The sequence below is a fragment of the Halictus rubicundus genome, chromosome 9 (assembly GCF_050948215.1).
Source record: "Halictus rubicundus isolate RS-2024b chromosome 9, iyHalRubi1_principal, whole genome shotgun sequence".
Taxonomy (NCBI): Eukaryota; Metazoa; Arthropoda; class Insecta; order Hymenoptera; family Halictidae; genus Halictus; species Halictus rubicundus.
Window position 1 is genome coordinate 7,760,198 of NC_135157.1, and position 288,358 is coordinate 8,048,555.

General features: G+C 41.0%; 5 protein-coding genes across 10 annotated transcripts; 3 read left to right on the top strand and 2 right to left on the bottom strand.

Moving 5' to 3' along the window:
* Positions 1-926: 926 nt before the first annotated feature.
* Positions 927-171,659, top strand: LOC143357090 (discoidin domain-containing receptor 2). Of its 3 annotated transcripts, none has more exons than XM_076793309.1 (17): positions 927-1,374; positions 84,323-84,457; positions 127,945-128,047; positions 130,088-130,319; positions 135,596-135,743; positions 146,114-146,278; positions 147,236-147,369; positions 149,681-149,888; positions 151,550-151,645; positions 159,449-159,624; positions 160,576-160,747; positions 161,561-161,826; positions 162,509-162,646; positions 165,858-166,165; positions 168,352-168,586; positions 169,067-169,216; positions 169,595-171,659. In XM_076793309.1, exons 2-17 carry the CDS (start codon positions 84,367-84,369, stop codon positions 169,742-169,744), a joined length of 2,772 nt encoding a protein of 923 aa, XP_076649424.1. In that variant the 5' UTR covers positions 927-1,374; positions 84,323-84,366; the 3' UTR covers positions 169,745-171,659. The 3 variants fall into 3 exon arrangements, with proteins under 3 accessions (XP_076649424.1, XP_076649425.1, XP_076649426.1); XM_076793310.1 differs by having other exon boundaries at positions 159,455-159,624; XM_076793311.1 differs by lacking the exon at positions 84,323-84,457.
* A 6,284-nt stretch (positions 171,660-177,943) lies between these two features.
* Positions 177,944-182,987, top strand: LOC143357469 (uncharacterized). Its single transcript, XM_076793991.1, has 3 exons — positions 177,944-178,057; positions 180,216-180,335; positions 182,402-182,987. Exons 1-3 carry the CDS (start codon positions 177,997-177,999, stop codon positions 182,524-182,526), a joined length of 306 nt encoding a protein of 101 aa, XP_076650106.1. The 5' UTR covers positions 177,944-177,996; the 3' UTR covers positions 182,527-182,987.
* Positions 182,988-207,824: 24,837 nt separating this feature from the next.
* On the top strand, positions 207,825-262,061 carry Twz (BTB/POZ domain-containing protein twz). Its single transcript, XM_076794116.1, has 5 exons — positions 207,825-208,057; positions 240,951-241,034; positions 241,955-242,158; positions 258,976-259,181; positions 260,723-262,061. The coding sequence occupies exons 2-5, from the start codon at positions 241,006-241,008 to the stop codon at positions 261,220-261,222; spliced, it is 939 nt and encodes a 312-aa protein (XP_076650231.1). The 5' UTR covers positions 207,825-208,057; positions 240,951-241,005; the 3' UTR covers positions 261,223-262,061.
* Positions 262,062-271,153: 9,092 nt separating this feature from the next.
* LOC143357291 (transcription initiation factor TFIID subunit 4) lies at positions 271,154-280,593 on the bottom strand. Of its 3 annotated transcripts, none has more exons than XM_076793676.1 (10): positions 279,086-280,593; positions 278,447-278,725; positions 276,715-276,831; positions 276,250-276,582; positions 275,933-276,079; positions 274,841-275,103; positions 274,599-274,765; positions 274,385-274,515; positions 273,893-274,075; positions 271,154-273,650 (listed from the first exon to the last, which is right to left on the bottom strand). In XM_076793676.1, exons 1-10 carry the CDS (start codon positions 280,064-280,066, stop codon positions 273,372-273,374), a joined length of 2,880 nt encoding a protein of 959 aa, XP_076649791.1. In that variant the 5' UTR covers positions 280,067-280,593; the 3' UTR covers positions 271,154-273,371. The 3 variants fall into 3 exon arrangements, with proteins under 3 accessions (XP_076649791.1, XP_076649790.1, XP_076649792.1); XM_076793675.1 differs by having other exon boundaries at positions 275,933-276,082; positions 279,086-280,592; XM_076793677.1 differs by having other exon boundaries at positions 275,933-276,082; positions 278,510-278,725; positions 279,086-280,590.
* Positions 280,594-280,800: 207 nt separating this feature from the next.
* Positions 280,801-288,043, bottom strand: LOC143357292 (peptidoglycan-recognition protein LC). Of its 2 annotated transcripts, XM_076793681.1 has the most exons (5): positions 287,228-288,043; positions 285,309-285,498; positions 284,351-284,915; positions 282,060-282,221; positions 280,801-281,975 (listed from the first exon to the last, which is right to left on the bottom strand). In XM_076793681.1, the coding sequence occupies exons 3-5, from the start codon at positions 284,910-284,912 to the stop codon at positions 281,455-281,457; spliced, it is 1,245 nt and encodes a 414-aa protein (XP_076649796.1). In that variant the 5' UTR covers positions 284,913-284,915; positions 285,309-285,498; positions 287,228-288,043; the 3' UTR covers positions 280,801-281,454. The 2 variants fall into 2 exon arrangements, with proteins under 2 accessions (XP_076649796.1, XP_076649793.1); XM_076793678.1 differs by lacking the exon at positions 285,309-285,498 and having other exon boundaries at positions 287,228-288,042.
* Between the last annotated feature and the right edge of the window lie 315 nt (positions 288,044-288,358).

A 288,358-nucleotide genomic window follows, 5' to 3' on the forward strand; every position in this document is an offset into this window, starting at 1 on the left:
GTGGAGCTTGACTACCTGCAAATATGTATTCTGCTTTGAAACTTTCAGAATTTCGAATGTTGGTTCAGAAATACGGAATTTTTTAGTTGACGAAGAAAATGTGTTACTAATTCGGACTTTCACGAAAAGTCTTTTTGTTACACGAAACTCTACCACATTTACCACTTTTTGGAGCGGGGCTATGTGCACGTGTGAATGCAGAATCGCGCGGTCCACAAAGTGTTACACTGACAATTTAAAAATGTCGAGTCACACACGACGTGAGAGTACAAAGGGTTAATGGGAGTCACTGTAATATTGTCCAGCTACCCTCATCTCAAAGAATCCTGTTCACCTGCAGAATGGTCAACTTTGAACAGATAGCAAGATGCTTGGGTTTGGGCTAAAAGCAGACGATGTACATGTTACACACCTCATACATTACACGCGCCCTCTTCAATTATGTCTTTCGTGTTGTAGGATATTCTGGGAGCATCGTAACGTAAACAATAATTACAAATCTGGAATCAAATAATTTATTTCATTAATGTACTATACAAGAAACTAAGAACTTCCAATGTACAGTCTCAGGGATGCTATAATTGGATAGATAGGGATCGAAAAGTAGATGTCCCGGGAAAATGTCTGTCCTTTTACTCAACTTAAAATAGTATATAAAAATGTACATGTGTCGCAAAAATGAATTCTGGCACGTTTTCGGAGGTTTCGGACCACTGTGTGTACAGTGCGTCGCGCAAAGATGCGTGCGGGCTGACTGCTCCTCTCGTAGTGCCCCGTCCGCTCCCTCGCCTCATCCACCCTGTTCGCGCCGCCCTCCCACCGCGCCCTCACCCCCTCCCTCGCACTCTCGGCCCGTAGTCCTTTCCCCCTCCATCGAAATCGATGCTACTCGCGATCCGCGAGTTCAGTCTGCGACTGGCCACCGCGTGTGCGACTTCGCTCCCTCTTTCTCGCATTGTTGTTCCCGAGCGGCTCGTGTCCGACGAGCAACCCCTACGCCCCACGGCGGCAGGGTACCGTTCCGCGTACGCGAGCGTCGATCCGCGTTCCAGAGACTGTGAAACGCGAGTAAACACGAGACCGATCTAACCCGTGCTCCAGTTGGCCAGCATCTGTATAGCAGCCATAGATCGTCGATCACGTGCGACGCCCGGCGACCGTGGAACCTCGAGAAAGCCAGGACCCAGGGTGGATAGATCGCAGGAAGGTCCTCGGGATGAGGACCGTCCCGGTGATTAAGAGGACGCTGCGATCCGCCTTGGTTCGACGCAAGGTCGGGGAACGATCCTGAGGCGATCGGATGTCTGGCGAGGCGCTACCGTCGAGGATAGCAGACAGCCGCCGCGGCTGTCACCGTGCGAGATTTCTGATCGGGTGAGTGGACCAGTGAGAAGATTCACCTTGCAGGAATTCAGTGAAAGATCCGTTGGATACCGAACCGACGAATAGGAGATGCTTGATCAGTTTCTTGATGGAACGGTTGAGTCGACGTACGCCAGGAAATCTAATTAACAACGTTTACGAACGTACACGCCGTCCGAGCAGACAGCCCGGGACAGCGTTTGACGTTTTTCAAATTAACAAGGGCGGTAGCGAATCGAGCGCGCGGGATGTTTGCCCCGGAGGCCCCGAATGCCGCGTAATTAAATGATATACGTTCCAACTGATTTCGGTTATCGCGGAATATCCCGTGAAGGTAAACCGTCGATGTAAAGCCGTGACATGGGCTCTGATAGCTCGCGTGTACGCGCACTCCGGACCCAGTGGAAGAGGTCAGCCGTTGGTCAGCCCGCAGCCGGGTTCTTCACCGACGACCGCGAGCGTCATTCTTCCGTTTATTTACTCCGGGCCTCTGCGGAGAGTTTGTGCGAGACGCGCCTCGTCTGGGAAAAAATCTCTCTCGTTTCGAGATCAAAGGTTCGTGAACTGGAACAGAGGGAAACGCGAGATCCATCGGTCGGAATAAATTTAATATCGCGCGCGAGCGCGTCAGAAACAGAGAGAGAGAGAGAGAGAGAGAGGCCGCGTCTCCTCCGCTCACATCTCCACCCCTGCTAACTTTATCTGTAAATTACATAAACATTTCATGCAAATGCCGCTAATTCACACGGCGAGGATGCACCAGAAACTTCGCCGCGCTTCCACTCCGCGGAGCTTAGGCGTCGAGCAGAAACGCGGGAAACCTCTCGACGCTTCTTGCACACCGAACCCATTTTAATACCACGTTCGACAGAGCGTGCTATTCATTTTACGAACGAGAATATGATACTCGAATTTCACCGAATTTAATGGTCCCAGATAGCCGGACGATTCGTGGAACGGGTCATCTCTGATCTTTTGACGAACAGCTCCGTTAACCCTCGCGTCGCAATTTCTTTCGCAACTGCACTCTCGGGGAGCCTTTATCGTTAAGAATTTACTGCGAGAAGGGGTACGCCGTGTTGTTGCAGGTACACGTTCACTATGAAGATTCAATGAATCGCTAACTACGCTCACAAGAATAATTCAATTTTCGTGCGACGTTCTTCATAACGTTCGGGGATTATACGACAGAGTTTTATATGAATTTGATGTAATAACGATAGCGTATCAACAACTATAAAACGAAAACAAAGAACACACAATGTACGTACCGATTATTCAAATGCAATTTCTGTCGAATCTGTTCGTTGTTCGATCGTTTTCTTTTCTCGTGGATTACAGTCGCATCAACATCTCAGGTTATTAGCAACTGCTTAATGACTGAGATTACTGTAGTTGTTGGACTTCTGTCACTGAGAGCTCTGTTTCACTTTTTTGGCACTGCGTATTTGTCTCTTAGTTTTTATTTTCTGATCAGTTAACGATCACATTGAGTCTTGAAAAAATTGCAGGGCTGCTAGAAAAATTTTAATTCCCCGACATGTCACATTGCGGTTCGGATATTGATAGCAGAGGAATATTTTCTTTCGACTCGGAAGTGTAGGGTTCTCGTTGTTATCAACACTGCAAGCACCGAGCTGTCAAAGTGGCTATTTTTTAACCCACATCTAGCGTCAATACGACACTTTTGTTCTTATCTCTTTCCGCACACAGTGCAGGTTACAACAGTATGTCGTGCGTATCGCTCTATCATGCGCAAACAGTTGCATGCCTGACGAAGAGAAATTTCAATTTTACATATTCTACGACAGCGCTCGCAACTTTGTTTATCCGTCGAATTCCCGTGTCGCAACGACAGTGTTAACATCTCCGAAAAATGACAACATTGTCTCGAGGGATTTACAGCGAACGCTCGCGCGAATAAATTTCGTTAACAGTTTCCAGCAGGGAGCACAGCAACGTTTTGAGCCGTCAGTTGGTTCTAGTGTTAAACTCCGTTTGAAACGTGTTCACCGCGAGCCCGACGCGATATTATAAGACGAGAGAGGGGTTGAAAGTGCGCCTTGACGTCGAGGAGCGATGAATAGTGTTCTCCGTAAGAAATTTCGTTCTCTCCTCTTGTCCCGGCGAACGGCTATCTTTTTTTCATTCTTGCTCTCCCTTTCTCTCTCTCTCTCTCTCTCTCTCTCTCTCTCTCTCTCTCTCTCTCTCTCTCTCTCTCTCTCTCTCGGCGTTTCATCCGCGGATGTCGTGACGGTTCCCCGGGTTTCGTGACGGTGATACGCGAAAGTTTGTTAATTAATTGCTTTGGAAATATAATCCGCGTGGAGTGTCACTAATCAGGGAGAAACTCGGTCGGACGTTGACGGGCATGTTTGCTGCACCTATCACGTAGAGGGATGGAAATGTAATTTGCCGGGATAGAGTTAGCCCCGTTGAATGCCGTGGCCAAGCTTCACCCGCCTATTCTGCCCATCAACCCCAATCTCCTCGCGGCGCGCCACCCATTGATCGCCACTCCGGATTTTGCATGTAAGGATCAAGCAAGCGGTGCGCGCCCGGCCGAGGGTGGAGACTTCAACTTCGCGTGGAGAACGCGAGCGTTCGGCGGAGGCAAGCGGCGAGACACCGAGGCTCATCGCGTTCTACCTCGTTTTCGCGGAAACCCGATCGAATTGCGTTCTTCGTGCCCGGTAATTATACACGAGACCGGAGAAATTCTGTAACGCTGCGTCTGTCGTGCGTGAACCTTTAGAGGGCCACGAACTGGCCACTATAGTGGTCAAGGACACACTTCTATAAGGCAATCTTGTCATTTGATAAATTCTTATTATTTCATAGCAATGAAAAATTCGAGATTGGTACCATATTAGAATTATTTTAAAAAATTGTATACGTCGGATTCAAAAAACCATTCATTTCGAGAAAAACATAAAAATATAATTTAACAGGAAAAAAATTGCGAAATTTCTATAAAGCTACTTATAGTTTTCATAAATAAACTTAAAATTGACAAGTATTTTTCCAGTATTTCTATATTAATAATTATTGTAACCTCCATTTTGTTACATTGAGAATTCTTTCACTGACGCTCACGCTTTATTCAGTGCATCCCCTAATTCAGTAACTGAGCTGTACTGTTCGCCACTGCTATAAATTTCTGGCGCAATGCTACCTCAAAGATTTACGATGCATATGGAGGGAAAAAGGGCATGTTAAAACTTTCATATTTTTTTGAAGAAACGACTGCTTCGTCTGCTGGATTTTATGGCTAATGAAACAAATATGTCTGCTTTTTTAGCAAAGGGAAAAACTCAATGCATAAAATCCGTGTAACAAAAATCCGTGTAAAATCAGTGTACTGATTACAATAAGTAGAAACGCCAAATAATATACAGACGGCTATGGTCAAGCTCTATCGAGTAACACGAATTCCTGGCAAAAGTTCAAACTCGATTTTTTCCTATAGAAAGAAAGTTGCGAAAGTCAATTATTCCACAATTACTACTAATGTTTTCACACGAATTCACCATTTTTGTGCCATTTATTCTCGAACAATCTGTATTTCACCACATTTTGTCAGGACCTAGAAAAATCCAGAAGGATAAAAACCGCTCCCTTGATTTTTGAATTTTGAAGCGATTAAAAGGTTGATTAAATTTCGTACAAGATAAAATCATAAAATATTTTCTCCTGTGAGAGAATTTGATTGTTTAGCTTTATAATTTGACCAACTACAAATAACACTGTCATGTGTTGTGATGTGTACACAGAATTTAAATGTAATATAAATTATTTCAATAACTTTTCGAAAATTAACAACCACGTAATTTGTTTTCATAACTACTAACATATGTGTACAAAAAGCATTACGTCTATGCTAATGCGGAATACTTTAAACCGCCATCTTCTCTCATTTTATCTCTCTAAAGCAGCATCAAAGAAGATGCAGCTTCCTGTGTTGCAAAATACCTTCATTCTCAGAGCCGGCTTCAGCAGCATCTTTATTTCTCCGCTTTTTTTCGAAGAAACTATCATTTTTGTTTGTTCACTCTTTCAGCAGTGTGTGCTTTTACGAAACTCCACAATATTCAGCATTTTTCAAGTTCTATCTCGAATCTTGCACCTCCTCAGCAAAAATGTAGCGATATAACAAGAGTGTCTCCGATTCTCTAACAGTGCAGCGTGTTAGGATAAACCCGTGTTGCAGAAATGCTGCGTTACTCGAACAGGAGTTGCCTGCCAGTACTTTGTAACGACAGAAGTATCAGTGCCACTGTGCGGTTGGTCACGTTTCATTCTTCGTGAAAACACGATCGGATTGTATTCTTTGTGCAACGGATTCCGAACATTCTTTAATCCTTGTGCAGCGTTCGGGAAATCGTAACAATCACATTTTTAGTTAAATTCTATCAAAGTTGACGTCCAATTCAGCCCAATATCAAAGGGACAAAATGCTTCTATAACTTCAGCGTGACAAACGGTGGTTGACAAAAGTGTCAGTACACGAGGACCAAGCCCATTCAATTTAATATTATCGAGGTTTTTAATAAATGTGGCACGTGGAACATAGAGAAATTTTAATACAAAACGTTGTAATATTTACCGGTATCTTGCAGACATAATGGGACACTATAGGGCTTTAACCACTGTATAGATGTAATTTTAAAAAAATTCAACGTATGCGAGTGCTACTATTACATAGTAAGTAATCGGCTGGTGCGTCTGTTCACGACCCACCCATTCTACTTCCTGCAGATACTAGGGCACGCGAACACAAACGGACCCTCGAACTCATTTTTCCCGAAAATAAAGCCTCAAACGAAAAAACATTTATTTTTTCATGTAGATTCACCTCCTTGGGGCTTGTAGCCCCAGATTGGTGACATCCATTAAACTAGAATTAAACTATTAATGTAAACTAGAACGCATTGAGCATGTGCCACATTAGAAATCGAATATTCGACCGCGGAGGTGCGCGGAAAAAAATGTTCTCGCGGACAGGCAGGCAACGCGTCAATCGGCGGGATTTCGCTGATATTCGGTCTATAAAAACTGTTTAATGGAAAAAGCATAGAAAGCGGAAATAGTGAAAAGATGACGGGTCGCGATTCCGCGGGACGTGCGCGCGCGGAGCGGAGCTCGGGCCCGACGATTTTCGAGCATTACATGGAAACGGTTTCAATGTCGGATGTGTCGACGAATTCGCTAGGTGGTTAAGCTGGCAGTTACGATTAAAAGCTCGAAGCTTGCCAGGGCCCCGTCGTCCATTTGCATATAGGAAGCTCCGTATAAATTCTGCGGTTATACTGCGTCAGAAGCAATAACATAGGAGAGAGGACGCATCGCGCTTTAACACGCGCGCGGTACCAGGAAAACGCTCGCGATTGGACGTGTGCCGGCGTGTAAACGATTGATCACGGCTGTGCTCCACGGATCCGTGTGTGTCGATACACGTATACATACGTCTATACTATATATATATATATATATATATATATATATATATATATATATATATATCGACGGATTTTACCGTAGCATTTCCAGGTGCGCGGCGGCGGTCGAATCGATTCGGAGGAGATACTTTTCAGCGCAGGAAATATTAAACTTTAGCACCGACGGCCGAACTTACAGCGAAGCATTTCGTCGAAACTACTTCCCCGGGAATGAAATTCTCGGCGAGCTCGATTGACACGGACTTCTGAACGAAAATTTTGAATGGAATACGACTTCAGTATTTATTATGGGATTGGCTCCTACCACCCGAGGTATGTGTATCCTCGGTAGCTGAAACTCTTTTATGCGGACGTTCGAATAGCTCGGTTCCTCGCGCCGCGCGCGGAACACCGACTGCTCGCCGCAAGACGAGCACCGTTGTTTCGCAATGGCCTGACGTCTGCCGATTTATTTGCACCCATACGGCTTTCAGGAATCGTTGCACCGTGCCATTTCACTTGTTTTTCCTTTGCACTCTGGCGAACTGAAAGTGGGAGTTTCGACAAACACATGAACAATTGGACGAACGATACGTGGACGTTTAGAAATTTGTTGTGAAAAAACAAGTGAATTATTTCTAGTAAACGTTAACGGATTTTATAAAATACACGTTCTTCTGACATTATGAATTTTTCCATCCAATAATGATGAAATTTCTAAGAGTAATATGGACCTAACCGCATTTTTAGGGGTTTCTTGGGGGGAAACGAGTAAGTTTTATTAAAATGAATGTTAATAGCTATTCTGAAGTACACATTCGTCTATTATTAGGAAATCTTTCGTTCGGAAATAGTAAAATTTGTACGAGAAGTATAGCTATTTTGAAAGTATTGTCAAACATATGAATAGTTCGTTTTAGTTGCATTTCTAAGAATTGTTTTGTTGAATTCTTTCTACTGAAAGTTTTAAGAATACTTTTAAGAAGTTCGTACCATTTAAAAAACAAACAAAACTAAACAAAGTTTATCAAAGTTTCGGTAAGTGATTGCAAAACTAAATTGAAATTGGCAAAGATTGATCACACAGTTCAACTCCCACGTATATCACTGAGTTTTAAACTTGAAATGCTGTTCAAAATAAAGGTAAAAAGCATGTTTAATCAGTCGAGGAAATGGTCCGTGAAACAAAGAAATTGTTGAACCGAGAAACACAAATTCTGTTGTGTAATTGCAAATTTTAATCTAATCTTAATTAAAATATTTTGGTGTTCGTTGACCACGATTCATTCAAACCGTTCCATGGTGGTAATTAGAATTTGAATTGAATGTATTATAATGTTAATTGGTTGTTTGGATTGTGTCTAGGCCGAAATAGGTTATTCGACGAACAGCAGAATTGCACGGTGTAATGACATTCGTCATGTCGTTTTGCAAAATGATAATGAGAGACGTAAAATGTGACAATTTATAGATACGTGCTAATAAGAATTGATATACGGCGTTCGAGTTAAGAATGCTGCCAGTATCTATCCTCAACTGACCGTATTTCTACCGCAGATGCTGGGACGTAGTCGCAAAACTGCAATTGCAATTTTTTTTAATGAAACCATACGCGACCGTACGCGGAGCCACTCGTATTTTATGACTTCGCCGGCGCTCATAAATACAGAACGAGCAAGAACAGCGGTCTATACTGAAATCGGTTTAGTCGAAACGCGAGTCAGGTGCGCGGACGAGCGGGGACACTACCATTCCTGAGATCATTATTCTTGCATCTCCGGTCGGTGCACGTATCGAAACACTCAGAAATACCTGAAAAATATCAGATAACTGATTCCGTCTGCTGCGTCGCGAATACCCATAATTTTTTTGCTTGCCCACGAGGACATTTGTATCATATTAAAAAGTAAAATGTTTTATTCAAAAGTGACGAGAGGTAAAATTAAATCGATGTGCTGAGAATAGAGAATAGAACGATTAGAATAATTGGGGGATACATAATTTTCAACTCCACAAAATTCTGAAACAAGGAAGGAAATTCCTCTTTAGCTCTTACGACTTGCAATTGACGGAGACCATTTTTACTTTGCACAAAGATTCGTAGTCTAGAGATCAATTTTCTTATTCAATGAAGTTCAAAATAAAAGAAGTGTCATAATAATTTCAAGGGTGCAATTAAATGAAATGAAATCTTACTTACTTAGATCTACAAAAATATCTTATAAAAGTATTCAATACAGGCACAGATTAAAAAAGTTAAAAATCGAGACATTTACTTTTTTTTTCGAAATTCCGAGCAATAGTAATTTCAAATAAATTTTTGTACACATCACCTAGCAAACTAATCCTTCTAACGCGATACAGTGGGGTATCAGGTGAGTGTCGTCTAGGGATTCGCAGAAGGAAAAATGTCAACCGCGAACCGTGTGAAACCGCGTCAATAAAATCACGCTCAGGAAGCGGAGTAGGCCTAACATTAGCATGCGGTGTGCATTATAGTTGCGGTGCGGCAATACAAATAGGGGTTGCTTCCGGGCGGGACGGCTGCACGGCACCGGTTCACGCATCGCTTACTCATTGCTGAACATCCGGTCGGAGTTGGTACCGCTTTTGAAAGCCGCTAAATTTACTTTAGCTACCGGCGCGACTTTAAAGCCGCGTTTTGGAAGGGGGACTAGTCGCGGCAAACAACCGTTTGATTTCGTGTTGGCCGACGTGCTACCTACCGACGTTAACGTACACCTAGGCACACCCATGCAAATTCGTCCTAATCACATTGTTGCGTGATGGAATGCGCCCGAATACCACGTACGAAACCTGTTCTTTCGGGACAGACCTCCATACTAATATTAGCGCACTTAGGAAGATTAACGAGACATTCAAAAATTTTTAGGAAATTACTGGATCACAATTTTTAGTTCACAGCAGCCGAACAAAGTTCTAATTTTAAATTTTCTTAATTCGCAAGCTGCATATTCCGTTTTTCCCTTTCCCAGAATACACAATTTATTCGTCAAATTCAATAACAAGATTTAAAACAATACACACCGGCAGTCGAACGCGAAGCGTAAGTGTTCGCACAGGAAACGCAAGACGGCAGTCGGCGAATCTTCGATAATTGTTTCCATCTACCCAAGTTTAGCGCCTCGACGGAATTTCTAATACTTCTTTAACTTCGAATCGAATTCCGGCGGAGCCCGCAGGCAGAGAGAGAGAGAGAGAGAGAGAGAGAGAGAGAGAGAGAGAGAGAGAAAGTCTGACTTTCGTCGTTTCCGGGATTTTCTGGGACAAAATGTGTGGCACACGGTTACGAAATTATCGCAACAAACGTGTCGAACTTTTCGCGGATCGAGGCCCCTGGTGCCGTTCGAAATCGTGGCCGGCGCGCGACTGATGCCCGCGTTTCAATAGAGCACGGAACAATTGATACATAAATCACTCGGTCGCTTGACCGGCGGCGGCGGCGGGGGGCCGGAGGACGGAATGATTTATCGGGCAGCGCTGTTTTTACGAAACTGAAAAAATAGGGAGCGAGAAAGTCCTCGCGATGTTCCGATTAATCACGTTTATTTACGCGCGATCGGCCGAGGTCAATATTACGCGGCGACACGTGTAAGTGTGTCTCGCGCGATCCCGAGGTCGGTCGCAGAACTCTATCTCATGTAGCGATGGAAGCGATTCTATTCTTTATCGTGATTTTCGAGTACTTCGGTATTCGAATACTACATTTTCGATTCTGAAGAAATTGTCGATATTTGAATTGTGACAATTGCGTAAAAGCAAATAGCACAACCATAAGCCTGGACTCATTTTAAGGCTGGAAAATACTTTTACATGATGTAACAGGTGGGAAACGGATGACCCATTTTTCCAAAAAAATGCTGTAAATTCAAACGTCTCCAGAAACTTTCCAAAATTTTTCTGGTCAATGAAACTACCATAGATTTCGAGATTGAAACCTTCTCTGTACAACGACTCCTTAGAAATTGATGTACGATTTGTATTCGCTGTTTTATAGAAGAAAAACGAGGAACAAGTTCGGTGTAAAACCCTCAAGGTGTAACTTATACTACTTCTCTCATTCGAAGCTCGATAAAACGATTAAAAAATATCGTATCACAATTTTTAAGGTGTCGTTGCACAGAGAAAACTTCATTTTTTAAATATATGGTGGCTTCAGTCACGAAGAAAATTTTTTAAAGTTTTCACATACGTTTGACTGTATAGAATTTTCGAGAAAAAACACGTCCTCAGTTTCTCGCCTGCTACATTATGAAAAGAAATCTTAGAATAAAATGAACGATGGATTATAAAATTAGAATCTTCCAGCTTTGAAATGAGTCCAAATTCATTGTTGTACGTTAATTTTTTACAAAATTGTCATAGTTTAAACGTAGGCAATTTTTGTGACTTTCGGACCATCTTGTAATTACATTTTATTTTATTCTTGTGATAAATTTGTTTATTTCTCTTTCTATTTTTTTTTTTTTGCTGTTTTCAGTTGTGCAAATGCACTGTTTATCGTAGTTCCTTGGAGGTACACGATCGCGCACAATGACCAACACCGGAAACTTTCCCTACATTGTTCGACGGGGATACGCGATTTCGTTCACGGTTATTTGCTCGGCTGCGCCGGGATCCCAAGTAATTAATACCTGACTCATACGTGATTAGTCATTGAAAAACAATGTTGAAGAGGGCAATGATACGGACGGGATTCTCCGTCACGCGTAATTCAGTTTAATTAAAATTTATCGTTTAAACGCGCGCTAAACGTTCGCGGCAAAATGACATTGCCAGTTTATGAGCCCGCGTTATTATCCATTGATGAGCTTTTCGAGGGCCTCCTGAAAGAGCCCATCTGATCGAACATGAAAACGTAATACAAAGAATGCGGTACCCTGTAATCATGGTTGAAATATGTTGTGCTCCCACGTTAAAAATGAAAAGTACAAACTGTCGGAATACAATGCTAAAATGCTGATTGAACGAAAACTATTAGTTATAAAGATCAGCAGTCATTGCAATACTGCAGTAAAAATAAGATACAAAATTATACAAAGTTATAATATTATACGTACTCAGCATGTATGTATTTGTTTTTATTCGCAATTTTATCGTCGACTACAACACAGATTTGAGACCGTTTTACTAAAATATCAAGCACAGCTTCAAGAGACTCTGTCGCCTGTGATTTAAATCATCCGATCACACAGCTTTTCAATTTTTCGACAATTTCAAAGCTATGCAATGTAAGCCATTGTTTGAAATCCAGCAAAATCTGGTAATCACTGGGAGCGAGGTCAGGGGTGCATGTTGGAAGGTTGAAAATTTCGCAGCGAAATTGCGGCAGCTCTGGAATTGTTATCAGATGGTTTAAATCACAGACGGCAGAATTTTTTGAAGACGGAATTGAAAGACCGGGAATACCTCATAAAAAATGTGTTGAACTCTGCAGAAACTAGATAAAAATGTAATACGTTTATCCTGACTTTATTTGCATACATTAAAATTACTTGAAAAATTTTATTTTTGTCCGAAACCAGATCTTGGTTGGAAACTGATAATAAAAATAAATAATAAATTAATAAATGGAAGTTAATAATAAAAACGCAATAAAATCAATGTAATCTATTGAATGAAAGATTGAAAAGTTAAGATATATACTACTAAAAATACTCTTCCGCACTTCTAGCAATTTGATGATTCTAACTAAATCTGGTACACTCAATATGTTAACGTAAAAATTAATTTGGAACACACTCAAAGTAAAAATAAGAACGAATACTAAATTCGTCTTTCCCTGTGAACAGGTTAACAGATAGACAGTGAAAGAGCGTCTACTAATGAGCACTTAATATTGATAGAACTTCGAAACAAAATTATTAATTTCTCAAGGAATTATGATATGTAATTATGCATCATGATATCGACAAAGTTTGTCCCATGCTAGAAGATACAAGATATAGGTAAGAACACAAAAAATTGTACGGTTTTATGAAACTTATGTTACCGTGTCAGCGTATAGACCTGCTCCAAATGTAGCTGTTTAAACGCAGGCAGAAAAGAATGCTTAAGCGGTTAAAGAGAAGAAAGAAAACTTGAGATTGAATCATCTGGTGGCTCGATATTACAGCGCCGCGGGATGAAATGTTACACGATAGCTCGTGTAACCCGAACAAACGCGTAAACCACGGACCGGTGGTTGTAAGTAATATTTTTATCTTCATCGCAGCACGCAGCGAGCGATACCGCTAAGTAATTTGGGTCGATTGAACGCACGGTTTACGAGGCGAAGTGATAGTTTATCGTCGGAGCGTTATTCGATTACTTGGCCCGTAGTTGCGCGGCCGTGCGTGTTGCGCGCGAGTGCGTGTACCACGGGGCTCGCGTACTCTCCCCTCCAATCAGGTGTGCCCGGTTTCGATAGAGGAACGCCATCTGTTGCGCCGATCGATTCACAATGCCCCCGCGATCATTATTGACGGCGAATTTATCGGACCGTAAATAAAATTCACCGTCGGCAAGACGCACGGAATGGTGTTCCTCGCTGCGCGCCGCGCCGCGCCGGCTGCAATCGATGCACTGGGAACGATGTTCGACGAATTTGCGGTATCCATCAATTTGACGTCGCCCCGTCGACCTCGTCTTTTATTTCTGTTCGACGAAAGAAATGGAACACACCGTGTCCTATATCTTCGTTCGTTTCCCCGAACCGGTTCGATAGATTTTCTTCGTTAGGCTGAGCCCCGTTTGACAGGGACCGCGCGAATTATTTTCGCTAGAACGGAACATTTGAATCGGCGGGATCGGCGAGAGTGCATTCAGTTTTTGTTCCCGGAATTCATACGTCCGTGAATAAGAATTGATACGTCATTACATCTGCTGTAACAAAAGCAGTAATTTTTAACTGGAAGTATTGCACAGCTACCCTGAGCACATTTTTGTTGATTACTTCAAATTTTGTGATTGTATTTTGTTTTGTAATTTCGTCGTTGTGTTCATTAATTCCTTTATCTTATATGTTGATTGGTGAACACTTGGTCGTATTATTTTTGCTCTTTCTCTTGATCCATAATAAGAAAATACAATGTAACTTTTGGATTTCAGTGGGTAACGAACGGTTGACGTCCCAAAAAGAAAAATAATAATTTTTTGTTTATAAGTTCCTTAAAGTATACACAGAACATTCGATCAGAGCGAGTTATCAAAAATCTTCTATTTTATCAAATTATAACAACATTTTGATGACTATTCGTGATGTAGGATAGGAATCGTCCGACGCGTCTGACGAATGGTCGACCAATTCTACTTGACTTTTCAATCTCAATTTTCTCAAAAACGAAGCGTCCAACGGAAAAATGTTACTCCTTTTCTTTCACTCATTTTGGCATGTAGAATCACCCCACATCCATCCTGAAACACCAAACATATTAGATTGCCCTAAGCTCCGTAAACAAGCGTTTGATTAACTGAAAGCTTATGATTGCGCTGTTTGTATTATGTGCTCGTGTTGAGCAACGACACGTTTGTATGTAACACGAAGGACCTTTTGGGGCAAGCTGATACTTCGAAATAATTTTCGTGTTCAGTCTAAGCTGAGCATAAATCCCGACAGTCGATTAGCCAAAGGCGCTCCCCTTCGATATCAGCCATTTCGAGGGGCCGGTAAATCAAAACAAGCATCAGATATAATAAGGTGAGGTTGAAGAATAACTTTGAAAGCAGCGTCGTAAGCTCCTAAACCCATCGACCCAATTTCCCGGGGCTCGTCCTCGATACCATCGCGGACAAAGAAAGAAAAGACAGTCAACCGTCCCGTGAAAGTACCTCCTCGATGTTCGTCTCGTTCCAAGAAACCTTGTTTCCATAATACTCTTACGTATTATATAAAGTACGTTTTCCCCCTTTGTCTGATCACGGTTAACCTGAACCGTTTGCTCCACCGCGTCCCCCTCTGCGAACAATGTATTCTGCTCCTCCCGAGCTGTTATCATCGGCAATATGAATGTCACGATGGAACAAACTATCTTAATATTATTCATTCGTTATCGCATGGACGTTCTACCGCGACCTGACACTTTTAAACGTCCCGTCATGACTTTCCCGGAGCGAAACGCGCGCAGGACGATGTGTCCCGCACGAGGAAAATGCTATCGCAAGGGCTGCGAGGACCACACTAATTAGCCACGTTCCTTCTAAATTTGTTTCTTGCCCCCCATCCCCGGACGCCTCGTGTCGAGGCCATCCATCAATGGCGACGACGATGATTACTTTCGACTTTCACCCCCCGGGGGTCATTAGAACAGCCCCGAAAGCAATAAGTCCGACGGAGTTTTTTCTTTATTCGCGACACGTACCGCCGCCGCTTAGTCGAGTTTTCATTTCTCACGTTTCATTCCCCGGGTTCCTCTTGAGGAAGCTGCGACAAATGACAATTAAGCGAACGAATGAACCAACCCGTTCCCCGACATCCCCCCCACCCCCACAATTTATTATCGCCGCGGCGTAATCAGCGAGCTCCTCGAGCGAGCATTAAACCTTTCATACGCGATAACGGTCGGAATTAAATGAGTTAGTCGCATGCTCGAGATTCGACGTGATACGCCGTTAACTTACGATCGAATGTGACCGTTTAGATAGCTCGAGTTCTATTAGGCCGCTGGAAACTGCTCCGCTCCGTCGAAATAGATTTTCCCTTAATCATATAATAGCGTGATCCGCGTTCGAAATCTCTCGTTAACCTTCCGACCGATACAGATCTCTGAAAAAAAAGGGAACGCTGTCGTTAAGCGGGCTAGGTCGGGTCCATTAAAAATATCGCAACATTGTGCTTGAAAAAATTACGCTTCCTCTACATTCGACACGATGTATATTACAAATACCTTTCCCTTGAAATATCGAACGAGCTGCACTTTGAAGTATCCAATACGTTAATGAGTTTTAAATGAGACCTTGTTTTTGCAACTCTTTGCGAACCTGGATTCATTTGTCACGGATGTATTTTTCCATGATAACGCTGAAGTGTCTTCACCGACGAATCGCAGTGTTTACAAAAATTTGAATATGTTGGAATATGTTCAGGGGAACCGGTAGATTTGAAGTATACTTTCGCAAATTATGTAAATAGTGCACTCTGCGAATCTCTCTCTCAACCAGTTCTCGCGTTTTTTTTTAATATTCTATTTACTTAATTGGAACGAGCACGTTTCCATCTTTTAAGTATGCAGATAAATTTTTGAGAAAATTCGGGTGATATCGCGGAACTGGCAGATCCCCGGTCAAAATATCCAGGGGCTCCATCTCGCGGATATCCTTGTGCCGTGGAAGCGACATACAACACGCCATAAGCGATGTGTTTTTTATACTATAACGAAGCAGGCGAGTCAACGTCACTTCAGCGGAACGTTCCGCCAAAATATTTTACTCCCTCTGCTAAGGTTAACTTCCCGCACAGGACGAAGATATCGCGTGACGTCCCGCGGAATATCCTCGTTTAGAAAATTGGGAAAAATGATAAAGGGGTTCGTACGAGAAGCTGTTTAACGCTAAATAACAAGTTCCAGATTTTACGTTGTAAAAACGTATTCAGTCAATTTATCAAAATGTTTTCACTAGAAAATAAATCTCGTTTAATAAATTATCTTTAATAATCGTTTAGCGTTAATATTAGATGATTGCAAAAAAATTTGTTCATAAAGCTCAAGACTTTTGAAGGAAAACCTAGCAGTTTTTACGAAAAATATCCACCAGTTTATAGAACGTTGGGAAACAACACAGATAAAAGGTGTAAATCTGTTATTTTAACAATCTGTATGCAAAATAAACATTTTCTGCATCAATTAAAAAGCACTAGGATAAAAAAATTGATTTTTCACTTTAGTAATTTTGATAAGTCGATAATATGAGTATCGATTCTCTCAAATTCCTTTTATTTATTATACTGTATCATGTTTCACCTGCACATTTTTTGTCACATCTGCATAAAATCTGCAGTCTAGGCAGACAGTAAATGCCACTGAATATTAATTAACAACGCTGACGGCTACGAATGAAATAAGAGAAACTTGTGTGGAAACGCACGACGTGTTTTATTTTCGAATCGTTCGCGAACTTTTATTTCCAATAAAGTGTTCCGACGCTGATTTCGCGAAACAATCGAATCGAAATTTTCTCTGCGTGGCCTCTAAAACAGCGATGCCGGGGCTGATTTGTCGACGCTAATTTCACGAGAACATGCATAATTAAATTCCTCGCTGTCGTTTCATAGGCAGACCGCAGGCATCAGACTGCCTCAATAATCGATCCGTCTCATTAAGGAAATTTAACGCGATCCAGAATGCCGTTATCTATAGGTCGATTCACAGAGATCAAAAGGGAGACGGGTAGGAAGGGAGCAAAAGGCGGATCGAACGCTACTGTGCCGAAACTAAAGGATCCCGCAGACCAGTGCGAAATATTCGCTACGATGGATTCATGCTACCCCATGATGGAATCCCTGGAACCGATATTGGACCTCCGTATAGTCGTTTACGATTACGCGAAAAATTTTCGCCAAAGACGAATTTAGACTTTAAACAACTAGGGGCCAGATAGACATTTAATTCTTTCTTTAATAGCTTTAACAAGTTGGAAACGGTATGTACAGTGAGGGGCAGTAATATTGGGACACTTTTCAAAAGGACAACTTTTTTAATATAGCATCTTGGACTTTTTTTAGAGGTTAGAACAATTAGTTTGCTACATGACGAGAAAACAAATTTTTATAAAATTACATTTGGTCGGAATTACAGTGAAAATATTAAAAATTGTGGTGTACAACTATTGTTTGTGTCAGCGAAGTTCGAAGATGCTTAAAACAGTACAATTTTAGTCATCAGGTTTAAGATCATTCGTACCGTTATCCGAAATACGACGGAAGCCAGTACCGAGCCATCGTCTTATATCGGAATAAAACTGAATTAGTGAAATTGTTGTGGGTCAGAAATTACTAGAACAAACATTCTTATGGCGAGTGGAGATTTTTAATAATCACTTCAGACGACTGAGCCCATCGCAATTGCGATGGTGCAATTTATCAAGCTCGTTCACCCCTGGTAGTGGTTTTCGCCCTACTTATTTCCAGTGGAGATACGGGGAGCAAATGTCGAAGTGCTCCAGGGTGCCGCTATACAGCCCCAATCAGACTAAATGCCGCCACGAATTCCAAGCACAGTCCTGCTAATGGGTTTCCCAATATTCGTACTGCTCAAAAACTGTCCTGAAGCAAAACATCCTCGCAACGAAGGTCAAGGTCCTCATTAACCTTTACGCATCCAAAATGTCTCGTTGCTCGAAATTGTCCACTCTCACTCGAAGAGTTCTGCATCATTTTCTTAAGCAACTTGATCAGCGAAAAAGTAAAAGTGTTGTTTGGTTCCAGTAAGAAACTAATGAAATTAATGCATACGTAATTTCAAAATTTCAAACAGCAAAAAGTGCATTAAAATTTAGTCTATTTTAACTCTACCGAAATCGTCAACATAGGTCATGCAATTGTATTTAATACCAATCTCTTTAAATATAACTACACCGTGGATTTTATGAATTTAAAAAATGAGTAGATAAAATTCAAAACTGTGAACACATTGGAAGCGTTTCAGAATACAACTACACTATTCTCTACTTGTGAAAATTACTGACAGTTAAAATATAGTTTTATTTGATTTGTGTTTCTTACAATTTACATAAACAGTTTTTACTTTATCTAAAAATCTAGTTATTTGCCTTATATAGGCAGTCTAGTTATAACAAACTGTTGTAAGCAAGTGCATTTTAATCCATTATCCTCCTAAGTCGAGTGCACATTGTCATTTTTTTTAAACATGCTTCATACTTTACAATATTAGTTTGGTTTTACTTAGCCAAGCAATATACATGTATTTAGCTATTCTCAATATAATTAGCTTTAAAAAATTGCTTAGACTTGTTGGCAATCAAGGAACAATCTTTTGAAGTATATTTTAAATGAAACGCTTAAAATGATCGAAATTTGTTGAGTAGAAAATTGGAAAATGTTCAGATTGCAAAGGATTAGGAGTGTGCGAGGATGCAGGATGATGGTAGGTCGAGGTACCCGGAGACTGCGAAGATTAGGATGCGATGCTGAGGATGTTGATACATTTATTCAGCCCGGGTTCCGTGTTATACGCATCGGAATGCGAACGGATTAGCGGCACCACGGGGTAACACTTGCTTCCGATTACTTCTGCGCCGTTCAATTACATTCCTCCTTGGAACAGCCGAAACCTGTCCCCTAACTTGGGAGCGCACAGTGCCGCTCGAAACTCTTAGGCCACTTTAATGGCACGAACTTATTCGGAATCAGATACAGTTACCGCGACGGAAGATACGACGGTGCTCGTCGGAATGGTTGCCTCGGTACGTTCGGTTTCTACGGCACGTGCTTCGTAATTTTCGAAAATTCAATTACATGGAGCGTGGCCTCCCTTCACGCATTAACGATATTGTTTTGGCCTTAATATATTAATCGAGAGTTTATCTTTTAAACACCGTGCGAGGTCCTGTTAGATTTAGTGAAGTAAAATTTAACCCTCCGTATACTGTGCCGGAGTCATTCGTGTCCCGTCGTGGTGGGGCTAATTATTTCTTCAAATGATCACGTTTGTGCCTTAAGGTATCCTCGGTCCAAGAAGTTCCACTGAGGAATGCTCAATCCTTTTAAAGAGTAGTCAGATAACGATAAAAATTTGAATGATGATGTCACAAGAGTTTTGAACCATAAACATACTATAAATTAAATTTTGGAATAAAGGTGACTGCAACAAACTTAAAAATTCAATGACGATGGCTCCGCGATGATTTAATTTAAAAAAATTTTGGAACGTTGAGCGTAGAAAGTAAATATTTGTTCAGTTCAGTGTGAAGTGCGATTCACCTTTCAATTTCCCTAGAAATTCCCAGTCTCGTAATTACAATTTTGTTATTTCATTTCTATTATTGAAACGAGAGCTCTGTGCGGATTGTAATTAACTGCCCGAACTGGAACAATTGATTTTTTTATTCATTACATCCATAATGAAAATGTGTATAACATATTCGTCAATTTACAATGTTACAAAATTTTATTGAAAAATCAAATCAATACAGTTTTTACAGTTTTGTGTCTGTGTAGTCTCGTTTTAAAGAAATCTGCCACAGAACCAGGAAGATGACGATATCATTCCAAATGAGATTTCAAATAAGAGGTCCATTTTTGAATTCATGAATTACAATTAAATTGCGAATAATTATGGAAATACATATTATTGTAAGTTAATTGTCGGGATTTCCCACTGAAGTGAAATTGTTTCTCGGAAAGGTTGCAGAAGTTACAGATGCACAAGCTGCATATTTGCGGAGGCCGTATATATGCGCACGATCTGGCCAACAGTAACTGCGACGTGTGATTAATGCCTGAACAGTCAAATACTATAAACGCACACATTAACAGCGTCGGTACCAGCAGGATATTGCACGATGCTTATATAAAGGGCAAAAGCCCAGAAACCAATATCCTTAATAATGCAGGGAACTGCGACGCGGATAGGTGGTAAATTAAAGTTGGATATCGCCAGGATCACGAAATGAATTTCGATATCAGTTTGGATTTGCCATGTTACGGTTCTTGCCGCGAAACACCGTGCGCGAACTGTGAACCGCTTTGTTCGATCGCGATCACATTTTCAAAATCTATATTAGCAACCCGACCCCGCTCTCTGTTAACTAAGGCTTTCAGAATCCCCTTTGGGCTTGCCCGGGAATGCTAAACTTCCGGCGAACTGATGACGCCTGATTGGTTCGTTAAAGCTGTTCCGCGATGTTCCACTTGAATATGATAAATTCGAACGTAATATCGGGACCGTCGCGAAAATGCCAAATGCCATTAGTTCCTCGACAATGTTTTTATTTAGAGCCACCTTCGGACGCAATTGTCGTCTTCAGGATTTTATTATACATTAATGAAAAAATGAAGTAAGGCTTAAGAAATACGAAGAATAAATATATGTATAACTTTGAACCTAAAGAATTAAATATGGTAAGGGATTCAATTGTTGTGGGGGTGCCAATATTTCACAAAAGAAATAATTAAATAATAAATATTAAAGAATATTTGAAAAATGAGATACATAACTCTTTTTCAATATTCATTATTCTTTAAATATAAGTGTAATTAATATAGGTACTAAATCAACCAAAAACCGAAATAGGACTTCAAAAATACAAATAACGAATAAAGTTTATATTATACTTGCAAAGGGTTCAGTTTTATACCAATTTTTAATACAAATTCCTAAAAACCTAAATTGCTACAAATGCCTAAAAACTATTTCATTTCGAGCATGTAATGTCCAGGAGTCGTGCAGTCACAGGAAATTGTTCGAAAATTTGTAGAAGCACTTATAAATCTTGATTTGCTCACGACTGCAACATGAACGACAGAATTCGATAATGTAAATTCGCCGGAGAAAATTCGGAATAAATTATTGTGTTTACGCAACAAAGCTGAAACTGAAGTACGTCGTTAAACGTATTATTTATTGTAGAAGAGAGTATATTGCTACGTTGTCGTAATTGTTAATCGGATATTTCGCGTTCAATTCTTCGAAGGTCGAAACGATGGACCGAGCTCTTCGTGGACTGCCACTTGCCTTCTATGAAGCGGCCTCGGTATATATCTGCCAGCCCGCACGTTCGATTACGACACGACAATGTTGATCGAACGTAATGGCTGATGGATTTATGGCCAGTCTGGCCAGATTTAATTGAGCTGTTCTGAGAGATTGAGTGTGCCGCAAGTAAGTCAATGGGAAGCTATCCGACTAGCTTCGAACACTGACCGGATCAGCGTACTAAATTTATCAAGCGTAGCAAGTAGCCGCGGCGAATCGTACGGACACATAAACGTTAGAAAATTTTGTAAGAGTTCAGTGGACAGTCATTATGATTCACTTCATAAATTTTTCGTGCAAGGAACGGTATCCGTTCATTGCAATTTGAGGACATCGAAAAATATTCAACAAGACAAAATGTCCTGATTTTCTGTGAAAAATAAAGATACGAAGAAGCGTATTTGTTTTAAGGTTCACAGCAATAGTGAGTAATTTATGCATAAAATTAAAGACATAATAATAATTATTAAGTGTAATTTCGTTAGTTAAAAAAATGTTGAACAAACGACGATGTCAGAAACATAAAATCCATCAGAAATAAGAAGAAATCTGGCAGAAATTAAACATTTTTCGTGTCACCCTACTTGTATTCACAATTGGTTATTTATAATCCAAAGAAATCTCCTGTTTGTAAAAGTGAGGTCAGCAGTCAAGAATAATCGCACCTAAAAATCGCTTGGAGAGTCAACCTGTTCCAAATATGAGTCCAGCAACCGCAGTAAACAAGCGGTTGTTATGTACAGAAATATGATGCTCAAAAATACGTGGCTGTCCATCAAACTGCTCCTGTTTCCACACTTCGATCTACCGTTCGAGGTGCCGATCTATTATCGGCTCATCGAACTTCGGGAAAGAGAGTAGCCGGTGGAGCAGCGTGAATTATTCCTTTTCTCGTCGTATCCTCGAAACGGAAGCCGCCGCTGGTAGCGAACGCTACCTTTTTAAGGTTAGATTTCCCGCATGGCTGGCTCCGTAGAGTGGCGCGCGCGCTCCACTCGAATTTCATTCCCGAGTAATTCTATGAAGTACTGAATTGTTAGCCGTTCATGTACAAAGTATTAATTACGCTCCATCCAACAATTGTACCGGCATGCACGAGCAATCGTGCCCCCTCTCCCCCTCTCCGTATTGTAGTTATAATGTTCCGACGAGACTCGTCGCGAGTGGATCTTAACGTATCATTGAACGATCTTAACGAGCCGGGCGAGCGAGCGGCTCCTCTCTCGCTTGCCAGGAGGAAACTTCTGTATTCTCGAGCACACTCGAAGTCCATCTTAAGCAGTCATTATCGGATACACGGTGTAACGATACGTGCTTCAGAACCATGAACTTATGAATGACGTCCCGAGGCTTCCCGGGGCGGCTTGCTAACAATTAGACTATAATCAATGCCCCCAGCCGACTTAGGTTGCTTCGTAGTACACGCGGAGAGAGCTCGCTGCAACGGGCTCAATATTTTACTCTGTTATACAGTAACAAAGTGCTGTGTTTTTTAAGCATTTCGAGAGAATGATCTACGCACATTAAGCGCCAGGAGGCCGTTGTAAAGAAGAAGTGTGCCCTTTTTGACAACAAATTGCACATAAACGACTATAAACTGCTTTATATGGAGTTATTTTCTCATTACAAAAATATTTTCAACTAGTTCAATGGTGTAGGAAACTAGTCCTAATATTCCAAGAGGATTGGTTCAACTCATTAGATGGAATAAATTCGCAAAGATGTTTGATTGTCGACAGGGACCCCTTGAAGGGCTGCGGATAAACCGTTGTAACTTCTTTAAGTATGGCTTTTCTAGACTGAAAAAAATATCTTTAACTGCCCCAATAGTTGAAGAAAATAGCTCGAAAATGTGAAATATATCGGCGCGACTTATCGATCGCAATAAATTCGTAAATATCGTTTATTTTCGATCCCATGGAATCTTCGCGCGCGATAAAAGCAGAAATTGGTGTTCCGCGACGGAATATTCACAGGGATCTCGAAAGATTCGCGGGAGTGCAAACTGAAGGAGGAGCAAGGGGCCCTCGAGTGGTCAGGCTCTCGAAGTCCAGGCCGCCGTTGATACGCATCCGTTAATAACGGCTTAAAACCGACTTTCGAGTCCACTCGAGAATGTCGAAGTTCCCTCCTTCTGGCGGCTCCCTCGTCTGCCTCGTTAAAGCACGGCCCGCTAGACGATATCCAAGCCCCGGAGAGGTTGGCCAGCCATCGCTACTTGGAAAGGTAGCGGATGGAAGTAGATTGAACACCGCCGCCTGCCGCCAAATTGCTTTCGGGACTACGGCGGTGTTCACTTAAATTTGCAAAATCTGTTACTCTTAAGTTTCCACCGCGCATCCCCACCATTTACTGCCTCGAGTTCGGCGCACTCTTATCTTGGTAGAAAAGGAAAGAACATAAACCAGAAAGGAGATAGGCGTACCTCAAACAGGTGCCGCGAGTGTAAAAAGTAATCGTGCAAAAACGAGAGCTCCAAATTAAAAAATATTTGTCTGACCTTTTTCAACGTGATACCAGTGGATTGTTGAGATTCTTCCGATTAGAATAAGCCCAGACACACCGTAAATCGGACTAAAATTAAGGACACACATTAGGACACACTTATGTGTCTGCCTCTATCCCCTCCAATTACAAAAAGAAAGAATGAGACCTTCGACTGAGTTCCGAGCAGCTGATTGAAACCAGACACGTGCCGGGTATCGGTGGGAAGTCACCTACCCACTTAAGCGTCCGGCTCGATTGCGGACACTTAAGAGTGCACTGCTGTACGTATGATTGCTATGTATGAGATTGATAAAAGTAGACCGATTTACGTCATGTTTGGACGCATTCGAATCGAAAAAATCTCGACAATCCACTGGTACCACATGTGAAAAAGTGAAACAAACTAGTTCGAAATTTTCTTCATTGTCATTTTATTGATATCCATCCTGTTGCTTTGTCGAGCTGTGCTCGCGAGTCCAATTCCCGGACGAGAAATACTACCCTGTCGCGCACGAATTTTGATCCGGATCCGAAACACAGCAAATTTAAGCGAGTACTGCCGTATTCGCATGGCTGTTGGCTTCTGGCTGTTTCTAGCCGCGACGCGACGAGAATCTCGCAGAATTTCGCCGAACGGAGCCGATCCGCGAGGACATAAAGGATTGCTCATGCACGGGGAGACGTGTACGCGCGATATGCTCATACTCGTCAGCTCAATCTGGCCAACGGCCAACACCTCCCGGCACTTTTGACTCGTACGACGTGTACCCGACGGCGATTTCCACGTCGGGACTGATACGAAGCCTGGCGTCGATACGGATACCGGGCCATTGTGATTAAACCGTTTCCGAGAGAGGAAACGGGATCGCTTCTTCGTCTCTTTCTCTTTTTTTTTTTTTGTTTTCGTCGTCGTCGTTACCCGTAAGCCTTCGCGATGAAACGCTAACACACCGGGTATACAACGGAAAGACGAGAATTCTGATCTATGTCTACATCCACGGACGGGCGCGATTAACGGCGTGTCTTCGCGATGATGTTTTCGGGGGAACGGTGACGGGAAATCGATGTTGTTAGCTCCAATACCGGTAATTGCTCGAGTCAAGACTCGATGAGCGAACTGTTTGCGAGCTGATTCGGCGAGCGTGTTACGGGCGATCGTTTTTGCGTGATTTGTTTTGGGAATTGGGCTACAGTCTCGGGCTTATTAGAATTCTTGGAATTTTGATACGACTTGTGCTGTGATGTATATGACAGTGAGCAACGGTTCGTAGTGTAGTTGTCAGTAACATTCCGTACTCGCGAAGTTTGCTTTGACGAGTTAAGAATCTTTTTATGTATTCGTTGATTCAAGCAAAGAACTTTTAGCCTGACAAATATCGTCCATTTTATGCAAAAGTGTCACATACACGACTATAAAATTGCAGTTTGAATATTTATCTTATTTAGTAAGAAGTAAGAAGTTAGCAATAATTACTCGTCAAAGAATATTTCTTTTTAAATAGTTTAACGTCGCGTGAACAACAAGGTTCTTAGCGACATTGACACAAGTCGTTTTGATGGTAATTAGTTTATTAAATTTTGTCTATGAATCTCGTTTCTCGATAAATAATATTGTGGAAATACGAAATATGTGATTTCTCTGGAAACTTTAATATAATTTGCACTTTAAATTCGAATATGCGACCAAGATATGACGGTGTTAAAGTTGTCTAATTGGATGAAATATGCAATATGTAATGATGCAATATTTAGTGGCTCAAAGTTCGTTCACATGGTAAATTATGGAAACTCACTGACAGAACTCTACTCGAGAAAAGTACAAGGAAGAATCCTCTCTTTCTCTGCTAGCTCTGCTAATCGCTTTCATTATAAAACAATAAAATAGGTTTCCTTTCTTTACTCTCATCACCGCTCTGATTGTTCACCGCAACTCCGATATAAACGTACCCTAAGTGGAGTCAGTAACAAAGATTTTGAATTGCATCAAATATATACTACTGTTTTCCGTATAGTTGAGTATTATTTTGTGACTGTTATCACAGTATTTAAGGTGAACGTGCACTTGTATTGTCTACTTACAAATACCTTCGCGATAAAACGAATTATTAACACGACGAATATCGCGCCTTTCATTGAGAAAGCGTCTACCACCGGTGGCCGACATGACTGCATTACTTATGTATGCACGCGTGCATGTTTAAGCCGTCTTATAATATTTATAAAGCAGCGAAGATGATTTGCTAAAAGGGGTGATGAAAGGCATTGTATTAATAATAAAACGTATTTACGACAATAGCTCGAGCGGACACCCTTTGGAATAAAGAAAACAGACTTTTACAATTTTCTCACCTCAACAGGTGCAACATATGTATTAAGAATATTTTCTTAATACATATAAATAAATACAAGAAATAAATGATTACCTCAAAACTTAGTGCCTCTGTTAAACATGTGCTGTCTAAAAATTTGTAAAATATTAAAAAACATTCAGATCAGCAAACATTAATGACAATACTGCGAATCATTATGGAAAATAATAATTGTACTAATTTCAAGATGCAGAAGCTACGCAGATATATATTTTTCTTTTTAATAATTCGGGGGGATCCGTAGCGATCTGATTGGCGAGCCTGGGGTCAATAACATTTTTCCAGAGTTGGAAAGTAGAGTGCAAACGAAAGTAGATAGCAGTTTTCGAGCGTCAGCGTACGTCAAAGCTCACGAAGACGTGGAACACAGGGTTATCGGTCACGAAAGTGTTAAGCAGCTGATCGCACGAAGCCAGTTCAATTTGCGCCAATTGTACACAGTCAGTCAGGATTGTAAATTAAAGGCATTTCGTTTGTCGAGGCCCGACGACGTAGCCCGGCCCATTTGATTCGTTCTCTGTGCACACAGATGCACGAAAGGCGTCCCGCTGGGCTCTGACCTCTGATTGATCGAACGCAAATATTCCACGTAAATTACGTGTCGCCATCGTCCTCCGATCTCTTCGCTTAACCAACACACAATGGCAATTAATGAAGAAAAGAATAACTCGAAAGTAGTATGAAACTCAACACGCATTAGTTACAATTAGACCAAAATGAGAGTAGGTCAAATACAAAACTGTGTAGAAATTAGAATAATTTAACATTGCTGTATTATTATTTCTATCATTAAAGCGTAGCGTACGGTTTACGAGACGTGCATCTTTAAGAATATAATGTTCCTCCTCGAACTAACCGCCCAAGGAGGGAACACGACAATTGGATAATACCCCGTAAGACGTTGTAAACCGATCATAATATCAAACATCTTGAATCTTCGAGTGTCTAGTGCGACGCAAGGATACTTGGCGCGGCTACTTAGGTTGATGTAGCGAGGCTGAAATTGCGAGCGACGCGAGCAGTTTTATTGGAAATAATGGAAAATAAGCAACCTCTGTAAGAGGATGGGGATCATAGGAGAAGTTATTACTGTGGTACAACAGGGGAACGGAAGAAAGAATCGCTTGGAATTTAACGAAAGCAACCGCAGCTGAAATTCCGAAAATCGGTCAAATCGCATTTTTCAGATCAATCCAAGTTTCAATTCTAGGAGATCGCTAGTTTTTGACAGATAAGGGCGACACGCGACGGTCAGTACCTACTAACATGGCAGCGTCCTTATCTGTCAAAAACGCTGAAAATCGCACATATTTACATACGCATAACTTCAGAACTAGTGATTTCCTAGGATTGAAACCCGGATTTTCGACACTTTCTCGCCAAAATCTACAAGATTGCATAAAAAAGAGTTAAAAATGTTTGGTTTCCTGTGATAAAGTTTAGCCGTTCAAAGCATAATATAATTGCGTGATGTGTAGCAAATTCTGAAAATGGAAGAGAAAAGCAGGGCGGGCGAAGGAGTTAATAACAACAACTCTTTCCGTTAGGATAAAGAGAACCACCGGCGCGAGTAAAACGATTCCAATTTCTCCAGCCAGTGGGTAGTCGTTGCTTTTCGAAAAAGGGTCGCGGGTATGCTGATGGCGTCAGGACCCTTCGAAGTGGCAAGGGTTAGCCGGGCAGTAATAAAAGTAAGATTCCCCGGCGGTTTTCATTCGACTCCGGGCTCGTAGCATTCGAGTAAGAGGGGCGCGTGCGTCACGGAGTAAAAAGTAATTTTATTATCCAATTGCGCAGCGCGGATCGCGACAGTAACGCGGGAGTGAGGTCGGCGTGCAATCTTCCGAAAATGCTCTGCAGAGAACGCGGGGCGAGAGCGTAAAAGACAACGCGTGAACGGAGCAAGCATCTCGGTCGACGGAAAAACGGCGGCAGGGGGGGGGGGGCGCTCGTTCTGATTTAACGTATTCGCATATCGTATTCATAAATCGATACACCGCCGAACGCCGGGGTCAGAATTTACGAAGAAGAATGCATATTGGAAAAGCACTGCTCTTTCTTACCCGACTTTCTAAAGCCCCCGGAATCATATTGTTATATCATCCGGCTGCCGAGAATGCGTTCTCTCCATGGGAACCGTCGAGAAATAATTCAGAGAGGAGTAAGAAAACGAAGAAAGAAGGGGAGGAGAGGGAGGGGGACAGGGACGCACGAAAAGATGGGTCCCACGGTTGCCCCCGATAATTTCAATTTCGATGGAAGTTTCTATTTATTCCCAAGCCGTATCGGTATTCGATTAATAACTATCGGCCGCGAAATAATACGATAACCGTGCCGGTGGAGGAAGTACAAGCCGGCGGAAGATAAAAGCCCCGTTCCATAAGTCTAATGGGCAATGACGCGCGATAAGATTATCGGAATAATGTAACGTGAAATTGCATTAAATTTAACTCGATATCCATCGCGCTGAAAAATGCTGAAATCGTAGCGGAATCGTGGACCGGTTCACCCTATTCCTCCCTGTCTCCCCTTCTCTCTTTCTCTGGCACGCTATTCTCTCTCTCTCTCTCTCTCTCTCTCTTTTTATTGATACTTCGTTCCCGGTCAGGACTCTCGAGCGGAGAAATATTTCATGGCTGACGCAACACCATTGGCCGGGCGGAGACTTAATTTTGTTAGCGATCTATTCACGGAATTCGTCGCGACAGCGCGCAATCAGCTTCCGCAGGAATTCGTCCACGGTGTGATCGCTGATTTTTGTTGACTAACAACGAGCGGATTTCGCCGAGTAAAGAATTCCGGCGAGGAATGACGAAATGTAATTGAATTCTTCTTTCGATCTGTTCCTCCGATAGCGACACACTTATGTGCAAGTGATACTTTAACACGCTCTCGAATTCAGCATCTATTTCGTCGTGTACCTTCAGTGCCAAAATATTTTCGTAAGCACAGTAACCACGTTGAATCTTTTATTAAACTGACAAGAATGCGAACAATTTAAGGCAGTAGACAAATGAATAGAATTTAAGAACATTTTGATGTTTGAGCTTACTAAAATTATTAAAAGAAGAAATAACATTTCTGTTTGGTTCCCTGTGCATTGCAATCGATGCAGATTATAAGTCACAGTGTGGGCTGGTTCTCGATCAAAGAAGAACAAAAAAGAAGTTTGTTCGAACGAACCTTTTCCCGCGCAGCTTTTAAATACATTTGTAGACTGATTTTTTTTTCTTTTTTTTTTTTGAAACGAAGGTAAAGAGGAAGCATACGTCGATGCTCGAAAATTAGATTGGATCGACAAGGATGTTTAGCGGGACGAATCGAAGATCAGCCTATCCGGGCGTCCTCCTTTGAATTTCAACCGGCGGGAGGAGACTTTCTCTAACGAAAAGTGTCTTGCGAGTTAGCGCATTTAATAGAGTACGCTCAGGGCTATATACGTGGTCTGTGGCTCTTGAAACGGTATCAGCCGTTAGTAGATTACTTCGCCCAGTGAAAAGAGCTTTCCGTCCTTTTTGCACCGGGACTCTTTGACGGACTGTTTGAAGAATTCAGATTTCTATGTATTTTGTGTGTCCGCGCGCATCGAGCCGCGTTTATCCCCCGGATGAACTATTTAAATGAAAATCTTAAAGGGTTCACGGGGCAAACACATTAGCAATCATTCTCTATTAATCACAGCCGATTCCGTTGCGCAACGACGAAACGTCGAGCAAGACGCGTAATTAAATTATACATCTAATCTCCTTAATTAATGATATCCACCGCCCCTGTAATTCTACCGATTAACTAAATCTTTGGATAAGAAACAGGAATTGTGTTATATTTACTTCCTTTTACGGTACCCGTACCACCCGGAATAAACTTTGCAACAAGTTCGTTTTCCTTGGAACATCGCTCGCCATGATGTTCAAGCAAAGTTCAGAGTTTCTACAAGATTTCATGTTATTTTTCCAGAGAATTGGTTTATTATAAATATTAAAGCCTACGAGTGAATGTTACAGTCTGTAATGTACAAATGTAAGAAAATACTTATGAAAACAGCACGGTCTTTACTTAGCTTCAGACGTTGAATAGAACATTGCCAGCACCTCATTTAGAACTTGAAGTCACCAGCTTCAATCCATGGTTTTAAAGAAAAGAAAACGTCCTAAGTCTTTTGGCCGCGGGGGTGCTTCTATTGGGTGCTTCTATTGGGTGCTCCTTGGTTACAAGGATACAAGAAAACCCATTAGCTGGACTATGCTTGAATTTATGTTCGACATTTATTTTGGTTCGGGTCGTATAATCCTCAGAGAATCTCGATATTTCTCTCATATCTTTTTTCCGGAAACAAAAAGTTCACGAACCTCCAAAGCTGGTCGAAAATTAATGGTTCTCCTCTTCGCTAAGGTGTTATGAAAATTCAGCTTTATTCTTATTATTTGCTGTGAAACTAATATTCCCAGGTCAATGATAACGCAACACCGAATTTCATTATTTGAAAATTTTCAAAAAATGCAAAAATATAAAGTTTGATAGAATTTAGTACAGATTTTTATTTATTTTGGATCTACAAAAGCTGTTCCAATTAAAAACAGGATTCATTTCATGCCACATTCTCAAAATAATAAAAATGGAAAATTCCATATGAATCCTCAGTCTATTCATTATACATAAAAACAAATTATCTTTAGGGAAATGTTAACTTGAAATCCGAATTTTCGATTTCCGTTTGACGATTAAACGGCAATGGTGGTCAAAGATTTTTGATTACGATAAAATCGAAGATAAAAGAAAATGTTCAAGCGAAAAAAATGTATTGCTTAGTTTCCAATATTTTGTAGAAAATCCTGGAGAGTCACGGAGGGGCTTGCGTAAAAATTCTGTTTACCACCTTCCGTATTTTTCCCGGGAACAATGTGTACACGTTGAAAAAAGTTCGTCTTATCCGCCCCATCGTCCAATATGTCTTCCTAATCCCGTTCTCGTCGAACAATACCACATATTTCCGTTGTCATTGTCGAGCAACCTCGTTCGCGCCGGCCCTTTTTTCATCGGACTCGTTCGCAACAGCAGCTTCTCTTTAATCCGATGAAGCTAACTGGCTGCGATTCGCAAAACAGTTGAAATAAATGCCTGCCGTTGGACAGGGGGCGCTTGTTTTTACGAGCAATCGTTTAAATGTACGCAGTTAGACGTAAAACCGATTAAGAGCGACGTGACTGAATCCGGATACTTCAATTACCATTTCAGTTCACAATCGCCGCCATTTTTTCCAAGCGCTCGTTCCGTGTCTTGCAGATGCGCTCGCGTAAAGCAGCGTAATCGGAACGCGAGCTGCCAAATAAATGTTCAACGAAATGCGAAACTGAAATCTACGAAAATCATTCAACTATTTCTCGCAAAATATTTTTTATGAAATTCCGAGGCACAGAATGTTGAAAGGATCCTTCGGTAAACCAAAACTGCAATCCTTTATTTGATTATTTCCTCATTTATGAACCGAAAAGGAGGAGATTACTTAATTCGATCAGTATGAAATATTCGCAAAAAATTGTTAGGATGACTATAATAAACTCCGCCCTTTCCCAATGACCGAATTCGTTCTTTTGGGCGATTTGTAAGTATATAGTGATTAAAAGTGGGGAAAATTTTGCATGAAAACCAACAAAAAAAAAATAATATAATTGGTTGTCTTTCTGCTGTACCGTAATTTGTTAGAATGATTAAAAAATGATGCACCATAGGATCCAAAAAGTATTGGAACAAAGTTTTTCATTCTGGGGAAATTGTCGATATTTTTGAACAGTGACGAATATCATTTTACGGTACACTAGGTGTAATAATCGTGTCCACAAGTGAAAGCGAACGCCGTGATGACACAGAAACGGGACCCAACGCGCAGAGCAAGCCCCGCGCGGTCATCACGACAGCGTTACAGAGTAGGCTGGTGGTCGCGCGAACCTAATAAAATCACTTTGGCGAGCCAACAATACTCCCAATTACACGCTCTTGTTCGACTAGCGAATTAGAGCGATCCTCGACAGAAGCTCGACGCGTCACATCGAGCGTAACGAGGAGAACGAATCGGGGCAGTGATAACGAGAGTAATATCGTCGCCGGTTCAATGAACAAAAATCCTCTTAAACGACAGAGAAAGAAAGCGGAAGAGAGAGACAGAGAGAGAGAGAGAGAGGGAGAAAAAATTGGAGGAATCAATGACGCGCGTCGGACATTGTATGAAACGGGTTTCCGTGAAACGGCCGGATTTCTTTATGGACGCGGTCATCGAAATATATCCGCAAGCTCTCGACGCCCGTTCAAAGTTCAGGCCGATTTCAGTCCGCCTTCGGTTCAGCTTTTACCCGCTCTTATCGGTTTATTTCCAATAGCCGTGGCGTGGCGAATCGATCTCGGGGCCCCGGACGATTGTGATTCTTCCGTGGCCCGAAGTTCGATATCAGAGCGCCGATAAAACAGTTGCCGGCTTCGTGCCGCGGCGTGATTGCACGCCAAAGATATCGGATCCATCTTCCCCCGGTACGTGGAAAACAGGAAAAGGCGAGCGCTGCGCCGCGCCGACACGATGAAGACGCTCCGCCACGGATGGATCCTCTGTCAGCGGCTCGGCTCTCTGTTATTTGATGGGGATTTCTTACACTTCGATCTGCGTTCCGTTCACATTGGCGATTTCAGGACCAATTATTGGACGCTTAATATCTTTTCACATCATTTTACCTCAACACTTAGCACGTTAACTGCCACACCAGCATGCGCCAATGTTCCAGACAATCTGGTCAATTTTTTAAGTGAACCCATAACTGATAAGTCTGTCACTGCTATCTTAACTTTCTTGTAGTTCCTAGGTCCTAACGACATTTTGATTAATTCTGCCAACACCGTATGAATTAATGATGAAATCTAGTCAAAAAGTTGTGTCAGTCGTATATGACTGATGTGGGAGTTAACGTGTTATGTGGATCTACAAAATATACTTTAAAAATGCAGTGATTTAATTAACTTATATTTAATAATCATCTCTATCGAAGTGGTAAATAGAAACGTAGTGAGATAGTAAAATTTCATCTAAATCCACGAATAGTTATACTATTAACAGTTACACATTAAATAATTATTTGCATGAATTTGAGTGAGGCGATAGTTCACTTAAGGGCTAAATTCTGCTAGTTATACAAAACTTTTCAATGCAAATTTACCCACCTTTTATACTCTATGTCCATGCACTGTGCCACATGTGCTTTATGCAGGGTGCTTCCGAAATCATGGTAGAAGCGGCCAGATGGTGATTTTATACACGAGATACGATTTTTTATTTTGGTTGATTTCTAAAATTTTGAATGGAAATTGTACTGTGCAATAATATCAGATATCCCGGAAGGTTTTAGACAACCAAACTTGTTTTTCATTTTTGTTCTATGAAACAGTAAAAAAGCGTAGATCATGTTGTAACGAGTGGCGTTGTAAAGGGGAAGCTACAGTCTTCAAATCTATAATAGATTCATCCACGAAAAAAATCTTTTGATGTTTTTACAGACGTTTCAAAAAGCATTTTCGACTAAAAACGTGTCCTCAGTTTTTCACCTGCTATACAGAGCCTACATTAATTATACTTATTTTTAAAGTATAATGAATATTGAAAAAGAGATATCAAATTTTTTTCTTTATTATGTTTTCCAAAATAAGGATAATCAATATAGGCACAGTAATTGGAACCCTCACAAAATGTTACCCTTAGGACCCTTAACAAAAATATCCTAGAAAAAATTGACAGTGGTCTGTAAAAGTAGAGGCAGCGAGCTTTAAAATAACGGATGCCGGATAATCGATGTCGAAAAATTCAATTCAAATTCAAAAATTCAGAGCAGGAAAAACGGTTACAGGTGTATCGAATGCAATGGAAGTGAGATATTGTAAAAATAAAGTTTCGTTCTATTCACGCAGCCATCTGGAACAAACTTTCTGAATGCAGCTCGTATCCGTAAACATTTGTCGCGTCGTTAGGGATCGCGCAGAGCCGTTCAAAAGTTTAATAATCGCGCGTGCGGGAGAGAGTTCCTTGGCAAATTGCGAGCGACGCACGCGATTCCCATTGTATCGTGAAATCGGAGCCGTGCGTGGGTGGCGCTTTGATTTCCTTTTTTTTTTCGCCTCTGTTGCTGGCGGTCGTCCGAGGTTCGTTCAATTTCCTCGGTGGGCTTTCGCGCGCGTCAAACGGCTCCGACATTGTGCCCGCGGAACATGTTTCTCGATCAAACAGATTTCGCGATACGCGTATATAAACAAAACATTCAATCAAATGCGCCGTAATGGCAATTTTCTAGGAGACCGGCGATCTATTTCACGGTGCACGGTTTTTGGTGAATTGTTTACGGGTGGGGAGGGGGGACGGACCGGTTAAAACAACATCGAAGAAGGGAGAGAGAAAGAGAAAAAAAAAGACGATCACGGGGAAAATAAATGTTGCCGATTTCCCTCGCGGAAGACGCGACAACCTAATTGCCTGTAAAATGTCGGCTCGCGCGAGCCTGGATAGTGACATGTGGTTGGCGCGTGTACAAGGACCGTCTGATCCTATATTTACGTATGCGAGCCGTCGGCCATTGCGCAAAATGACGCATTGCTAATTCGATGTTCCGCGTGGTAGATCACTCGCCGTTAAAGAGTACCGATGGGGGAACAGCAAGATTTGCTTTAATCGCATGGTTTCGCTGTTGTGGCAGCGTCGCGAATGGACCACCCCGTTTTCTGCATTTACAGAAATTCCTACCGGCGCTGTTTTAGATTTTATGAGATATTAAAGTGGACAGAATTTTGGGAAATTACGTGTACCAGATAGAAATTCATATCGCTTGTAAAATCATGAACACTCGGCATGGTTTTACTCAGGTTAACGTAGCGTGCATACGTACGCGTGAGCAGTAATCAGCTCAAAATTTTTTATTTACCGCTACATGGCAAATTTTTCAGGACGGTAATAAATATTCACTTTACACGTGCGTTAGCGTTTGATACCATTCGTTTACACTTCATTGGACAAGTATAAATATTTTGTAGGAAGGAAATATAATTTTTATATTTTCATGTACTTCATCTACAGAGAAAGCGTTTTCACATTTGTTTAGACATTTCGTTTAATTTGTGACATTTTAAACACTTGTGACTTGTAACGTAAAAAATTTCTCTTTGAAAAGATTTTGTATCGCGCCTCGATAGTTCATGCGAATATTGCTTGACAATTATCGCTGCGTAAATAGAAGCATTGGGCAAACACAGCATAAATTATTACGTCTGCCGGTTCTTAGTCGCGTTTACGGGCATAAACATTTCAGAAGTCGCAAGGAAAAGTCGGACATGTCTCGTGGTAAATTGAAATATTGATCAAAGTACATTTTGCAGGCTTCCTTGAATTTCCGTACTCCTTTGACAAAATCTACCGATGCGAGGAAAGTGTTTATAGAGGAAAGTTCCCTGAAGATTGCGCGATGCATCATTTCGTTAATGTAAAATATGACCTTAAGGTCTCGCTAGAAAATTTACCAGCGAGAGGAGTGTTTAGATGGGAGAAAGTTCTCGGAAGATTGTCCGATGCCCCATTTCGATGATGCAAATTCAATTTGGAGGGGTTGTGAATCAAATTTCTGCCTAGAAAAAACCGTTCTCTTTAAACAAACTAGCTTCCGATGGACAAATTGGCGGAAGTTTCCGTTCTGGAAACTCTCAACATGCAATTTTTAGCTGTTGCAAGTTGCAAAACATAAAGTTTACAATTTATACAAATTGGAATTTTTTAGCGATAACTGTACCCAGCACAAAATGTAGTATTTTATAAAAATTTAGAAATTTATTTAATTATCTCTGATGGAAGCGTCGTTATAATTTCAATAATAACGGAAAATGTAAAACCGGTTATTTGACCGGTCGGTGGTACGGCTAAATTTAAAAATCCGTTCAAGGGGCCGCGACGAGCAGTTTCGCTGCAGCAAATGCAGAATGAAGTGGGTAATTGTTGTCTTAAGGCAGAAAATAAAAGTCGATAATTGGACCTGATCCAATGCTCCGCGGTGCTGGAAAACTGACTGGACGAGACTATAGGCGTCGACGGAACGACGTCAAATTAAGCGCTGTCTAGGCAAACTTAGAGTTGCCGAGGAGTGGAAGGCGATCCGTCAAAACTTTAAACTCGATATTCGCGGACGGGCGCTCCTCTCGTTAAAAATCGTCCCGTTGACTCTCTGGTGTCTAGAAGTTGAAACGACTTTTCGAACATTTCATTCAAATCAACATGTTCGATCGATAACGCTCACTGCGGATTGTTATTATTTATAAAACGCTGGAGTTACCCTCAAAATGCAGCAATAGAAACGTTTGAACAGGTTTTCGCAAAACGGAGAACAATAACAAAACATGATGGATTTGTGAAGGTAGCATGTGTTGTATAGTTCGAGAGATAAATAGTCGAAAAATACTACAGTAGAACCCGAGTGACGTCATGAAGCTATAGAGTAGTCTATACCAGACAGTGACGTTACGATTCGTGCTGAGGGTGAGGATCCTATCACGACACTTTAGTATAGTTAGCGATGCCACAAATTGCCATGATTTGATGGGACAAATCTCGCAACGTGACGTCACGTGATCCCCTCGAAGGAACCTTTTGCGGCAACGCTGACAAAAGAATGAAATTGTATTTTATGTATAACCGTTGTATCACATCTGACGGATGAACAGTATTTATGCAACTTGGTCTCCGTTTTGGTCAGTCATGTTTTTTAAAACTCCTGCAAGTTTGGCAGCATCGTCTTCCTTCGTCCCTACATTACAGGGGAGCATCGTGTCGGCCATTAGAGTATCTTGGAACGTTGCGTCTCTCTCTTCTCGGCGATGTATTTCTTGGGATTTTTAACCCACGATTTGGTAAATCGTTCCGGCCGGCCCGTCGCCATTGCAGAACCGACGTATAAGTTTAACGGCGAACACCGCCGATTATGCCGTTACGAGCTCATTAATTTTTCCTCCGTTCCCGCCACGTCATTCCCTTCTGGCCTGGCCCTCGGTCTTTCCTTTTTCGTATAATTAATTTCAGGAATTACGCGGCTAATCCTCCGTATAAGCCGCTATTGTGCGTGTCAGCGGCACGGGCGCAATCAAGGAAAATATTTGTTCTCCGGTGAAAAAAGATCGCCTCCGACTTTCGTCTAGACTACCGTCCGCAACGGCGCCCAACATTTAATAATTGGGACGGCGATTAATGCCTCGAGATCTTTACACCGCCCCGAAGTCTTTCGGAATAACATCCTCGCCGTAACAATGGCGTCGGGGCAGGTGGCAATGCGGGGTCGGTCACCTGAGAATGCACCTTAAAACGTTCCCAGTGTTTTCGACGATGTGAAAACGTTTCTAAGGGGGCCGTCTCGTGTAAACCATTGCAAAATTTAACAATGTTCATGGATATTTTACAAAGTGACTATACGTCCTACATTATAATTTTTTTTTTGTAATTGATTTAGCTACTCTTTCGTCGTACAGAACAATTGTTTATACAGTTTTAACCGCTTGTTTCCCTATGATATTTAATCGTTAACCCTATTATAGAATTTAGAGATTTTCAATATTTTTAAAATTAAAACAACTTTCCCATTTTTAGTGATATTAAATTATAGTTTAAATAAGAGTATAGAGAATTAGCTGCATTGATAAGTGTATTCAAAATTATACAGTTTATATTTAAGAAAATAATAAGAGAAAAATAACCTTGCAACTTTGGGATATGCGGCCCTAGAAAGAATTATTTAACCACTATGGAATATATTTGTTTTAAGACCTGTAAAAAAGTCCTCTTACATGATCGCAAACATTATGTTTGTCAGCACAATTAGACACGATCAAGATATAAATATTACAAAAGAATATTGTTGTAAATATTTCTATTCTTTATATTTCTTCTACTTATGCATCGATTTTATTATCGCGGTCTTTTTTCTGCATAATTCATGTTTGTTTCCAACCACTGCGGAAACGGAACTTTTGCCTCAACAATCCTGTATTTTCATTTCAACGAAAGAACTATAAATGTTATTTTTCTTTTGTTGCCGTTATCAAAGATCGGCAAGGAACAATGCCGCGAAGAGTAATATTTCAACGGGCTAACGTCCGTTAAACTTTTATTGCTCAAATGTTTGTCACTATGCAGAAACCAATGCACACAGTGTGCAAAACCGTGTGTAGGGGTTTCGCGACCATTGAATGTGCAAAAAGTGGAATAAATGTGGTTGCTTCGGAGAGAATTTATTGTGGTCATTTTTTTTTTTTTTTTGTTAGATTTACCTGTACAGAGAAGCTTCTTGCCAGCTTATTGCTTCATATTTTGTACCTTTGACGTTATTTACCTTTGTCATTACTTTGCACTAATTTTGGAAGGGACAAGTTTGTTAAACAGAATTTTTTAAATATCGTTCTCTCAATTTTGCTTCGAAATAATATGTACAATGTCGACATGTTTATCGTAAAGGATTTTAAAGCAGAAAAATAAACGAATCTTGTGACTCGTAATGGAAAGGTTTTAGCTTTCGCATAATATCACATATGACAATCACAGCGAGCGAAATACAATATTGGCCCCCTAATACAGCTGTGCAAATAAGAAGAAAATGGTTTTCGTTTCCAATCTCCCAGTGATCACCGCATCATTAGTCCACGTCAGGACCTGTTCAACTCGCGGGAACTATTTGGCTACCGGCTATTTACCTTTTCCTTCTATGGACGTTTCCACGCGGAACGATTAATTTTTTTTTCCTGCTCAACAGAATTCCCCGCCACCGAATGCGAAACCTCAATTTTCGTCCGTCACTGGCAGTGGAACAGTTTTCAACGGGAAGCTCAATGATCTCGTCCTCAAAGGGGAAAGAAAAGAGGCCGCTTCGTGAAACAACTTTTCCTGAGAACGGAAAGAAAAAGAATTCTGTAACAACAGAGAACTGTCGGTATGCCGGCTCCATTTTGCGAGTAATTCTGAAACACAGTGTACGGTATTTTCGCAACTGGAAAAACGGCCACTGCAAAACAGTCGTGCTTAACTACGTTTTCACATGCTTGGTCTGATAGCTAATTTTGTAAGGGTTTAGCAACATTCCTCCCAGTTTTTGTGCAATACGTTTTCTCGTTTGAATAATTTATTTCTCGATAAATGTCTAATGAAACTAGCTACGTGAAATTATTTTTTCCTGGACAACGTTAAATTAGAACAGGATTCTGCTTTCCAAACCAAATAGAAAAGGAACGGAAATAAAATTTGATTATCGCCCAATAGGTGCCACAGGTACCATTTTCAATTTTGGACTGGGGAGGATAAAAGGGCCTCGAAGTAAAATTTAAATACTTATAATTGCACCCGCGCATTTTTATGCAAATTCGAATTTTTGTGGACGAATTGAAGGCAGCATCTGTTGCATTAATTTTTACAGCCGAGCGTTTCGTTTCGAGGGGAAACAAAGCGAAAAGGTTATTACGTCTCGCGGTAGTAACTCGTTCGTGTTTTGCACTTTGCAGTATGCAGCAATTGCATAAAATCCGCAGTCTAATTACAATTTGCCATCGCATCGTGACGGGTGTTCCAATGGCGGCGGTTTAGGCGGAAGGGACGCGCGGGGGGGGGGCGTTCGGTACGCAAGCGTAGACAAGCGGAGGGGTTCGGAAACGAATTCCGCGACGACTGTGTAGGACGAATCAAGTTTAAAGTTTCGACGAGTCCTCCCACGGATGTTAAGCGCGTCTAACTAGCGTTTAACTCCCGGAAGACGCGCGATGGCTCTTCCTTCCGTCAGATTAGAGCCGCCGCGAAACATCGAATTACGGCCCCGTCAGTTTCCGCGTCACGTGTTCCGCGGCCTGATAAATACCCCGACTCCATTCCGTTGTTGCCAGTTGCCTATCCACGGGACTGACAAATTTCATGATGTACGAGTCAGTCTCCTTTTAATTCAGACTCCGCGCTGCTCTGCCGCGACGACCGAAACTTCTGCTTACATTGACGCAAACTCGGCGCCGACTTCTTACTCCCTGGCTGGGTACCGGTTTTAGGTATTCAGACAAGGTCTCAGCCACTTCAATCTAGGATAGGCAATGTGGAATTTGCTGCTGGCAAGATCTACATCATCATTTAACGAACTATTTCTTCCACATTCTTAAAATAACTCAAGTTATGTAGTCCACTTTCAAAAAAAAGTTACATCATTTTAAAGGATGTACAGAGACTTTTTTGACTGACTGTATGTGTACTACGAGTATGTCTTTTATAATTTTGTTATCGAGCTCGAGTCACTATAATGGCTTACCGGTCGTGAAAGTGGAAGTACAGTATAGTACAGTATAGTCTTGATGTAACAAAAGCCCAATCCTCGGGTCCGTGTTGTGACATAGATCGTGTAGGGCTACTATTTTGTGACCGCGCCGAACGTAGAAAAGGACACCACTAAATACAGTTCAAATTATATCGTGTTTAGTGTCATTTCAATCAGAATAATCCCACAAATAGGTTGGAGAAAGTCCCATAAAAAAATAATGAAAAACATAGAAGTTTTGTAATTGGATTAGTAGTGGTTCACACCGATTTTCCCGACCTGGGACAACTCGAACTTTCTGGCCCTTACGGGGTATGCACCCCAGTGGAGGGAATAGGCAAACTAATAGACTAAAATCGTGTAGCTCCGTTCGGCTTACATCAAGATTTTATTGTATTTACCCAAAGCCAATAAAATGGCTTTCCGGCCATCTAAATGCTAAACACCCACTAGTAGGTAATGTTCCAATTTTCTAGCTATTAGGTGATTGCAACTAACCGATACAGAACTCCGGGAAAGAATAATTAAGTAAAAAGGTAGGAAAGGATGGAAGAAGAAGTGACCGCCAAAAATAGCGTAAGTAAAGAGCGTAATAATATTCAGAAATTTGTTTCCCGTCTTCCATATAGCTGATTTTGGGTATTTGTTTATTTCTCGTCACGCGAACGCAATGTCAGCGCTGCTTGTCGTATATCCTGCACGGTCGCTGCACGAAAGAAATCTGGCGTCGCGCGCATGGTTTCCCGCTGATTACGTTTGTGTAAGTCCAGGCGAACAAACCCTGTGGCTCATACCGGCTGATATTACTCTCCTAATTAATTGCGCGGAAAAAAGGTTCGGGAAGGAAAAACGCGGGGGCCAGGAAGGTGGCGGGCGAAAAGCGCGGTTAAACGCAAGCGTAAAAATAAACGAGCCCTCGCGAGAACGTAATCGGAGAGTAATTCCAGTGGTAAAACGCTAGATGCGGATCGCTAGATGCAGCCTCGAAGCAGGCCGGTTTAATGGCGAGCCTAGGATCGCTTTTTTCGGCAAGCTTTTACGCCCGTCCTCGATTATGCGATTTTATCAGAGACACTTCCGAGCAACGACGCCCTCAGATTTGGGTTAGTGGGTTTGGCTGGTTTTAGGAAGAAACTGGGTAAATATTAACCCGTTAACTGGGCGATTATTTCGTTCCAATCACTCGGAAAGACGTAACGTGAACCAAATAAAATTGGTGTAACCAACAATTTATGATACAGTAAAAGAAATTATCATGCAATTAGGATATTGAAGATCTTGGTGCAGCAACCGCGTAAGTACACTTGAAATTGTATGTACTTGTATACAGGGTGGTTGGTAACTGGTGGTACAAGCGGAAAGGGGGTGATTCTACGCGAAAAAAGAAGTCGAAAATATAGAATAAAATGTTTTCATCCGAAGCTTCGTTTTCGAGAACATTGAGTTTGAAAATGCAGCCAATGCGCGTGTTATTCGATAGGAATTGTCTGCTGCGTCTGATCATGACCTACCAATTCTACTTCCTGCGCATACTAAAGCACGCGAACCCGACGGATCTTTAAATTCGATTTTCTCGAAAACAAAACCTCAAACGAAAAATGTTTATTCTATATTCTCGACTTCTTTTTTCGCGTAGAATCGCCCCCTTTCCGCTTGTACCACCAGTTACCAACCACCCTGTATATTGATGATAGATCTTACTTCAAACAATCATCAATATACAGGGTGGTTAGATAGATCTTACTTCAAACAAAATAAGTTTCTAAATTTAGGTTTACTCGGTTTTTGCATCAACGTTCTCAAGTATAATACACTAAAGGTTACTTGAATTGTTTGACTATGCACGACTGTTAAGATGTACAATATTTTTAAAAAATTCTGTGGTTGACATTTTCATGGATTCAATGGTTCTATTATTAAATTGTCGTTTGATTGACACGCTACTACTATTCATTTTGTTAATAGTTTGACAGCTTTCGTTTAGAATTTTATTGAGAAAATGGAAAATTGAATCAAAAGATTTTCTCTGTGACTTCATTATGCGAATCTTAGAGAGTACGAAGACATTTGTTTGGCAGAGAAAATTTATAAGGTCCAAACACAAGTGATTTCGACGAATATAAAGCAGCTAAAATATTTTCAATAGAAAGAATGAACTATCAGCGAGCCAGTAACAATTTGCACAAATCGGTGAGTACGACACCGCGGTAAATTCAATAATGGAGGGGCTGTTTAAACGCGAAACAAATTATCCCCTCCGCGGGTCCTCCATGACGTAAGTAGCTGGCATAAATCGCACCGCGTATCATACGCACGCGTGTATACCTGTGTGCGCGGTATGTCCTGTGCGGTGCATGCAGATTTCATTTATAAAATTAATCATGGTCTACCCCGATGAAATTTGCCTCGCCGTGGCTTTCGCGTTACTAAATATTTGGGGGGCTTAATTAGGAACGAAGATGCGGCAAAGCTTGCACGTACCTAGTGATATATTACAGCAATGGAGTATTTAATGTTGGTTCAAAGTATTCGTGAAAAGCTCTATTAAAAATTGCACACATTGTACATATATATTAATATGTCACACGCTTTCCACTACTCATTATTTGGATACATGTACGACACTCACACAATAACAGAAAAACTTTCTCATTACTATGGTTTAATATCTTCCCATAATAAATATTTTTTTATGCATGCGTGTGCTACGATTAAGATCACCGTAAAATCAAAATAAATTTAACCTTGCCATTTTCATAAAGCAACACGTGTCAACGGGATTTGTGCTCGGTAGTTTCAGCTTTAAGCGATAAATATTTCCAATAAACTCTAACAAACTGTTCCATTCTCGTAAAAATCTCGAAAGTATTTAAATTCGATCAAATAAAGTGAATCTAACATTATTATTGCATCTATTCACCAACTGGGGCGTACAAATTGGTTGATCATCCTCGGAATACGGAATAAACAATACAGCCTGAGAACGTCACAGAGTTCGAATTAACGTATAATTAATTGGATTACAAACCAACCTCTAGGTGCGCAATTCTCTGTCTTTTGCGCAACGGGCCTGCCTTTCGATTACGCGCGTAGTGACAGCGACTGTGCCGAGAGCGGACCTTTGCATTCCGAGTCGCATACAAAGAACCATTCCCCCCTTTGTTTTCCATTCACCTGGAAATCGGGGGCCATTTTCGCAACGCGTGGAACCCCGATAAATTTGCGGCAACACGTTATTAACTGCGAACGCCGCGGAACATTCCCTTGACATTTTACAGTCGCGCGGGTTCCGAATATTTCCAGCGAATCGCATTATCCCGGGGACGGTCGCCGCGGCCAGGCCGGTTTTATCTGCTCATACCGATCAAATTGGGGGAACCGGACACGAATTCCCGTGTTCGAACACGAATTTTCGGCCGATCATAATCGCCCGACGCGCGTTTACGCACGCGAAGCGGTGTCATGGACACGGCCGGAAGAAAAATGGCACCTGGGGCACGCGGTGAACTGGATTCCACTTTTGTAAGGAATATAAATTTTTCTGGTGCTCACAAAATAGAACTAATAACGATTTTCACGTCCAATCAGTTTTATAAGAATTATTCGCACTGTTATCATTTGTTAGTGACTATCGTTACGTATTCGACCGGAAGAGAAATGGCACCTAAGGTACACAGTGAACTGGTTCCATTTTTTATGCGGAATATAAATTTTTCACAAAATATAACTGATAACAATTTTTACGTCCGATCCATTTTATAAGAATTATTCACACTGTTATTATTTGTTAGGGACTATCGTTACGTACTCGGTCTGAAGAGGAATGGCCCCTGGGGCACGCGGTGAACTGGATTCCATTTTTGTAAGAAATATAAATTTTTTTGACGTTCACAAAATATAAAACTAATAACAATTTTCACGGCCAATCAATTTTACAAGAATCATTCACACTGTTATTATTTGGTAGTGACTATCGTTACGTACTCGGTGGAAAAATGGCTTCCAAGTAGCAAACCTGGCAACTCGTGTAGCGTATTCATACAATTTGCTGTATCGATTAATAAATGTAAATCGTCGATTCGCATACACAGTGAGCTCGCAAGAAGAAACGTCTCAGGATGGAAAGTCGAGTGGAAAAATGCGTGGGATAAAAGTAAACGTGCGGCCGTATTAGCGAGTTCGCATGGACTGTTAAAGCAGCTCTTTGGTGCTTGCCGAGGCACTTGACATTGACGAATGAAGCAGGAAATGGTATCCCTGTCGCTCTTTGTAATACCTCTCGCTTTCTTTCCATCGCCCCCGCCGCTTTCTCGCGAAATTAACTGCCGCTGCGACGACAGCGGCCGACTAATATTCATTGATTTTTACGGTGGAAGGAAGATCGTATTCTGCGCGCCCCCATTCACGCGATCAGCTTATGCGATAAATATCGCGCGCGAGCTCTCGCAAGTCGTTCGGCAATTTTCGTGCAAGCAGGATAAACGGTCTGCAGAAGTGTCGTTGTATATACGGGGACATGAAGCTATACATTTGAAGTGAAGAATAGGCTGATCATTGTGATCACTTAGTAGATATTTATTTTTAAGTAGTTTACTTTCAGGAAAGCTGACTATTGGCTAGGGGCCGAAATAAGGCACACTTACCCTGATTGCTCTGTGCACCGGATGGACAATATGTTTTCAAGAAATGTAACCCTCGAATGGTATCATATTTTTCCACACTACGAAGTATCACATCGGAACTATCTTGAAATTCGAAAAAAATTTACTAAGATAATTTTTGGTATGTACATTAAGACTGAAAAGTCCAAATGTTATAAAGAGGTTGAAGGAACTTTATGTTTAAAATTACGGTGCAACAGCGAAAGTTAGTGTACAGAAATTTTGTTGGGCTCATAAGAGACCCCAGGATAAACCATTGCAGGGTCAAATTGAGTCCTTAACAAATTACTGACGGGCGACTATTTAACGGATTTTAAACTTTGTGATATGCAACTGAGAATTTCTTAAAAAATTGTTTAATAGTAATAACAATTTTGGTCATGATTTCTCTAGACCTTAATCCAATCTCTTCTTCCAGGATTATTTTTAAGCGACCCACAAAGGATGCACATGTCCTTATAATACAAAGACCGAACAAAAACAATAGCCTTATAAAATAAATTCCAATAAAAATAAAATGATCTCGAAAAGTTGCCTCAACGCATTTCCCGACGCTTGAATTTTCTTCCTCGCGGTGAGACGGTTAAAAAGAATTTGTTAAAACGAACGGGTTTTTGCTGGAGCGTGTTTTATGCGATCGCACGTGTCGCAAATACCGGAAATCGGTGGCGGTCTAGCCGTAGTTCGGTGTATTCAAAATATTTTAATAGGAAAAAAGCAACGGCCCCGTTGCATATCTGTTGTTTTCCAGCGGCACCGCGGTGCTCCCATGAAATTATAAAACGGAGCCGATAGTCCCGAGAGCCGCGGAACGTCCGGGCGAATAAAATGCTTGTTGCCCGGCAGCTTCAGCCACCGGAGAAGAAACTTTCTCACGGGCAACGAGCGAACAGCGGAATTTCTTGAAGAATATCATTCGACCTCTCACGCAGCCCTGCGCCGCGCTATGCATCGTCGGGAATACAATTCCTCCTTGAATATTTAAACTGCTCGACGGTGATCTCAAAGGATCAACGTGCAATAAAGATATTAAATATTTATGCGCGATGGCTCGTCGTTCGTGCGCGCGCGCGCGCTCACGAAACGAACAGAAGCTGAAGGAAAACTCTCTCCTTAGAACGGTACATTCCCGTGACAGCGTCCCATAAAATCGACCAAACAATGTCCCCGGTAATTATACGCAACAGCCCTCGTAAGCTTGGCTTTACCTAAACGAACAGCCCCGGCTCTTTGAGCACGTTTTTCTTAGGGTCTCGGATCTTCTGAGACCCTGCGACGGAATATTCTGGGGGGCCAGACTCCTTGAAGAAATGACAGCGTTAGGTAAATAAATGGATTATCATTTTCCAAATCACGTGACAGGTAGTGTGCGCTTTCGAAACAATTATATGCACCGTTTGCACTGATCAGTGGTATGGAAATTAAAAATTTACACTGATACTTAAGAGGTTATGCATATATCTTTGAACGGTTGAAACAGGAAAGAAATTGAAAAATTTGTTTTCTATAAGAATAATATGTACATCTCATGATGCAATGTTTAAGTAGCATTTATTAGTAAACTGCGGTAAATATCGTAAACTACAATGTAGCGAAGTTGCACTGTGATACTATTAAACTAAATTTGTTTTTAATTAATAAATTGCTAAAAATTTAATTATGGTGTGAGGAGATGAAATTTCTGGTTTGATGAAATTGCTGAACTCTGAAATTAACACAACTTCCAGAGCAAAGGCTTAACGCTATTTTGTTTGTTCCGAAATGCGTTATCAAGTAAGTCTTTGTAGTTCTTAAAAAAGTATGAAAACTGCCATATTTTCTATGGTTTGGTACTTTCCCTCTCTAGAAGTTCTCACATCTTGATCAATTAATATTATTAAAAGCTGCTACGCGAATGAGTAAATGCACTCTACTTCATAAATGATGAAGTATTCGGACAACATCAGATAAAGTTGCTTTCATTATATGTGAACGAACACATACTTTCGAACAAAAGGACAAAAAAGCGGAAAGCTTTCCTTACAGTTCCGGCAACATTAACTAATTAATTAACTAACTAACTACTTCGATCTTTGTTTTCGTATTATGAGTATGGAAAATGTAAGTACGTATACGCCGAACCAAATGTTTGCTGAAAAAAGTCATTGCATTACATTATTACGTCAATATTACATACAAACGAGTAAATACATCAAATAGTGAATAAGAAGGGTGAATGGATCTATCTCGTTTAGAGATGACCTCTAAAATAGTCAATTTTGAGCAAATAATTATAGAATTAATTTAGAGATGTCTTCTTCAGTTTTTCTAGATTGCTTCTTTAGTAACTTCCGATAAAAATTGTAGAATTTATCGATGGTGATTAAAATGACTTTTGTAGAAACTAATTTTCTCCATTCGCAACATCGAGGGTGCACGAACCCCTGTATCGATTGCCCCGCTCCATTTAAGGCAAATTTCGCCGCGGCGTACGATGTCTGTTATTTTTCTCGTGGCCTTCTGCATGATTTATGCCTTCGAGTTACGGCCTCAGCTGAGATCGCGCACGAAGGGACCCGACCTTCGCCGGTAATCGGATCCAACATCTTTCAATACCCCGCTGGATCCTTGAAATTTAAAGGGTCCTCTTTATTCCGCTAGTAATTGACTTCTTTATCGGTGGGACCACGAATAGAACAAGTCGTAAGTCGTCCCATTGTATCCTGGCTCTATTTCTTTCCGAGTTGAATGGTCTCCTGGAAAATAGACGTATCTATTCTTTCTATTAGGTCGGAAATAATCGGTCCAAATTTTCTAAAATTTAGAAAATGTTCTAAATACGATTCTTGGAGTCAAACTGGCGTCAAGTACAAAGGTCCTCATACGATGTAGGAAAAACAATTTCATATTTTCATTCTTCAATTTATATCAATGATTGAATATTATTTGCTGCATCATATTTTAGATGAATTTTACATTATTTAGCAACTGAGAAATACAGATATTTTAAAAGTATTATTATATATCGAAAAAACGATATTAAAAATTTGTATTTATATATTTTTCTGTCGATATATTTATTCAATATCTTGATCTTATCTTTTCTATCTTAACATGATACAACTTATGAGAAATTCTCAAAATTTTATTTCTAAAAATTTGTTGAATTACGAATAAAATTGCTGTCATTTTTGAACGATGTATTGAGAAATTCTCAACTGCTGATCTTTCATTTTAAAGAGACTATGAGAACATTGTCGACAAGCAAAGTGTTGATACAAAAATCAATACGTTCAGTGTAGCTGCGACTAAAACGAATTATGTAGAACTGAAATCTCGTGCTGCATCGAACGAACAAAAATAATTACGAATATGCAGGATGAGTGAAATATAAATCCGAAAACGGTCGCGAAGCTTCTCTCCGTAGAAAATTATGGACGTGTCCCACCTCATCAGCGTGTGGTAGCTCATCCTTTCGCCACATTCATCGGATCCTAATTCGTATTCGATGCTCCGCGTGCTCGGGCACCGCAATACTTTCACGGTGACTATTTACCGTATACGTTCCGATTCCATGGAAAACGAAACGCTCATTTTGCGTATCTTCTCTGGCGGGTTGCCGCTATCGCGGTATCCAGGAACGCAGTAAATTGGGCCAAGGAAGCGGCGGGGGTCGGTGGCTTGATCACTGCAGCGTCTCGGCTACATTTTAATTCACGGTACATTTGCAGATACAAAAGTCGTGGGGAAAAAATAAATAAAAGCAAATTAGTGAGCTCGATTAAACCACGAAGGCGGCGCTTTGGAAAGGAGCGGGCTCAGATAGATCGCGACATTGACGAATGAAGCGGAGGAAGCTCGACCACCGCATTTCCCAACCAACCCCCCTCGACTCTGCTTTTCCATCCCCTTTCTATGCTCGTTCTTTCGCTTAGTCTGAATACAGGCCTCTCTCGCACCCGCCATTATGCTACATAATTTACTGGTGGCGCGATGGTGGTGGTTATGCCACTGTCGGCAGCGGCAAACCACTGGCAGCCCTACCGTCGAGTTAACCGCCGAGCCCCCGTGGTCGTAGGGAAACAAGGGTGCTGAAGGACCCTTTGATCCTGGCGAACTCCCACGAACTCCGACCCGTGTGTTTGCATTCTCGTCCAAAAAAAAAACTGGGCCACCGGAAGGAGGCTCCACCTTCCGCCGCGAAACACTCCTAAGCTTCGGTTGAACGCCCCTAATCGTTCGCCACGACCCTGACGCGATGCCTCCTCGCGATTCAACCGGAACATTTTATCGGTAGGATTACTCAGGCTACGTGACCCAAGTTCGAGTATACTTTTCCTTCAATTGTATTTTTAATCCTGCAAAACTAAACGAAAGGAAGGAGTGGGGAGAGGATCTAGGGAAAGGGAGAGAAGACAATTTTTGGCAGCGCATCTCTTCGTTGCACTTGACAACCGTCGATCCATAGCGCTCAGCTGTCGTCGATCGATAGAGCGCACCTGTGCTCACGAAAATGTTTTGCAACAGTCTAAGACAATACCTTGTCTCTGGTCGAAATGTGTCTCTGTACATTTTCGTAGTGGTAACTCGAAAATTGCATTTTTTCAATTACGTCACACTGGCGGTGAGGTTGTGATATACTATCTGACTAGATTAACAAATTATTTTACTAATATGTTGAGTGCATAAAATTTTGTTAAGGGAGATGCAGGAGGGTTGAACGTGTAACCACTAGACTGCAGATGTTATGAATTTATGAGTATAAGTATGTGAAACAACGTGGTGAAAATATCAGAAAAATGTGAAAATATGGTCACATTATTTTTTAATAATATTGTTAAAAACACATGCATAATCATTTCTACTTCATGAGACAGTTTAATATTCACTATGGTGAATCTCAGTTGTCCCATTTGTGCTTGGTTATGTCAAATTTTTATATTGGTTCATTCAATGTGTCAAAATATGACACGTGAAGAGATTATTTTGAATTTTTTACACGAGGATTGCTTCGTAAGGTAAAATCCTCTCCTATATTCTACAGTCTGGTGGATCTATTCTTTGAATTTTTGTGATTTTACTAGGTTGATCATTAGTTTGTTGTCACGAAAGATTTTTTAATGTTAAAATGTAGCACGTTTGATTTAATAATTAGGAACCTCTGAGCATTCATTTACTTACTTATCGACGACGTACACTGTTATTACAAGATATACTATACCTCGTTATCAGACTGTGGATCTTTATGCAGTCGCGCCGTATGCAAATTTATAAAATATAGGTGAACGTGTGGCATTAACAGTAATTAATAGCAATTTCATTTTAAACTTAACACAACAAATTTACTGAAAACATTTAGAAAATCTTTTCCTTAATTCTGAATTTTATAAAATCAACTAAACATTGAGATTTGCGTATAAATCTACAAATCAGTTCTGCTCATGACTAATAAAAGTAATTTAAAAAACCGATAAAAGTTACTTGATAAAGGTGACTCGCACATTTATCGATGAATCTTATTATTATTTACGTCTTCGTAATAGCAAATAGAATGCCGTAGCCTAACTAGAGCCTTTCGTAATGCATTAATATGTATGAGTACACAAGAAATATGCAAATCAAATCAGGCGTGTGTACAGTGCTCAATCTGCTCGGCAGACAGTTTATTCTAATCAAGTACAGAATAATTGAAGTTACAGCCAGAGAAGAGTGTAGGTACACAATGACGAATGAAACTTCGAATACAACCGAGCGTGTTTTTTTCCACCTTTCCTCCCGGATGTAGGTCACTTTGATATCACTGTAAACCGCATCGCACTCCGTTTGGACGGAGCGAACCAAAAATATAGTAAATTTTTCATGCGATGCCGGTGCATTGTCTACCGGCAAGAATTAGATTCAGTCGTACCTGAACACATTGACGCCTGAATATTTTACTCACCGGACCTACCACAATTCTGCAATTCTTTTGTAACCGGTGCCGTTAACTTCCTCCCGCTATATTTCCCAGTGAAACACTTTCATCGCCAATAGAAAAAATTCTGGGAGTTTCACTGTCAATACTCTTCTTTTGGACTTTGCAATTTTTCGTAACAGTGCAACCTGGACACAAAGCTCTAAAATTTGTAAGCTTTTTTTGTTTTTTGATATTTTTATTGGCAATTCTATTCTCTTGGACTTCGCAATTTTTCATAGCAGTCATAATCGTTGACTCAAGCTTCTACAATTTCTTAGCGGGCCCTAATGTTTCTTGCGATATTTTCTAACATTTCCACTGGCAATTCTGTGCCCTGGATTTTGCAATTTTTGTAACAGTCCACCAAACATAAAATTCTACAATGTTATAGTAGGTGTAATATTTCCATTGGCAATTCTGTGCTCTTGGATCTTGCGACTTTTCTACCATTACAGTCCACCAAAACTTCGTTATTAATTGGCATTTCCACATACGTTGAACAAGGTCTCAGCAAAACCAACACGCAGAGCAATTCCACAAAAAGTTTCGTGTCATAGGAACGTTCTCGAAACCCGGTCACATTAATCGTGGGTGGCCCGCTTCGTTTTCAGTTAAAAATGTAAGGAGCATTGATATATCCTGCGATAAGCTGCTAGTAAACTGTCGGGAGCGAAGGAAACGAACGCAATTATTTTCGCTATTACGGTTGTTCGTGCCTAACTGTTAAAATACGATGCACAAAGTTCGCTCGAGTTTGCTCCGGGACTTTTGCAAATTACAAAGTGGAAGTTTTCAATTTCATGGAAATAGCGTGTAATTCCGTTTACGTATCGCTCGATTTCAAAGCGGATACCGCGGCGGGTGGCCTCTCGCGGGAGGCCAAGGATCGAAGGAGACCCTTTAAACGGCCCAAGAATTACGCCTACGCCAGACGGCAATTCATTTACGATCGATAAACGTCGTTCGCTGACAATTGAAGAACGGTTAACGTCGTCATCGACCGTTTACGACATAGCGTTATGGCGGTTACGACGATTAGGCTTATCGGGGAAGTTCGTCACTCGTCGAACACATAAATCTGCCGCGTGGACTGCGAACGAATCTTTACTGTCGTCTGCCGGCGTTCGTGCAACGCACAATTTATAATTGCTTTCAGCTCATGAATATGTGCATATTAGATCGAATTATTGCAACAGGACTCCTCCTCAAGATACAGTGAATAATGTCGAAAATGATAAGTGACATTCATAAAGAGTTAAACAACAGGATTCTGCAGAAGAAATAAATACCTCCCTTCGTAGATGAACGAAAATGTCAATAAACTTCTAATAAGTTGTTTGGTAAAGGCAATCGACAATTTAATTTAATTATCATATAAAAACACTGCGAAGAGGGGCAAGACGACAGGGAAAGGGGATTAGAAGCGAACAGCCGAAACAAACGACTTTTAATAAGATAAAACAATCTATTTTGTAGAAAACCCTATTAAAACTTCTGCGCTTGGCCAATAATTTCGCGTGGAAGGGACGCGACTGATATCGGCGTTCGTTAAATTCTGTTCGGATTCTTCGCCGCGAGTCTGACAGGATATTATGAGGCGCGGGGATATCGACAAGAAGCAGTAAATAATATTCGAGAGCAAAATGGGAAAAGGTCGAAAAAGCACCGCGCCGCTTGTGCATCGGGGACCAGATATTTCGAATCCTCGGAACGTCGTTTCGCCCCGGTGAAGTTTCCCCCCCGCCGGTGGTCGGGACCGTACGTAGCTCTGATACTTTATCGCGTAACAAATGTTAGTTCGATCGCACGTAAACATTTCAGCTTCCCGTGCCGCAAAATGGATGGCGTTATGGACTATCGGGACCGCAGCTGCGCTTCTCGCGCTGCGAGATATGGAATTAATAGAGCAAAGCGGCGCGCGCGCTGTGCCCGTTCGCGAAACGCCTCGTTCGAACGGTTTCATCGTTTCAGCCCGTATAAATACGAGCGAATGCGTTACGAGATGCCCGGCAACTAATTATCAACCGATGATGAATCGTATCGAATCGGCGCGAGAACGATGGCTCGAAACATCGAAGGTTCGCCTCGTGAACCATCCACCACGAAACTGCAGACCCCCGTTACGATAACTTCGCTTGTTGGCGAGCCTTGTTTAAACCGTGAACCATGAGCCCCGTTTGTTCTGTAACTATCAATAACGAGCGACTTTATGGCACGTATCGGCAGCTTTACCTACTTTGTGTTACACGCGAATTTAGAGCCAGCATAATGGGTCACAATCGACTGTGCTGGTTGATTCACGTTAATATCGACTTCAGTTGTGATCGCAGTGATCGAAACGGTTACGCCAGATTTTTGGCGGGTTCTACCTCGGAATTGGACCCCAGCACTTTTTTGAAAAATGTCCTTATGTTGTACGTTTCGATGGGAATGGATGAAGACAAATTTTGAGAAGATAGTAGTTTCAATAGACTATGAATTCTCATGCAAAATCAAAATTTTCGGTATCGACTGCATCAGATAGGTGCCAGAGTCACCATTAATTTTTTCTTTCATAATTTGTGGAAGTTAAAAGTATCGTATTGATGTTCTTAAATTATTTAAATTGTTCTATATTTTTCAAGTGCACCAACTCATTTGTGTTATAAATGCATAACATGCATAAACGGAGTGTATTGTTATGGTAGTTTTTCCATTAAAGGAATGAAGAACAGGTCACATTTTGCAGACTCAATTTTCTTCAACATATTGAATGCATATGCGTCAGTACGATCTGATCGTCACAAAATAGAGTCTGTCAATAAACAAACCAATTCAGCACGCATTCGAATAATTGTGATTGCAATGCTGCAGCTGCAATATCTACCAATCGAACATGCTTTCCGGATGCGGCTGGTATATTGAAACATTCGTTATAGTTTTCGATAGAATACGGAGTTAATGATATCATTCTCTTTGAGATCGTTTGTTGGAATCTTTGTTAGAGCATAACACGTACTTCTCTTGTGCTAATTTTTGGAGGCCTAAAATACATTCGTCATTTCTTTTGAATCATAATGTTTTTTATGGACATTTGAAAACAGTTCCAAAAATGCATATTTCAAAATAGAAATATTTTTCGTAGACACAGGACCGTGAATGCACGCAGCAGTCGAGAAAAAATACAGCTTTTACCATTTCTTTCATTCCTATAGGACATAAAACAGTTGAAGTCCTACAAATAATAGAAAAGCTTTCAATGACATCATAACTTGTATCAGAAATAGAAATCTTTTATTTTGTTCATTCATTCCAGCAGAGTAAACTCCAAAGAGTCGGGTATACTGGGGCCAATTATCAAGACTACTTACACGATCATTGTGGAATCCGTATTAACAAATCATTAAAACTACTTAAATGTTCATCTATTTCAGAAGCATCTAATCCTGGCAAACAAATACTGTTATACTACACACAGGGTTTAGAACCATCAGTAGAAACAGCCAACAATGAACAGACACTCAGCCCTGGTATTTGCGAGAAGTAGAATTGGTTAACCATTATCAGACTTGCCAGACGATTCCAGTAGTAACCCACGAATTTTCAAACTCGATTTTCTCGAATACGAAACCTTAAACGAGAATACATTATTCTTGTCATTCGACTTATTTTTTCATGTAAATTTTACTCCTTGCGGCCACTAAAATTTTCCATGTCAATTCCAAGAAATGGGAGCTGCCTAGACGTTTATTCCTTCTCTTAACAATTTGATTAAACCACAGGCAATACAATCGAGTTTTTAAACCATGACATTTTTATAGGTTTGTGTCTTACCTACTCATTTTTGTCATGAACGCAAAAATTCGAATTACTTGCAGACTGACCCAATATTTCTGAAAATCTCGGTTCGAAAAAATTCGGTTCATATTCGACTGACCCAGGATATAATACATGATCCTGTCTGTTCTCTGGCCGGTTCACGCGCGAATTGCGTAGAACAGAGGAAGAAGCGGCCGTTCGCGAGTAGAAACGCGCTTGTCGACGGTAACAAGCACGACGCAGAGGTGCACGACGAGCAAGATTCGACGCCGTGCGTCGTTACCATGCCGATCAGACATTATTTACATTCGATCGAGCAGACCGCTCCACCGTTGTCTCTCGTTTCGCGCCTCCACGCACATCGTGAGCGCGTAAACGCGCGTACTTGCACCTGCCGCCGTTGCATTATCCGCCTATGTAGAAACTTCTGAATAAAAGAAGGGAAGAAAGGTCGGCCCCGGCTAGGTCAACGTTCTTAAGCGTTGCCCGGCCGGTGTAAAAATATTTCGAGCCGTTGCTCGAGCCTTTGCCAATGATCTAATAAGCCTCTCTTCCGAGTCAACAATTTAATAATCAATTACCTGTTGTTCTTTTAATCCTGCCGGAAAGACAACTCACCCGCGCACGATTTTTCTTTTTACTCCGCGCGGTTGCAAAATACTGGGGAGAGCTCCTGCAACATTTAGAAAATTATACAAAAGGTGTTGGACACAGCCAAACTTATTTATGTTACGACACGTTACACGCACAAAATGATCTAGTCTTTTATTTTTCGGCTAGTAAACTGTTGTAAATTCAGACAAACTGAATATGATATAAAATGGTATTTGTTATATTAATTTTTTATTATTTCTGGAACCAGACATAGTAACTTGCAGCTCTTTGCAGAGGCTGTAGACGACGACAAATCCCGAAGTTTCCCTGTAAATCTACGAACTTTTCTAAGTAACAGTCCGCCGATTTCATTAAGTATTCATTTTTCAGGCCGTATACCCTCAGCTTCTTTATGCCCGTCCATCTTACGGGACGCAATTACCGTTAAGCATATTAATTATCTACATGCCTCTCTCGCGAGAAAGTGGACCGGCTCGCGGAATTGATCGTAAATCTTCAAAAGAATTTCCGAACAGTGAAATCGCGGCTCGACGAATTATTACGATAAAGCGCAGCCATTCGAGCAACACATGCGACCAAATGAAATATGCATATACGTGAAGCTTGAAAAAATATGAATGCAACGTCGGAAGAATGAATGTAAAGCGTGCACGAACGGAATCGAGAGGCTGTAAATAAATAAATAAATAAATGCGTGGTTAGTAACGATGAAAACAGACGAAAGAGGGTCGCGCACGAACGTTAAGAGGAAAAAGAGGGATAATAAATACCGTGCGAATGCTTGTGCATTTTTATGACGTGATACGATTTTATTGCTACAATTATTGTTTTGACAAATAAAATTCAAACTGAGACTTTATATCACGGGATAAAATAAATCGCATCTGGTTTATAACTCGCAGTTAATTAATAATACTACCAATAAAGTTACAAGCTCTCTTTTTCGAGATACATGGCTGTATTATTTTCCTTTAATCTACGCTGTGTAACTGCTTCAGAATAACAGTGTAATGATGTTTATTGTTGGCGATTCGAAATTATTAAATGTAAAGGGTGACCCACTTTAGGTATTGCAGCTGTAAAGAAAATTATGCGGCAGGGAATCGAGTGTGGAAGGTTAAGCGTAATAAAGTAAAGAAAATTGAAGTTCGTTTCTATTTAAGAATGCAATATTGACTCTAAGTGTGCCCAGAAATTAAAAATCATAAATTAATTTCGTTCACGAGAGATTTTTCTTTTTAAAAAATTCATCGACCCTTGGCGGTTTCCTGTAAGTCCCTTGCAGCCCGGTATTTTCGCGAACGCTGTATTTCTTATTGCGCCGGTGAAAGCAACGACCGCTTAGGTTGTAGACGCGCGCAAAACTATCGGCTCCGGAATAAAGTATTATGCAAAAGCGTCGCCGGCTGGTAAGAGCCTCGTACATGGAGTTCCGGCAGAAGTCTGTCGGCCGCTCTTCAAGAGCTGACAAAGGGGAAAGAGAAAACGGTCTGGGTTTTCCGGGAGAAAGGGAACCGATGGACTTTTTGCGACGAGTGGTTCGCTAAAAAGAACACAGGGAACGACTACCGTGCGGTCGGGATGGCCACTTGCCGCGATGAAACGTCAGAAGCCGAAAACTACTCGGTGCGCGGGCGCGGGGGCCAGCGCCCGCGCGAGCGCGAGCGCGGTTTCGCGTTTTCGCGTTTTCGCGAGCGAGCGCGATGCACTCGTAACCGCAGCGACGATAATGCCACTCCGCGAATACATCCAAAGAGAACTGACGAAGCGTTAAAATTTCAAAAGCCGCTACCGACCAAAATGCATCGCGGAGACCGCGTTCCCGTTTCTTTACCCTCCATTTTTTAACCTCGACAACGTTCCTTCCCGCCCGGTAACTGCAGACGAGATAAAGCCCGGCTGCCTTGTGGAATAGGTAGTTTTGGATCTGTGAAAAATTAGAGACTGTGAACGAATTTTCTGGTTCGCGAAAAATGCGACGTTTTCCGCCGAATCACTTCAACAGCGGGAATTCAGTACGCCAAACCAGACTTCACGGTTAAACCAAATTTTGGGGTTGCAGAATTTATAGAAAAAAACATTTGACGACTTTAAAAATAATGTTCTACTATAATATATAGCTACGTAGTTGCCTCTGTACCTTGAAATTGATCCGAACAATTTTTATTTTGCACAACAACCCGCAGTCCAGTATAATCGAATGGTTCGCCAATTTGTTGGTCCCCTGGAAGGTAAACAGCGCAACAGTTCAACGTCCGAGAGCATGAACGTGTCTCGAGAACAGGGGATCGCTATGGGAAAACGCGAGAAGAGGAAATTAGAATCTTTCGAATTTCATTCGCCGTCTTAAGTTCCCTCTTAAGCAGTCTATGCAAATTAGGAAGGCGTTCAGCGACGTAACTTACCGAGCGTGGAAAGTCTAACGGTACCATTAACGCTTGGTACTACTTTCGCGAAGTTGTTGTTGAATTTAAAAGTATGAGCTATTCCGAATTTTAATAAGCTCCCGATAACGTGCTTCGACCCTCGCCTACGGCTGTTCGAGGTTCGTTCGACGCTAACTGTAGTCGTTACTGGCTTTTTTTCAGTCGAAGTTATAATGTTCTCGTTTGGAACGGCCTCGTTGTCGCGACGAATTATTTCGATTGACTTGCTCATTCTAATATTCTACATTTTGCATGTTTCGCAGTGGCATAAATGCAGCTGTTCACGTCCTAGGGAACGGTTTAAATTTATTCAATTTGGTTACAGGAAGGCCCAAACTATGGGTTGGATTGACATGAATGGCGGTTCTTTGTTTCGTAAAATATTAAAAATAAAAATAGTGTATTCAGGAAAGAAAAGTCTCATGTAACTTTACCATGTAATGAAAAATGAAATGTTTCTTTTGGACCTAAAAGAAAATTTAGAATTGTTCAGATAAAACATTAAAAAATATGCGATAGAGGAATCTGTATAGGATTTAGTCTAGAATTTTCAATAAAACTTATTTTAAAAAATAGAAGACTTTATTTAAGAACATGCATAGAAAAATTTATCTGGATTTAAAGAATCGTTTTGAAGAATTGTTCAGATAAAATGTTAAAAAATATACTGTAGCAGAATCTGTATAGGATTAAAAAATTTGATAATTGTTCAGATAGAGCGTCAGAAGATATGCCATAGAAGAGTTTATATAGAATTTAGAAAAGTGACGAAGGACGCGGAAAAGGGATGCGAAAGTAGAGGAGTATTGCGAAAGACAGAGTTTGTTTTGAAAATTCGTTAAGAAAATGTAATTGTTACGGAAGAGAAGTGACGAGGTATTGAAAGAGAAAATGAAGAGTTTTGTGTAATACTTCCTCGCGTAACGTTGCGCCGAGTTTATTCACTTTGATGAAAGCGTACTACTTCCCTTAGGACCTGATACTTCTCGCCCTTTCTCGCATTTCCGTTTCTTCCGTGGATTAAACAGCAGCGAGCGACAGCAACTAGACGCTTTAAGGTCTTAGAGACTTCTCGACGCGACATGACGATTTCACGAGAGTCGTGAGACTTGTGGCGGTTCAAGCGAAAAAGGAATGTTAATTCCCCGCGCCGAGCTGACGAACGCTGATTGATTAACTGTTCGTTGCGCTAACAAAGCCGTCACGGACCGATTACACGCTATTTTTAAAAAGTTATTCCGCCGTGACGCTTAAAAACTCTGCTTTCAATCAATTCGTAATTTCATTAATGATTTACGACAGAATGTAAAATTAAATAACGATTTTCAAACATATATACTATCTCATTCCGTAAAATCAATTCTTCCTTGATAATAATAATAATAAATAATAACGAAATTCTATTTGCCATTCGATTAGTGTTTGTATAGAATTAATTTGGAATTTAGCGAAGTTGAATACTACTTTGCTTAATGTACTAAATGTACGCAGATCATCATAAATTACCATGTCGTTGATCTTTGAAACAAGTTGAATAAACCATGACTAGACTGAGGACTTTTATGCCAAATAAACTGTTGTCTGAGTCAGACGAAAATGTATTTCTTTTGTTATTATTTTATTGTGAACATTCATATTTTCTTCATGAACAATATCAACTAATGAGTCATAACCAAATTGAAGTATAATGAATAGGGTATTTTGAATCCTTCCGATTGCAAAAGCGCAAACATGTTACAAAAAAAAAAAAAAAAACGGTAAAAAGGAGTGGCACGAAGGAACAGCATTTTTTCGGAAACCGTCAGGCCAAAATAAAGTTGGACATTTCGAGACGTCACAACACGTCGCGCGACAGTGCCAAGCGAGTGCGGACCCATCAATATCAATTTCCATATCCGGCGGAAATTGAAGGGTGTAATTGAATTAAAAGGAGAGCCCCGTAATTATTACGAAAGCATTGTCGAGTACCACGAAGATACGCAGAGAAACTCCCAAACGCGCGATACATTATTTCCCTAATTCCCGGCGCATTAACGACCGCGCGAATACTAAAATCTACGCGCAAACCGCAATTCGCCGGGGCCGGAGTCGCACGCGTGTGGCCGCGATTTTAAATCGAATCACGATTAAACAGCATCCCTGCGTATCCTCATTCCCATTCGGCGTAGATCCGACATGGCGACAAAAACGTTTTCTCATTTCCCCGCGGTCTTCTCTCGCGGGTTCTCACGCGCAACGGTACAGAATTTCATTCCAGCACCGGCGCGGCGTATCTTAGGAATCGCGTCGTTTATCCATGGCCGAGCATTCGAAATTAAACGGATCATTTAACTCCGCCGTGCTCTTCCGCTGAAAATTCTCCTCTGTTCTGTTGCCGGATACAGGAACAGTCAGATCTCGTCGCCCTCTCTCTGGTAGCGTTGCAATGTGCTCGTTTTAAATATTAGCCACTCGTATAAGCTTCTGCCGTTATTTTAGTAAACAATAAGTTGCTGCATATGGAACGTCCGATTTTCACCAGTAACGTTTAACAAACATATTTTTCCTCAATAAAACTGAATTCTTTGGACGTCCATATTATTCATTTACAAGATTGTAATCCTCATTTTTTAGATATTTTTACCATCCACTAATTTATTAAATTCAATGAAAAACTCGTAGACTGATCTATGACCAACACGGATAGTCAAAGTGCTAAGAGACCCGGCCCCGCATAAACGTTTAGGATGATCTCGGTTCAGTCGGAGGACAAGCGTCTTCAGGGGAATCCATTTCCCGTCTCTCCCATACGCGCGATTTTAATCGAGGTTCGAGCGTGTGCCGGTGGCGCCCCGAAATTAGTCACATGCAGCGTCATCAGCGATGCCACAGAAGACTGAAACGACGGAGCACACGCTTCATCTGCAGGAGAGCTCGGGTATCAAACGTTTCGTTTAAGCAACCGCTTCAACCCCCCGCGCGTCCCCCCGCCCTTCCCCACGTCGTCGGCCACGTTAACCTCCCACGCTTCAATTAATATGCCCCGTTCCGCATCCACCTTGACGGTAATCTTCTCTTCCTTACCTCCTGTCTCTAGATCCCTGCATCCAATCAGCGATCCCCATAGCCGGCGATCTTATCGTGGATGCGCCGTCTAGTTTACAGCCATCACCGTCACCGTTAAACGAGCTGACGACAGTCGAATTAGAAGGGCGAACCACGTCGAATAAAATCGGGTATGCCAGGCACTAGGGTAGTGCACGGATAAATTTACACGAGTCGGCCCCAATGTATTCTCAAAATTCAGTGCCTTAAACTCGGCGAAACTGCATACCTCAGTAGACAAGGATAGAGTTTGGACCCAATATGTGTGCAATGCCACGAATGGGAAAAGTGAAGGTGTAATAAAGAAAATTTTATTGCTAGTAATTGTCGTCTTACCTTTATATTTGTAGCACTAATGTACGGCTGAGATTCTTCCGATTAAAATGAGTCCAAACACGGGATGAATCGGACGAATTTTACAGATTTGGTATGTTGTAATCTACGTCGTAATTAGAACGACAATTAATGACTCACGAGCCCGACGCTCGAGCGGCTACCCGCACTACCGCGCCCTTTGTTGTGAGTATAGCACGAGTAGCGGTAGTGGGGTAGTGGCTCAGGCTTGATATACTTGAATCGATAAAAATAGTCCGATTTACATCGTGTTTGGACTTATTTTAATCGGAAAGATCTCGGCTATCCATTGGTACCACTATTAGAAAAGGTTAGACGACAATTGCTGAACATGAAGTTTTCTGTATTGCGAGTTTATTTGTTCAGTTGTGGTATTGCTGCTACAGTTGGTGCTACAATTATAAAGGTAAAACTCGGTCTCGGTATGATCCGCTATCGTGTTCTGGTGGTAGGAGAACCAGGACACAATGAGAACGTAAACTCTTTTTAGAGCTATCGTCCGGTGGACGAACAATACATGGTAGAACGTAACAGGGCCGATATCGCTATGCAGATTTTATGAATCTTTCGGATCGCTTTACGACACCATCGAGGATGTTTAGGAGTCAATGGGGGGCATGGAAATGGGGGTGCGTGATGCGGGATTTGGAGCGTGCCGGGAAAATGGGGTCATTGAAACTACCGTCCGGAGACCGCCGGCTCTGTGACGTAGAAAAATATTCCTTTAACGTAATTTAACCAGCGCTTTTGTTCGCTGACGACGATGCCTCTTTAGCGCTGGCTCATTTGTAACGACGATCGTACTGAAAATATTTCGGCGTTTACCTTGCCGCCCGGCAATCGCGTTGGTTTTTACAGTTTTTGCGAGGGTCGTGAAGCTTTAAGCCCTTCGCGTCCAAATTAAATGAAATTCGTTGCAATCGAAGGTGTACCATTTATTATTTCACTTAATATTTGTGTACGCTTAACGGTGAATTGTCGTGTATGAATTCAAGAAGGATATGTTCCTGGAATGAGATAATAATCTTTGTACAGTAGTAGCTTCAGCTATTTTAAATGGCTTACAAAAATTACATGTATATAAAATCCAGTTGTGTGATGGTAAGAGAGTGCTCATGCTGGTAGTTTTTAAAGTATAATATAATAAAATAATATCAACTTTCAGGAAGTCATTGCAATTTCTCTTCGTGAAATTATATTGAAATGAACGTAGAAAAAGATTGTTTAAACTCTGTTAAGTCGGTTGAACTCGTACAATTTCAAAACAAGTAAAGCAACTTCATTTTTCCACTCCTTTTTATATTACAGAGAAAGAACCACGCCCAACGGCGTAAAAGTAGAAACTTCACCCTTCAAAATGGACATAGATGGAGATAAGATTTTTCTGTACAACAGGCACTGGAAGATCAACAATTTTCAGTGATAATTTATTGGTTCTCTAATTTTATAAACTGAGAGACTAGTTTATGAATCCCTACCTGAAAATGAAGCACACACAGTATAATTGTCCACTTTTGGACGAGGAAAGTGCCTAAAAAGGTGAAAATTAATTGCAAATTGCAACTGCAAAACAATACTACCCAGTCTGCACTGAATGAAAATAGCAAAAATCCATGATGGTTTCCTGCGAACGGGGGTCGGGGCCGAGCAGGCTCGGAGGGTGGTACAGAAAAATGGAGTCCACTTCCTTTACGACATCCACAAACTTGAAAAATCCAGAGCCGAAGGACGGTAACATTTTATGAAGAAGGGAAATCTGAAGGGAATGTAGAACGGTATCTTTGCCCAGCGCGCACAGAGAGGCAGATAGTTTAAAGAGACCGAGGGTGTAGCTGGAGGGTGGCGTCGCAGGAGGGCAGAGCAACAATGGTGGCAAAATGTGCCGACATATTTCTCGCATCTTATCGCAATGGCCGCCTCCTGGCGAAGGAAATTCGCCTTTTCGAGATGACGCGGTTCCACGAACCACTCCGTCTGAATGGTAACTTATGCATACTACCGGCCCGCCGTTGGAGAACGATAATGACACGCCGGTTGAGTCGATACAGTGTCGTTACCGTTGAAAAATTCCCCAAGTTCGGTCGTACGCGAATTCAATTCCATTCCGCAAGCTTCTGCGCTCGCATTCAAACCGAGTCGAACAATTCCGCGAGCGAGCAACATTAAGCCTCCATTGAAAATTAACGGAATTCATAAGCGGTGTCGCTGAAACGGTCCTCGGCTCCGTGCAATCGCTTATGCTCGCGCGCGCGCGCGTACGCTGCGACCAACAGATTTTCCAACGCGACTCTGGTAATAAAATATCATGCTCGGCTGGGAAAGCAATTTTTATGGAATTGTTGCTAACCGGAGGTTTCAAATTGCAACTCCATTGTGGTTTCGATCGCGAAAAGAATTTTTTAAGCGTGGTGAACAGCGATTTGAATTACAGGTTCAACGTAGTCATTACAAAACTCCTGATTTCGAAATCTTTTCAAAAGCAGAGTTGTTTGCATTTTTTTTTTTTAATGAAACTAACGTAGCAAAATAAACTTTTCGTGCAATAATTACAAGGTATCAGAATGAAGTATATATTTGTTCTTGCATCAATAATTTTAGTATGTAGAAAATAACACGAGGACTTCTACTGTTTTAAATTGTATATGTTCACATTTGTCATAACATCCGCAGCCTAATCATGACGAATTAGGATCGGTGACGAAAAAATTGAAATTGTTTAAGATAGTAATCACAGAATGTGCGACAAATGTTTTCAAACACCATCTTCAATTCACACAATGAATAAGCTTCTGTTACTAATTTTTTTCGTGAAAACTTTTGGATTAATCGTTATTTTTTAATAGAATCGCAGTGTTTGGTCCACCATGCGGCTCGCGGTTGGGGAAGCAGCGAATCGGCGATAAAAAAATATTCATCGGTCATTACCAGGGATGTGTTATCGCGTCCCTAGATCTTGAACGCGGACATGGCATTAATGATTAAATGTAATTCCAGTAAATTACGCGTCGCTTCCGGCGACCGAGCCGCTTTAACAGCGGGGCGACACGAAACGTAACGCACGAACCGCACGCTCGCGAGCACGCGTCTAAAAATCCCCACGACCACATCCATTTCACCGGTCCACGTATCCATCGACAAGCCTCCCCCGCCCCCCTCATCCAAACCTCCCGAAATCGTATTTGTGCCTGATTACCTCTCTCAAAACTATCCGGGGAAAGGGGATTGCTTTAACCGCTAATTACCAATAATTACCGGCCACGAGGCGTGCTCATTATCGTGTTCGTCGATAGGCGTGCGATACACACTCCATTTTGAATTGTTGCTCCCCGATGACTGATAGAGGCCAGGGGTGGCGGCTGAAGGGCCTTTGAAGGAACAATTAAGGGAGATGTTGCGCCCTATTGTTTTTGCTTGTGTTATTTGCGAAATGCTGTATTCAATTTGAACAGAGCAACCTGTTTTGCGTGAGCGGCGCATTGACCGAGGGCTACCTAATCCTCGAACGCTAATCTACATGCTATTTGACACGTAGTAACTTCGTTGAGGATTTATGGGTTAACCCTTTAAGGACGAAGATACTTTAAATTATTAAATTAAATTTCCCTTAAAAAACTAGATCGCAGAAAACTAGATGAAAATCTAACATACTGGGAAAATTGATACTTTATTTATCCCCTGTTGTTTAAAAGATTAAGCAATTTGTTTGCAGCTTCAGGAATAAATTATTGTTTAAATTCTGTGGTGCATTGATAAGGAACGTGGAGAGACTAAAAGGGAAAAGTAGAAATTAATTCTTTTATTTTTCTTACTTAATCAAACCTTGGACAGCCCTTGGATTTTATCAACCCTTTAATTCACGACTTATTCTGTAACCAAGATTAAGATTGTTATTAATAATTTCCTGGCAGGGAAATGAATTCATTGCGTGTGCGTGCGCGTGTGTGTGTGTGCATGTGTGTGTCTACTGTAGAAGTTCAATATTCATGAGGGCAAAATAATATTTTCTTTCAATTAGTGTGCACTGAATAATATTCATGTATATCAACCCTTCTGGATGAAAGCTTTTCCAAGAGTACTTCTTGGCGGGTCGAATGTATTTTCTGTGTTAATCGAGAGCATGTAAAGAATTAAACACATCGTGTTAAGAGAGAAAAGTTATGTTTAAATATGAACTTTTTATACTGTATAAGAATGGTCATACTTTTCGCTGTACGAGCGATCGTACTCATGTGCAGAAGGTTATTTTAATATCTTCTAAAATAAGAAATTAATATATTCTAACTATACTGTAACATTTAACTTATTATTTCAGTGAATGTGTTCGAAACAGCAGGAAATGTTTCAGTGACTATATTTGAGATAATCAAGAGTATTTAAATAACCAGAAATTTAAGAAAAATTTTTGATCTAAAGAAAAGCTGTTGCTTAGTTAGTTTAGTGTTAAAGCATGTTACAAACCCGTCCCATTAACGAGAACGACCTAACCGTCTAATGCAGCTCCAAGTTTTTCGCGTAGAATAAAAGTTTCTATTTTACTAGAACCGTGTTCTACTATTTTTTTTTTTCTAGTTTCAAAGTACAAGTTTTCCGAGCACGCGCAAATTTATTGAATAAAAGTTGCATTTCAGAAAAGTAACAATAAGGAAGTTGCCCAAACTGTCTTTCTGAAACTACATTATTTCATAAACAAAAGCTACAGAGCTGTCCCCTATGTAATCATGGCATTCTCGAGTGACAATGCAATACTGGAAGACAGTTGATACAGTTTCGCGATCGTTACAAGTCTAGCGACTCGCCTTTGTCTTCTGACGGGAAGACGCTGTTGCCAGTGAGAAATAATAACAATTCATTTGACGCCGGTCCTTTGACGCAAGCGAAAATATTTTTCAAGCACTCTGAGAATATGCTAAGCATACCAAACAGAATAATGAAAACGCAGTGCAAGAAAAATTCACAACGATACTAACATTTTTCATATACAAATGTGTTTATTTATAAAATTACTTGTTTATCTCTTGTCTTTATCTCTTATCTGACACAATAGATTAAACAATGAATACATTATTTATATTGACATATAACTCCTCTGCGATGAAAAATATTCCCACTATTTCCATTCAAAAACTCAAAATTAGGATCACCGGTAATTTCTGTAAAATTTCAGAAATCATATTCAGTGCCGTGTGATCCGATTTGCTTTGTTACCTGGAATCCATTGTTAGCACTTTTGTTATTTTTGAATGCAGATTCTACAAAACTTTTGGTCATTCATAATGAGAAAATTAATTTTTGTCTATGCCTTCCTCTTTTAATTTAAATCTATATTTTTACATTTGTTAGTTTGAACAATATTTTAAAAATTGTTCATTATTCTATAATCAGGAGTCATGCCACATGAAATATGCAGTTTGAGACATCGTCGGTTTTAATCTACAAATTAAATTATGACATTTTAAAAATCTAATTAATAATATTAGAACTCATCGAGCCATACATCGAATGAATCAATCGATTCAATTTCGAAAAATGTGTGTTATGTTATATATTATGGCATCTCTAAAAACACCATTTCGAGAAATCCGCGTTTAAACATACATAGTTTTAAACACAGCTATACATATATTCCGGGTTTATTGCAGGCCATAACTTCGTTCATTTTATGAATTTTAAAAAATTTCCGAGAAATATAGCCTAGATAATCAGAATTTAAAATTTGAAGACCGTCAATTTGTTGTATGATGACTTGTTAATATTTAAAGATAGTATAGTAATATATTTCTCTTAATTATAAGTAGAATTAGTCGGCCCTAGTCGGACACAGCAACTTGGGATTTAAATATTTGAATCAATCAATCAATGAGTTCAATTCAATTTGTAATAAATGTTGCGAATGTTTAGAAATCGTGCAGTAATGTATCAGTCTTCATTCAAAGTAGAATTAACAAGAAATGGTCAGCCGCAGCAACCATCCAAAATTTGATGCTGCGAAACGTCGAAAATAATTCAAATAGAATCGCATCGCACGATAATGCCTGTGGTCCAATTGCCACCACAAAAGCTAATAAAACACAAAAGTTCGTCGGAGCGCGAAACAAGCCTTAATGCAACGGAACAACTGCATTAACCATAATAACATCCGCGATCAATTCTTTAACGACGTTACCCTGCGACACGCAATATTCATCCCGGAATTAAAAACGAATCCTCCCGCTAAATTATTAATTGGAATTAATCGACGGGATGCTCGCGGCGCGTCCTATTGAGATAGCACAGAATAAAAAAAAATGGGCTAACAACGTCAATAAATCTTCCCTCATTTCATGCCTTAATCCTATGGAAATGTGACGCGCGATAACGCGGCCGGCGGTCGTGTTAAAAGATATAACAAACTATCGACTAAACTATTACCGACTAAGAACAGTGCAACATTTCCCCTTTTATTGTTACCTCGCCCGAAGAAAAACTCGGGCTGGCAGTAACGCGAACGACCCCCTAACAGTCTCGTAAAATTCCTGATTTTATCGCTCCGTTTCCATTCGAATGACATCGCGCGCGCGGTTCAACAACGAAGAAATCCGGTCCGGCCCCCCGATGCTCTAAAACGGTCGTCTAACCACGGAAAACTCAAAATTTGTTTTCACACAATTCTCCGTTTCTCGAAGCCTCCAAATCCTTAAGGGTTTCGTTTTAGCTAAATTGTTAGTTACCTATGCTTCTAAATAAGACAATACGCAGATAGAAATCAGCAATTTCTCAGCCATTTCAATAGTAGATTCAGAGGCGTTTTATGTTTCACTTTGTATGGACCCCAGCCACGATGACCATAGAATTGTGAAAAGCCGTATGGCTTGCGAGGCTTCGCCAATAAAATTGCTAGGGAAATAACAATAATTTTTACACGTTGGAAGTTCACGTTAGAATGCAGACCATAGTGCGACGCCCAACCCTTTCGAATGGCTCTTATCAGGAACGGCGCCGATACGTCCGGGTGCGCGATGGACGGAAGCGGTGTGCATACGTTACCGTTCGACCGTGCTCGCCTCGGACGACGACGCCTCGGCCCGGCAGATCTGAAGTTATGATAACGCGTGAGAAACGCGTGCGACATGTTTCACCGTCGTGTTTTGTTCGCCTTTCCGAAGCCGAGTCGCTCGCCCGACCCGCTCGCCCGACCCGACGCCGCCGCCGCCGTTGTGTTTTATCGTTACCGGCCGTGCCGGCGACGACGCTGACCCGACGCCCCGTTTACGCCCCGATCGTTAATGGACACCGTCTGTAAATTCCGCCTGTAAATCCTGCCGACTCCGCGGGAACCATTTTCCACGGTTTTTCCGGGGTAACCGAGCGTACGACGGCGACCCGACCCTTCCGCGGGTCCCAAGTACCCGCGTTCGTAAGTCACCGACCACTTACATCGGGGAGAACGTGGACCGGCGTCGGATCGGCGCTTCAGAATTTCATGAATGATGATGCAGGATGGCATTCGGTGACTCTGTGAAACGTGGCTCGATGGGAATTTTATCGCGAGTTGCTACACCGGGTGAGTCACCCGACATTTCGACTTAACGCTTCACTTACCGGCAATTTTCCAGTAGTCCTCTTAACCCTTCGCGGTCCAATGTCGAGCCAGTCTCGACTTTTCCTTTTCTACGTTCGACAATATCGAAAAGGGAAGTCAAGAAATCGGTACACGATGTAAGTGACATATTCGAGTGGTAAAACTTTCGAATTGCCACCCGAAGCTTTTGGCACCTGCTGTATGTTATTCTACTCGTCTTTATGTGCTGAATACGAGTATGACTTTCGTTCTCGGCGGAAATTAATATTTACCGAGATATTTCAGCTATAATTGTGTCTGTGTCACGGGCGCACACTTGTGGGCAGAATTCAATGTGCTAGTATGGAAGTTTTCTGCGAACGTCTCGGTAATTTGTAATTTAAAAATCAAAAATCGAAATTCGTATTCATCGAAACGAGTAGAATGACGTGTAATAAGTACCGAAAGCTCGAAGGGGGCAATTCGAAAGTCTTACCCTTGGCATGTGCAGCTTATATGGTTTACAGATACCACTCTTTGATCTGTTTTCGTATTAAGCACGTCGAAACGAATACATAGAATTACGTATAATGGTTATCGAAAGCTTGGAGCGGGGAGATTGTAAAGTTCAGCAATCCGAAGTCTTCACATATATAGAGACGTTACTGTATCCGTGACATCGAGCGATCGTGTAAAATTAGATGACGCTTGTGCCCGTGAACACTGTTATTACGGAAGTTGTGTCAATCAGAGCTCCTTCGGAGTCCAGGCTCGGCGACAACGAGCAGAGATTCGGGCTCATGAATCGCAAATAGCCCGAATCTACAGAATCAAACGGTTTCGCGGTCGAGCAGACAGCGTCGACAACGGCGCAACACATTCTGAACAGTTCCTGGCAAACTGTCGAATTAAAGATCGAAGCATCGCCGGCGAACAATGCGTCGGTTCATGCTCGTTAGGTGTTCAACGCGTCGGCACGCGATATACACACAGAGAGGGAGAGAGAGGGCGTCGCATCGCCACCATGCCGAACGGCTAATGAAGTCGCAGATACGTAGCACGCGTTTCACGCTGTCGGCATTGTCGACGTGGGAGGCGTGCAACGGGAATAGAAACGGAGACTCGTTACATTGTTCGGTTAACCTGGCGTCGTTTTGCATGTACGTGCACAATTTTCCTCCCTGCTACGAACTATATCATCGCGATAAGGCCGTGCATCCTGCGCTGTTCGGTTTGCCGCGTCTTCTTCCACATACGCCGCTACTACCATCAACGTGTGCTAGCTCTGCCTTGCCAAGTTTAGGGCTGCCGGGCACCAGGATGCGTTGCCAGTAGACTGTCACGCCTAAATATTGTCCCTTGTTGCTTCGTTATTTTTATTTCGAAAGTTCGCGCACCGAGTGAAAGAAACTGGGTTAGCAAATGGCTCGTTTTGTCTCGTGTTATCGTGTTTATCTCCGAAGTTTGTGCACATCGCAATAAGAACGCGGATGTGTTGCCGGGAGTGTCGCAGAAAATATTCTACAGCTTCATTCAATTATTTCACTATTTCGTTCTGGTTTTGTATTGTTATTTTCCTAATAAATACCGTTTAATTGGTTGTGCTTGTGAACGTCCACAGCCTAGTTGAATATTTCAATCTTTATTCCAGTTTTGTAGTAATAAAAATATTGTTTGTGGAGAAAGAGGAAAATAACAATGTGCAGGAATAATACAGGAGAAAATTAAAATGACACACACGTGTCACATTCCTACTAGAAGAAATTGTGTTAAGTTAGAGTTATAAATAACTCTAAGAATATGATGAATGCAATGAGCACCCTCATCGAGTCCACGCTGTAGCATTCTACTCGCAATTATCCAGGTCGGTTTTAATTCTAAATTCTAAAAAATAATTGGGTTTCCATTAAGTCTATGGTCGCAAGATTCGCTGCCCGTGCGGCGTGTATGCAGGCGCTGCACGGGCCACACAAAGCCGTCCATGCTCTCCGGCCCGTGGATCTTGTTTTCTCGCCGACGTTTCCCGCCGTCAACGAATTCGCCAGCCAGAAGGTATCTAATAAATCTACGTCGGGGAGACGAAAGCCCCTCGTTAGACGCGGACGTTCCACGAAAGCTTCTTTCGCGGATCCGCCGGGGCTGGAATTGCCCTGGAAAACTTGGCCCGCGAACAACCCGGCATAAAATTATTTTTCCTCATCCGAGGCTCGCGTCGCATCGCTCTCTTTATTCGCCGGTGTTACTTAGCGCACCGGTGTCCTGGCTTGACGTAAGACGATTTCCTCGAGGACCCTATCTCGAACGAGACTTCCTCTTCCGGTCGCTCGTGGTGCAGCCCCGTCGCCGGTTTGCCGTTCGCGTTCTTCGATGCGAACGGCCTGCGGTTATCGGGCTGCGACCTTGCAAGTGTTTCCGAACATGTTAACTGTCTATTTTACCGAGAGTACAGCGGCCGATTAATATACTGCGGATCTTTGTGAAAAAATTGTTTGCATTAATTACAGGACACGGGAACCAAATAGTATTTCGTTTCTTTCCCTTGTAGCTTTATCAAGTTGTAAAATTATTTTTATGAAATTATTAAATCGTAGTCATTTTTATCATAAATTCATAAAATCGTCAGTCTAGTAATTTTAAAGTTACTTGCACAAGTCGGGGAGTTTACATTGTAACAATCAATTTTTAAATGACAGTCCATCTGTACCGAACATATTTATAATTTTTTTATTAAGTATGTAGTTTATTGGGTTTGTATGCACTTTATTTTTGGTAATGTGGCTCTAATAATTTGATCATTCATTGTTCAACGCCATTGAAGATAGAAATTCATAAAGTTTGGTCGATATTAGTTTCTGGTTTGAACAGATTCATCCGAAACGTACGAGGATGAGTTAATGATGCTATCTCGTGTCCCTCCTTATTTTTGACATAAATGCATACAAAATTCGTTATCTAATTATCAGACTGCCGTTACGGATGTGATGATTACAACGTACACCTCTCCGACCAACCAGAGACTGAAAATCATCAGTAGCACTCGTAACGGATAATTTCGTTTATCAAACTACGACATCGTGTTATTGAATTTTGTTTCCTTCGGTGCAACGATGCCAACTTTCGTGGATTACGCCGTACGCTAAAAACGTCACGTTTCTCAATTTTCTGCAGCAAAGACGCCCGAGCCCGTAGCGCCCGATTGTTCCCGACTAGGACAATTCCGGAAAGCGCATTAGCGTAATGGACATAATGACCGTTACAGGTGAAAATTCCGTAACGCCGTATGACGGCCGGCGGACTGGACGTGTTCCCGTGTACACACGCGACGCTCGTGTAGGGCGATCGAATGGAAACGTTGTGACATATTCAGGCTATCGTTTAACGAACCTGACGAGCTGTGTGTTTCAGCTCGTGCAGCCACCGCCGCCGCGCCGCCTACCGGTTCAGAACAGGTTCGTGCGTCGATACGTCGTCGCAAGGACGAGGGTGGAAGCACGAGCGCATAGATCATGAGAACAGGGTTGCACGCGGCCCAGGCCGGCGTAAAATATTTAACGACATTTATGAAGCCTATGAAAATTTCAACGGTGTCGGGACTGAATACGCGTCGGGGATCGGGGTCCGACGTGTACACGCGCCCGTTATTTATCTCCTCTGCGAGTGCGGTTCTACTGGTGGACGCGGAAAACACCGCTATTATGAATAACCGATGGAAAACGCGAACGCCTCCCCCTCCCCCTCCCCCACCGTTTCCCATTAAACGCGCTCCCCGCCATTGTAAAAACAACCGCGCTTTGCATTATTTTGCGAGATACGCCAGCGCGATAACGGCCGCGTATCGAGTGCGGATCAATTTAATTCGAACCGCGAGCTCTCGATTCCGCGGCCCAACGCTGATCGCGATAATTTTTCGTCTATAATCATTAATTCGTGTCATCTCTTTTTTGAAGGGACGTTCTCGTGTAGACAGAACAAGAAATCGAATTTTTTAAAAATATCTTAAGAATATTAGCTCGAAACGAAAGTTCGTAGCGTTTTTAAATTAATGTTCGAAGAAGAAATTGATTATATTTTCCATTCTGTTCTATTACTTTTTGCCATTTTTGAAGTAACTTGTCATGTTGCTCGTCTACCATGAGTAAAAATTGAAGCCATGAAATTCAGAGGGAACATAAGTAGAATCTCGGATAGACTAAACTAGGAAAGCTTCCTTTGGGAATGTGATTAAATTATGTGATGTCGAAGCTATTTCTGAAACAAAAGAACACTTTGGACCACAAGGGGTTAAAGGGAATATAATAATAAGTAGCTTTTCGTCCCTCGTCTCACAGAATCGACGCAGAGAATTTTGATTTTGCGTAAATGCTGTTGGTAATAAATGAAAATTGAGGATTCAGCCTGTGTGCACCAGGGACCAAGCTCTGTAGTCTCTGTAGCTGCGAAGGCAGCGTTCGGAAACTACGGTGTTGCCTCGGTTCTTGCGATTACGGATTCCAGGGCATACCGGATTATCTATGAGCTGGATTATTTGATCATCCTAATTATGGATAACCCAGAAACAAGAGACCACGATCGAACCAACTCACGACGCAGAGACTCGAATTACGTAACCGGGTGGCTGCCAGACTCGAAGTGGATCAACTGTGGACCGACAGAATTGAATCGAGGTAACATTGGAATGAGAGATACGAATCCAGGCGATTTATGGTTGAAAAAGTTGCCTGTGGGCAGTTCGATTTGCGGGCTGAAATTTGAAGTTCACTGGAGCAAGTTCGGAAGATAGCATATCCAAGGACTCTGGTTCTTGAGAATAGTCAAAGATGGTTAGAACCCTAAGTTCAGAGTTTAATTCCAAAGTAAAATTAGAGAAGTTGAGAACAGCTTGTTGATTCTAAGGTTGCAAAATCCCCAAGGCTTGAAAAGTTTTTATACCAAATATCATTGGAGGACTTCTATTTCTTTCAATAGATCAAATTTCAAGAGTGCTAGATCCAAAGATTCATTTCTGAGGATCTTGGGATCTCAGTTTGATGTTCTGGACATCTGAAATTGGAGATCTAAAACTCCACGTATGAGGATCTTTGAACCACAGATCCTAGCTTTAAACTTCCCAAACTGGAGATCTAGAGACACATGTATGAGGAGCTTTGATCTCCAGATTCTAGCTTCAAATATCTCACACTGGAGATCTAGAGATTTCTCACACTGGATCTCTATGCCTAACAGTTAGAATCTTTGAACTCCATATTCTAGCTTTGGACTTCTCAAACTGGTGGACTTTTGATGGTTACTCCAATGTTCCCTAGATACAAGGATTAAATCATACAATCTACTAAGATCAAGCATACTTTTAAACATTCTAATTTACTAGTAATTTAAGCTCTCCAATTGTTGAACCCAAGCGCTTGCATTTGTGTATCTGTAGAATCAAGGACTCAAACTCAAAATCTCTGGACCCAAAATGAAATCAAACCTGAAGCCTTCCGAACTCGGAAGCAAAATCGAAAATTGAAGATCTCCAAAAGTTTCTGATTCGAGAGATCAGAAAAAAATTTTGTTTTCGAATGCTTCAACGTGGATTTATGAATACTTTTGACTGCTTGAACAGACTGATTCTAATCTCTCACTCCTGGACCTGGTAACGATCTGTTGTTCTTGGTTTTATCTGATTGAAGTATCTTGTAGACTTAATTGTAGTTTATGGGTTCTGGCTAGGTTCAATTAAAGTCTCTTGTTTCTATCTTGTTCTAATTAGATTTTTTCGCACCTGATAGTAACCAGCTGAAGTTTCTAGCTTCTATTATACCTTTAATTCCGTATAAATATGAGAAAGGCGGTCCTGAATAAAACTGTATTAGTGAAATATCGGCGTGAATCAGAAGCGACTCCGGCATGAGCCTAGAACTCGCAGGATTCCGAGGGTGAAGGGTTAAGAAATGCACAAATAATGACCATTTTAAAGAAATGGTTTCACCAGTTCAATTTTGCGTTTTGCTGTGTATTCCTCTCGATTTCCGCGGGTGTAATTTCAGCTTCTGATTTACCTTTCTCGCGGGAATGTAAAGAACGCCGGAAGAAAGGTTTCGTTTCGTGAATAAACGACGTAGCTAGCACTGACTGGCTTCGATTACGTTACGTTAGTGATCGAACGGTTCCGCCTTGCTTCCGATAGGAGCATTCTCAAAGAACCCACGAACGAGGAACCACGATGTCGTGTTTTTGTTCGACGTTCTCTCTAAGGAGGCCAGGCAATGCTTGCATTCAGCGGTGCAGCGTTATTCTCTGGCCGATTAGAAACAGCTGGGGCGAAAACCCGCTCGTCCCTTTAACCCGTCATTCGCCGATCTTCAAGTATTATACCGTTCCTGCTGCGCTGCCGCGTCCGTGGCATTAAAAAAGTATCGATAAGCGATATTCCCGATAAGTCCCGGCTGTTTCTCTTGCACGATCGCGGTGGAACGTGCCGCGATCGTTATTATCCGACCCATCGGTGCATCCAAATGATCGCTCTTTCTTCGCGACAGAAAAAAAAAGAAGAAAAAACAAAAGAACCCGTATCTGCATCGGTACATGACTATTCGTGGACCGCAATGAATCGCTTTGTGAGATAATTACTTAATCGTTTCGAGTTCGTGCAATTTATTACTTTCCGTTCCTCGTAGACCGTGACCCTTTTAACATAGGTTGTAAGATAATTACAATTCATAGGGGCTAGAGATTACGATATTGCGGGTCGGGACTGTCTATTTTTCTTGCCGTTTAATATTTATAACTAATCCTTTTGCCAACGATATTATTAAGTACTTCATTGGCTATCGTACCATCTAATCTTTTAGATGAAAACATTAGGACTCAAGATATCAAGTAAATTTTAAATCATGAATGTTTTGCAGAATTTTTACATTAAATTTTACTGCTCAATTTATCATTCTTTGCAGCCAACGACGTTATGAAGCATTCACTTTTGCTGTTTCGCCAGCTAATTGTGTTAGCAAAAACAATTAATAGAACTCTTAGAAGGATTTTCACATTGGGTAAATTTTAATGATGAATTTCTTATTCCTTATCGTGTAATATTTGTGAGAGTCCATTTCACCAACAATTTTATTAATGTATTTATGTACGTATATTATAAATATCTAATTTATAATATAATTTTCGAAATGATCTAATTTTAAAATGAAAATAGCTGATGGGAATCGAGGTATAGAACAACTAACCACGAATATTTGAGCCAATTTTTGACAAATTCGCCGAGTCCCATCGATAAATCTCTTGCTTCCAACGCTTATCCATTAAATCCCCGGGAAACGCGAACAAGAAAACAGAGAGATCGGAAAGTACGGTACCGAGTAAACACAGCGGGGCAAGTAATGAATCTCGGTTTCAGCATATTCGCGGCCGTTTTATGAAGCTGCCTCTCAGGAACCGTTCCCAGCGCTTTAAGACCAACCTGTTGTGTGCGTCGCGGTAATCCCAAAAATTAGCGAGCTCTTTGCGCCCTGGTGCAGCGAGGGAGTCGCTCGTACCGCGAGATTAATAGAACCGTAACCTCGGTGGCTTTTCCGTTATCCATATTTCTCATCGGTGCTCGTCGACGACACACGCTCTCTTTTCGTCCCCGCGAACAGGCTTGCGTGTTTTTCATCACGTTACTGCATCTGTCGCCCCCCCCCGGTGCATTTCTCTTATTCCCTGGGAATCAACGCTTTTGAAAATCCGCAGCCTATGGATGGACGGGTTCCTCGGTTACAAGCCAGTCTCGCAACGGTGACAGGGGTATCGACGCGAGTCCCCCTATCGATTCGCGATCCTATCGCACCGGTATATCGTTAAACGATATCTCCGATACCTGTCTGTGTACGCTCGCTAACATCCTCTCGGATGAAACAAGGGTGCACAGGCGAGATTCTATGAAACATTTTTGGCGCGAATTCCTGCCCCGGGCGCGCTCATTTTTTCTTTGTGCGCACCGGTATGCTTGTTTCGGACATACATGTTCCCAGCAAGACAGGCTCGGCAACACGTTTGTTCAACTTGTTCGTACCGGATTTATCAATTTTACATAAACACCTACAATATGTGCGAGACGCAAACAATATTTCCGTCATTCGTTTCGTCACACTTACATTGAAATAAAATTACAGTAGAACTTTCGACATTTTCATTTAAAAAATTTGAAAAAATATGAATGAATATTTTAATAGTCAGCAGCTTAAACTGTGAGCCTAGTGGTGTAGCGTTCAAGTAGATGACATCCAGGAAGGCCATAAGTTATTTAGAACCATCTTGATTTTATTGTTTTAGTCCTCCCTGCGATTTCGAATCATGCACACCAGCAAGACACGATTTTCAATCGTGCTTTTATTGTGGGCAAGATAGAATCAAGTCACTAAAACTGTATAAAAGATTGCTCTGTATGACGAACGATATAGCTAAACCAATTACAAAAAACATCACGTAACACGTACTATCACTTTGAAAAGAATTCATGAAAATTGATGAATTTTTCAAACCCCTTCAAAAATGTGGTGATAAAATAGCCATCGCTGGCTGATAGAATTGCTTCAGTGTAACAAATAATTGCATCACTCGTGCGTACCCAAAAATTCTATTAAACAACAACTTCTGTAAAGCGTATCGAGAGCTACTCCCAATCAAATCGTTCTGAATAACAGCCCATACGTTCCACAGTATTGTAGACGATGACTGTACAACTGGATTCTATCCGTAGAAATATCTACACGGTCTTTCAGGTTGGGTAAGACGTGCTCGCAAGGGAGTTTTCTGAATGGCTGGCAGAACACACCGCCTATCCCGGCGGACGTATCGCTGACTATTATCGCGTACCCTGCGGTTTTAACCTATACCAGCCGCATAAGAGTGCTAAGAGAACTTTCGCCCTTCCTGCTGACGGTCTTTCTCTCCCCCTACGATTTTACGTGCACCAACCGCTGGTAGAATTCCGAACGGACGAACCCCTCCGAGATAACGGAGGCCTGTTTGTAGAACGCGTTAGGCTCCGCCACTTTTCCCCGGATATATTTTGCTACAACAGGGCGAGTTCTCAGCTTCGCGGTTACATCTGTGCCTATTTATCTGCCGCGCGAACGATTATGGGAAAACTTCTCGGGTAATTATCGCGGGACGTGTTAGGGATCCTGGGGAATATTAGATCACAGATTTGGGACCGTTTGGCAAATGATTATTGCTGCGCGAGCGCGATTTATCTTATCGCTGATCCCCCCTTTGGGAAGCTTCAAATAGTACCGAGCCGAAAAATTAATATTTTAAAACGATTTTCGTTTCAGTTTTTAACAGGCAAGTAAGCCTGTTTTTGCAGGTAAATAACACGTGAAGGGGATATTCCAATCAAATTAAAATTCAAAAGTTTGATTGTACAGGGTGAATAAATTTTTTTGAGGCTTTGTTTTGCAGAAAATCGTCTTTAAAATCCGTCAAGTTTACATGCCTAGCATTTATAATAAGTAGAATCAGTAGGTCATGCTCAGACACGTCAGACGATGTCTATTAAGTATATATATTTTCGACTTATTTTCTAATACAGAATCACCCCCTCCACGGTTGTACCATCAATACTGGGACACCCTGTATACACCGATTCCATGAGTGCAAATTGAAGACACAAACTTCACAGAAAACATAAAGGACGGAATAATATAGAAAATAATCATCCTCGTACAGTAGAACCTTGATTCACCTAACTGATTAGTAAGCGTTCCATTAATGGATCATAGTGCTACTTGATCACTGTTTAATAGAACATTTAGGTACGCAAGAGTGAAGCCATTATTTGTTACATCGAAGCAATTCTTTACAAAATAAATAACCAAGTAAACGATTTTTAAGCCAGCTTGTCTATGTACTTTAAGAGAACGCTCTCTTGTTCCACATGAAAACCATCGAGCATGGTACGACCACCTTGGGAGCAGTTTTAGAAAATTTGCTTCACGGAACTCGCAGAGCTATAATCGATAAAGTCTCGATCGATGTTTCCCGGATATTTTCCTTGGAAAATCTTCGTAAATCGTCGATGCCATTTTATTATTCCTTTTAACAACGGTACAAAGTTTTTGCTCTGTAAAACGCGAGAGCATTGTTACTTCCGGCAAACCATAATTATTACCAGCGAAGCTGAAAAAAACCGGATCTTTCGAAAATGAACCGGCACAGAATCATCGGGCGTTTTAACGAACCGAATTTTCGGGGGCCAGCACGGGGTGTGTCGTTATTTTTCGAGCGACCACGATCCACCTTCGTGGATTTTCATTAACGAACTCCCGCGTGACGAAATTTCTATGGGCATGATTCGCGGAACACCGTGAACGCGTATCGCGTTTGCCGTTGTGCTCCGGCAGAAGGGCCCGTTGCACACAACCGGCGGCATTAGAATAAACGAGCACTGAAAGTGTAAATAGAGCTCTTATGGGAATTACCGCAGCCTTAGGTGAACATCGGCCAGCTAAACTTAAGTAATGTATACCGGCAACAATTTTCTGCACCGGCGGCGAACTCGTATTAACCTGAAGTCCAGCGATTCGTTACATTATCCTTGGCCTAACGATGAATTAGTGCAAGTTTCTCTGCGCCCCACTCCCCGAGTTTCTCTTGCGACGGAAATATTCGTCATTAACTGACGGCCTCGTGAAAGCCGGGAGCGAAATATTTGAACGGGGTTGACGGTGCATTTTGGCGGTTTCCACTCGCAAAAGTTTGAACCGCGGTTGGATAGCTGTGTACGTATATAGATATATATGTATATACTATAACCCAGGGAACGAAGCAGGTATCATCAGGGATCCGTCCTTCGGGATTTCGAGCATTCGGCAACCGCAATCCGCGAGTTTCACTGACTCCGGCCAGGAGTCCGTAAAATCTCGAATGTATTTTGCAGCGGCAGCAGAAAGGAATTGCCCGGCGGTCCTCGTCATTGCGCGGGAAGGGAGAGGAGGTGGAGAAGGAGGAGGTCCTTGTGAAACTACTTCCCCGTCTCGAAAAATTCCACGGAGCCGTTCTTGACTTCTTTTAATGGTGAAACTTCAGCCAGGTCGCGTCCTCCTATGCTCCGTTGTCGTACCTTTTTCAGTCTATCCAATTGCCGCTTATCGAATTGCCTTCTTCACGGTTTTATTTACGTATTTAATTTGCAATTTTTATGGCTCTTCTCGAACGGAAAGAGACGTTTTTCGGTGGCTATGTTTAACCCTTAAGTGGTACAGTGTTCACTCTGATTGCGAATCATCGTACTAGGATATACTAGGACCTGTCCAAAATTCTGTACAAATTTTCTCAGATACCCTCCATCCCTTGCCGCACTATTTTCCGTACGGCTACACTGATTGGAACGTCTTTATCCCAAAAAATGTCGCAAAAGAGGAACGTTTAAATTTTTGTATGGCTACATCTACTTCAATGCTTAATTATCGTACATGTACGATTTTTATTTCATTCTTAGTATAAAAAATCTTTTGCTAGTTTCTTTTTACTCTTTCTATACGTTTTTTCTTTATTGTAGTTTTCCATAGTTTACGAAATCTATCTTTAATTAATCATGGTACAATGATTTAATTGGGTCTCGATATTGGCGACATATTACAAATTGATATTACATGTGAATTGTGTGTAACTACATTAACACACGCAATTAAATGAATTCATCTAATTCGTCGTTATTATTACTTTATACGAACTTTCCATTTATTATTCTTTAATATGAACAATTGTATATGTATATATATGACAAAAATTCAAATTTAAGTAATTCTTAATAAACATTTAAATACAAATCTTCTTTTCTCTTAATAACTTTAGTAAATTGAACACTACCCGAGAATATTCTGCAATTCTTTGCAAACTTTTACTGTTTTGTATTTCGTTTATCCATTTTTGCCGTAAACGCATAAAATCCGCTGTTGAATTATCGTATTTCTGTAATTTCTGTCACATTAATGATACGAATTTCACGCGACAGCGCATTAAGAGTAATAACAGTTTCACTGCAAAATACTATTAAACGAAGCGTTGTAGTAATGACATCAAATGTCTTCGGTAAAGTGTATTACGTACTACGAACCTATCCTACACATGATAACACGGCACCGAAGTCGTAGGGTGCAATCAATAGTGCACTGACATAGACGCCTTTAAACGCGCCCATATTAACGAGATATACATACATGACCTATTAGCAGAGTCGATGAAAGAGCAGGAGACAAGGTACAGACGCTCTAGAATTAGCCGTGTAACAGTAAGCGCACGTAGATTTTTGCCATGTATTTCTCACTGCGATGTTTCTCGTGTTCATAAACTGTTCTTCGTAGGTCATAATTTAAATACAGATTTTATGCGCTTGTAGCTTTCAGAAATGTATGAATTATAAAAATTTGTATAGTGAGAAATTTAACCGTTTGCACTCGAAGCTATTTTAACTCCAAAACGAAACATTTCCTCCGACCTAGAATATTTCCCTTCTGTATATTTTTTTTCATGTTATACATGCGAAAATGGTGCAATTTGCTTGTACAGTACTGAAGTGTTTAGTGATTTATTAAATACAAACAAATTTAATAATGTATAAACTATTTTGAATAATGATACAGCAATTTTTAGTGGCATCTTACAGTCGCCATTCGAGAGCTAAGGGTTAATAGAATTTGTACTTTACTTTTCACATTTTGGAATTCTTGATGCGCGGAAGGATTTTTAGAGTTGCTCCTCTTTTTGTATAAACGTGTAGAAGATATTAATGCCACTCTATATTTGCAGAAAGACCAACAATTTAGCCATGATTAAAGAAATAATTGCCTCCTAGACGCTCAGCAATACCGTTCAATTTTTCCCTTTCACTATGACTTGAATAGAAAGCATACTTTACTTGATTGTAGGGCACTTTCATTAATAATTATTTAATCTTGCACCAAAATTAAAGCAAATATAAATACTCGCAGTGATATCGTTTGATTTTCAAAAGGATTACAGTGAAAATCAACGTGAAAGTAAAAGTTATATCACCACGTGTGCTGAGTGCAAGTAGAATAAGCAAGCACTAGTCAGACGCACCTATATGATTCATAGCTAGACTGCCGATTTTATGAATTTACAAGAAAATTGAATAGATAAAATATGAAATAGTAAAAATATTAAGAGATTTCAAGAATAACACAATATTATTCTCAATGAAAATGATTAAGAGGTGAAATAAATTTTTATTTATTCCCTTGTTCTTACAATTGCTACTACGAAAAGAACTTACTAAATCCCACTAATTTCCTCATGCTCCTGAAAAATTACAAACGACAGTAACGCCTACTCAAATCCCACATACTTAGCCAAAAATGTATTAACATCGTCCAATTTGTTTCTAAAAGAAACTCCGTCCCCGAAGAGGTTAACAAACGATCCCCCAAATTTAATTCCCTCAAAAACCGCCTGCCCAACCATCTACTTTCGTTCCACAGGAGGTGCTCCCTAATACGTCGAGTTACATCGCACATAGCTAACGACAGGGTCCCTTTTGTTAGCAATCAATTGGCCCCGATGCCATTAGTTACCCTTTGTCTCGGAGCGGCGAGCGATCCAAGCGAAATTCCTTTCTTCATTTCGCGGGGGCGGCACATCGAACGGGGGGGGGGGCACTTGCGTGACCGTAAGAGCCGCTTCCGGTTCGTCCATGGGAAGACGAAGGGAGCCGGGAGAAGAGTCGGTCTCTCTGTCTTCTTCGATGGGCCGGTTCTTAGTTGTTCTCGAGCGTCGACGACGGCAGAGGGACGAAAAAGTGCAAGGTTGGGCTAATTGAGCGGGGACTCGATTACGAGTCGGTCTCTCTGTGTTTCTCTAGGCGACACACGTACCGCAGAGACCACCGGGGGCTGACTGGTTGTCCAGGCTCGTGCCAAGCAAAAGGAACACCTGGGTCAGCCGTGGTTTTGCCCTTAAGTCGATTAAGCTCTTTTTGCCCCGCGGCTGCCCTCGTCTCTTCCATCCCCTAACCGACCCTCGTGTCGCCGGCGAAATATGTCGGCGGGACCGGTTGAAAATTTTCGGAGGGCACCCCTTCCCCCCCCCCCCCCCCAACTCTTTATATATATATATGTATGTACGTGACCGAGGAAACGATCGATGGTTTTATCCGATCCAAGGACAACAGAGGCGAAATTGGAAGGGAACGATATCGGTTGGATTGCGGGGGTGGGGGGACAACCGTGCGTGTCGCGCGGAATAAAAAGGAGAGCCCGATGAGGTATCTCGCCCGGAGATTGATGACTGTTACGATAGACGGTTGCGAGATGAATGTAGGTATTTTGTATTGTAATGTATATTGAGTCACGCCGGTTATTTATCTGCGAGAGACCCCGTTACCACGGCGCCTTAATAGCATGATTTATCGGGGTCTGGAGTCGCGCGATCGTCGATGGTTTTACACGTGTTTTTGGCGAACGTGCGGCTGATCTTTGCATCCAATTTTGATTGCTACAGGTCCTCTCTTGAATACAGAGACGCGACTGCGAACAACAGTAACAGTTTTTATTCTTTTGTTGACATATCTAGCATGTTTTCTCTGTTCATCTTACCTAACCTTGTGTTCATATTGCTCGACAAGTATGTGCTTAAATTGCAACTTCTCATCGTACATGTAAAATTTGTGATAACGCCTATAATAGTCAAACTGAATCAAATGTCACGTGTAGATTTGTATGCGCTTTTAGAATGATATACATTCAAATATTTGACATGCAGTGTTTTATATCTGCATTCCTATAGGTTAAAAATAGCCTTCCACGTCGCAGATGACGAGTGTATATAAAAATATATAGGAACGTGTCAAAAATCATTGATTTACTTTTTCGCAAAAATCTTATCACAACAGCTTAGATTTTCGCAAGAACATTTCGCTGTACTCGAAATAGTACGACGTGCTTGTCGATAAAATATTCACATATTGAAATAAATTCAATTAAACCGTGAGCCATTAGAGGCAAGTTAAACGATCCGTTTCTGCAATTTCGAGATGAAAATCGCGGGTGGCTCGAACGAATAAGAATTTGCCGATTAGGACGTCTATATAGGTCTGCACAAATAATATTCCCGATAAGAAGTGGAGAAATAGGTTAAAGGCAAGGAGGGAACGCTTTTAACCATTGATTAAAAGCAAATAAATTTTAAGGTAGACATTTTGTCTGTGCTTTCAGACGATTGCCCCGAGCTTCCATGAAGGCACCGCACCGCAGCGACCATGAAGACTGATTGCCTGCCAATAATTGCTAAGTTCTGTGCACTGCTGTCGCTGATCGTTCCGCCGCGCAATGTTCGAGCACTCGATATACGTGAGTTATTCTTCCTTTTCGAAATTTCTACATAGATATGCACAGATAGAGGACGAGAGAGAGAGAGACAGATACAGATACAGAGACTATGATGTGTTCTATAAGGTCAATCGAGAGCCCGCTATTTTACGATTATTAATTACGCGCACGCCGTAACGAATTCGCTGTTTTATTCAGGTTTCAATCATTTCGGTCCTCTATTACGTAGAGCTGGCGAATTTTAATAGATCATGAATATGAAAGCGGCCTTCGCGCGGATACAAATTTCATTTTAAACGGCGGCAGCACTCTTCGCGTCCGCGCCGTCACGAAACATATTATTCTCAGTGATATCTATTAAATGTCGGAAAATTTGACGCCCGATCCAATTATTACGGCAGATTTGCTAGGCCGTGTCGAGCCCGTTAAACCTTCATTCGCTCGCGTGAATTTCACAGAACGTTTCGTTTGACGAAGTTTGCGGATTGATCGACAACCGTGTTAATTGCTGATTTGGATCTCTTGCCCGCAACCCAATTCCTTTTCGGCTTTTAATTCGCTCTCGACAGATACGGACAGTCTTTCATTTCAGTTCTCTTTTCGTATGAATTTTTAAATAGAATTGTTTTTCTTTCTGTTATATTGATTTCTTTTACCGATACCAATATGAACCGGCAAATCGGATTAGGAAAATAACTGATAAGGATTGACGCAGGTCGATAATTAGATTGTAGAGCTTTCGAAGTTTCGCTGCTTTCGTGCGGAGTACACACAGTAACGGATTCGGTGAAGATAAATCGAACGCAATCCGGCAAAGTGGGTCAAAAATTCATTGTGCTCGTTAAAGTCGGACATACGATTCCGTCTAAAAATATAAACGACTGTTTCGTTGTATCATCGATATCCATTCCGTGTGCATGCACGCTGCGACATCGATCATTTTGGAAAAAGTTCGTGATTTTTCCACGCAAATCGCTGGAGACCGATTAACGAAATCTTTGAACATATCGCCGCAAAAACAGCGATTCCAGGTGATCAAAAATCGAAATCGTACTAACTATAGGTATAGTTAGTTTTACAAAACGTATCTCCGAAAGGATTTATTTCGATTTGTTAAGGTACCGAAGTTACACGTGTTTGAAGGTTTGAGGGCTGCCGGTTCGGATAATCGAGGTCTTACTAAATCGTCAATTAAATGAGCAACTGTGCTCCGATGTGTGTCGTGTTTGGGCTTATTCTAATCAGAAAAATGTCGCGAATATGCTGGTAGATGTTTCATACAGAAAAAGTTTTGTCATGGAATTAGTATCTATAGTTTCACCGATATATTTAATCCCATACCACGTTGCAGTTCTCGGCGATCTTCTGGGCACCTCGAAGGGTGGTAATGGAGATAAATTGTTCGGAAATACCGTGCACATCTCTTTCAAATGTATCGAGACATTACTGGGAAAGTTACATTTCGAGAAAACGTCACTACCGGTCGAAGTTTCGAATTTTTTGGGGAATTGAAGCCGCGAGACTGGGTCTCGGTTGCATGAGGATTACCTCGAGGCAGAGGGAACCCGGCTAAGAAATAGATGGACGAGTACACCGGTTCCTGGCAACGAATTTTCCCCGGGTGTTGCAGCTGCGGATTGCTCATTCCGGTGAAAACAACCCGTTCGAAAGGCTTCCCTCCTCCCCCGCTCGCCCCCGGTGGCTCCCATCTCGGTTCTCAGGGCCCGGGGCCGTCAAATTTTTCATCGGGAGCAGGTGATCTCCGAGTTTTTATTTTCCTCCGGCCAGCCAGGGCGATGGGGGGTGCCATCAGTCTGAAGTAATGACTCGCTATTCCGCACCCGCCCGGGGGATCAATTATTTTGAATCTAATGCGACAGGATAAATTGCATCCCGCGAAAGACTCCTCGCGCCATCCCCTATTTTCCAACCCCTCCGCCATCCGCCTACTTTCCCGATCCAGAGACCAGCCCCTCGGACCCCTTACCCCTCTCGGTCATGCAGTCGATGGCCAGGTTGAAGGGATAGGGCCGATTTTACGCCGGAAGGCACTCTCGTCTTCGGAAAACAACCTCCTCGTTACTAGGTTTCTAGATCCCATCTCATCACTCGACAAATTGCCAATAAGCAAGTCCCATCGATTGCTCTGCCCGTCGCTCCATGTATATTAAATGCCCCGGCCCCTGGCACCGTTCTTCTGTCGCACGGTTATCACCGATGTTTAAAATATTGCGGCAAATCGGTGACACTTTTATGAACGCTCGCCACCGGCGACAAATTAAACGGGACGGTTTTGTCGCGAACCATATTTATCACACTTGTACGTCGTGGAGCTTCTTACATATTTCAGGAAAACTGTCGGGAATCTGTCCGTTTGGGAGGAAAACGATCGTGTAGACGGAAATGTACACAGTGTGTGTATTTAGTAACTGGGCCGAGTTATAACTCGGTTGTTATTGAATATAGAATGAAATTATACAGGAAAAGTTTGCACGGTTTAACAAGCTGTACTATCCTGTAAATAAAATTCTTAATAATTCAAACGACTAGAAGAAAATTTAGAAGACTGAACACGTTAGAAGAAAATTCAAAACAGTATCTTAGCATGATTCTGCCGAATGAATCGCCAGGGAAGTGAAATCTTAATTCCAGTTTCTCTAAGTTCGCCTATCAAAATTTAAACATGCATAAATAATCGTAGTTCGCTGATTACTGTCTCCGAAAAAGCGGGCCGGCGCGCGCTATAGTTGTTCCGAAGTGCAGCATACTTGGAAAGTTTTGAAGCTTATCGACGTTATCGCGTCGGAACAGTAACGAAGCAGCTCGTGTCTCCGTTCCTCATCGCGTACCTGAAAAATCGTTCGCCGACCTTCGATCGAAGGACCACCGCCACCGTACACGTTCGCTCGCTCCTTTGAAACTTTTCTTTATCCGCCCGCCTATAAACTAGCCTTTATACGTGCTCGAAACTCCTAATATATTCCGCGATGGTACGGCTGACTCTCTCTTTCTCTCTCTCTCTCTCCCTCTCTCCGCCTACGCGAACGTCCTGCGAGGGTGGAAAACATTTCTACGTCCTAGGGAAAAAATTCCATTGTTCCCCTTGGGACGGATTGGCTCGATTATGCGAGCCTCGGAATCGGGTTAGATCAAAGAGACACAAATTAGCGAACTTTATTTGTATTTTCTGCGATTATTCCGCGCCGTTGTGTTCTTTCATTGATGTGTTAAATGCAATACTGAATGGTACAGTGCAATTTTCAGAAATTGTGTAAAAGCAATTTTCAACGTCCGCCTTTAGATTAAAGATGTCGAAGGTAACTCATTAAAATCAATCGAACATATTTTTGCTTTCTCAAACTTGTTTTCTTGGGGAAATGACTTGAAATGCAATGCAAACCGTAATAGTTCTCCCACCGCATTTTAATCGCTTCTAGCTTGTGAAACATAAGTGAACATAAGTTCATAACTGTTGTGAACATTAAAACATCTCGTATCTCTTCTCTTAAAAACAGGCCATACAAAATTGATACATACAAATGAAATGAAAAAATTGATTTCGAACATACGAAATTAATCATACTAGCTAAATAATTAAGCCAGACCTGTTTTTTGAGATAAATGTATATAAAAAAAAATCCACGTACGTTATTTTTCGTCGAGTCGTTTTTCGTCAATAAATAATAAATGCGTTACGAACTTTCCTGCATCCTCGTTCCAAAATGTACAGGAAAATGAATAATAAAAATGATTGTGAAATGCTGTGACCTGTTTTTTTTAGGCAAATGTCTACAAAAAGAGGAGTCTCCACGTACGACGTTTTTTGTCGTGTAGGGATCTACGTAGAATGAATAATAAATGTGTTACCAACTTTCCTGCACCTTCGATCGTTTAAAATTCTACAGAAACATGAATAGTAAAAATGATTGTAAAATGCTGGTACCTGGTTTTCAAGGCAGATGTCTGCGAAAAAGTGGAGTCCGCGTACGTTGTTTTTCGTCGAGTTCTTCCATCGATTGCCCAGATGGTTCGGAACGGTAGGACGACCTCGATCTCCTAATAGTTCCTTTCGGCCGTAAAGATCTGGAACACGTTGTTTACGATAGACAAGATCGGCCCATTCGGATCCTATTGGTTTCCGAGGACACTGATTACTCTTTAGAAACCAATGGAATCAATTGTCTAGGCTGCGCAATCCTGGAACCGGTAACATCGATACGCGTTCTTTCAAACTTTCAACGCTACCAATTACGTATCCCTGTTCGTACGTAGATCCGAAATGAACGCTGTAGAATGTCCATTAATAATAGTCTTAATTGGACAGAGCGCCGGGGAGCAATCTCTGTATACGGAAATGAACCAGTTCGCCGCAATAGTGATTTACTCGGTTCGCCATTTACCCGGGACAATTTGCAAAACAAAGATTTGCCTCGGCGGTGATTGTTTCTCAAGATCTGGACGCAGGGTGCGGCCGATTTCTAAGTGTCAGCAATTATTCCCTGGCTAAATATCGGTACAACTAAGTGGTTTGTACATGAGATCGCGAATAAACAGATTGTTGATACATTATACGCAACGCGCCAAGACGAACTCATTACTAGACTGTCGACATTTATGCAAAATAAAAATTTTCTGCACAAATTACGAGAAAAGGGAGTTACATAAAAATTGATTTCTTCTCAAAATAATTTTGATGGGTTATAAATAATGTACCAAATAGTGTTCGTTTCATGTGTCGGTTAAACTTCACCTGGGCAACCCAGAAATTTCTAACTTTTTTCTATATAATCCTGTACATCTTGACGAGAAAATGCCAAAAATCGAAGTTTTAAGGCGAGTAATTCAATGGTTCAATGGATCTTTTAAAAATAACAGAGATACTCAAGATGATGATAGCTCCACCCAGTATATGAAAAAAATTGTATCACGGCCTGGGCGTAAGGGGTTGAAATCGAGTCATTCGATGAACGAAAGCTCCCTGAAACGCGCGCAAACGAGCGGCGACCAATTGGCATCGACTCGACGCCTGGAAAGCGTCGGCACGATTACTTTTGTCACTTCCCCGCGTTGACAGTAGGGTATCAAGGGGTCATGGGGAACAGCAGAGAAGCGCCGGGGGACACAACAGAAAACGGGGAGCGGTGGAAAGAAAAGGGCAGGTCGGCGGAAGGAACAGGTCGAGGGCGGGGGTGGGTTTCACGGTGGCCAACCATTGTTGCAAGCTTTTGCCGGGCCGCGCGGCAAGGAGTTCTGCTGGAAGTTTCCGTTTCCCTCGTTATGGTAAATGGTCTGTCTTGGTGGTTGGGCAAACAGTGCGCGTACAAAGATAAGTGCAAGCACGGGGACGCACTCGGCTACCATCTCGAGACGTTCTCGAGGACTTCTGGTCTTTCTCTTTGTCTCCCTGACCTTCCTTCCCGCGGACCTCACCTACGCTGATCCTCCGAAAGGTGTCCAGCCAGTTCCGGCTGACTGCTGAAACATGCACAAGGCTCGACTATTGTTCGGGAGGGAAATGATTACCTCGTGCACACTCGAGTGAACGTATGAGGGACGTCGTCGTCGTCGTCGTCGTTGTCGTCGTCTCGGCGGATCCCCGGCTACGGTGCACCTCGAGTTAACTGATTTGAATGACAAAAGGCCAGATAGGTGGTTAATGTATCATATTTCAGGACCCGCGGCTTGTAGAGACGATATGTCGTGACGATGCTCTCCTATCCCAGCTTTAATCCAAACGCTCGCGAGCTAATCCTTATACTCGTTGCTCTGCCAGTGCTCGTGGCCTACGCTCTTGGTTCTTTAATGTGTCTGATGTTTCTTAGTGTTGCTCGTGCCGTGACTTTCCTCGACATCAATTTCGATTGTACAGTTATCACTGTGAATGAGTAGACTGGGGATTTTTTGTAGGCATGTGTATTACTTTTCACACAAATTTCGAATATACTTCGAATATAGTCGACGAATATAATCGTTACACACAGCTAAGAGGTTAAATGTCGAATATCAAAAAATTCTCACAAAGTCAAAGTAATTTAATTCATGAAACTAGAAAGCTTAGAATGAATAGAACTAGAACTTGGTCCATCTGCATTCTAAAACTCCTAACAAAATTTAGTTTATTCGAGTACATGACAATCAACATGTATTTCCAAACCTGATTAAAAGTTAGCGTCATCCACGTGTGTCCAACATGGGACACAACATGCAAAGTTTGAACTGTTTTGTTTTTTACGAGACACTTGATTTTCTTTTTTTTTGTAATGATACTACACACACAGAGAGAGATATAATATCCGCAGATCATACCTTCGTGAAACTGTCTTCTAAAAAAAAGATGTATGTTACATCATGTCAGTGAGCATAACCGCGCACTGTCTTGCATGCCAATTTACGACTGCACAAGCAGAGCGAGCGGGAAGAATTAGCATATGTAGCAGCCTTCGCTTTTCTTTGTGCAATTTCTTGCGTGTGCAATGTAGACGAGGAATTACGAGACTTTGCTAATTTCTTTTTTTAATACGGGCTGATGAATGCGGTCCTACTTTCCCAGGTTTGTTAGAAGTTGAAAGAAAGAACGTTTTGTTATATAGGGAGAGCCGAAAGATAAATCCTAAATCCGCGTTTCAAATTCAAAATTCAAGAAAATATCCGAGCCTTAATTTTTACGAACGTTTCAAAACTTGTCGAGGATATTTTACATACTTTCTCATCGTAATGTAATACTTTCTCTACTTTCACACTGTATCTTCAATTTTTCGTGCTTCATTTGATTGACGGATTGTTGATCATGATTCGTTTGCAAAACGTATTGAGTATTCTTCATTCTGCAGAAATAAACACGGTCTCTTCATTGTACATTTGTTTTATTCAAAATTTGTGAAAAAAAATCAGAACAGATACCTAACACGCAAGATTAAATATTGAAAATCATTCAATCCTCTCTGTTCCCTTTATAGTTTGTTCATTCTTGGTTCCCGGCAGTTTCATGCATTTATACCGTTAAAAATCGATCATAAATACTTCGTGAAAGTATTTTATCACTCGCACTTTTCCCAGATTTAATATTCGGCCGAGATACTCGCTAGAGGATCATATGAACCCCCGTCGAAGGAACTCTACGAAGAAAGCTTCTTATTATTCTCACCGTTCATTTCCATACACGTGGGTCTACTCGAAGGTGATCTATATATATTTTGTTCGAGGCGAAGAGTTCCCATAAGTCCGGACGAGAAGGTTAACAATGTTAGAAGTTCGGTAACTGGGGCAAATTGGTCAGAGTGGAAGATTTCTACACGTCGCTCCAGCTTTCTGGCTGATAACAAATTAGCAAAGTTTGATGTTTAACCTCCCGATGATTTAGGCATCAGTCGCACGATATTCACACCACGGTTTAGAGTCGCTTCCCTTTCAGAATAGAAGTATGAATATGGTATTCTCGCGTAATCGTTAATCACTAGCATCCAAATTTCAAGCTAAACGCGTGCCATCAATTTTAAACTGGCTTTAACCAGATTTCGCATTATTAATTTAGTTCGTTCAAAGAAATACCACTTTTATCTCATCGATATTTAATCCTGAAACGTGAGCTAATAATAAACCTAAATCAGTGAAGTGATCAGTGTAATTCAGAATTTCATAAACCTCCGATTCATTTTGACCGTTAATATTTAACCTGGAAATGTGAGCTAATAATAAACCTAAATTACTAGGGTTCATTGAAATAGTAAGAAGAGAACTACTACTAACTATACTTAAAAAATGAAGATACTGTGTCGCTATTTATTAGACATTCGGTGGCCTTAAAACATTTTAAACCGATCAAAAATAATTTCAAAGCGTGCTCTAAAATATGTTCGCGCTTCTACTAATCAAATTTTGTACCAACATCGAATTGTTTGCACATACATGGCAGTGGACAATGCAGTATAACTTCAATTTTACTATCCCAGATTAAGTAGAACGATTCAACACCGATAAAGATAAGTTGAACGGCAATCCTCGAATCGACCCAATCCAAACCCACAAAACCAAAATTGCGTAATTGTAGAACCACGGTAACCGAATTGAATTAATCTGAAACTGAAAGACGCCATTGAAACCAATCCAGGGTTGTAAGGGCCAGAATTCTAGCAAACCCAAGATGAATGAAGCGAAAGAAGAAACTGGACGTGATTTAGAATCTAAAGATCTAGGTCAGCCTTGATCAAGAAATTTAAATCCCAGACATCTTGTAGCAGGAGATACACCTCCGAAGCCCTTGGAATGCGGAGACCTACATCGAACACAGTATAGTGACTGCAACCATGTCTAACATTGAACACTCAAGAACTCATTTTTTATACTCATCCATACGTATCTTGAATACAACGACACCGTGCTATTAGGAATCGACGAGCTATTAGCGCAAGCACAAGTCACGAAGATCTCGCTTGAAAAAGATGACGTGATCTGTTGTATGTCTTGTCCCGAAAGCCCGGAAAGCGTGGTTCCGGCGCTGTCCAAGGAACCCTATTCTCTTCCCTCGAGCCGCTTCTTCTCAGTCAACTGAATCGACCGTCCGTGACGAAAAGCTTCCCGGCTTTTCGCGGATTTGAAATGCAGAGCAGTTTCCCTCGGCTCGGAAACCCGGGCTGAGTTGGAAACGTCGTCTTGTCCGATTCAAAGTCGTGTCGACGGTTAATCTTCGATTCTCATCTTCTTTCAGAATGAAAGAAAGTTTTCTGCGCGGCGGTGTCTCTCTTCCGGCATAAATTTTTTCACCGTCTATTACACTTGCCCCGTGACATAATATCCTCGGCTTTTTTTCATCTCGCTTTAAGGATGAAACGTGCACCGGTGTTACAAAGTTTGGCGCACGCTCAGCCTAACGGAAACCTGCGTGAAACTTATTGGGAAAAAGGTGTGTCGGAAAGTGTCGAATTCATTAGTCTTTTGTTGCATACAATCCTCGGGTCCGTGCTGTGACATAAATCGTGTAGGACTACTGTTTTCTTGTGACCGCAGGCAGCTCGAGTGGAGGGGATGGGCGAACTGACTAAGATCGTGTAGCTCCGTTCGGCTTAGATGAAGATTATATTTAGTATTATATTTTTATTTTACGTAAATAAAATAACAGAAAATCACACGAGCATCTCTCCCCAACCGTTACCTGCAGCAATGTCCTGTACCCGAGTTCGGAACTTGTTGCTTCACCTAACTGCTTCCCTGCAGCCTGCAACGAAGCGCGAGAAGAAGAATGCGTCCGACAGTCCGCATTGAACCAAAAATGTATATCTTTAACAGTCTATTCCCTGTCAGATCGGCATTACTATAAACCAGTTTCGTTTCACCGCCCGGGGATCGATAGGAGGGTGCATGCCGACAGATTTATTTGCGCGGAGCAAAACTCGATGGAACTTTGTTGAAATCAACGGGAACCGAGCGGGGTCCGGAACGAGAGCAAAACCAGTCGAATTCAACGAAGTCCATTAGAATCGAACCAAATTGGACTACAACTAGCGACGAGTATATGCGCATACGTGTACGTTGGTGTTTGCGTAGCTTCGCTGGAAACTCGCGGCACACCTGATGGCCCTGCATCTAATTCCCAAAATGGCGTCGAGGAACAGCTTCTCCGGGTGCGGTTCTACATGGTGGCGAACTCTCGAAGAACGTCTAAGAAACTCTCGAACTCCTAAAAACCGGACCGGAACCTTCGGAACTGTTGGTTCCGATCGCAATCGTAGCAACTCCATCGGACGTAGGAGGGTTCGGCAAAGATTATTTGGCAGATCCGTCTCTCGTACTGGGTCAACGCGTCCCGTTTATATCCAATATCGGCTGCGACGCCTTGCAGTATTCAATAGAGCTCCATCATATCTGAACTGGTTATTCCCCGGCGAAGCGAAGCGAGAAGGAAAGAGGATCGGTCGAAACACACCGAGGGCAAACGGAACCGTCTGCTAAGCCGAGCATCCCCGGGTCCAGACCGGCTGACCTCGTCTCCGGTCGCTCGGTATCGCGGGTTAATCTTCGATCCTTATCTCTCTGGTCCGAGGAGCCAGCTTACAGCATCCCGCGATGGTCCATTGTCTTCATCGGTCAGCATCTTTCTTCCGATCGTCCGGCTCTCTTTCGGTTATTCGAGCAAGGAGAGGCGCGCAGGGGACGGGGTCGCAGCTCTCGGTAACCTCTTAACGTGACCGTGAGGGAAAAGGGTTTGTACCTTCTGGTGGAAGAGAGGATCCGAGGGGAGCGGGGAGGGGGGAGAGGACCAGGGGAAAGGGAGAGCGTAAAAGGGCGTCGTGCTCGATGGCGGATAGAAGCGGGAGCGGTGAAACGAAGAGGAGGCCGGTGAAAACCATCTTCCGGATAACCGTATTACCCGCTGGCATTGTCTACGGCCAGCCAATTCGAAGTAATGAGACACAGTCGGTTGCAGAGAACAATCGGGCTTCCACGGCGTGCAGGAGCCACGACGTGCCTTCCTACCTTCTCTCCTGGCTGCTATCTACTCGCTGCTCGTCACAACCATCTCTACCCTCCCCACCGGCCCCCACTCTCTCCTTCTTTCTACCCTGTCTACCTCGTCCTTCAGCTTTATAAGGAGCACGTCAATTCTACGACGCGTAGTGCACACTAAGTCTCATCTTATTGCATTCTATCCCATCCTCGCGGTACCCAGACCCTTCCTCCACTCCCACGACCATCTTCCTCGTGTTTTATCTTCCGCGCTCCCTCTCTCTCTCTCTCCACCCCCGAACCCCCCATACCTTACTCTCTTCTCCTCTTTTAGATCCCCCTTCTCTTCCCGCTCTTTTACGCAGACGTTTCTCGATTTTGTCTTTCACGTTCGCGTCCGTTTTCCCGCTTCGTACTCAGACGGCCGTGATATTATGTGTACGCGAACAATCGGGATGTAAACAATAGCGCGTCTTCGGGACTTGAAAAGGAATCACCGTTGACTAATGAGCGTAAGTTCGCCGAGGATCTTCGAGCAGTCCGCGCAGACGAGCGGACCGTTCTTCGGGGGCCTTTGTTCTTCAGCCCTTCGACCGAAGAGACAGTTTCTCCGCCGAACCGACGGGGATTTTGGACCACCTGGATCTCTGGTGTGATTAAGAACAATTTTCCTTGATTTTATGTATACAGTAGAACCTCGTTTATTGCACGGAATCCCCGACCGTTGCATACTGAGCACTCCCACCACGAGTTCCTGCAAGTTCTGGAAACTTGTGGTGGGGATTAAATTGGCCACGTAACAAAAGAAGAACGAAACTACGGATCACTGATTTTACCTGGTGGTTACCTCTTCCGTTGCACAACTTCGATTTTTGCACGTACTGTATTTTTGTTTAGTTTCCGTAGAAAATGTTTCGCGGACTATCGAGACGCAAGAGGGACGACGGAATGGAATTTCTATCAGTAACTCGCATCATTCAATGACGTTTCGTTGGTCGTTTTATCGGGCCGCAAGGAACGCGTCAAATTTGCCTCTCGTCTCCGTATCAAACCTCGTCATATCACGTCCCTCGTCCTTCTTTCGCTGCACGTTTCTCCGGAATATTCATCTTCGGCGGCGTATGTACGGCCGTGGTACATGGCGCGCACGATGTCATGTATACGCGCTGTCATCTGGGTACACCGACCTGTCATACGATAAACAATAAAGCAACGAGGAGAGATGCGCGCACGGCTCGAAGGTTCCAACGAAAATGAGGATTCGATAATCTCTGGCTCAAGTGTTTCGGAAAATCTTGTTACTTCGTGAGTAACGTTAACCTTTGTCTACGAATAAACATTTTCTTCTCCAAGGCAGATTCCGCAGTTCCACTTCTCGTGGAATCACAGATATTTATGTGTACAAACTAAATTGTACTTTTACTCGGTATATCGATCGTATTATTTTTTATGTCTTCTTGTTCTCTCATTACTTTTTCCTGTGATAATAAAATAGCTACAATATATGAAGTTCAGTGATTAAACTGTACTGCCACGGTTTTGACTGTATAATCTTTGACAACTGAAATTAAGCAGAGATTTATTTATTACTTCTTGTAAATTATTAATTAAATTGTCGCATAAAATTCACTTTTTCTAGTGACTAGTGACAGGTTAAATTGTTTTATTAGGGTATTTATTCGATGTCAATATTTCTATTAGATGTTTTTATTAAATGCCGGTTCAAAGTTCACCAAAAAGGGGTTTATAAAAATCGCAGCGAAGTGCAAAAAGGTTTCCTCCGATCACACGATTATTTCTTCGAACATTCTTCCGTAGATGTAACCAAAGAGGAAGGATCTTGTTATAGTTGCGTGACTTCTTCGTATAAATAAAAGAAGAAGAAGAAAAGAGAGGATAAAAGAATGACGTAGAAAATGTGTGGGGGAGGACAAAGAGAAACAAGAAGAATTTCCATGATACCACAGTCCATTCACTTTCTTATCCTTCGCATACTTGTAATAAAGGAGTTACCGTGGGAACACAATATTTTCTGGCTTCTTTTGTCTCGTCTTTACGATATCATGAGAGATATGATAATAACAGAAGAAACAGAAAGTGTTTCAAATGCTTTCTAATAATTGTATATGATTGGTGATGGGAATGATTGTTGGGCGATTGGAATGGGTGTTTGTCGGTGTTCTGTTAGACGCTTGGTCTTTTTCAACAGCTTTATACGATTTTTTCGTCAATTTGCTACTATAATGTGTTTTATTTAGACAATGCAGTTTAATGTCAATGTGTTGGCATATAAACACCTGTCTTAATATACACTGAATTATCGAAATCAAATTAAAATTAACCAGAGAATATTTAACGTACCCTTTCTTCATAGCAATAAATAAAAGTGTTTATTACAAAAACCCAATTCATTGGGACCTAATCTTGCCACAATTTTGTTTATCAAAAGCAGCATACGAATGACACAAGATTGACAAATGTGGCGACGTCCTCGGTGATCAATCCACTATGAAATAGTGAATGAGTCCGTTGTTGAACCTAATGTTATATTCCATCAGCTCGGCCAGGGCGAGGTTAATCCCATTTTTCACGGCGCTTCATTTCTCCTCCATTGGCGGGGAAATCAGCGACGTCGCGGTTTCAACATGGCCGGGGCCCCCGGGCTCGTAAAAAAAATTTGAACCCGATATTATCGATCAGCCTTTACATTCAGAAGCCATTCCGAGGCTATGGCGTTTCCTGTCACTTTGTTCGTCCACTCCTTCCAACTTCGTAATCAACGCGGTGATGCCTATTAGTCGTCAGACTGGATGTCCTCCTCTCGCCAGCCATTATTATCCTGACTACTGATTTCACCTGCAGCTACGCCGTTCTAATTAAAGTGTCTGAAGTCTGTCATTCTACGATGACAGTGCTTTCAATGTCACCGGGAGCTTTCGGTCCGACGGTTCGCGAATATTGAAAACGATACCCCGGGAAAGCTTGTGGGGGAAAAACAGGAAGTCCCTTTCACGGTGCTGTATTTTCAGTAACACCATAAGTCTGCTCGCCTGGAGGAGTGGGGAGGGTAATGAGGCATGGGTGACATAGAAACTGCTGCTAATTGCATCCTACAGAATGTACGTTCGTGTCCTGATAATTGGATAAAAAATTCTAACAAATGTCGCAACTATAATTAGTCATGTTTTAGACGACGGTCATTCTTAACCATCTGTATTTCAAATTTTGTTTCAATTTTGTTCCCAACAACTTTTTCTCTTTCTATTACTATTTCAATTGTGTAGTCATAATATTCCTCGATAACAATGGGCGAAGATCCATAACATTTGATAAAGCAAAGTATTTAGTTTAAATGCAACTATTCGCAAGTAGCAAAGTGTTGATACTGTTCAAACTTTTCATGTAGATCATTCTTTCAAGAACTACTAAATATTATTGCAAGCATATATTATATTTTGGTATGTTTGTCAATGATTTCGAATAAAACTTATGTCGCTTCTTTTATGAAGTAAATTGAAGTATTAAAATTAAAAACCTGTCACGACCGTTAATGGATTGAAAAAAGAGGAAGTAAAGCAATATTTATTATTTATTCTCCCAATGCAACGAACTTTCATCGAATATTCTCGTCCTCCTCAAATATTCCGGTAATAGTACTTCCAGCAGATTAAGTTCTCTGCGGTTCCAATTTAGTCACGAGATCCAGGACACACTGTATTTACGACAAATCAATATACAGGGTGGTTGGTAACTGGTGGTACAAGCGGAAAGGGGGTGATTCTACGCGAAAAAAGAAGTCGAAAATGTAGAATAAAATTTTTTCATCCGAAGCTTCGTTTTCGAGAACATTGAGTTTGAAAATGCAGCCAATGCGCGTGTTATTCGATAGGAATTGTCTGCTGCGTCTGATCATGACCTACCAATTCTACTTCCTGCGCATACTAAAGCACGCGAACCCGACGGATCTTTAAATTCGATTTTCTCGAAAACAAAACCTCAAACAAAAAATTTTTATTCTATATTTTCGACTTCTTTTTTCGCGTAGAATCACCCCCTTTCCACTTGAACACCAGTTACCAACCACCCTGTATATGTGTACCATTTGCCAGAAATGAGAATAAAAAAAACAACTTTTTTCCTTATGATTCTTCATAAAACCTTCAAGTAGATCACTTTCGGGTATTCTGAGCGAAGGGGAGACTGAATTTTAAACATTGGATTACATTCAACAGCCTCGAAAACTGGAATAAAATTCGTGAAACTATTTAATTGGATTAACGTTATCTTGATACTGCTGTTTCTATTATTCTGCTGATTTTACTGCTGGAGAGTGTATTCGAAGTCATTCATTTTACAGAGGGGATTCCAAAATCACAGTAGAAATCACGAGTGGTTGCAGTAGAACGAAAGTTTGCTCGTATAACGGTCATAAGACGTTTAGTTGAAAGTGGAAAATAAAGAAAAATATTTAGCTTTAAAATTCAAGAAAAAAACCCGCAATTATTTTTACACGAACCTCTAACACATTGAATTAAATGGTCGGGAATACTCCTCTCGTTGGGGGACTCCAAAATAAAGCGCAACCATAGACGTAAACGAACTTACGAAGGAGGAAGATCGTAACAAAGAGGAGACGGTAATCCCGAATGGAGGATGGAATGAACGAAAGCGCGGGCTTTTCAAATAAAACACGGACCGATTTTTTTACGATCCACTCGCGCAGATAGCGGATAGGACTAGGGGAGGAGGGTGGGGGTAAGTTTATGCGCTGCGCCTAATAGGACTGCTGATACTCAGATTGGAGGGATTTCCTCAAGATTTAACCGAGGACGAGGGAGGGGGTAAAAAATTCGTACCGCCAGTTCCGACCGATATATTCGCGAATATTTCACCGGATGTCACGGGGTCGGGGGTGCGGGGGTGGAAACGACGCGCGCGTGCTCGAGCATAATGCGCCGGCGAGTCGTAAGGGCGGCTCGGAGAATTTGGAAAGATATCGTCTCGAATTAATTTACACCGTTTCTCCACCCCCGCATTTACGCCGAATAAAAATTTGCCGGCGATGAGGGCTGTGTAAACATGATAAGGATCATCTCAGAATCGCCCCGGTGATTAATCACACCATGCCGAGACTAAGCGGCACGAATTACGGCGAATCCCTTTGCCCTTCCGAGCACCTTGTAAAATTTGCTCGATGGAGAAGATAAAATGCGTAAGTAATTAACCCTTGGTCGTCTTTGACCGAAAACTCGTTCAGTTTTTGGCGTTTTCCTCTTCAATTTGAAAGAGTTGATTGCAGTTGGTATTAAAATGGATAATTGTATTTTCGTACGGTGATCCATCATAGTGAATTTACTATTTATTACGTAATAGATTCGGTCAGCTGTGGCCGAAAAGTTTAACTAAATTTTTGGCATCATCTAGTTAGCGTTGTTCCAAAAATTATAATTAATTAAAATCTATTATGATTTCGTTCTTGTGTATATTTTCATACTGTCTGTATCTATATTATATCTATTATTTATACTATATCACAAGACTTTGAAATACATTCGTTGCATTTGAAATACACCCTATAATTAGATTATATGCAGACTATTAATTATAATCAATATTGTATGAAACGTGTTAAATCACTTTCCCTAATTACAAGAGATCCCCATCATTCCATTTTGAACAGAATGTTTTATAATTTCGACGTTTCCGAAAAAGAGAAACTTTAGTATTAAATTCGACCTCTAGGGTTAGGGGCGCTCCAGAATATTCAGTCAGGAAAGTATTAAAATAGGCTCAGCGCAGGTACATCCTTTTTTAATCACTCTGAGGGATTAGCTTGGCCGACCGAAATTCAGAGAAATATGATAATTTTGAATTATTTAATGAACAACTTGCGATTCCAGCACAAACTTTGTCGACAGGCTAAAACTTTATTAATACCGTTATATATGAACATCGTGTTTTCAGTTTCTCAGCGAACTATATAACAGCTAAACAAGTTTGAAATAATGAAAAGAACAGATTATTGAATACACATTTTCATACTCAACCTCGAAGTGATTTTGTATTGTTCCATAGATAGCTACCGCTTCGTGAATATTTTATCTCTCTGCATTACATCGATTTGTCATTTTCGTATGCCATGCACATCCAGTTTTATAATTTAGAATAACTTTCTACTTGTGGCACTTAAAAATGCACTGACAAATATGACAGGAATACGAAAGTATAATCCATTTTAAGATATCTTACAATTCCATGATTTCTCATTGCCTTCAGTTTGTGGTCAAGTTTACTATTAAAAGATCACGATCGAAACGCAACAGTGAAACGTGAAAAATACGTGTACGTGCGTTCTGTAAATACATGCATTTTGCATGTTTCCTGCATTTTTAGTCCAGCAAGATTAATGTGCAATACTATCAATACTCGCATCGTGCAAACGGGTGGCGTTTGATTTGCATTTCATTCCCACGCATGCACGACTGCACGCAACACTACAGCTACGATTGATAAGACAGATTCGGCCTGAGCCTATCAACAGTTTCGGTGAAAATAAAAATTGGGACAATGCAACCGAAATAAGAACGCATACATGTATTCAGAAACAGAGAAATCTATTTTCAGCGGAGATAGGATAATCACTCTAATTTTAGGTTTGGCCACTTATTCCCAGGTCATCCAGTATAATTTTTTCCCGGGGAACTTCGTTTCAGCTAACAAGCACGTCGGTATTTTTGGGTTCATACGGTCGGGTTGAATGCTCATTAAAAAAACATACTTCGCCTCATTTGCACATTTTTACGGTGAACTCTCTCGACGTTCCGGCTTTGTAGGATAATTCGAGGCCAGGTGAAAATAATTCTGCTACAGCAACGATACCGTAGAGACGAAATATTCGTTCCCCCAGCTTGTTAGGCTAACGGAACGCGCTCGCCGCGCACACTAGATTTTTTCGAAAATTTCTGCGCATCAAATGCCTGTGATCCGAGGCGGTTACTACTGCTAACAATTTCCTCCTAACTGATTAAATTTTTCACCCTCAAGTCCTTTTGAAGGACACACCGTAACGTTATAATTTGCAAACCGAGCTACCAAATTATTAGACCGTTTGCGAGGAGAGGCTGAAATTGTACATGTCGAGTTTAAAAATGCTTTTGCCACGTTAAAAACATCTTTTACAAAGGTAAACCATCTATTTTGATGGTAGTGTATTATAAATATAGACTCATTTCACATATGTGTGTTTTCATGTTTTTGCAAGTGACATACTTCGTCATTTAACGTTGTTATCGTACAGACCCTTTAAGGTAACTACAAGAAATTTGTTCAACACAATCGTATAATAAATTAATTAAACAGAAAGGGTTAAGGATGATCTCAAAGAAGTGGGTTGAAAAATATGTATAAAAATCGATACGGTAAGAATTTGAATGGATCCAACTATGGCTGCTATGAAATCGTCAAAACCGATTCGCCACCCAACTTAGCATAAATTCTACAAACAAGACGTCACATTTTTCATTGAAATCGTCCAGAAAAGATTGAATATGATAATGTGATCTTGATTTACTGTAAATTGTACAGGATCAAAAAAGGATGTCAAGGACATTACAGAACCGCCTAGGGCCTAAAGAGACCAGCGATCTCCCCACAGAGGAATAAACAGCAACTCCATTTGGCTGCCACGCTCATTTTCATATTTTTCACCGGTATCTGGCATCTTAACGTCCCCGGTTACATTATGACGGCTCTACAATGGAATTTCTGTAGCGGTTTCGTGTACACGGTTGCACACGTTGATCGAACATCTCCCAATCCCAGACACTGTTTTCCCAGCGCGCGTTGGATGGCGGTGGCACGAATTTATACGGCTCCATAATAACTCTACTGGATGTCACCGATCTTATGGTACAAGGGGGTGAATTTACATGATAAAATAAGCCGAAAAGAAAGAATAATGTTTTTTCGTTTGTGGCTTCGTTTTCGAGAAAAATAAGTTTGGAAGGCTTTTGGGTTCGCTCTAGCATCTGCAGGAAGTAGAACCGATGAGTCATGACCAGACACGTCAGCCGATTCATATCTAATAGCACGCGTATTCGCTGAATTTTCAAACTCGATTTTCTCGAAACGAAACCTTAAACGGAAAAACATTATTCTTTCTTTTCGACTTACTATTTTAAATTCACACCCCCTTAAAGCTAGTACCACCAGATCGGCGACACCGTGACAACCATTCTGCTAGATCATTGTAGAACATTCGTTTTCTCTTCAATTATCCTGTGAAATATGAAACACATGATTCTTTCACTTGATAATGCAACGTATTTTCTTTATACAATGCAAAATAGTGTCAATGTAATATTAGGATGTAAATCAAGTGTTTGGATGTATAATTAGAGAAGCCTTAATATTGATGGAGTCATTTGTTTCTTATTAGTGGGGAATCGTAAAATGGATAAGAGTAGAGAACAAATAGAAGATAATTATGTGCATAATAGACCAGGGAATATTTAATTCTCCGACGGCGGAGTTCAAGTCTATTTTGACCCAGAGTATCCAAACAGTCATTCAGTTTCTATCTTCATTTCATTTCAGTTTCTGGCGATTTATGGAAATGAACAGCTGCTGCGTTAGGAACAATAAAAATATTAAAATTTCCACAAGAGGTACCTTCAAAAATATATTTTAAAAAATTAATAAATGAAACAGTGAGTGGTACTCAACACTGTCACTTACATAATTATAATATATTTTATTAGTACATTCGTTTACTTACCAAGAAATATAACTACGAATAACTAGCGAATGCGCATGTTATTCCATAGGAATCGTCTGACGCGTCTGATCATGACCAACCGATTCTACTTACTCCTTATACGAAAGCAGGCGAACCCGACGGATCTTTAAACACGATTTTCTCGAAAACGTGGCGTCGAACGAAAAAATCTTATTCCTGTTTTTCGATGTCTATTTACATGTAGAATCAGCCCCTGCCCGTTTGTACATGTATTTCGACCGTACCCTGTACGTAACGACAGAAGAACGACAGCATCTTAACGTTCCCAGTTGCATTACGACGGCTCGACAATGGAATTTCTGTAGCCGGCTTGTGTACACGGTTGCACGCGTTGATCGAACATCCCCCAATCCCAGGCAGTGTTTTCCCAGCGCGCGTTGGTGGCGCGAATTTATACGGTTCGTGTTCCGCGCGCCGTAAATCGTGGAGCCCGCGGAACGAACGCGGCCGTGGCGCGGTGGAAACAGGCGCGGAAAACTAGGACGGACAACGTTTTGTATTATTGTCGGGGAACACGAATTTTTAAAAGCCTCCTCGGCCGATCGTCGGCCCCGAAAAAAAACGCGCACAGCGACGCCATTTAAACCGTTTTATTCTCGCCGCGCGACGAGCTCGGCGGCCATCGCGGAATTTTCTCGCGGGCTCTTCGGGATCATTTTTTTTTCCCGAAGCACGAGCACCGCGACCCGATTTTCCGCGAGCTAATGGATCCGACGAATCGTCACCGACCGGATCCCGGAGCAGAGAAGCGCGGAACGGAACGCGTTACCCGGATCGGAACTATTTATCTCGGATGTAAATTTTTCGGGCGAAGTGCTCCGCGAATATTTCAGATATACGGGCTGCCTGGCCCGTATTCCCTAATCTCGCCTGGTTCATAATTGGCCATGATTATGCCTGCGCGAAATTATATTCCTGAACGTACAAGGCTGATAAAGAAACAGGCAGGGGGAAATGAGATGCGAGGGATTTTATTCGCGGTCGCTTAATGACAACGTCGCTATGAAGTTAAGAGGCACGTATCCCTGCTGAAACAGAAAAAAATTGATCTTTAGAAAACGGCATATTCTGTTGGATCCTTCTGGAATGCTCTACCGCAGTTTTATTTGGAAATTCGTGAAAGCGCTGGATTTATAGCTCCGAAAGTGCAGTCGTATTTATTGAAGCTTTGAACGCGTTTCCCGTATTTGCCTAGTGCACCAATTGCGATCAAATTACGCTTTAACATTTTTAAGACTATTATCTAGATCCTGAAGAAGTCAAATTTTCGATTCGTACATTTTTTAGAAACGCTGTGTGTATCCTACGTGGTATTAAATGTACAAAAAGTTGTGTTAAAATGGTGGCAGTAAATATAAAATAAATAATTGTTTTAATTTATTTTTTGATCGACTGTACAACATTAATACAAAATCAAGTCAAACGGAACTTCATTTTCCCGTTAAACGATTACGATACACTAGTGGTAAAGACATTATCAAACCAAATTGTGCTTCGCGTTTCACAGTGTTTTTCGCGTTCGTAATTGTTCTAACCGCACGAAATTCCGCGGCCCGGTTACTCGGTACTAAAAATATAATACAATTCTATAATAACGTTTCATATTCCGCTTGCATAATTCATAAGAGGGCGTAATATTAGTCACAGCTGAATCTTTTCGTGTCAGTCGTTTTTTGAACTGCGACGTTCCTTCATCCTGTCTCTAACACGAGTCCGCTTGCTCGCGAAGCGGAAAAAACTCCGACTCGCCCGTTGGTAGGATTTCTGTTTACCGAATCGAGCACTGAGCGCGTCCCAATTCCGCGGCAACCTTGGGAAATTGAATTTGTACTGTTTACTTTATGATTCGTAATCTCCTGTTTACGTTCGCCAGGCGCGTTGTTATCTCCGTGAGTTTTTCCGGAATTAGCGGAAGACGCCGAGCGTGGAAAACCGGAAATATCGAGGACCGAGTAGAACGTTGAACCCCGTTCACGGTACAACGGAATTTACAGTCCTTTCGTGGACACTTAACTGTGCCACCTTGGTGGACTTTCAATGGACTGGAATATTCTGTCGAGTAAACAAATATTTATAAAACTGCGGATTTTATTAATTTATGAAAGAAAAGTAGCAATCGAGATGCAAAACTATATATTGAAATTAATTAACACATTGCCATAAAAGGAGTGTTAAACACAAAATTATATTCACAAAAGTTACTAGTGTATTCTTTATTTTTCAATATTTTTTAGATGGAATAGAAATTTTTCCCTTGTTCTGAAATGATTAATGAAGATGAGCTATTGAAAATTATTTTGAAATAGATATTATTTCGGAATAAGACGAAATCATAAATTAATTCTGTAATAAGTTCTTACTCCACTGTTCAGAACCTTTTAAAACCATTTGCGCCTCCAATCTATCTGCCTAATCATGTGCTGTCTCATTCTACTTGTCTGACCATACATTACGTATTCCATTTGTGCGACTATAGAACTCTTCAATCTGTTCGTCTGGCTATAGATTACATATTCCATTTGTGTGACTATGGAAATCTCCAATCTGTTCGATCGATCACACGTCATTTCTATTTCAATTATACCACCATAAATGAACGCTTGTCTGGCCATATCAGTTCTACTACAGTTGTCTGATAATAACGTGTCCATTCTACTTGTAAGGTCATACACGTTGGCCTGATCATAGGTTGACTGTATCCACTTTCCTAATTATAGAATCCGGCTGTTTTACTAATCTTACAAGAGTCTACTTGCGCGATCACAGGTCGATCTTATTAACTAATCTGCTCACTAGTAATCCTTTAAAAAAAGAAATTAACATTTAAAATCTAAAGTGTTAAAACAGAGTCAGACAAACCATCGATGATTTCAACGCAACCCCTACCTCGGAACGACAGAAATATTGATCACAAATGAGAACGCACAGCAAACAACCCATTTTTAATTTACAAGTCTTCAGTAGGTCGGCCAAACCGATTACAACGTTGCAATACCGAGGCAGCCGCAACAAGCGCATCATTTATAGTTCGAATGTGCGCTAAATATTCATTCGCTATTATGGCCGATGGTTGGGAGTAGATGTACTCACCCCGCAGCCGCGGGATGAGATTCGTTCGTTACTGTAATGACAATAAATTTCAGCCCGATGTTCTTTCGTCCGTGATTTTCCATCAACTGCGGCGGTTACCGCTATGGCATCGGTACGCGTATTCATTTTCTATGAAAGAGCACGGAATTAACCGCGAATAACGTTAATAACCCCCGGCCCATCCCCACTCTTCGCGTAAAATAGACCCGCGGCCTGTTTAAATTTAACTGCCCTGGCGAAAACTGCTTCGAAATTGCTTCGCCAAGGCCGCCCGTTGGAATTCCATTGTGCCGGCCCTCCCCTGTGTAATAGAGAGCTGCGCGCGTTCCCCCCTCTCCTTCTCTCTTTCTATCTTTCTATCTTTCTATCTTTCTATCTTTCTATCTCCCCTTCGCTCTCTTCTTCCCTCTTTCCCACTGCTCTTTAACTTTACGACGTTCTTCCGACTCGCTCGTTACAATAAACACGCCGTCACGACGGACTCTCCCAGAAGTCACTCCCCGGGACTGCCGGTTTTAATATTCCGGCAAAGTGGCCGGGAACAATTACGCGACCGACGACGGTCCCGTCTCTTATTAACCGACTCCGTGGCTATCCATCGGAAACGCGTCGTGACGCAGCTGCGGTTTCTTTTGGACCCTGAACCCCACGGCTCTATCGACGAATAAATATTTGACCCGGTATATATTAAGCTCCAGTCCGAAAACCGGTTTTCTTGGGGAACAGGGACCATCCGAGTAGTGACTAGTAGAATAGGACTGCCTATGGTCAGCCGAGTAGAATAGCCTTGAAGTAGTATCGGTAGACTGAGAATTTTATGCGTTTTTGACCAACGGAATGGACGAAATACAAAATTGTGAAGGTGTTGAAAACCTTGAATTATTTTACGCTTGTTGAATTTGTTCAAATAAAGATTTTGTTGGTACACCAATTCTATTTCTTGCAATCGAATCAAAAAATTTTCGTTTTAGCCACGAGACTAGTAGATTGGGACTAAGGAAGTGGAATGGGCAACCCCTGTGGGTTGACTAGTAGAAAGTGACAGCCTATGGTCCGGCAAGTGGAATAGAGTTGAAGCAACATCGATAGACTGCAGATTTGCAAAACAGCAAACAGAATATAAAAATACTGTTGTGCTTTTTTCGTGCAAAATAAAAATGGTCGAACACATAGCTTTCCTTCCATAAAAATTTTAATGGATCGAAAGTAGCAATATTTTTGTCAAGCTTTCCGTAAGTTGTTTCTGATATTCATTTAACAAATGTTTGTCATGTCACCACTCTCTACTGCCTTCTTATTTTCTTTATCCAAGAATGGTGTCAACTAGAAGACTACCATATCGATAACATTGCCGCTGCTAGTGTATTATCTTCGTTGTGCACTGACTTAAACATTCGTTTTGATTAAATTACACCAGAGCGATCTGCATCCTACTTTAAAACCTAATCCTGAACAGTTGTTTTTATTAAATGAAGTACAGGCAAGACGAAACCAGCTATGAAGCTTGACTCTGAAGACAATAATAATGGTAATGACAAGGCACGAAGGCGGCTAGGTCACAGAAGGTGATCGGTAACAAACGCGTCGTCCTAAGGGTGTGCAAGGGAAAATGAATCCAGTCTCTTCGTTTCAAAGCCTGTAACAAGAAACGAAGGGACAACAGTTGAACGATTCGCAAGTCTGTTTTAAAATCTAGTTTCGAACAGTGGTTGTCACCAAATGAAATGTACGCGAGACGAAGCCTGCTTCGAGGCTTGAATAATAATAACAATGAGATAGCGGGGACGAAGGGAGAATAGTCGAACGATTCGCAAGTAGCTCGTGATCGGTAACAAACGCGTTGCTTGACGTGCGCGCGAGAGAAAATTAATCGAATCCCGTCGGTTTCGAAACCTGGATTCGAACAGTGGTTTTTATCGAATTAAGTGAACGCGAGACGCTTCGAGTAATAACAGTGATACCAGGGAACGAAGGGAGAATAGTCGAACGATTCGCAAGTCGCTCGGGATCGGTAACAAACGCGTCGCGTTGGAAATGAATCCGGTCCCGTAACACGCTTGTGTGTACGTGATAAGCGTGCGATAGGGGGTTGCAACCGGTGCATCGACCGTTCGGAGACATTAACACTGGCTCAGCCACTGCGAGCTGCATGGCAGCGGAGGATGACGACGCGGTTCGTTTCCGGGTTTCACGTAACGCGGCCCTGGTAATTCTTCCGGAAAGACAGAGGCAGGCACGGCGTGGCACGGGGGAGACGTCCGGGGCACGCTTACAAAACTTTTCGAAGACGAAAACGCATACATATGGAAATACGTGGTAGCGAGGCATGCATATGTATGTTGATGCGACCCCGACACGCGGGAATCGTCGCACGGTAAACCATCACGCTAACCCCGGCCTGTAATTTCACCTTCCAAATGGATGTGTCTGGGACGGCCACGCGGATTTCTTACGTGCGCCCCCATCGATGGCTGCCGATACACGACATCGATGAACACTATACCGAATGCGATGTATACACGAAACGCGGGGAAGAGACGACGACTATCACCTAGGACAGTATTCCATTGGTTTTTATTATTCCCCTTATATCTATTAATTCATAGTGAGAGTAACGACAGAGTTTAAACAATTTTTTCGCATATTCATTTCAGTATGATCTTTTCGATGAAAGTCTCACCGTCACAATGACCTCTCGAAAGTTGATCTGCGATTTTCTGTCGCCGTTTTATTGAATTTCAAATGAAAGTTGTCCTGTCTGCACAAGAATTTTCGGTTTTCTTTAAAAACGTATGTTCAATGTTTCCGTAAACTAAACATATGATGGATGTTCCCCGTATAATAGAAAGAGTCTTTTTACTTTATTGTTGAATATTTCAAAAACTATTCTGTTGAATTTTGATGAACTTGCTCCATTCATATTCGTATTTTTTTAACGGCCATTGTTGTGAAAGAACAGCATTTTTTGGGATAATAATCGATAGAACGGTCAGTACAAAAATTTTCTCGATTTTATTTTTGACGTTTGTATTGTGTACAATGTTTTCGACTTTAGATACTGTATAGTTGTATAATTGGTTCGTAACAATAAGCTCGCTGCTGTTATCTTCAATGTTTCGAAGTAGAAACGGTCAGCAGTGAACAGACACATACAGAAATCACGGTTCCGAGACACGCGTATCCGATGAATTTTTGAAATGAATTATCTCGGAAATGAACCATGCTATGAAATATTTTCTCTCTACATTTTCGATTCGCGTTTGCATAAAGAATAATCTGCCTTTCGGTTGCAACACAATTTCCTGTGCATCCCCGCAAACAGAGGTCGGAATGCACAAAATTACGGAGAATCATGGACGCAACAATGTGCGGCATACCCATTAATAATCCGTTCTGCCCTTAATGAATTAATAATCGAGTTCCAAACCCGCATAATACGTGATTATTGTGCTTCACTTACAGTGAAAAATAAACGTCGTTGATAAAATCGCTTCTAACAAATAAGAATACTTGTTAAATTGCTATAAAAATGATTGGTTGCTAAGTGATAAATCAAATTGAACAAGGTCAAGAGGATTTTTGCAATTATAGAATCTGGGACAGTTCGGTGATTCCATCAAAGAACAGATAGCATTGTTAAGTAATTACGGATACGAAATTATCATTTTCAAGATTATCGAAGGATATAACGAGACTCGTACAGAGTCTATAAATTAATTACCGATCGTTCGATCGCTGCAATTGCTCTGGCCGAGATCACTTCTGCGCCCAAGCCGGAAATAAATCGATTTCGGCCCATGATCCGGAGACCCAATTAACGATTCAACAACGTGCTACAGGAATCTCCAAAGTTCCCATTTCGTCGAAGATGTTCAATTAGCAATCGATCGGTTTCATTATTTATTTATGCGAAACAACTTGACAGTCGAGACGGTTTCAAAAATTCAAGGTGATTGGAACCAACGTAGAAACGTTATACTAATTTTAATTCTTCAAAAATGATACTTATATACTTCTAATTACTCTGTGACGTGGAAATTCATGTAGTATTTAAAGATTACCCTTCAGAGGCAGAAACGAAACGGTAATTTATATCTTTAATTAAAAATAGTTATTAAAATTCGTAGACACTTATCTTCTAATAGCAGTTCACATTTGTATATGTACATAATGAATGGATAACATTCGAAGAATGATTTCGTGCACTATCTTTTTGTTTCCACAGAAATTGAAAGGTGTAATGTCGATATTTATCTGTTTATTTCAGAAAGAGTGAAACTTTCTAATTTATAGACATATATTCATGACCAGAGGATAGTAACAGAAAGTACTGTGTATATAAAACTGTCTGGTTTATTGCAGTAAAAACAGTAAACAATAGTCAGACGAGGTAAGCGCCTGCATTCAAGAGCACGCAAGCTCGACGAATTATACGAAACCTGACTGTTTATATAAACCAAGTTGCGTACAAAAGAATTTTATTCTGCACTTCCTATTTCTATGTTTTCACGTGGATTTACCTCCTATGAAACTGCGCCTTGAGTTAAGTCGCACTCTGTATTACAATCTCGGCGTTTCAAATTTCCACGGTTTCTGTTATACAACAGATTACTAGACAAAAACCAAATTGTACATTATCATTCCTTGAAAAACGGAAATATTTAATTAAGCTAATTCTGATAGGCTAGAAATACAATAATCACTTTTCTGGACAATATTGAAATTCGTGTTCTAATGTAGCTTTCACTCCCCAAATTTTCATCTCGTTCTTGATCGAAAGAACACCACACCTGATCATGTTTTACTAATTTCATTTTTGCTTCGGTACTTAAAGGCAAGCAAAGCTTGACAGTTGAGATATTTTTTAAACAAGTAGTTGTGAGGGCAATTCGAAAGTCTCACCAATTTTTTCTGTCCTTCAGAAAGGATATTTTCCCGCTAGGAATTTTCCAATCAGCCGAACAAATTTTTCCCCGTTCCAGTATACTCGTTCATGATCTGCAGCGCAGTCATTGCGATCCTGCATTAAAAAAAAAGAAGCAGCACAGTATTCCCGTGCGAAGCAACAGTGCTCGCATCACATTGTTTACAATGCGAAAGCAAGTGGCCGGTGACTTGTGGACAGCAAAGGATATCGTTGGCATGATATTCGGGGTCGAGACAGAGACGGCTGTTCTCATTTTAAAGGAGGACAAGTGGATGGAAGCCCGGGAGGCAAAAACAGGGACCGTTGTTGTTTCATGCGTCCATCGGCCGTCCCGTTACCTGAGAAACGGACAAAGCCGATTGCTCGAGAGTGGCACGGGTGACAGAAAAGTTTTCAATCCGGATTTTCATTCATTAGTAACGCTTACTAAAGTGGACCGAACAACACGGTCTACGCCGTTGTGGTGATAGCTATTGAGCGGCCGTTCTTGCGCGGTGTTCGTGAAGGAGGAACACTTTGTTGGTTCGGGATTACTTGGCCATGGAAGCCATTGTCCACAAATCCTTCTGTTTATTCTCTTGACTGTGTTATGCGCTACCGCGAAGTTTACGTAAATAATCAAAATATTCTGTCCTCAGGAGTCTCGACAGCGGATAACATGTTTTTTATCACAAAATGTGGATTAAATGCTTATTTTTATCATTGCTTTATTAGTAACGCTTCGAAGTAAGTTTCTCTGTACTATTAAAAAAAAATGTTTAATACTTCTCTATTACAAAATAAGTCCAAAATTAATTGTAGTTCAATCAGATAAAATCATCGAATTTGCAAATGGAGATCAATTTTTCTTTGCTATATTAATAATGCTGTCAGCCTTCTCAAGAGTTGTTATTATTAATTCTCTGTTTTCTAAATTCATTGAGGACGTGAACTGTACAGTGGAAGTGAGGAATAGGTTAGATCTTATTTTTAAGCAATTTATTCCGATGAAAGCTGACTGTGTGGGGGCTGCAATAAGGCACATGTACCGCACTGTCTTGAAATAATTCACTCGTATTAAATAAATATTAATTTAAAGATACATCATACTCCATAGTCTAAGGTTATTTGCGCCTTTGTAAAATAGTCCAGCAAAAACTGATAAAGACCTACAAAGGTTTCTACGTTTCAATGCCGTAAAAAACATCAAAGCTTCAGTTGCATCCAAGAGAATTATTTAATAATTCTAGGCCGCAATTTATCAAGATCTGTCGATAATATGAAAGAATCCGTACGCTGTAAACGTGTTACGTATTTATTACAGTGGTCGGCAGTTTCTGCAGGAAGTGTACTTCCGTCGTACTCTCGTTCCCCTCCAGTTTATGGTAAACTTTCGATCCCCGTTTCACTTTTCCACCTTTCATTCCGCCTTTTTATTTCGCTTGCTTATATCGGTTTCGCTGCCTTTGAGGCGATGGGAGCGCCGGCAGGTGTCCCGGCTATAATCCTGCGGGCGGAACTCGAACCGGGACTGCAGGGATGACCCGAAGGGTCGTGGCCATTGGCGTAGGAACGATTCCTCGCAAACCGCGTTTGACCGTTTTCTTTTTTTACTTTCACGGATTCCTCGAACGCCGGATCCCGTTGAACCCGCGCGGCCGGATTGTACGCCGCGCTATGCGACGGAAAATTCTCTAGATTTCCGTTGCGTCGTTGCATACGGTCTTGCAACCGGCGCAGCGGCGTCCCTGTTGCCAAATAATTCGCAAACTGTCGACATAAATTCGCTGAACTCGCCGAGCAAGCCGATGGACAGTGCCCGGAACTTTGTTGCACGGTTGCTAATATCCTACGAATAGCTGAATATCTAGTAACCTTTAAGCAAGTTTTGTTGGAACGTCTGTTTTGTAGGATATGCAGTTAACTATAGCAATGCTTGAACTACATATCTTCGCTGAACTAGGCGCGTAGCTCGTTTTACGATGAATTCGTTGACGCGAGTTAAGGGAAGTTAAGGAACTCTGCTAGAGGATGAAATAGAAACTTACGAAGTGCGAATGGTTTCCCTTGATTCATTATTTTGATAAACTTTTTAACAAACTGTAGTGATTTTCCATGACAATTTCCTACTCTACTTGTTTCAGAACAGGCTTACGCGACTTATCTGACCACGGGCAATCCATATTTCACTTATTCATCCCTATTCTACTTGTTCTACTACAGACCACTCCTATTTCACTTGCTTGACTATAAGTCGTCCCAGTCTGATCATACATCGTCGCTATTCTACTTATCTAGACCCTATTTCACTTGCCCGACCACAGTTTGTCATTATTCCACTTGTCTGACCGTATACCAGCCCAAACCACTTGCCTGACCGTCGCCGTACCTATTCCACTTGTCTGATCTTAGCTCGTGTTATCTTATCATTATTTTGATACATTACAGCTGACGGGAGGTTAAATGATGGTAATTGACCTCGAATGATCTTCATAGGCCAATATGTAGGTTAGACAATGTAGGCAATTCAACATAGCTAAACAGAAATATGTCGTTCCATTAAATAACATGAGGGTTTAAAAAGTGCCCTCTTTAAGACAGAGTAAACTTTATTTACAGTTGCGTGTGTACAACAAGTAGTTGAAGAGATAATTATATGTTCAATGTACAAATGTACAAATGTATAAATTAACAATGTATGAATATTTAGTTTATTTAAAGTGTAGTTTATTTAAAGATGTGCTTGAAGTACGAATAACTTAAGAAATAATTAATGTATCATTTAATAGTGTGTGAAGAATATTATCAATTATGTGAACTTGTAACTTGTAACAAGGAATATTTGTAAAAAATAATTAGATATTGAATGTATAAATGTACAGATGTACGAATGAACCGTGTGCGCAGACTACTAGCAATTGTTTCAAGAGATGGCCAGTGTAGTTTCCAAAAGACACACATAACACGAACTCTTTATTGATAGAGTATCGAGGATCTGGAAAGTTTTTATGATTTCATTGTTTCCCCGCAGTACTTCAACTTTCTTCTATCGCGATCGAACGTACTCTTTCACGGAATGGTGTGTGTGTTCTTTCGCCGAGTACCACGGTTCCTAAATTATTCTACTCCCAGTTTTAAGTGTAACTTCAAACGCAAACTGATGTGCTTCTCCCGAAACTTTCCTGAAGGGTTGCCGATGTAGGTGGAGACCGTGGCGCGAACCTATAGAGACTTCGAAGATGCTCTCTAAATTTTTCATGCGCCCTATAAAACTCCGTTGTATCGAGCACGCCGAGGTTTTCCACTCCATTTTTAGACAGCGCAAGCGCCAGGTAGGATGCAAATTTTTATAAATCGTTTATTAATCAGACACGGTTTGACGCTTCGCTATATTTTCATTCGGTAGCATATAAACGTCATATCTTCGTTATTTGTGCAAGCATTGAACATTATTAGTATCGTGTAATAGAAGTATACGGTTTTGTAATTAATAACATATTCAGAACGTCTCCATTTCATGTGAAGTGTCATTCAGCAGAGGTATCAATTATTTCGTTTGACGGTTAATTAATATCATGTCATTTTTGTTATTATTGTGGATGTTTGTGCATTCTGTCAGAGTGCAATGTCATTATTGTTAATATACTGATCCACATACGTTCTTTAGAATTCATTACATAATAGAGACTCCGAAAATGTTTCATCCAGTTTTACATTATTACTTAATCAGTATTGTTCTATCTGTAATACTGTATTTTGAAGAAATATATTATAGAGCAACACAGTCACTGGTTTATAGAATTTTGCAATATTTAAAAATCAAAATTGCATCTATTTTGAACCGAGGAGCTGTGTTGTAACATCGGCAAAACTTTATTTCACTTCTGTAAAAAAACATTCTTGATTCATGAATGATTCATCCGTTTCCTGTAGTATTCGAAAGACAATATACTATTAACTATTTGAATTAATATTTTGCCAAACATAGGTGACACGTCATCGATAATTCATGCTGGCCGATGAATATGAATGTAGGTATCAATACAGTGTTAGATACGACCAATGTTATTGTTGGCTAATACTACTGACGTAGATCAAATCTGGTTTCAGTGAACAGTTGTCGATGAAAACAGCGACAGTAATTGTTTCACATTGTTGATTCGCAACAAAATTAATTCAGCAATTTTGTGGATCTCCAGGCATTACAAAATTCAAATGACCATCTTTTTTACGAAAGACTCGATCATCCAAGGTTAATCTATACAGGGTGTCCCAAAATATTGTACTTCCTTGAAAATTACTTCAGATGTCTTCAGGAATCGCTCCTTTCAAGGAAGTACAACATTTTTTGGACACCCTGTAATTCTACATGAACGAATAAGTCGAAGACGTAGAAATCAATTTTCTTGTACGAAGCTTCGTTTTCGAGAAAGCTTAGGATTTGTAGGAAGTAGAATCGGTAGGTCATGCACAGACGCGACGGGTATCCGCCGAATTTTCAAACTCGATTTTCTCGAAAACATAGCCACGTATGAAAAATTTTTATTGTACACTTTCGACTCAGTTTTGAATGCAGAATCACCCCATTTTCGGTTGTGACACCAGTTAGCGATCACTCTGGCGGAACGAAGAACGGATAAGGATTAATCAAACATAAACAGGGTTCATACTCGATACGGTCGCCCCACGTACACGAGCATCGTGATCGCAAAACGACGACTGTTTCCCGAACTCGATGGCGCGCCTGCTTATGTAGACGACCATTTGCCGAGCGATAATATTCACAGAAAAAAGAAACCGAAGAAAAAGCGCTGTGCCGAGAAACAGTAACGACATCAAGTATTACCGAACACGGTGTAGGACCCGGAGTGTTTATCAGGAATGTTTAAAGGAAGCTTCCCAGGACGGAAACGAGTTCCCCACTTTTCTGATTTCCTCTGCTCCTGGCATTCGTATATTGTACATAGTGTGTATGTATGCGTGGGTACGGTGGCGAGACGGGGTTGGAGGGAGGGAGCAGTATATATGAAAACTTTTAATGGCGTTCTGCAGGCCAAGTGTTTCGTCAACATGCGCAACGAGAAACGGGCGTCGCGCCGATGGAAAAAGACTTTAACGAGGTGTACGGAGGAGGCCCACCGGAAATATTAGAGAAGTTTTAAGAAAATGCAGCCTTAAGCGCGGCCGCGAGCTCTCGCGAGTTTTCGCGAGCTTTTCGCGAGCTTTCCGCGTTTTCGCGCTCGCCCCGTGAATGGTCGCTCCGATAAACTTCTTTTACGGTGTTGGTGGTGAATTTCGGGGGAGGGGTCTAAAACGTGGCCCAAAGGGGCGTTGGGAGGGGGGAGTAGAAGTAGTAGCGGCCGGGATTCGGGACGAGAAATCGCATTGGATCGTCCTGGAACAGAATGAAAGCATTCGTCGAATGCAATCTCCCTGGAGAACTTGTCGTGAACGGAAACGGAATTGTGATTTTAAACATCGTGTCGGAAAAACTCGTTCTCGTACCAGTCCCCCCACCCCGCCCCTTCCCACTCTTTAAATTCGAATGGCCGGGTAATTTCTGACACGATGGTACCCCCCGTCACTTGTCACTTTAATAGAATCTTCGTACCCGTCGTCGTTGCATGATTCGTTCGAGAGGCGCAATATCCTCCCGCGATATGGACGGCGCTGCAGATGCTCGTTAATGGATGTTCGGAGCTCGTGCATTGTTTATTGTTATTGCCCCGGCTCACGGCTGACTTTCATGAGCACTAAGACGTAACGCACATTGCTTATTGAATTTATTATACGGATACTCCGTGTCCTTGATTTATGATCGGGACAGTTTCAATACTGCTTTTATACGATTTGAAATTTCCGATACGAACGGCTTCTTCTTCTTCTTCTTCTTCTTCGTGGGCTGCAGCGTGAGATGCAGAATATGCAAGACGTGTAAAGAAGACGATTTTATGTGAAGACGAGGTTGGAAATTTGTAGCTTGATGTATCGGACAGGTGTTGGTTGACGTGTCTGGTCGCGGTTGACTGTTTCTACTTTTTCCGTATATTAAGGGGATTCTCGTGTAAAACAGGAAAATCGACTAGTATTTTAACATTTTTTTTTTTTCTAGAAAATTATTAGCTATAGAAGTTTATTATTTTGTAGGTGCAAAGATACAGAAACTAGAAAACAAATTTTGTAGTCATAATTTTATTGCTTAAAACGAAAATATGTGGAGTAGAAATTACTGTTGTTTTCGTTAGTAATATATAGTGACATGTGTGTTCTTGAAAGTAAAAGAAATTTAATATGGTACACAATAAAACTTCGCTGAAATTCAGAGCACTCTGGCCTCCGTGTCTTCAACACGCTTCCTTATGAAGAATGAACTTACCTTTGTCTGCAAACATACTCTCTCCGTACCTCACATTGTAATTCTAGACGGGATACAATGCAGCTTTTTCTCTTAAACCAGAACAGCAGTGTGTCAGCAGTAGATCTCAAGATGTTCATGTAATTTCTGGTGTTCAAAAGTAGGCTAAAGATGTTGAAGATACCGTAAAAATTGTAAGCGACTTTATCGTGTTTCATAGTACTCAACGAAGTGCTGAACTTAATCCTCATCCAACGAATACGTGTTTAGTTTTCACATACAAGATATAGACCTTCCAAAACAATATCGCATAATATTTTATTAATACGGTGTTGTTTAGTCAAAATCATATACCATTTCATGTGAATGGCCTGTATAGTTAAAGCAAGACAAATTATCGTATATGAAGATTTGTATTTTCTAAAAGCAACAAATAATTACTTATTATGAGACTGCGGATTTTCTGCGTTCATAGCAAGAAAACATTCTTTAAAAAATTGATAAATAATACTGTAAATGGTCCTGTCCATCCTCAACTATAAAATTGCAAAGAAAGGCAAACCTATCGAAAAGCACACGCGCAACAAACTTGCAAAGGTCGCTCTTCAGTCCCCCACAGTTCAGGGGTTAACCAACAGACCATGGGCTTTCTTCGAGCGTCTGCAACCAGATCCTCAACACTTTCCCTAATTCAGTCTGCGAGGGCAGGAATGCCACGTGTCTAGCCCTACGTCTGCCGTTGGCATCGCTTAGTAACAGTTCCCGCGGCATTTTCGGGATAGAGGAATCCTGGCGCGAGGTTCGCGGTGTCGGAGACGTTTCGTGGATTCATTGCGATGCATTCCACGTCGAAGTATTCGTCTTGCGTTGGCGGGCCGCAATTTGCCGGAGCCGAGGATACGACAGCACGAAATCCGGCCGTCTCGGTCGCAGCTGGATCCGCGACCGTGTGAACGCAGCTGAAGGGGTTTTTCATTTTCAAACATTCGATTTTTTGTTTTCTGCATTCTCTCGGAGTATAACTGTCGGGGAATATGTGTGCGAAAGGATTTGTTTGAATTCGTAAAGTTAACGTAGTTACACGCGTTCGAAGAATGCAACTCGCGTGGCGAGATATTGATAGTTGAATCTTTAAACGCGATTTTCTCGAAACCACGTTTTCCGTAACGGTTGCCAAGATATCTCAAGTCCCAGTAGACCAATTGACTTGAAATTTTTAGAGAATCTTCAGAACAATTCCTGTGTTACCACATGAACCAAGATGATTAAAATCCATCAATTTTTTCTTATTTTTTTACCCTGCTGAAGGGTGTAAAGTATAAAAATATCGGTAATTTGACTTCAAAATGCCGCGATTTTTGAAGTAACCAAGATTTTGAATTTCTTCTGATTCGGACCATAGCTACAATCATACTGACTATTAAACAACTTCAATTTTTTCTTTCTAATCAGTAGAAAGACCGGAATCATGGCAAACGTTGACCTATGATTTTGAAAACATACTTTATAAAAATATCTATAGCTCATGTAATTTTTTATTCTTTTCACTTACAAAACATGATACGTGTACCTCAAATATCAGTAAATACGTGTGCTCAACTCCGATGCAATGGGTTCGACAGTTTCCTTAAAAAAAATTCCGTCAAATTGATAAATGAATGGCACTCAAAATCAGAATGCCCCCTCAACCATCGCCGAACGAGCCCCGGCGTCGTCGCGCGAGCAGAGTTGCAATTTTTCGCGGAACAGCAGCCGCCGCGCCGCGAATTTCAAAAATCAAACGGAACACGGTCAGACGATATTTTTTTCGCGGCGAAGCGCGTTGCCCGATCGTTAGCCGGCGTTTGAAGCGGCGATGAATTACTTTTTTGCCTCTCGCCTCGGATCAAAGGATCAACGCGTATCAACTTCGCCCCCACCCCCTCCCTCGTCCGCCAACCGACTCTTTTCAAGTTTTTACATTTTCGCGAATGATTCGGGCTCGCTTTGATACGCGGTACCTTTAGCGCCCGTGAACTCTGAATAATTGCGGGGAGATGGTAAGTTTGTTTGCAGGCGTTAAGCTCGAATTTCCTTCGAATGCCCACAGTGCAACTTTGAAAGTTGCGCGAAAACGCGGGTCAAAAAGTCGGAAGCCGTTCACGCTGGGCGTCATGCGTTTCCTTGAATCATTCAAACGTGCCCGCAGCTTCCGCTGGAATTCTGTGGTCAGTCGCAACAGGCTCCGTCGTACGCCGCCATCTTTCATCCCGGATAAATTCCTCACCCGACGAAAACGTTCGGGAGACGAGATGCAGTGATGAACGTTCTTGACGGAAAGATGTGTGTACATCAGCTCCTAGCGAGAATGTAAGAACGCTATGACCCTAAGAATGGTAAATCATTCGATGGTGCTCAACGGTGTCCTTATTTTCGCTAAGCTTAACCGTTGGACAAGAAAAATTGCATTCGGAGGTGACCACCGGTGCAGCAAACGCGTCGTCGCATTCTACGGAGAAAGAAAATCATTTTTGGTAGAGAATTTCAAAGCGAAGCCAATTCTGTTCTGCGCACACGTGGCTCTTTTGATTCGCAAGCGAATGGACCCCTGCTGTGGACTATTTGTAAGAATTATTATTATCGTAGTTGTGTCGGGTTTATAGTGCTGCGGCTGCAGAAGTACTACAAATACAATTCATATAGGGCGAGGGACCCATTTACTGTGGGGGTACCAATTACTGTGCCAATATTAATTATACTTATTCTATTTATTTCTATTTATCGGTAACAAACATCAGAAAAGACACGATTCGCACACCTGTCAGCCTGTAAATCTGTAAATCTGTAAATGCAAGGGGGATGCGGGGGGACATGTGCCCCGAATCGCCTCAAAAAGTCCGTCGAATCAAACGATGCATGTGCGGAACACGCCGCTCATTGAATTCGACTCGTGTAGTACCCGGCTCTCCGGTTCGGCGGACAATAGACAATTCGAACGAATTACAACGCGGGGGCATAATGCACCGTAAATTAGCAAAGAATCGCGAGCGTAGCGGCAGCGACTGCATTTCCGCTGGCTGGTGACCAGAGAATGGCACTTTGAGAGCGCTCTAATTCAGTACGGAAAATAAATTGTCGGAAGGTGCTCACCCGTGTCCCCTCTTTCAAGGAGCATGGCCGCGTGGAACGGAGATAGCGATAGGAAAAAGCGGAACGGGGACGCGGTTGCAACGAGGAAAGAGAGAAGAGAGAGAGGGGGGGGGGAGGAAAGGGTTCCATGAAACGGTGAACAAGAGACAGAAGAGAAGGATGAGATGAGACGGAAAAAAGGTGCTCCCTTTTGCGCAATTTGCTCGAACGTAGGAGCAAATTTCCCCGGTATACAAAAGCGCTCGACATTTTAAAGCACGGGGGCCACCAGCTCTCGCGATTGTCGCGTGCTAGCACCATCTACCCATTTGTCTTCTTTCAATCCCCCTCTCTTCTACACATTCTCTTCATCCCTTATACTCTCTTTCTCTATCTATCTATCTATCTATGTATCTATCTATCTCTCTCTCTCTTTGGAGCCGCTCGTTCGTATTCGAGCAGTTTGTGTGCGCATCGTGAAACCACATACACGAGAATCGACGCGAGCGAACACGAGCGTACGTCAGGAACGGAGCCGCGTCCCCCGAGGCTCGCGTTATTTTATGTCGCTTGTGACTCGAGCAACCCCCCGCCTCCACCCCCCCTGTGTGTTTCGCCAACCCCCACCCAAACGATTCGGCCCCTGCCCCAGCCGACTGTGTTTTCCGTTCCCATCACCTGGCAGACGTCGAACGAAACACGAAGACAGAAGCAACGGCCAGAGGGTGGAAAGGAGCGACAGAGTGCCGTTCTATGAATACGTTTGGAAGTTCAAACGCCTATGTGATTTGCATCTGCCTCCGAGGTGAAGCGACCTGGCTGACACCCTACACGAGCAACCTGTTCCCCGTCGGAACCGGTAACAATACGAGATGGCTCGAATCCATTCTTTTCGAGCGAACTTTGTTTGCCGACGCGAGGCGCGACGAGTTCACCCCGAACCGCACTCGAGGACGCCGCTTGCCTGGTTTCGAACGCGTCCAGGGAAACGTTCGCACCACCGGTCGCACGATTAGGACACCTGTGTATTTGTAGGAAATTTTTTGGATCGTGCTAATGTAATGGATGCATCGCTTGTTTGAAAGCTTGTGTGAAATTGAAATTTTTATGCTCAGAGCATTTTAAAAAATCAATACTATGTAAGAAATTTATAAAATTAATGAATTAGGTTTCATGACATTTTTGGAACAAAAATATTTTTTTTTCTTAACTATTTTGCATACAGGGGTCCGTTGGACCCTTCTCTTACGTTGCTTTTTGGTGAGGGTTAAACCGGCACTCGTGTTTCAGCTTAAAATACGAGGGTCAGTTAAAAAGTTAGTTTCGCTACCACGTATTACCGTTTCTAAGATTAGGACACTTGTGCAGGTTACGTTGAACCTGGCTTACTTGTAGGAAATTTTCTGGTTCATGCAAAAACAGTTGAGGCTTCGAAGCATTTAAACCAGTAGCCATGCATAAAATATGAGAGTCAGTTAGCCTCACAGGTATTACAAATAATTAAGTATTAATTTTTTCAGTTTAATTGTTTCCTCGTCGTGTGATACAAAGTGTCAGCTGTATTTCTACGTAATCCCCGTATCGAATAAGTTTTATTACTGTTTATCGTAAGTAGCACCAGTTTCCCTACCCCCTAATTAAAAGATCTCGGGGATATAATATGAAAAAAAAAGTAATTTATTTCATAAAACGAAAACTAAAATAATGAAATACTGGTTAATTCCTGAACCATGTGTTGTCAATCTACACGACCGTGACAATGACTTCAACTGTTTAAAACAATAATCAAAAAACAAGTGTCAAACAGATCACATTTAAAATATTACAAACACACCATTAACTACAAACAACTGAAAGCTGCAAAATCGCGTATTCGAATGAAAAGCATAGCGTTCGTTTGAACCGTGTCTAGTCAATCGACAACGTTCCAAGACCATGGCGGCCGTCACAAATAAAAATACCTTGTAGACGGACACGTTTAAAGCCTGCAGGAATCCGGATGCAATTTGCATTGAAAACGGGTTCCATTCGGTCTTTAAACGTCCACCGGATATGCCCCGCACGAACCGACAAACAAGTCTCTCCCTTAACTCAAAGAAAATACGTCGGTTGGCCTCGGCTGGAAGACGCAAGAGTTTTCAATGAAATATTCAGACCACGGCCTTCAATGGCATTCATGCGTCCCAGACCTATCGTTCGCCGCGCAGGTGTGTTACGTTGAATCTAAGTACTGATGCCAGAAGCATCCTTCATAATCTGTGCACTTCTTTCACGGTGCTCAGCGATTTAAAGCACCTACGAGCGCCGCGTACACCGCGGCACACGGAATTGCAAACGCTGGGGACGGGTTTCGCGACAGATGCGAAACTCTACGCGTCGTAATCTCGTACGTATGTGCCCGTACGCCGCAAACGCTCTTCGCTCGCAAAGTGAAAAATCCTGACTCACAATTACATTCTTTTCGCTTGCTTTCTGCAACTTTCCTTTAACGAGTTCGCGAAACGAGTCTAGAGTGAGATTTTGTTCCAGTTTCGGGACGCAGAAAATTCAAATCACGACGCGCGCGTCTATCCATACGCGGCTTGTTCTACTTGCTGGCATTAAGGACCTCCGATGCTCATTCTGTTATGTTAGCTCACGGTATCTAGCCCATTGCTTCATCGATCTCGTACAAACTAATTTATTTCAGCGTTATAAATTTTTCTTATTATTTCTGTACAGTCTAGTTCGACAAATTGTGTTTTATTCACATCGTATTTTAATCGGATAAAATGTTAACACTATCGGAAAGAACTAAAATGAAACGCATGAAATGTTTCAAGGGGAGAAAATGGATGTGCGTCGTTAAATAAATTGTAAAAGTGTCCGCCAGATAACTAAACCGGCAGTAAAAATGATGTCAGCGATAATTGGAATTCTTTTGAACGGTGGACAGCTTCGAGCGAGATCGGTAGCGCATTTAGTGTGTCTTAAAAACAGTAGGAGCACTATTTCCGATCAGTCGTTATAAAACGCTTCGATCGAGATTTCTCATAAATGTCTTGGTAACAACCTCCGAATGGCTTTTGAAATGGTGGTTCCTGTCGAAGGATTCCGCGAGCGAGGCCACTCGGGACACGCCGACGAACGTAATGTTTATTACCAGGATTCTTTGGTTTATTTCCGTGAAGAATAAGGCCGTTGGCTCGATTTAACTTGCTGTGACGGCTTACTCAAAAGGATTTCCCTAAGAGGGCTGATGAAAGAGAAAAGAGGGGAACGATTTAATCGACCGGAAGCGAGCGCACGATCGTATGGCTGCTGAAGCCAATAAGAACGCGCCCTATAGTGATCGATCGACCCCGGTTTCGGCAAATTGTTGTCACAGCGAACCAAAAATAATTTCCTGCGACGATCGTTTCGAACTCTTTCTCGTTACTATGGGAAAAGACGTAAAGTACAGTGATTCGCACGTTTGCTCGCATGCATTCAAAATAAAAATTAGTACATATTTTAAATCGAAACACAATTTTATTTGATATTGAAAAAGTAAAACAAATGTAGACGCACGATAATAAATGTCGATATTGTTTTTCTACTGGGAAATTATTAACCCTGTTTAATTTTACATTTATATTTTATCATGTATATATCCACATCTAAATAGTTATATTATTAGTAATTACAGGTTAAATAATTATTAGCATTTTGAGTGGGACCTCGTGGGCTGAATAGCTTAAGGGTTAAGGGGTTAAATATATTGAGATTAAAAATTTGAGGATTTTCCGAAAATTTTCTGGAGTTCTCTTCGGACGAGCAGTGTTTAAGCAACTTGAAATGTAATCCAGCGCTGGGATACTTTCAATTCGAAATGGAACGCGATAAGCCCATAAGGCCCGTAACACGGCGATAAATACGTCCATCATCCCCCGACAAAAGGTTTCGCGCTTAATCCGCAGCCGATTGAAAACGGGTCCTTCGTAAGAAGCAATCGGACCGTCGATCATCCTGATCTCGATAATGTAAATTTATTCGCACCGATTGATCCCGTGTGGTGGGTGGATCACGGCTGCTCCTCTCCCGGTCTTAGTCGTACCACGCGGATTTTTATTGTCCGCGTGGAAACTTTAATGGAAAGATTACACTCGGGCGAACTTAAAGCAAATTGGTACGCGAACGAGTCAACTGGTAGACTAATAAGCGCAGACGATGGGATAGCGCCACGTGGGGATGAACCTGTGAAGATTCTCTAGTGCCGTCATTCAACTTTATGAATAGTAATCGCGATATTTTCAGAACGGCTCTTCAGGTTTGCGATCCTCGATTTTCCTTATTAAGAGACCGGTCACATCCGCTATCGCAAATTGAACTATATGAAGTTTATTACAGCAGAAAAAAATTAGAGTATTTTATATTTGATCATACAATAGATTAATATTAGAAAATTAAGTTTCTCTGGAATCTTCGTTATTAAAATTTTAGATTAAAAATACACAATTTTCCCCTAACGATCTTCTCTATGTAGCTTCTACGATATTCAAGCGAATATTAGGTGTAGAACCCTATAAATTAAATTGTAGCCCCTAAAATTAAATTACAAATTGGTTAATGGAATCCGGGATTATTTTTAAAACATGTGTTCTAGTTGTTTGTAGAGTAACAAAAAAATGAAAAAAGAACTGTGAATTAATTTGTACAGCTAATATGTTTCTCATCCTTGTGTTTTTCTAAATAATGGTGTGTTAACTACATACACTATTAAGGATTCTACATGAAAATATAAAAATTAATTTTTAAAAGATGTTCTTCAGCTCTACCTTTTTCTAAATAATGACATAATAACAGTTTAGCCTGTTGATGATTCTATAAACAATTCATACAAACATTTATTTTAGAAAAGACAATTATGAAATTGACGAATATATCAATTAAACCACGTTTCAGACAATGTCATAAATGTATGAAAGGCGCAGTCTAACTACTGTACCCGCAACATTTTATTTTTCCATGAAACTTTAAGCGGTGCTACCCGTTTTTGAAACTTTTAGTAACATCATGCTTTCAATTAATGTTTTCCAACAATTCCATGAAATCGTGAATTATGAAAGGTGGAAATTGTTCATTCTGCGTGGATATATCTCCGCTGGCTTTTGAATTTTTTTGACAGAAACATGTTTTACAAATTTACACAAATCCGTTCTCGTCACTGTTTAACACATGACTGTGAAAAAAATATTCGCAACATTCATTCTTCGCGAAGTCATCCTTTTAAATAGTTCCATTGAATCAGTACAATATTCTGTACATATAATTCCTTTTATCAGTTAATTATTTTATTATACAAATGTTATGCCATTACAGAATAAGCAACATTTATCTAATCGTATAAATAGTACAAACGTTTCCCTGTCATTTGAAATTTGAAATTTACAGCCGTCCCAATCCCCAAACAATTTCGCACATTCCTAGAACTAACAAATGAGTATTGTCGATTAACAGAATCGTTCCACGTCGGGATTCTTTAATTTCAGCACTATTTCGAATCTCGCCACGTAGATAATATTGATATTCAATTCGGGTATATTATTATTGGAAACGTACATGCTCCCGAGTAACGAAACACCGAAGACTTTCCGGAATGAGGGCACCGATCGGGTCCCGATCGTTGAATTTCATTCCGCTGAATAGCCTCGGTCAAAGAAGAACGATCGCGGCGAGATTAAAGTGGCAGCTTTTAATCCTGAGCCTTATTAGCCTTCGTGTTCGCAGTTTCGCGCTCCGGGTCGCATTCACGCCGTCATTGTGCGCCGGGATCGCTAAACGAAACCGTGGAACGCTATTGTTTATTGGACTAAGCGTCGCGAACAGAGACGACACTTGACGGCGCGCGTTTTCAACGAGGCTTTCATGAGAACTCCGACAAAACGCGGACTATTAAATTCCTCGGTGCGTCGAACACTTGCAGACGATCGGAGAATCAATTTTCATAAGGATCTACACAAGACTTTTCGTTGTAGATCACGTTATTTTGCATTTTATTCTGACGTGATTTCCGGATCTTATTTTTTCAAAATCTTTATACGAGTTTCCTAGACTGTTTTATCAGAATCAAAGGAAGTAAGACTAATTGTAACATGTTCTACTTTACGAATGTTGTTAGTGCATTAAGATGTATCTATATGTATTTTACTATTTGAAAATATTCATGCAAATTTCTCGGGTTATTTTATAAAAATCAGAAAGAATAAAACAAATTCTAACACGTTAGTAATATTTCCTGAAGAACATTTTCATGCGTTTTACAAATTAATAAAATCCATAAGTGCATCAAGATATGTACTCTATGCATTTAAATTGATTGGTACAACCCACTACTTATTGATATTCACATATGCAGTTAAATGTATGTTCGTATTATTTTCGATTAATGCACACGAGTTTTTTAAGCAAAAAAAAGTGCGTGGCTATGTAAAACAAAGCCTGGGAAGTAATAAAACGTTAACGAACAGATGATTGCGTTGCTTGTACATGCTCGTGTTATCTAACGATATTAAACATATACATTGCGAAACAGACTTCTCGGATAACTTAATAAAAATCTTTAAGTGTCTGATAAAATTCGGTTGAAATATTTTTAAACGGCCAGATATCCAGCTCGATTCTTTCGCATTGAATCGCGATTCATTGCACATTCGTCGCCGATTCGGCGGTCCGTTTATTTGTCCCGATCGATTTCTCGGCGAACGGACGAGCTAAATCGGCGACTTTAGCCGAGTAGAGTAATTGTGAGCGTTCGGGTGCCGGCTATAATAAAGTCGAATGGTATATTTCAGAATCGTGCAACCAATCATTGGGGATGGAGTCCGGTGACATACCGGATTCAGCCATTACGGCGTCCTCCTCGTATGTGACGAACGTCGGTCCACGGAACGGCCGGTGAGTACATTACTTTTACGACATCGACGATCCTAGACGCGTTAGACGGCATTACGGCCGCCTTTTCAATGCGCCTCAGAGAGGACAGATCAAACCGGCCCGCGACAGACACGCTTTCCGCATTAACGTCTGCCTCGGACCCGAATCGATTTTCCACTCTTTCTCCTTTCACTTCTATTCTGCATCAGTCCGCCCGTCGTGTTTAATTTGTGACTATAATCAGGAAAATGGCACCGGCAAATTATTTTCGACGGTCTCGATATTTCTCCCGCTACGTGGAGACTTTCCAGAGATTCGGAAATTTGAAGCGATATTGCTCGTGAATTATTATGTAAATTATTGAATTACGAAGATGTATTACAGAGATGATGTTAAATATAATTTTTTTAAATGGTTTCTATATATTCAACAATTAAAATCTGATTCTGCTGTCGAAGCAAGTAGAAAAGATTCTTTAAATTTTCTAGAAATTAAATTATACGAATTATTAATTTGTAAACAATTTCTAAAGTTTATGGATGTCACTTGTTCTGCAGAGCATGTTTAGTGACAAGGAAAAGTGATTTAGATCATTAGGAACAGAGTGAAATATTCTATTGAGTACCGTTTCTGGTATTCAGTAGTGTCAGTTTGATTATGGTCAGACACTACGAACGCCTCGAAAATGAGCACCATTCGGACCGCTTGAGCACCTTGTGCAGATGTCTCAGGGGAACATGTTTCGCATGCAATTATACGTCGCACAAATGAACCGTAATCCAATTCAATCAAGCCTATTAAATTCTGAACAGTGTTTAACAAAGAAGTGTTGAACAGATCATTACTCAAAACATTCAAGATTTGCATGATCGCCTAGAAAAGATACATTTTTCTAACAAATATCTGCTATTCAACTATTTTCTTAAAAGCTGAGAGATAATATATTTAATTATTTATAACTATCAGATATTTTATTCGAGAAACTCACAGAAAATAAACAGAAAAGAAACAATAAAATTTAATGATAAATTTTGCTAGTAACAGATCCAAAAAGTTAAAGTAAAATAAAAATTTGGTTAAATCGTAGATATTTACGTAAATTATTATCATATTATGAGCAGAATTGCAGAAAATATATTTAAATAGATTTCTCTTGTAATTTGCGTTTTACTGTTTTTTTTTTTAATTTTAGATATTTTTCAGATATTTAGTAAAGAAAAGACGATATTGATATTTTGAAAATAGTATTCCACGTTATCAAAAGTGACGGCTTACCCAATTAACAATAATGATCCTTTTCCTCAAACCCATCACCTAGAATTCTCTCTCTGTCCCGATATTTACCGTGTCGCTATACATATACCTGCGGCATCAATGGAAATATAATATCAATTAATTATGACTGTCCGATTCGGGTGAAAAATTACCGACGGTCATTGTAACGGGGGATACGGTGAAATGAACCGTGAATTGAATGCGGACGATTTTGACATCCTTGCTTTATCGGCACGATTATTACTGTGAAATTCCAACCTGTCCTTCGTCGGACACGTATTTTCGATGAAAATGAAAATTAATTTTATATTCCCTTTCTCGGCCATTATCATTCTTGAAATTCCAGTTCTTAATGGCGTACTTTCGCTGAAATGTTGTATCCCTTCCTGATTGAGTCCTTCCATCAGTTACTAAATATAGACGAATATTAATTTTCTTGAAGTCAGCAATTTTAAGCTTCTGGAATTTTTAAAATCCAATTTTGCAGCCAAAAATTCGGGAAAAATTCAAAGTCGTGTATGCTATACGGTAGAATGTACATGCATTTTTTCGCCACATTTCGCTAACCATAGCAGAAGAAATAGAGTATAATTCATTAAACCGTATCCACCCTGAAACTACCCTTCTGGTAGGGGTACCGACTTGAAACTTGCTACAGAGGGTTTCCTTTGAGAGGTATGTCGAATGGTACGAAGGGAGATCAATACACCCTTTAACCGTGCACTACTGTAGTGGTAAAAATTGAGCAAGGTCACGTAACAATAAGAGATTCTCTGGTGCAAACAGGCTGCGGAAGGAGACGGCCGGCGGTGCCTGGTGCCCAAAGAATCAAATAGAACGGGGAATCCGTGAGTGGCTCCAAGTGGATCTTCCCGGACCTCACGTGATCACCGGTGTACAGAGTCAGGGTCGTTACGATCACGGCCGTGGCCAGGAATACGTCGAAGAGTATACCCTCGAGTATCGGCGTCCCGGGTTCACCGAGTGGCAGCGATATAAGCGCTGGGATAACAAGGAGGTACGTGCCGGCGTCTGTTGACAGTGGTGAAGAAGTAAGTCAAGTCGGACGATACCGAATAACGTCCCCGCAATCAACCGTGTTCCCCTTTATTTTCCTTTCGCGGATTAGCCCCGCGATACCACCAGCCAACAGCCCGGGAAGTTCACTGGGTCACCAGAACCACCGTGAAATTGACACGAACGTAAAATAAATTTGCGTACGCGAAACGCGTCGGACGCACGGTCCAACGAAACGCGATTTTACTGGACGTCCGCCAAAATTTTAACCCCCGTTCGGTCGCACGTCATCTGCGAGTATTTGCGAATTTTGTAATAATTAATTAGCATCATTCCAAATTTCGAACTTCAAATTGGCTTCTATCAGTGCACATTTACTCTACCTCTAAATCGTCGGTTAATTACTCAATGTCTGACGACTAAACTAAACAAATTGCTGTTCCATTTTCGACAGAAAGACACGTGTACAAGAAGTACCTTAAAACGTATGTGTAACAGAATTGATAAACAAAGTTTCAAATGGTACTAAATATTTTCAGTTCTATAGTTGTAAAAGAGGCCCGCTGTTCGACGATTAAGAGAAAAAAGAATTATGACTTTCTTATTTTTCATTTTTCTTAGCGTAGTGTTAGAAAAGGTTAAACTTTACCTCAGGAAACCAGAATTTTTTAACTTTTTATTATGTAATCCTGTAGATTTTGGCGAGAAAAATTCGAAAATCCGAGTTTCAATCCTAGGGGATCACTAGTTCAAAAGTTATGCATGTGTAAAGATGTGCGAACACAGTCAAAAATAATATTCAATATTTTCTAATTGCACGCAATCGTGTACACTTGTATAAAATCAGAGTGATAGCCTGTATTTAACGCACACACGATAATTAAACTCATAAAGTTTTAAATAGAGAGACCATTATCTATATTTATAAATTTGAGGGTATAATAACAAGTAGATCGTGAGCATTATGCAAACTGCAATGAAATAAAGATCGCGATAGAGACTGATACGGCACGTAGCAAGTTTTACGAGAGCAATAAAATTCTTATTACAAGGACAAAATTATGCCTGCGTCTCTTTATGACAAATTAACTTCTAACATTACGAACTTGCATGATCGTCTACAATCGTCCCAAACGAGGTTGGGGCAAAGATTATTGCGTTTTGGAGGCATTAACGTTAAAATACCTCACTTATCTGCAGGAAACAAGTCTATTCCCTCTGTCAGCATAAAATTTCGAAGATTTTAAATTCTTCGAAAACAGTATTAGACGTTTCTTAAAATCCCGAAATTTTCCCAATCAATTCTCCCATTCAATTCTCTCGTCAATTTGTATTTTACATTGAACTGTGCTAAATGAATATCAGAAAGCAATCGATTGCGCAAGTCGATACAGTGAGCTGTGCACTTGACTATGGTATAAAACACGATTAAGTAACAAATTACTTATTTTCATGAGAAAAACCGCAATAATTTTTGCATCGTCAGTAACAAAAATAAAATCCAGCGATCGAAGTTAGATCAAACAGTTTATTAAACAACAAGTGAACGCAATTAGAGCAGGAGTAGGACTGAAGAAAGGCTGAGACGTGATTAAACGTCAGTCGCGGGGCAAAGTTTCGCTGTATTTCGGGTCGACGCGAAACTTGGCGAAAAAGCAGGTGAACAGGCGATCTTCTTATTCCTCGGGTGTCTGCGATTCTAGTCACGGGAGACGCGAACTCGCGCCCACTTAACTGTTCTCAAAGATTGAACCGGGAACAGAGAAAAGTAGGATACGGCCATCGATAACTACGTACACGCCGGAAATCGTACCGCGCCCCTCGTAATGTAAGGTTAAGAGGCGCCCGCCGGCAGCGAACTTTTCCGTTGTCGAGTACTTTCGCTTCTTTTTCCTTCTCTTCTTCCTCCGCCTCCCTCCTCCACCTCTCATCTTCCTCGGGTTCTCCTCTATTTACGAGAAAATCAAAGTTTACGCGACGCGGGAGCCTCTCTCCGCGTTATCAGCGGGCCACGTTATAATCTCCGACGAGGATCGCACGGTTTCGGGGATTCGCTATCGAAACGCGAGTATCGCACGGGAACCGGCGTCGTTATCAATTTCCTAATGGTACGATTCGAAACGCAATACACCGGGCGCGTTCGACTTTGCAGACAACGATTAAATTCGGAGCAATCCGGACCCTCTCCCCCTACCAGGATCCAACCCGCGCCACGGATCGTCGAATAATTAACAACAGTTTCAGTCAAGTAGTTTTAGATGCCGGTCTATAACATGTTCCGGCCGGAACAATAGTTTATTGTCCGCTGGTATGGGCAGCGGCTCGGCGCTTGATTTGTTTTCGGGAACTTCTGCGCGAGGAGTCGAAATTTCGCAACGGTTCGAGGACACCGTTCTTGCGCCAGACAATGGCCACTGACGTAATTCGCTCAAACGAAACGGGTACAGTATGCTTCCAGCGAACGTGGACCCCGATATTGTTACTGAAATATTTTATATGGCGACAGTTCTTCGACTACCGGGCACATAAGGTTTCTTTCTAAATGTACAAAGTTATGCTTTCAGATGTTTTATATTATGTTGCTTGTTTACAGTATAACTGCAGAACCATTTTTTTTATTTCATAAGTGGAGCTTAAAATTTTAATAAATACATTATTTTTATAAAGTAACGTAAAGTAGTAACTTTCTGTGGTGCTTAGACGGATTAACTTAGGAACGGATTTAGCATCTGTTCAACTAATTGTTAAAATTGTTAAATTAACAACTAGACTTCCGCTATTGGCAGAATTATTGATATGCTTCCATTCCAGGGAATTCGGTGTAAAGTTCTGAATGGTGTACCTTATGTCATTGTACAGTTGGCTGTCATCAGCTTTCGTTTAAACCTTCACAAAACGTAAACGTTGTAAAGGGGAGACTACAATCTTCAAATCTGCGGAAAATTGATTGACGAGAAAAATGTTTCAATTTCTTTAGAGACGCTTCAATCGGTAGCATTTTCGAGAGCAAACATATCTTCAATTTTGCACCTGTCACGCCGCCATGCGAAATTGTCTTAGGCAAAAATGAATGATGTAAAAGTAGAAGTCTGAAACTTTCAAACGAGAGCAGGATTATTACTGTTTGTTTTGTGAACATATTAAAATTATTAATGAGAAAATTTGATATTGCATAGAGATCTATTTACGACCAACCGACTCTTCGCCTCTATAATGAATTAATAATGACTTCCGTCGTCGGAGCGACTGTCGCCGATTCTTCCGTTCAAGTGTATTCGATCGATGAATCGTAAATAAATTCGCGCCGGACCCATGTTTCCAGGATGTATGTTATCGTAACCATATAATTATCGGGTTAATTGCGATAATTTAGCTGATTTAATTACACCGACCGATTAATGTGCCCGCGACGGCCGCGAATCGAGTTAACGGGTCCCCGCGATGTCGGACGCGCAGATTATTTTAGCCGGCCGCGGGAACCCGACACAATTTTGCGGATCTGATAATAATGCCGCGGCGTTGATCGCGGCCAACCCGATCCGTAAACGTAGAAACGACGGGACGTGATGCACGAGCGGTCCGCCGTCACATCGACGTCGATATTAATCAGCTTACCCCCAAAATCTCAGCGCGACCCCGTACGCCGTTTAGACATAGATCATGATTGCATCGGTAGAAGGCAATGCCACCGCGCGGTTAATGCACCGTCTAGTCCTGATTCCGTAAATTATCAGTCGAATAAATCTGAATGTCACGGTACCGTGAGCAACCTCGAATTATCGACTTGATCAGTGTAATTAAATATCACCGAAATATATACCGCGCGCCACCCTCCGTTTTAGTTTTACCCTGTCGCGAACTCCGTCCCTCCTCGTGCAAATGTTGCGTACGTTGTTTTTCGCTCGTCATTAATGCACAATGTCGCGAGGAATTATTCAAACGATTTTATACCTCGTGTCTCGAAATTAAAATTATTTTAGACTGCTAGTACGTGGACTGGAATGCATTGTTAGCGGACCCACTTCAAATTATTTTGGATCATTCCTCTATTTGTTCTAGATTATTTCTTTCGCTGAATTAATTTGTACTCCTTGTGGTGTTCCATTGCATAATTTTTGTTCATTCTGTCATCTATTTCGTTCTATTAAAGTTTCGTTAAGAACAGGTTTGGCTAATAACATTTTTTCTAAATATTTCTTTAAATACTTACCTCTAGCCGAATTAAGTTTATTGACACTTTTACTGACATTTCATTGCATTATTATGGTATTTCTTTTATCTATCCTATTTCTTCGATGAAGACATAAAATTGAGTTTTTATGACCTAATCTCTTCCATAAAAGTTTGATTGAGAACAGGTAACTGAGATTCAGAAAGAAAACAGTTGTAATTATTCTAAGAAATATAGTGAAAATAATATTCTATTTTTCCATATATTTCTCTAATTTCACAATAATACTAAATTTGAAACATATCTAATTTTTAGTTTCATAAACCAAAGAACGAAATTTTCACAACATTATCTCTCTTCACCACCTGCTATGTATTTGAAGAAATCGAGTCCATACTAGTATTTTATCCATTCATTCAGTACAATAATATTTATGAACAAAGTGTACTCTCGTTCATGGACGCGTAAATCATTTTTATTTGTTAAACGCAACTGTTTGCAAGATCCGAAAGACAAATTTGGCTTTATCAGCGTGGCAACAGATTTTTCCTGTTAGCTCCAGCTACATTCATTGAACAAAATATTGTTTGGCTAACAGAAGTCATTGAAAAGTCAATGATCGTTGGATATTTCCCAGCATGAATTGTAACGCCCGGTTTTAAACCGGAATATTGTCGGTTTCTCCATAGAACTGGCTATATACAAAAATTTGTATAGTTTCCATTTAACGCAATACTCCAAGTACTCGCAGTACGACGTTGTGTGTGGTTCAGTAAATTATTCGACGACTGCAAAAGTTGGTGCACGATTTTCAAAGACCTCCAGCCCCTTTTTTTGAAGAAGAACCACATTAAAACATTGGGAGGCACTTGTACAAAATAGTGATGACTATGTACCGTGTCTACTCGATAATTGTCCAAAACACGGGTCTGGCCAGGGACAATTATCGAGTAGAGACTGTAATCGGTTAATAAAACTATTCTTTTAAAATGTGTCCGCTCATGTTTTATTTTCTAATCGGACACTAACTTTTGTAATCATCGTCCAGAGAATGATCTGCAGAGAAAAACAATTGTGTCTCGATCGGGTCTGCTTGGATTTTTCAGGTGCTGGCCGGAAATAGCGACACATCGACCATAGTGTCGCATCGATTAATCCCGCCGATATTTGCCAGCCAGATCCGTGTTTTGCCGCACTCCGAGCACAGGCGCACCGTTTGCCTTCGAATCGAGCTGAGAGGCTGTCAGGACACGGGTGAGTGCTACCAATGAATTTACCGTAAGTCTACAGTGCCTAGGCACGGAATACAACCGGCCTGGTAGCTACACGTGCCTCGGAACGCTCAAAAGTACAAATGTTTGCGCCCCGACTTAAAAGGAAAACTTGCGAGCCAATGGTTCAAAGAACGTCCCACTGAAAGAGTCATTAAACCGGCACGCTCCAAACGACTTCATTCGGAAGATCTTACGCAGCAATCTGCGGAGACTCGTAATACGCGCGAATTCAAATAAAGGACGTTATTGTAACCGGCCTCGCAAAGAACACGATTCAATCAACAACTATTCAAATTTCGAGTTCGACTCGCGTTCAACGGGAATACAAGTCGCGGGGGTTCTGAAGTTTCGTGCATTAGCATTTCAAATGCTAGAAAAGACGATCCGAACGCTGAAGCTTCGAACGGATTTTACTATGGAACGTTTATACGAATACTTCAATTAAAGCTGGCAAATTTCGAACAAAAATCCTAATTGATATTGCAGAAACCGTGCAATGGATGCGCATCTTTATGCAATATTAAAACTGTCAATTCCGATTTACAGGAACTAATCGGCAATTTATTACTCCAGTCCTAAGAAATTGCAAATAATGTCTCGATACTCTCAAATGCCTTTTGTACTATTTGAAGTTATACTCACCCATTTTTGTCGTAAACGCATAAAGTCCGCAATCTAATGATGACGGAGACACTCTCGCGTTTCAGTTGACGCACCTACATTTCGCAAACTGACAATATTATTCCGTAGTTCTCATATTGTTACTCGAGCTTCCGTGTATTCATTGTTTGCATTATGCGTGAGCAATGCCTCAGTATACTCTTGAGCATCAAAGCGAAAGCGCTGCGTACATCCACGTAATAGTGAATTTATGAGATTGTTCTACGAACTCGGCTCGTCGGAAAGTCAGTTGACATGATCTTATAAACGTCCAACACGTTAATTCCTATTTCTGAAATGTCTGTTAATTATGTCACTGATTCTACAGAGGATGACGCTACAGTAACATTATTTTACGACACGGGACAATATAAGTACAGCACAGTCGACCCAAAATGTAATTAAACAGTACATAACCTAACATAATCTAATCCTGTTGTCAAAAACAACAGAATGTGCACTCTTTCCAATGGTATTATACATATATACCACTTGTACAATGCAATACCCTGTTACAATAACCCAATACAAAGTGGCGAAAGAATATACAGTAGAACCTCGCTCGTTGCACTTAACGGGGCCGAAAACGTGTGCAAAAATCGAGGTTGTGCGTCGAAAGAGGAGGTCAGTCATAGTGATTCGTGGTGTCGATCTTTTTTTGTTTCTACGTGACCACCACAACCCCCACCACGAGCTCGAGAGCCTTGAACATCTCGTGGTGGGAGACGCTGTTAGGCAACTAACGAGGCTCTACCGTATTGACATTTCTCCTGGAATTTGAATTGTTCTTCCTTACCCGATGACCTGTAGAAAAATCGATTACTCGTGGATTTGAGTTGGGCGCGCTTTGTTGTCGACGATTCGAATCTCGCGGCGAAGAAACGCCGGTATGTAAATTTCCAATCCCGCGGGAATGTAAGATTGAAATTCCGGACAGCCGGCGATTAATTTCCAAATTGCAATTTCATTCAATTTCGCGAACGACGACTCAGACAGAATCCAGGCCGGCATGGTGTCCAACTGCGACGCTGGATCCCATTAACGCTCGTAACAGCGTTATACCGGCTAGTTCATTGGCCACTCTCTCTCTCTCTCTCTCTCTCTCTCTCTCTCTCTCTCTCTCTCTCTCTCTCTCTCTCATCCTCTCCGCCTCTCTTCCCCTCTTTCTCGGACAGGCCTGTACATTTATTTTCGACCTACTTCGGTTACTTAAGCAAGTTAAATGGAACCGGCACCGGGGATATTGTGCCGGCACTGGAACGTGTCCGTCATTGTTTGATACGCAATTTCTCACATTCCCCGTGCACGCAATGGCGTGTCGCGGTGTCGCCGACTCGCGAAAACTTTCGAGCATCCGCTCCAGATCTGACAGCGAGCTGCACCATGATTTCTGCGAGCACGCTTTCGTGTCGTTCCGGGATAAGATATTCTTTACCCCGGCCTGAAAAGAACTTCCAGGCCCTAGGAGGTGCTGACACCGCGATGGAAATTTATTTATAGGATCGCGTGACTGGAGCGGGGAATAAAATCCAAAAATGAAATGTAGAGTCGCCGCATGACGGATTTTATGTTGTTACAACGGTGCAAGAATCTCTTTCCCCTCGGCTAAGTATTTGCGTGGACGCTCTCATTGTGCTTGTGAGTACTGCTTCAAGATTTTTCGTTTTGATAGATTATTGTTAAACTCGCCATCGTCAAGTGACTGGCTTTCTATTTTGCAATTTCTGAAGTTGTGGAGACACTTCTTTGGGAAATAACTAACTGCGTTGTAATAATAAATGTGCACGATCTAACTATATTTAATCTTCTCATTTTTATAACTCTGACATACTTGAATTAAATTATCTTCATCTCTTGTAACAATCCTTGACATAATATCGCATTTATGGTAAAATAACGGTTAGATTATTAAAAGAAAATGGCTCCAAGAAAATATTTTATAGGTTTAAACCTTTGCTATATGGAACAGTAAGAAGATAATAAATTTTTAACATTAAGCAAAAATATTCGTGCATCAAATTCGAATTTTAAAGATGGTGCTAATATATTTTTCTACAATATAAACGGAACGAAGAAAGCAATAAAATAATTATAATTTACTGAATTAGATTTGTATATTTGCATGGCTTTGTCCAAATATTTGCATATTAGCAAGAAATATTCAGTAAAATGATTCTAAATATACACAGGATTTTTTATGACAACTATAGTCACACCTCTGTTCAGTTGCCTTGCCATCAACGACGACGAGCGTATTGCCTGCTTTCAGGGACTGTTGGTCCCAACTATTGAATGCCGATGACAAGACTGCGGAATTTATGCACTCATACCAAAAGTAAATAGATTAACTACAAAATTGTGAAGGCGTTAGAAAAATTTAATGACACAGTTGAATCATTATCGACTTACTGAAATAATCAAAACAGGCAATATATTTTCATTTAACGGTTGTGTATGAAAGATCTATGAGAGCAACGACAAATTCTTGCACTGGGTTATGGAACATACAATTCTGTGGGCCATACTGTTCTGCATAAACAGAATTGCCAGCGACGAATGAGATAGCACTTTTTTCCACGTCAAGAGTACCAGGCGACGACTATCTCGTAAGTATCGATTCCACGAGGAACACGATATGTTAAGCCACCCCCGTTGTCACGAAAATGTTACGGTGACTGTAATATAGAATTTAACACGACACCTCGTGAAGGATCGATGCGAAATGCATAGTGTCGGCCGGGAAACATTTGCACAAGAAATAAGGAGCTATCATTTTTCATTACTCCCGGCCTGTTACAGAAGAGATCGTGTGACTTTTATAGACCATCGCCACTAATGTATTGGGTTGCCTCTAGACAGTGTAAACGTACAGTTTGCAACATAATTTAACCAGGCATGTTTGATATATTCTTAGAGGCAGACGATTTGTCAATATCTTCTTCAAAAATATGAAGCGCGTAGAAATTTGAAAATTATGTTAATCACTCAACGAGGGACAATTGAATTTTTGTTATTTAAAATTAGTACGAAATATTTAACAATTGTACAGCTATAGATTAATAAATAGTGAATCGTTAATATTTTGAACAAGAATTATAAAAGGAAGCAGAATTTTGCAATCTTTTATATTGTATGGAAAATGGTTGTGCAGGAAATAAAACTGTAAAGGCATAATTTATGAATATTCTTCACTTATTTTCGACTTATTAAATTGATTGGAAATACATTTTCATCTGATTTCTGTTTCATACGGTCGATGTAGAAAGTACAAAATTTTAATCCAATTTTTAGAAGTTTTTCTATTATTGCAAGTAGTATTAGTATTAAAAACAAGCTATATTGTTGGACATGCACATTCATTGAATATTTTTCGAGCGCCATTGTCAGCGGTATAAAGTAAGCTTTTCATCTTTCTTCTAGACTAACTGAAGCAAAAGAATGCAGAAAAATCGTTCCCCCGGTGGTTCTGAATAAGGCGAGCCTCAAACGATGAATCAATTGACCCATATTTTATGTATACACGAATTAATATTTATGGACGATACACGTGCCAGGATTAAATACAATTTTCGAAGGGTGCTGCATTTAATAAGTCGACCGGGAATAAAGGGGAAAGTCTGAATGCTAATTAAAGCGAGCAATAGTGGCGCTCTTAGAATACTCGGGGCAATGAAATAAAAGTAAGGGAATACTTCACCGTCGTATTGGCCATCTCTGTCTTATTGACCTAACCTACATACGTCTCCCCTTTTCCAAACAGTATAACAATCAACGCAATAAAACAAAATACCTCAAGGAATCGTTTCTCCATTTTCTTGATTTATATAATATTTCTCTGTTATTTCTTTTTGATGTACAGAAGTATTAGATAAATTCGATATCCTCGATTTTTATGCGAATATTTAATCATTATTTAATAACAATTTTAACACAATCTAAGTAAAAGTAGTGAAGTTTGGTTACATTTTTCTCCCAGCTCACGCAACTTTAAAAATTCGTTTCTAATATCAATGTTTAATCTAATAGCACGTTCCTGTTCTCGTTTATAGTTCGTCCGATATAGCTGCGAGTATAATATTGTAAAGCCAGTATTATAGAATGCACGAAATAACAGAGCACCGTTTTAAAATCTATACCCTCTAAATACTGGCCTGTAAATAAACTCTCGTGCACAACCGCTTGTACGAAAAACCCTCGTGCCAGTTCCAAAGAAATCAGTTCAATAGCCAGTGGCAATCATCCACCAACGAAACATAATCTCTTCGAACATTACCATGAATAATTTCTGTCTACCATTAATAGGTATTTCGACTAGGGATCATCATTACATATATTGTACTGTACGACCCGTGTCGTATTTTATTGGTATCACACTTTACTGTGTAAGCCATACTTTATCAAATTTTTATACTCTTAGCCCCTATTCCAATTCTTCATTCAGTAGATTTTCTACATATCTATCTCTATTTTCACAATTTTTGAGACTTGGAAAGTTGGATTTAAAATATAGTGACTCAGGGCTAAAATTATAACGCACTCCAAATTTTCTCAAAATATTGTGTTGGTTCGTCACACCCCAAAAACGCTGAAAATCGCACATCTTTACACACACATAACTGGTGAACTAGTGATCTCCTGGGATCGAAACTTGTATTTTCGGATTTTTCTTGCCAAAATCTACAGGATGACCTAAAAATGTTAAAAATTTCTGGTTTCCTCAGGTAAAGTTTAACCAAAGAATGTGATAATACTGTTGCATTGTTGTCTATAAAATTATTAAGAAGAGAAATACCTGTCGTGTATCTACTGCATTTTAAAAATAATACACACAATTCTAAACGCAAGTCTAACACGTTGACAGAAATAATGTTTTCTTACAAAATTTCACGGAATTAAAATAATGGAATTAAGCTGAAACCTGGGAGGTTGAAATGAATCGTAGTGACTGCTGCTTGAACTCTGTTGCATCGTAGAAATCCTAATAAAATGTGTTTCATTCGACATTGAATCACTATAAAAATTCATGTCTGTAACTGATTAAATATAAAATCGGCCATATGTGATCAACAAGTGATTCACCGTGTTAAATAATGAAATAGATCTCTGTAGTGCGTCGGACATCAGAAGCTCGTCATCGACGTCTGGGAATCGCGCAATGATCCAGCTGTTTGGACGCAAGAAAGTACAACGGCGGCTAGCAAAACGCTGATCCGTTTTATCGATGTCAGTGTAATGGCGGGCATTTGCATAAATGATTTTTCTTGGTGTAATATGGAAGCCAGGGTGGTGGGTCTCTGCGAGGAGCTGGGAGGATCGTGAGCGAAAACATTGAAGGGGTTTGGGTGGCTCGGGAACGGGTGACATGAGAGGTTTCACGCTATAAGAAGCGTTCAGAGCGTGTGAGATCGGGGTTCTAGTGGGCGGGAATGCCGGATTTATGGGGACCGTGCACGACATCTGGTTAAAACAACGTTGATGCCGTGCCCTCGGACGGTGAACACGAACGATTACCCTCGAAACGCGGCCACCGAACCGCGCAGTCTTTTAAAACGATGCAGAGCGGTCTGAAAAACAACTTTTCCTGGCCAAAACCCGATTATTCAATTCTCGTTCACCCCCCGCGTCAATTTGACGCGTTAAAGATAACGATATTCGGCCATTTTTTTAAAATTTATTTATCTGTTTGCCGCCTCGTTTTCGAGGAAATCGAGTTCAAACATTCAGCGAATACGCGTGATGCGTCTGTGCATGACTCTCCGGATCTACTTGCTGCGAACACTGGCACGTGGACACGCCGGATCTTTTTTAATTGTACCACTTAAATTCACTTGAACACTGTTGTGTAAAAAATGTTTCACTACCGTCATATCTCGATTAAAAAAATAACAAATGTAAAAAATTAATTACTACGTTTGGAAAATTTGGAAAATTCAAGTTTGGTGAAGCTAATTCACCTTGCATACAGATATTATCGATAGCTGAAGATAGAAACCATTGGGATTAACTCAACCTCTTCTGCTTGACGGTTGAAATCTCCATTTTCCAGTGAACACGTAAGAAATCCACGATGTTTCGATCGGTAAACTTCGCGAGGTCTCGCAAGTCGTCGGAGCGAGTGACGATCGGTTCGGTAACGTTCCGTATCAGCGGTGAACCTCGAAAACGGAAAAGTTCCCGTGCGGAGTTTGTCAAAGATTTTCTGCAACCGTGGAAATATCGAAATTTCGATTATCTTGAAATGGTAGACAAGTGGCTTTTGAAAATGACCCCGTGCCTCGAACGATTGAAGGCGAATTGATTTTGAAACTTGTTACGAGTGCACTCTTCGCCTTTGAGAGCAACTCCCCTGGAAATTGCTCTAACGACACTCAATGGAACTTCGTAATAATTTGGGTGTGGCGCCTGTACGCGGGGGTGCAGATTGCTGGCGTAGATTAGATTAGCGGATTCCACGGATTACAGGGTAAAGTCGCACTAACGACGGCCCTTGCCGCTCTCGCGAGGTGTGCTTTTAATAAGCGCGTTGAGAAAATTGCTCGAGTATCGGCACTGTCTGGGCTAATGGGTTCTAAAACTGATGAAACGCGCCGGAATTACTATAAACGTCCTTTAATCTCGCCGACGGAGTTGATCGCCTCGGGCATTATTAATTCGTATCCGGTAATCCCGATCGAGTAATCGAGAAAAGTAGAACAGAAATGGATCGAATAATTTACTAAGCCAGTCTAGACCAGGTCCGAATGAAATATTTCACAATGAAACCGTTCCTTTTAATTGAACGATTTATTTAAAGAACCGGGTCTTCTTCGATCACTTTCTAATAGCCGATGCTATTAACGACTCCGCCATTCCTGTTCGCTCGCATCATCCATCCCTCATAAAATGTATTTTCAGAAATGTTCGGAAGCTATTTGTAATTTTTCAATTCATCTTTCATCTGTTTCGCGTCTTCGTAAGTGTATAGAATTCAAAAATCATTCGACCAACAAATTAAAAGAAAAGTAGATACTTATAAACTAAAAACATACAGTACTCATGTTTCAGAAAATTTTTAATTTTCGTTTGATAAATTTTATCTATTATACTGACAATTCTGTTGTAACCCTTAACTGCCAAGATCATTGTAGTTTCACGGCAAAAAATTTTCAAAGCTTTTGGAGACGTTTCGATTGGTATAATTTTCAAGAGACGTGTTTTCATGTCCTGCAAAAGCATTTTAGAAAAAGATAAACAGCGGCTCGTCAAACTACAGGTAACAAACTATAAAAATTGTATTTGTGATAAATAGACTCCGGATCTTCAAGCAAAATAAATATTTTCTGTATAAATTGTGAGAAACAGAGATTAAATAAAAATGTAATTCTTCATTTAATAATTCCAATGAATGAAGACTACAAAAATGTATTTAAATTCTTCTAATGTCGTTACAATTTTGTACTTCACTTATTTCTGTCGTAAATCCATAAAGTCCGCAATCTAGTATGAAATATAGTCTATTATCGATTCAAGATATTGCACGAAGTTTCCAAGGTTTCTCAGGAGTCGGGGTTTGCGTTTATATGCTAAGCACGGTAATATTCTAAAGAAGTATATAGATTTTTTCTGGCGGCGATACGAAATTGTGTTCAGTTTTGATGCAGCAACGCCGAAACTCGCTTGACCGCATCGCGTGACACGCGGGACCGGTTGGGAACGTATGCACCGTGAAATATTAAGAGCAGTTAGGCGATTCCGAGCACGACACAGCGAAGTGGCCGCCGCGTCGTTTTTGCCGTTCATTATTAATTTTCTCGCCCCGTGAGTGCTCAACCCCTCGACACGCTCGCGACACACCGAACGAGTAATAATATCCGTGACTCCGTTTGACGATTCCTCCACCGGGCATTCTGTTCAATAATTCTTCGTGTTTCTGTACACGAAACTTTCGCGTTAAAGGTCACCAGGACTACTCTGGTCGAATCTCCTTTACATAGTGGAGCAGCAGCCACTTTGAGGCAGTATTTGCCAGCAGCGGCAGCAGCTTCGAATTAACACTTTTCCTGCTGGAACTCCATTAATATATTATACTTCTCATTTTCTGTATCTAGAAAGCCACTAAAGCGCACACGCATCTGCCGAATTCTACTTTCACGGAAAGGCACCATTTCTAGTTTATTCTTCAATGTTCCAAATGCGCCCATTTTCACTGTAAAACAAGATCGTGTACTGCAGAACCAAGTGTGAAAGTTCAACGTAGCAAAACGTGCATTTAATTTGTTAAACATGATTTCAATCAATTTCTTGCAACCTTAGCAGAAAAGTAGTTGTAGCAGTACACGAATGATTATACTCAAATGAAATGAAACAAATGTTCACTTAACACAGTGTAATTTGTGTCTTTTTCTGACCAATTATCATAGAATTTACATGTTGCTAATATTGTTATCACTTTTCAATAATGTTTAATATCACCGACAGAAGTTGTTGCGACCGAACTGAAAAATATAAGCAGACGAGACAGCGCTAACCTAATTGAAGCTAATGAGAAAAAAAGTGTCGCGGCACAGATGCTGCGTTTCAATTAATCCCTGTTTGACCGAACGAACAAATTCATTTTTCCACAAATATTTGAACGACGGATAATGTATGTGAAATGTATTTGACACACATACGTTTAATTAAGCGTTGCTCCTATAAACATGCGAAACTAAACTAATACGTAGATTTGTGGTCGTCCTCCAGAGTTTCGTGTACGTCTGTTTGATGAGTTCCAGATGAGTGCGTAAATGGCTTCCAGTTAAATGTTTAAATAACTCCGGATGGTTTGCTGTTTGTAGATGGATGCGATATTTAACTGCAACCTCCGTAGCGTTTCTCTGTAAGACGTAAACAACAATCGCTCTATTTAACTTGTTAATAGCGTCGCGACCATCGGAGCCATGTTGCAAACCAGAAAATTTGTGTTAATAGAAAATTGAAATGTCCTGGTATAGTTAACAGTCGTCGTTGAACTTAAAATATAACACATATTTTCCAACAAAGAAAATTAGTACAAGTCCCTCGAATATTAGATAAATTATCTTAAAAATTTCAAGAAGAACCGCTTCATAGTTTCGTGGAAAAAGAACTCACAAAATTCAACAACCTCGAAACATTCTTTTGGAAAATGGCGTCCATAAATTTTCAATATACTACTAGGCTGACTAACCTCTTTCGAATTTTATGGACAAAAAATCTGCACCCTTATCATCCTTTGTAGAAGTTACGATTTAGTTTGATTTACCGTTGTTGTTACTTTCCGAAAATAAAATAAATTCCGAACCTAAGCATACATGCAACAATGCATAGTTTTTTTAATTTAACATTGTTCGATTGAAGAGTTCGAGGAGCCTTCCTCCTGGTGGTTCTAGAGTTAACGGTTGACTTTCCTAGCGAGGGATTTTCGTGCAGGTACATCGAGGTCTGCGCAACTTGGGGATCGTTTTGTGGTGAAAAGTAAGCCGGTCGACGAAACAATACGGGCCGGGCTGACGAAACAATACTGTCAACGCGGTGATTCTTTCTTACTGCGGGTCGGGGCGCGTGCTCGACACCCTCTTTGTCCGGGCGAGCAAAGAACAACGCGAACTTGCCCGGGCACACCGAGTTTGCTTTAAAAGGGAGAAGCATTATCCGGGAAGTTGTCACGCGAAAGTTCACCCTGTGTTTCAGGTGGTGTCGTCAGCTACACCATACCGGATTCCCCGACGGCGGAGCTCAGCGACGTCTCTTACGACGGCAAAAGGCAAGACAACTTGTTGACCGATGGCTTGGGCCGGCTAATCGATGGCGAGGTCGGCGCGGATAATTACAGGCTGGACATGGGAGATGGAAGAGGTAATCGGTGGGTGGATACGCGGTAGGGTGCTAAGTGCCGAAAATGGAAGGTATCTTGAAAATCTTCGGCCTAGATATCGCCCCCAGCTTCGAGTCCTCCGGGTGTCATTCGTCAGATCGAGGATGGGATTCGATCTGCTTCGTGTCTTACACTCGCCCGTGCCGATCCCATGCGTCAGCCATTACCGAAGTCGCTTGTAAACTGCACATTTTTATTCTTATTTATTTTTATTGGAAATTTAAATTTTTACTAAAGAGAAGAAAATAATCTATCTTCGCGTTCCTTTTTCTTAAAACCCCCAGTTTAAATTTACGTTACGAGACTGAATAAAAAAAGCTATAAAAAGCAATATTTACTATTTTTTCCCGCAATTCAAGCTGAACGAAAATTGTCCAAAATTTTCATTACAAATCATCTGGTAAATTAATCTATCCAGCTGAAAAGAGCTGAAATCGTTTGGTCCATTTGTAAAAAAGTTATTCTGACTTAAACGGTGTGCCATCAATTACGAGACTGACAAGTAGTTCAAATGAATGTCTGTTCTGTCTTTTCGTACCTCGTTCCCCCCCAAAAAACGGATGACAGCCTGCTGCTTAGTATTCGACAGGAACGAGCCCTTATCGGCACTTAGCACCCGCGAACATTGGAGTCGATTATACTCCGGTCGCTTCACAAAACACGATGGGGCCCCGTGCGGATCGTTGCAAGAAGAAAGCTATACCCGCGCTTAGCCCCGGCAAGTAACCCCGAACGAAATCAATTCAATTAACGAGGGAAACAATAGATCAATCGTTGCTCAAGCTTTAACTTCGATCCACTCTAACGAAGTTGTCTGCCGTTGGGTCGGGCGGGGTAGAGAGAGCAAAAGAGAGAGAGAGGGGGGGGAGAGAGAGAGAGAGAGGAATGAATTCGCGGTAAATCAATTCCGTGGGAAATAGGGACGTTTTTGTTCGCAGGTACCGGCTGGGTCGCATGGATGCGCGACACCTTCGAGGACGGCTACGTCGAGCTCGTGTTCGAGTTCGAGGTAACCTGGATCTTCGAGGCGGTGCACATTTACACCAATAACTACTTCTCCCGCGATGTCCAGGTAATCTTTTTATACATTCCCCTCTCTAAGTTCCGACGAACTCATAAACCTTTTGGATCGGATCGACGGCGGAGATAAAACTTTTAACGACCAGCTCCCCGTGCCTCGGTGTCCCGATATTTCCCCTGGCCCGATTAACCGATCTCGCGATTTAAAATATCCTGGAAAGACTGTCTGATTTTTAAAAATGAACTGTGAATATCAGGGTTAACACGTTCGCGCAGACTAATTATTTCTGGCGCGGCTTCAGTGACACAATTTATTTTTCTAAACGTTCCTTTGCTGCTGCTTGAAATTCCACGAGAAGGCAATGTTCATAGAGATCAATTAGTGCTATTTCGTGCTTTAACACTAGGCTTACGGAGCATTAAATGTGAGTATTTTACATTACTTTATGAAAGTAAGAAGAATGTGTCTATCCAAGTTTTCAGCCATTTTTTAAATAATATATACCTAAGAAAATAAGTTTGTTGAGTAATTCCACGTAGATGGATCTTCACAATCTCAATAATCGTAAATTAAAAATATTAGAATCCGTCATTTTGACGGGTCCCGTAAACCTAGTGTTAAACAGACTCATGTATGCGTATTTTATTGTGACAGTTAGTGCGCAGTCTTTTGTAAACAATTCATCGTGATTTCAGTGTACATTTACTGCCACATAAAATGCATATACAGTCCACTTAATTAATCATCTATGTAGCAATTTATACATTTCTTGAATATTTATGAAGCAGTAAGCGATAACCTCGAGCGATTTCTAGAACACCTACCTACCCGGATAAGTGTCGCAGCAAGGGCCCGAACTTGCGACACTTAAGCGAACAATACAGTTTTTTAGCCGGGTCGAACGGGAGTCTAATAGGAACGTGTTAATCGATAGATAAAATTTCCAATGACTCGATTATTATTGATCGGCGGTGAAACGGGGTTTGTCAAAGTCGCATAAATAACTCACCGCCGATAGTACCGCTGTCGACGTGGCACGGGTAACGCCTTAAGTCAACCGCGGCGGATTAAAAATCAGGCCTGAACTCTGCCCGATACGGCTTGTACGGCGTGTACAGTGAAATGTCAGCGCGATACACCGGATGGATCGCTCGTATCTCCTTTCATCTGGATGAAAGGCCGCGCCATTAAAAGTGAGTCGGCCTTAAGTACCGGTTATTGCTTACACGGTGAGTTGAGCGAGTGGTCCATCAACTAACGCCTATTAAGGCGTACATCTTTCTTCTCTCCGTGGCCGGGCACGCTGCCACGAAAACGCCTGGCGATTGCCCGTCTCCGTTACGGGATAACACATTGTTGTATTATTATTGTATAACGAGGATTAATGTAAATCGCAGCTTTAATTAAAATGGCATTTTAACCGGTCGTAAAATTGTTGCCGTGACGAACGGAGGAGCATCGTGGCTACCCGCGCCCCGGTTATGATTCAAGTTACGTATTGAATGGCCGGAGAGACGTATTATCTGCCCGGTAATTAATGTACCGTTTAATTTGCCGATTGTCGCGCCCTACATCCTCAGGCGCAATCTGTCGCGAACAATTGAGTCGCGATTGTTAATCGAACCGACATTTTTTTAGGATCGCATAGAATTATCTTCGTTCTGTCGTACGTGGATTATTATACAGAATTATTTAGGCGACATTTAATATTTAACGATTGACACAATTTTTCCTCGCGATGAATTTAAACATTGCGTCTTCCTCTCTGTAACAAGCTCATCAAAATTCATTTATCTTGTCAAATTTTTGAGAAAATCGATCGTCTTGACTTTTACAGTACATTATTTTATGTCAAAGATTTTCCAAAATCAACCGAGGACTCGAAGATGAATTCAAGAGGATCATTGCACCATTTAATTGTAAATTCGGCGAGATACACGAAGCGTCTTGTTCACGCAATAGCAGTAAATTTGCCGAAAGAACTATTTCGTTAATGCATATTCATTTTTGAAACACGACCAACATATTCGTGACGCTTTTCTGATTAAAACGAGACCAAACATGACATAATTCGGATCATATTTACTCGTTTAATTCACGATTTAGTAGGACCTCGATTATCCGAACCTGAGAACCTTGAAGACTTTAAACATCTGTAACTTCGTTATTTTTACGAATCGAAATAAATCCTTTTGCAGACGTGTTCTCGAAGGTATACACTTAAAAATAAAAATATCATAAAAGATCTACTTTCGCGAAGCTCCACACGTAAATACCCTCTTGAATGGTGTTTTAACGACTCGCCGGTGAAGATATACTAAAGTAAAATTGATGAGAGCGCGTTTCGCGTTTTCTGCGCCAGGTATTCTCGAAAGCAGACGTCTGGTTCAGTCCTGACGGCGAAGCCTACGAAGAGGAGCCACTGTCTTACTCCTACATCCCGGATATCGTTCTGGAGAACGCACGGAACGTGTCGATAGGCCTGCACGAGCGCCGCGGGAAGCTTCTAAAGATACATCTGTATTTTGCCGCCCGATGGATCATGATCAGCGAAGTGACGTTCGACGGAAGTAAGCTCCCTTCATCTCTCGATACCCGGTGTCCCTTCATCGATCATTCTTCCCAGCGAAAACGGTGTCGATGGCACCAGCCTGATTAATCTTCGAGTTCGTACTCCTCGTTGGTCGCCGTCGTCGTCGTCGTAACTTTCGTAACGCGATAGGATATAATTAGAGGGCACTCGCGGGATCGTTGAACCGCGCTTTCGAAAAATCACCGAGTTACTTCATTACCGTTCGAGGATCGCGATCCACCGGAGATCTTGTTAAATCGGTAACGAACGAAGCCGTAACGACAGCTGGATTATCTCTTTCCGCGTGCGGCCCCGGCTTCCTAGCAATGGTTTTTAACGTTCGCAACGTCTTTATCCCGGGCATTCACCCACCTATCTTACCAATTTCATCGCGTGATCCTAATGACCGTTTGAATTAACGCCGACGATCATCGAACCGCCATTACCGGCCCCCGTGGAAATCCCCGTGGAAACGAACGCTCCAAAATGGGAAAATGAAAATCGAACTGGAGATTCGTTGTAACGTGTTTCTCGAGCTGTCAATCGACAATGGTCACCGGAAATATTTTTATATTTTTTGTTTAATTCGCGAAGAATTTTAATAATCCCCTTCCCCTACCAGTTCTGCTGCTCTGGGGACGGAAATAATATTTATTTACCATTTTATTGGACATTGTGAACTCTGCATTCTCAAAGAGAGAAATGTTAATTAATAAACGGTTAATTAATAGATAGAGTAATTTATTTTGCAAAAGCTAAAATATGAGAAAGTTTCTTTCATTCAGTGAAAAGAATAAAAATATTCTCAAAGTAATTCACAATGCACATATCGGAAATGTATAGATAAAAATGTACAAAAAATCTAAAGGAAACAGTAACTACACATAATTGTATTCATTTAGTCAGAGAACTTGTATTTTCAATGCCTGTTTCGCAAAATATTGATTCTGGTAAAAATACAGAAGAAATTCTGCTGGAGAATAGCGAATAGTTTGAAACTTTTGGCCGCCAGTGTACACTGAAAGCAGGAAATGACGAGTAAATGATGAGATTGGAATCCAGTGTTCATATTTAAAATTCTTTTGTACACGCAAACAAATGCCTCTGCAGAGAATAAAATTTAATCCAGAATTATGAGAAATATACTTGATACACACGCTAATATTGAAAAATATTTGAAATTCAACAAATTGTAGAGGAAACGAGCCGACGAATTCTACTAAAGGGCAAACAATGAATGTACCAATTAATTCGTTTATCTACAAACATAAAATTCAGTATTATTCCGTCATTACCCATATTAAATGTATGTACAATATCATATTGGTAAATTAAATGAACGATGTTGGATGCGCACATTGCAAATCGGATTAAATTATGGAAATGGAAAAATGATCCGAAATTTCATGATCAATAATAAAATGGTAAATAATAAATCATCAAATCCTCTTCCGTGAAGACTGAAAGAGAAACAGATAAGGTGTCTATTGATTTTACGAGTTGCTTCGCTATCTTTGAGGATTGAATTTCGCAGCTCGCGAAACATCGTCAACGGCTCAGATGTTCGGCGGCTAAAGGGGAGAAGAACTGTGTATTGTCCTTTAGATTAAGCAAGAGCGACAACTGTTTAGTTACCAAGATCCGCTTCCCTCGTTTCAGCCAATCCCTATGAAAATGTCACCGAAGAGTCGGCGTCCGAGTTCAGCAACCGAGAAATTCCAATGAACCCCGAGGTGGATCTTAACTTGCAAACAAGTAAGTGACTCGACGCCGGCGTCATTTAATTCGTATCAATCTCGAGTTAATTACACCCGGAGCATTCGAAACTTTCCTTATCTTTCTTATCTGTCGCGCAGCTCGGGGACGGTGGCCTCCTAAACTTAAGTAATCATGAACAACGATTTCACTGCACGATGGTAAACTAATTTATTTACCGCGCCGCAAAAGAATATTACAGTCCATGGTCCCGATTGAGTTTACCTTGATTATAACACTTTTTACGAAGCCCGAACTGGCCGAATAATTTCGAAGGAGACTTTTATGAATTTAACTCATCAAAATTGTAACAGATTTTATACTTAATTAGAAATTTTATAATTTTCGAAGGAATCTAGAGAGTCCATTGTACCTAAACATTTTGTCCTCGAAACTTTGATCATTAGACTGCGGATATTTATACTGTATAACTGCGGATTTTTCATAGTTTGAAAAATTTAAGAGAATATAACAGAGTTCTTAAATTCTTCTAATGTATTTAAAGGTTGGTTCACCTGTATGGTAAAATCTTTATGTAAAACCATGAAATCCTCAGTCTAGTGATAATGTTGTCCAACTTAACCATTCGTTCTAGCCTACATCTGTTCGTGTAAATACGCATAAATATCAAACACGATAAATAGTTCGTAATAACTAAGGCCAGTGAGAGGCTAATTAGAGTGAACATAAACGATAAAATTATGAACGGATGAAATTGATCACCTATATTCAAATTCAAATGTGTCACAGAATGATTGAATGATTTTCTGCAAGACGAAATCTCTTTCGAAAAAGTTAGAGTTAAACGCGATTTTTTATAGACTTTTGCAAATCACCTTACCGCGTTGTAAAAAATGTCGACTATTTTCGCAAAGCAGTCAAACAATTTCTTTCGGAACCCTATTTCGCCTATCGGGGAAACGAAGGCGAGCATTAAAAGGACAACGATCCGTTTCCTCCCGAGTCCCCGTTTCTCGCAGCCCGATCTAATTTTCCTGTTTGCTGATACTGTGTGCCGGTCAGGAAATTAATTTCCCAATTTCTTCGTCCGATTATACGGCAGAATGGCTCCGCGATTGACTTGCCCCCCCCCTCCCACCTCCGCTTTGTGAGTTTCATACGGTTTGTCCGAGGAAGTAACTTCATTAGCGGAACCAGGCCGCCATTCTTTGACGAGGAGAGGATAAGATTAGGAGTCACGGCGAAACCCGCCGGTGGAACGGTGGAGGTGGGGCGGGGGGAACTTGGATAGTTTATAATTCACGTAGTAACTTCGTCGTAACGTAAACAATTAGTCGGATTAAGAGGATACTCGTTCGGGGAAGCGAGGAAAAGGGGACACGGAAAGAACTCGAGCCTCGATCCCTTCGTATTGCCTCGACAAATCGATTTCATAGACTTCGGGAAAGTGCATCGCAAACGAGACACCGATTCTGCACGATTTATAGAATTTTATTCATCCCTAGAACTTCTTTCGCTCCCCAAAAAAAAAATTACAACCTTCTGTTTATCGTCTACAAATCCTGCAAAATAGATCCCGGCGAACTTAAATATTTGTTGTTGTGGGAGAAATCGAGTTGAATTTGAAGATTGCAGTTCCCCTCTCATGACAGGCTTCGTAACATCGATGTGCAATTTTTTTTCATGATTTTATTGCATTTTGAATGTACTGCTTTCAACGTAGTACACTTTGAGAGTACCATTTTGTCTTTGCCACATGATTGACGAATTTAAAATAGTTTTCAATTAGCAGAGATGAAAACGGAGGCTATGCACTATAAAATGGCCCTGTGTGGATGATTGTACCTTTTTTTAACGAAGTTATGTGCTTTCAAATATTGAAGATCTCATAATTCTTTAATTTTGTGGTTAACTCTCGTGCAAAAAATGTGTCCAAAATTCCAACAAAATTTAGCTAGTTACTTTATCTCTTCTGCATAACTTGAAATAATCGTTTGCAACTAGAAAAATCAGCACGAATCCAACGATCATCAGCGGAGGGTAGCTAATAGTCGGTCGCGACCTCGAAAGCTAGCGTTTCCAGTCCGAAAGTAGTGCAGAAAAAAATCCGTATTTGCGTGACTCGCGGCGCGATGCGGGGCTCTGAAAAAGAGAACATCAAAGGGGCAGAGTGGTGCATAATTCCAAGATCACGGGCAAGCCGTTTGAAGCGTGTTCGAGCGTCGTCGTCGTCGTCGCGTCGTTGTAACAACAGAAATGAAAAAGACGGTTAATAGAACCGAACGACCGTGTATCAAAGGAGTGAAACGTCGCGTCGGTGGCAAAGGATCAAAGGACACGGGTCGTAAAAGACACGGAACGGCAAGTGTGCGTTCCTAATGGACCAAACAACAATAGGGGGTCTCATCTTCCATTCCCTGTGTCTCTGGGACACTCGCGGCTAAATGCTTCTCCTCCGGACCGTCGCGAATAAACGAGCAGTTTCTCGCGGCACGCGGCCGCGATTATCCAGTCCAGAAAATAAAGAAGCACGTCGTTAGACACGACCGTAACGAGTGAGCTATACCGAACCACGCTTTCGAACATTGTCCAGCGCAAACAGCTGGAAAAATGCCGCGTGAGAGAAAGAAAAAAAAATAGAAAAAGAGCAAGAGGTTCGAGCGCGTGCAAACGCGTGCGATTCTCGCGCGCGAACGCCATCGAGCCACGCTCGCCTAACCAGAGGTGTACGCAGCTTCTTGATTACTCGACAGCACCGGCGAAACCTCGGAAATGTTCCCTCCGCGTGGAATATTCGGCGAAATTATACCGAGCAAAAATTCCACGAAAAAATAAGCCAGCGACTAACGAATTGGATGGGGATAATTGGCCGGCTTACTTGTTATTAAAATCGTTATGGTACTGCTGTGCACGGTTTCCCAAGGAAGGAACACCGGGACTAGGATTCCGCGAAATCAAATGCTGCGAGAAAGGTTTACTTGCTTAACACTGGAAAATCACGTTCTTAAGACGCTGCTTATTTTACTTTAGATTCTAACAATATCAGTCTAACATGAGTCCAACATTTTTTTAGATACTCAAATATGTTATTACTTAGACTGTGAAGTAATCCCTTCTCGAGTAAGTTCTACGGCTTTGGGTAGAACGAATGCTTTAAAAGCTTCTATCCAATTCAGAATTAGGCCACAGCACTTATTTTGCGAATCCAACGTTGTTTATTTTAAGAACGGCAAATGCGTTCAACCTGCCATTTGCTTACAAAATTCACGGGTTAATTACTCCCCAGTGAGCTTTCTATAAAACAGGAAACTCGGAATTTTCTTTGACCGCAAAGTATTTCTGTCGCTGCCACGAATCTCATGAAAATGTTATAGTCATCTCGCTGGTAAGTCAACAGAGTTCGCTACAACCATAGAGAGACTAAATCTCATCCTCGTTGCGGAAATGTTTCCGTCGTTCTGCGAAAGTGTAATATTCAACGATCTCGGATGGTTTATTTTTGCAATTAGCTTCGTTTCAGAAAAATCCAGCATCGCTTCAAATAGAATAAGTTCATTTTTCCTGATAAAACGATGCGCTTTCCTCGAAATATTCGGGTTGGTCCAGACAGAGAGAGAGAGAGAGAGGGAGAGAGAGAGAGAGAGAGAGAGAGAGAGAGAGAGAGAGAGAGAGAGAGAGAGAAAGAGAGAGACCGCCAGGGAACGGGAAGAATTCGCGAGGAGATTAAAGAAAAAATGGAAAAACCGACAGATAATGGAGGAAATTAGAGGTGCTTAATGAGTAGATAAAGAGGAGGATTAACTCGAGCTAGCTAACCAGGGAAATGCAGCCGGTCCGGGAGTAGTATCGATTTGAAATAAACAGTTAATAGGACGGAGCCGGGAAATTAGAAAAGAAAATCGTCCATGATCGTGTGATCGCGAGCTGGACGTGCAGCACCGGCCAACAAATCTTTCCTCGTCGTGCAACAAATCCGTTTGTATTCCTTCCGGTTTCCCGAATCATTGCGAGCAGAGCGTCGTAAATAAAGCGTCCTTGTAAAACAAAAGAAAAGGGGAATGCGAAAGATAGAACAACTACAGATCAAAAGGGAATGCAGAGAAAAACGGAGCATGTAAACCACTGGGAAAAGCAAAAGGTAAGGACAAGACAAAAAGTAACAGCGCTGGTGGATTGCAACCGTACAGAACGTTTCAGGATAAATGCATTTTATTTCTGATAATGTAGAGGACGAATGAAAGATAAAAATTTCGAATACAAGTGCAAGAATGTCTTGAGAGAAATATTCATCAATTTCATCCGCAGTCTAATACATAACGTATTGAATTAAGAAATATTAAAGACATGTTTTCTTATAATATACATCTGTTTTTTAATGAAAGAATAAGTCGAATCAATATTATGAATTTCTTCGCGAAATTTTGTTTTCGAGAAAATCAAATTTGAATACTAATTGGGTACACGAGCAATTGAATAAGACTCGGCTAGCGTGTCTGGTCATCACTTGCCGATTCTACTCGTCGCAGTCACGAAACTTTGTGTACCAGGCGTACTTCCAAAATCGATTTTCTTGCAAACGACATAACCAAATTTCCTTATTTTACTATCCTTTTATCTTATCTTAGGGAACTAACCCCATTGAGATTGTATCACGATCGTTGGTTTACTGAATATAGCATAACTTAATATAGACAGTCCAAATAGAAGACTGCCATTCGATTTGCTAAGATTGATTATTGAATTACTCAATGACACTATTGTACCCAGCTAACCTACATCCCATTGTATAAAAAGACCCATAAATTTATAAGCTCTGAATTTTTAAAGATAGAGATACCGGAGCCAAATAAGAATTTATTGCTTTGTTTAATGATTTTAATACGCTAAAACTTAATGGACATTCTTACATTTTTCCAGTCTACTACGTTAACTGACTGACAAAAATAAAATAAAATAAATAAAATTGACATCACAAAAATTTTGCCACAATCAATGTAAATACGCTATAGTTTATACTAGCAAGGATATTATAGTATAGAATGATTACAGTATAAAATAGAAAGATTTGTTAAGTTAAGAACAATGTGAACAATTATTAACGGGCAATAGAACACAAATGAATAGTTAATTCGTCGTCCCCAGTTAAAAGATTCAATTTCACCTAATCGTTTTTGTTCACAAGTGCATAAAATTTAACTGTACTTAATTATCGACTTATAATCATCTGCACGAAGCAAAGAAGGAAGTACACTTCTTTGCCCGTTTGATCGAAGAATAAGGAAAACAATATTTATTTCTCGGCGTTCCCCCGCAAACGAATTACAGTTTACCTCGGTCAATATTGTCATAGTTGTGTAATACACAAAACAGGATCAAAGAAAGAAAGAGAAAACGCATAAAATACGATTGCAGGAAAGAAAAGGGGGATCCGGAACGAAGTTAAACGGACGCAAAAAAAGTGTCGGATAGCAGAATGGGACGGGAGCGGAAGGAATTAAAAGCCCTCCGGCTTGTTCCTGTCCATTTCCTTTTTTCGGATCCATGGAAAAGGGCGTGACTTAAAGGGTAGATTTTTCCGGTTCGAAACGTCCCGTCGCGAGCGGCCGCGGCCAGGTATGCGCCGCGAATTAAAGGCTCCCGCAGACAAACGCGAATATTCGCAGCAACAGATTCGGTGCGTTGCAATCTGCACGGCATCTCAACCTTCGGTAGCACCTGGAAATTGTTACACGCCTAATTTTCCTCTTCGATTGTACTTGATCCTCTCTTAACCCTACTAGGCTGGCGGAAAAATAGTTGCGGTTGTTGTTCACCAATTTTAAAGCTATGTACATTTCCTGATATTTTTTACCTGAACTATAATCGGATTTCCAGATGCCGAAATCCCCCCTAATTTCGGATCAATTGGGATCTTGGATCTTCCACTCTAAAATCCATTAACTTGTGCACATATTTGCACGCGTGTAACTTTTGAACTAGCGATCTCCTAGGATTGAAACATTGACTTTCAGCATCTTCTTACCAAAATGTACAGGATTACCTAAAAAGAAGTTAAAAATTTCTGGCTTCCTGAAGTAAAGTTTAGCCGAGGTTGGAACTCAGGCGTGCAGCATAAAAATGACCAGAAACTACACGATACATGTACCTTTACATAAGGTAATCGTTTCAAGAAATGGTCCATCGGATGTCTTTTAAAAAATGTCTAAAAATCATGTTTTGCTCAGACAGTTAACTAGGCGTGACTTCTTCAAGGTTACCTTACTTTCAGTGGGCCGAAGGGTGAACAGAGTTTGTTTGCGTCTGTACGAGTGCACTTTTTTCAATTGTCTCCAGAAGGTAAACGGAAATATTTCGCGCTGTTATTGCGTCTTTTATGCTCTGTAGATCGCAAGGAGCGGTGAACGGCGAAGCATGGCGGCCCGTTTGGCCCGTTTTCCTTTTCCGCTCGAACGATACCGGGCGGCGTGGCTTGATCGAAGCAAATCGGTCTCCGAGTCTCTGGGTCGAGACGCGAGATCTTGATCGCCACGCGAGGCCACTCTGCCGGCTTATTTATTTCTCTCGTAAAACCGGCGTTGTGACGCCGCTTCCGTTTCGAGCGTGCTCGGGCTGGAGCTCGGCCGATAAAACACCGGAACGGGCCCGGGCCGACATGAAAAATTGGAAGAATGTAACGGCGCATTGTAAAGTCGCTTTATCGAGTCCCTCGCGTTTCGTCTTTATCCGACTGGCCTTTCTTCTTCCTGCTTATCCCGTTTCCTCCTCGTTTTCTTCCCGTTCGCCCTGGCCGGCTACGTTTTCATCCCCCTGCACCCTCGCCCCCGCCGTTGCCTCGATTAGCCTTTTCACCTGTCCCGATAAAAATGTTACGGTTTTTTAAGCGGCGGAAAAGCTGAAGTGTGGCATTCCGGGGGCGTGCCGTCCTTTACGAGCTATAAAACCGTTTCCGATGGGGAAAGATTCGCAGCCGAGTCGCGAAACGATCGATCCCGTACGACGTTTCGAATTGCGCCCGCTCGATTTACTCGAGCCTACAAGCCAATCGACGTTCGAATGCTCCCGGTTACGTTTATTAAAACCGACACGGTGGTACGAACGGTTAACGACGTGTAGACGCATCTGGGAAACTCGTTTTTGAACCCCTTCCACTGTAACATCGAGTCAGACTCGTGATGAAGATTTCGAACGGAATCTAGCAAATACACGAAGCGTCCCATTCGTAGTTTCGCACGCAACTATTTCCCGAACTATAGTTCGTTGCAAAAAATATTTCAAATACGCTCCGTTTCGGGGAGACATGTTACGGTGGTGACAAATCTTCTTTAGGTGGGCGTGCTGCCGTCTAGCTAAGCTAAATTTTGAACGACATTGAATGACCTTGAGCGACCTTGGAAAACGGTTACGCTTATTAGAAGTACTGTAGATTTATAACTAGACTGCCAATCTTTATGCAAAATAAAGATTTCCTATGGTAATTGTGAGAAGCAGAAGTGAAATGTAAATGCGCTTCTTTAATAATTTTAACATGCTCAAACTCGTGTAACGTTTCCACAGTTTTGTATTTCTTCTATTCATTTTTGTCTTGAATGCATAAAATCGGCAGTCTACTTATGACATTGTTTTAACATTGTTGAAATAAAAATAACAGAGTTTGGTTTATAGTGCTTGACGTTTCAATAGCTCGAGGTCACGAGAGTTTAAAATGTGACTTGAAGAGTCTTGTTGAAACATTAGTATAAAGAAGAGACTGCTTCTTAATCAGTTTTCCATTTATACGGAGAAAAAATAAAGGTACAGTATGATTGGCGACTGTTTTGCATTAAAGAGAACCGTTTGGCATAGTTACAGCTGCGGGAGAGGGTCAGGAATATTTAGAGGTACTAATAGGTGTTCTGACTGCCATTATCCTACTTCTTCTGCTGGTGTTCGTCATTATTCTACTTCTGAATCGGCGGCAAAAACTTCAGAGCTCGCCGACCGTGCTGAAAAATCCATTTGGATTCGCCATAAACATGAAGGTAAAAGCTAGCTATAAATATGCCGGAACTTTTCCGGGAGCGATAAAACGGATTTTAATTTATCATTAAAAGTCAGCGAAGTTCGTCAACTCGGGATCATGCGAGTCAATGTCAGCCCTTAAACCAAGTAGAGGGTGGCGGCTCGTTGATAATTCTTTGTGCACTCGGTATTGCGTTCTATTTACCATTTTCTCCCATTTTTACGATTCAATTTCCAGTCCGAAAGATCACCTCACTGAATGCACCATTCAAACATTTGATTGCGTGAAACATAACTCTCGTACGCAGCTCAGAAATAGTTGTATAAAATATTTTCGACTGGTATCTCACTCGATTCTGCTGAACACTTTAATTCGGCAAATTTCGAGTTCAACAGTGAATTTAAAACATTCGCCATTTTCAATAAGTCTGTTAAATTACAGTCGTGTCTCGACATATGTGAAAACTGCAGGGCCTAATTATTACTTCATCATTTTTTTATGACACTTCTATGAGCATATTCGTGACATTTCACTGATCGAAATGACACCAAACACTATACAGTTCGGATCCAACTTGTGTCGTGTTTCGTATCATTTTAATTATAAAAATGAGACGAACGTATTGGCAAAAGTTTGAGAAAGAAATAATTTTAAACAAAATAGTTTTGTCATCAAATTAGTATTGTCTGGGCCCCTCTGAGCTTCTGGGTCCCTCAAGGGATGAATTCTTCACTAAGATCGTGCATATCTCTTGCACGTATATCGAGACATTACTGCACAACACAATTAGGGAGAAATGAACTATTTTACTGTATCAGGAAGCAGAAAATACTTAAATTTGAATCTCTGGAAGCGTGCAAGGGTTGAAATTATGAAATCAGCTGTTATTGTTCGAAGGATCTGTTATTACGTTGTGGTGTGATTATTTTCAATATGTTTTCGATCGAATCAAAGGCTTTAATATTTCCAGGGTCTCCTCCTGAATTTAACTCCCGGAGGGATGCTGGCAGAAACAGCGAATCACGTTTCCCCTGACATGCCGGAGGACGGGAGCATGCACGAGTCTTTAACAATGGAACAATTCAATTCGCCGCTTGTCAGTCCCCAATATAAATCCACATACGCGATAGTGGCGACTTCCGGTGAGTTTTAAACTCTCCGTTTCTTATTTCGAAGAACGGCGAAAGTTATTTATGTTATTTATGGGATGAAACAACGCCGCCTCCGGCGCGGCGCCCCGTGACGCCCGTAAATCTCGTTCCCGGTGAAAAAGTTGATTTTTCAAAAATATTTTACATATTCCACATGTATTTTATACAAGTATCAATGGCAAAACGATGCGACGAAAATTGCAGAATTTTTTTCGATAAATTTTAGTTAATTAAATCTCGTTCGCCAACTTCATTTGCTTTCACCATAAATGAAACTTGCTTCTCAGTAATGATGAAAATTACCGAGCAAAAATTAATATGTGACGTAAAATGCGATGGAAACTCTCCCGTTGAGTAAACGATTTTAAGTAATTATAAACCATTGATTTGGCTGGAGGAAAGGTGAAAATTAAAAATGCAAGCTAATGCGACGATAAAAGACTACTGCCTGGGATATAATGATTTTTTTTTAAATTAGGGAGCAATTGTAAAGCGGTGACCTACAATTAACAGTGTCCCAGAATTGTTATCGTTAGACTACGGATTTTATGCATTTATAATAAAAGTAAACTAAACTAAATTTCACTTTCTCTTATTTAGTGTGGAGTGTTAATAAAAAATTATAGAGGAACGTGTAAACGGATAAATCGCCAATGGATAAATTGTCAATTGTTCAATTGTGACTAGCAATTTATCGCTGTTTATTTTCGTTTCGTTGCGATGTGTGGAAGCATTCCGTAAAAAGGCAATCACGCGTGAAGTAGAGGGGTGATTGGGAGGATTGACAAGGATCGATTTTTGTAGAAGAATCCCCGAAAGACCTGAAGGACGCGGAGGTGTCGGAGGAAAGCGTTCGACTCGATACAAGACCGGAATCGACAGCAGGTCCGGCTAGTTGCTCCTCGTCGCCGACCAACTCCCCCGCGCGTCATTCTCAATACTACAGGACCCTTCAAAGTTACACCAGTCCAACCGCGAAACTCAATATAGCGGCCACGTCTAATCATCAACGAGACGTCGATCAAATCCACTCGAAGCGTTGGCACACGGCACCTAAAGAAAAACACAAGGTTAGTATCCCGATGCCTGACACGTTCGCTGCCATCAATATACCCCACAAAATCAAGGCAATCTAGTCAAGTTAACCGAAACTGCAAAATTTAAATTTATCACTAAACTGCGGATTTTTTGTATTTTTAAAAAAATTGGCTGCGTGAGATAAAACAGTGAGATTAAAAAAATTTAAGGATATTGGTATGTTTCATTAAGGGATGAAATCAATTTTTAGTTAACCCCTGCTTCTTACAATCTATCGTAAAATATTTTGTATAAATAATCGCAGTGATTGCTACTTCAGCCCTTGCATATCTTAAAGATTATAATAAAATTTAGTTGACTTGAACACGTCGCGTCTTGCAAGGTTCCCGTTTAAATAAAAGTATTAATGATTAATGGACTACGAGTTTTATACATTTCTGACAAAAATGTTTAGATCAAATACAAAACAGCAAGAACATTTGGAGAATTTAAAAGTACTGTTATATCGCCTTCTACTCATTGTCAGTATAATTATTATGAAAAGAGATAAATGTTTAGAATTCGTGGTCTAATGATTCAGCAAGTAATATGTATTTAGTAGTGCAACGTCCAGTAAAGCGATGTAGGGAGCATGTACGGAATAAATAAGCCGAGCGCCATAGTGTTGGAACAATTATTGCGACGATAAAACGAGCGACTTTGTTACGTTTACAGATACCGGCGCCAGTGGTTAGTTGGAATATCGCGCCCAGCATGAACAAGCCGTACAAGTGCAAGGAAATAGAGCCCACCAATATACCGCGACAGTGCCTACGAACAACAGAGAAACTTGGCTCGAGGAATATCGGCGAGGTAGGGGAATAAAAGAGATTGGGAAACAATGCGCTTGGCTATGTGCACCGTGCACGTGCACGCTGTTGCGCTTCTGCGATCGTACACGCGCCCCGTTCCACTCGAGGTTAATTCGAAAACTGCATACGCTGACGAAACGGCATTCCCGTTTCCTTATTGAGCACGACTAATATTGTCTAATACAATTTCACATGGTTACACACTCGAAAATTCGTACCAAAAAATAATTTACGGTGAAGAAAACACTTTTTCAGAGCTGTTGCTCTTTTAATACCACAACTACTGGGCGTTTCAAAATGTCTGTCTAGTAAATGTAATTAATCGAATCTAATACAATTTCACATGGTTACACACTCGAAAATTCGTACCAAAAAATAATTTACGATGAAGGGAACACTTTTTCAGAGCTGTTGCTCTTTTAATACCACAACTACTGGGCGTTTCAAAATGTCTGTCTAGTAAATGTAATTAATCGAATCTAATACAATTTTACATAGTTACACACTCGAATATTCGTACCAAAAAATAATTTACGGTGAAGGGAACACTTTTTCAGAGATGATGGTCTTTTAATACTACAACTACTGGGCGTTTCAAAATAGCTGGCTGTTTATTAAATATAATTAATCAAATCCAACACAATTTTACATAATTAAACATGCCAAAATGCATGCTTAAAATAGACTCTTGTTCATAAATGACAAAATAGTCACTCTTTTAATACTGAAACTACAGGACGTTTCAAAGTAACTGGTTCTAGAATTTTTCATTTTATATTAGATACTAACGTAAATAATTTTTATTACCACACAACTTAATAGCAGCATTTTAAACAAAGAATCAGTTTTAATTAACGAAAGAGCAAGGAATAAACTATAAAATTCGAATAAAATTAATAAAAATATTGAATATAACTGAACGTATTTTACGAGACCCAGTAATTATTGAAATCATAATGATTCCTTTATGGGAAAATGGTTGAATGTATTTATTCGAACGCACAAATATCATAATACAAATTGAGCAACCCCTGACTAAATACAGTTTAGTATTCTAGCATTAAAAAATGGATTGTCCCAAAATGTTTTCCAAAAAGTTTTGATACATTCGTGATCGAAGCCGACGGAAGTTTCAGCTTGTGAAAAAAATGCTTTTGCGTCAGCAGTTGCGAATGCGCCAGTGAATACGTAATAATGTTTCTTGGGGTCGAAATTACGGGAAACGCGTAAGGAATTCAGTTAATGAGAGTTCACGAAAGGATCTGGAAAAATGGTAGTACAGCTAAGCACTATGATCCCGAGTTTGTACGATTAAACTTGGCGACTGGCACCGAGGCATAACCCGCGATTACCAAGCATCGCACTAATTTCATGTCGTGATCGCGTAATCGATAAACTCGGTGATATCGTAGAGTTGTAACACGGTACTGTTACAACTCGACAATACACCAGAATGTGAACGTCTACAAACTACAGGGAAACTTTGCTCGCGGAACATCGAAGAGGAACGACAACGAGGTCTGAGGGATAATGCATTTACCCTGTACATTATGCACACACGTGATGTGTACACAGACGCAGGACTCCTTATATTTTGGGAGATTCATCGGCTTATGCGAGCATTAGCGATCATACATCGTTAAAGACACTGTAGACCCTTGCTTCCTAACAAGTTGACTTCAGTTTCGAAAGGATGCAGTTACAAACGAAAGAAAAACAGATACACTGCAGTATGTCGTTTTAAACAGCAACATGCAAAATTGTTTTGACAAAACAATTTGAAAAGTCTTTAAACACGAACAAATATTAGGTGTACAAAATAAATCGTGGCCCTTCTTCAGGAATTTACTGATTATTTACGAACAAATAAAAAGCATTCTACTAGTCAAAATAATCTCTATCATTTTCTCTACATTTATTTTATCTCGCAACTAATCTTACAATGAATTTTCTATATGGTGGCTAAAAGAATTCCTAACAAAGTTCAAGTTGATCAAGTGCGAGAGCCATGAATTAATTTGTGCACCTGATACAATTATAAAAGGAAGAACAGAAGAAAAATTGCAGTGTATCGTTTTAAGCAACCGAGCAATATAAAAATTGGAAAATCTTTAATTACAAAAAAATTCAATTATAAAATATAGAAAAAAAGAAATATTGCAGTGTACTGTTCTAAGCAAGCGAGCAACATGAAAATTGGAAAGTATTTAGTGAAAAAAAATACAATTTTTTAAGAAAGAATTATTGCAGCGTATCGTTTTGGACAAGCAAGCAACGTAAAAATGGCAGAGTCCTTCGGTACAGTCGTTTCAAGTAGCAGAAAAATATGACATACGCGAAGCTAAAGGTTAACAAGTCAAGAAATGAATTTGAAGTTTAATTTCGTTGTTAATCGAGCTACAAGGGCTTCTAGATTTGCAGGAATAAGGTCATTTCGTTAATGGGATTCATAAGAGAGACTGAAAGATCTTGAATAAAAATGTAGAACGTCGATTGTCCGGATCCCTTAATTATCGATCATCCCATTACTCAGAGCTTAATTCACCGATAATACTCGTGCAAGTCGTTAAAGTTTCCTAGATGAGAATCCAATGAGCCATGGGAATTTAAGAGATCCTCTTTCGTTATTTACGTTATACTGCTGTCAAAACGTAAAACAAAGGAGACGTACATATTAATGGATCGTAACAATACATTCAATAAAGCTTAACGTATGCTTCAGTTTATTTCTTAACTACAGACATTAATAATAAAAATCAAAGCAGAACAAATTTTTACTTAACTCAACTCTAAAATAAATTAACGATATATCTGGACGGTAAAGAAATATCACTTTTTACCAAGTGTCTCTTTCCATTACGATGAAATGAAAAATATTTTACATACGATTTTAATGGTATCATTAAAATACAGGACATTTGTACTGAGAGTGATAAAAAGAAGGGGTAAAGTTCGAAGCTCAGAAGAAAAGGATGAAATTGACAGAAGGGTGAAGAATATAGACAGGAAAATTGTATTGGAATCAAAAAATTAAATTTTTTGTTATCTCGTTTTCGTCGAGATGTGGACATTCGTCCTGAAAGGGTGAAAATGAAATAACGCTTGCATCGTTCGAAGCGCAGAAAAATGTATCAAATTGACAGAAAGGTGCAGAATAAAGGCAGGAGAATTTTGTTGGAATCAAAAAATGAAATTTCGTTTTTTCTTTGCAGGCGATAGTTTGCGAATCGGTCGGACTGGAGGACATGGTGCCGAACGCACCGAGATTGGTGGTAGCTCGGGTGCCGGCATGCACCAGCGACATTCGAGCCGGTAGTACGTCGGATCAAATCAGAGAAGTGCGATTTCTGTCCTGTTTGTCCGATCCGAACGTGGCTCGGGTCCTGGGAGTGTGTTCCGTGGATCCAGTGCCGTGGACGATCATCGAGTACACGGAACTCGGTGATCTCGCCCATTATCTTCAGTACAGTGTGCCACTTACGGGAACGCTTAGGCCGAGCTGCAATTTGAAGGCCCTTAGGTGAGGTCCCGGCTCCTTACGGCGGATACACCTAAACGATATATGTACACTCCGCATTAACGATATCGGGACGCGTTTACGAACGCACCGGAATGGAACCGCGATCGGGAACCGATGGGAACGATCGCTCTAATATTATAATTTCGACATTTTTACGTTTCACAGTTCTCTCCGGTTTCGATCGGCCACTCGTCTCTTCCGCGGTTCGCTGCATCGATCGATCAAGCCTATTTGTCATTCACGAATGACAGTAATGACGCTGAATGCATCGGATCATGCAGGTTCCTCTACTTCAGTGCCGGGACTGTTCAATTTTTGAATATACGGAATTATCGATGATTAATGCCGTGTAATATCGAATCAGATATGTGATACATATTTTTAAAAAGATCTGATAAGAATGAATGTAACTGTTTCCTTTTGATTCAAAAGAAAATTGTGCTATTTTGTTAGGAATGTTTACGCGTCAAAGTGAGCGTACAGTAAATACAAATTTTTATTTTCTTCTGAGAAATGATTAAATACAAGGGTTTCAATGCAAGGGATTAATCTAGCAATTTGTGATGAATGAACTGCAGATTTTATGCATTTATGACAGAAATGAGTAGATCAAATGCAAACAGACGAATTGAAGAACATTTTTATACTATTCTTCATTTGCTGAAATTATCAAAAGGGGAAATGTTAAATGTACAAATTAATTTGTCGCTCTCACAGTGAATCAATTGTAACTTCATTTTGATCCAATTCTTTCAACCACTATATTGGAAATCAATGAACTACTTATAAGATAGCATAAACGCATCGGAATCGTTATTACAAAAACATGAAACTCACGAACAAAATGTAACAAATTAATTTGTACACAATTTTCGTTTAACTCTTGTTTGCTGCAATTGATGCTGACCATTTTTATTTTTCATTAAAATCTGCAGTCCAGTGATTAAAATTTATACATCAGTAATTTTCAAGTGTCTGCACACGGAACAGTTATATTTATTTAGATGACTACCTGATTAGGTGAAATAGTTGAAAAAAGGTATAAAAATAATGATTGTATAACAATTTTGGAAATTGCTTTGGATTTTTGAAAGAAATGTAGCAATGGGCAATACATTGTTCAAATGGTCACGGTATTACCCATATTTGCTTGTGCTACGGCGATCCTCGATTACGCAATCTAATCGAACTATCAGAGATTAATTGCTCCCCCCATGATTACATTCATATCATAAATCGCCAGTATCAATCTAAATCCGTCGAATCCAGTATCCAATTAATATCGCAAATTAATAATAATATAATCGAGCATGGTGTCCGAGAGTCGGTGTCGTGAAAATTCAATAGTAGTAACGTCGCGCGGAGCTTCCGCTGCACCTAGACTGTTTATGCAAATCAAATTGTTCAAAGAGTAACATGTAAGAATGAGAACAAGCTAAAGCTTGGTCTACTTATGTATCATTGTTCCGAGATCATTTCAAAACCAAGAAAACAGGAATTTAGAGAACTTCATACATTCTCCATTAAGAGAAAACGATCTTAGAAAAATGTTATGAAAAGGGTTTTACTAAATATTCAATTTTATTTAAAAAATTTAAGGACGCGGTGTACTTTCGTGTGATTGATACTTTTAACAGCACATTTTTACTGAACGTCTGTTTTTTACAATTGTCTCGGAAGATTTTTATTACTACACAAACTACTAATAACTGTTTTATAATTATGTTCCCTGTGCTCGTGCTTAAAATTCTACAAAAATCTTGCCAAATGAATGAACTACAAGATTTCTTAGCACAGTTTTGTATCATTCGCAACTAAAACAGTGAAGATCGTTTCTATGAAATTATTTCGAAAGATTACATCAGAATCTTCCACGTGCAACTCGATGCAACAACGCTGCACTTTTCGCTGAAACTCTTTCGCTCGCGGGCAGATTGACAGTGCGCGAGGGTTACAAATCACCCCGATACGAAAGTAGCATAAAGTCTTCATGGAACGAGCGCAGTCTAGTCAGCGGTTGTCGATGCGATCGACGATGATCCCGCGTCCGGTGCCCGAGGAAAGATGTTCCCAGATCGGTATCGATATCGGCGCGCATCAAAATAAAGTTGTTCCGCGAGCCGCTCCGATAGTGGTTCAATCAATTAACGTCACCCTGCTGAAAAGCAACGTTGTGTGTTCGCCAGCCAAGGCTGCCTGTTGTACATGGGGACGCAGATAGCATCGGGCATGAGGTTCCTCGAGTCGAAGAATCTGGTGCACAAGGATCTGGCAGCCAGAAACTGTCTAGTGGGCCGCTCTTATACCGTGAAAGTGACCGACATAGCGATGTGCAGTGACCTTTACAAGAAGGATTACAGTGACATAGGCGGCAGACCGCCGGCGCCAATCAGATGGCTGCCGTGGGAAAGCATTCTGTTGGTAAACATTTTCTGCTAAACGATTTTTCTCCATCTCCTTCGCTTCAACGAAACGTATTCTGCTGAAATCGTAAGTTGCCTAGCATCTGTAACAGCATAAGGCCAAGGGGAACAGGGTGGGGGAGAATGCGGTAATTACTTAAGCAATAATTATAACAAAATTAAGATGTGAAATATTTGCTTAAAGATACGTTTCATATACTTACATTATTCATTGGTCGTACTGTAAAGATCTTAGTTTCAGATTCATCCAAGTAGTCAAATTTATGAAAAAGATATCTTGGTGGTCTAGGGCCCATTACAATTTTCGCATATTGTATATTCTCCAGGTGAATATACAATATGTCTACAAAATCGTTTACGATAATACATTGATACAATTTGTAGGTTCTCGACAACTTGCGATCATTGCGGTATACCACGATTTTACGACCCCTAACGCTAACTAATGACCCTCTATTGAATCGTTTTTCTACTTCAGGACAGGTACACCTGCTCGAGCAGCGTTTGGTCCTTCGCCGTCACTCTCTGGGAGGTGATGAGCTTGGCCAGGGAAAAACCTTTCCAACACCTGACCAACGATCAAGTCATTCAAAACGCCGAGCATATGTACTACGGAGCCGAGTTACAGGTAGCTAAATCGGAAAATACCAGTCTTTTCATACTTATGTCTCCTGAGAACCGAGATATTCGAGTATACTCTACTCGGAAATGGTTTTTGTTCGCTTCGGTTCAGTCGAATTTCGTTGGTTTTCGTTTAGTGGCAATCGTTAAAACCTTGAAGCAAATCATTGTGTTCTATCTAGTAAAATATCGGCAAAAGTAGAAAAGTAGAAAAGTTTTTTGCGAATATCTCGGAAACTTGTAACTTCCGCCAGACAGGAAAATCATATACGTGTTCGGCACATCGAAACGAGTATAATGACGTTGATGCAGAAAGCATGTGGGAGGGGGACAATTCTGACAGATAGCATTGTTGTATCGGTGCGAAACTAATTTCTGATTGCAGGTGTATCTACCGAGACCGACGATGTGTCCTGACGAGGTCTACAGGATGATGTGTTCATGCTGGCGGAGGGACGAGACCTCCAGACCGACGTTCAAAGACATTTACACGTTCCTGAAAAACCTGATCGAGGACTATCGGCCCGGTGCATAATGATCCCGGTTAACTGTGATACCGAAAAGCGAACGGAGAAATCATCTATCCGAGCGTCGTCGACCGAGATCGGTCTCTCGCGTTTCGACTCTTCGGAAAGTGTACAATCGTTAGTTTTTAGTGCATGCGTTGGAAAACAAAAAGAAGAGAAAAGAAATGAAAAAAGGCGGGCCCGCGTGTCCCGGTTCTCGAGCTTCTCTCCGAGAGGAATTTGAGTGTGAACTCTATCCCGACTAGCTTTCAAGCAGAAACCTTGTAAGTTCTCCCGTTCCCGGATTCACAGTCTCGGTATTCGTCGTCCAGGCGAACGAGAAAAGAATGATTGAAAGACACGAAAAATGACGCCGCGCGTTTCGCCTGGCCGTTCGACGAAAGACACCGGCGGCGCCTCCGATACTTTTCTAGTCAGCTCTCGGTCCTTCGATTCTTACGAAACTGGTACCGTGTACAGCAATCCTGGACACCGATGACAAGTACGCTGCGATAAGCTGAGCACTGATAAGTCTATCCACTTGTACATACGAATCTAGATATCGGCGCTAGACGACACACCGGGAGGTTCTCGCGGTAGCTGGTGCCTTTGTAGAACGCTTTTATAATAACCGTCTTTACGTCACCGTCGAGGCTCGAACCGATTGCGACAGTCAGCTCGAGCTACCTCTTGCATTTCGTTCTCGGATCTGTTATTCTTTCATGTGTATACGTTCGACGATTCGAGGGAATCGGAGTCTGATTCCGGGACGACGTCGCGTCGCGTCACGCGTTGCGGTCAATTTTCCCGAAAAACGTGGACAAACATCTTTTTCTGATCCGTACAAGTTGATTTCACGTTGTTGTCTTACTAGCATAGAACACCACCCGTATAAAACTGTTCTTATAGGGGTTGCTATTTGGTGTAAAGGGATGAAACTTTGCCAGTTGAGTTGTAAACATGATCTTGGAATTCAATGAAAAAGGTATCCTTAAGAAAAGATACAGATTTTACGATTCACTTTCTCAGAGAAATTCGAGTAAGTTGTGGCATTTTATGCGAGTCACAATTTAACGCATACATTTGAAGATGTACGACAAAAATTGTATAGATTTTCAAAGGAGTTGAACATTGTAATTTGTTCTTCGAAATTATTTATTTATTTTTAAATCGTAAATAACTAACTTTATAATCAAAGATGTACGAAAAATATGCATGTATATTGTTCTTATTTGTAAGGGCTAGAGAAGCGTTTTAATCCTATGTGTGACGTAATATCATACGATACTATATTATAATATAAAATACTTACTTTAGGCAAAGATGGCAATTCGTAAATATATGTTGAAATGATTCTTTGGACTCTGATGCTCAACTTTGAACTGGAATATGTACGGAAGATTGATCAAGCATTAAAACAAATAAGAAATGAAAAATACTAATCAGATTCCATCCGAAAATTGTTTCTTTCGATTCCGTTGACATTTTTGGGAAAATTGAGTATTGTGCGACGTCCCTCCCGGCGAATCAAACGATCGACCACCAGCTGCCCGTGAAAATTCCGACTAACTTGTACATTCGAAGCCCGTCAGTAGCGAAGTACTTATATCGTTCCATTGTATTCCTTTTCGTTCGAAAAGAGGAAAGAGATCTCACTATCTTTAGCGGGCAGTAGACTCAGACACCCGATCGACACTACTGAAAATATTTATTGCATCACAGGAATCCGCTTGTCGGCGATATCTGTAATTCTTTTTCACTGCTTCGGAGTTAGAGCGATTGGTGTCCGACTTATTTTGGCCTAGGCGCGAAGCTGGTTACGTTCAGTTTCCTCTAATTAGACTCGGTGATTTTCGTGTTCTGTTCGACATTTTTCTGTTCATCTTCTGTGCACCAGGTTATCTTAAAATTTCTTTCCGCTTTCTTCGCAAACGGTATTCACAGAAAATTGTCATTTTTATTTCAACCCTCGTACGCTATTAAAAAAGTAGTCGCATAAAATATGCGGCCATAAGTTTTGTTAATCCGGCAAACTGTTTTGTACTCTTCAAATAGATACATAAAATTACCAAACTGCAGATGTTTATGCAAAATAGAAATAGGGTAAAGAGATAGGAGCCAAATAGAAATATCTTTCTTTCACTAATCGTCTCAACCAATTAAAAATAATATATCGACGTAAACTCTTTTAATATCTCTACTGTTCTAAATTTCGTTTAAACTTGTAGCATTTTCGAGAACAAAGGTGTCCTCAATTTCCAGCTGCTGTATCATGCAAAATTTTTCTAGGAAAAAATAAACTATGGATTGAGAAAACAGAGGATTCAAGCTTTAAAATCAGTCCTAGTTTATAGTTGTACTATTTTTTCCAACGACATTATTGCTGTTTAAACGTTCACAATTTTTCAAGAACGGGAAATTTATATATATAAATTGTATAAATCGAATTTTTACTCTAGGAGCGTACAAGGGTTAATTTGCAAAAAATAATGTGAAATATCGAAGTATGTTCAGGCGAGAAATGAAAAGAAATTTTGGGACAGCCTAACCACGTTCGATTAAAGAAATCCGGTGAATCGTTGGAAAATCCCAATTGCTGTTCGCTCCAGTTGAAATGCCTTCTGCAACCGACGCTTTGATACTCGTTACACGATTAAGGGGAACGCAATAATGATTGGATATTACTCGATTGAATGTGTGGCGCGAGTGTTGTTGGGCTTGATGTTCGAACGATGCTGTAGATATTTCCAGTGGCGTAAGTCTGTTCTTCGCGCGAACGCGACGCATATCCACGCTCCTTCTTTGATCTACGATTAAGGGCAGAGATCCACGGGGGACGTAGCGACGTAACTGTCATGCTTCGAGAGGAATCGATGCGAGTCTTAAAGCTACGCCGTACTCGAATTCCAAGACCGCGAACGAACGTTTGAACGCGACCATGCGGGGAGCAAAATGAGAAACAACTGTTTTGTCGACGGACGCGATCGATATCGATCATCGCCACGCGATCTACGGCCGAACCTGGCCCGAGATTTATCGCTTTCTCGACCAACAATCATTTTACTGTTGAGGCTTCCACGTGTAAGCCGTGACATTTGAAAATAGGAAAATCAGCCAATTACTTGTTACACCCTCGTCTAAGTTTCATCTTCAGAGGGGGTGGACGCATGAATCAATTATTTTCGTTATAAAATTTATTCTGCATAGATGATATGTTCTTTTCAGCAAATTTCTATGGGCCATTAAGGTACCTTTAAGGGGATGACTGGACTACGGATCGTTATGCAAAACAAAAATTGGAAGAAACAGAAGTTAAATAAAAATATATTTCTTCTTGTAATAGTTTTAACAAATTGAATAGTGCAATAATATTCTTCAAATTTTTTGGTACCTTCACTGTTTTGTGTTTCACTTACGTCACAGCTATATAGAAAAAGATATAAGATAAATGTCTATTGGTGTGTCAGATTTGTCAGTACGGTTTGCATCTGAAAGTTTCAATAGTGAAAAGGTAGAACGTGGTGTTTATTGGTCGCTCGGTGAAATGGGGAAACGTGTTTATTGTTCGTTCTTGGTTAAGTGCCAAAAAGAGTCAAGCGTTCAAACGTTCCCCTCTGCACGCACCTTTCTGTAATTCTTAAGATGAATTCAAGTATACGTTCAAATGATTAACAATAAAGTACTGAGTATTCCTTTCTGACACCGACTGTGTTGTTATTCACAAGAACTCGTTCAGTTTCAGGTGATTTAAAACATTTGAACACGTACGAAGAGAAATATGGTAAAACGTGAATGCTTTCGAAAATCTGGAGAAAGAGTACAACAGTAGTATGATCCCTTTTAGAATGTTCAATAATTGGTTACACTATTTGTTACATCTCAGACCTTACATTTTCAAAAAGAACTCGCAAGCTTTCATAACTGTCTGGTTACTCACTTCACTACTCATAGAATATAAAAATAAAATCAGATTTTTAGATTAGCAAATAATATTTGAATTTACATAGTATGTTGTAAAGATAGTTCTTGCTGATGAATAATTCATAAGAACTTGAACTTCAAGCACACCGAGTCTAAAAATTATTATTTTATCTATCTGTAAATTGTATCGGCTAAGAACTCTCTCAACTAACGTAATACAAGTTTCGGAAGGTAAAACGTAGATAGCCATTTCTTACATGGCCGTATCTTCGTGGCACTGTGTTCCAGAAACGGAACTGGTTGAACGAAAATCGCAAATAATCGCAACAGGGTGCGCGTAATCTCCTAAACGACGGTAAATTGCAACGATAATATTGAAAGAATGGTTTATCTGTTATTAGCTGAGGGATATACGGCGGTAGGACAGGTTAATGGTCGCATTAAGGAAGTTGCGTTTCGATATGCGTTAGGCCTATCTGAAATTTCCACTGGTGACCTGAAATGGTAAACATTTTGGCGCGCACTATCTTGTACGATTAAATGAAAAAGGAAACGTGAAGAATAGATATAATTTCATAGACATCGATTGACTGGACAGAATTTTATTAACTTCGTGATATGTTTCCTATTAAAAAATTGCAAGAACATTCGAGATACTGAACAACCTAATAATGAGTGTACGATAACACTTCGATACTTATCTCGAGTACCTTGATTTCTGATGAGAGCATTTAACGAGTCAACAAGATAATGTGAAGTACACTGATCAATATTGATCATCGTAAACGATGTGAAGAAACTTTTACTACTTAATCGCTCGCTATTAAAATTAGTTGCTTTCCTGTTTGTTAGAGACATGCGAGTGCAAGATGCAAAGGCTGCGCGATGTAAGAAAAATGCTGCACTATCTTGCATTTTTTTATTTAAAACGTACACGTGCGACCGACTCTAAACAAATAGGGGAATCACCGTGGAATGTAACGACCTGCTGATCTTCCACGAAACGTGCTTGCGAAACATCGGGAAAAGGAAAGAAAAATTTGTGGAAATTTCCCCTTGAATTGGTGTGAGTAATATCGGAAACCAACAAGGCCGATAGAGATAAAGATGCATATTATTAACTCTTTTCTCGAGAACGATACGTACTTTTATCTTAGCAAAACATATTTACCCATTGAGAAAAAGATAAAGATCGGCGTGTGTACAATCGAGCGCAAAGAAAATGAAAATGCATCAACAGGTTTCTAGGTCGTCTATTCCAGTCAAATTTTCGTTTATTTTTTTTTTTCTCCAAATAGAAAATTTCAATTTTTCTTTAAAATCAGGAATAGTAGTAACTAAAATGTGAATATCTGTGTAAAACTAAAGATTTATGTGTTATGTACTGGTACATATTTTTCTATCTTTCAATCATTGAAAATATTATTTACTCGATTGAATGTGCCTAAGTTCTGTCACTACAGTAAATAAACAATAAAAACGTATTATATTGGACATTCTTGTAACCAGCAAATGCACAAATATTCACAGTTTAGTAACGCAAAATACAGAATCATGTAGATTTTCGTACATAAAGAACACCAAGGAAGAATTTAAGGTAAGATTAGTTCATTAAACTTTGAACAGCACAAGGCAAGATCCTATAATTAGACTGCCGGCTTTTATACATTTATAAGAAAAATCATTGAAATATAAAATATTACGGAGATTAGGATTTAAAAATATCGATATACATTATGTTCAGCTTATTAGGATTATTAGAAGACGAATCCTAGCCAGCTCCTAGAGTTGCAATCGATGCAGACGATTTTTATATTGCATATGAACCCACACACTAATTTCGAGTATTAGCCCTAAGGTATTCAAGAACTTGCCGAGAATTTAACAAAAAATTAATTTTCAACAATGGATGTTCCATAATGAAATGAAGGATGGCTACCGTTTTTAACGCTGTCAAAAATCCTGAAAGAAGATTATAAGCATGAAGAATGCTACTGTAGGGACCATTAGTGGCTAAATCGAATCCTCGGGATGGCCGAAGTCACTTAAACGCGTATCAGAACGTGGAACGATACGGAAGTGGCAGCTTGCCGGCTGCAAAGTGGTGTCCTTTAAAGCAAAGTTTCGTGCTTCTTCGGTTCTTACAGTCTCGTTATCTTAAAAGGTTCGCCAGAACAATCGTTCCGTAGCCAGGCATGACCAACTTCTCGAGGTAGTTCCATTAAACCGCAGGCCGCTCATAAATCACCGGTAAACCTTTTATCGACACAATTCGGATAACATTGCTTCGCGTCCAGACGAGGCTCATTAATCTTTCCGAGGCGAAGTATATGAATCCTGGCTCGATCATAGAGACGCGCTCGGAAAATTGATGATTATTTCATAGCCGGTATGAATAAAGAACGGTCGAGCCCCGGCTCCTGATCTGGAGTCCTTGATGACTCTGATCTTTCCGGCAAGAATTTTAAGTGTGATTTTACGAAAAGTATCCATTTATATGACAATCATATCGATCACTAGATCGACGTGTTAACGCGATTCTGATTTCTTTGGCAAACTTGTTTTTAACGCGAAAGGTCGATTTACAATTTATTTCATCAACAAGTTTTGTAAATTAATAAAATTCATGCTCTGCAGAGTAAGAATACCGTAGGAAATACTCTGTAGGGAAATAATATTTTATGAAATTAATTACGGCAACATTCATGTTCGTATTTGTACGAAGTAAATACCCGTTTCAGGGGAACGAAATGAATTTTTACTGAAATATGATTCAATTTCACCGTAGGGAGACCAACCGTTAATGAATTATTGAAATTTACATATGCGGGTTCGTTGCATTCATTATACTAATGGAAAAATGTATTTCGGTAAACACGAATGAATGCATTTCTCTTGTATATGTGTGCGTTTATCGAGTGTTTGATGGAGAACCAAAAGCGCCGCGCCCTCTCAGCAGCCGAGGCTGAAGTACGTACTAGGGAAAAAGTGTTACCTGCTGAAGTTGCACTCGCAGATAAAAGCAGGCACGAATCATTTGAGTTTCCTCGATGTTGAAACATTAGATTGCCGTTGAAAGAAAGTGACAATCGTAAAAACATTACTTAATGCAGAACTTTTTAATGTATGCATAAATAATGTGTAGAAATGTCAAAATTTTCGAATAATTTGGTCATAAACGTGTGCAAATTTCCAAATCAATCGATCGTTTCTACACAAACGTATGTAAATCTTCAAATCAATAGTACACATACGTGCAAATATCTGAAAGTCTTCAAGCTCCTCCCAAAAACAATAAGGCATTACAAAGTCCTTCCCCTAATCGTAAAAATGGCTTACGTGCGGTCACCAGAGTCTTCGGAAACCTCCACCGCAAGAAATCCGTGCGGTATCGAGGAAAATTTTGAAAAATACACCGACACTACACAGGTGTCGGCGATTAAACATTAATCTATGCGTAAACACGTTCAACAAGCGATTCATGACGCGATTGTTTACCCGAGGGGGAAGCACGGAGACGCGCTTTGCTCCGGGAATCACCGGAGGGATCGATCAAAACCGCTTAAGATAGTATTCCGGTTTCGAGGAATTTTTTTCAGTAAACCTATTTGACCTTTTTCATTAAGATTTTGCACGCGTATTCAATGCTGTTTAAAGTATATGTGTAATTTTTTTAAAGTCAAAATAATCAAAATTACACGAGCTACATATTTATTTGTAGAGTATCTTTTGAAAAACATGGATCGACGATTGCAATGGTATTCTGGTGTTCCTACCGATCAGAAACTGAGAAATAAATCAGTGTGAACGCAGTTATGGTCCGTAGAAAAAGAAATTAAATATCTTTATTATTTACAAAATGGCGGTATTTTGAAGTTATTAAATTACCGTTTCTTTTAAATATTCTTCGACCTTTAGCACGGTCAAAAATAAGAAAAAATTGACGAAAAAATTTTGGTTGGTGCGATGACAGGGTGTGAAGAAACTTGGGATGTCGTGGAAACCGTTTCGGGAAAGAATGAAAGAATACAACATGCGAGAGAAAGCTGAAATCAGGTAGAGGATTTTAAACGATGGTCATTGGTAGGTGATTGCCCAGGTACCCCGATCATGAAAGAGCGTGAAATTTTTCGGTTACGATCAGGAGGGTTAAAGATAAAATCAACAACGTGTTCGCACATCGTCGCGCCGGCCGGAGATAATGAAATGCACGACAACGGAACAACGTCGCGTGTGTACGAGCGGCCCACGTGCTTGGGTGTGTGCGTGTCGCGTAACACTGGACGCTTACGTTTATATAATGCCAGGCCCGGGAAAGTGAGACCATTCAATCGTCGACTGTCAAAGAGTCAGTGGAACCATGAAGCTCTGTCTGCCGGTTGTTCTCGTCGTCCTCGTGGCCACCCTTCTGCACTCCACCGGTGAGCATAATTAATTACTGTTAATATAGTCGAATGCTGTCGGTCAACCAAAATTATTTCTATCTTCTACACTTCTTCCGCTTCCTCTACGCTACTTCTACTGACCTCGCTTTCTCCTAATTTCCCTTTCTTTAATTTACTATGATCAGACCGTGCATTTGACCGTGCAATATCGATTATCAAGGTCAAAGGTATATACTTCTTCTATAGTAACTTGACAATGTTGCTTTTATGTATTATATTACTGTATCTAACATAACCTTTTTGCTTATTATTTTTTTTTTTATATTAATATGTGCTCGTCGTGTTATATGTTATACAAACTTTTAACTAAATTATTTTAATATGGTGAATAAGTTTGTTTGATTTTATGAAATTGAAGATTAAATACGTTTTCCAATAACATATACAAATTCTAGTGGCATGTTAAAATAATTTTAGCAAATCGTATATAGAGTTATGAAATAAAAGAGTTTTATATAAGATTTAAAATATTTTCTGATTGATTAGAAGCGTATGCGTTAAGGTTTTAAAGTAGTCTTAACGCGTTGTACCAGTTTTGCCACTTTCCTTTTAACATCTGCACTGTGTTCATGCGTGTCTACATTTAAAAAATATTTAATTATTTAATTATTTAGAAATGCATGTACTAAGATTTCAGACTAATGTGGGACAAATGCGAGGATGTCCTTTGTGCGCGAGTGTCCGTTTGCCGCGAACTTGAGAAATCATTCTCTGCGAAACCGTGTATCGGAAGCAAACAACGACCATAACCAAGAATAAGAACTCCTGCGAGTTCTAGGCCTATGCCGGAGTCAATTCTGACCCACACCGATATTTCACTACAGTTTTCTTCCGATATAAGGCGATGGGACCGGATTTCGTCGTATTTCGGATGAAAAGAAAAGAAGAGAGAATAGCGATTTTCTTGTTTCGAAATAAAAAGCGTCGTCTTATATCGGAATAAAATTGTACATATTGACGGTCGCTCGATCTTATCCCTACCGCGACGGGTCACGAATGACCCCGGCATAGCATATTGCCGTTTCTCGACGAATAGCTTGAATGTGTCTCGATTAAAAAATCACTTGCCAGTCCCAAACAACGCAGTCCACTCTTTCGTAATTACTGCTTCGCTTCTTCTCTTCGATAAAATGCACCGGGAAGACTATAAAGTTCGATTATCCAACTTTTACACGGAAGCTTTTATCGTTCGCGAAACGGATTGATGGGATATTATTGCGCCGACAGTGGATTAACGATGAAAAATCGGGCGATCCCGTTTTATCGTGAATTTCACCCTTGATCTATTTCCATCCGTTACACCCGTGATCTTTGTTGTTCAGTGTTTAGCTTCGATTACGGATTTCACGGCGGAGCAACATGCAACGTCGAAAATAGCTACGGGTTTCCCCTTTGATCGCTCGAACACTGAATGGCTTTGTTTACCGCTACACAGCAGCATCATAGTAAATTAAAATATGCGCCTGAACGATCCCGCCTCCTGACTCTTACCTGTTCGGTCCGAACCGAACCGAACGGAACCGAACCGGTTCGATGGTGCCCCCGTGGTACTCCGTCTCGAAACTTTTACGTCGATCGCGGAAAATCGAGAGATGCCTTTTTGACTCGATCCTGTTACATTCGAATATCGGAAACGCGGCTGACAAGGCGGGGAAGCGGCGCCGCTGATATTCATGGGAAATAAAAGCAGTTTGGGAAACCAGTTTGCGATATATCGAAACAAAACAAACCGAGAGCGAGCGTCGAACGCTCCGGAAATTTTCAGATATGTTATAAAAGCTCCGAGACGCGTTGCCTAATTTATAAATTCCATTCGGCGAAGAACAATACTATCCACTCTGCGGATTCTCAGCCGAGATAACAATTTTCCAAGTTATAAGTGGACTGCGGATTTTATGCGTTTCTGGTGAAAATAAGTAGCTGTAACTTTAAACAGTGGACAGTTTAAATGAATTGAACGATACAAATCAAAAAACACAGCGAACATTAGTATACAGAAATTTTGTCGGGGTCATGAAAGAATCCAGTATACCAGTTACGGGTTAAGAACGTGACATTTTTCAATAAGAAGAACTGAATAAAGAGGAAAGGTCCGATGTTTGAAATGTTATGCACATTAAATGTCTATTTCCAGAGTACGCAGCTGGGAACAGTATATGCAGCCCGGAGGACTGTATTGAATCTGGCAAATGCGAGGAGCCTGTGCGCGGTGGAGACGCGTGTCCGCAATCGGGTGACACATGTTGCAGCATAGGTAAGTCCAGTTATGAATGAAATAAAACCGAGCAAAATTTCTTTGCGACTCCCGATCAAAAATTCCACTTTTATTTGTATGTAAGAATAATCATTTTCCCACGGATCAATGACCGCGAAATTTTGCGGTCGATCGTAAGCATGTACATCGATTGCCAATTAGTTGTAGATAACGATCGTAAAAGCATGTTTTCACAATTTATTTTTATTTTTTCTTTTTCTGGTTATTGACACCGGCACTTTATCGACTGGCCACTTTCATTGATACATCACGGTTTTGTTGATTCGCGTCACGGCACAAAGTACAACAAGAGTGATGGCAATTATGAGACGGTAACGATAACGTAATCACGCATTACCATTGGTACACAGCAATTTCACGTCTGCCGGCACGGCACACTCGCAACACCATAATTTCTACTGTGCGAAATCAACCACACAGATTCACTTTTGCGCGGCGTGAATTTCGAACGAACGGCTGTCGAGTTAATACGTGCGTCACTGTCCACACTTTCACGGCTTGTGTCGCTCGGGAGTCGCTGTCAGACTGCCGATTCTTTCAAATACTCTTCAACGTCGTTCCAACTTCTTCCATCGTGACTTGACAACCGAATATTTTCGCCGTTTATTCGCAGTTTTCATTCGAACGAAATTAAACCGTTCCCTCTTGTCTACGTTTCGCTCTTCGCTCGGTTTTGCTGTTCTAATATAAGTGCCGATTGTTCGTTGTCATATTTATACCACATATTTTCTAAATATCAAAAAACAGAAGTGGGATATTTTCAACAATATTTAATAATGCTACTTTGGTTCTTTATGAATTTCCAATTTTATATTTTATCTATTTTCACTATTCACCATTCTCTTTCCAATTTTATATTTCATCTATTTTCACTATTCACTATTCTCTTTCCAATTTTATATTTCATCTATTTTCACTATTCACTATTCTCTTTCCAATTTTATATTTCATCTATTTTCACTATTCACTATTCTCTTTCCAATTTTATATTTCATCTATTTTCACTGTTCACTATTCTCTTTCCAATTTTATATGTCATCTATTTTCACTATTCACTATTCTCTTTCCAATTTTATATTTCATCTATTTTCACTATTCACTATTCTCTTTCCAATTTTATATTTCATCTATTTTCACTATTCACTATTCATTTTCACTTTTCACTATTTTCACACTTTTTATTGCAGATTGTTTTCTCTTTCGTTTATACTGCATTTCTTACAATGTCAGGTTCTTAATTCAAATCTTTATACTAAAGTTTTGTGAACGTCGTAAAATACAAGTAGGACATTTTCATTATATAAACCTTATATGGTTTCAAGCAACAAATATATAAACAGGACATTTTCAACAATATATTATAATTGTGGTTCTTTATGGAATTTTTGCTAGGTTCTCATACATTGTTATATTCTATTTCTTTTATTGTGAATTTGTATTTCTTCTTGGTTCAAAATCTTGAACAGGACATTCTCAACATTTTATTATGTCACTCTTCATAAAATTGTCTATTCTCATAATTGTAGGGATCCCGAAATAGAAATAAATATCTTACATTGACCAAATGATTCCTCGTGGTAAACTCAAATATGAACAATACAAAATACAAATATTATTCAATATTGTTGGCATATACGTTCCACAGTATTTTACAAATTTGCATACGGCATAAAGTAAATATCCGAAGGGATTGCCATTGAAAATATTATCAGCAAAAGATTTCAATAATCAAAAGTATAATACCTTTTAACGTAACTATTAAAGAACCAGCTAATCTTGACTTCAAAGTACAAAGTACTAAACACGAGGAATAAATGGAGTCGGAAACTGAAATTATTATTTGTTTAAATAATAATTTTCACGGAAGCAAGACTAAAAGTACCTGTCTTCAGCTAAAAAATTTTTAGATAATTTATGCTAGTGCGAACTCCAACAAGGAAAGTCATTCGTAGCATTTGAAAAATTTGTAACGTATTTGTATTTGAAAAAAGTATCTTGCTCAAAAGTTCAGGGACAGATTAAATTCGCATAATTGTCACTTGCAGTGAAAGAAGAGTACAGAACCCACTGTCACCAACACGGAGGCGAGTGCATGGAGTCCTGTGCTCCGGCTCTTCAACGATCCGTCGTCGACTGTTCACCCGGTCAAGTTTGCTGCATATTAGTTTAAGAAAACGATATCAATTAAGCGCAATCCGGTTCGCGTGTTGGCATAACGGATTACTTTGCTGCACCACCGGCTGCAACATTTTCGTTTCCCGTGTTGCGTGCAACGACTCTGTACCGAAGTTATGATGCACCCGTTGGTAGCAAACGTGGAAACGCGGCACGATTGGTTTTACAATTGCAACGGTACATACACGTTATCGTGCGCGTCTGTGAAAAAAATGAAAAATCGATTGCGCCGCTGTATAATCGCTGAGATATGAGGACCCGTCGCTGACACAAGACTAGACGATAAATAGCGCAAACGTGCGAACAGGTTATTAGCGAGCTTTCCCGCGAATCCTTACTGGCCGTGGCTTCCTATGATTTGTTTAGAGCTTACATATAGATAAAGTGTGCGTGTGTGCGTGTGTTAGACCGTTACCAAGAGAAAAAGTATTTATAATAAAATATGTGTGCTCTCAACTGTTCGTTATTTATTGCCGTATCCTGACAAAGTCAACGATTTATCGTTGTCCAGAATTGAGGTGCGACTGGAATCGGATATCAGAAGGTAAAGCTGCGCAGAATTACAATTGAATTATTTTTCATAAAGTGTAATCACAAAATATTATTTATTATTTAATTATTCATAGTTTACTTCCACGTCGTCGCATTAGCTGCGAAGTCGACTACATGACATACGATTAATTATAACATAATCAATATATCATTTATACGATAGAATATAATTAACATTAACAGTAACATAAAACTATAATGAGTTATATAAGTTAAAAAATTAGAAAAAAATTGGAGAAAAAAAGTATAGGATTTAAAAAATAGGTGGACTTTATTTCTCTTCAAATGATATAAATGTTTAAATAACATCAATATTCATCTCTATTTTTTAATCTTCAGTATTATACTGTTTCAAAATTTAAACGGTAAATTCACCTACTTCGCGTAATTTGTTATATTATGCAAAGAAAAATATAGTGGTAGTCACGCGTTGTATATATACAGGAAAAATAAACATTAGCAATTAAATTAATTGAAATGTTTGAATTCTATAAATTCCATTACAACGTACTTGAAATACTATGTAATTAATCTACAACGCGTAATGAAATTACATAATTGAATTACGGATTAATTCAGATAGCACAATTCTGCTGGAAGGAATGCTATCGCGATACTGCCTGCATATCTTCCTGATGATGCAGTCGATGGTGTAATACTCACTCCAAGTGATGCAGTGTACGATCTCTGTTGTCTTGTCAAAGTATATCATCGGTGGAACAATGCATCTCGCTCAATTACACTTTGATGTTCGATCCTCTGTCCACCTAGTCGTTAAATTTTATGTATCTACTGGAAATGTTGGGAGTTATGATCCACTTTCTATTAGTATTTCCAAACATGATTTTTTTATATTTATACCTCTTTTTCATAGTTTTTTTTTTATTCTTTGGAAAGCATTCTATCAGCCTTTCTTAAAGGGCGCACATTAATCGCGTCGAAGGGTCGAAAGAAAACTTTCTAAACAATACGTTACACGTGTTCACAGTTCCACCATAGAACAAGCACTCACAATTCATAACAAACACAACTAAATGTAAGTAAACAGATCCATTTAACGCAGAAGCCTTGTCTATTTCATTCTTATAAACGATCAAGGTTACTAATCATTATTATGAGTTACTTGGTATGGAAGTCTGCACCTCACTCTGTAATTTGGTTAATTTCAGACCGAGTAACCTGACGCGCTCAGTGCCACTAATTTCATGACAATCATTACGTTTAGCGTTAACGAAACTTTTGTAAACAATGTTAAAACAGAACGTCGAGAGCTGGTACTAAACTGCACACGGAGAGTATACAAATTTTGACGAAACAGCTTCAGACCTACAGACGAGGCTAAAGTGTAGACCCCGATTCGAGCACGGTGTGAAAGAGCACGGGATCGCGGACGCAAGAGGAAGACCGATTCAAAGCATTCCGTAACCTAATATCCAGTCGGTCCACGTACAATGTAGAATCGAGGAGAAAAATGCAGGAAGAAGGCAAGAAACTAAAGAGAAGCAGGAAGATATAAGAAATAGATGTAAGGGGCACGCGTAGCCGGAGGCGCTCCAGCCAGGACGCTCGGCGGCGCATGAATGCTCGCGCACACGCACAGGTGTGCAAGGTACTGGTGTTGGTCAACCCTGGAGGGTCACTCGCAGAATCGTGAACGGTAGAAAAAATGCGGGGAGAAGCCCCTGGGGGAGAGGGGGTTTGCTATCGTCGGCTATCTGAACCTCGCGGTAAGAAACCGGAGAGACAGTGACGCATTCATCGATGCGAATTAATGTTATAAACTGTTAGCGTGCGAATGAATAACATCCCCCCCCCCCGCGTGTCGTTAGAATGAATCTCCGGTCCGCATCAACCGTGACCGAAGCAGGGAATAAAGAAGCAACGAGAGGAGAGACACCTTGCCCCGGGCGATACACGGCCGAACATGTGACACTAAATATAGAGACACGCTAACCGCTCTCGAGACGCGTCACCCGGATCGTCCGAAACCTGACTAAACAAACGAATCCGGCCTCTTAAACACAATCGGGACCCTCGACAAAAAGACGACAAACAATCCGCCGCGCCGCCGCGAACCTGATCGAGGAACCTAACCGTTCTATTGACACGCTCACAGGGGATTCGGATTCCTGACCAGCCCCGCGACTCCTGCGGCCGACGCCTGACCTGCGCGGGGCTCCCAGAAGTGGAAACTATACTTTAACCCCTTCCGTTATAACAACGAGTCACTGAATCTACTGAGCACGTGTGCTACTAATTTTTTTCGAACGGAAGTAGAATCCTATTTTGTTAAAATAGATTTAAATTTTCTTTCTCTTCCGGAAAATTATAGTGTAACGTACGCGAATAAATCGTACTGCAAGGGGCTAACTTACTGTACCTGACATTTATTGAAGTACTAGTGAATTACCAACATATTCGTGACACTATTCTGACTAAAATGATACCAAACATGACACAATTTGGATCGTATTCGCTAGTTGAATCCGCGACACAATAGCTACGACTGCACAACATCAGATTCAAATTAGATTGCTATGAAAAATAGGAAAAAATCTAAATCCAGAGCGAATTATGGCAACATGTGCAGCATCATAAACCATTGGCCATGCAGAAAGAGCCCAGCAGTCGAGCGACGTCCCTGAAGAGTTGAATCTAAATCAATCAGATTCGTGTCACATGTCTGGGACACTGAACATGCCAAACACTCGAAAACAGTATCAACAACAACTTCCCCAAGGTCCACCAATAAATTCGGGAAAGGGGTGCTCTCCCTCGCATCGAATAATCACAGCAATGATCCTTCGTTAATCCTGGTCCCTAAAGAATCAAGGGGAGGGGGGGGGTCAACTGAAGTCCATCCTCCAATCACACGACATCCCGATTTCAATTACTCTCGAACCGAATCACGCAGAATCCAGAAAAATCCTGACAGTCCGGCAATCGGATGAATCGACAGGGTCGCGGTACCGGGCAGCGATCAAGAAAAAGAGAACGAAAAAGAGGAACACGACGTCGCTGCGATGACGAAGAAAGGACGAAGAGAAGGAGGAGAAGAAGAAGGAGGATGATGAAGAAGAGGCACACCTTGCCGGGGGCGATGCAGGCAGATGCCAGTGCGCTGGTACGTGTACTTACATATACACACGTAAGAGCCGTTTCGGTTAGCCCGGGGGCGGAGGCGCGGAATCATGCAGCGTAGAAGAAGAAGGCGGCCGCCCCCCTCGCCCCCTATCCCAGTTGTTCCCCTGTCCCCGAACGCCCCTCGGAGCCCGTCGTTGTGCGGAGGTTGGCCCCGGGGGCAGACGCGGAGGTGTACCCCACCACGAAGCGAGGCAGAGCAACGGTCGTTCCGCTGCGGGCACGGAAACGAGAAGAGATAGCGGCGAGCTTCGTGAGCGTCCTCTGCACCCCCGCAGCCCCCCGGCTCCCTTCAGGGAAAGGAAGAAGGGCGAGGGCACGGGGGAGCGGATCCACCGTGTGCCCTAAGGACATCCAGCGAGACAATACGCTCCGTGAGCCCCCCGGCGACTTCACGACGGACCCTGCTCCTCTTCTGGCTCTTCTTCTGCTCTCGCCTTTCCACGCTCTTTACTCCCCGTTCCCCGTCGCCCGTTCTAACCCCCTTCTACACCACCACTACCCTCTCGGTACTCTCTTTCTTGCCCTCGCGTACTCGCTTCGTCGTCCTTCTTCGCGGTAAGGCTCCTTAGAGAAGAGGACCGATGTTTGTTCTGAGAAACACGTGTTTCCGCTACGAGCTACATACTTCCGCCACCGGACTGGTCATCTTTTAATTCTGGATCATAGAAAATACAGGGTTCGACCCAAAGTCTCCGTCTCTATTGAATCGATCGCCTCCAACAATGTCAGCTCGAGTGGTCCAAACGAGTGATGAGCACAAGGTGAAGCACTTGGACAGTAATGGGGATGTTCGAGAATGGCCCGATGTAATTTTTGAAATTTTTCCTGTGGTCGAACGGCTGCTCAATCAACCCCCAAATGGCTTAAATATCTCCTTGTGCCGCTTGTCTTGGTGCATTTTGTGTTTGAACGTGTTGACATCTACTAGCAAACTGTTTATGCTAATTAAACGTTTGCATCCTTCGCAACGTTTCACTAGTTTTGCTTTCCAAAAGTGGTAACAACGCAACGGCAGTTGAAATAGCAATTTAGAAAGAAATTAAATTTAAAATTAAAATTTGTTGGTCAGTGGCCGGTGCAATTAATTACAATTTCTTAAAACCGGGAGAAACAATTACAGCCGAGAAGTGCTACATCGAAATTGAAGAAATGCATAAAAAATTTCACGAAAAACAGGCGGCATTGGTCAGTCGAAAGGAACCAATTTTGCTCCATGACAATGCTCGACCCCACGAGTCACGGACAACGGTTCAAGAGCGGAATGCTTTCAATTATGAAACTGTACCTCATCCTTCTTATTCGCCGGATACGTCACCGGCAGAATCTTATTTTCTTTTAAACTCCCACGCCATTTCCACGACGAAGAAACTTTCAGGAATCACGAAAACGTCGTAAACACCGTTAAGGAATTTATTCACTTCAGACCGCCGAATTTTTATAAGAATGGAATTAACATGTTGAACGCCACGTCAGCCATATGTGACGGAATTATTTGTGCAGGTTTTAAAATGAATTTTTACGTTGATATATTCATTGTACCAAACTTAATTAGGATCTGTAACATGCAAGAAAGTTGGAGGATTACTCAGTATCGCACATTTAATTTTTTGCAATTTTTATTTCATTAAATAACTTACTTTGATTTTATGGAATTTTTGGGGTTTCCAGTTTGGCGTTCAAAGTGTTAAGAACTAGAAACTTGTTGAGAGGAAATGTGTAGAATCCAATGTTTGCTATATCGATTAGAAATATTTATTACTAAAAATGTTACGTTCGTATAAAATTAATCCTAAAAATCGGACATTTCATACGGTACAACCTGAGAAACTATTTGTTAAAAGACGTGGCTCTATCAAATCACGTGGCAAACATCACACCTGCCTACAAAGCGTTTCGAAGGATCACGCGGAAGGACTCCGGCGTCGGTGCACCCGCGACGTCGTAGGGGTGGGTTCGTCATTTCACAGGAGGTTGCAACAAGGATTCCGATTACGAGCGTGGAAAGTTTGTCCTTGTTTCTCCAGGGGGTAGGAATGGGAGAGGTGGTAGAAGCAGGGGGTTGAAGGTCTCTCCGTCTTTCGATGTAATAAAGTGCACTATGGCTCGCCGGTTGCCTCCTCCTCTTCGTTGCGCCGCTCTATATTTGCGTTCCCTTCTTTTCCGTGGTCCTCGTCCTTTCTCGCTCTCCACCTTTTCGTCCGCCTTGTATGCTTGCTTGGAGGGAGTAACGATGCCCTGGGGCTGGCCTCCGCGCCGAACCGGGCCGAGCCGAGCTGAGCAGAGCAGAGCAGAGCAGAGCAGAGCGTAGCGGAGGATAACGTAGCGGAGGAGAGCCGGAGCACCGTGGCTCCGCGGTAACGATAGGCAACGAAATGAAATATTAATGAAGTACCTGAACGCGCGACCATTTTTCGCGGGCGCCTCACCACCGACGCCCCGGGTGTCGAAGAATAAGTCGCCAGTACAAGGGCTGAGGACAGCGAGAGAGAGAGAGAGAGAGAGAGGGTGGTCGCGGGGGGGGGGGTCGAGCATCAGCGAAGAAATAGAAAACCGAGGGAAAAACAGAGTACGGGGGCAGAAACCGCCGACGGAGGCGTGTCCCAGTCGGATAAAAAATAATTGATGGCGGCGGCGGCGGTCGGGACCTTTGTTTGTAGTCCGCGCGCTATAAGAAGAGATTAAATTTGTCGATCGTCCCGAAGAACCAGCCTCGATAGCCGAGGAAAGTTGACAAACGCTCCGGCGACGCTGTGACGTTGATTGAACAACGTTCTCCGTGCAGGGGAAAAAAACGCTCGCGCGGGAACGGTTGTTCTTCAACGGTTTCTTCAGCGGCCGCAATTACCCGGGGCTGTCGTGGAAGTCGCTATGGAATCGTCAAGGCGAACGGTGCATCGTTCGTGAAAGGGTTAATCGGTCGCGATATATCATTCGCGCGCCTAGCGCGACGCGACGTCAATCACCGGGATCACGTCGATCGCGCGTTTTTGCCCGCGTGCCGTTTAGCTCGTAATTAACGAGATCGACGGTCGCGAGATCCGATCGAAACGCTACACCTTGACGGCCGTCGCTCTTAAAATGTCACTCGCTGGCGCCACGCGTCGCTCGCGCTATCTCTGACACCTTGTCCCTCCCTCGAACCGGCGAAACTAAGGAGAGGGAAAGAGAAACTTTCGACGCCGCGAAAGGAGGAGAGAGAGAGAGAGAGAGAGAGAGAGAGAGAGAGAGAGAGAACCTGGAGTTGATCATTTCCATCCTTTTTCTTTAGAGTATTTCATCCTTACCGTTAATCCACAGACTGTGTCTATCGGACTCAATAAGCGGGAAGCATTTTTCTAAAATTTTTACTCTATCACATATCTACCATATAACAAACATACGTTTTTGAGAATTTGTCGAATACAATATAGTATTGTTAGGCCTTTTTACGAAAATTATCCTTTTATTAAACTCGACAAGGGGGAATCATTTTCCTAAATCTTGGCTCTGTCAATGCACACGTCGCGTTCAAGTTTGTCACCATTCTTCGCCCGCTTGTAGCGCTTCGACACCTCGTCCCTCGGCAAAAATGAGGAAAGAGAACAATAAATGTTCACCGCCACAAGAGAGAAAAGAAAAAACGGAAGAGAGGGGGAGGGAGAGTGGAGCCTGGAGTGCTCCCGAAAACAGGATACAACAAGGATAAGCCCCGGACCGGGGCTAATTTGCCGAAGCCACGGTTTCGCGAACAATGTATGAAAATAACCCATTGCACACTTTTACCACGGCAGTTCATGTCAGCGTGGTTGCATTGCGATGAATGCGAGATACCTCGGGCAAATCCCTAATTGCAGTGAGAGGCAAACGAAGCGGGGGAGGGACAGGGGGGAAGGAGAGAGAGAGAGAAAGAAGGGATGGTCAGAGAAGCGGAGATACTGCGAGAGAAGAAAGAGAGAGAGAGAGAGGGAGAGGACGAAGGAGAGACTGCACGCTCTTCTCAGCAACGCTCCGAGCGTTACAGGACGCTCTTTCTCCGTTCCTCTTCGATCCGCGAAGCGTTGCGCGTCTTTCTCGCTCTATCTCCGCTTTCCGCGACGTGTGCAAGCGCTTCGAAGCGCTCGAACGCCCCCGCGAGCCAACACGGGCCAGCGCCTCCTTCGTGTATCACCGTCTCCCTCGATCTTCACGATCTTCACGAGTCGCCCCGGGACCCGACTGCCTATAAGCAGACTTCACGGACGGAAGAAAAGGGAACGGGAATGCTTTGCCAACGTTTCCTCGACTCCCTCGGACCGCCGAGGCCCTTTCTTGCCGTCTCCCACTCCTTTTCTTCTTCTTCCTCTTCCTCTTCAAACCGCGAACACGCTCCCGCCCTCCCACGGTCCGCGAGATTCTCTTGAACGCGATAAAAAGACGCGGGACAGGCGCGAAATGGATGTTTAAGTCACTCTGCCGCGACGGGTGAACCCCGAAATGGGACGTCTGACCACTTCTTCTTCTTCTTCTTCTTCCTCTTCCTCTTCTTGGACATTCTTCTGGAATCCCCGGAGACACCCGGTTCTTCGGATCGCTTTTCTTGCTGTGAGATGGGGCTTGGACTGGGAAGAATGTTTTTGGATTCGCGTTAGGAGGTCTTCCTTCTTAAACCTTGAATTTTGAAGTTGATGTTCCTTAACACGTTGACTACCATGGTGGTCACCGGTGACCAACGCTGAACGACGATACTGAAGAACGATTCTTGTAAAATTAGAGGCAGTATTAATTTATTCGTTCTGAAATAAACTATATTATACTGTAAGATGCAGATTTCGTTATGAAGTAACTGGGAATAATTATTAACCCCTTGCCATACTTTGACGAGTCTGGCTCGTCATGAGAATTTCGGACCAAACGTAAACATTAACATTGCGAGTTAGGTTCGTAGTCGTAATATCACGTCAAACATAAATATCACGAGTCTGACTCGTATTCAAAAGTTCGAACCAAACGTGAATTGGCGCTTGGGCCCGAATTCTTCCGAGCTAAAAGGTACGGCAAGGAGTTAACAATAAATATTGCCAATAAGCTTACGTAAAGGCTGCAGGATCTCTCCATTTAATTTTGTATGCCAAGTGGTTAATAACTCTAATAATTCCTACGAGCGAAGACAAGACTTGTGTGCAACGCACAAAATCGATGTTCAACTTTTCGAGCATTTGCCGGCAACTTGTGACACTCGAAAAATTGTTTTAATAGCAGAATCTGATTTTGAAAATCGTCTATTGTTCCATAAAAAGTTTTGAAAACAGTTCCCTTACTAAAATTGGGGATCAACGAAACATTTCTTGAGACGTCCCTAAAAGTTACACACTATGCTCATTCACTAGACTGAAGATCGTACGCATTTGTGACAAAAATGAGTAGATGAAACTTGATTTGAATATCGATGAAGTATCATCGAGTTATCAAAATTATTAAAAGAAGAAACAATTTTATTTGTTTGTAGCACGTTGTAATCGATGCAGCAAAATTTGTATGGTGGGACGTGTTTTGCAAGCACCGCTAAACACCGACCCCATCGTTAATTCAGTCATCCACGGGTACCGTATCCGCGTTTAACACGTCAATAAACTCACAGGCTCGCATTTTACGGAGCCGCGCACATGGCGAGGGGGCCATGTGCAGAAACCGCCACGAGTCCGAAAGACGGGCTCGCGAGCAGAAAGTGATAAAAAGACGCTAACATTATGGGACGAGGAGAATTTCGGCAGAGCAACAATCTATCTGCGGCCGGCGAAAATTACGGTGTAATAACGTCCGGTTTATTTTATCGTCACCGACGGCTATATTTCAATCCGTCCGGCGAGTTTAACGAGGAGGCTTTACCGCAATTAATCTCGCGCACTCGTCTAATAATTCTCCCATAACCACTCCATTAACCGGCACCGGCGGGCCACACCGAGCTTTTAAACGGTGCCGCCTTCGCGTTCGCGCACACGCCCAGCACACTTTTCTGCGCCGAGATTTACATGCGATCGTCGAAATCTCCGCGAGTTCCACGCTAATCGAATCGGCAAAAACGTTCCTTATTCTTCGTTGATTTTTCCGTCGCGTCGACTTCGAGGTACAGTGTTCACTCGATATATGTCCAAAACACGGGTCTAGTCACGGGCATGTATTGGCCACGAATTTTATATTTTCACATTTTGTTCCAGTGCTTCATCTAGTAAGGCACTAATTAGAAATGATGTCGACTGTGTGTTTTCATTCACTCGTAGCTCGTGAGAAATCAAAAAGTCATAATTAGGAGTTGTGCGAGAACCCGAAAATTTCGAGATTCCCAAAAGAATCGGGTTTCCCGAAAATTTCGAGATTCCCCGAAGGAATCGGGTTTCCCGAAAATTTCGAGAATATAACATATGACACTCTTGAAAATAATTCGTAATGGACAGCATCCCGACTTTTTCGGGAATCCCGACACTTTAGTCATAATCAAAATCGTAATCAAAATCACAAGGCATATAGGATTCTATCTATAAAATAAATTCTGTTCAACGAAATCATGAACCGAGGAAATGTAGACCTATTCAATTCCGGTTTCTCCAGCATCGTTTACAGAAACGTGAATTAGCACGGAACATCACCGATCTAATTATAACCACGACGAAACCGCGGCCATTTCTGTGAATCGTTATCCGACGCGTATTTGCATAAACATCCGCAATCAAGCGCTGGTAGTCGTTCGATCCGCGTTACTTTCGTCTCGGCGAACACTGTGGCGAATTAACGATTCCATAGTAAACGATAATCGTCCGGTCCCGTTCGTTGACGTCAATTTACCCGTGTGATCGGTTGGAATGGCTCGATCGGGTCGCGGTACCAATTAAATCAGCAAGATTGTTGCCGAGAAGATTCACTTCGTTATGCAGAAGACAGGCGACGGAGTGTGGTAATTGCTCGACGGAATGATCGTAATTACCAGTCGTTCGGTGAGAAGCGACTAGAAAAACGAAGAGGGAAATGCGGGGGTGGGGGGTAATCCGACGATAAACTAGTCATAGCAAAAAGAAACATACACCCAACTCTTTTTTTTACACAGTCCTTTTTTACACGATATTGAAATAACACGGTCCAAAAAATTTGCGTATGCACAGTCGGGAACAAAATTAAGTGGACACCAACTTTAACTATTAATAACTTTTTTAAAATTGCTTCAAACGACTTAAGTTTTTTGAGACGTTAGAAGGATCAGTTTTCTAAGTAATTTACAAAAAAAAATTAATTAAAAATTGCCATTGGTCGAAACTGCGTCTCTGAAAACATTGAAAAAATGTTTTTCAAAATTCCTTAAAACGAAGGAATTATGTACGAAGTTTGGATAAGAAGAGAAAAAATGACGAGAAGAACGAGAAAGGAATGAAGAAGAGCATTAAGAAATCGGTATAGTGCACCGACGAGAACCACTGACATGACAGCACATTAGCCGAGAGAAATGTTCCATTTTATATTTTATTGCAGATTCGTCCCGCTCGTCGGCGTTTTTTTTTTTCATGCAGCGTTTGATTCCGTTTTCATGGAAAATTGCCCGCACGGAAAATACAATGATGCGCATTCCGTGCTCATGAGTGGCTTCGAGCGAATCGCGGGAATAAATTGAAAACAAAAGGGTACGCGTTCCTCTCTGCGGATCCGTGTAGATCTCTTTTTATCGCTCGCGGGTGTGAAATTGTTAGCTATTGCGCTAAATGAGTTTAAGAATTGTGTTGCTGATACAAAATACCTTTTGCTAAAAGCGTAACTTAGACTGATGGGTATACTGAATTCCGTTCCGAAGCTAACAATGTTTTTAATATGTTTAATTTGTACGGCTATTCAAATCAGTATGACTTTTGTGTGCATGTGAATATTTCTTTTTTGTTTTGTTAGTAATGTGAATTAGTAATCGAACATATATAAGTCGTCGGTATTTTTCAAGAATTTCATTAAAATGGAAAATTAGAAAAAAAGTCTAGTTTATATTTTTACCCTCGTATCTATTTGGTTCGGTTTTGATGGGTCCACTTTGACCCAGAATAATAAGTATTTAAACTTGAATCTTTCAGCAGCAAGTTTAAATTAATATTACATTGAGTCGAATAAGAGGCTTAATAAAATGAGTATAATTAAATACCCCATACATTAAATAAACTTGAATATTCCATTTCTAATAATGTCGCTTCTCGATGCTTATTTGAAATCTGTTATAGGAAAACGCAGACTTTGAAACGTTCCTAACATAACTTCGCTTGCGTCGTCGTAAGACATAGTCAGTGTCATTGACAGTGTCATGCCGACATTATGTAGATGTCGAGCATAGGTTCTCCGCAACAGCAATTACGTTTTCACGATCTCGATCACGGAAGAGAGTAATGGTCCGCGGAAGTTCGTAGCGGAAGACCGAGCGTGGAAGTCTGGAATGTAGAGGAGAAAGAAAGAGCGTTGCTCCTCGACTTTCGAACGGTCTGACCTCGAGGGGAACTTTCTGCCTTTCTCCGGTAACTTTAACCCTTGAGCCGGCTGGAACAACGGGATCAGAGAGAATCGTGTGATTCCGCGCGCGGCGCGCGGCGCGTCACGGCGACGCTCATGCCCGCAGATTATTGGAAATTCGATCGAACCGGCGGCAGCCGTCACTTAATATGCGGCCGATATCAAACGGGAGTTATTGAAATTCATGGGGTCATTAGCCCCGGTCCTCGCATGCGAATAACAATATGCCGCGGCGCGGTTCCGCGCGAACGAATATATTTATATTCATTTTATAATGGCCGGTAAATTGTTAATGCGACGCGCGAATAAAAAACCATCGTGAACCCACGATGATTATACGCGAACGCCCGGGCCCCTCGCTATAATAATATAATTATACGGTCCTTTCGTTGGCGAGCCTCGCGCGCAAGCTCTCCGGCATCCGAATTTTATATATCGAATCCGGAGGATCGTGACGACTCTTCGCGGAAACGGGAGCGATCGATTTCTCCCCGAAAAGAGAAAGAGGCGAACAGAAAGGAGAAAGAGAAAGAAAGGAGCCCCGGCTCCCATGGCGGCTGATCCTCGAAATGATGAAGATTTTTTGATAGACTCCCGCTGATCGTCGGCGAGGCATGCGCCTAGATTATTCGCTTTTGTCTCGGAACACGCGCCTCACGAGCTCCCGTAACTCGAGAATCGAGCACGATTATTCTCTTCCACCATAATGGCATAATCATGATCGGCTTGACAGGTCATTATCATTCCCTTCTCATGGCGTGTCTCGAATCTTTGCATATAGATTCCACGATCGCGACGGCGCCTTCGACAGTTGAGCAATCCTCTCGGTGCACGATAACGCTTGCGTTCACGGAAAGGCCATCTGGAACACTGTAATACCTCTCCAAAGGTCCACCGGTCGTCCTCGTTTGGGAGCTAACGAACCAACAACTTTTCGATCGAAAGTAAGGGGATATTCTTCAAACTCGTCGATTTTACACAATTTTTTACATAAAAAATAGTTAGTTTGCCAAAGATCAAGTTTTCTAGTATTTTACGTACACATTTCTTTTCTTTATACCATTATATTTATTTAAATTATTGTCGCCATAATATCTCCATAATGAATCGATCAGTCTTCTTCAAATTTTACACACATAAAGCATCTTTTTCTATCATACGACCTAAAATTTAAAAATTACTATAACCCTCGTACGCAGCTCAGAAATAACTGCATAAAAACGCTTAGGATAATATTTTTGCTTTACGCTTTAAACTAATAAAATATGATCCTTTCATAGTGTCACAATTTAAGGAAATACGTCTAACAGCGCTGACAGTGAGGAATCAATCATTTCACCGTATATAAAAATAGTAAGTGGATGAATTTTCACTCTGAGGAACGTAGGAGGGTTCCAGTAAAATTATATCACAAATTTTCTCTGGCTCCAAAGTGAATATTTTTAGAGAAATAAAATATAAATAAAGAGTAAAAGTGGTTCAATTGGAAGTGAATTAATTCTGAACACCCAAAAAGTGAGTAGACGCGTTCTTAATCGCCTGTATCAATTGCAAGAATCATTGAAGTCCCTTATCCGCCTTCTATCTCTGTTATGCTACTGCCACTGAACTACCACTCTATTAGCAAGGAGCTTATGCTCAGGAGTCTATGGCGAGGGAGGTGGCCCAGTCGTAGACAGTTCTGTCATAAACCGGTTGCAACGCTCGAACTTTAACGATCCGTATGCTACGTGTCCACTTAGGATTAATACCTCAGACTGTTTCTCACGCTAGTGACCGCTTGAGTATTCTGCGAATTTTGTTCTCGAGAGTAGCAACAAATTTTTACATCATTGAATAGGTAACATGCAGAAGAGCGGGAACATCAGAAAAATTTAAGAAACTTTTATTTTTACTGTTCCATGTATATTCCACTTCTACAAATTGTTGAGAGAAAACATAAATTTGAAATTAACTTCTGCTGTTTGCAACTGACAGCTACAGTCTATTAATTAATAATGAGGTCAGTGCGAATAGGCCAATCAGTCGTACGATTATTATAATGTACAATTGTTTGCTACTACAACTCTCAGTTGATCCAACAATTCAAAAGCAATACATGTGCAACAATTTTCTTAGGATTTTAAAACCTTTGAAACCGTTTTCGACAGAAATGAGGATACGATTTGATGAGAAATAATGACACGATGATGACAGTATGAATGAAATAGAACTGAGGGTGGGTCGGAGAAGACTCGGAAAACGCAGCAGGATTAAAGTTATGGTACTATATGTATACTTACTCTAGAAGAGCTACTTCTTATTATACAAAATGGGTCACCTGATGTTATCGCCTTGATTTACGTGCATATTATTATCTTTAACGTAAAATGGTTGAAAGTAAAGTTACGAGGTTCCGAGGGATGCATAAAATGGATCAAACTTTTTCCTAGGCGGAGAGACTTTTTTGCATTCTTGTTGGAAAATAACGAAGTTACTTGGACAACTGTAAATTAATTAACATTTGAGACGAACAAATATGCGCTGGCACTACCAAGTCCAACAACTACAATATTATTGAACGTCGTGGAAAATGTTAGTTAGTGACCATTTTTGCCCATTTCAATGCCCATTCCCTTTAACTAATCAAAGGTTGTACCCACCCAGAAAAATGTCTTCCACGACCTGAAAGTGTGCAATCAGGACGACGATATCCCACCCTAGGCATTTTTAATACTCGTACCGTGACCATCGGAGGTCTCCGATCGGCGCGGCAAGGTAGGCCGCGATTTTCCTCGCGAGCGATCCGGCCGCAGCAGCGTTTCACGAAGAAGGCAGAAGGACCCCGAAGCCGCTTAATAAACGTTATTGGCGGGGCCCGTTCGCGCTAGGTGGGAGTTAAGGCCCAGAGCACATCCCACGGCCATCTATGGGAGCCGCCTGCCTTTCTCAGGGAGCGTTCTCTCGGCTTACGTAAGCATTCGAGGAGAGCGAAAGAAGGACGAAGGGATCCTTGCCAGGCGGAAGGAGGACAATCGGCCTAGAAGAAAGAGGAAGAAAGCGCGGGAGGGGAGAGGGAGGGGGCCAAAGAGAGAAAAAGCCGGGGAGATCGCAGACGAAGAGAAGGTGCCCGGGGGCTGTCTGGAATCTTCTCAAAATGATTCACAGCCTCCGGTAATTTACATTCGCTTGCGTGGGTGATCGTCGGGCCGAGGGGGGCCGAGGGGGTGGCTAACGGTGGAGGTAGAAGGTGGAAGGTGGAAGGTGGAGGTGCTGGTGGTGGTGGCGGGCGATGCTGGTGGAGGTGGAGGGCCGCCGGCCATACTCTTCTCTTTGCCGACTGCCATCGAAAAGGTTAAACATACACCCACAAGAGGTCACGTAACCAGCGAAGAGAAAGACCGTTCGTTCGTTCGTTCGTTCGAGTTACCTCCCTTCCTTTCCCGCCGACGACGACGGTGGCATACATGCGCGTACACCGGTGCATGTGCAGCGCACCGCGTTACATACGAGACCAGGAGACAAGAAGAGGAAGGGTAGCTGCATCCTGTGATCCCGGGACCCCGGCTCCTCGAACCATGGAAATTACTCTCCCGTATAATTCCTCGTATTCGCCCTTTTTTTTTTTTACCATTCCCGACGCGATTGATGCGGCGAACAGTTCGAGGGGGGCTGCGGTCGGTCCTCTTTGCAGATTCCCGGAGTCGAAGACACTCGAGGATCCGCGAGAAGACGCGCGAACTATAGTGAAACGCTTCCGAGGAGTTCTATTGGGTCGCTTGAAAAATAATTCCGGTTTTTGTACTTGAATTTTAAAGCTAACATATTTTGATTTATTTTCCGATCATCCAGTTCGAGGGACTCTTGAGATCCTGCGGTCCTCTTTGTGAAAAGACGCGAGAACATACTTATAATAGTACTCTATTGCGTTACTGCAAAAATAGATGTTCGATCTTGCATTTTATATATTTTGCTTGTTTTTCGTTTGCAACGAGGGTGTTTTTTTATGATTTTCTTTGATAATAGCACCCAGTTCGATGATTGATTTTATACATTTATGACACAACTGAAGAGGTAAAATACAATATTGCGAAAACATCATTCTGAAATTATTGAAAGGAAGAACTCATTTTTATGCCATTTCCAGTTCTAACAATTGACCTAGAAAATTTGTATTCTGCGCAAAGATCCCCGTGGTATAATTATCAATCGCGACCCTCGCCAACGTCACTTCCGAAAACTCGCTGAAATGCAGACTGATGCAATTTGTGCAGATTTTTGTACCGGCCGAATGACTGATTGTTCCACTTTCACGATTTTGTTGCATAAGTTCGCGCTTCAAGCTGCAAGTCCGGTAGCTGTCACTTTTGGGAATATCATTATTAAGCGACACGTGTTTAAATTAATTCATGCTTAATATTCTGGGACGCATGAAAATTAATTAATGTGAAATGCAAATTGGGTATGGTTACTTAATCGAGTAATGTTACCGCACAAATATAGTTTCCCTTGATTGTTCATTCTACTACATGAATGCGGTCTTCCTCTAGGGGATATTATGAAAAGATATGCTTTAAATGCCGTAAAAATTGAAAGTCTATTACATCTGTTGGCCTTAAGAAACGGTAAGATAGAAATTCGTTTCTTTTCTTAATAGAGGTTTAATAGGTTGAAAATAATTCTATTCACGTTTGTCACAAATGCATACACTCCGCAGTCCAATGAACATGATCTTTCTCTAGAAAATAACAAGAAGTGACATTCGTCCACGAAAAGAAGGCGCATGGAATCTTGTAGCATAGTCGCCGGATGAGGGGAAGGAGCACGAATCGAGGGGAAAAGTTACCCCCTCTCTGCCGGCACCGGGTTGGTCACGTGACATTGTGCCGCAGACACAACGGACGGGAGGCGTCACGTGACCTGGTCGTGGCGGAAGCGTGGAGGAATAGCTCGGTAGAAGGGGAAATTAGAGTGGGGGGACAAGTCTTGATCCGGTGACACCTGCTTGTAAGGATCTACGCCCCACCACCCGATATTCTTCCTTTCGTGGACGAATGATGCTGTATCTCTCGTTTTTAAGGAGCACCAACAATAATTCGTTAGCCAACAGTATTGTGCCCGTTTCCACGTGACTTTCACGCGACATATATCGCTGTCCATTTAATTACATCTCATGACTCCGCTGCAACATTAAACCCTCTTTCTCGGTCCGGGGAAGAGCAAGGGTTCAGAGATCGGGCAACTTCATCAGAGAATAATGATGATCATTACGCGGCATTCAGAGAGGAAACCCTGTGACACTCGGCAATTTGCAATTAGCGACGAGAATAGAAGCGGTAATGTACACTGGCACCGGTAACAAACGCGTCTCCTTAGCGAGAACAAAGAGTTTCACCTACGAGAGAGATCATCAATTACATCTTTTTTTCCACCGGTGATTTTACTCGGATAAGACGGGCGATCGGCGTAACTGCGAAACGAACACGCAGCGGACTGTCGCGTTTCATTACGAGCGAGCGTATGTCGCGTAAAGTATCAGTTTCAGTGGACACCCGTTGCGCCGCTTTACAACCTTGTACCTCGATCCATTTGGTAATTTATCCACTGCTTCGTGGCCGATTTTTCCGGATATCGTTTACATATCAATGGAAAAAGCCGCGCACGTGCGCTCTCGAAAGACGCGCCGCCTCGATTCGGCTGCGTCCGCTCGACACGCGATCCCGAACCAGAAAGTGTACGGACTCCATGCGTGCGGGAGTTATGGCACTTTTAATGGTGCTACTATTCCGTGCTACATCGAAACCCCAATTTCGTTTTCGGTCACAGCTGCGCAGATCCAGAGCATTAGCTGCGCGGTTCGAAGTATAAGTTCTTATAAGTTATTTCGACTGGTCCACAACTATACACTGGGTGATCGAATTAGAACCACTTGCACAAATTGACGTAACGTTAAAACAATCAATTTTTAAATACAGCTTCAACCACGTATTTTTCATTCTTCTACGAAATGCTCGCGAGTATAAGTTGAAAATGTACATTTGGCAAGACGTTTTGGCCACACATCAGTCGCGACGGAACTAAATATACTTTTCACACCGTAGCGCTAATGATTTGGACGTCCACTGCATTCACTTGAGGAATATCTCGCATTGCTACGTCGGCTTGATTAGATCAAAAGACACCGATCCAGACGTACCAGAAAAGTAACCGGAATCCGTCCTCCTAGACTGGCGGGGGGAAACGCCACACGTACTAACCGTCTCAACTGCACAAGTCACCATCCGCGAACGCGTTGATTGCTCGCGGATCACTTCAGCTCCGATTCGTACGATAACGCTTCGCCCATAAGAGAGAGAGAGAGACAGAGAGAGGGGGGGACACCGAAAGCGAGAAAAAGAGAGGAGAGAGAAAGAAAGGGGCATGGGATGAAAAAAGGGGGAGTGAAGATAGTAGGAAGGAGAGAGACAGAAGTGGGCAAGCGAGGTTCTCGCCTTGGGCACGACACGACCCGTTTCAAAGACACGTAGGGCCAAACCAGAGGGCAAAGGGGAGGAGGGAGAAAGTCTTCTCCCTAAAATATGTGGACCCACGGGCAACACTTGGACTCTCCTCGTTACATCCTGCTGGACGCCCCGGGCGTATACCGGGGTCCGCCATGCCGGCAGTCTGTATATCGTATGATACAAAAACATCACATTATTTTCGTCTTCGTTCAGCGTTCGAACCCGGCCACAGTCCTCCTCTCTTTTCTTGCTGTTCGCCGCGGACCAAGCGAGAAAGCCTCCGGGCATGTGACCACCATTATGCGTTCCTACCTTCCTACTCTTTCTCGATGTCCTCTCCTCTCCTCGTTCCTTTGCTTCCTTCCTTCCTTCCTTCCTTCCTTCCTTCCTTCCTTCGTCGTCGTCGTCGTCCTCTCCTCCTCGGCGTTCTCGGTTCTTCCAATACCCGAAGAACATCCCACACCGTTCGGTTACGCGTTCGTTAAACGATTCGAGATGCCGGTCGCGGACGCGCCGATTAATTATGCCCCGCGACACGAGACGATTCTAAAAGGACTCGGAGCCAGATTGAGGTCTCTAGAAACCGTTTGCATAAGCGCCGGATCGCGTGTATATGCAGAAGCCGCTGTCCGGCGACCTTCGACGACTCTGTCCCCGGCTCGGCCGTTCAGGAGTCTCTTCTCTTTTCTTCGTTTTCGCGAAACCGTCGCCACCATCAAATTGCAAATCGATTCGACGAAGCTTTCGACTACGCGCTTGACGCATGTAACACGGGTTCTTCAGGAGACGAAGAATTCGGAGGACGAGTCATTTTGATCAAACGACCAGTTTCACGATTGGATACTTCTTGTAGGAAATACAAAAAATTGAAAAATTGTCTTTCTCGATCTGTACATATTCTGCGTGACAGTGGTAACACTTTTTGGAATTTTATTGGAACACCTATGGAATTTTGAATCCAATTTCGATTTGCAAATACATAGCTATCAATAATAACCGAATATTGTGACACTCGTGTACCCCAGGGCACGTTTGTAGGAAATACCGGAAGTACCTAAAAATTTATTTTTTAAACTGTAAATGTTGTAAGATGTTGTAAATGCTGTAAAATGTACTGTAAAAATTACTTTTTATGGAAATAGAGCGAGTATGCTAAATATTCTTTTGATATGTGAAATGTAGGAGGATAAAGAAAGAAATGAACACCATAAATTGTATCTTCTCGGCTTTTATTTTATTAAATTTTGTAGTTTTCGGTGAATGTGTTAAAATGATCCTGGAATTACAAGTTTTACCAACAAAAACTGTTTTGATGATATTTATACAAATTAGTGATTTTAGACATTGATTTATGAAGAAGGCCAGGCCTTGTGCATTTCCAGTCTAAAGTCAATTAAAGCTAACATCTCAATGAACTTTGACGATTAATCAAGTATCAAATACGAATTTCACAGACACGCAAACTTCAGACGATAAATAATCCATCTAAATGGGCTTTCTATATTCTCCAAAGGTTCGACTTTCAAGTACCACAGGTATTAGATAAAACGCACTTTTCCAAGAAGTGATACACGCGAACAATCTATCGACAGAAGAAACAGAATTCCGAAGTGTCCAATAAATTCTTCTCGGATTTTCTCGATTCCATTAAACCGTCGACGAATGCTATTCGTCTGTGTCCATTAGAAAGATAACGCGAGGAGTGAAAGCACGATGCACTTACTCGTACCGCAAGTGTCATCCTTTTTTCCAATCTGCATTGTGATTTATCTCGAAATGAAGCTATCGATCAATCACTATTGAAATGATAGAATTTAATACAATTTCAATGTATTTTCTACAAAGATTATTACTAGACTGTGAATCTTCTGCATTTACGAGACAAATGAGTAGGTAACATGCCAAACAGTGAAGACATCAGAAGAATTTAAGAACGTCATAATTTTGACCTTATTAAATTCATTGTTAGATTATGTCATTTCTATTCAACTCCAATAGAGAAAGTGTTTAATTTGCATAAAAACTCACAGTTATTACCATCCAAAATAAAATATTATTTGGTCCCACTTTCTTAAAACTTTCCTAAAGAAATTGAAAATTGGAAAATAACTAGGCATCATATGAAATAGTAAAAAATACGAGAACAATTTAAAACTGTTGTTACATTAATTTCAGCCTATTACAATTATTAAGAAAGGGAATAAATGTCTATTTCAAACCTGTTTATTGCAATTGAAATATAAAAGTAAAGTGTTATAGAATATTAAGTGATTAAATATGTTTAAGAATATTAATGCACCAGTTTCAGATTATTAAAATCATTGAAAAAGAAAGAACTTTCTACTTGGCTCCTTTTTGCGATGGATACAAATAATTTTTGGATAAAAGCCTTCAGTTTAATCATTATACATACAGACATAGCTGATTCGACAGTTTCGGGAACGTTCGTACTCGCAAAGAAATTTCGTACGGCGTTATTCGTCCGAATCATTTCGTTGATGCTACTTGTATGTTTTTACAAGCGAGGCTATCAATCAATGAAGCGAAACCGTGTCGAACCAACACCCGTGAGAGACGAGGATCTTCGATGAGCGTTTCACGGTTCGTAAAATTGGACACATGCGGACGGTTGCGTCTGTTTCCAGTGTGCTAGATCCACTTCGAACTATTCGCCGCGGATCACGGTGACTCAACCGGAGTAATGAGGAGAAATCTGATTAGGACGGACCTTCTTCTCAAGCTAATTAGTTGCCTTCCAATTGCTCCGAGTATTTTTACAACACCGTTTCGCTTGACTCGATCGTAACGCGGCGAGTCGCTCGATTCTGCACCTCTTGATCGACGAGCTACTTTTACGTGCGAACAACAATACCTTTGACAATAGCTAGTGCGCTATTGCTTTCAAACTATACTCTTCCATCTGAGCGCGGATTTCGATGGACTTGCGGCAAATGTTAATACAGGGAACACATTAAAATTCGAAGCACAATTAAAAATTATTCATAGCATACATTCATTCTCGTCAAAATATTCAAACTATTTTTTAAATACAAAATATAGTGACGTGTAGATTTTTATACATCGTTTCATAGATTGTACAAAATTAAGGAAATAGAAGGTTACATTTCAGCTTTCAAAAATATTATAAAATATTCTTAAAAAACATCTTGAGAAAGGTAGACTTGTGTAGACTTGTTTTACACAGCGAATTAATCTTCAACAAACACTATATTGACTTTGAAAGTCTAGCACAGCTCGTCCACATTTTCACATCATATTTTCCGGCGATGCATCTGCTCGACCTTGATGTTCGGCCTGAAGACACCGCGGGACGCTCGCGGACAATAATGAATACGTCCAACTACTCACGGCGTCTGAAATCAGGCGAAAAAAGTGGTGACGAAAAGTGGCTAAAGTTAGCGTCGCGAAATTAGCATGTCGTCGAGCGAGTCCGATCGGTGTCCCGTCAGATTTGAACGTTGAATGAGCTGTCGTCGACGAGTATGGTGGATCTGTTGGCCATGCGTTCCCTTAATGCATTCGTTCAATTTGATCGTGGACTTGGTCGGAAGACGCGTGACTGGATAATCAGGGCCGCGGATGGCCGCAAAAAGCCGAGGACAAAAACCGGGCAGGGGACGTTGATCAGAGGAACATTTCGAATGAGCCTCGAAATGGCAAAGTAACCCCTTCCCCTCCTCTCTTTATCTCTTTCTCTCTCTCTCTCTCTCTCTCTCCATCTCCCCCTCCTGGTGTTCGTACCTCCTGGAGCAGCGGGCCACACGGGGCCGAACATACACGAGCGTCACTTTGTCCCTGACGAAGTTAGCGTTTACGTATGCGAGCAGCATCGTCCGGTGGGTTTGGAAGTGCCTTAGGCATTCTGGAACGATGTTGTCGGCCGTGGCCGTTTTAGCCCCGGGCAACTCGAATACGACAGACACCGAAGCCGAGAGCCGAGGCTTGGTTCCCTTTATATCGGCCCTCGCCAACTGCCCCATTATTCTCGATGGCCGATGGCCAATCGTATCGGCGAAGTACCAACTGTAACTTTACGAGGACGAAGACTCGCCGCGACGTGCAGACACTGTTTGGAAAAGCTCCAGGTGCGCGCCGAGCCGATCCGACCGGCCGAGAATCATTATTAAAGCCCCTAACGCGAACCAGGATTGCATTTCGCCTCTGTTTTTCTTCCATTCCCGGGCGAGCTCATTTCTTTCTCGGATTGGCCCGCTCGCGGAGAAAGGATCCCGGTGCAACGTTAGAAGGATCGAGCCTCGGGCCCCCGCGAGTTATCGTCACCGTTTTTCGATGTACAGTAGAACCTCGATAGTTGCTAGGCTACCACCAGAATCCCCACCACCAGTTCTAACAAGGAATCCTCTGACCCGCGCAATAAAGTAGGTTTCAACGAACGAGGTTTTACTGTATATCAGGAGCTCGAATAACATGCTGCCGTATACTAATCCCTGGGTACACTGGGTCTTTTACGTCGAGGCCGGTCTCGTTCAGCCCGGCGGCATTGCCCGCGGGCATAGTCGAGGGCATAGCCGAGGGCAATGTGACGTCAGCGGGATCAGTATTGTCAGAAACCGAACCATCGAAAAGAGGTGTGGTTTCGTAACCCGCCAAGTCGCTTGTGCCCGGGGAACCACATTCTCTGCCCGCACGGGCGACAGTTGAATCTTTTCAAAGTGAAAAGAGGGGGACACTTATTTTTAACTGCCTCAGTATTACAGTAGAGACTGGAATAAATGTCCCAGAATTTTTTCAGATTTTTTGAAAGCCGAAAACAGTAAAAAAACAAATTGATTAATGATTTTGTAGTGTTTGAAAATTGACAAGGAAATTGCAGTGTGATCAGTGGACTGCAGATTTGATGGATTTATGTTAGTGTTACATGTGAAATACCTTTCCATGTAATTTCTAATTTTCCCAGTCGACGCTGAACATTTTCATTTTGCATAAAGAACCACAGTCCAGTAATCCGCGTGACCACTAAAACAATCAAAAAATTGTTCGACCCGCTTTGAAAGCCGAGCTGCACAGCTAAGAGGTTAACGGGACGTTTAATGGTTCGTTTCTCGTCGTTTTTTGAGCCGGGCGTGCAAATAACGCGAAAGGGGAAAAAGAAGAATGGTAGAGTAGGGGTATCGAGCGGGAACGGATTCCAGAAAAAAATTCGTGTGCATCGGCCATTAAGGTCGTCGAAGGGCAAATAGTGAAGCGTGATTTGAAAGGCTGATGTAATGGGGGGTGGGGGCAGAGGGAGGTGGCTACCAGGTGAAAAAGGAGGATGAACGAGACGCGTACACGCCGATGAAGATCTAGGCTGTTCGCGTACACCCGAGAAACCCGAAGGACGCTCCGGGCGCTTATCAAAAGCCCGCGGGACGATGCGGTGTGCAACGGCAGAGAAAGAGGAAGTGGAAGAGGATGACGAACGTGATAATCTAAATTAAAGAAGCTAGACATCGGATTAAGGGATCGAATCGGGGAGGCCCGCGATACCTCGGGCGGGCAACGATGAAGTTGTATCGTTGATTAAATTTTCATTTGCATTTCAACAAAGTTGCCCGGCGATCTAGCTCGACGGGACTCTAGCTGGACAAAGTGGGAGACACCGTGCGATATCGAAATTCCACGCGAGTACGATGCCCGCAAAAAGTTCCCGCGGTCAAGAAACCGAATGGAAACACGGTAATTTCCTGCCTCCATTTTTTTTATTCGATCGCGACACGCGTATTCTTTTATATTATATTCTGTAGAAACGACGGTGAAAAACACTGGCTGGGATAGACAAGTGAATTGTACTGTTTCGTTGTGCAACCCTTTCATAATGCAGCCAGATAATGTATACCTTTGAATATCAGTAATTACATTGCCTTATAATCACAACAAAATTGTATTCTTTTAGATTTCGTATCAGTTTTGTTGAAATGTCTACTTCGATAGAGAAGTTTAATAAAAAATTTTCTCACGGAAACATATTTATAATTTCAATATTTCTAAAAGAAAAAATTAGAAGCAAGTCATTTCGACTCATCCGGTAGTCCTAGTGTTGAGGGTTAACTAATAAATACATACCTGTTATTTCCCGTTAAAGAAAAATTAAAATTTTTGATGTGGTTTCCCAGAAAAATATAAGAAACCACGAAAGTTGACTATCCGATTTGCCCTACGAGCAGGTGAGTATATGGCAGAAAAAGCGTTAACAATGGAAACGCGAACTATGAAAAAGGAGCAATTGGAACTGATAATAATAACGATAATGATGATGAGGGCGATGATAAACGCGAATCAAACTGGCCGGGGGCCATCGGAAGGGGATTGAAGCCAGTTGACACACAGCAGAGGGGTGACCTCGAGGGCTGGGCGAAGAGGATTGCAAGCTCAGGGCGCTTACCAAAACGCCGCGAGCTGTCAGACCGGGAAGGTGGCATTGGTGGAGGGGGAGAAGGGCGACGTCGAGGTTCAGTTTTGCAGTGGTGGTGGTGGCAGAGCCGGCGGTGGTGTGGTGAACGTAGGCAGAGGCGGCGGTGGTGGTGGTGGTGGTGGTGGTAGCTGGCAGCGCAAACTGCGAACGCTCTGACACCGGAGAAGACACTTCAGTCCCATTAAGGCTGCGGTGGCGCGCGGCTCGCGCTCTTTCCATCGTAAGAAGACACGTGAACGGTGACCACGTGGACACCTGTGCGCGACACACGCGAGACACCCAACAACAACATTTTTATCCGCGAATGATCCGCGGTGGCTCGGACCGAGTGGTGCTCTGTTTCCTGGTGATCGGTCGGGGGATTCGAAATCGACAACCGTGGACACCAAAACAACCGTCAACCTGGAGCCCACGTGTCAGAAACGGTGAGTGATGCATCCCCTTTCTTACACATCTGTCCAGAAACCTTGCACATCTGGAACACAACTACTCCTTTAGATCGTCTTCACCGGACTTCACATTTTTCGTTGTCCATCATCGTTTATTTTTGCAATCGTCGCAGCACTCGCAGTATTTTATTTAACCTTGGATCACTTTCGTAAAAATTCTTATACGTCATTCGTCGCTGATCATTCTCTCAGGCCTTCAAGTTTTTTAAACTTTCCCTCTGCGCCACTGTTTATTTTTGCAATCGTCTTCGCACTTTATTTAGTTCAGGATAAATAGTCTTTCGTACAAATGACGTGTCACCCATACGTGGGTAAAGAAATTATTTGTCCAGGTTTGAAAAGGAATTTTTTATGGTAGTATACTCAACCCTCTTATAACATGGTGCTCCGAAAACACGGTTTCGATATAACTCGGTGCAAAAATTTTTCCCCTGATTTGTAGTGCTACTAATTATAAGTTTCGATTAACACGATATCGATACAACGCGGAATGAATCGGGTTACAGAAAAGTTGATTATTATATTGTACCAGGTTCGATTAAAATTTAGAAAACGCAGGAAGGTTGAAGGACTATCACATCTAAAATTTTCAATTTTTATTTCGTTAAATAAAGCGCTGATTTTATGGAATGTTTGAAGTTGCTAGTTTGGCTAGTAAAAATCTTAATAAATTCAATATTAAATATGACAGTTGCATTTTCGTTGTTAAGTAGAAGAGTTGGATTATATACGTGTCATTCATTGAGATCCACGCGTGATAGTTTATTGTTAGCTGTCCAGGATTAAAGGGCTCACACATAGGGCTGGACAAATGAATTCAGATACAGACATTCTCTTTGTGTTCGTTGTTCTTTTGACGAATGTTTTGTTTCGCGGGGTGTTTGCGTTTAGTTCCGCTCCAAATGTCGCGAAAGTTTGCGAGAGGGTACGCTGTGCGTTAGAGAAACTGAACTAAGTTTTCGTAGCGTAAATTATAGTGTGAAACAAGACGTTCTGTAGAAATGTTGGATTACATCTCTTTTTTAATTTACTTCGAGACGATACTTGACCTTGAGTGAATTTAATTCTTTATAGTTTTTGCGTGCTTTTGTTATCAACTATTCATTTGCTATTCCATCGACTACTGACGATCATTGCACCGTGGTTGACAAATCGTGTGACATTGACGCGACATATTGAAGAATTCAATGTAATAGATACAAAACGAATGATGTTAAGCTAATTGTTCTGGTAAAAACGCACTATGATTATACCGTGAATTTAACTTGTAAACCGCTTGGAATTGTGAACAAGAAAGTTCGTTTTCTCAATTAGACTATGGAAATATGAATTTGAATAATTATACACAGCCAGCCGTTTGAAACTGTTGCGACTAGACTGCGAATTTTCAAAACAGTGAAAACATTGGAGTAATTGAAAAATGCTGTTATATTATCCTCAACTTATAATTATTAAGAGATTGTCACAGAAAATGTTCATTTCGCACAAACATCACCGAGACCTCGTTATGCTAAAGAAATGAGTTAAAAAAGAATGATTGCTATCTTGCTTCACTTGAAATCTGGAGCAAAAGATCTCTCGGGATTGAAATACCCCAAACATGTTTAATCTAATTAAAAGTTACGCTAACGCGCTACAACAATTTCAACCCAATAAAAAAAAAACTTCGTTACAATAAAAATACTACGCATTAAAGCGTATCGCGTATTGAACAAGTTTTGAAAGTTTTCAGCGTCTAGAAATGTAAATGGCAAGTAATTAACGCGAAGAATTGGGTCAGGCAAAGCCTAACCAGCGGTCTGCAGTTTTATTCTGGTCCATTTAACGGCAAACATTACCATAATCACGAATGTACAAGAGCAGAATATTCAAGAGAATTTTTACGAGACGCGGAACGCGGTTTCTTCTTTTCTTTTTCTCTGTAATTTTAATTTTCGTTTAAATTCGAAAATAGCATAAATTCCAGCGAGTTTACCGTCGTGATGCTCCAACCGGATATTCGCGAAGAAGGCTGAGGAACTTCTAAGTACCGACCCACGTAGGGGAAGCAATTAGAGAAGCCTCAAGAACGATCATCCCCACCCCCCCCCATGATGTATCTAATCAGTCGTTTTACTTTCGCGCGATCGCGCGGTAATTAACGGGCCGGCGAACAATTTATCGTGGCTAGACACAAGCTAGCAGATAACACGTGGTATGCCACTCTCCTCGTCAGCCACCAGCTTATAATACTCGTTTAGCCGGGATAAACGCGACTTTAGTGAAATTTTATGCAACGCGCGCAGCTTTCACGGCTCGAAAATTCCTCGATTTTAATATAATCCGCTGATCCTGCCTCGTGAAACTACTTCCGGTTCCAGCGAAGATCGCTACGCTAAAACGAGCACCTGCAACACGTAGCCTCCCAAGTTTCTGCCACAAAATGGTGTCAGCGTAGTCAATGCGCTGGAAACGAAAAAGGTTATGCAGACACGCTTCTATAAATAATTCATTGAAAAGTTGAAACAAGAAACAACGAACTGGTTTTACCCTTCGGTACAACCACATTTGCATCAGCCCCTTTTGAAATAGTATCCTTTCTTGCAAATACTGGGCCTGTCACAAGTTTATCATTACTCTCCGGAGTTTTTTGCATTTGTAGCGAAAACGAATAGGTGAAGCACAAAATTATTTTTAATAATAGATAAGGATAATAATTTATAACCTATTCAAGTTATTAAGAGACGAAATCAATTTGTGTGTAACTTCCGTTTCTGGTAATCGAAGCAGAATGCTCTTTTAGTATTCGTTATGCTTTAAAAATAAACATAATTAATATAGGCACAGTAAATGGGTCCCTTAGTCTATATTAGTTCCACTTCAAAATGCTGTTTTTCATGGAAATATGGGGCCGATATCTGCAACAAATTGAGTTTGTTATGTTACCAGTAGTATCGCTTAGCTGACCGGTCTTGAAATATGCGATTTGAATCGCATGTACGTGTCCAGTTGCTCGGAAAAAGAATCTTGAAGTATACGTTGGTTTCGTCAAATTCGAGGTCGAAATATCGCGTGACGGATCAATACCCGCGGAATGGAAATGGAAACGAAATACTTTCTAATTAACTCGACAGTCGTCAGGATTTCAAATGTTCCTGGTAATAACAGGTTGAAACGTAAATGCCGGTTGCAAAGAATCGTGAATTTACATTAACTGAACAACGAGACTTATTACATCGGCGAGTACGTTTCATTCCGTGTACAATCGCCATTATTTGACTTTGTGACCGCAGATTTCGCGTTTGTAGGAACGTTCAATTTTTACCGTACTCTGTTCGTTCATTCGATTACCATTTAAGTTTAAAACACTCCGACTGGCTGAGAAAAGAGACAGTATCGATGGACATACTGTCGTGCACTTTCTATTGCTCTGTGCAATCGCTAGCTCGCCGAGTTTTACATAAATAAAGCTCAGTTTTAAACCGAAAACAGTTCCCTGTTTTTTATTGGTATATTGACATGTTGGCTGTCGTACACAAATGAATTTTTGGACAGATCGACTCTGTCAAAACTTGCATTATAAAATATAAGAAAATCGATGGAGTAATTAATATTGCAAATCATAACTGTCCAATTTCGCGATACTCGTGGCCGTCCTCGATTGCCTCGCGTTCGCAGAAACTCGAAGACAATAAGATTGCTCAATGCGACGGCTGCATTCCGACGTCATCGAATAATGCTTATGATCAATTATGCATCTCCTGTTGCACGCGGTGACATATAATGCAGCGACACACCGGAATCCGCTTTCGAGAATCAACGGGGTCTGACTAACGCGAGATGACATTCCCTGTGTTCGTCCAGGACAGTCATTTTTATTGCTCCTCCTTCTGTGCATTGTCGCGTGATGTGACAATGGGGACATAAACAGCTCGAGAAGAGTTCTTAGGGTGTTTTTTAGGACGCTGTTTAGGCCCTTAATTGACGAATATCATTTGGTCAACAGTTTTAGAGACTTTTTCCTTAAATCCATTTAAATCCTCTTACGCAGCAATTTTCTTTTATATTTTTGAACTCACCTGATGAAATCAACGACCTTCTTATAACCTTACAAAATAGTGAACAGTCAATTTAAATCATCTTAGTAAACTACTCCTCTAGTTAATTTTTAATCTCCTTCGTAAATAGTTAATCATTTAAAATCGTTTAAATAATTTAAAATCATTTAAAAGCATTTAAAACCATTCAAACTAATAAAATAATTATAAAATAAAATTTCAAAATAATTATAAAATAGGAAATTCCACGTGAATTCATATTTTCATTATTTGATTCAAAGAAACTGAAATTAACTGTAATTCTATTTCACTATCATTGTTATCTTATTATGCCATTATCTCAGAAAGTTATATGTACTTCAATTGCAGCTATCTTACAATTTATTATTTCGTGAAACTTCAGTGCCGTACGTTCACTAAAAACATTTTAAAATTTGAAAGAATGGACACACACGTACTGGAAACAAATGGTTCACAAATGGGCGTAAAAGAAGCAGAATTAAACAACTGTTTGGATTGAACTGTAGAACTTCAAAGTCGTGTCACGGAAGATTGAAATCGCTGTTCCTGTGATTGAAGTCTTGATCACCGGGGAATCATATTCCACATTGTCGATTCGTATTTGCCTGTACATTAATTCCGTGCTCGACCAGCAATTCTTTTCACGAGACAGTCTACGGACAGTAAATGTCACCGTGCAGTGCCTCATAATTTCATTCCTCCTCGCGATCCAGCGACAACGGCGTCGTCTTCGCTTGACAAATATTGAATGCCAGTTTTCCGAGAAGTCGCTCGAGACATTGTAATTCTGAAATTATGGTGCAGCATTCTTCCCGACACGCAATACATGTCGAGCGCGAGCATAGAGCGAATAAATCCTCGGCTCCCGTCCGGATTTCCTCGAATGCCCATATAACGCCACCTTTACGAGCTAGCGGAGGGATCAAATCGATATAAATTTCAGATTTCACTTGGTCAGTCACCGCGAACACTATACTATCCTCAGGAGAATGCGTTCAATTAAGATCACTGGCAAGACATTCTGAGAACAATCAATTTTCTCGTCCTTTTCTGGCAAACGGAAAAATAATGTACTAAACGGAAAAGATGAGTTAAAAGATTGTGAATAATCAATTTTTATATCATCCTGAAATCGAGAATTTCATGTTCGTTCGTTTCATAACTGTTCAATCTAGTTATAGCTAGGAAACTATTATCCGAACACACTCGTGTTCCATCGATTAGTTCGGATAATCGAGGTTCTGCTCTACCGTGGATTAAACAAGTATGTATGAAGCAAATTGTGTCGTGTTTGGTATCATGTTAATCAGAAGAACGTCGAGAATAAGTTAGTGCAAGTTTCATAACAAAATAATTAGAAACGAACCCGGTTTCTCGAAAAATTTCCAAAGTGAGTTTGAGGGTTCATTCTTTTTATTCGTGATTTAAGTTATAAAATCATATTTCCCTTATTTAATATTTTATCGCATTCCTGATAATGTTAACTATAAGATTTTGCGTTATCATGTAAATTATGTGCCCGTTCATGAAATATATCCCAAAGAGGAGAAAACACTTGGGTTTCAATAAAAAATCGAAGCTTGTTAGCCGGACGAACGATGTCGTCGAGTGTGTAAGACATTTTTTCGAGAATATATTCTCAGCGTGATGCTCGTGGACAGTGTTTAGTGACGGTCGCGATACTTAGTTACGAGCCTCTTAAATTTTCTCGCGTGAGTCCGTTCCCTGAGTTACGAGGGAAACGATCGAAGCGTATCAAGACACCGGGGTCGCCGAACGATCGACACGATCCGCGGGGCCCCCGATCATTCCAGTTCGTTAAGACACGACGGAGTACCTGAAATAATTATTAGCCTGTCACCTGGGACACGGGCATCCGCGACAAACCGAGGTGTAACGGTCCGCGACGATGGAAGCCCGCGCCGGAGTTTTCCAATCGTTTTCGCAGAAAATGACGAAACGTGGAACAGGATTTATCTTCCGACGCGAGGATCGACGAGATTTCCGCGTCTATACGCGCGCGTGTCCCTTTAACCATTAGTTCTGTCGTGACCAGGAAACGCGATTAAATTCAAACGATTTTTATCGACGTTCCGGCCGATTAATTTCCTGCTGGACCCTTGGGAACATCGTTTCGATCGGAGAAAATCCGGTTGGTACAGGTATCTCGACGGGGAAGAGTTCGCGGGACTGGTTTTTGATAGTAATTGTAGGCCTGATCGAACATTATTAGCTTCGCGGACCGAGGATGTGTAAACTTCGGGGAGAACGAATTATACGCTAATTCTAATCTCGCGATTATCGCAGTCGATCGCGTTGATATCCTCGAAGATCCTCGGGATAAGCTAATGCTGACAAGACTAGAATTTCCAGCATGCCAGTTACGAATAAGTTGTCTCTAATTGTTATTTATTCGCAAAAGTTGTTTTATTGACGCAACGATTAGAAAATGTGTACAGTAGAACCTCATGCGTGCAACGAGCGAGGTTCTACTGTAGTACAATTCGAGGTACCAATGTGTTTCACATAAACTGAATACATCCTTTCCAGCTGCTTCTATGATCCAAATACTGTTACCAACGTTCCATTCTCCAATATTTCTGTTCTAAATTCGTTCTTTTCTTACCTATTTGTTATCAGTAGACTGCGAATCTTTATGCAATATGTAAATTTTCTGTATAAATTGCAAGGGACAGGATCAATATAAACATTTCTCTCTTTGTTCAATAATTTTAACGCGTTCGTAATAGTATATCCACACTCCTGAACTGTTTTAACATTTCTACTGCTTCAAGTTTATTTTTAATTATTTATTTTTAAATTATTTTATTATTATTATCAAATTAACGCGAATGAATATCAATTTCATTATGATTTGGATCAAGAACACGATGGTTCACAAAGCAGACGATACCAAATATCAAATGTGCACAAACATTGCAAAGTTGTGTGATCCAGCAGACTTTGCTCATGAATGTGATGAAGAATCTGAGGAGAATGATTTGGATCAAGAACATGATGGTTCACAATGCAGAATATCAATTCATTGATACTGAAATTAATTAGATTACAGTGTAACGCGAGAACTTGATTATCAAGTAACTAACAATTGTTATTAACAGACTTTATTAACAGAATTTAAAATAGTTTTAATGTATTTTCAACTTGTTAAGGTTATTAAAGGAAGAAAGAACCTCTTACTTGGCTCCTGCGTCTTTAAAATCGACGCGCAAAATTTGTATTTTGCATAAACATCCGCGGTCTAGTTATTAACTTTGATCGCGTCTATGAAGTAAACGATGCCTGTCTGAAACGCATTCACGTGGCAGTAAACGTGTTAAGTTCAAGTTACAATTTGATCCTAAATACATGAAGGTCGCAGACTGCTTATTAGTTGCAAGTTAATGTTAGTAATTTTGCGAAAACACGGTTTCCGATGATGAATAAAGAACACGGTAACGGTAACGTCAGCGCGGATCCAGTCGCATCTTTATGTCCGATCCTGCGCCATCCTGTCAGAATGGCAGCGACACATCTGCCGGATGATCGTCGCGACAGGATCCCCGATCTGTAATTAGCAGTCGGCGATGGGAAATGACGCGACTTCCGTTCGCAACGATTCGCAGCGTTCGCGGCACAAAGCCTAGATCCCCCTCGATTCCGCCTTTCACTTCTTACGTACGCGCGTATTCTGGCGATCCGCCTCCGGATTCACGATCGATGAGACGTTGATCCTAACCCGCTCGCCATCGCTATTGTCCGCGAGCACGCCAGACCAGACGAATACAGGGTGTCTGTCAAGTCCCTATCGCATTATACCGCGTACCCCTATTCTCGTGCATCAACCGATTACCCTTTATTCCGAACGTCGCTACATTTCGAAACCTGTGTCAGATTTGGCAACAGCGAACGTTCAGAATCGAAGAATTTCAACAATTTTCCACACTGGGTTTACCGGGCACTGAAGGTGATTTATATTATTTAAAAAAGAAAATAACAAAACTTCATTTCACCACAAAGTAATAAATTTGTTGAATAATTCCTCGTGATCGCATGTTTACAATCTCATCTTTACGGGTCCCGAAATATAAATGTGTAAAATTACAAAAATTTGAGCTCCAGCTTCTACGGACTTCGAATCCTCGGAACACCGCCGGCAGCGTCGACGTAGGATCGATGATCGGCTAACGAGCGTGAATAGAAATTTTTTCGGAAGATCCATTCCATTCGGAATAACATCTGGAGGCTCGCGATAAGGTACCGGTCCGAAAATCGGAAAACACCGTTGGTAGACGGTGGAAAACTTTTGAAACCGGTTACCGGGCGTTGCAGAGCGCTCTGGTCGACGGGTGCACTGATAGCAGAAGAAGGAGGACAGGGATGGAAAAGGAAGAGAGGAGGCGAAGGCAGGGGCGTGCAGCGCTGCTAGCATTTCAGAACGGATGTGGAAGGGATGTGGACTCTGTGGAAATTGTGCTGGGGTAGGAAAACGGAGGGAGGGGAGGGGGAGGTTGGAAACTGACCCGAGGGATCGCCGGGGGCGCAGACGAGCTCTGCAGTTGCCGTAATTAGAACCGAGCGCCCCGGGCGCTTAGCCGACGGCTGACGAGTCTCCTGCGGACCGAAATTATTCATGAAGCCCCGCCACCCACGGCGAAATTTTCCCGTAAATATTTTGCCTTGTCCGAGATATCGGGACAACGATACGTACGCCCCCGCACACCCGTGTACCCGGTACAGACGCTACCGATCTATCGATCGCGCTCGATCTCTTCGAAATCTTCCTTTAACGGCTGCCACCGTGACAACTTATATTAAGGGAGATTTCTGGTTTCTCTCGAAAATACTTTCTCGAAATTTTATGCTTCAGTTCAGTGAAACGACAAAGTTATGACGATTCGGAGTACCGATGGCAGTAAAAAACTTTAGACACGTTTTTCTCGAAACGTACATTTTCAACTGACGTAGATGAAATCTCGAAAACTACGTGGCCGATTGCTCTGAAATTTTGACAAGATACTCCGCGTACTACTGGCTCTCACTGACAGCGAAATTATATTTTTACGTTGAATTTATCATACTTTTCTTTTATTAAAAAATCGCCGATAGAAGAATGAAATTTCGGTATGTGCAATTTAAGCATTCGCCAGTTCGCCAATTTTCAAGATAATTATACTTCTTCGTGATATATTTATTTTGGTGGAGACGATAACGATGAATAAACGGATAAGAATCATCTCGATTTTTTTTTAATCTACCCTCAGATTTTTAATCATCTGTGTCTGCAGGATACGATTTTTAAATATTTATTTATTGCGGGAAAGATAGAACCAAGAAACAGGTAATTAAAACTGTTCTGTGTGACGAAAGAGTGGCTAAATCAATTACAAAAATGGATTTCTGAATATTGTTTTTGTAGCGTTTATATCTTACTTTCACAGATCGAATCTATTTACATACCGATCAGTTCAGGATACGGTCAGTTAATTATAAAACGAATAATGATGTAACTTGTAATATAGATAGAGAAAAATTCGCGGAATATTAAACGACGCAGCGAGCAATCTATTATAGCATCTCGTCACTGACCGATATAATTGGACGAAAAAAAAACAGAATCCTTGGATTGGAAATAACAGTTCCTCGTGTCTGTAACGAGGAGTATCAACTATCAGTTCAAGAACCGTAATTTTGCTGTTGGTTGCGCGGATAATTAACGTAACAGAACATTTTAATTATCGATTCCGCAACAATTCGACAATTAAAATAAATGTAATTGAAACGTCCGCCATTCGCCTCGTGTACCGTTGTATAAAATTTGAAGCTGATGGTATAATTTAATTATTTCGTGCAATTACAGTCCAATTTGATGAATAATTAAATAATGTACGTGTCATTTAATCACCTTGATCCACCTCCAGCTACACGACCTTACTTTGTAATGCATGTGCAGTTGCAATATCAATTAAATTGCATTCGTATATTCACGGTGCGCGCGTGCGCATTCTGATCGGAGCGTGCCAAATTGGCAAATTGGCAATAACCAGTAAAACGACATTCTGCATACTTTATGGAGCAATTTGCAGGTTTTTAATGACGAAGGATATTTCATTACAATAATTAAACTAGAAGTCGAAAAAAAAGGTATTTACTATTTCAAGAATTTTAATAGATCGGAAATAATATGACCAAAATTTCTAGAATTTTCTGATATTTGAACTATTTCGAAATTCAAATTCACAGTGAAATCCACAGTCTAATAATAATTGATAAATTATAAAAAAATCGGGATCAACGATTATCTATAGATTACAGATTAAACCAAGGTGGCTCCAAACATATCTTTATAACAATTTAAACGAACCGTTAAGATTATTTTAGAGTAAATTAGTTAGAATTGGTGGATAATCTGTCAGGTGAAATGCAGCACCTGCCGCTGCTGCAGGAAGCCACTCACTATCAGATTGAGATAAAATCAACTGTAGTTACACTAAAAATCACTTTTAGAGCTATTAACTTTTTGCACAGCTGATAGCTTCGCCAAATACAATCTTTACATTTATTACTTTCTTTCAACAAGGCATGCGGCACCTGATTCTAGGTACATATGTAGAAGAACTTGGCCGCCATATTGGAAATCGTAGATACGTACACTTAGTACGTCATTATGAAATTTTTATGTACTCATCAATTAAATTCTTATTGTACTATTGCACTTGTACAGTTCGGACTACATTCTATATTTAGATGAATATAATTTTTTTATAACTTAATATTTTCATTTAATTATTGGTTAACACTAGGTTCACGCCAAAATGACGTGCTCTAATATTTTTAATTTACGATTATTGTAAAAATTCATCCATGAGGAATTATTCAATATAATTGTTAAAAAATGGAAGTTTGGATAAACAGACTCTTGCTATTTTTATAAAGCAATGTAAAATAGTCAATTTTAGTGGTCCGTAAACCTAGTCTTAACACTTTATGGAGCGTATCGACAGGCTTTTCAATAATTGTGGTGTACCAAACCGAAGGTTTAACCCTTAGCACTCGAATGGCGACTGTAAGGCGCCACTAAAAATTCCTGTATCATTATTAAAAATATTTTTTACATTATTAAATTTCTTTGTATTTAATAAATTACTAAACTTTTCAATACTGTACGAGTAAATTGTACCATTTTCGTATGTATAGCAAGAAAAAATATATGTAGAAGTGAAATATTCTAGGTCGGAAGAAATGCTTCGTTTTAGAGTTAAAATAGCTTCGAGTGCAAAGGGTTAAAATCTATTACACAATAATCCGAAACAAAATTATTAGATCACGATTATTCAGGATGAGTTGTTGGCAAGATTGAAGTTTCTGTTGCTATTAAAGAATCCATTAAAAAACGACCATGGACTTCCATAAATTATCGCCAGTAGGTAATTGTGATAAGTGCCGTTACTCCCGTGCGTTTCGAAGCCAGCGTTTTCCTGCACCGCGGGAAGGGTCCGCGTGGTCCGAATGAAAATCTCGGGGAACAAAAGCGGCTCGGATCGGCCGGGGAAAACGCGCGCACCTGGTCAGGCATCGTTCGAACACGCGTGTGTCGCAACGGACGTGGCGTTGCGCCCCATGAAATTCCTATCTCGGCCGGCGTGTATGAACGCGCCACGTCTCGGTCAGAGTTTCCGTCTCGGAGGGTAAGTAGGTGAGAGTAAGTGGGAATGGGCAAGGATGAAATGGAGCAAGACATGCATTGGTGCGTGTCGGGAGTGCCTCCTCGGCTCTCCGTGAGCCCGTTCTGGCCAGGCTGTGTGTTACGTGGGCCGCTACGTACCTGAATACCTGGTTGCCATCGACCGGCCTAAGTAACGACGCGTGCAACAGCTTGCAGGTTCGTGTGTATCTACTGGGTGATCCGCTAATCCGTTGACCGCTCCTCCTCTTCGTTATCCTCTCACGGAGCCCTTAAAACCGTGGATCTCTTTTTACGCGGCACGTTCACACAAATATTTCGTGCGCGAGTCTCTGACGCCTATTGTTTGCTTTCGCACGATCGTTCGACTTTCATGCAGTCTTTGAACTCTTGATACTCCGACTACTTTTCAGTGCCATCGGCAAACTTAACTGTTAACAAATCAATTTTCAATTGCACCCATCTGTCACAGGTGATAATGCCGATGTGACCCATCTGTCACAAGTATAGATTGTCGGTAGCGTCCTTCGAGCCGGGTTTGCGTTCGTGGTTTTAGAATTCAAAGGCTTTGGCAGCAGACTTTTAATCGCAAATATCAAGTTTCTATAACTTCTGTGGAACATTCGATCGTAACCCTGTAACAGTGTCTTGTGTCGCGTGACCGCAGTAACATTTACACTGATTTTCGTATCAGCACAGCAAGTAAAGACGAAATTTTGATAACTTCTTTTGAACATTTGGGTTCTGTGATCTTAAATTGTACACCTAAAAGAATTTTTCTTACGATCACAGAGTGGTGCTCCCGAGGAAACAGTATACTACTTCAAGGTTAAATTATATGCTTGAAGGAAATTTAGAAGATTTTTCCAGGATTTTCGGAAGCTCCGTGATCTGAGCAAACGATGCACCACTTAAGGTTTAATCATCACTCTTCGACGATTTCATAAGCGGCGCGCGGGCATCCGTTCCAGCAACAGCGCGGTTAGAAATCACCCCCTTCAGGGTTGTGGCATGATTACTGGTATATCCTGTATACCCTGTATACAACCGATTCGTCGCGACGTATCGCCACCAGGCACAACAACAGGGGCGTAGAGAGAGATTTACACCGCGTCTCGAAACGCGGAGCGCGAAAGAGAGAAATCTCTTGCGGTGGTTAAACGGTCGAAACATCGGTGAAAAATCGAACGACAGGGAATTTATTTCGACGATAAAAGCGAACGTTACGGTCTGGACGCGCGCGACAAGCGTTTAGGAGCACGCTCTTTTGTGAGCCGACCGAGGCACACGCGAGAAACTCGCTCCTCCTCGACAGAGTTATGCCCGATTCGAGCGATAAAGTTCATTGCGGGGGTTGGCATGCGTCGAGGAATGCGTTTTCCTCGTAGGATCGTGTTCAATCGGTTCAGCTTGCCTCGGCTTCTTCGGGGCTCCACGGCCCTGACGAGACGGTACAATTGCGTGATAATTAGCGCAGTTTATTGGTCGAACAACGTGTTCACGGTGCTGGAACGCGGGGGTTCGTTCGCTTATGGGATCGGCGGAAAACTGGCAATGAAGATCTCCCAAGCAATCGCAGATCGATTCCAAACGAGAAAGTTTCTATCAACCTTTCTGGAATGCTGGCCAGTTGTGGTCGAGTTGTTTTTGGTTGTTGTTTTATGATATTGACTCGGGGAATTGGGAGGAGTGGCACAGTTTGCTTGTGAAGTAGTTGTCTTTTGTGGAGGGCGATTGGTGCAGCTATGCGTGCTAGCCATTGACACAGCTGAACATTGATTGTTAACGTAGGAATTGTGGCTGATCTGCTTAGTGTTGTACAGTGACGGATAACTGATTTGGGAAACGAGAGAAGCACGTTTTCAACGATTTTATGACAAAGTCCGTACAAAAATTTAGTTATCATTTTCTCTCTGATATTTTTTAATATAATTCTTCGAAATCTGCGTCGATAGTTCGATTAGACCCGATGCAAGTAGCTAATCATTTTAGGTGACTGTTACGAAATGACATGGGTGAAAATGGATCCCTTCCAAGTGTTAAAATCTGGTAAATACCGCTACTGTAATTTGATTATCTAACGGATATTTATACTGTTTATACTACTGTCGATCGTATTAAAAAATCTACTAAATTTTTAATGTGATTTCAATAAGTCAAATTGAAAGTAATTTTCTAGTCTAACAACTTTGGACATAATTTAAATAATATATTGCGAATGGCGAACGCAAGACTACCATAGTCATTTGAAGATTGTAGCTCCCTGTGCAACAACGATTTCTTTTTAGTTCTATGTTGTTGAAAACCTCAAAATAATTCGTCAAATTAATTACTTCAAGTTATTATTTTATTCCAAAGAAAATTTGCGTACAGAAAAAAAAACAGACTCTCACATATATGTACTTCTTAGAAAAATGAAGGTATAATTCATCAATCCAGAAATACTAATGATCATCTAAATCAAATGATCATCTAAATCAAATGATCATCTAAATCCAATGATCATCTAAAACCAATTCTTTTCCCCCTCGTCATACACTGATCGCTCAAGCACTTCCAACCAGGAAATTGATGTCAGTAATAACTCGATCGTCGAAGGAATGACTCGATCGAACAAATAACGACATAGTACGTTCAGTATGTCGACGGATAAGGTTTCTTCGACACCGTTGCGTCGGGTCCTATGATTTCCATCGCGGCCGGTTTCTGTGCATGCGAAGGAGGTTGTGCCTGATCGATGAAAAATGAAGAAGACCGCAAGGAATTTATTCGCCAATAAAAGGGACATCCCGTAGGCGAGCTCGGACAGTTAGGATGCCGGATTTCGGGCAAAAATACGAGGCTCGTCGACAGGGATAAATTTTCACCGGGAGTGTTGCTGACCGTTTGATAAACTTGACGCGATTAAGGTTATCGGACGTCGTAGGTATACGCGCGTGCACGCGCGCGCGGGGGCGGATCGCGCGAATCTGATGAACGTGTAAAGCTGCCCTCGGATGGGACGCGACGCTCGTCGGGTAATCGACGATCTTATCGAAACGAAGCTAATGTCCGAGATACCGTTAGCCGGTTGGTCTTTAATTGATAAGGACATCGAGATAAGGACGCGACCACTGGCACGCGAGATGCGACCGACGGGGATTAGAAAGTACTGTGATGCGAGGCTAATTCGCGGCACGATTTTAATTATAATAATTTAAAAGCAATTGGATTGCTCGAAGACTCGAAGCTTGCCCACACAAGATAATTATCTGGGTTGTTGATGCACGCCGGGCTCTAATTTTCCGGTAGTCGCGGAAACATTATTTATATTTTTGCGTTTACTTAAATTGTTGGCTACTCGCGCTAGGTCCAGTAAGAGGATCAGCATTAGTCGCGAAGAAATAGATTAGAAAAAGTAATCTGGGTTGTTGATCTACGCTATCCGAGTTCTAATTTTCCGGTCACCGCGGAAACATTAAATCGTTTAATTATATTATTTATTGTTTAATTAAAAAATTGAACTAGATTATTGGATGTTTGCGCTAAGTCCAGTAAGAAGATCAAGAAGTAGACTCAAGGTATGCAAAAGAAATGAATGTATAATTTCACCCACCTTGCGAGGGTTAAAATACCTTTTAATTAAACAAGGAACTAATAATGCTCCGAGAAATTTGTAAACCACAAAGAAGTTTAAATAACAAATCGCTGTATCTGCGAGCCATCGAATAGTCCACGATCGAGGCTCTAACAATCGATTGTTGCAAAAATTGTCGAAAATTTCATTTTGCTGTACGCGTAACTCGATGTTCTTTGAATCAATTGAGGATAAGTGTTCCGTGTACTTTGTTAATATTATACGGTACAGCTAATAACAGCGAAACTTCGTGTCTCGAAACGCGATACCGTTAACATAATGAAGTATACTTTAGAATACGAGGAAGTACAACACGACGAGAAGCGTGTTATATTGAAAAGTTTAATGAAACTCGAAAACAGTGTTCGAGCCGAAGAGTATCCTTCAGAGAAGTCGGTTTTCACACGCGAGATCTAATTACCTTGTAACAATTCATTGGAAGTTAAGGGTCGGGTGTTGTAATTTGTTTTATCGTACACAGCCAGCCAGCCGTTAAAATAACTCCGGCCCCTGGTGGTTACGCGTGTAAGGTAATAGTCGTGTAACTTGCTAAACTACCTTCGCCGTTACATCGAAAACCGCGAATGTGATTATTATTAAACTTATTCGTGTAATTTCGCTTGGCTCGATCTTCCCTGTACACAGCGGAATCGCTTTAGCACATTTCAGTGACGAAAGATTAGAAATTAAAGCTGTTGGTGTCGAGTAACAATCGTAACTTAAAAAGAAGAAAATCATTATCCAAACTATTAACCGTATGCAAAAGTGTTGATCTTTTTCAATCGTTCATGCATAGTATTTTGTAATTATAATAAATTTCGCCTTTGTGTGTACTTTGTTGGCTATCGATGTTTTTAAATAATCAACTGGTAACGTACCCCGCGTGTCGTGTACAAATAAAATAAAATTGAAAAGAACGCTAAACCTGTTGCATGCATCTAACAAAATTAAGAAACAAGAACAATTTGGTATAAAATAATTTATTTTTGGTATTTTCGTTAAAGATGCATGGCAAGAGTGATCTAAAATATTAAATTAGGGTACACGAAGCATGTATAGCCGCCATATTGGAAATTCATTCTGACGTCGCCTAGACACTGAAACTCACTGTATGTGCAAAACAAAAGGACCAAAAATGTATGTTTCTTGTAATTAGACTGCGGATTTTATGAATCTATAGCAGGAATAAGTAAATTGCATTTAAAAGAATATCACAACGTCAACTAATTAATTTTCTCTTGTTGCTCGCAACCGACGCAAAAAGTGTCTATTTTGCATAAAGATCTGCAGAAAATCTGTTTCTAATTGGTTTCTTGATTTAAAGGAGCATAATAAAAAGAAGCCTAGCGTCTGAGACTGCTTCGATAAATCAAAGAGCACCACAAACCAAAAACGGCTAATTTATATAACAGCGAATAAAATGGCTATTAAATCGGACTGATATCGATCTCCCCTGTAACAACATCCATAAATGCATTCATGCCTGTTACATCGGTAAACTTTCAGCACAATGTCTGGAACGAAAATGGCGTCGTAAAACGGCATACGGCTGAGAACTTCCGGGGGAGTGCGGAGGCATTGATACGATCGGGTTTCATGTTAGCCGATTTGAAACGCATCAATTAAAAGGGAGGTCTCCGAGTGTCATTAACGGTGGAACGATTGCTAAACCTCGCGGAATAGCCCGTCGTGATGGATCGCCGCTTAATTGAAGCTCGTCTAAACGAGAATTAAGCGACAAGCACCGCCGGTGCTCTGAAAGGATGCGCCCGGGACTACGTGCCAGGCCACGGCATCGATAAATTTCAGACTACCTAAGTGTTAGTGGTAACTGCGAGCGCAAGCCAAACCGGTCGGCACGCGCTTCGGCCATCCGCTATTCAAGCTCACGCATGCACCAAAGAAAGGAGCCACTATCCTCCTTCGGTACTCCTCCGGTACTCCTTCGGTACTCCTGCGGCCCTCCCTCGTCCTCTTTTCCTCAGCTCATTCCTTTTTGTCTCCCATCTTCCCTCATCCGAGCAGCACTCTCTGTTCGCTTCTTTTGTTTTTCGCGGAACCGTACGAGGTGTGATCCAAAAGAAGCCGGACTCTGTCAGTATCCTTGCGACGGTGTCAAATAAAATTTGACGGCTTCTACACCTTTTTTATTCCAACAGTACTGATATTATCCCTTTGTATTTATACAAATTAAATTTTTCTGATGAAAAAGGACATTTCCCTTCTGAAGATACGTGCAATTTTTCATGTTTTTGTTTTAGAGTTAGTATAACCCGAGCGTAAACTAACTTCAAGAAGATTGTCCACTTTTTGCATTCGCGGAAGTATGACAGGTGCTACACGTCGCTCAAACAATAGAGCTTAAACGAAACTTCTTAGTGTATATACAAAATAATGAAGCAAATACGAAACTGTTGGATAACCCATTTTAAGCTTTCGCCAAATTTCCTGGAGGATCAATTCAATCGTGAAAGCACTTGCTAGATTATTATTTATATTCGAATCGCTTTTGCAACTAGTCGGGGAGAACGAGGGGCCTCGAACAATTCAAAATCGCAGTGTCTACCGCTGTAATAATAATTCGAAATATCTTAACAAAGTACGTCGGTTCCGGACTAAAATTCTCGGCGTTAATTCAAGAAGACAGTTTACGTCCAATTACTTCGCTAAAGATAACTTTAATCCAACCACTCCCGTTGTCGTCGTTTTATATCCTCCCACCCTTGGCTCTCTCTCTCTCTCTCTCTCTCTCTCTCTCTCTCTCTCTCTCTCTCTCTCTCTTTCTATCTCTCTCCGTGGACCCACCATCACGACCTACACGCGACAGCTACCTCCCATCCCGTTCTCCTTCATTCCCTTCTGCTGCTTCTTCTCCGTTAAACCATATCCTTCTGGCATGCGCTAAGGTGAAGCAAGAAGGCTTCATCTATCTCGCGAAAGCACCGTCGCTTATTAAACCCGGTAATAACTACCGTGCCGTTCTCCGACCAATCTTCAATCACCGGATCTAACGAGTTACTCGTAGACTGCCATGTCCTCAGTGTATCCAAGGACGTTCTCCAAGTCCTTCGTTCCTCCAGTCGCCAAGCCTCTCAGTCCTTCATTCTTCAAGTTCCTCGTTCTTCGAGTTGGTTTTTCTTCCAGTCTTTCGTTCTCAGAGTTATTCTATCTTCGAGGCTTTCGTCCTGCGAATCCTTCGCTCTTCATTCTTCAAGTCCTTCGTCCTTCGACGTCCTTCGATCTTCGACGTCCTTCGATCTTCGACGTCCTTCGATCTTCAACGTCCTTCGATCTTCGACGTCCTTCGTTCTTCAACGTCCTTCGTCCTTCAACGTCCTTCGATCTTCGACGTCCTTCATTTGATGACGGCCTCTGAGTAAAAACTCGAATAAGAAGGAGGACATTCTTCAAGTCCTTCATTCTTCGAGTCCCCGACTCTTCGAACAAGAACGAAAATATTTGTCAACTCCTTGGCCATTCGAATTCTTTGATGTTCCAGTCCTCGGAGCCGCAGGACCGCAAAAATGGTGGCCGGCCGGCAGCCTGCCCGCTGGTCCCGGCGATCGATTTTACCCGATCGACCTAATTTCCCGCGACACACGGATCAGACGGGATGTAAACGCAGAATATTACATTACGCAAACTCCGTGCTCGTATCGTGTTTCAGCTGCCCGCGCGTATTTATCCGGATGGTAAATTGTCGAACGGGTTCGATCCGCGCGACACGTTTCCTCTTTAGAATAATTTCTTTTTTGGGCAAACTTGACGCCTCGTGCTTGCTCAGTCTCTTAAAATGTTTATAGAATGTTTATGGTTTAACGTGATCGCTCATTCGATTTTATCATATGAAGAATAATGTCAACAATCATAATCAGACTGCGAAGTTTGTGCGTTCGTGACAAATAGAAGAAGCAAAACAGTACAAACATTTAAGGAATACTGAAACACTGTTGCATTGTTCTCAACAGTATAAAATTAAAAAAAAAAGAAACACGTGTCCGTAGCTTCTGTATCTTGTAATTTATACTGACAATTTTTCATTTTGCAGAGAAACTTGCAATCTAATCATAATAAAACTATCATAATAAAACTATCATAATAATTATATAATTTCCTAGCAAACTGCTTGACTCCAGTAACAAAAATAGCCAGGGTCATAGTGTCGAGGCTGCTATATAAATAAAATATAATAATCACGGAAGTGTCACACAAGTTGGCGTTCCTTTAGTTGTTAAGGTGGATGCCGATGAAGCGAACCGTTTAAACAATTCGATTTACTGAGAAACACTCGGTCCATTGCCATTACGAGTGCAGCAAGTCGGAAGGTGAAATCCGCAGATCGGTGAACGGGACTCGAACGGTGCTCGATCCTTCTAAGATCATTTCAATATCGCGGGGTACGCGGCAGCCATTCCGGTTAAACGACGATAAATTCGTTGGATCGGTCGTGTGCATTCCAAAGACGACAACGAGACGGGGACAGGGAGAAAAGTCTGTAAAAATGGACGGATCGCGGTCATTTTCACGCGTCGCTGAACCGTACGGAGGCGTATAAAATAGAAACAATTCTATCTAGTCGCTCCAGTTTTCTCGGTGACCAGACATAGAGCGACAGCCTAGCGAAAATCCTTCAGCGTTGTTGCTTCATCCTATTTTCAAATTTCCTCGCTTCCTCTTCTACCCTATGGCTAAGATATAAATTTCTAAATTTTCTTAGGCTACAATCTTCTTTTTCAACCTTTTTCTGCTTAATTTTATTGGAACTTTTGGGTATAGTTGCACATGTAATTCTTAAATCTTAAAAATTACGTTAAAAGTAGACAAGATGAGATATTAAAACTGGACATTTTAATATCCTGCAGATTCTAGCGCGCACTTAGGATAATTATTGGCCCTAAGCACTCTTCAAAACAAGATCTTGCGATCGTCAGTTGTTTACTTAATATTAACACCAGATTTAGAAATAAATTTTTGCTCGAATATATTGGAAAGAGTTAAACGTGGTTAGGAGCGAAGAACGGAGAAGGGTTAAAGGAATAATCACAATAATAAATTTTATCTGTCAAGTTTGTATTTGATTAACTAAATCACTTTGGTTTTGTTGGATTTTCTGGAAGTTGTGATTCTATAATTAATGTGTTAAGTAGCATGTATGTTAGTAGCAAGTTTCTAATATTTTTGTCGAATGTGAAACTGTTAGTATAATAAATTAGTTTAGTATACTCAAGATATGAGTTGATTGAACAGGTTCCTCAAGCTAGACAGAAGATAGTTAAAAGCTACTATCTAATACCTATTATCAAGAGTGTGTATTTGTACGTTCCTAGACTTATCCTGATTGAATTTAGCAACAACAGCCAAGGATAGAGAGTTTCTGAAACTATATCATTACTCGATTATACCTGCCAATCAAATTTCAAGTATCCTTGCGTTCATACATATTCTGGGTATATGTATACACGGTCAGTGTAAATATTAGTAAACATCTATTCACACAGATCAGTTTAACTGTGAGTTTACTATACTTCATTAATTTCGTGTACAGCGTTCTGTTCAACATCATCACTAAACTAATACAAGTTAAAAACATTCAATTTAAAAACTACAACTACATCCACTATTATTAAAACTAAAATCGAGTTTAGAATATTACAATTACATCCATTATTATTCTTATTTCAGTGCCAAAAGTACGTAAATAATATTTATATATTTTAACGTCTGGACCCAATAAAAGTTGCAAGGCTCCAAAAAAAAGGTTGCATAAATTTTCTAAAAACTGTTGAACATTTTGGTCAAGATGCAACGATTCTTAACAGATTACCATAACGTTGACGAATTCGGAGCACGCGATATGGAAACCCGGCTTAATAATATCGAGTTACGGTCTAGTTTCTTTAGAAAAACTTTTATGACACCGCACAGTCAGCCTCGATCGTTAATGCTTCCGTGTATTCCCTTTACCGATGGCCTGGCGCAGCTGGATGCATCTCGGAAATTTATGGCTCTGTAAAATTCACGCGCCACGCAGTTACGGTTGAACATGAATGATGGATCTTGATACAGAATAGCGTAATTTCACGGGAACGACAGCGAGAGGCTGCACGTTTCAAGAAATATGGTGTCGAGAAGAAGAACGTGCATCGTCGCTCAAAAACGTTTGATCCACTTACGCCGTTTACATTTCACGGATAAAGAGAACACGAAAGAGGATCTTCGCAGTCTGCTGCATCGTAATTGCAGCTTTACCGTGTTTCCGCAATTGTACGTATCGCGAATACGAAATTAAACGTACGAATTAATGGTTAACTCTCATCGGGATTTAAATACGAAATTTCAACAACGATTTCTGAAAATACAGGGTGGTCGGTAACTAACTAGTGGTACGAAAAGAGAGTGATTCTAGAGAAAAAAATAAGTCAAAAATATTAAATAAAATTATTTCATACGAGGATTTGCTTTCGAGAAAGTTGAGTGTAAAAAACGCGAGCCATTGAATAGGAATCGTCTGACGTGTCTGGTCATAATGTACCGATTCTACTTCTTACAAATTCTAAGCGCGCGAATTTGACTCATTTCCAAAATCAATTTTCTCGAAAACAAAGCCTCATACGAACAAATTTTATTCTACATTTTCCACTTATTTTTTAATGTAAAATCACTCTCTTTTCGGTTGTATTTACCGATCACTCCGTACAATGGAAAAAGTAATTCTCGAAATACTAAAATTCGAATTGAACTAACACAAGACTGTGAAACCCAAATGAAGACCGAACAGGTTTTGAATTGTCTAACTGTAGTTATGTACAGTGTTTATTCTATATATGTCCAAAACACGGGTCTAACAACGGACATATATCGGCCAGGAGATACTCTTTGATTAGAAGTCTCGGACTTTTATCGGCTAGGTATTTGGAACATATATAGAATAAACACTGTCATTATTGATAAAATTGCAGTTGGAAAAACGCGTGCTCCTGAAATAAAATTAATCACGCATGATCGTCGGTATTCAATCGAACAGTCATCGTTATAGTTCGTGTATCTTCAGGTGATTTTGTTCGTTCGTTTCGAGGATACTTAAAACGAAGTATACAGTAGCAAAAGCACATCTGTCGATCATTATAGGAGTTTCATTAATGCTCGAGGATCGCGAAGCAATCAGAAACGCGTGCTTAACGGCGGGCGGTGAGCAGAACCGACTCGCGCCTCATTAACTTCCTTTTTGTGTTACGTTTGTACGCAGATGTGCATGATCGCGATGTTTCGTTGCGAGAAACCTTCAATTATACTGATTGGGAAATACCGCTATGGTATCGATGATTTCTTCCTCGTTTCGGTTTTTGTGTTCTTTTGTGTTGTTCATACGTTGCAGACTACGAACAATGAGTGGATAAAAACACTTTAATCGTCGAATGAATTTTTTATAAATAATAGCATCGTCTAGTTACAGTTCAGCAACGCACGGTGGTACAAAATGATCTTTTTCATTTGGATCACCCCGTCTCTTCCACGCTCATTATCTCTTTTCTGATAAAAAATATTTACATTACCGTAAAATGTAAATAAAAAATGTCACAATTAATTACCGCAAAGTAACGTAATAATACACGTTCCAGATGATTACTCATTATTTCTCTGAATCGTATGGCAACGTAAATTAACTTCAAAACATAGGAGAACCAATTAACTTCGTTTAGCTGCCCACTCTCGCATAAACAAATACCGAATATACGCAAGCAATACTCGATCATTCATCGACATATCTAGCATCTAACAAAACGGAAAAACATGAATTACATCCGACATCAGCATTAATAGAATTTTTATTACCGCATCGGCACGTGTATAATTACGTTTGCCGGCGCGCGTTTCGCTGACGCCATTGAACGGAAATAATAATGGAAGCACCGAAGGTAATTGCGATTTATAATTTAACAAGAGGTCGATGCATCGATCGGCCAAGTGCATTCATTCCGTTTTTACAATACCTCGTTCGTCGATGAAAGTAACACGACCGACCGCCTCCGCGTAAATTGATAGAACGATAGCCTATGATTTCAGCACTGCCGCCCCACCACCCGGTCAACTCGACTGGCATAACGTTTGCAATGAAACGGAGCCGCAACATTATACAGAAAATTATTTGCCATGTTCGGCCAGCGAACGAATGAAATTATTGAATCATCCGAATGGAGTTCGACCTAGCCATACCACAATTTATCCCGTAATTCACGAATTTACGTTATATATAGTTAAGTAAAATAATAAATCGAGGATTAATATCCATCCGAGACCGGTTTGCAATTCTGTTCTCGAAGCGAGGAGAAACTAATCGAGTTTAAACTAATCAAGTGCCGAAATTATTCCCGCGAAAGAAGACTTTAGGCGAGCTTTGCCGCGGCAGCGCAATCAACGACGGCGGCAGCAGTTTCGCCGAATTTTCTTTGCCGCTTAACAACGTTCATTAGCGGCGTTCAAATATTCACGAAGTAATATTCGTTCGGACAAAAGGGTCCGAGGAGAGCACGCCGGTGTGTGCCCGTGGTCCCCGGAAGCCGGGTCAACCTTACCCGAGGACTTGGTCAATGCTTCAGGGTCAACGTCACACGCGCGCATAAGAGAGCCCCCCTCCCCGTACGCAAGTTTATAAATTCAGGAAACTCTCGGGGACTCGTTCACGTACACGGGCTCACGCGCACACTCTCGGCCCTTGGCGGATTCATCGCTGGCGGAATGGTACAAGAAAAGGAACCAACCGGGGAGTCGTAGCCCGAGACCACTGAGTACACCGGTGGCCCGCGGCCTCTGCGAATGCAAATTCGAAAATGCCTCATTTTCTTTCGCGAATAGTATTATTTCAATCGCCCCGGGCGACGTTAATGCCAGAAGTCGGGACTCCTCGTGGCGGCTACCGTGCTGAAGGGTTTTCTTTTTTCGTTGCCGAGCACCGAGGATAATCGGCCCGGTCGCTGGCGAGAACACGAGGATGCGCTTGTACGCCGCCTTTCGGTGGCCGTCGACGTTCCTCGCCGCGTCTGTTCATTAACCGTGCTCGTTACAATTAAGTCGCGAAGCCCGAGAAATTTTCGAAATCGAACGCTAACGTCGCGCGATGAGACGCGAGACTCGCTAGATTCCTTTTCAATTGTTCTTATGAAACTTTCACTGACGTATTCGTCACATCATGCTGATTGGAACGAGCCCGAACACGACACGATTCGGATAATATTTACTTGCTCAATACGTAGAACCTCGATTATCCGAACTAATTTCAGTGGAACACGTTCGGATAATAAAACAGTTACCTGATTGTACAATCGATTGTGTTGTAAATGGTATGCACTTTGGATTGGACTGTTTATATCTGAAACAAATTCTCGGATGATGAAGACATCGCCGGTTCGGTTAACCCTTAGCACTCGAATGGCGACTGTAAGGCGCCACTAAAAATTGCTGTATTATTATTCAAAATATTTTTTACACTATTAAATTTGTTTGTATGTAATAAATTACTAAACACTTCAGTATTGTACGAGTAAAATGCACCATTTTCATGTGTATAACACAAAAGTATGTATATACAAGGGAAATATTCTAAGTCGGAAGAAATGTTTCGTTTTGGAGTTAAAATACTTTCGAGTGCAAAGGGTTAATCGAGGTTCTACCGAATCGTGAATTAAAGAAGCAAACGTGATCCAAATTCTGTCGTGTTTGGTATCGTTTCAATCGGAGAAATATCGTGAATATGTTGACGAGAATTTCGTAACTGTAGGGATGTGAGTGTGACTGAGTCAGGATGTATGGTTGTAAATGCGACTATGTGTGGTGTGAGACGCTGAGCCGCGTCGATAGCGTTTTGCTTTTCGAAGGAACGTTTTTGTTCGTCGTAACGTTTTTGTTCTTCGTAACGTTTTTGTTCTTCGTAACGTTTTTGTTCTTCGTAACGTTTTTGTTCTTCGTACCGGAGCAGGTTCAGTTGAGCGAGAGTCGCGAGCGAGTTAGTGTCGAGACCGCGAATATCGAATTGTAGCTTGAGACGTCGAACTAAGATAAAGTATTTTAGTGAAATCGGTGTCAATCATTTCACCCGATACGTCACACCCGAGACGTAGGAGTTCAACATATTCCTACATAACTATCATGAAAAATTAGCAAAACCCTCGAATTAAACTTTCTATAGACTCTCGAGCGTCCCAGTTTTCAAACAAACGCAACGAAAGATGTTAGAGAGACCGAACAGTTAGAGGATCCTGGTCGGATTACCGATCTATCGTGACCCGGAGGATATGCGGAAGTGGAATCGTCCGTCGCAGAACAGCCCGGCAACATAGTAGCGTGTAGCGGAAGACCGCGTATTCTTATTATACGAGCCGGTCGTAGTCACTTTGTCGTGTTGTTCGCGACAGTTGTGTGCACAGCTCGGTGCGGCAACGTGTATCCAAGTGACCAGCTGCATATGCACGTGTGCTGGCGAGATGAGCGTCGCCCGAGGGCCCGACGAGAAGGCGTCTAACACGTTCTGAGGACACGCGCGTGTCCTCAGCGCGTGTACGACGTCGCAGGCTAGAAGTCCGTGCCTGGTAAGTTTGCGTGGACGTTCGACCGACCGCCTCGGGCCGTCGTCGTATGCAAATGCTCCCTCTTGTCGGCCGATCGACTACGCGTTTCCGGAAAACGTGTCGTTCCGCGTGAAAATCGAAGCCGCCTCGCCACGGTTCGCCGCGCCTTCGAAAACTCCCGCTCGCCCCGAAGAAATTCGTTACGCTTGCGACAAGCGTTCAACGTGGTCGGTTTGCACGCGCTCGGTGCTGACACATTCCTGGAAACGTTGCGACCATTTTTCCAGAAGCTGGGACGACGAACGAGTGACTAGTACCAAATTCCATTTTCTTCGTCTTAATTCATTAGTATTGAAATAAAACTGTACAAAGTGAATTCTCGATACATGTCAACAACATGGGTCTTGGCAGCGTCATGTATCGTCCAGGAGACATACCCGAGACGTGTTATGTTTCCTCGACGTCCGCGGTAGTGGGGATGATTCCGCGACGTTTATCGTCCAAGCCTTACCGCCATATGTAAAGAAATCACTGTACACATTTGTCACATTGATGTTAGATATGAATGTATAAACATCTGCGATTGATTACTCGATTAAAAACGAACAGAAACATATTTCTCCGGTTAATGACTTCAGTGCACATTGAAGTGAAAACATAGAGAAAGGGACCCAATTACTGTGCCTATGTTACCTATATTTATTTTCAAAGCATAATAAATATTAAAAGAAAAGATACATAACATGTATAGTAACTGATTTCAATGAGAAAAATTTAATCTCTCTTTTTGAATATTCATTATGCTTTAAAAATAAATATAAGTAATATAGGCACAGTAATCGGGTTCCTTACCCTATACTGTATTATAATAAACAGTGTGCAAGCGACTACTAATGCTAGGCGAAACTCTAAACTGCGACGGCCATTACTGAAATCCTCGTCGCGATTCTCCTCTACTTTCTCCATCGCAAGATCTTTTTTCCTGTTTGTTTGTAATTTATTGCCAGTCAATATCATTGCAGTGTCGGCGAGGTAAGAGCGGTTAAACGAATCTGTATCTGTACGAGATTCTGCACGATGCATTCGGGGCGACGTGTGCACACGTACGTGTATATCTAATCCTCCTTTCGAACGCACCAGACCGGAAGCCGGGGGACGAATGAAGTATCTGGAGTGGCGTGGTTTCGATAATTAACCTATTTTCGAGCATTTTCGAGCACGGTTTACTGCGCAATCGCGATACAGGTTAATTGCGCGTACGATTATACCGGTGTATCTTTATTAGAGAGTCTTGCATGCGCGCCGATCGATTGCCCGTGGGCGATTGGATCGCGATGATCGTTGCCGGGAGGATTCTTTGAGTTGATGTCGTCGTGATTCGACTATTTATCAGACGTTTCACCGAGTCCAAGTTGTCCTGTGTGTGCACGTGGCTTTGAATTATGCGTCGCGGTAGGTAGCTTGTTGTTCACGTTGCGGATTAAGATGCACGCCAATTAAGTCGGCCGTTATGGTTTCACTAACTAGACGCTGCTCGGGGAGACAGTAGCTGGGTACATGGTTTTCCAAATTCTATGGTTAGGCTGCGGACTTTGTGCATTTATTACGAAAATGGGCAAGTGAAATACGGAACTGGGAAGACAGTAAATTAAGGGGATGTTGTTACATTATTCCTTACTTGCTAAAATGATTAGAAGAAATAAATAAATTACAAATAGAAAAGAATTATTTCGAAAACGCACTTTACTCGCTCAAAACGGAGGAGAAACGTGACCATACATAATTTAATACGAATGAACATTGTTGTGAAAACTTGCAACAGTTGGAGACAACACTTCTCGAGATAAGGACCGCCGTCGACGCGAACGGACTTATTACACGACCTAATAAAATCGCGTTAATTTAAAGAAGATCGCGTAATTGCAAGAGTATGGTCTGATTAGGCTGGAGGAAGACGTAACTTCAGAACGGATGCTAAGCTGCATCCCCGCAAATGCAGCCGCAAAACCAGCATGCAGAAGAGACGAACTCGCATTGCACACGGCGCGGTGAACTCTCTCAGCTCAGCCATGAAAAGAGTTTGCATCGCGTTTCGCGTGGTCCTCGCGGCAATCTACGTCGGATCAGAACGAGAAGAAGAAGAAGAAGAAGAAGAAGAAGAAGAAGAAGAAGAGGAACAAGACGAAGGATGCAGAAGAAGGAGAGGGGAAAAGAGAAACCGGAGACCCCCCGCTCCGGCTTGCTGCACCTCATCGACGTCGCAGAAACTCTCGGCTCACAGGCTGAAAATAAATATCGCGGCGACCCAACGACGAGAACCTTCTTTCCTTCTCGAGTTTCGTGGTCGATGGTACTTCGGCTTGGTTCTTTAATACCCCCTCGCGACACACCGCTTCGTATTTATAGATGTTTATACGGCGCGGGACTAACGTTACCCGCGTCCAGAAATGATTTATACCCTCGAGAGGTTAACCCCGGCGCACCGAGCCGATTTCCTGCTGACCGCGAACGATCGAGTCTTTCGGGTGGGCTTCATCGATTTTACGATGCAACGCATTCTCGATCTTGAGCCTTTCGATATGCTCCATTATTGATAATGATTAGACTGCGGATTGTATGCTTTTACGGCGAAAATGAATAACAGTAATTTAACCCCTTTCCCCACAATTTGTTTTACGGTTGCAATTATTAGATGACGTTTATAAGAAGAAGGAAATTTATATTTATTGAATGCCTATGTATTCTCCAATAGCTATTCTCCGATACATGTCGTCAACAACAAAATAGAATTTTACTTGGGTTTCAAGGAAATTAGTAACATCCGTATTTAACAAATTATGTTGGAAATCATCATCACTGACCCGTCGTTATTGTAGTGGAAGGGGTTAAAGCGGAGGACAGATGAAAAGAATTTAAAAAGTTGCAGCTGATTAAAATCATTAAAGAAAGAATGGAAGTTTTCTTTGACTCCTGTTCTGTACAATTTATACCAATAATTTTTTTATTTTGCATATGAATCCGCAGTCGAGTAGTAATGAACTATTATACTTAGACTGCGTACTTTTATGTAAAATTGTCTTCATCGATATCAGGATTTTTTTCCTCCGCCGAATTCTTCGTTTTTCCGTTTTGTGTTTCATGCATAAAATTCACAGTGAGGTAATAACAAATTCGTCGAGACATTCTCGAACATCGTCAATCGATTGAACACGTTGATTGCCTCGTTGAATTTTAATTTGATTGCGGTATCTTTATGTCGTTTCTTTTTATCGTGTATCGAGCAGACTTTTATCTCCTCTCAACTCAAGAATATTTCTCGAAATCTTCCAACAGGATTTCCAGAATAAGAAATTTCAGAATCAGTTCACGGTAATCATGAATTCATAACGAGCGTGAAATTCATGTCCTTTAAGGCAATCATCGTCGTTAATTGGTGATATTACGAAAGGAAGCATACAGCAAAAAGTTAATGGAGAAGTAATAAACTGTGCTCCATTGGTACAACCATGTTTACGAGCTCGTCACTTATACGAATAATTTGTATATCCATTCAGTAACAAGTTGGATCCTAGACTATACTACACTATAATATGTGTTTGCACATTAGATACTTCGTAGTACAAGATATTGAAAACGAAAGCGATCCCTGTTGGAATAATCTCCGACTGTCTCGAACTTTACACATCACTCTTCTCAAAGAGTATAATGCTACAGAGCAGTATTTAATCCGTAAGTCGTAGCAGGTATTAATCCATCTTGTGCAGTCATGTAATTGCAAAATACACGAGATCGCTTCATTTATTTTTATAGCGAGGCAAGGATTAGACCACGTGAACATGAATTATCGTCGATAGCATCTGAGCTTCGAATACGCACTATACAATGTGAGGATTGTTACGCTACATAATGCGAATATGATAGGTCATTTATTTCGCAACCGAAAAATATTCCTTTAACTCTCATACGATTCTCGTAAAACTTTTTCTTACGTGCGTGTAATTTGACATACTCTTTTTATTGATATGTTTGCCGGTAATTAACGACGCTGCAAATCTATATTTTGTAGCACCGATGGTGTTTCCTAAGTATTGTGAGGTAACAATAAGGAGGCTGATGTTTAAGTTGTGAAATTATGAATAAAACACAGATAAAAATTCCGAGTAAATAGTATGTTAAAAAATATACTCATTTGTCTCTCCGTTGTTTTTTATCGTTGTGTCACTTCAGCAAGAATTTAATGATGAATTCAGTTTGAAAAATTAAAGGAACATCGTGAAACCACTTTTGGGAAACGCATGAGACTCGACTTCGCGCCGAGCAGGGGAACAATAATTCGTTAGAACTGGAGAGCAGATTAGTGGTCAGCGAAGGTCAAACGGTACACTGCTAAGCTGGTGACAACTACCAGCGCGGAGGATCGCTTCGCAAATCTGCGGGACTAAGACTGAATTTGCTCGGTGGATCCATTTGTCTGTGAGCTACATATATTTGACATCGTGTGGCCCGATACTTCCACCCTATTCGTTCTCCGCGATTCCTTATCCAAACGAGCTTAAATTCATCCGCTTGGCCAAACAGTCTGACCGCGTTTCCCATGGTTTCGTGGCGGAAAACGCCATAGGAACGATGAAACAAAGCACGGGAGCACCGTGTGTGCACAGGCCGGGAAAGAGTCCGGAATCTCTTTAGACCGTTGTCCGAGCCCGAGAGCATCATCCCCCGTTCTCCCGCGGTTATTTCACCCCTCCCGAGGACGGTTAGTTAAATATTATTTCGGTCGTTAATTGGCTTATTAATATATATATATGAAAATTACGAGATAACCGTGTTCCGCTTATAGTAATCGCGAGCGCGGGCGGGGTCCGGACCGTTCCGGGTCGCCGCGTCAGCTCGACCGAAAACAATGCTCCGTTAAATCAGCGTTATTGTCGCCCGCGACCAACCGTGAGGATCGATAAATTAAATCGAGCTCCCCGCCGATTTCAATCGGCGCGAGCGCGACCTCGTTACAGGGGAAAGTTCCGTGCTAATGTCAGCCGCCGTGGCTGAACACCGTTTTGACTTCTAAATGGCGGCTAGAACGCCGTGTGTCCGGCCACACGTCACGCAATCGGTTGAAATCGGAAAAAGCTGGACAAAAATCACAACCCCCTGTGTGCTCTGTGAAAGGTTTTACGAAAATAAACCAATGCGAAGCATAGTTATGCCTCGATGTATCAAAACGTCGACGGAACGATACTGATTCAGTAACAAAACTTTTTTCTTTTTAATTCTATATTTGTGAAACTTTTACCAGCACGCTTGTCACATTTTTCTGATTGAAATGACTCCAAACACGACACCATTTGCTCCATATTTACGGATTTAATCCACGATGTAGTGGAACCTCGATTATCCGAACTACAGAAAAACCTCGCTCGTCGTTTGAGCATGTGCAACGACAGAGGTAACCAATCATACTATTCCAGGACTGTTAACAACTCGCTAGTATGCGACTAACGATGATATCGTGCAATAAACGAGGTTGCAACGAGCGAGGTTTTACCGTAATCGGTGGAATATGCGTGAGTGCATAATAGAACTATTATCTTGCTATAGTTCTAGATTAAATCTTCACTGGTTTGTTCAATGAATTGTATTTTATATTGTGCACGCTTTACATTACATTATTGTGCACGTTTTCAAGTGAAACGCGTGTTCAGACGTCAATTCGGATAATCGAGGTTTTACTGTACCGTGAATTACCCAAACGAACATGCTCTCAATTACGTCGTGTTTGTACTCATTTTAATCAGAAAAATGTCGCGAATATACTGGTAAAAGTTTCATAAACATGTAACTAAAAACAAAAAGATTTTTTCATTGAATTAGTATTATCAACTAAATCAACTAGCAATTCACTTAGCTCTGTAAAGGTAATTTCTTATCCTAGCAAATAAATAATACCAAAATCAGATCCTACATATTCCAATCTCCCAGAATGTGTACTGTTTGTAATTAATAATGAATAATTATCAGATGTATGAACTCCTCCGTCGAACCATTCGTTCGTTCACGTTCAGGAACAAAAAATTCTGGAAAATACGCGCGCTCGTGGTCGGTGTTTTGTATAAATATTGCTCTCGCGTTGCAACGAGCGCATGGCAGGGCGTGTGCGAGCTTTCCCCGTCGACTTTTGTATCGGCGAGACGCCATACGCCGGAAAGCCAATTGTCGCGATGTCGAGGGGAGCGTAGAAACAGGAGAGGAACGTGACACTGATACCGCCCAGAGAAAGCTGCTGGGAAGGTGTTAGTTACGCGATCCAAAGATCCTCTTTCTATCTCGGGCACGGAGGCTAAGGGAAATGGGTTTAGCCCCGTTTTGGCGATGTAACTGTACTTTATCACCCGGGAAAATTAAAGGATCAACTGAACGCAACCAGTCTCAAACTTGTCCATGAAAATGAAAACTCGAGGAACCCAGCGGATTTTATGCATTTATGAGAAAAACCAAGAGATAAAATATAAAACAGTGAAAAGATTAACAAAATTCAAAAATTTTCGATGTGTTAGTCTCGATTTACTAATATTACTAAAGGAGGAAACTCCAATTTTTTTAGATTAATGCGAGAAATTTTCTGCTAATCACTAAACAATGCATCCTCATGCGCATATCCATTCTCATAAATTATTTTGTGTAACCGGAATAAGAGGAAAATTGAATTTCTTCGTCTAAAAGACTTGTTACAGTAAAAATATCGTTGTTGCCTTATTGAAACGTTTTCTTGCATTTTACAAAGCAAGTATGGCAAACACATGCGATGTAAACATAAATAAAACGATGAAGGTCTCAGAGCTTTGCCACAATCTTTCTATCCCAGAGATCTGTGTTTTGAAATAAATATGATGTATTTCTTTGCAGTATTGCATGATAAGCACCGCAAGATAACGTGGACTTTTAATTACAGACGGAAATGTGAGGCCGACGGAAAGGAGGCGAAGGCGGAGCTGGCACAACGCAATATGTTCCCTAGCGCTCAAATTAAAATGAGGTAAATAGAGCCTTATCCAAGGCACGTTCATAAAAACCGACGCGAAGTATATTGCAACATCTTGAACGAACCCGCGATATTTCTTTGTGATTGCAACTCGGTAACTGCGAGACATCGGAACTTTCCGCGAATCATACTTTCCTCGTTATACAGAATAAACACGAGAATGTTCCGAGCCACAGTGAAAGATTCGCTGAAAAATATCGTACTACCTTTGCTATTAAATGAAGTATTCAATACTAATGATACATAACAAGTAGATAAAAAATGAATTGAATTATATCATACTTTACCGGAGGTGGGCAAAAGTTTTACTGACGTAAATGAAATGGCTAAATGAGCATTTTTTATTCATTATTCGGGGAAACGTAAATAATTAACAGTAAACTTACCACGGTAAAATGAGCGGGTTTTTTTTATTCGATACTTATGCATTCTTTCAATCCATAGAAAATGATTCCAGGTGTTATTCGTGCACGAGCAGAACCATATTACATTACAAGTATTACAGGACTATTGTGTCAAATAGCAAATGTGATGAAAAGTGATGAAAATTTTAAAATTCCATTCTTCTGTAACCCATATTCAAGCATCAACGTAAACGCAGACATGCAAAGAACATAAATGTTTTTTCCCCTTCTGTAAAATTATTTAGGATTAAAAAAAGGGATAATCATTGTAGCCGTGAAAAGAAATCACAAGGGGCTAAATTCTTCGTTTTATAATTCCTTGCAGACTTTTGTACCTTTGACCGTCTATTGTTTTGGATTGGGATCAATGGTATTTTATGACAGTTAGAAAAAAGTTTTGCCCCCTCCCGTCGACGAATGCTTGCGTCCGAAGCATCGAGGCGCGATTTTCGCTGCCTCGCGGATGGAACAGTGCCTGATGACGGTTAATGTCGAAAGTATCTCTGTCAGATTGCTGTCGCCAAGCAGTTCGCCGGCCACGTCGCCCACAATGTCGAATTCCTCGTCGCCGACACCGCCGACGCCGGCTGCACCGACTTACAATCAGAAGATGACCGGGATACCCTGTGTGGCCGCTGCTTCCAGGTACACGGCCCCAGTTCACATCGACGTAGGTGGCACGATATACACGTCCTCGCTGGAAACGTTGACCAAGTAAGTCCATTTTTCAATCTTCCGTTCGCATATTCTCGAAACAGAATGTCCCAGAACGTTCCTGAGGTGATTCTAAGCACCTTTACCCTTTGCCAATTCGCGGCGAAACGCTTCGTTTCCGAGTTACAGTGTTTGCTCTATATATGTCACAAATGCCTAGCCGATAAAAGTCGCAGAGCTGTCCCCACTGCCGCGAGGTGTACCCCGTGAGGGGCCAAGAAGCTCGAGAGACCTCGAGAGGAGTGTAAGGTATAATAGTGTATCTCCTGGCCGATATATGCCCGTGGCTAGTCCCGTGTTTTGGACATATATCGAGTAAACACTGTATTCACGGAAAACACTACAGCGGATGGACTCGTCCGCTATGATCGTAACAGAACAGAAAATATAACAGAGAGAAATATAATTTGGTAGTGGTTGCGCGGTAAAGCGAACGAGCTATTACGACTAATGGTACACGTCAGAGCGGTTTCGCGAAATAGCTGATGGTAATATAACTCTGTCTGCGGATTCGACTGTACGAAAAATGGTCTAGCAACCGGTACGGACGGTTGCAATGTGTTCATGGCACGCAAGAAACCGATTCGAGCGCCGTTGCATACGCGAGAAGTTCACACGCGGTTCCGCGGCTCCGTGGAAAGCTCGTCGATCCTGCTCCGCGAACGACCACGCGACTGTCATTCTAATTTATTATGCGCGGGAAAGTGAAATCTGCGATAATGAATGCGAGATAGGGTCGGTCATTTTTGCGGCCGATCGAGCGAGGCACTCGGAGAGAAATTCCAACGGGATCGTTGAAATTGTCCGTCGAGAAATTTCGAATCTTCGAACAACGAATTTCGAAAGTGTTGCGCTTCACGTTCGATTCGCGATCACGGGAAAATTAGGATAATTACGCTCTTCAGAAATGGGTGGTTCTGGAGCTTTCGTTTCGTCAGCCGGCGAGCGTTGATGCAAGTTTGACCAGCTTTGGACGAATACGGCTTGACGCGGTGTAATTTTGACGTCCACGTTCGAACGGGAAACGCGGTGTGAGATTTTCATCGAAATAGCATATTCACGGCGGAAAGAATTCCGACGCGAGAGAGTAGAAAGGGAGCGTGATGTCCGGATCGCGGAAACGTGACCATCGACAACGCTCCGGGATGTTCGTAGCTGGCAATATCTCACAGAACATATCGCTCGCAATCAGGCACACCGTTACCATGCCCGACAGTGTCCAAAGGCTATTTGCGGTATACTCGTGTACTTTATGCATAAAAGAGACGTAACGTGAAAGCACAACTGCACTTTGCACCGCGGTAAGTCCGTAATCTCTGCGAACGATCCCCGTGACTACCCGGGCGACATTTTCTGTACCTACGAACGAAAACGATCGGGAACGTGTGGATACGAGCTGGAAAAAAATTACCTGAACTTTCGGACTGTTGCTATTAGTCGATTAGAATCTGGAGAAAACAATGTTAGTGACAATATAATCGTACATTGCAATTATTACACGCTGTGGAAAAGGTGTGAATTTTAAGAGAAAAGAGTTGGTTAATTTTGTATGCTGTTGGTACTAACACTAAACCTACCACGGTCAAAATGACAGATTTTCTATTTCACAATTACTGAAATTATAAAATCGTTTTCACAGAAAATTACTTAATTGACTTCTTTATTTAAACACGTATTATAATGAAAATTGTTCAAAGTTTAAGTATTAAATTGAAGCTTCTTCCTTCTATAAGACGTTTCACTTTTGTATGTTTTGTACTTGGTAGGTTAGGTGTTAAATTAGTTAATTGTATACTAGAGCAGACCATGTTACGGACAACATAAACGTACACTGAAATTTTTACTCGCTATCAAAAAGATATCGCTATCTTAAAGATGACGTGTGAATTTGAGGTGAAACAAACTGGTGAATTTTCAACATCGTTGTTATTAAATTAGTCAATTATATACCTAGACAGGCCATGTTACTGACAAAATGATCGCACACATTTTTCCTCGCTACGGAATTGAATAGATTACACATGTTTCCAAGTCAATGAAAAATGTGTGAATTTGAAGGGAAAAGAATTAGTTGATCTTCTGCACGGTTATTAATAAATTAGTTAGATACTAGAATAAATAATGTTACTGACGACATAATCATACACTGCAATTTTTTCTGGCATTCGAATTTAAAAGATCATATGTGTTTAATTTATTCGTTTCCTACGGCGCGGCGACTCGAGTGATAGGTTTCGTGCGCCATCTTGGATTCCGAAATGAATGAAGCTCGTTAAAATTTACTGAAACGAAGGCTATTAAGTCCTCTTTATATAGAAAAATAATGGAATATTAAAATGTTAATACGTGTAAAGGTGGAACCTGCGTAATAATACCTCTTCACGTTTCTGATACAAGAAATTTTTATACCGAGCGCTGTTTCGTTTGCTTCTGATCGATACTCGTGTCACTCTCCGCCATTTTTAATCGATCAATACAATAGATTACGTTACGATTCTTCTCGTCTGACTGAAGTTAGCTTATTCTTATAAAAAGATAAAACATAAAAGATTGAAAGATAAAAAACTAAAGCAGTTCTTAGAAAAAGATAAAAATTCTAGTATCAGTAAAAGTTTCATAAAAAAATAACTAAAAACAGCAAAGTTTGACCGTTACATGATCCTCCCATTTGCCAAATCGATGATCTCCACAAAATAAAGAATAGAGAAAATAGATAAAATAATGTACGTTAATTGTAAATAGTAATTTTAAATACTTAAATTCAATGGTAATGAACTCAATGATCTTTAAATATAGGTTTAAATATATTATTAAAAATTCATTAAAACAGCAAATAATAACAGAAGCGTTACCAATGTTATAACGAAGCATTAGCAATATAAAATGAAATTTCTCTAACATATTTGCGTTAATGTAATTGTATTGAAGTGCTAGAAAGATCTATTAACACTTTGACTGCCAAACTAGAAACCTCAAAAATTCCATAGAATCGATGGAAGTTATTTAATGAAATAAAAATTGAAAAAAATTAAATCTATTTTACAGATCCTAATAAAATTTGGTACAATGAATATATTAACGTAAAAATTCATTTTAAAACCTGGACAAATAATTCCGTCACCCACATATGGGCGACATGGCAGTCAACGTGTTAAAAGAACCCGAGAAGATTGTGATAGGAATAAGGTTTAGTCGTCCTCGCAACCGTCAGCCATCTTGTCCTTTGCGGTAGCTGCATCTTCCGCGCTAGCTACCGCAAGCAGGCTCGCGTACCACGGTACGCAGAATGTCACAACGATACAGTTAGCCATCCAACGATATTCATGCCGGTGCTCGTTACTAACGGGCATACATATACGCTAACTAACTTCGACGTGGATGGATATCTGGTGCCCCCGTCGGCTGAAGAGAATCGTTAGGCTTGCAACGGGGATCAGCGAGGAGAATCGAGCGGCGGGAACCTTCGTGATCCTCCACGGGAAAGCTAATTCTAATTGACAACCGGAGCTCCGTTAACATACGTTAACAAAATCGCTAACTGAGTCACTGGGTTAGGACATATACATCGGCTCCGTTTCCGGGCACGAGACGAGCTTACCGAAGATTTATACCGAAATCCCGTTAGACGAACCGATCGCGCGCGCGAAACAATGGATTAGCAACGCGAGATAGCCGTTCGCCCAATGATCCACCTACGCCGTGCTATAGAATACTATAATACGACTCTGTTACGATCTTCGAGGGGCGGGATCGTCAGCAGTCCGGCATTTGCGATCGAGCACTGCTCGTTTTCCATCCGTGCAATTCGATGCGCCGGCTTGGTCGATGCTTCGCTGTCACTGAATGTGCTATCTGATAATTGGAGAACGTTTTCGAAGTCGTGGCGCTATGGAACTTAAAGTCGATCAAATTCATTGAAGTACCTTTTCACAGATCTCACAACCCGCAGTCTAATCATAAGTTACTATTTTGTAATAATGTCCCAAACTGTGAATTTTTATTCAGATCTTAAGCCCTCTTTGGTGTAATACTTTTGTACGCAAAATTCGGTGCCTTGTTCGAATTCGAGGAAAATTATTAAGTATTCCATTTTTAAAAACTGTATCTCGATAAACAAGCAAACTAAGAATAAACGGATTATGGCGCTGTATGTCCCCTTGGAAACAATGCAAGATTCGTCTGAAAAATGTTGTTGTACAACAAATATTCCCGACTGAAAAATCGAACAAAGAGAAGGCCAGGTCGCGAATGGTGCCATTTTTCGCGAAAGTCGTCGATCGCATCGCGTTTCGTCGTGCATCCGATTTGTATCTCGCATTCGTATAACCCATCGAGCGCATCGATTGCACAAGAACGCGGCGAACAAGGTATACAAAAACCGATGCACCACGTTCCTCGGAGGTATCGTGCAGCATCGCATCGCAACGCGCCGCGCTGACATTCTTCACCGAGTAAGAATCGCAGGAATTGCGCTAACAAGTTCAGTGGGTGTTCTGCGCCGGCTGGCGAACCGACATTAGAATCAATTAGCAGGCTCCACGGCGGCGATCGGCTCTCCGCAATTTATATCAATTACGCGATAATGCGGCTAATAAAGTACCGAAGATAAAGGCAACAGCTGCGGATCCGAACGGCTCTCGAAGCTTTGATTCCGTGTGTCCCGTGCGCGCGCGGATCGAAGATTGTTCAATGGAGGGCACCGAAGCGTAGATCCCGTAGATCGTTCCTCGCCTCCTGTACTAGCGCGTGCGTTTCGATTTTAACACTGAAACGAGCGCACGCTTTCACCTGACATTGGCTATTAACGGTGCAGAGAAAATTCAGAAAAATACACGCCGCGTATAAATAACTCCTACGGAACGTTACGGCTTAATAGCGCTTCTGGTAGCTGAAATTTCACCACTCCAGTTAGCTCTGTTTTATTACGCCGATCGAACGGCCATTTCTGTGCCGGTCGAGATTTAACGGACACGCATAACTGACCCGTAAACAAAATTAAAATTAAACGAACAAATATTAACATTTATCCAGCCGAAATCTTTTTTCATCTTTATTTGTTCGAATACATTAGGTTCTTTCAAACATTTCTTTCTCAACGTGCATGTCCTGTTACTTGATCACGTCGTTCGCCTTTTTAAAAAATTATTCCGAAAGTGCGTTGTGCTCGTCAATCAAAAGCGAAATAATCTTTTGGGAGAGCCTAATGTTATCATTTCATTTCTCATTAATGTTCTAGAATTATTTCAAGTCATTTGCGAGACACAAATGAGTAATGTGACTAATATTGCTCGTTGGTGATTACCGGTGAAAAACATTAATTTTAGTCGAGCATGCATTAAAATATTCTACCTCCGGTTATTTTATGGGGCGAGTTCTCTACTTCGGTGGCCGCAAACTCAGTTCCAAAGTCTTTTGTTCGATATACAACGGAGTTGGAAAGCTGTCTTCTTCCGTCTGAAAATATCCAAATTTAAACGATTCTACAAGGTTGCAAAAATTTTTCTCGGCATTCGTTCGAATCTGATAATTTCAAGGGAAATCTCTCCTTCACAATGACCGCTCGAAAGTTGACTTGCGATTTTTTTTGGCGCGATTTTACCTAACTTTAAATGGCGAGTATGCCGCCGGCATTACAGAACGTTATAAAACCTTTATCTGTGCCAATGTTTTCGACCATGAAGAGTTTGTAAGATCAATTTTAGAATAATGTACGTACACAATACGTCACTGACTAGTTATAACAGTTCTATACAATACGATACTTATTGTTTTCAAGGAATTGACCCGCGGAGGCTAACGGAATCGAAGTTGCGCAACGCCGCATACGCGTCAGACATTTTTAATAAGACAATACATTGGCGGAATAATTACGTAAATAGCAACTTGTACCTAAATACTCGTTTGTACCAGTACGACGTGAAAAAAGAAACTATCAGAGATTGCATAATGTAAATTAGATATCACCTGTTCTCGTAAAACCAGCGAATGTCCCGAAACTTGTTGTGTAGATCGCAGCGATTTCTTAACACCACGAGTATAATTCTCGATGAGATGAATTTAAATATAGATTACACGTGTTGAAAACGTGCGGTACGGAAAAACAGCAAAAGTGTGCCCAGCTAAGATTAACTCAAAAAGGAATGAACAGAAGGGGGGAGCATAAGTGTCGCTAACGTATCAAGATAAAAGAGGAGAACCGCCAGACGCGGTTATTGTAGAAAACCTGGCCTGGACGGCCTCTCTGTCTGCTTCGTCACGCTCGATTGCACCTTCCTCCCTCATTACACACCGTCGACCTTATTGTTTTGTCGAAAGTATCGCGAGATCACTGTACCACGGATCTGCTTTCGATCGGAGATCGAGCACAAGGAAAATCGACGTAGAAAAGACTTCGATAAAGATTCCATACCGTCTGCGGCCACCGTGTTACACTGTACCGTCGCGGCTTATGGCACTTTTTTCCGTGTCCTTTCTACTCTTTTCATGTACCTGATCATTTATCCTTCATGCTTCGACTCACTTAAATGCTGCCTTCAATAATCTTTAGATTGACGATAAGAATTTTATATTTAACCCTCGAACGGGTGATCCTTTTCTCAATCGTGCAAGTGACGGTGCTCACAACCCTTCACAGATTTATTTAACAATTTTTATAAATGTAGCTTCGAAGGTACCTCGTGTAGAATATTTCTATTGTTCTTAATGTAGCCGTAATTCGTTCAGCTTGAATCGTCAGAATTTTGAGTAATTCAGTGACAGGTTTAATGCTCTGGGTCAAAATACGTCTTTTATTGTCTAATGCATAGACTGCAAAACGTCAGCAGTTTAGTAATGACCGCTCAAGATTAAGAACTAAATGTGCAATAAAAAAAGGTTCAACTTCAGAGAAGTAATATTCTATACAATATCAGCGTACAATATCAATTTAACAATGTAAATGTTCTCACATAGGACTTTTAACCAATACAAGAGTAATATAAAACTTTTTAGCATTCGATCGAAAAAGCATTTAAACTGTCAAATTGCAAATGGCTTAAAATCCGACATTTAACCCTTTGCACTCGAGTGGTGACTCTGAAACACCACTAGAAATTCTTGTGGCATTATTTCAAAGAAATTACAGAAAATATTACAAAATATTTGTTACATTACAAAATTTGTATTTAATAGATTACTAAACATTTAAATATTCTATGTAGAAATCGGATCAGTTTCGTATGAATAAAATGAAAATATTGTAAGACGAAAGAAAAATTTAGTTTTAGATTGAAAATAGCGCCGAGTGCAAAGGGTTAATATTACACGACCATACTGTTGTCCTTTCAAGTCGAAACATCTTAATCGTTTGTATCGACGCCATTCTCGCGGCAGCAGAACACTTCCTGCTGACCGTTAACTATCGAGAAACATTCTATAGAAAGGTAGGAAAAGTGGTGGCGTCGCGACCGCAGCAATGTGTAACGCATTGTATGATAAGTAAGTTACACCTTTCACCCGATAGACGCGAAACAAATTGCATCTGAAACGTTCTGCGTGCAGCGACTGGCAAACAGCTGCAGCAGCAGCAGCAGCTCGCTCGACTGCATCCGTTGAATTACGCCCGGGTTAATAAGCCTGGAATACCAACAGGCAGACCAATAAATAGAGAATTTTACAGGACACAATCGCAACGTTATTTAATCGTCCGTAATCGCCGCGACGGCCGAGATCTCGAATAATAAGTTTTCCCGCGGAGATGATTATCGCATTTGGCGCGCGAGCGATAAGAATCGTCGATTTAATTAGAAGCGGAGGCGCCGCGTATCTGGGACGAGAGAGGCCGATATATCGGCGGAAAATGGTGCCCAACCCCTCGTTCACCCGTGTTACTCGCGAAATTGATTTACGCCGGTTAAATCATCGTCGACGCGTAACAACATCGACGGAGATCGCATCGCGGATAACATCGTATACCGCGAGCCCGTGACACCTACGAGGATTTATACACCGTGCCGAGCAGCCAGCGACAATGGACAGAAATAATAATAATAATAATAATAATAATGACGGTGGGCCGCGCAATCGTGGGCAGATAAGCCAACGAGCTTCGAAGAAACCGCGGAAATATTTCCCGAGCCGCGGTCATTCGCCACGATGCCCGAGAAAATGAAGAAATCATTTCAAGAAATCAAGAAGGCATCAAGGCTTCTTCTCGACAAATATTCGCAGAATTATTTCTTATCAAGCTCACACGAATCTTATTGTTAGATAAAGAAGAGATTTCTTTTTTAATTCGTGTTTAATGCTTTGTCCATAACAAAAATTGTGCAATAGTTCAGCTGTTAGGTACCATCAGTTGCGAAATTGTAACAATGGTCGGCGATCCGGGGGTTAATTTTATTTACTGAGGAACACAATGCAGAAAGTGTTTTTGTAAAAATTTCGTGCACCGTATAACGCAAGGTACAATATTCAGGGAATTTATAACATTTCCACGACAATGTCGTTCTTCTTAAAAGAGTCGAACTTAATAGAATGTTGTAACTATTGCTGAAGTAAATGCTGAAACGTGCATAAAGTGACTTCTCACGGAGCTCCGTTTCGAGAGGGGGGCGATCCGTTGACAAAAATCGAGAGTTATGGTAGCTTCCTGGTCCATTAATTTCGTCATATTTCATATGGTGGGGAACCGCGAGGCCTGTCCAGACGCCATTAATAAAATCTAACAATGTCAAATCATCGTATTAGCCGGCTTTTCAAGCAATTCCACGGTGAAATTAATCTCGGGTACAACGGGGTCCCGGCACCGGCGCCGTTTTCCTCCAGACACGTTTTCAGAAATGACGTAACCCGCCGATCATTAGTTTGCGCTTCCGGTATCACGTGATCCCTAAAACATCGTCGATCATCCTGCCCGGGCCACGACGGAGTCCTGGGCAAAGACTTAGCAAGGCCCTGCGGGTATACCACGGAGATCCACCCGAGTCCTCATTTCCTCGCCCTTCAGTCCGGCACGTGCAATTTGCCCGACTCTGACAAAGCGGTTTTGTATTGGCCGGGCCGTCCCGTTCTCACACACGCACGCCTTTTGTTGCACGGAGGTAACCAACGACGTATATTTTATGCACCGCTCGTGCGGAAACTACGCGCGCGAAATTACCGACTCGAACGATCCGGTGTCGTTAACTGTCCTGGACGGCGTTCGAGAACAATGTTACGCGGATCGAAAACTATTATGCGAATTCGAAGCCGTCTGCGTCGCACAAATGCGAGGGCGAATGGGGTAATGACGATCGCTTAATTATAATAAAATGAAAATCTTGGGTGAAATAAAAACAAGTTTCATAAGTTTCGCCGTTAATGCGACCACTTTAAAATAAACGATATATAATAAAAAAAAAGTTTCATAAATTTCAATTGCTCGTTTATTCGTTTCATGTTCGTCTAAGTGGTCAGATTTATAGAAATAAAAATATCTGTGAATACCGTATCCATTTCATGATGAAAATTCATGGAGGAGATTTAAAACGAATTAAATGAATTTACGATTCTATTAACAAGTACATAAAAAGTAATATAGACGTCTGACGATTTTGAGTGTTTGCAATAAACATTTGTAGAACTGACTATACGCATTTACATCGGGCATGGCAGCGCAGCGTTGCGAGTTGAACTCGACCGGGTCAATGAATGATTCCCACATTCGTCTGAATGGAAAGTTTCTACAAAACACCTGTGCAAACCAAAACCAAGTACCAGTCGAATCTCCAGAATTTCCAGATTCCATGATTTTCCACTGCTTCCAGTCGGCGATTCCTAGATTCGTCGAAAGTCTCTGCAGAGTATTTGTATCAGCCGAATACCGATGAAATTTACTATGTCAGAATCTCCATAGCCGTAGGTCCCCCTCGCATCGGATTGCGCCGGGTGGAGTATTTACGATCGCAGAATCGTTCTGTTAACAAGTTAACAATCGGACATCCATCATGGGCTCCCCCTCGCCGAGCAATAAATAATGCTGTCGGAGGGAGATCGAAGTGTGCTCTGAAAATAAACTCAATGACGAGAAACAAGGCGAATAAGAACTGAGAAAAGGGAAGAAGGGTTGGGGGGGGGATCGTTCCGATGGTGGTGGATAGATGTGGCGCGAGGCGTTGAGAGGCGAAAAAAAAAAAAATAAAAGAGCGAGAAACCAAGCGAGCACGAAGGAAGAAAAGGGAAAGAAGAGCAGGATGTTGTGTATGCTCTCGCGAGTTGTTTGTGGGCATCCCGGCGCGAAAAAGGGTGGGTGCGCGGGGGAGGAAACGGTACCAGGGGCGGAGGACGAACGCCGTGATTACCCCGGGCGATTTCTTGGGCCCACCGACCGACCGAGGTCCGATCCCGGGTCAGATCCGCTCGCTATGGGAAAACGCTAAACGATCGGCTCACATCACTCAGATTCCTGCTCTGCTTTCGGTACACCTATATCGCACAACCACGCCTGTGTAACTGTCTCTATACAGGCCCGATTACACGGCCGAATCTGTGGCCCCGAAACCTGTTCTAATAATCTTCTCTCGAACGACTTTATGCTAATCGAAACTACGAAACGCGTGGAGAGGAAGTTCCTCTGGAGGGGAGCGAAACGAATCTTAACCCTCTATGCGGTACGAAGTACAGTGTTTGCTCTATATATGTCCCGAATGCCTAGCCGATAAAAGTCCCAGAAGTATCCCCACTGCCGCGAGGTATACCCCGGAAGGGGCCATAATGCTCGAGAAACCTCGGTCGCCAAGGAGTGTAACATAATACCGGTCGGGTATATCGGTGCAAGAGACCAGGAGACCACTACTAATCCAATAACAAAACTTCCTTATTTGTCATTATTTCCTATTTTCTATGTCTCTTATTCAATCTCTTTAATTTTTATCTCCTCGCCGATATATGTGTCTGGCTAGACCCGTCTTTTGGACATACATCGAGTAAACACTGTATTTCCTCTTTCTTTTATTCCAGGACTCGAGTTCCGTCACCATGGAGCATCGTGTAGTTCAATCTAGAATCGCTGAGAAATATTAAAATAATTGTTCTTACGTACCTCGTGATTGCGACGTTACGGAGCAATTACAAAAATTGCTGAAAACAGATATCAGGAGAATATAAGAAAATGAGCTTGTTATTCTTGAATAATTAAAATCACTGAGAACAGGAATACATTGTTCTACAACTCCTGTTCGATTGATGGAAAACATTTTTACACAGTGATCTTATGGACATTCAATTGTGCTCGCGATGTTTGTAGAACAAGAGGTAGGAACGTGTTCCACGTGTGATGTTTAAAAGAAAGCAATGATGTAATAAATGCTGCACGAGATATGAAGAAGCAATGTGCATACCCTAATGGTAACAATATTTTTCCTGTAGTTATGTAGTATTTGTGCTAGAAGCTGTTTCACCCCTTAACTGGGGACAGAATTATTCCAAGCCGTTCACTCAAGTAACATTGTTTGGGAACACGGAGACATATAGAATGGTGGCGCTTATCTTAACATTCTACGAGGCATATTGTTCAATGGCCAGCTGGATTATCTGGTATTTTTAACCCTTTGCATTCGGAGCAATCGATTCTAGACTGGTAATGTTGTCCCCTTCGAGGGGACATCCGAGTGCAAACGGTTAGTAATCAATCGTGTATCTCGAATCGTTTGCTCCCCCGCGCATTAGTTGCAACACTAAACAGCATGGTCTTTCCTGGATTATTGCAGAGATGAACGAGAAGAGCCGGAGCCAGAAACACAGAGCGGGCACGAGCTGGAAGGCAATTAATATCCGTGTTTTCGCAGCGGAGGCTTTCCGAAAGGAGATTCGCAGAATTTTCATTTTCTCGTGGGTGCTCGCGGTTCCTCTCTCTCTCTATCTCTTTATCTCTCTCTCTCTCTCTCTCTTTGGTCTCGACTTTCGCGTTTCGGTCGGGAAGGCCGAAAGTGTAAGAGGCGCCGATATATCCCCTCTCGCAGCCTGTATACACGGTATAGCGTCGTACCTACCCCGCGGTGTCTTCTCTTTCTCTCCTCCCCGGTGAAGTCAGATCGCCCACGGGCTCCACGAGGCCGTCGTTATTATATGTTATCGCCGTGGAAGGTATGGGAACCGGCCCGAGGGGGCACCGGATACCTACGTCGGTATTTCCCCCTCGTTGTGCCATAACGCACCGTCGAGGTACACGAGAAGGAACCGACTCTTGTTCTCTCCCTCTTCGGGCTTTTGCCTGGTATCCTCTCTCGGCTGCCTTCCTCTTTAGCGGCTCTTCCTCCTCGTCCTACTCTCCCCCCAACCCCCCAACCCCCTCATCCCCTTACTGTCCCGCTCGTCCTTTTTCCAGGGCACTCGTCTATTATATGCTAAATTACAACGACCTTCGGCACCGGCCGCGGCCGCGCGCAGAATGTGCCTCGTATCGAAAGACGCATCGATATATGTTCCCTCGTTACCATTGACACGACTGGGCGAACGTGCATCGGATTCGTGGGATGCAGGAACGATTCCATGGACCGGCGCAATTCTATTCAATTCGCTGGTGCAATAGTATTCGTGTTGGACGAGCTGCAGGATGTTGACGGACAACTGTGGTTCTTGTCCGTTCTGTTTACGGACACGTTAGAGGGAAATATAATTATGGTACCGGGGCCAATTTGACCAAGAACGTCGACGAAATTCATATCTTTGTTAGTTGTGCGTTATTCGTTGTTAGACAGCGGGTCTTTCTGCGAAGTAAAAATTGTTTGCATCAGTTGCAAAATGTAGCGACCAGATAAGAATTTATTTTTCTGTTTAATAGGTTTGATAATTTTTAATATTTCCACTGTTTTAAATTGCATCCTCCACTATTTTTGTTATAAATGCATACAGCCCACTTATTCATTAGAATATTATTCATTCATTAGAAACGGACTGGTCGCAAGTGTTTCCTGATTTGTGTTATTAGCATTGAAAACCAGCCTTACGAAACCACCTTTGTAAAAGAGTGTTTCACTCTGATGGGACGAAACTTTGCCAATTGAGTTTGAGTATGTTCTCAAGGAAATAATGTCTTACAAACGTATACCTATGTTTAAGAATAAATTAAATTCCGATGATCACCTTTGAATTGGAGCATGTTTAACACTAGGTTCACGGGACCCGTCAAAATGACAGGTTCTAATATTTTTTAACGTAAGATTTTTGAGATTGTGAAGCTGCATCCATGAGGAATTCAACTTCATTTCTTTGGGTGTACGCTGTTAAAAAATTAATATCTCTTATGACGAACGATAGATCTCTAATGAGATCTATCTCTGTTAGACTGCAATTGGTAACAACTATTGCGCGCAACGCGATCGAAACGCGTGCCGTTATTATATGTATCCAGATACAATATCGTAGCTGCTAATGCTGCCGACGTATCGAGTTCAAGTGAACGTTGTTAAGAAGACTAGTCGGGTTCGATCGGCGATGCAACGTGACGCGAAACGTGCATGGAAATGTCACGAGCACTTTCTAATGAAGCCGGAAAAGGTGACACCGTTTAAACGACGGTCATCTACATATCCGCATCCGTTGGTTTTCGTCGAACAACCACTTATTCGTTCACTGCTCGTAATCGGCTTCAATCGGACACGATTTTACTCCTTCGAGCCGTTAATTATGCTACCAGTACATCTTTAACTGAACTTTCCACTTCAGTTCTTTCAAGAGTGTTGCGTCAACACGTTCTTAAATGTACGAATACTTCTTGGTGACCATTAATATCTACATACAAACAACAATGTTCAATATTAAAATCTAATAATTATCACTTTTGTTTCTATCACTCTACTTGTGCACGCTGCACATGAAAATTAACGTCACGCGAAGATTCAAAAGCACACTGGTTATCATTATTTTTCATTGCATTACACGAATAACAAGAACCTTTTAAAATAAATGGTACCACGAAGTGTCATTAATAGACTGTGAATTTAAATCACACGATCCAGGAGCTACATAGACATTCGTATCTTGCGTTGATAATTTCAGTGAGGCTGAAGATGATACTACGGTATTTGAAAATTCTTGAAACGTCTTTATCGTTTTGCGTTTGATCCAATCACTTTTGTCGCGAATGCATCAAAACCGTAGTCGAATCATTAAAATTTTTAGAGTTCATCCATTTGATCTAATCTGTTCTGGTTTCTCGAGGCTTCGACCGAACGTTTCTCCTCATTTCTGGCGCTGATCCTTTTTCCGCCTTCGATCCTCCAGGAGGCATCCGGCTTTCACGAAAATGATAGCGGCTGCGCCTCTCCTGCGGCATAGTAGCTACAATAAAGAGATGAAATTCGAAGCCGGTCATGACGATAATCGATCGTTGCCACGGAATTGAGCGATCGAAATCGGCCGCGTAATAAGCGACGCTGCGGAGTTATTTTAATGCAATAGTTGTGCGTGCACCGCCTGATCATATCTAGCGGTCCATTTTGTGTCTTCATCTTCACGAGGGGTTCTTCAACGTTCCTCGGCGTTTGTATTTTATTGAATCGTGGCGCATTTAACGCGAATTTCTTCATTTCATCCAGCCACTGAATCATACTACGGTGAAATCATTCAGATAAGTCGTTACCGAATTAAAGGCTAAACGGAATTAAAAATTGAAATAAATAAATATTTTCATGCATTTCAAATGGTTGTAAATGCCTCAAGCGCACAAAAATATTAGCAGCTTAGTTACGAACCATTTTCGTGTTCCTGTAGCAAGAGTTCCCACGAATTAGCAACACTTTGCTAAATAGTATACAGATTGCAAACATTTGAGTAGCCTACGATTTTCAAAAAGGGTTCTTCTTCGAAATTCGCATTCTACAATGTGTATAGAGATTACGTTCGAAACAAGTTCACGGTGAAACATAAATCGAAGCAGCAGTTTCCCGCAAAGTATCAATTTAATCGGGTAACATTACTTTTACCGAAACATCGGCAACAACTTCAGCATTCGCGTACCAAGATGGCGGGCGAGGACTCGCAATTACACCGTCATTTTCTCCGGCACTTTGAAAGAGTTACCAAAATGATGACCATGCCTGGTATAATTATTTCGAATTATATCTTCTCGCGAGCGAGCCGCTCCGAAAAATTGCTATTTTAATCAATATTCGCATATTTTCGAGCGCAAAGAGTATACTTGTAATAACGGTGATCGTAATAATACTAGTAATGCCACGGTTGGCCGCCTGAATGAGCCGAAAAAAAGAACGGACACAAAACGTCACACGCACACGCACACGCGCACGTACACACTGGTGAAGATCTGGATCGTGGATTTCCAGTTTACGACAGGTACGAGCACCACCGGTTTCCCGAAAACGCGAGAGGGCCTGTCCTCTCGACGAGGCTTCTCTGAAGAAATTTCCATTACGTTTCCATTAATCTAATAAAATAATAAGGCAACGGGGCGTGCGCGAGCATACCCTTTACTTAGCGGCGCATCGGCTCACGACAAACTGTGCATTTACGACGTGACGTTAATCGATCCGGCGCGGCGCGGCGAGTCGGTGATCGTCAATTAAAGCGAAACCGGCGCGGCGACTTCGTTAAAAAATTTCGGCTGAGGAACAGCTGCGACGACCGGTAACTCGAAGCGATTTTGGCAGGTGACCGGGAGTATCGACACCTGCTCGTCTCAACGAGATCCTCGTCAATGCGACCGCCTAATTTATATGTCGCTACCATCGAACGCTGTACAACCCGATCCGGTCCGGGTAAACTGTTTAACGATTCATCACGCGAATCGATCGGCCAGATTTAAAGACGACACAAAAAGCCGACAGGCGTACAAGCTCGCGAACGATCCTCGGTCTGTTTGCAGATCTATAAAAACGATGTCGGCGTAATTGTCGGCACACTCCGGTATTGATTTTGACGTGCGACTCTGTCACGTATGTATTTATTTTAACGTGTGAAAGCTGATACTGTCGTTAAAAGAATCGTAAAAGTGCGAAATTAACCTCGTGTCTTGTGTCGAGTCAAGTTTATCAGGAAAATCTACAACGTAGACTATTACGTATAATTCGTGTTCTGTGAAAATTGCCCCTGCTTGCTTTCTTACATTGAATGCTCTATAACAAAAAAATGTTGAAGCAATTTAAAAAAAAAAGTATAAATTTTATTCGTTTCTTTTGAATCGAACTAAAATTTAATTTTTCTGATAGCAATGTTTAAAGCGCCGAAGCAGATGTGAAGTCGAATTTCCTATTTCTTTTATAAAATTATTAAAAACCAGGGAGTTCTAACCCTTTGCGCTCCTATGTCGAGGCTGAGGCGACATTTAACATTTTGTTTGCAAAATTATGGAGTGCAAAGGGTTAAGCATGAACAAAATCATACGAAGCATGAAATATCTTTTCTCTTCCAGACGTGATAAAAAGCATATTGTATATAACAATAGGAAAGACAAATTTTTACGAGAAAAACGGTGCCATTATTACGGATCTCGTTTGAAACGTGTGCACGAAACAGGAGATGAATAAAAATTAATTTCGTGCCTTCAGAATTTGAGGATCGACAAATTTTCTAAAACAATATTTTTCTATATCTCTAAGGAATTTACCGAATATTTTAGAAGACGATCTCCGTCGCAGTGTTCGTCGCGAATGCATAATATCCGGAGACTGCTGGCAAGTCTCGCGAAAGATCGCGATACCGAGAAGTTAAAAACAAGTAGCACGAGTTGGCAAATGGAAAACGAAGTCGGAGCCCTCGGGGTGGCTCGAGCAAGCTTGTAATACTGTGTATAAAATTTCCGATTAGATAAACGTGGTTTTTTTTCAATTGCCTGTTCGCAGATATCCAGAATCGAGGCTAGCGAAATTATTCAACGGCAGCATCCCCATCGTTCTGGACTCCCTGAAGCAGCACTATTTCATCGACAGGGACGGCGGCATGTTCAGACACATATTGAATTTTATGAGAAACTCGCGGCTGCTGATACCAGATAATTTCGCCGATTTGGACTTGCTGCTGGAAGAAGCGCGGTACTTCGACATCGCACGTAAGAGAGAATTCGTTGTTTTGGTCGAGTTTTCGCGTTCTGCCCCCCCCCTCCCCCCCCTCTTCCGTTGTATCGTTCGTTTCGATCCTGTTTTATTGGCTCTTAATCAATAATATGAAAGCAAGCGTACCGTTAAATTAAACAAGAAGAAGGCACTGAAATCCATGAGAGCCGGTATTACTTAATCTCTGTCGAAAATCTGAACGGTTGCCCGGACACCGTGAATACACCAGACAGACAACTCTCCGGCACCGGCTTCTGTGCCGAGGCGAAAGATCACGGTGTATCGACGATAAATCATGTTATCTGAGCCGCGGAATCTCTCCTCAGATCATTTTTCCTCCCATTAACTGCCAATACCAGCAGCGCGGGAATGTTCGTATTATGCTGCATTAAACGGCGATATCTTGATAACCACGGGACACGGCAGAAAAACTCTCACGAGCCTCTCAAAATTCCAGTGCCCCACCGATATCGTTCTATCTCGTTCGATGTGTGTTTAACCTTCTGCCACGGGGAAAGGGAACACGATCGACGAGATTTCAATTGATAGCGGAAAATTGTTAACAAACTGCGAAGCATATTCCAGACATTCGTACTCTGAACTTCGATTTTAGAACTTCGGATCCCGGCCCGGCCCGACCTGACCCGACTCGAAACTCGTGCACCCGCGCACCCGTAATGCTTCTACAAAAATACTCGGGTCTCTATACCGTAAAATAAAATGCATAATTACACGTGATTCACGGATTCCGGGTACACTAGGGTGGTACTTGACTATAGTGGTAAAAAATTTGTTTAGTTGCGTCTCTGAATTGTGTCAATTTGGTGAGAAAGTATGTGCAAAATTTCGAAACAATCGGACAACGGTGATCCATGCCGTATTTGTGTTCTACAATTTTAATACCATTTGATTTTTTAACACAATTGTATTTCGTTATTTTGGGAATGCAGTTAACACGTTGAACGCCGCGTCAGCCATATATGGCTGACGGAATTATTTGTGCAGGTTTTAAAACGAATTTTTACGTTGATATATTCATTGTACTAAACTTAATTAGGATCTGTAACATGCAAGAAAGTTGGAGGATTACTCAGTATCGTACATTTAATTTTTTGCAATTTTTATTTCATTAAATAACTTACTTCGATTTTATGGAATTTTTGGGATTTCTAGTTTGGCGTTCAAAGTGTTAAACATTTTTTAATGAAAGGCGAAGGTGTTGCTTCTAAAAATGTACCTGTACAAAATCTTTAATTTCGGCAAAGAGAAATATATCAAATCACGCCAATTTTAATGAGAGAGAATTCGGTCATTGAGAAAATACTTTGCTATAGCCATCCTAAGAGTTTATTGCGAGTATCTAACAAAAGTAAGGCCGAAAAGTTGTTCAGAATGATGACCTTGAGAACATATGCCAAGATCGTAAAAACGAGGATTGGCTATAGTAAATAATTACCGGTACGCGATCGTAGACACTAATTGGGAGGTGTTCTAGGAAGCAATCTAATCGTCGATCTAACGAACGATCCTGTTGCAGCGATGTGCAGGCAGCTGGAGCAGATGAAGAAGGAGCGCATAAAAAACGGTTCGACGACAACATCGACATCATCACCGAGTCCTCCGCCGGCGAGCCAATTAAGCAACCGTGGCTCTGGTTGCACGACGGTGCCCTGCAACCGGGACTCGGACAAAGTGCGCAGCACCGAGGGCAACTGCAGCTACGAGTGCGTGGCTTTGCACGTCAGCCCGGATTTAGGTGAAAGGGTGATGCTGTCGGGCGGTAGGGCGCTTTTGGACGAGGTGTTCCCGGAAACGACCCAGGCGGTGATCGACGCCCGTTCCGGCGTCGCCTGGCACCAACAGGACGCCCGTCACGTAATCAGGTTCCCATTAAACGGCTACTGCAAGCTGAATTCCGTGCAGGCCATCACCAGGCTGTTGAACGCCGGTTTCCGTGTGGTCGCGAGCAACGGCGGAGGCGTCGAGGGACAACAGTTCTCGGAGTACCTGTTCGTTAGACAGGCCGTCAACACCTGACGGAACATCGCGCACCAGCGCAAAACGAGCTCGAGGACGGTCCGTTGCCTGCAGCGGGACCACGACCCCGAGTGAGTTGTCCAGGAGAAGAATATCGAAGACTGTGTCACGGACGATCAACTGGTCCGACGGAGCACCCGGCTCTGCTTCCGATCCCGGGGATCGTTCGGGAGATTTTCGTGTCGGGGCTTCGGAACTGTTGCAATAACGTTCCGGGTTCCTGAAACAGTTATGAAGAACCCTCGGGCCGAATAACAGTCATAAAGAAACAAAATTTCGAACTAGAACAGTATCTCGATGTGTGCGAGAACTTTGAGACTGAATCGTCGGACACTCTGATCCTATGATAGAATCTTTTTTTCCGGTCTCGAATGATTTTTTAATGAAACTTTTATCGACTGATTCGTCACATTTTTCTGATTGAAACGATACCCAGCATGACACTGTTTCGATCGTAGTTGTTCGTACAGTGTACGGTACAGTGGAGCCTCGATTATCCGAACTTCAGTGGAACGTGAGCGTCGGCTAGATTGAATCTTTACAGATTTGTATTTACAATCGTGTTGGATCGTATCGAATTGACGTTTCATTCGTTCGGATAATCGAGGCTCTACTAAATTGTCGATTGAACAAGCAAACAGGCTCCGAATTAGGCCGTGCTCGGTCTCATTTTCATCGGGAAAATGTGATGAGTATGTTGGTAAAAGTTTCATAAAAAAATATGTCGTTGGACATTATTCATTTCTAATGAAACGTTGAAATAAATAAGACAGCTATATTATTCAGGATATGAAGTCGATCCATTGAAGTTTCGATTTCTTTCAATCTCTGCTTCATTTTACATTGTACTTAACGCGTTAACTGCCACATATCATTCCCAGAGATTCTTACAAAATCACAGTAATTTAATTAATGAAAGTGAAACTAGAAATTTTAAATGTATTATAGGGGATGCTGTTTTAACCCTTTTGAATTCTAAAGATCCTAATAAAATTCGGTTTATCTGGATATGTCACAGTAAAAATGAATGTCTAAACCTAGTCAAAAATCACTGTCAATCATATGTGACTGACATGGCAGCTAACGTGTTAATATAAAAGTGAAACATACAAATGCAATATAACAAGCTGAGGCACACATTTTAAAATTCTTCAAATATTTTTACTCTTTTGCATATTAAAAACAGTATACAGTCTTTTCTCGATATTTGTCGCAAATACTTGGTTGATAAAAGTCGCAGAACTATCCCCACTACCACGAGGCATACCCCGTGAGAGGCCTCGAAGCTCGAGAGGCTTCTCTCGAGAGAAGTATCTCCTGGACGATACATGTCGCTGGCAAGACCCGTGTTGTTGACATGTATCGAGAAGTGAAGAAAAATCGATTCTAGAACCTTTTTAGAACTAAAATAAGAACCGTAGCGAAAACAGGAAATAATAATCGAAAATTTCGGTCCTTCGTGACAGTTATTCAGTGCAAAGGTTCCTCGCAACTGTTTCAGTCAGAATCGTTGCGTATAATAACAGTTCGAAACAGTTATTTTCGGGACCGTTTCAAGCCCCGATTTTCGTACGCCGATCGCGATTGGAACCTCTAAACGACACGACTTCCCTTTAGGCGAGCGTAGGATTCGTGGGGACTAAAGCTACTCTGAAAATTGTTATAGCCGGCTTTGCGGGTAGAAGGACTCGAGGTAGATCGATAATCATCATAGTTTGTACACTCTTATTACTCATATGTTGAGAGCTTGGAGCTATCGAAGTCGAGTGGACAGCTATTACGATCGTCGAAGGTATCTCGGGTCCGTTTCTAGAAGCAAGCTATACATATAGTTCCTGATCAAGATGTAGGGAAATTGCGAAGATTTTTTCGGTGGCTATACGGATTTTCAGAGATAGGAGAAATTTGAAAAGGAGCTCACCCAGGATCGTAAAGAATGTATAAACGTGCATTTTTAATTATTTTAAGCTGAACATCGGTGCCTCTGAAACAGGGTTTCGTATGAGACTACGTCCTGGATTATTTAAGCAGTTGATTTTGCGAGACCGCTGCATCCTATCTAGTAATTATGCGACTTGATTATTGAGCTGGCCAGTTCAGTGTAATGATATATCGAAATAGTGAAACGAGCAGGACTGCAAAATTTAGTTTCAAGATCCCGACTTAAACAGAGTTGCCATTTGTCATCCTGCTGTCTTTGCTACGTCACTATATTTTTGTTTAAACCTTCACTGGGGATGTTGGGTCCATTTTGACTGAAGAACGTCCCATGGAAATTCTAAATTTTTTTTATCGAAAATTTTGTACCGAAAATGTGTACCGAAGGATTTAAATTTTTAAATGGTCCCTCAAATAGTCGAAGTGTTAATATGCAATTCAGTCTCTCTTATCGGAAACTTCTCCTCTTAAATTGAACTCGCTTCTCAAAAGTTTAACGTTATCGACGCACGGACTGGTCCGCGCTTATGTTCAGTAGTTAATGCATCACCGTACTCCCACATTCATTATGTCCAGGGTGAGATAACTAATGGCACGAAAAAGCATGTACGCGAAGTGTCGACTCCCGAACACATTTCTTGCGCCATTAGCTTCGTATAATTTTTTTTTCACAACGTCGTGATCCTAATTGTGGAATGGAACGAAACGAATTGTTACATTATATTTCCTGTGTCCGTTCTACTACACTGTCTCGTGATATTTTGAGGTTCGTAACCGTTTCTTCTTAGTCCGTTAGTTGTAAAATTATTTTTTTATATTACCTGTAACATTTAACTATCCGGTGACAGAGTAAAACAGACGATAATGTAATCAGAGAATACAGGGAGGGTGAGCCACGTAACTCGATCCAAGTTGGTCGCATCCTATAATTGGATCTTCGCGTTTCATAAAGTATTTTTCATTCGGAGCAGAAAAATATTCGTGGAAGGTCAGTTGTACTTTAATTTTTTGTATCTTGGTGGATACGTCAAAATAATTTCACAAAAGTGCAATGTGTAAAAATGATATGGCTTTGGTTAGACGGTTCAGGTTACGTCACAGTTTAAAAGCTCACTCTTCAGATTGAACTACTGCGTTTTTTCACTTGAGTGTCGTTGCGCACAAAAATTGTTGTTCAAATGATGACGAGCTGCAGAGAACAGCGAAAACGAAGACACGAGAACGCACGAAATACGACGAGGAAACATCTTCTAATAAAATGCGATTCTAATGTTTATAACATATTAAAAAGATCTTTCACTGTTTGTTCAAATCATTGGAAACAGTTTTGCAGACGTAAATAATTTACATTGCCGATTAATATCCCGAGATATTGTGAAATTTAAATTTTTAGCTGAGGCTACTCGTTGGTCTGACCATGGTGGTCCGAATCTCCTTAATTTAATATATCCACTGATACTATCAAACCAAGAACAAGTAACCAAATGTGAATAAAATTCCTCGATAAAATACGATGCAGACCATCGAGTAAAAAGTCGAAACAGTCATATAACATCCGCAGAATTGCACAATAAAAATTATCTGAGCATCGGCCTACGTTACGTTGGCAGCCATGGGACGAAATTCGCGGAGAATCCCCGAAGCGTCGTAATTTTCATGGTCTGCAATTGGTAATTACAAAATCACCGTTAAAATCGTTTCAATATCTCGGTGAACATTGGGTCCCGGAACATAATCGGTCGCAGTTACGTGTACGTGTCGTCGAACGGTATCATTACGCACGCTCGTGACCCACATCTGCCTAAGAGCCACGGGTGCGCCGGTCTTTACTTTGCTTTTATTTAATAAGGTGTACCTATATGTATTTAAATGCCATACTAATTACTGTAAATACCGCGAACAAACGTGTATCTATATCTATATATATTATATATATAAATATAAATATTCTATGTACTTAAAATTCGCCGACATTCGAATGCGAAGCAACCATCAACGAAACCATTCGCGTTGATCTCATCGGCTCTCTGCAAAAACAAAACAAAAAAAAAAGAAGAAGGGAAAGAAAAAGTTGTATCTCTAACGAATCACCAAGTAACCATTCGAACGTGGAAAAATCGTTCGAACAAGAAACGTTCTTCGAATGATTTTTCCGATTCGAAACACGGCTGAAGTCTCGCGCCGCTTCCGTCGCTCGTTGTCAGTGACTGTTCCGATTACACCATGAGTTGATAAATGAAGATGGATAGTTTCTAATCAACAAGACACTTGCTACGATAAGTACCGTTTCGATTGATCTAATAAAATGTTTATTACTTGAAAACAAATCGGCGAACCTTATTTATTTTCACATCGACCAACCATCTTCTCCGGCTCGACCTACTTTTACCGAACACTTAACCCTTTGCGTGCGAGGGTTTTTTAAAATACTGAGAACATCTTCACTACCGCCTTCGCAATATGGCTACCACGATCTCGTACGTTTCTAAATAAAACCAAATTAACTCTACAACTTAACGCTATTTCTACCACAGTTTTTTAAATGGAGAATCACCCGCTTTTGTACCAGCAGGATCATCCTGTTTATTCAAAGAAGTAGAGTTATTACATAATTTTCCTTTAATGCATCTTTGAGGTCTCAATCAATTTTTATTTAAAATTTTGAAAGGTGTCTTTCGACACCCTCGGTAGAAATAGTGTTAGAATTATAAAATATAGCGTGATATTATGGGACGTGTAACAATTCTGTGATAAAATATAAAATATAACGTGTAATTATTCAGTGATAATATTTCTTTGCATACTTGATTAAAGACAAAATAAGTTATAACGCTAAAGGCTGTTACTGAGACGAACTCTGGTAGCAAGTGTGTTAAATAATGGGAAAAATAAATATGATCTGTTAATATGCACATGATTAAATTTATGAACCACATTCAGACGTTCAGCAACTGTATGAAAAATGGTAGGATATTGGCAGCAATCAACAGCGTTAGGACTGTAGTTTAGCATCAGGACGGCCACGGCTAAATATTGTTTTGGAAACGCATCATTTTGCGAGCACGGGACGCAAAAGAGAACAGAGCATCCGCCGTGGGGTGGCAAATGGTTTGGTTAAGACTCCGGGACAAAAATAAAATTTGCCGTGCAACAGCCGGAATGAAATCATTATATCCGGACAATGCGGTTTCCGCGGCTTTCCGACGGAAAAATTTGATAGACTTCAAACGAGTTACGCAATACCAGCTTTCGACTTTTCTCGTCGGCCGCACGCGAGTACCCCGTGCATCCCGTCCGACAACCTTTCGCTCCGATGACTTTCGCAATCACATATTTCAGCCGTATAATTGCCGGCAGTTCGTTATCTCCCCCTAGACACGAAAGGAACGATGGAAACAAAAATCGTTGCGCTCGGGACAACTCGACTGAAACGTCAGCGTCGGTGAAATTCACTTCCTTTACCGCCATCCTGTTTCATTTTTGCATTATCGAAAGCCCGAGTTTATGCGTTTGTTAACGACGCCGAGTTTGTCGCGCAAATAGCACCATTTTTTATCTTATCGTTGAGTAAATATCTTCAGTGGAAGTATAAAGTGCTTTAATACCAGAATTTACAAAAGAAATGTTGTTTGTTTTCCAGCTATCAGTTAAAAGTTGTACGAACTTAAACATTTCTCGATTTGAAAATTAATTATGTTTACCCTGATTCACCATTTAGCATCAATAGTTCGGGTACTTACTTTCGCATTGACTTTAAAATATTTTCTATGCTCTCGCTAACAAGTGCATAAACTCCATTTCCTTGGATAATAGTAAAATTTGCATTCGAGGCACAAGAGGATGCACTGGAACGCCGAAGTCCAGCGATTACAATGTTATCGAACAACGCGGAAAACACCGAGTATTAATAGAAGGGTTAACGGTTGATTGCGGGGGAGAATTCGGCCGGTTAGCAGATGAATTAACGATAAATCTTTGCAGGCTGGGCGGAAAAGTGGAAGAAGGTAGCGTACAGTGGAGGAACATGAAGGACAAGGGGAAGAAAGGCGGGAGGGGTTGGAGGGGTTGGTCGGAGGAGCATGAGAGAGAGCAAAAGAGCTCGGAACCGCGTTGATCACGTAACCGCGGGAATAAGGGATAAAGCGCACAAACGTCATTGCCTCGGGCCCCGTTTCCATGGTTACCGTGAACTCAATATCCGCGAAGCCTGGGGCTAGCATAGGCCGCGGGCTGTCATCCCTCGAACCTGCCGAGCGGATCGTCGGCCGCTCCGATTCCGTCCTTCTCTCTCCACCCCCACCCCTCTCCCTCTTTTTGCTCTACACTTCTATATTCTTTCTCTCTTTATCTTTTCTACTTTTCTACCTTATTGTTTCCGTCATATTCTTTATGACCGCCTCTTTCCACCAGCAACCCTCCGCGCTTCTTCCTCGGGATCATTCTATCTCGTCGTTTTCCTGCTTCTCTTCTATCGCGCCGATGCGTGCCGAACTACCGAACGCAGCTGCATGACACTCTCTGACAATTTACCTTTAGCCCTTGTGTCAATAACCAGGTACCCATTGTCAGTCGCCTTTCAAAATTTCTTTAATATTTCTCTGGGCAAAATTATTGATTTTTACGTTCTTGACAGATTAAGGCATGAATTATTGAATTCTACGAAAATTTTGGTTATTGACGTAAGGGTTAAGGGGGTTTTCTGGCTTTCCATTTGCAAAAAATCGGTTTTCTTCTTTTTGTATCCTGTTTAAGTAGAACTGTTGAACGCGTGTGCAAAAGGATTTGCTCGAATTCGCGTTTGAAAAATGCGATCAACTAGTTGAAAAATTCTCGTTGGAACGTCCTTAAATTTTTCTACGTTTCATTTCGCGTGATGCTTTCCTTCTTTTTGAAGTTCAAGCTAAAGTTACTTAAGATATGAAGTGGTTCCATTTAGTTTAAAAAATCGCCGGGATCTTCCTCGCTACCCTTTCGTGGCATCTTCAAGGGTCAGCGTTTCCAATACTTATTCAGTACGGAAGACATTGGCACACAGCTAAAAAGTAATTTCTTTCGATGCAACCTGTTTGTTCAAAATATGTGATTTATTATATCCACCCTGAGATAGTACTATTTATTTAAAAAATCGCCAGGAATCACCTTGCTACCCTTTCATGGCACAGGACGACCATCCCTTCGCCTGTTCTCAGTTCCCAGTTCTTCTTCTATCCTTTCTCTCGTACATTCGTCCCTGAAACCACCTCTCCCTCTACACTCTTCCTCCTTCCTCCCTATTGCAGATTTTACTACACGACTCTCAGCGCGTTCTCCATCTCCGTCGAGCGCTGGCTTGATTATATTCCATTTCTGGATCACCCCGGGGCCACCTCGGTCCCAGGTCCTTCAATACACGACACGAGGCGAAGTAGCCTTTGGCGTCAACAACGAAGACGGGCTTGAAATTCGAGGATATCACCGTCACGCTACTATTGTCTACGCGAACACTCGACCGGCGAAATTTCTTTGAGGCACCATCCACCTTTGTGCCCACGCTACACGGGGGTTATTAAAATTGAAACGTATGAGACGATTATGGAACCTGTGAAATGATCCGTGAAACCTCCGCATCGGATTTGCCGTCTTTCAATTCGTTTTTCTCTAAAACAGTACCAAATAACAAAAAAAATTTGTTTGCAGAAACTATATACATGCATTTTCTACGGGAGTAAACATACAGTCTTGTTACACTCGTTTTTCCAAGACAACTCTACTTGAACGTTAATGTTTTGTTACAGTTGCAAGAAAATGAGATAATGAATATAATAAAACGATTAAATTTACAACAACAAAAAAGTAATATCTCGTCTTCGTTAAACTAAAATTTGTCTAAAGAATAATTTGAAGTTCTTCATAAACCTTTGTTTTTCGATATTAATCATTAAATTATCCGTGAAATTTACTGCTGCATTGAACTTGTATGTATGATAATGGGATCTAAGTAACCATAAATTGTATCTCACATTTCTGCATTTTTTTCTACGCTTGACTACTCAAGTGGACAATTCAGAATATTCTTATTCGAGGAAAATGAATAAACTCGTCAATCCATTTTACTTTACCGTGAATTTTTATACTTTACCGTAGTACTTTACCGTAGTAATGTAAATATTGCAGTCAAGTTTAGTGCAGTAGTATTTTTGCTAGGTGAATTTTATTCGTCTTTATGACGCCAGTCCGGTGTTTGTAATCGAAAAATCACTTGGTTAACGGGTTCAATTGGGTATTACAGTTGCCACGTGGAGAATCAAGCTCAGACGATATGCAATCAGAGTGATATCGCTCAAAGTACTTGCATTACGTAATCCATTTTATGAACAACTTCCGCTTTACATACTCCATCTGTTTCTTTGCTGTATTGAAAACTGAAAAATATATTACTTCTTTAAATTAAACTCAGAAAACAAATATCAGATTTCATCAAAAATATCAAAGCAGACGTTGCAAAAAAATGTGTACAGACTAGAAAATTCATATCACAAGTTTTTATATTACTATATAAAATATGTATATCTTATATATAGTATAAGAAAAAATAAATTAAAAACTTAGACCTATGGAAAACTTTTGCCTATGGAAATCACGTCTTTGGGAGTCGATATTCAAATTTCTAATCTGGTCTAAATGAAATTTTGTTCAATACTTTCTAATTAAAAAGAATAATGACGAAACTGAAGCAGATAAAAATGAATTTACAGTTCTATGTGTTTTCTATCGTGAAAATAACGGATGCAAAAGAAAGCGATAGGGAATAATGTTTACAAAGATATCGTTTACTTTCATCACTTTTATCGTTTAATTTTGTGGATACACTACCTTGCCCGACACTTTGTGGGCAGGATAGCATCGCGACGATGGTTACGCCTAACGTAGAAATAGATAGGAATAGAACGAACAAAAAAACATGGTCGTTACCAACAAAAATTAATGGATGCGAGTTGGTGTCGCACGTCTCGAACGAAATGAAGAACACAAAAAGCCTAAGAATTAGACAATTATAAAAAAAAAGATTCGAGCTATTCTTTGGTGTATCTTATTCTTCTGTTTTATTATCTTTCGGTTACGGCTTATCCGATTACAATTTGTAAAAATATCATACTGTACCAAAACTGCTATGTACCATTAGTTTTTTCTTGTTGATTTTTTTTCCATTTCTTTACACATTCCTCTATTTTATATTTATATTAATAATCCCACCTAGTGGCAGTAAGGAGGTTTATCATAAATCTAACTCGCGCGTCTCGATTTGCCTTCTCTCGTTCGAGTTCTCGTAGAAAAAAAAAAGAAAAAGGACCGATGACCGTTGTTCGATCGTGTCATCATCGTCGTCGACATTATCATCGCGAAGAGGAACACGCAGCTAAGTAAAAAATTTTTTCTTTTCGTACATGTGAAGTGCGCGGGCAATGAGTATGGTACAAGTAATGGTATGTGCGCCTTTCGGACGATGAAATTATACACGGCTACTAAAAAAAGGAAAAGAAAATCTGAATGGTATTTACAATTTGCTCGAATAATTTTTGCTTCAACGATCCGCGCTTACAATATTCTCTTTTCCATTTCTCTCTATCCTTCTTTCTCTTTCAGGCTCACGTTCTAATTTCAAGGAAAAAGAAAGGGACTTATCGTATCAATCGCGTTTATATAAAAAGGCAATCGCTCCTCTCGGTGCACGCTATAACAAATAGAATCCTAGCTGAGATCAATATTGCAAATATACCCTCGCATCTATTAAATAATTCCCATTTCCTTTTGTACTGACTCGTCACGCAATTAATCGACGCTAAGACGCTTATTCAATGATAATAAGTTCAGTACAACTTAATAATTTTTTGTTTCTTTTCTTTTCTTTCTTTTTTTTTTTTTGTTTTACATATTCATCAGTCTTGTGCGCGTATTATAACTCTTTCTTTCCTCCTTTTAGTTTTCTTTTTCTCTCTCTCTCTCTCTCTCTCTCTCTCTCTAAATTAAATAATGAACCGTTGAAGCAGTTACGTTTCACCGTAATTTGTAACTGAAATGTTACATTGTAGACTCGCTCCTCTCTTTAACTTTTTTCTTTCTCTCGCTCTCGCACTCGGTCTCTCGCACGCTCGCTCTCGCTCTTTTAATATATTTACATCAGAAGACTCACAGGTGTACGTGCCCTGTGCAATAAGTAATCGTGAACGCCGGTCAGGAAATTCATTTGAAATCGTGCTCTCCTGCGAACGTGGAAGCACGACGAAAAAATTCGATCTGTGTGAACGGATGGTTAATCCAGATTACCACTGACAACACGCATTTCTCTCGGAAACTCTCGTCTTCTACCGTTCCCTATTTCTCATTACAATCGGTTAATGTGATGTGACCCGTCATATTTTCCAGCTGTCTGCCGAGCAAAAATAAATGGCCGTAACTCGTTCTGGAATCGTTTCTGGAACTTCGTTCGAACCACAACGGTGGTGTTTTAATAGAAAAAGTTTTTTTTTCTCGTTTTTCTTTTTTCTTTTTGCATTGTCTCTCAACGGTTATTTATATTACAGACTATAAAAAAACGTTCGGTAATTCGTGACTTCTCCCGTTATCGAATTTGAATGATGTTCGTATGGAAAATCGCGTGGAAAATGAACGCACGGGGCCATAATTCCTAGGTAAGAAACAGAAGCTGTTACAATCAAGATCGTCTGAACTGTCTAATGATGCCTACTAAAGAGAAACTGAAAGTCTAGACGCAATAACTGATACATTTACGCATACCTCAGTTATTTTGATATTTTCTATAAATCAGTATCTTTGTCGCATCAACAGGTATATACACGTTTGGTTGTATATGTATTGCGATTCGTTTTCTTTTGCAACGAAAAAGCTCTCTGTTGGGCACGTGTTATTTGAGACGCTCATTTAACGAGCAGATTAGGAAAGATCGTTATCTTCTTTTCATTTTGAATTATTACTCTGTACGATAATAGGCACCCACGTACATCTGCAGCAAATTCTTTTACACTTATAAATCAGGTACACGCTTTGAATTCTCATCTTTTTTTCCCTTTCTTCTTCGTCTCTCAATCCGATTATTTATATATATATACATAAGTGTGGGTGTATATATATAAATAATTTTGTACATATATATATGTATGTATATACACATATGCATATATAATATATATATATTCAATACATATACACACATATATATATGTGTATATATATATATATATATATATATATATATATATATATATGCGAAGCACACTTTTCTTTGAATAATCATACAGTAAAGAACTGCACCAATTTCGACGAGGAAATATAAATAATTAAATTAACATCGATCGAAAAAATATCCGTAATTCTGTACTTTTGTAAATATTTCTTTAATAAAAAACGTAACAGCTAATTCTTTTATAAACACTGAAAATGTAGATTACAACATAATATACTGATAACAATTCCATCATATGGTGGAGAGTAGCTATATTTTGTTGTACCAACATTGAAATTATCACTATTTAGTAGTATTTTTTTTTCTTTAATGTGTAAGGTATTGTACAAATTATTCCATACTTTTTGGACAGTGTGCTCTCACAGTATATTAATTACAATACAATTTGCAAAAATACGATTTTACTATGATAACAAAACCTGCACTCCTTTACACTAGCGCTACAGTGTCCAAAAGTATAGGTCAAGTGTTACAATGCAGCGGGCATATACATAAATGACAATGTACAACGCATTCATCCGGCGTACCATGCACACGCACACACACCATATAACAATATTTATATATGGTCACACAACATCCTTGCCATAATGAGACTACCCAAAGACTGAACATCAGGCATATGTGCTCATACACATTGCTTTCTTCTTATCTTCAATGATGTAGTTTTTTTTCGTGTTGAAAAATAAAGAACAATCTATTTATATTACATTTAAAAAACTTTCAGTCATTTACAGTAGGGAAGCTTATCGACATGGTAGAAATAATCTTATTCTGAATGTATGTGGAATCCCGACGTGATTCGCAATGAACTTCATTGTATGCAACTTATGAAACACTGTACAAAGCAACGTACACCGACGTCGCATGATCCATCAAGGTCCATTGAGGCCAGCTCACACGAGACCATCATGCATGTAGGGCGCCAGATATCGGGCGGGTCACTGAAGTTCCTGCCCTTCACAGAACATCACTTCAAATACGATTTATACAACGTTGTGCTCCTACACGTTTCTTTCTCTTGTTCAAGAAGGAACAATAAGTCTCTGAAGTTCACCCTCTTCAACCGTGGTCTCATCGGCATTTGCCTATTAATACCGGTCGACGATGTGTTCAAACCGGAATTACTTCCCGGACTACTGGCCGACCCTCCTACATCGAGTTTAGGCTTTTTACGTGGACCGATCGCTTGTAAAGCTGTTAAGTTTGCTTCTCTTTGCCTTAATTCTTCCATCTCGGCGCGTTGCATCTACAACAAAATCGTTGCGATAAATCTACCTCTTTACAACAGAACGTTCGTCGATCTACTAGAGGTGTGTGAGAACATTTTGGCATTTTGGGATTCCCGGAAATATTCGAGAACCCTAGTATGCTCGAGGATAATCTCGATATATTCGAGAGACCGTCCTGATGCCGAAATTCTCGTTCCGTCCAGACCCGACATTTTCGGGTTCTCGTACACCTCTACGATCTATCGATCTGGACAAATACCTCTTTAGCTTTCGCCTTGAGTTTAGCTTGCTCCGGATCCTCCGTTTTTGCGCGACTTTTAGCCGCGCGTAAGAGTAACTCCCTTTCTTGTTCCTCGTGTCTCCTACGTTCAACTTTGTCTAAGTCTTCCAAGAATTTTAACTGTGCCCTGACATCCTGCGTTACTTCATAACGCGGATCCACCTACAAACAACATCATTCGTTTTACAGAAACGTAACATGGTCTCGCACAATATAAAAAATATTGCTGATGATTAGACTGTAGATATTTATCCAAATGAACAGATTCAGGGATAGATTTATAGAACCTGAAGATAAATAAAACGTTGTTCCCTACGTTGTTAGTTTTCGGTAAATTAAAAATAACGTAAAGCTGCATGAAGCTCTATGGAATCTTGTATTGTATTAATTCGCTGAGATTTGTTCTGAGATATAAATGCATAAAGATCCACAGTCTGTTCAGTCTGCTTTAAATCAATTTTAAAAGTTCACCTTTATCAAATCTATCCTGTGTTCCGCTATTACTGCTAATTTTTCTACTAAATTCTTTAACCTTTCTTGTGCAGCGTGTGAAATTAACGCCGCAACTTCTTGATTAGGTTCCTCTAACCCATAATTAGAAACTACAAAATAAGCATATGGTTTAAACATGATGCTCGTACGACATATCGTGTACTTAAGTGGAAATTCGCTATTGAACAATTACCAATTTGTTTAATTCTTTGCTGTAATGGTGTCATATGTAAAAATACTTCATCTTTACAGGATCTTATTTGCGTTCCAACGAATTCTGTAGACCCGAGAATCCTTTGAGATTCCTCTGCGAGATTAACACCACCCATAGCCGCCACATCGTTGATATCGTCGTCTCCCCTGTTACCAAATGTTTCGTTTTAATTTTCGAAACCAATCACTGTGTATGGCTGTGGCGCGACAGAAGATACTCACGTGTATCCTGCAGATGAAAATGTCTTTTTCTCTTTCTCCTTAGTAGTTGGCTTTGGAATAAAAGAAGGCACTACGGCTTTATTAACAGTAGTGGTTGTGTTAACTGTTTTGCCTTGTGTTGTAGTTGTAATGGTTTTAACAACTGTTGTGGTAACAGGTGGTTTTTGGACTGTGGGGGCAGTAGGTCGGATTCCGCTTACCGCTACTGTTGACTTCACGGTATACGCTGCAGGGCTACGAACTACTGTTGTGACAGGTCGTATCTAAAAACACGTGCTATCTTTTATGACTTGCCGCAGAAGCAATACAGGAAAAGGGAAGACACCGCACATTGTTTCCCTAGCATTAATTGCGAGCACGAAGACTATCAGTCGCTAACTTCTGTAAGTGTCAATGTATTTACAGCGGGGACTTCCATCGAAATGTAAAATACCGGTGTTACACCAGTATTTTTCGGTTGCACCTTCGAAACCCTTATAGAAACCGAAATACGAAAATACCGGTATTAATTCAGCAAATATCAAAATCAGAGTAATTACCAGCACGTTTATGATGACATATGTGTACCATATTTGCAAGTGGAAAAGAATCTTATGGCTTCGAGAAACGAAACGTTGTATCCTTTCTTGCGGCCACAGCTACGCTACGATTTAGAGGCAAAAGGAAAACCGAAAAAAATACCGATATTTATTTCGGTTTCGGTAATCATTCATCTCGGTATTGTAACGATTGCGGTATAGCGTTATTAGTGCAATACCGGTATCAAAATCATACCGATTTTAAGCCCCCGATTTACATTAGCCGTTGAAAACGCCCTTTGTTCTACTCTATTACTTAGCAGGAATGGATATGATGTCGATATTTTAATATTTTTTAAAATGTTTCGAATAAAGATTGTATTGAATAAAAACAGTAACCATTCTTTTTAAACAGTATATCATGGAGAATTTTAAAATCCATTCTGTTTTTTAGATAGAACAAATTATTACACTACTATATACATAATACTTTTCGTACATCTCCATAAACAGTGGCGGTACTATACATTATGAACGTTATTTTACAAGGATCGTTAAAATTGATGTATCTTACCAGCCTTTGCTGAACTGGCTGAGCAGGTCTAGGGACAGTGGTTGTAGCTGCAGGTATTGGAGTCATTACTCTTATTTGCGTGGTCGCAGTAACTGCGGTTACAGGGATTGTAGCTGCTGTCACAGCAATGGTTGGTCTAATCTGATTCTGCTACATTGTGTTATAAAACATTTTATGTGAGACATATATCTAGCAAATGGTCTAAATTATAGACTACTCTTAACTACCTTGTTAAAGCGAACTACATACTACGTACTGTGAACTACATAAGGCAGACTCATTATATTAATATGTGTGTAATAAAAAGTTATTCTCACCTGTGTAACGACAGAAGTGGCAGACGTCACGGGGAAAACAACGTTGGCTGGAGGAGGTTTTATACCTTCTATAACTAATTCTTTCGTAACAAGCGATTGCCGTAAAAGTGGCAGGCTCTTTTTGAGGAATCCAATCAGGCATGGTTGAGGTGACGCGTTTAACAATCGTTCAAGTCTATCACAGAATTCCTCGGGTTCGACTTTCGTATCAATTAACTCTTGTATCAAAGTTCGAACATTTCGCTCCACTGCTTTAGGTTCTCGACTAGACAACTCTAATAAGTTTGCTAAAAATTTACGGCACTTTTCTTTGGTATTATCTGTAGTTTGACGCTAAAAACAAAAAAGCAAGAAATATGAATATTAAATATGTACACAGAGCTAGTGGTATTGCATAAATGGTCGATTATTAGCTACCACAATTTAGTTAGGAATATTTAGTAACTAATTGTATAGAATACATACAGGTGTAGGTGTCTGAACTGTTTGAACAACAGCAGCAGGTGGGGTAGGTGTTGTTGTGGCAGCAGCAGTTACTGTCACTGGAGTAGTAGTTCCTGTTGTAATAGTCGCAGCCACAGTCTATTATAATAAATGAAAACAGATGTTACAATATTCCATAAGTTTAAAATCATTTGAGAATTTTCCTCAAAACGTCATTGCGATAATTTTCATCGCGTTTTATTAAACTTGTAAAATCGTAACGTCACTCAAAATTCCAAGCATTTTGCTGCACTGCCAAAAATAAAATATAAACTACAAATTTTATAGTATAACATGACATTCATGATTCAATTTATGCCATGCTTTCCCCTTGGAGATGAATGCTTCTAATTTTTATAGATACGAAAACTCTAATATTTAGAATAGCTTTCTCTGCATATATGTAATCTTCTTTTTAATAAATATATTTTTAACAGACACATAAGCACTATTGATACTTCAAACAAAGATAATGCTTATCACAAGTGTCATTCAAAGCTGAAGAAAATTACATTGTGCACAGTTCTGAAGCTCAGTATTAAACAAACACGACTAAATGTAGTAATAAATTTCCCACATGCATTTTTTTTTAATGTTTATAGAAATACTCGTAGTTTTATTCAATTCTATAGTTCTGCTAATAAGATTGTCTACATATAATCTATATGCATGCTGAACTTCAGACTCGTCAAAGAAAAAAATCTGAGTGTTAACCATTTTTAATCAATTTTTATACTTTAAAATGAACTGTTACAATGACATTATTAATAATTATAGTGAATTGATTTTAACAAATAATTATGTTACATATTGAAGACGCACTTGTACCTTGTACAGACTCGGAATATTTTATATTTCATAATAACTGCTTAAATCTGTGATTTTTACCTTTACAAAGTATTTCACATATGTATCAAAGACAAACATTTATACCAAATTAATAATTTATATACTCAATGTATAAATTGTTGTTTTTATAAAAACTTAATTAAAAATTAAAATATAAAAATCATATTCTTTATAAGCAATTGCTTTTACATTATTTTAATAAATATTTCTTTGACTAGGTAATTTATAAAAACTTATTTATTTCTTACAATAATTTTGCTACGATTGAAATACTCAAATTTTGTATTTTATGAATACATAAAAGAGATTTCATTATTTAAAATTGTATGCATAAAAACTCAATTTTTTCGAATAGTACTTTACAACACCCTTAACCAATATAACATGCAATGTGTGTATATATGATAAAGTTCGTCGACTTTAAAACAATTGCACTTTTGAAAAAAACTTAGAAATTCTACATTAAAAAGGCATCCCAGCAAATAAGCCAATAAGAAAACAAAACACTGTATACTACAGAAAACCTTTCATCCATTCATGGCAACTGAAGATTTAGCATCAAGTATGAGAATTTTCATAAAATTCTCGAGGATAATGGAAAAACTAATACAAAATTGTATCTGTTGCATATATCAGGATATGTGCAGTACGCGTTAACAATTGTTTAAATCAAACAAGAAATGGTATGCATTAAAATCAAGTTAAAATTCAAAGAAAGTTTTAATAAGATCGAAAATGAATACAGACTAAAAAGAATATAACATAATACATAGCCTTACCGATAACACCATTCCAACTAATGTCACAAACTAAAGTCTACTACAGCGCTACATCGAGTCTTGTAAGAGGTATAAGAGTGCGTCACCTGAACCGTTTTTCTTAACGTGGCGAGTGGTGGGCCAGTGAACTGTGTGTTCAGCCTACTTACAGCCGGCACTGAGGCTAAGCGATAGGTAGTGCCCGGAGATGGTGCAGCAACCACTGCATTTCCTGCTATACTATTTGGTGTAACTGTGGTACCGCCAGGAGTACCTGGAGTTGGTGGTGGTCCTACCCTAATTAGTTGATACTGTCCAGTTTCTGTTTTTAGTAATATATGGCCCTGAGTTCCAGGTTGAAGACCGTGCAGTGTTTGTAATGTTATCTAGAAACATGAAAAGATATATTAAATTAAAAGCAATATATGTATAAAGTATGTTACATGTATTCTTCATCCACAAGTACATGGCACTTAGAAAATTCAATTTAAAACGACACTAACTAATTTAACAAAGATACATGTAGATACATGTAGTGGATTTTATACATTTATGGCAAAACTAGGTAAATGAAATACAGAACATTGAGAACATTCAAATAGCTTAAGAATACGACCATGTTGTCCATTAAAACTACTAAGAGAAGAATTACATTTGATTCGACTTCTATTTGGTACGATTCAAAACAGAAAGTTTTTATTTTGCATAAAAACCAGTTGTTTGTTTATAAGTTAACAATATCTTACCCCTGGAGTTCCATGTCTTGTTCCAATCATATGTTGACCAATAACTACTCTGGGTGCAACTTGTTTTCCTCCTTGCTGCCCTGCCACTGGTGTGCCAGGACGCATAGCATTAACATTAAGAATTTGCACATTACTAGGTACTATTGTGGATGTGACTCCAGCTTTACCCTGTAATGCTGTGCTGACAGGATTGCCAGCCACAGAAACAGGAACAGACATTGGAACGGAAACCATGCTACTGGATGCTACACTAGTCTTTATCACTAAAGCTGTACCTGTCGGCTTATTCACACTAGCCACTGTTTGACTACCCGTTTCACTAACAGAGCTAACATTGGTAGCAACATTTGATGTTGTCTGTAACACTGCCTGTGACGTTAATCCCAAAGTACCATTGGCTAACTGTCCAACAGTTTGTGCAGAAAAGGAAAGTTTATTATTGACATTTGCCACCCCCGTTGTTGATATTACTTGGCCAACAGTCGGATAAATAATCTTAACAGGCTCGTGTGTTTTAGTAAGGCTTGGTATATGTGTTGTTTGATTACTGGTCACCTGATTTGTAGTAACTTGATTGATATAAGCAGCAGGGGGGACTGCTGATTGTGTATGCTGTTGCTGCTGTTGTGTAGTAACCTGTGGCGCCACTGTGTTTGAGGTAACCACGTTTACTGGCAGAAGAGTGCTCGTGGTAATGGACTTCGTAACTTCTTGAGTCGTCAGACTATTCACTGTAGTAGCACCGCCGCCGTTCGAAACCCCATGTTTCTGTGGCTGTACCGCGGTGATGGTGCCCCCGTTCGAAATACCACTGTTCACCTGATGATTCTGCTGGCTGACTGACGCAGAACTTACTTGATGACCAGAGACAGCCGGCGTCGATGTTACCAGTTGCGTTTCAAGAGAGCCCACTATCGCGTTCACTGCAGATTCATCGACGTCCGTGCTCAGAGCTTCCTCCAGAAACTTAGCTGACGCCATTTTCTTCCAAGCTCCAACTGTAAACTGATCTGCGCATGCGCCTGTCGCAAATTGTTCCCATGGTGCATTGCCCCCCCTAGCGCAGCTGAAAATTATACGCGGCCTTTCTTCTGTTTACCATCCGGCGGTATACAAATTCATTAATATTTTCCGCCATCGTGAAATCTGGTGGCATGTCTTCTCTCACCCAGGCGACAGACTACCACGTTCTTTCCTCTCCAAGCAACGGGAAACCGATTACCGCCATATTACGCATAATGTCGGTCATTTATGTTATGGCTGTCAATACTCGGCATACAAACACGTCACCCGCCAAAATGGCTATCCTCGAAACTGTAGATTCGTACACGGTTTGCTCGTTCGACGATGATATCATATTGACATGGAATTCAGAAAATTATTCAAAAATCTGTAAAAATCTTCGATTCCCAAGTACGCTTTATATTTGCTTCCTTTAAGGATATCGTATGGTAACAGTTGCTTTAAGCAATACGTGTTCCGCAATCAATTATTTCCGACTACACGCATTAGTGTCGTTCGTGTTCCGCAACGCATCTTAATAAAAGCGAGCGATCACTGTAAACAAGACCCAATGAATTGCGATTCCGAAGTAAAGCGCCCTCTTTCAGGATGGATAAGAAACATCGAAGTACTTTTTCCGTGGCGTGGCACATCACGTATTGTCTATTTAATGGAAAAAAGATATGTATTTACACGAAATAATTCAACCTTGGTACAAAACATTTACACATTTATTGTACATAGAAATCATATCCCGTCAAGAACATTGGAAATGTAATGTGCATTCTGTTACACGATTAAAGTTACACGTTCCTTGGTATTTATCTTATAATTTCTTTTATATCTTTGCAATATATACAATATTATTTGTAACATTTGTTGAACGGTGTACATACAAAATTATCGTACTTAACACAGTATAAGGTATAGTAATTATCAGTATCCTATGAGAATATTTATACGTCACAATTATTACCGAGAATGTAAAATCCTTATCTTTCTTAAACTAACCTATAAAACAAATCCTGGTATTCGTTTCTATCGCAGTTTTATCAATATTTGGAAGTTTGCGAGAATTCGAAAATATCGAGCAGCCGATGGTCGAGACGGATCGGGTTCTAAAAAAATTTCGGAATTCCCGAATATTCTCGAAAATTCCGATATATTCGAGAACCCGTGCTGATCCCGAATAAAATTCTCGTCCCGTCCTGTCCCGAAATTTTTAAGTTTCCGCACACTATCGTTTTGTCCGTACAGATTCCAATGGTCGCGTAAAGCTTACACGAGACTTCAATCGAGAAGAAAATCATTGAGTAAAGTGTAAAATACGTAAATTCGAATGTATCACAAAGTAGGAAAAAAGTTGTTCATGGCGTGGGTGACCAATGGGGCCACGTTTGAATGATTCCGTACAAAGCATCGCCGGGGCTTAAAGTGCCGGAGACTTGTCGGTGTGCTAATAGTTTATAATTTGTAGCGATTTTCTTGGTCTTTACCCCCAAATCGATGAGTTTTTGAACAGCGTGCAGCTGTCTTTTGTTTGGCTTGACAGTGTTGAATGTGCCTATGAAAGAGATGCCTATGCTGATATTGTTGAAGCCGAAAGCATGAGCGCCCATGTAGTCCCAGTTTCGGCCAACGTACACATACCCATCACCGCCAGCCAGAAAATTATAGGCGATGTCCGACCAATGTCGAGACTCGATATGAAAACTTTGAGCGAATCGAACCCGAAACGTACATTCCGATTGCATGGTGCATCCCTCGGTCGCCGTATGACTTATGATCACGTATGGTACCGGAAGTTTCATTTTGGTCAGCGGCTCCGACGGTGGTTGAGCACCCCATTCGTTTCGTTCAATGAACCGTATGTTCTCCACTATTGGACCTTCAATGCATACATCAACAATTGCAGCGGAAATTCGAAACAAAAGATAATTGTGGAGCAGAAAAATTGCGTATGCATAATTACCCTCGGACACAGAAGTGTTCGCCGAATTATCGGAAATTCCGTCATCGTCTTCCACGGTATTATACGTGATGTACACACAAGCGGTGGCCACAACAAGGGCGAGAATTATGGTTAGAACACATGTGAACGCTGCGCACCTCCAACTCCATAACCAACTTAGCACTAAAATAACATTACACAATTATTTAGCAATTTATTGTTCGCAATATATTTAAAAAAGAGAGTCTTGGAGGAACAATTATTTAGAAGATCTATAGAATTTCTTGTTACAAAAAAGAAATATTAACCCCTTTTTAGGTATTTTTTATATCTTGATTCGGTATCCTCTGTCTCGTTTAAATCTATTATCGTGTCGCAATTTTGCCTCGAAAAGTTCCGCCAATCTGTGTCAGAATAAAAATACGTGAAAATATTAAGATATGTAATTTTTAATTATTTACTCCAACAGTAATAATAATAATTTATATGAATGTGTTCACGTATTGTATAAAAATACAATTACTGTAAGATACGTACGGTTTATTCTGACACGAAGACAACTGATACAAAAATCGTAATTGCAAAACATTGTATTGGTGCACCGAACAAAAATAATATTTATAAAACTAGGCCAATCAAAGATAAAATTTTTAGCGTTCTCTCCAACGTCTAATTGCCTTGATCCGCTACGGTAGAGTACTAAAAATCTCACAAAATTGCTTTATCAATAAATACCCCGTCACAGAGATTTTACTACAGGATGTTAGCAATCGTTACTTCCTCTGATCTGTTATCGATTCTATCAAACAATCATTCAGAGATAACAATTCAATTATTGCAGAAGCTGTTGGATTTGATAAAAAAGAAGTTTAATTAACACGGATCCGCGAGTTTCACGCTCGCTGATTCAATAATAAGCGATTTAGGTAATCTGTCTAACATTCTGCAAGCTGTTGAAACACGATTGATAAGATCTACGGTATTGATTTATTCTTAATTGCATTTACGTGCGTATCAAATCATATGTTTTACAGAGTATGCTCACTATGCGAATGCATTATAATATGCGATATTATAGCATGACGATGATAATTGAATTACTTTAGAATATATAATTAAAAAATTGCCGTGATAACAATATTGAAGAAAAACAACAGCTACAATATCCGTGAAGTGGTCAAGGTAAATGCGATAAGAGTCAATGAACGTGCAGTCGAATTTTTGTTTTCACTTAACGGTGAATTTACTTCTGATAACAGTAGATAGGTGTGGTGCCCCACTCATTCCATGAAATGGCTAACGGTTCCCAGACCATCAGCAAAATCACGCTCACGAATTCCTGAGAAGACTTTCTATAATATGCTCAAGAATTCGAGATTCGTTGACTAGACCTAACATCATTTCTGTTATAATCTGGACAATAAATCTTTTCATCGAATTCGTTGATAAAATTTCATTATCATATTGTGGAACATAACTTTTACATATATACATAATACAATAGAATATATATAATATTATTATTATTATATATATATTATTCTGTTAAAATAATTAATTGTGTATATATGTAATTGAATATGAAGTGAAAGCAATTTAGTTGAAATTCATGAAGAGTTATAATTATATATGTATAAAGTGTACAAATTAATTCGTGACTCTCACAGTTAACCAACTGCAACTTTATTTTGAATTAAAATTTTATGACCACCTTATTGAAGTTTCATAAATTGTTTGTAAAATAAAGAAAGTGTATAGAATATGATGGAGATTATTTTAGAAAGTAGAGTGTATTCTAATTGTTTGTAAAGAATCAACAAATTTTCGAAGGTAGGTCTACGAATTAATTTGTACACCTAATATTAATACTTTGGTTTCCAGAAGTTTATTGACTTTTTTTTAATAATTGTGTTGTACTCAATCCTCGCATGACGATGGCTGGGTTTACGGTGACCCACAACATACGTGTGGATCTCGACTACCTTTTTGTCTCTGCCGGCAACTGCGATCTTTCAAAAAAAGTTTCATAATTTTCTTCTCAATAACAACCCTCAAGAAATGATTAAACTATGTTTCTGAAGAGTGCATGTTGATTTACAAATAAAATAGCCATTGCTGTCTCTCTCTCTCTCTCTCTCTCTCTCTCTCTCTCTCTCTCTCTCTCTCTCTCTCTCTCTCTCTCTCTCTCTCGGTAATTAGCCTCAGTCATCGGTAAAGTATGAATTCGTAGTGACGAGTAATAACAATAACAATTTCGTAACCAGAAACTGTCTCCTGTACCTAATTTACTTAATAACGATGATAATAATTACCTTTTTGTCGCAACGTGAGCGTACCGTCGGGCGCATTCGTGGAATCGAATGTCTTTGGACTAGCGTCGTTCTTAATAGCGTCATTCGCCTGTATCGGAACCGGATTCGTATAAACAAACTGCTTTATAGTCACCGGGCCCTTGTAAAACGTTTTGTTACCGAGGTGCACGTTAGACGAGTTCTTCACGCGCACTTCACCGAAGTTCGAAACGTCAGCGTTTGGCAACACCAAGTTACCGTCCGCGGTGGTCACTTGTTGGTGTTGCTGAAGCACTGCCGGCACAGGTAAATCCGGTATCCACTCGTCATCCTCGGTATCCGTTTCTTCCTCTTCTTCTTCATCGTCGTTCTCTACCTCACTGCACTGCGTAGAAGAACTGGCGAGGCTATCGCCTCCATGGATAACGAGCGCGGTATCTTTCGGGGACTCTGTAGTTTCGGCACAGCAGTCTTCAGGTTCGTGACACTCAATCACGACGGTGCGGTTCGACAGGTCTCGGTCCTTTTGGTACTGGTCCTGTTCTGTTTGCTGATGTTGCTGCACCAATGTCACCATACCCATACACTGCTCGAAAAAGAAACGTTTTAGGAAAGGACAAGGCTAACTCTTCGGCTAATCGGAGATCCGAAGACTATATGGCACAGACTGAAGGCTATCTGACTATCTACACAGCCATTCCTGTTGAGACTTCCGGGTTCGAGACAGAAATTATAGTAAAATCGAAGGATACTTCTGTGGAATTTAAAGACAAACACCAGAGAGAAACATAGAAAAATACGATCTGTTATATTTAATTTGTATTTTCTTTTTTTCCAAACAAAATTTCGAATGGCGATTATTTATCGCTTAGACGGGATTTTTAAATAGTGAATTATCATAATAATTATTTCATAAGGAGACGGTTTCTCCGAAAGACTCAACGATAACAGCAGTATAAATCTTAAGCTGTGAACTCACCAGTCAGAGTTTTTAATGGATGGTCAAATCGAATCTACGTCCGCTTGTTAGCTCCAAATGTTGGATGAAACTCATTGTACTAAAAGCGGTACTCAAATTGCCAGTCCCCGTGGAATCAGGATTTTAAGGAAAGAAGACTAGGTTTGTGAAATACGATTCTCTATTTCTTAGACGAATGGATTATTTGAACCTGCCAACGAGAAACATTTAATTGTTAGAAGACAAAATGGTTAATATGGCGTTTAGGAATTAACAGGATATAGTGCGATTGTAACTGCAACTTTCTTCTTATCCGACGAACCTTATACAACCTAATAATATCCCAAATCTCGTTGTAAACATATATTTCAGAGTTAAAAATGAATTCACATCGATCTTGTAGTGAAAATATACCGATCGTAAATCTAGTTTCCTGTATCTGCTTACTTTCACACGAGGAATTCAAAATGGCTATTTTTCGTTTCAATGTGAACCTTCGATCGTAGTTTCCTTATCACAATTATAATTAATCGTGGGTACGCGTGCGTGCGTACATGTGGGCGTTATTTTTTGATACTTTGATATCTAACTTCAATCTTTTTTTTAAGGTAATAAAATCTTTGATTATTTCCAAAAAGTATTGAGAATAATCTCCGTTAATTAACATGTTTATTTACGTTTAAGTCAAATGTAACGAAAAGATATAAAATTGCAAATGAAATCAATCTTCATTTTACATAAAATTACAATTTTACATTCAGTTTCTTCAAAGTATTTCTGGAGCATTCATACTAATTCATGTGCTACGTGTGATGATCCAAATAAAAGTATTACTTCTTTAGGGAACGCTTTAAAAATATATTGCACTAACAGACAGTACAATCTTGGGAAATTTAAATGTAAAATAAAGCTTAAACTTTTCATATTATGGAATTCAAATGGACGTTAAGTAACAACGTAGGATTCTACAAATGGATTCTACAAATTTAGTGGACCTCTACATTGAGACAAGATATTCTTTCGCAATAGGTCAATGCTTCCTACGATCGTTGAATAAACTATACAATTGCTTGTATTACTCACAGCCCGTACTTGAGGATTCTAGGACATTTCGCGTATCTTTTCGACTATTTTACATACGACGTATATGCGTGACACGACTGCATTAACAAGCAACAGTGCCGTAAAACTTGCACACTCTATTTGTTGAAGAAAAAGTTTTGCCTCTTCCAATATTCAAATTTCTATTCCGAAAAAATATATATATACTAATAAATTGTTTTTGGATCCCATGATGGAAATACCAACGATTAAAGAAAATTGTCCAGTAATCGATCCTTCGCGGATATTCCGAGAACTCATTAACACTTCTGAGTCCGAGAATTCATTTAGAAAGTTGCAAATTGCGACCGGGACTTTATATAATGGCTTATGGCAAGAATTCGTCGGTTAGACTTATTGTTGAATCGAAAATTTCCGCGACTAAATCCGACCACTAGTTAAATCAATTCCATCGGCGTTTACTAGATTTTAAACAAAGACTCGTAGCCATGATAGACCTGCCATTGCTTGTAAGATAAAGCGAATCGTAGCATTTTTCAGTTGTGCTGACCCTACCGTGTCATTTGGAGCATCGCCTAGTACATTAATCGCGTTTTCAGGAGTCAAAGTTCACCGTATACTGGGTGCTTTACGCAACAAATGGACGCCGAGATTTTAAAAACTAAAAGACTCCGAAACTGAATCGTCGTGTATCGAATATACTGCGAAGACGACAGTACGGATGACGATGTGATCGATAAGAAAGATGATAACGGAAGGAGGAAATGATTGCACACAATTATTGGAAAGCATAACGAAACAGATGTTAGTTAGGCAGGTTCTTCATTTTTTTTTTAATTTCATCGATACCATGATAAAAAAAAAAACAAATTATGTACCTCGCCCAAATCATCGCGTCCGTTCTCCACGATCACTTCGTCAGCATCCGGCTACCATCAAGTTATAGCAACATGGCATCTCCTTGAACAATCATTCTCCGTCGTTGTTCCGCGGTGAAACCAAATGGCCAGCGAATCATCAGAAAAATAGCACAATTATTATCAAACTGGTCGCGCATACCGCGCGAATACTCGCACGTTATCGATCCCACCTATTATTGCCACACTCGATCACGAGATACACCTTAACGATCTCATCACGATTCTACGGCACTGTCGCGGACACTACTGCCGGTGACGCTCACACGCATCCCGAAGGTCGTTGCCGCAGCACGAACTGGTCCTCTCTCGACGGTGTTAAAAATAAGAAGAAACCTACCAGCCGAAGAGCTGGAACGAGAGAGAAACCGTTCGGGACGTTACTAACAATAATTACGCGTGAATTTACTGTCGATCCGTGGCCATAACAATACAGCGTTTCCCACTGTGTGCACACACGGTCGTTTCACGACTGTACGTCACTGCTCGGTGACGTGCGATGAGTTTCACGAAGGACGTGGTGACTGTCGCCGATGGAGGAGGGAATCTTCGAGGCTCGTTCGGTATAGGTCGTTCGAGTTAATTGCAAAACGAAGCTTCAGAAAGGCGCACGCCCCTCGGCCGCCACCAGGGGATCGTTAGGGAATCGTCAGTTGCGCGACGATAAGGGGACCCTGGTTTGTATGGGAACCAGACCGACGACTGATCAGATCGAAACGATTTTATCTATCCGCGGTTCGTCGCGGCGACAGACTGCTGTCTACGCAACGCCGAGCTGCGAAATCCCGTGCATACACCCCACTCTGCTGCGATTTTCCATCGCCTGCAGCAGGAAACTCTGCACACGATCGTTTGATTAATCTTTTCTGTGTAACGCCGATCGTAGGTATAGTACGCATCGATTACTGTTCGAGGAATCTCTTGCATGTAACGCTGACCGCAACGCAAGATGATCCGTCTCCAGTTGCGACTGGATTTTTCCAATTCCCGTGCATCGTTGTAATCCGAAAGCTGTTCAGCGTCTGCCCGCACGGGCAGCGATTTTCTGGCGGGCACGAAGCCACGCCCCTGCGGGCAACGCTGCATATATTT

Excerpts from the sequence above, each read along its gene's own strand:
- LOC143357090 (XM_076793309.1), top strand. The coding sequence starts at position 84,367 with ATGAAGACTGATTGCCTGCCAATAATTGCTAAGTTCTGTGCACTGCTG. Across the intron at positions 159,625-160,575 it reads GATTCGCCATAAACATGAAG|GGTCTCCTCCTGAATTTAAC; the intron begins GTAAAAGCTAGC and ends TAATATTTCCAG. Across the intron at positions 168,587-169,066 it reads CGTGGGAAAGCATTCTGTTG|GACAGGTACACCTGCTCGAG; the intron begins GTAAACATTTTC and ends TTTCTACTTCAG.
- LOC143357469 (XM_076793991.1), top strand. The coding sequence starts at position 177,997 with ATGAAGCTCTGTCTGCCGGTTGTTCTCGTCGTCCTCGTGGCCACCCTT. Across the intron at positions 178,058-180,215 it reads CACCCTTCTGCACTCCACCG|AGTACGCAGCTGGGAACAGT; the intron begins GTGAGCATAATT and ends GTCTATTTCCAG. Across the intron at positions 180,336-182,401 it reads TGACACATGTTGCAGCATAG|TGAAAGAAGAGTACAGAACC; the intron begins GTAAGTCCAGTT and ends TGTCACTTGCAG.
- Twz (XM_076794116.1), top strand. The coding sequence starts at position 241,006 with ATGTTCCCTAGCGCTCAAATTAAAATGAG. Across the intron at positions 241,035-241,954 it reads AGCGCTCAAATTAAAATGAG|ATTGCTGTCGCCAAGCAGTT; the intron begins GTAAATAGAGCC and ends TATCTCTGTCAG. Across the intron at positions 259,182-260,722 it reads GCGGTACTTCGACATCGCAC|CGATGTGCAGGCAGCTGGAG; the intron begins GTAAGAGAGAAT and ends ATCCTGTTGCAG.
- LOC143357291 (XM_076793675.1), bottom strand. The coding sequence starts at position 280,066 with ATGGCGTCAGCTAAGTTTCTGGAGGAAGCTCTGAGCACGGACGTCGAT. Across the intron at positions 274,516-274,598 it reads GCAAAGAATTAAACAAATTG|TTTCTAATTATGGGTTAGAG; the intron begins GTAATTGTTCAA and ends CTTATTTTGTAG. Across the intron at positions 274,076-274,384 it reads ACAGGATAGATTTGATAAAG|GTGGATCCGCGTTATGAAGT; the intron begins GTGAACTTTTAA and ends TGTTGTTTGTAG.
- LOC143357292 (XM_076793681.1), bottom strand. The coding sequence starts at position 284,912 with ATGGGTATGGTGACATTGGTGCAGCAACATCAGCAAACAGAACAGGAC. Across the intron at positions 282,222-284,350 it reads GCTCACGTTGCGACAAAAAG|TGCTAAGTTGGTTATGGAGT; the intron begins GTAATTATTATC and ends ATGTTATTTTAG. Across the intron at positions 281,976-282,059 it reads GAACACTTCTGTGTCCGAGG|GTCCAATAGTGGAGAACATA; the intron begins GTAATTATGCAT and ends TATGCATTGAAG.